The sequence below is a fragment of the Callithrix jacchus genome, chromosome 13 (assembly GCF_049354715.1).
Source record: "Callithrix jacchus isolate 240 chromosome 13, calJac240_pri, whole genome shotgun sequence".
In the NCBI taxonomy this organism is placed as follows: Eukaryota; Metazoa; Chordata; class Mammalia; order Primates; family Cebidae; genus Callithrix; species Callithrix jacchus.
The window spans coordinates 11,465,815-11,754,172 of record NC_133514.1 but is presented as its reverse complement, the minus strand read 5'-3'; the positions used below and the strand labels follow the sequence as shown (position 1 = coordinate 11,754,172).

Here is a 288,358-nt window from a genome sequence, read left to right as displayed (position 1 = left end):
TATAAATGGAACCATTTTGTTTGTTTTCTTTACTTGGCTGCTTTCACCCAGTGTCATTTTGTGAGATTCACACGTGTTTTATGGAGCTGTAGTGTGTTCATTGGTCATTGTGGAATAATACTCTGTTAGGAATCTAACACAATTGATGTATTCACTATCTTTTTTTTCGGAGACTGAGTTTCACTCTTTTCACCCAGGCTGGAGTGCAATGGCGCCATCTTGGCTCACTGCAACCTCCGCCTCCCAGGTTCAAGCGATTCTCCTGCCTCAGCCTCCCGAGTAGCTGGAACAGGTGCGCACTACCATGCCCCGCTAATTATTGTACTTTTAATAGAGACGGGGTTTCGCCATGTTGGCCAGGCTGATCTCAAACTCCTGACCTCAGGTGATCTGCCCACTGCAGCCTCCCAAAGTGCAGGGATTACAGACGTGAGCCACCATGCCCAGCCTTCACAATCTTTCTGATGGATATTTGTCTCCAGTTTACAGCAATTATGAATACTGCTGCTATAAACATTTTTGTGTATCTTCAGTTTTACTTAGTAATGCCAGACTGTTTTCCAAAGTGGTTGCACTAGATTCCTAACAACAGCGTGTGAGAATTCTTGCTTATCCACCTCTTTGCCAAAGCTTACAATTGTCAATCTGTTAAATTTTATTAACCATTCTGGTAGGTACATAATGGGTTTTTTTGTTTAACTGAGATATATGTCATACACAATAAAATACAAAAATGTACAGCCTGAAATAATATTTTACATATAAATGTCTGCGTAACCACTACCCAGATGAAGATACAGAATATTTCCATCACCCCAGAAAGTTCTCTCATGCTCTCTTCCAGAAAGACGCTGCTATTCTATCCACACTGTTTTGACTTTGGCCACTATATATGTGTTTTGCTTGTTTTTGAACTTCACATAAATGAGCTCAGACAGTGTGGACTCTACTGTTTCTGGCTGCTTTTGCCCAGCATAATGGTTTTTTGCAGTTTATCCAAGTTGTTGGTTACTCTTTTTTTCTTGCTGATTTCTGTTGTATGATTACGTTACACTTTGTTTATTCATTTTCTTAATGATTGTTTCTAGGTGTTGGATATTGTGAATTAGGCTGCTGTGGACATTCTTATATATACTTATTTCTCTTGGGTACATATCTAGGAGTGGATTTCCGGGTCATGGGGTAGGTGAGTATTTAACATTATTAGAAACGACAGAACAGTTTCCCAAAGTGGTTGTACTAATTAACACTCCACGTTGGTTTTCATTTGCATTTCCCTGATTACTGATGAGGTTGAACAGCCTTTTATATGTTTGTTTGTTTCCGGCCATTTGGATGTCTTCCGTTTGAAGAGCTCATTGAAGTCTTTTGCCTAGTTTTCTGGCAGGTGTTCTTTGTGTTATTGGCTTGTATAAGGGATAAATATATTGATCCCCTTCCTTCCCTGCCTCATATCTGTGTTGCAGCTATCGTTTACTACCTAGTGCCTGGCCTTCTTATTCTCTTAAAGGCATCTGTTCGCTAACAGAAACATTTTTAATTATGGATACATAATAACCATACATATTCATGAGGTAGATGTGGTAATTTGATGCAAGCATACAATGCATAATTATCAAATTAGGGTAGAGTTCCCATCACCGGAAGCATTTATCATTTCTTCATGTTAGGAATATTCCAATTCTAGTCTATTACTTATTTTGAAATATAAAATAAATTACTGTTAATTGTGTTGCCCTATTGTGCTACTGAACACTAGACTTACTCGTTCTTTTTTTTTTTTGAGACGGAGTTTTGCTCTTGTTACCCAGGCTGGAGTGCAATGGCGCAATCTCGGCTCACCGCAACCTCCGCCTCCTGGGTTCAGGCAATTCTTCTGCCTCAGCCTCCTTAGTAGCTGGGATTACAGGCACGTGCCACCATGCCCAGGTAATTTTTTGTATTTTTAGTAGAGACAGGGTTTCACCATGTTGACAAGGATGGTCTTGACCTGTTGACCTCGTGATCCACCCGCCTCAGCCTCCCAAAGTGCTGGGATTACAGGCGTGAGCCACGACGCCTGGCCTTACTCGTTCTTTTTAACTGAATTTTTGTACTCATTCACCCATCCCTCCTTATTTCACACTTCCCTTCCTGTCCTCTACTCTGTCTACATGGGTTCAAATTTTTTCTTTAGCTCCCACATATGGGTGAGAACATGCAGTGTTCATCTTTCTGTGCCTGGCTTATTTCACTTAACATGTCCTCCAGTTTTATCCATGTTGTTGCAAATGGCAGGATCGCATTCATTTTGATGGCTGAATAGTACTGCACTGTGTATAAGTACCACATTTTCTTTATCCATTCATCTGTTGACGGACACTTAGGTTGATTCTGTATTTTGGCTATTGTGAACAGTGCTGCAGTCAGCATGGGAGTGCAGGAATCTCTTCAGTGTACTGATTTCCTTTCTTTTGGGTACATACCCAGCAGTGGGAATGCTGGATCACACGGTAGTTCTATTTTTAGTTTTGTTGAGGAACCTCCACATAACGATTGTATTAATTTACATTCCCAACAACAGCGTACGAGGGTTCCCCCTTTTCCACATCCTTGCCGTCATATATCATTGCCTGTTTTTTTGATGATAGCCATTTAAGCTGGAGTGAGATGATATCTTATTGTAGTTTTGATTTGCATTTCTCTGATGAAAGAAATTTTTCATTTTAATATAGTTGAACATTTCTGACTTTTCCTTTGTAATCAGGGGTTTTTGTATCCCTGTGTGAAGATAAGCTACATTTTCTGTTATTGTTTGCCTTTCACATTTAAATCAACAGTCTCTGGAATTTGTGTGTGTGTGGTGTGAGATGGGGTCAGTTTGTTTTCCTAGATGACACATGATGATGATGAGGATGTTGTTTAGTTCCGTTTATTGAAAAGGCCACCCCCTCCTGTTCTGTAGAGCTTTCTTGGACACGGATCAGGTGATTGTGTATACAAGGATTTGCCTGCCTCTTCTCTTCCTGGTTTCCTGAGACCCTTTCAGAGTGGGGTGTTGGCCAGGTCAAAACGATTTTCATAGTAACACTTGGTGATTTTTTGCCTCAGACTCATTCTCTGACAAGTGTACAATAGGGTTTTCCAGAGGCCACATGAAATGCAGTGTTGCAACACATTGAATGCAGAAGCAAATAAGAAAACCAAGCTGTCTCCCAAATAAAGGAGATTTCCAAAAATGTCAAACAGTGCCACTCTCTCACTCTTTCTTTTTTTTTTTTTTTTTTTTTTTTTTTTGGAAAATAGCTATTTTTCATTAAAGTGTTATTTATGTTATCATATAATAGATTTCTTACTATTTTTAAATGAATTAATTGATATTTAAAACTTTCCTGTTTTGACCAGGCATGGAGGCTCATGCCTGTAATCCCAGCACTTTGGGAGGTTGAGGCAGGCTGATCACCTGAGGTTAGGAGTTCGAGACCAGACTGGGCAACATGGTGAAACTCTGTCTCTACTAAAAATACAAAATTAGCAGGATGTGGTGGCACATGCTTGTAATCCCAGCTACTCAGGAGGCTGAGACAGGAGAATTGCTTGAACCTGGGAAGTGGAGGTTGCAATAAGCAGAGATTGTGCCACTGCACTTTAGCCTGGGTGACAGAGGGAAACTCCATCTCAATCAATCAATCAAATTTCCTGTTTTAATTTCTAATGTGATAAATATAATGGCTATAATTCATGTTAACTAAAGCATTTTAGAATCTCAATTATTTGCAGGAATGTCAAACCAAAAAGTTTGAGAATCACTCATCTAGTTTTATGTCTTGATAGCCAGTAGATAATAAATCTTGGTTATGTGTGGCCGTGGGCCCCGTGCATTTCCACATACATTTTAGATTCAGCTGTGATGTTCCACAAGAATACCTGTTAGGATTTTGATTAGAATTGTGTTGAATCAATTTGGAATAATTGAAATTTTGTTTTGTTTTGTTTTGTTTTTAGTTACACCTGCTATAATGGTAATTTGAATTTCTCCTTGTGTTTTGGTCTTTAATTTTTTTTCTCAACATTGTTATGTAATTTTCTGTATAAAGGTTTTACACCTTTTCCAAACAGAATTTTTGAAGGAAAAAAATTCTACTTAGAAATAAACTGGCCAGGCATAGTGGATGACGCCTGTAATTCAGCACTTTGGGAGGGAGGCCAAGGCAGGAGGATCACTTGAGCCCAGGAGTTTGAGACCATTTTGGGCAACACATTGAGACCCTATCTCTACAAAGAAAAAAGTAAGATAAACTTAATAATTAACAACAAAATGAAAGATACTTCTGAAATATATAAACCTTTACTGATGCTCATGAAAGAAATGAATAAATGCTAAAACATATTTTGTTCTTGAATAGGAGCTCCCACCTTGGTAAGATAACAGTATATCCTCTAAGTTGCCGTATTTTATTATTGTTAGAAAGACACTTTTATTTTTTTAACCTTTCATGATGTCTAAAGTTAAGGTATGCCTTAAAACTGATGACATCTTCCAGGAACTTCTGGCCATGTGGTAATTATGAAGTTAGGTTAGGAGCATTTTAACCAATTTATTTTACATAACTTTCCTTTCATTATAAGCAAAAGTCAGATGTGATATGAAAACAGATACATTTAAGTCTAAAGAAGCTCTTTCAAGTGGCATAAAATAACTGTGCGTCTTACATTGAAAATGTCTTTTATTTAGTGAAATAGGCCAGGCACAGTGGCTCACACCTATAACCCAGCACTTTGGGAGGCTGAGGTGGGAGGATTACTTGAGGCCAGGAGTTGGAGACCAGCCCGGGCAATATAGTGAGATGCCATCTCTGGGGGGGAAATATATATGTATACACACACACACACTCTTTGTGAATTTAAAGTAATCCCAATTAATATCTCAATAGGCTTTTCTAAACTTGATACTAAAGTTTATATGAAAGAACAAAAAATGAAAATTTTCACAAAAGTTATGAAACTCTATTCATGAAGGAAGTATTAGTGCTGTCAGATGTTAAAGTGTGTGTTTAAGCCAAACCAATTTGAGCATCAGATCACTGGCGCAGAGTTGAGAGCTCTGAGGTAGCCTCATTTATAGGAGTATTTTTTGTGGTCAAGAGTGGTATTGATGAAAATAGTGAATTCTTTAGTAAATAGTATTGGATGAACTGAGTAGCCATTCGGGGGGGGAAAAAAACTAGCTTGCTATCTCCTTTTTTTGTTTTTTATATGGAGTCTCCTTCTCAGGCAGGCTAGAGTACAGTGGTGTGATCTTAGCTCACTGCAACCTCCACCTCCTGGGTTCAAGCAATTCTCCTGCCTCAGCCTCCAGAGTAGCGGGGATTACATGCACCTGCCATCATGCCTGGCTAATTTTCTTTTTTTTTTAATAGAGACAGGGGTTTCACCATGTCAGCCAGGCTGGTTTTGAACTCCTGATCTCAAGCGATCCACCCGTCTTGGCCTCTCAAAGTGCTAGGGTTACAGGTGTGAGCCACCAAGATCCCACCACTGCACTGCACTTGGCCTGGGCGACAGAGTGAGACTTCTCGTCTTTAAAAACCCCCACAAAAACCAGACAACCTAGACATGGCAAAACCTGGTATAAACAAAATTGGGACTCCAGTGATAGGCTGGGAAAAAGTAGTTGCTATGCAGCATATTCAAAGGGCTGGTTTCCATTACAAAGCAGGATCCCTTGCTGATAGAAGAGGCCAAGTGGGCATATTCAGAGGCAGTTCAAAGGAAAGACAAGTGGCTTTCATAAATAAATGTATGAATTGTTTCCCAGTTTCAGTCATTATAAGAGAAAAGCAAATTGAAACTATACTGAAAGCATTTTAAAAATATCTGATTAGCCAAGATTATGAAGTTTGATAAGCTGTTGGCTAAGGTGTAGGAAAATAGCTACTTCCATATATTCATGGAAGTCATAAACTCTGGAGAGTAACTGAGTAATATTTATTAAAATTTAAGAATGCACATACCTTGTGTAGTATAGATAAGTCTGGATACGTTGTAATGTATTTACATAATGGGATACTATAGAGCAATAAGAATGAATGAATTACAATTCATACAGCATGAATGACTCACAAACATAATGGTAGGTGGAATACCCAAACACAGAAATACACATTCAAAAACAGACAAAATTGTGATGTTAGGAGTCGGGGTAGTATTACTCTTGGGGAGCTCACTGGATGGAGACATGAGAGGCTTTTGGAGGCTTACAATCTTTTTTTTTTTTTTAATCTCTGTATGAGGTAGGATTATATTGGGAAAATTCATCAAGCTACAAACTTAAGAATTATTTACTGTTCTGTATGTGTGCATTTTTATGTAAATAAAAATGTGCAAACATGCAGTCACACATAACTTGTTTTAGCAGTTTTAGCCTAGGCATATAACATATATTTATACACATTCTTGCATATGTGGGGGTTAAAAATAGCACGAAGGTATTCATTGCTGTTAGCACAAAAGTTCTGACAAAACCTAATTGCCCATAAGTAGGGAACTAGTAAAATAATTGATATAGTCATATAGTGAATTAGTAGCAGCTCTTAAAAGGAGTAAGGCAGTTCTATATGAAGTAATTTAGTTAAGTCTCTAAGGTGTAGTAAATGAAAAGACCAAAGTGCATGAACCGTATGTGTAGTATGCTACTATTTGTGTATGAGTATGTTTTATCTCAAAAGGCATATATTTGCAAGCACGTATAGATAGAATATATTGGGAAAGATGAGAATATATCCTAACACTGGCTGTCTCTGAGGAGTGGAACTGAGTGGCCAGAAGGCACAATTGGGTGATGTTTTCTATACTAATTTGTGACTTAAATTTTTTTTCATATTTTTGAATTGTGATAAAATGCATATACCAAAACTTACTACCTTAAACATTTTTAAGGGTACAATTCAGTAGTGTTAAGCATATTCATCTTGTACATCCAGTCTCCAAAACTTTTTCTTAGCCATTAAACAAGTACTTAGTACTTCCTCCTGCCCTCGGCAGTCACCATTCTACTTTCTGAGTCTATAAATTGGACTACTCTAGACAGCTCATGCAAGTGGAATCATGTGGTATTTGTCTGTCTGTAACTGGTTTGTTTCACTTAGCACAATGTTCTCAAGGTCCATACTATTTTGTGACTTCTGAATTCTGTACCTTGTTCATTTATTACCCATTTTCAAAAGCATTAAAGTAAAAAGACATGAGATTATTTAGAGCTGTTTAATTACATGGTAAAAAGTTGATGGCTGGTATGTCTTTTTCATTTCAACCAATGTTAAATGCCAGTTTGGGCAGCTAAATAATTTTATGCCAAAGTGCCATTTGAAGCTGGGTTTATGACATGTTTCTCCTTTTGTCATCTATGGGTACCCCCAAAGTGCAGGCTAAGTCCTCAGCCTCTTGACTCTGCTCAACAGTTTATCCCCTTGGCTTACTGTCCAACTTTCGCCTGCTCTTCCAAATCTACCTCTTTTCCCCAAGAACAAACTGCTTCTATGCCAAGGGTATGGCTTCCTCCTTGCAGATTTTTCTCACATCTCTGACCTGGAAAAAGGGGGCATTTCATTCTGCTAGCTTTTTAGCGCTTTTTTGAGATTGTTATTTTGGAGCCCTCTGCAATAATATTGTTTCTCATGGATTGAAATTCATTGTTTTCAACAAGTTGAAATGACTCTGAAGCTTATGGGAGCACTGGGTATCATTAACTGGCACAGAGAGAGACAGGCTCTACGTGGAAGATATGTGACTTGCTTTTGAAATAGTGGTGTGAGATTCCGGCCTGCAAAAACAGCTGGAGTTATGAGCTAGAAATCGAGACTTAAAATGTGTGTATTGAAAATACAGAAAAATAAGATAATGTTACCCATAAAGCAGATCATCCTTCTTAACACTTTAAGTGAATTAGCTTCTGTATTTTCCTCTGGCTGTATGTATATAAAAGTATTTTTCTAGCCAGCATGGTGGCTCATGCCTGCAATCCCAGTACTTTGGGAGGCTGAGGCTGGTGGATCACTTAAGACCAGGAGTTCAAGATAAGCCTGGCCAATGGTGAAACCCCATCTCTACTACAAATAAAAAAAGAAGAGTCGGGCACAGTGGCACGTGCCTGTAGTCCTGGCTACTCGGGAGGCTGAGGCATGAGAATCGCTTGAACCCTGGAGGCAGAAGTTGCAGTGAGCCAAGATTCCACCACTGAACTGCCTGGGTGACAGAGCAAGACTCTACTCAAAAAAAAAAAACAAAAAGAGAAAAGTTATACACACACACCAGACACACTTGAAAATGTAGAAATTATATTTTGTATTCACCTTTTACCCCCCCGTGAGTGAAGAAGTCCAAGGCCAGTCACATAGTTACTTCTGTTAAGAGCCCCAAAAGAGATCATGAATGAATTTGTGGGACTGGTTGAAATTTCACACAGTGAAGTCCTACACAGATGTAGAAGAAAATGTGGCAAGAATAGGAATTTGGAAACTTGCCTAAACTTTCCGGATTCAAGAATCAGAAATCATAATCAAAGAGGTAGGAGAATTAAGAGTTAAGTGTCAAACTAAGAAGAGCAGAGCAAATTCCAAAAAAAGGGAAGAAAAATAGTGTTTGGTGTTTTAAAGAGGTAGAGCTCAATGAAGACTAAGCCTTGAGATACTAAATGGAGGGCGTAATGGCACGCGCATGCTTGTAATCCCCGCGCTGTGGGAGGCCTGGGTGGAAGGATGCCTAGAGCCCAGGAGTTTGAGGCTGCAGTGAGTTATGAGCCACTGCACTTCAGCTTGGGTGAGAGTGAGAGCTTGTCTCAAAACAGCAACAACAAGATACAAAATTGAGAAACTTACTTGAATATATACTCTGTCCAGCAGTGATGGAATAAAAAGGAATGGATTTACCTTGCTATTTTGAGCAACTAGAAAACTGGACAATGTATGAAATAGTAATTTGTAGGCACTGGGTAACAGGCACCACAAGACTGTGGTCACTGAAAGGTGGGAAACAAACCTGCTGAATTCTATGGTTCCTCCAATTTATTATCTGGAGGTAGTTTTCAGGGTGCAGAGCAGGGATGGGGAACCCAAATTAAAGCCTGGTGTCTGACTGAATTGAGAGGACTGGTGGGGAGGGAAGATTGTCCTAATTTGTGGGGCAGTGTACCAGAGAGGTGGGAGTTGTACACACAACTCCAGAGGCAGGTGGACGATTCTCCTGAAATCAGGTTAGGTGCTGACCTACACATGCATGAGAGGAGAGCACCTGAGGCCAGAGAAAGAACCCCACTGGGAAAGGAGCAGGCCAAACGATTCCTGAAACTCACACAGAGCTGGGAATAGTCTGTGTTGCCATTAGCCAGAGTATATACAAAGGCATCAAAAGGGCATGGTTTTTTGTAATGAGTCTAAATTAGCCCTAAGTCAAAGGGTACTCTGGACCTACCCTAACAATGAAAAAGCAAGTCTTGGAAGATCCAGCTGATTTAAAGAATCTTACCTGTGTGTGAGAACAAAATCCATTGCTATTTAAAGAAATACACAAAATCTAAAACACAAAACTCATGTTAGGCTTTCAATAATCCTAGGTTCATGCGATTCTCTTGCCTCAGCCTCCTGAGTAGGTGAGATTACAGGAGCATGCCACCACACCTAATATTTTTGTATTTTTAATAGAGATGGCGTTTCACTATGTTGGCCAGGCTGGTCTCAAACTCCTGACCTCATGATGTGCCTGCCTCGGGCTCCCAAAGTGTTGGGATTACAGGTGTGGCCACTGCGCCTTGCCTGGAGAGACATCTGTCAGGTACTTTATTAAAAAGCCTACTGGGGCTGGGTGCAGTGGCCAACACCTGCAATCTCAGTAGTTTGGGAGAGTGAGGTAGGAGGATTTCTTGAGTCCAGGAGTTTGAGACCAGCCTGGGTGACATGGCAAATCCCCACCTCTACAAAGAATACAAAAAGCCAGGCATAGTGGCGCACCTGTGGTCCCAGCTCCTTGGGAGACTGATATGAGAGGATTGCTTTAGCCCAGGAAGCAGAAGCTGCAATGAGCTATAATTGAGTCACACTGCACTTTAGCCTGGGTGACAGAGCGAGACCCTGTCAAAAAAAAAAAAAAGGCCTACTGGAACTTGTTGCTGGTAGACCTCCGCAAGAAATGTTGAAGTTATTCAGGCAGGAGGAAATGACAAAGGATTGAGAAGTGCTAGAAATGCTAACTATGGGAGTAAAAATAAGACGTGTTTTTTTCTTTATTTTAATCTCTTTAAAAGATTGTTGTATAGAAGGTGACTGCTTAGAGGTACAGGATTTCCCTTTTTGTGTGATGGAAATGTTCTGCAATTAGTAGTGATGGAGACACAACGTTGTGAATTAAAGAAATAGTAACTTTAAAAAGATAGTTGTTTAAAGCAAAAATAATAATGCATTGTAAGTTTTATGACGTGGGAGTAAAAGGTATGACAATAGCCCTAAGAATGGAAGGGGATGGGAAGGGCGTAAGAAACCTTACTAAGGCTTTATTTATTTATTATTTAATTTATTTATTTGACAAAGTATCCGGTTTTTGCCCAGGTTCTATTTATTTATTTCATAGAGTATCGCTCTGTTGCCTAGATTCTATTCATTTATTTATTTGACAGAGTATTGCATTGTTGCCCAGGCTGGAGTGTGGTGGCACAATCCCTGCTCACTGCAACCTCTGCCTCCTGGGTTCAACAGTTCTGCCTCAGCCTCCCAAGTAGCTACAATTTCAGGTATGTGCCACACACTCAGCTCATTTTTGTATTTTTAGTAGAGGTGATAACATTCCACCATGTTAGCCAGGCTGGTCTTGACCTCCTGACCTCAGGTGATCCACCTGACCTCAAGTGATCTGCCTTCCTCAACCTCCCAAAGTGCTGGCATCGCAGGCATCAACTACCATGCCTGGCAGAAACCTTAGTAAGGTTCTTAAACTGTACATGAAGTGGAATCGTCTAATTTACATCTAGAAAATTAAAACAATTTATATTCCCACTTGAAACGTATGGGAGTGCCAGTGTAACCATATCCTTGTCCACGTGTGGTATTCGTTTAAAAACATTTCCATCCAGATGTTTTAAAAAACTTGATTACCCTAGACACCCTGTCCTCAGTGTGCTTGAAGGACACTTTATCTCTGAAATCTTTGAAATTCTATCAGAATCTCTTTGCCTTAAATTTGGCTAAAACATAAAATGTATACGTTTATTTTTTTCCTGTCCTTCTCTTCCTACCCCTTTTCTTCATAAGCATAGTCTTCAGTAATTTCTTTGGTTACTACTTTAGCTTCATATGTTCTAGAATGTGGACATTTTGAAGACACACTTCATGTCTGTCTTATTCCCTATTGTATCATGTCTAGTGTACTAGATGCTCCATGCTCAGTAAATCTGTCAAAAAAATACAGTTTTCTTTCTATACGCACCACTGGTAAGGTTGATCTGCATATTTCTATCATTTTTTCTTTCATCTTGTTAATCTATTTCCTTTTGATTTGAGTTTAGGATAATTCATTTATCCTACTAAAAGGGTAAATTACTAATTTTTGTTTGGTTACATTTCATCTGTTATTTATTGCTTCTATTGCTGTTTAAAATTTGGTAAATCATGCTTTTCATCTCTAATCTTTCCTCAGATTATTCTTATTTCATTTTTACAGATGCAAAATTCACTCAAATTCTTTTAAAATAACAATAAGTACCTTGCATTTTATTATTTTTCTTCAACTGATACCAGATACTGTGAGATTGTTAAGTTTTTAAATCTCCTTTTCAGCTCTAGGGCATTTCAACTTTAATATTAGTGTGTTTAAAACCCCTTAGGACTGGGAAATAAAAGAAAATGGAGTACCCATTTCTTCCTTCAATCCAGCCACCTCAGCACATAATTAAAATGTGGTATTGGTGCTGGACACAGTGGCTCATGCCTGTCATCCCAGCACTTTGGGAGGCTGAGACAGGCAGATCCTGTGAGCCCAGAAGTTTGAGACCAGCCTGGGCAACATGGTGAAACCCCATCTCTACAAAAAATTAGCCACACATGGTGGTTTGTGCCTGTGGCCCCAACACTTGGAAGGCTGAGGTGGGAGGATTGCTTCAGCTCAGGATGAGGAGGTTGCAGTGAGCTATAATTGTACTCCAGCCTGGGTGACAGAGCGCAAGACCCTGTCTCAAAAAAAAAAAAAAAAAAAGGTATGAAATTTTTATTAGTAAAAGCTAGGTCTAAGAGTTTTATTTGCAAAGATTACCATGGGGGAGTAATCTCTAGACGTTTTTGCCTTCATGGCCTGTTTTGTAAGACTCCCCCGCCCTTGGCCTATTTTGTAGGGTGGAGAACTGGATCAGGAAAACAATCAGAGCTTGAATACACATGGCCATTTTTGAGAGGTACATGAATTGGAGTTATTTTTTTCCTTATTCAAACTTTGGAGTTTTGCCCTCAGGATCCAGAAATGAATGTGAGTTCCTCTTCCCTAGGAGTCCTGTCTAATGCTAGACATACATAAGCACAGGCAGTGGGAAATCAGTGGTGTGAAGGTGAAGTGGAGAGACCCAGAATTGAAGGTTGATGTTTTCCACTCAGGGGCCAGTGTGGATTTATGCAGAATGGAGGACATTTGAGATTTCATTTTGGGGTAATAGGAAACTGTAACCTGGGGTGGAAAAAAAAAAAAAAGAAATTACAAAGCAATGCTTATGTTCAGGTTGGAAACCTTGAATTTGTACTGGTGCTAATTATGGTTTTTTCCCTAGTAGTATTTACCATCCCTATTCAGGGGTAAAAAATGAAACTAGTGTATTTACTCAAAATAGGTGATTTGAAGGCAAATGGGACTGAGCAAAGTTGTGCTTTATAATCAGACCCACTTTTGGGGATAAGACTGCTAGAGACGCATTACTTTTCACATTATAATGTGAAATTAATCATTAAAATTTGAAGTACACATAGAGGTTTTTGGCCAGGTGTAGTGGCTCATTTCTGTAATCCAAGCACTTTGGGAGACTGAGGTGGGTGGATCACTTGAGGTCAGGAGTTCAAGATCAGTCTGGTTACCAAAAGGGTGAAACCTCATCTCTCCTGAAAATACAAAAATTAGCGCAGTGTCTTGGCTCATTGTAATCCCAGCTACTTGGGAGGCCGAGGCAGGAGGATCACTTGGACCCAGGAGACAGAGGTTACAGTGAGCCAAGATCATGCCACTGCACTCCAGTCTGGGAGACAGAGCAAGAGTCAGTCTCAAAAACAAAACAAAACAAAAAAACACCACAAATATGTGTGGTATTGTTTGGACCTGTTGCACTTACTCTCCTCGTCCAAGCTCAAATTCTCCCGTTTTTAGCCTGTGGTGCCACTTCTGCTTGGCTCGTAGACCTTGTAACAATCCTGTTTAATGCTAAGTTTCCTTGTTGTCCAGTGTGACACAATGCTCTTGGCTTATGTTGCATATTTCCTGCCCAGCTACTTTTCCGAGAAGAATATGAATGTTTAAAACAAAAAGTTTCAGTGCCCCAGTTGCACCCCAAACCAGCTTAATCAGAATCCCTGGTGGGGCTAGGGCCCAGATACAGGCAGGGTCCCCAGAGTGGAGTGCAGTGGTGGGATATCAGCTCGCTGCAACCTCTGCCTCCTGGGTTCAAGTGATTCCCCTACCTCAGCCTCCTGAGTAGCTGGGACTATATTGTTGTGAGCCACCACTCTCAGCTAATTTTGTATTTTTAGTAGAAACAGGGTTTTGCCATGTTGGCCAGGCTGATCTCCAACTCCTGAACTCCAGTGATCCGCCTGCCTTGGCCTCCCAAAGTGCTGGGGTTACAGATGTGAACCACCACACCCCACCAGGATACAGTATTTCTTGAAAAGTATGCCGGGCCTTGGATGGAAACCACTTGAGGAGCATATGCTGCCTTATCGGGCTCTGTAAACACCTTATCTCTGCACAAGGCTGGGACTTTGAGTGGAGTCCTTGGCTAAAGCTCTCATTGCTGCATGGTGACCTTTCTTCCTCTCCTGCTTAAAGCTTGTGTTTCAGAATTTTGACCCGAATGCATCTGTGTTGAAAGCCAGGCTTGGTCTGTCATCCCAGGACTTTGTGTCGGTCCATTTCCTTGCCTGTTTGTTGAGTTGGGGCTCATCTTCATGCCTCTGGGAAATAAGTAATTTGATAGCTTGCTTAGAGTCTCAGTACTTTCCCTTGCCCTTAGAAGGAATACCAAAATGTGTGGCCTGCAGTACAGACTGTGCACAGCCTTCAGTGTAGACTGCTCAGGCCGCCTCTTGGTTCCTGGAGTCTGCCATGCTTCCTTCTACCACCAGGCCTTTGCACACGCTGCTGTCTGCTGGGAAGGCCTTACCTGTCCTTATTATTTGGTTCTCCTCTACTCATCTTTCAGGTGCCAGCTTGACTGTCTTCCTTGGGGGAGCTTCTCTGACCTTGGTACACCAGATCAGCCCCCATGTGCTGACTTTGTCTGACTGGTAATATTTCTCTACCTTCAGGACACATATCAAGGTCCAGAAGTTGCAGTTTTGCATTTGTTTTTGTGATCATTTGATACATGTCTCGCTGGAGCCTGACTCTTTGGGGCTCACGTCCTGTCTCCACCACTTTTAGCTGTGGGACCTTGAACAAATCATTTCATTCTTGGTCCCCAGTTTCTCTTAACTGCAAAACAGGGATGATACAGTACTTTCACCTACCTCGTGAGGTGGGGATGAAGATTAAATAGGGTAATTTGTATAAAGCGCTGAGAACAGAGCTAGCTATTAACGGCAGAGAATCTTGGCGATATTACTGATGATTACTGCAGTAGACCACAAGCTCCATACGGGCTGGGTCATTTCTGTTTAGATTTGTATGCAGGGTGCTTGGCACATGGATGGTGCTCAGGAAATATTTGTTGGATGAATGAATGAAGTGGAGATAATAGTAATACCATGTTTATAGAATTCCTTGAGGATATAAAATATGCAAGTATGTAAGTTCTTGGTAGCATGTCTAGCTCATAGTAGGAGGTCAATAAATGTTCAATGCCTGAATGAGGAAAATGGGGACAATAGGAATACCAGCTTATGAGGTTGTCGTGAGGATCTAAGGTAACCCTGTAGTACCTTGTAGAGTGCCTAGCACATAGTAGGTGCTCAGGAAATACTTGTCAAATGAATGAGTGAAGTGGGGATGATGGTAACACCAGCTCCTAGGGTTGCTGCGGGAATAGAAGATAAGGCAGGTCGATAGCTTGTTGTATTTTGGTTGCGCCTGGTAGACACTCTGTTGAGTGAAACGAGAGGAACTGCTATGAGAGAATCCTTTTGGCATGGACACTGGTCCTCCTGAAGAAAGAATAGGCAGCTGACTACTCCTTGCCAAGCTCTGGCCTGGATGAAAAGTTGGATCATTCCTTTCCCTCTTCCTCCCTAACCTGTTCTTTCTTTCCACTAGAATCCCTGCCCAGAGTCCAGTGCCTCCTACCTGTCTAGGGTCACCTTCTGGTGGATCACAGGGTAAGGCTGGGCCGCCGAGACCTCAGGGAGGTGGTGGGGAATGAATGAATGAATGAATGAACGAACGAACATGCTGAGCTCCCCGTTTGAGTTCTCTCTCCTTTGCTGTTCTGCAGAGTTGTCTTGAATCTGCCTGTGCTGGCCATGTGGTCTCAGAGACACCGACTCTGTCCTACAAGTTTATCACCTTGAATGTGATAAACACAAGAGCCATGAGGTTAAATCTCTGCAGAAGGCTTGGCCTGGGAAAGCCATACACCGGACTGCTCTTGCTTTAGCTTCAGATTTGGGTAATTATTTATTTGTTTTTCTTGCCTAGACATCATGTTCAACCCGACAGATTTGGGTTTTTAAAAATATTAGCTATAGTTGTTATTGACATTGTTCCCCTCCCATCACCCACTCCTTAAAAAATAATACTGTGTCACCATAGGAAATATGGGTTAAAAAAACACATGTTCAGATCAGTAGTAAGGAAACCCCCAGAGGCAACCACTGTCACCATTTTAGTATGCCTCCTTCTGGTCTTCTCTTCTTTTTGAGATGGACTCACTCTGTCTCCCAGGCTGGAGTGCAGTGGCATGATCTCAGCTCACTACAACGTCTGCCTCCTGGGTTCAAGCAGTTCTCCTGCTTCAGTCTCCCAGGTAGCTAGGATTACAAGTGTGCACCATCATGCCTGGTTAATTTTTGTATTTTTAGTAGAGACGGGGTTTTGCCATGTTGGTCAGGCTGGTCTTGGACTCCTGACCTCAGGTGATCCACCCACATCAGCCTCCCGAAGTGCTGGCATTTACAGCTGTGAGCCACTGTGCCCAGCCAGTGGTTTTTCTTTTGTACGTCTTTATCTGCCCATTGTCAACATCTTATTGGGGATTATTTGAAGAATCTTACACCCTAATATGCATCATCTTTTTGGTTTTTTGGAGACGGGCTTTCACTCTGTCACTGAGGCTGGAGTGCAGTGGCACAATTGTAGCTCACTGCAGTCTTGATCTACCAGGTTCAGGTGGTGCTCCTGCCTCAGCCTCCCAAGTAGCTGGGACTGTAGGCAGGCTCCACCATGCCCAAAAGGTTTTTGTATTTTTTGCAGAGATGGGGTTTCACCATGTTGCCCAGCCTGGTCTCCAACTCCTGAGCTCAAGTGATTCTTCTTTAGCCTCCCAGAGTGCTGGGATTTAGGAATGAGCCACCATGCCCGGTCTCATTCTTCTCTTTATGAACTTTTTACAAACATCTTTTTAAGAGATTAGATGTTTTAAATAATTTCTTCAAATTACTATTAAAGAGTGTCACTGGGGCAGTTGATGTGATTTGTATGACTGTAGGACACCAGATGCATGCTAATAACATTCATTCTTGTTTTGGAAAATTGTGCTCCAGTTACATAAGAGCATGTTCTGGATTGTAAGGGAATACACCCAGTTTTTTGGGGGTAAAGATGTGTAGAGCCTACATCTTACCTTTTTTTTTTTGAGACAGAGTCTCATTCTGTTGGCCAGGCTGGAGTGCAGTGGCATGATCTGCATCCTCTGCCTCCTGGGTCTAAGCAGTTCTTCTGTCTCTAAGCAATTCTCCTGTCTCAGCCTCCTGAGTAGCTGGGATTATAGGCATGCACCACCATGCCTGACTAATTTTTGTATTTTCAGGAGAGATGGTTTTTCACCTTGTTGACAAGGCTGGTCTCAAACTTCTGACCTCAGGTGATCCACCCACCTCAACCTACCAAGGTGCTGGGATTACAGGTGAGCCACTGTGCTAGGCCTTTAACTGTCTGAATGGTTTAGAAAAAGATGATGTGTTTGCGTGCGTGCGTGCGTGTGTGTTTGTGTGTGTGTGTGAGAGAGAATGGATAGAGACAGAATGTTACTGTAAACTTGCTAACATATTAATAGTGGTGAGTTGAGTGAACACTTAGTATGATTTGAGTAATTTTTCTATAAATTTGAAATTATTTTTAAAAAATGAATGTGTTCAACTTTTTATTATAAGTGTTCAGTTTGCCAAGTGTGGTGGCTCACACCTTTAATGTTAGCACTTGGGAGGCTGAGGTGGGTGGATTACCAGAGGTCAGGAGTTTGAGACCAGCCTGGCCCATGTGGTGAAACCCTGTCTCCACTAAAAATAAAAATAAAAAAAAATAGCCAGGTGTGGTGGTAGGTGCCTGTAATCCCAGCTACTTGGGAGGTTGAGGCAGGAGAATTGCTTAAAACCAGGAGGCGGCAATTACAGTGAGCTGAGATTGAGCCACTGTACTCCAGCCTGGCTAGAGTCACATAGAAAGACTAATATAATAAAACTCAATAAGCTTATCACCCAGATTTGATAATTGCTAATGCTTTGTCATGTCAGCCTTCCCCCCTCCCACCCCCCCGCACCTCGACCTGCAACCTGTTTTATTTTGGGTCTGGCTGTGTTGCCCAGGCTTGAGTGCAATGACACAATCATGGCTCCCTACAGCATCCACCTTTGGGCCTTGAGCAGTCCTCCCACCTCTGCCTCTTGGTAGCTGGGAATATAGGTGTGAGCCATGATGACTGGGTCATATTTTTTATTTTTACTTTTTGTGGAGATAGTCACCCAATGTTGCCCAGGCTGGTCTTTAACTCCTGAGCTCACCAAGTCCTCCCACTTTGGCCTCCTGAAGTGCTAGGCATATAATCTTCCTGGCCCGCATTAGCCTTTTTTAATGTAAAATTTTTAAAAGCTGCTAGGGCATGGTGGCTCATGCCTATAATCCCAACACTCTGTAAGGCCAAAGTGGGAGGATTGCTTGAGCCTGGGAGCTCAAGATCAGCTTGGGCAACATAGGGAGACTCTGTCTCTACAAAAATAAAAAATAATTAGCCAGTCATAATGGCTCACACCTAAAGTCCCAGCTACTCAGGAGGTTGAGGTGGGAGGATCACTTTAGGTTAGGAGCTGGAGGCTGCAGAGAGCCGTGATCATGCTACTACATCCTGGGTGAGACACAGTGAGACCCTGTCACCAAATAAATAAAGGAATGTGGTCCAGCATGGTGGCTCATGCCTGTAATCCCAGCATTCTGGGAGGTCAAGGGGGACAGACTGCCTACCAGCTTGGGCAACACAGTGAAACCCCATCTCTACTAAAATACAAAAAATTAGCCAGGTGTGGTGGCATGTACCTGTAGTCCCAGACTTGGGAAGCTAAGGCAGAAGAATTGCTCAAACCCAAGAGACAGAGGTTGCAGTGTTCTAAGAACACACTACTGTACTCCAACCTGAGTGACATAGTGAGACTCCATCTCAAAGAAACAAAAAAGAATCAGTGATAAAAAATAAAGTGAATTAGAGCCATCTTTGATATTTTCTTCCTAAATCATCTTTTTTTCCTATGCACCCCCTTAAAAAACCATTTTTTCTTTATGATTTTACAGAATGAGCTTTAATAACCGTGTAATTATGTGCAAATGTCAGTATGCATTCAGACATCCTCAGCTGTGTGGCTGCCTTCATTCACAGACAACAAAAAAAGCTACAGGCATCATGCTACCTGACTTCAAACTATACTACAAGGAGATAGTAATCAAAATAGCATGGTACTGATAGCAAAACAGATATAGACCAATGGAATAAAAGAGAGGCCTCAGAAGTAATGACACACATCTACGACCATCTCATCTTTGACAAACATGACAAAAACAAGCAATGGGGAAAGGATTCCCTATTTAGTAAATGGTGTTGGGAAAACTGGATAGCCATCTGCAGAAAGCTGAAACTACATCCCTCCTTACACCTTATACACAAATTAACTCCAGATGATTAAAGATTTAAACATAAGACCTAACACCATAAAAACCCTAGAAGAAAACCTAGGCAATACCATTCAGGGCATAGGCATAGGCAAGAACTTCATGACTAAAACACCAAAAGCAGTGGTAACAAAAGCCAAAATAGACAAGTGGGATCTAATTAAACTTAAGAGCTTCTGCACAGCAAAAGAAACAATCATTAAAGTGAACCACAACCAACAGAATGGGGAAAAAAATTGCAATCTACCCATCTGAAAAATGGCTAATAAAAACCCTGTCAAAAAGTGGGCAAAGGATATGAACAGACACTTCTTAAATGAAGACATTTATGCAGCCAACAAACATGAAAAGAAGCTCATCATCACTGGTCGTTAGAGAAATGCAAATCAAAATCACATTAAGATACCATCTCATGCTATTTAGAATGGCGATTATTGAAAACTCAGGAGATAGATGCTGGAGAGGATGTGGAGAAATAGGAATGCATTTACACTGTTGGCAGGAGTGTAAATTAGTTCAGCCACTGTGGAAGGCAGTGTGGCAATTCCTCAAGATACAGAACTAGAAACACTATTTTATCCAGCTATCCCGTTACTGGGTATGTATCCAAAGGATTATAAATCATTCTGTTATAAACACACGTGCACACATATGATTATTGTGGCACTGTTTACAATAGCAAAGACTTGGAACCAACCTAAATGCTCATCAATGATAGACTGGATAAAGAAAATGCAGCACATATACACCATGGAATACTATGCAGCTATAAGAAAGGATGAGTTCATGTCCTTTGCAAGGACATGGATGAAACTGGAAACCATCATTCTCAGAAAAGTGACACGTGAACAGAAAACTGAACACTGCATGCTATCACTCATAAGTGGGTGTTGAACAGTAAGAACACAGGGAGGGGAACGTCACACACCAAGGCCTGTTGGGAGGAGTGGGGAATAAGGGAGGGAAAGCAGGGGGTGGAGGGATTGGGGAGGGATAACATTAGGAGAAATACCTAATGCAGATGACGGGGATGGATGCAGCAAACCACCATAGCACATGTATATTTATGTAACCTGCACTTTCTGCATATGTACCCCAGAACTTAGTATCATTTTTAATAATAAATCAGATGCAGCTTCGTTATGCTGCCCAGGTGGTTCTCAAACTTCTGGTCTCGGGCAGCCTGAAACTCCCAAGTAGCTGGAACTATAGGTGTAAATCACCACACCCAGCTATTTTTCCTACCATTTTTAATATTTTAGTCTCACTACAGAGCCAATAATATAAATAGAGGAACAATCTCTCCCACCAAGTATATAATATCCAAGTAATAGATGTCCAAGGAAAACAGTTATGTGCTCTTTGTTGTACGGTTTTTCAACTAACGGTGCCAGGGAGATTCCGTGATTACCACAAGTAATTTGATCCACTGAAGATTTGTACTGGCAAAAATACAGATGTTACACTTGTATGATTTGAAAGCAAAGTATTAATATTTAATTAAACCTTAACCAAATCTCATATTTTCTCTATTGCAGAAAGCATTTCCTAATGTGATTTTTCTGTTGCTATGTATGTTTCAGTTCATTTTTGTTCAGCCCCGACCCTGTCACAGTATTTATCAATTTTTATTAGTTACCAACATTAAATAAATTTTCTAAATCAAGTAGCCATATGCCTATGGTGTTCTCTGACTAACTTTCCATAACCATCATAAACAATAGTAGTTAAGTCACTGCTAAATTTTAAAAGTAAATACTATGCAAAAGTTGACTGAGTGAGAAGGTTTTATGAGACCACTTTACCTTGGTAGTCACAGTCTATTCTTCATCATCTGGGTTAGGACATGAATACAGTTCGCAGTTCATGGAAAATGCTTTAGAGCAAACATAGACAATAAAAATAAGAAAGTCGATTTTTTTTTTTTTAACAAATTTTTTAACTGCCAGTTCATATTCAGCTTCCCCCTCCAAGAAACAAAAACACAATCTGGGAAAAGGTCAGCCATCTGTATATTAAATAACATTTCTTGATACAATTAAAATATGGCCTCTGTTCTAAAAATAGATTTCGGTTACCTATTTCTGCCTCCAGCTGTCTAAATCTATAAAATATTCAATCAAAACTGACCTTGAGCTCCATAACAAATAGTGAATAACTTTTATCACCTAAACTGGAAGGAACCTTATGACCTAAAACAAGATAGGAAGATCCACTGTCTCTTGTCCATTGTCTATCTCTGGTTAAAAGACTAATATCTCTGGTTAAAAGACTAATATGTGTCACTTCAAAATGGCAGTCTTGATTCCTCAGCATGAAAACCACTTAAGAAGTTCCCAATGCTTTTTTTGTCCAAAAAGAGTACAGAGAATCCCCTGCTATATTTGAAATGTGTGAGAGCTAAATGTACAGAAGTCTAATAAGATGTATTTTCTTATTGAGGATACTCTTCCCAGGAAGATTAAAATATTAACAATTATAAAAATCCAATTATTTTCACTCTATAGGTCCTACCTTGTTCAGGTCCACATAAACTAGTAAGCCCTTAAAAACCTTCATAGGCACTCAGATATCCATCGAGAGAGACTGCTGGAAAAACAGTCCTGGCAGTTGTACCTCTATTTCCCTAAGTACAAAGTACCTTTCTCCCTATGGGTTCCCACTTCCAGATTCCATTTATGCAGGGCTCCATGGCAGTTTCCAGTCTTCAAATCTTCAGTCTTTGAAAGCACTGAAAGGATGGCCTCAAATGACCAGGAGTGGGAGTGCTCTATATCCCTGCTCCTGAGTAACAGCCTAACTGGAGTTGCTACTATCTACCAGCACAGACACACCTCCAACTCCCCAGCTGAACTTCATGACTGATGTGACAGCCAGTGATGCCCCTGACCCAGCCTACATGGATATGGGAAGGACATCTGTGAACTGGGAAAAGAGGCAGAGATGAGGAGACACCTCCCCTGGGCCACAGATCTATGTAGTTCATATGAAAAGAGAAATTTATTTACTTAAATAAATCTCAGTTTACCCAAGCTTGGTGGCTCACTCAGAATCCCAGCCCTTTGCAAAACCAAGGTAGGTGGATTGCTTGAGCCTGGAGTTCAAGACAAGCTTGGGCAACATTAACGAGAACCTTTTTCTACAAAAAACCAAAATGAGTTAGGCATTGTGGTATGTGCCTGTACTCCCAGCTACTTGGGAGGCTGATGTGGGAGGATTACTTGAGCCTGGGAGGTCGAGACTAGCAAGCCAAGATCATGCCACTGCACCCCAGCCTAGGCAACAGAGCAAGACTCTGTCTCCCCAAAATTTCAGTTTAGTACTTTAAAACTAATTTGACTTAAAAAATAAGAGAAGCATGTACTGAAAACCAAAGCATTCCAGTAAAGAATGTCATCTACACTTTCTAGATCAGGCTCATCTGCTGTCTTCATATGTCCATTGGCTTGCTTATCCAAGCATGGCAGCCCAAAGGAAACATATTCACAGACAGAATATTAGCATGTGCATATTTCAGTCAGGAACTAGCTTCAAAATACCTAACTCTACTTTGCAATCTCCACCAAAAATAAGAATACATTTAAAAAATACATATTGGCAGCCAAACGCAGTGGCTCACACCTGTAATCCCAGCACTTTGGGAGGCTAAGACAGGTACATCATGAGGTCAAGAGATCGAGACCATTCTGGCCAACATGGTGAAACCCCGTCTCCACTAAAAATGCAAACATTAGCCAAGTATGGTGGCAACACCTTTAATTTCAGCTACTAGGGGGTCTAAGGCAGGAGAATCGCTTGAACCCTGGAGGCGGAGGTTGTGGTGAGCTGAGATCATGCCACTGCACTCTAGCCTGGGTGATGGAGTGAGACTCACCCTCAGAAAGCCTTCATTGGCATTCAGAGATCCAAGGAGAGAGAGTGCTGGAAAAACAGAGTCCTGGTAGTTGTACCTCTATTTCCCTAAGTATGATCTAAATATCTTTCTTCCTATGGGCTTCCAGATTCCACTTGTGCAGGGCTCCATGGCAGTCTCCAATCTCCAAATCTTCAATCTGTGAAAGCACAGATTCCTGAAAGGATGGCCTCAGATGACCAGGAGTAGCTCTCTACATCCCTACTCCTGAATAACAAGCTAACTGGAGTCTCCATCAACTGCCCCAGCATAGACACACCTCCAGTTACCCAACTGAACTTCATGACTGATTGGCCAGTCAATCATGCCCCTGACCCAGCCTACATGAACATTGGCAGCCCATCAGTGAATTATGAAAAGCAGCAGAGGTGAGGAGACACCTGCCCTAGGCTACAGATCTATGTAGTTCAGCAATCTCCAGCCCCTAGTAATCAAGAAGCTCATTCCATTCTTAGCCACACTTCCATTGGGTTTACCAGTTAATTTCATTCTCATTCTATCCAGTGGGTGCACCAGACTCACTCCCCTTTGTATTATCATCATCTGAGACAGAGTCTCACTCTGTCACTAGGCTAGAGGGCAATGGCACAATCTCGGCTCACATCATCATCATCGGCTGACACAGTCTCACTCTGTCACCAGGCTAGAGGGCAATGGCACGATCTCAGCTCACTGCAACCTCCGCCTCATGTGTTCAAGCAATTCTCCTACCTCAGCCTCCCAAGAGGCTGGGACTACAGGCACCCACCACCAAGCTCAGCTAATTTGTTTTTTATTTTTAGTAGTCTGCTTTTCAACATTTTGGCCAGGATGGTCTGGATCTCTTGACCTTATAATGTGCCTGCCTCAGCCTCTCAAAGTGCTGGGATTACAGGTGTGAGCCACCATGGCACGACTTTAATCCCAGCTATTTTGGAGGCTGAGGCAGGAGAATCGCTAAATCCCGAATAGCAGAGGTTGCAAGTGAGCTGAGACTGTGCCACTGCACTCAAGCCTGGGTGAGAGAGCAAGACTCTGTCAACGACAACAACAAAACGCCCATAAAATAAAAAAAGAAGGGTGAGTACTGGGCTTTAAAACGAGTTTATTTCTGCCACTTCTATGTCCCAAAAGAAAACTATCCTAATCTATTCGAGTCTCAGGTTCTCTATCTAGAGAAACACTTGACTAGAATGTTTAACACGTCGAAGTACTAGAGGTTATTTTAATTAGTCCTATGATTCCTTAAAATTCTGAAATTCTGTGTGCTTTTGATTGTTTATGGGAAAATTGGGGATACATAGCCAGCAGGATTTGAAAAAATAATAGAACAAAAGAAACACCAAAAGCAGAGAAGCTCACTTTAAAACATCAAGAGGTTATGGAAATGTCATGGAAAAAGAAAAAAAGACTGAAAAAAGTATTGTGGAAGTAGGCAGAAATACTATTCAAAAGGGAATACCAAACCAAACTAGGAAGTCAAATAATTTCTAAGACTTGTCTAATCTTGCTTTTGTAAGATTTACAATCTATGGCCAAACCTTTACACTGCCCTAAAGCCTTTGATGGTAAAGATAAGATACTGGTTACCACTGAAATTTTCAGATTTAGTAGGACAATCTCTTAGACCAACCTCATTTCTAACAATAACCTTAAATGAGAGTTAACATGTAACTAGATTTGACTGTATTCATTAATCTGATTCTGACATATAGTTTGATCCAAATGCTACACAGATCTTTATCCATCTATGCTGAGGAACAAAAGAAAGATTTGGAAGCCAGGCAGGCTGATGGTTTAACTGTGAGTCAGCTACTTTGCTAACTGTGGGGTCATTAGCCAATTAATCAACCTCTCTAAACCACGGCTGCCTATTGAATAAACAGTGGGTTGTGAGAACACAGATGCTGTGATGCATTTATGAGATAAATGCATAGCACATCATAATGTGGTTAGCCCAGAGTACAGCGCTCAACAGATACCAGTTTCCATCTGTATTTCCTTAGTTAATATAATTTTTTAAATCCGTAAAATCCTACCTGACTGCAGATTCATCAGAACTCCCAGAATCTATTAAAGGAAAAGGGAAATGCATTGTAAATCAATAATAAACATATAGAATATTAAAAACATAAGAAGGCACCGTGATGCATGCCTGCAATCTCAACTACTTGGGAGACTGAGGCAGGAGGATCACTTGAGAACCCCAGAAGTTTGAGACCAGTTTGGGAAACATAGCAAGAGTCTACCTTCATAAAAACAATTATGCGGCCAGGCGCGGTGGCTCAAGCCTGTAATCCCAGCACTTTGGGAGGCCGAGGAAGGTTGATCATGAGGTCAAGAGATCGAGACCATTCTGATCAACATGGTGAAACCCCGTCTCAACTAAAAATATAAAAAATTAGCTGGGCATGGTGGGACTACACACGCCTGTAGTCCCAGCTACTCAGGAGGCTGAGGCAGGAGAATTGCCTGAACCCAGGAGGCAGAGGTCGCGGTGAGCCAAGATCGCACCATTGCACTCCAGCCTGGGTAACAAGAGCGAAACTCCGTCTCAAAAAAAAAAAAAAAACACAACAATTATGCACCCCTGTGTCCACGTTTTAGACCATTGTTCTTTAAAGTATAGGACTGATGCTTTGTTCCAAAGCATTCCTTTGGGAGCATACCTGAGATCTTATTAGAATTAATGTAAATTACACCTACTGGCATGTGATTAGTGCAGTTAGAACTCTTACTTTCCTAACTTTGTATTTATTAAATGCAAAGAATACATTTATCAAAATTTGATACCTACAAGTGAACTGCAATATACAAGTTATCTAAGACAAACCATATGAGACTGACTAAAAATGGTATTATCAGGTGTGATGACTTACCAGTGTCAAACAGCATGATTTCGGAACCAAAATATGAAGGACAGTTAAAACAGAGTATACAGTAGTTCCCTTATCCACGCCCTGTGTGGAACAGACAGACTTGCCATGTTTTCCTCTGCTCTCACACCACAAAAACAATCAACAAAGGACGCTTCCATGACCAAACGTGTGGAGAGGTTTTCCCCATCAACAAACAAGCAATCATTTCTGCAGACCACACAGCTGGGTGTCCGCTAATTCACTTCTCATACTCTGTCTGCAGGTAGCATCAGATTCCACAGATAAAGGGCTCAGTCCCATGAGACTGTCTCCCTACATCAGTCCTAAGTCTGAAACCCCAGAACTTCTGACTAACCGGCTTCAATTTAGGGTCAATTGAGGTTCCCAGGACTCCTTCTTTGGGTTAAATTGAATAGCTGGAATGGCTCAAAGTACTCAGGGAAACACATTTACTAGTTTGCTATGAATGACATTACAAAAGGTACAGATGAAGAGATGCGTAGTGCAAAGTGTGGGGGAAGTGGGATGAAGATTACATGCCCTCCCAGGACACACCGCCCTCCAGGAACCTCAATGTATTCAGCAAACTGGAAGCTTTTTAAGCCCAATCCCTCTGGGTCTTTATGAAAGCTTCAATTCATATGCACCACTGATTAAGTAAGTCACTGGTCACCGGTGACCGAAAACCTCCAGGCTATCTCTTCGCCCCAGAGTCTGCAGATTGAGACAGGAGATCTCAACCTCTAATCAATGTTTTCATGGTAATGACCAATTGCCATCCTGAATCTACCTAGGGGCTTCCAGCCATCAATCATTAGCATACAAAAAGACGTCAGTTAGGAATTTCTATCGACTTTAAGAATTGTACACCATGAGTCACTGTCCAAACACAGATTTTACATCTGCAGTTTTGATTTCTGTGGTTCCAGCTAGTAGGCAACTATTACAAAAATATCACCTGGAAAACTTCAGAAATAAACATGCCGTAAGTTTTAGTGCGCCATTCTGAGAAGTGCAATGAAACATTGAGCCTCTCCATCCAGACCAGGATGTGAATTATCCCAAGCATCTTGGGTGCTCAAGTGTTCATCTTTGTAAATTATCACCAAGGCTAAAAGAAAGGGACAACAAGGAAGTCTCTTGTTCCTGGGGTATGACATAATACAAGTTGCTGACTTACAGTCCCTTGATGGCCAAGAAACTGCTGATGTCATTTATATGACGTAGGCAAAGATTTAAATGAAGATTTCCCCATTGCTTTCCTAGTCTGATATGTTGTAATTCATATCCTCTAGGAGTCAGGTAAGAGCTATCTACAGCCTGAAAACAAAAATAATAACAATAGTGGCTATACTAGTAGTCATAAACTAAAAGTCCACACTTCAAAAGTTAATAAAACTAATACAGAAACCTTTAGCTAATTTGATTACAAGACCAAAAACATCAGATTATAAATAACACTCTATAAGAGAAAATGAATCCTACTGTACGTTCTTTATGTTGCTTAGTCCAAATCTTTGCTTTTCTACCTGATTATTTGTGTTGATATTTTTCAGTATATGCCAATAATTATGTTAATCTTATTAGTATTTCTGACTTGAGTGACTCCACTCTAGAACACTCAGGTTTTTATTTTAAACAAGAACTACTATACTGTCTCATCCTATCAACAGCATGTATATTTGCTTGGTTTTTGATTAAAAAGTCCACCATTTGCTGTCTCCTGCAAATTGTAGCAATTAAAAGTGGTGTGTTTCCATCCTATAAAACAGAAAAAAAAATGCAAAAAATTACAAATTTCTCAAATGAACTAAAAATCTTCTCAAAGATGTTTGAACTTCAACATACAATATAGGAAGGAAGTAAATGAAAACCAGTGCCTGCCTTCTCACTCCTCTGTGCTTTCTGATGTGGGGCTCTCTGCCTTGCAAACACCCCTCGTCTGCCTCCCCACATTCACTGTGGTCATCGCCGAAACTCCCTTCAAACATACCAGTCCCAAGAGTCCTTGCTTTGATCCCGGCACTTAGCATGGTGTATTGTAATCACATCATTGCTTCCTACTGAAACCAGAGCTTCTTGAGAGTAAGGCCTGTATCTTTTATCTCTACAGCCCCCAAAACCTAAAACATAGTAGCAAATACTTTGTTTTTTACATAAATTAATGATCTAAATTATTACCTCTAGAGCAGTGTTTTTTTTTTAATTGCATTTTAGGTTTGGGGGTACATGTGAAGAACATGCAAGATAGCTGCATAGGTACACACACGTCAGTGTGATTTGCTGCCTTCCTCCCCTTCACCTATATCTGGCATTTCTCCCCATGCTATATCTTTCCAACTCCCCACCCCTCGATGTCCCTCCCCTATTCCCCCGAACAGACCCCCAGTGTGTAGTGCTCCCCTGTGTCCATGTGTTCTCATTGTTCAACACCCACCTATGAGTGAGAACATGCGGTATTTCATTTTCTGTTCTTGTGTCAGTTTGCTGAGAGCAGTGTTTCTTAACGTATATTCCAAGGAATATTTGCTTATTGTACCCCAAGAGAAAGACTCCATGACAATCTACATATGAGAATTATTACAAAACTGTATTTTATATCCAATAAGAAATCTCTTGAACTTTACCTAATACCTATCTGACATTTTGTGGCAAATGTTAACATTTAAGGAGTTCAGAGTTTCAGAGATACAGTTTCCAGAGCTTCCCAGTACAGTTGGAGGTTTCCTCTGGGTGGTACAAACTTGCTTGATTCACTTCTATCAATGATGTTAGAATCCCAGATGCCAGTGTGAGGCACTCCTGCTCCAAAAGTCACTAAGGAAATGAGCTCTGAATTAAGAGTGATTGGCTTCAAATATACGTATTTTCCATATTATTAAATACTCCATGGACTTTTTTTAATACAAGAGAACAGATTTTTGTCTTAACTGTTATAAAGCTCGCTGTGTTCTGTGTAAGAGAGAGATGTTTAAAAAACTTAAAAATAAATATTAAAAAAAAATCTGTTCTCAATCGTACTGGTAATGCTAGGACCCTAATGAAACACTACTTTTTAAATCCATTTCTATTGGTTTCCATTTAAATGTCTATTTAAAATTATTTTTTATTTTAGGCTAAGTATAAAGCAAATACAAATATAATGGCTTATCAATAAAAGTTCTCATACTGATCCATATGCGTTATTTCTAGCATAATGAAAGTCAGTAAGTCATTTGCATTTTTAAGGAAGATTGCTGAGGAGAAAGATATAATGCCTGCAATATTCATAAACTATCTAAGTATAACCTGGAATAACCTAAAAATACTTCTAGGCATTTGTATGGGAAGATTATTATTTGTGGTATTGATAAAGAAAAAGAGTTTTAAACTAAATTCTAAAATTCAACCCTATAACTGAGGGATTTATGTATAAATCAGTCTATAGACTATATATTATAAACAAATACACATTGACTTAAAAGCCTAGAAATCTTTATCAAAATATATTACAACATAAGAGTTGCAAAGTCAAATACTTACAAGGACAAAGGCAGGTGATCTGAGTAAGGACAGTACTGATGTGGGCACAGCAGCCAACTGTAGAAGATATGCCTTTTATACAGAAGCATCCTCTGCACAGCAGGCCGACAGTGAGAGAAACTCAGGGGACACCATATTTGTTTTTTTAAGACAAGTCTGAAGTACATATTTCTGCTTAAGTCTTCTAAATGTTACATGTTGACTCAATTTATAGAAGCAAACAAATTTGTGCACATTTAGAATACAGCCCTTTTGTTTTTATATTTGCTATGAATGTGTAACTAAATGGCTGTGTATAATCCAAGTATTTGCATGTAAAATATTTTCTTTCTCTAGTATCGTATGTTGTATCAAAAAAATCAGGCCCTCATATATGATAAAAATTGCTATTAAGGCTCATAATACCCACTTCAAGAATTTTTCCAACATGTATTCATATTCAATCTATTTCTATATAATTTTCCCAGATTGTTAGCCAAATAGATAGTTTATATGACTACCAAAACTAAATTATTAAAATAATTACCATGGAAATTCTTTTAATCAAAAGAATTTTGATTTATACAAAATTTATATCAACTTCATGGATTTCAGTGTGTAAAGCTGACATCCTGGTTATGCTAAAGATCTATAAACTTAACAGACATACTGAGATAGTTCATAATACAACTTCAACTAAAAAACAAATTTAGGATTGGCTCTAATTGAGAAAACCCAACTTGTAATGAACATTTGTTGACACATAATCACCAGTATGGTGACAAAGCAACATGAAATCATTAAAGAGTCAGCTTCTACTTATTGAAAGATTACCCATAAGCAAATTTTAAAGACTCTGAATGACAGTGAATGATTAATGGTGGGGAAAAAAGGTGTTATTCTGTAAGCTGAGAGATGCTGCCAGTAATACTCCCTTTCACTTCCCAGCCACAGACAGAGAAAGACAGGTATAAGTCAGGCTAATCTCATTGAAAAGGAGAACTTTGAAGGAAGTAGCACCCAGCAAATGCCAACTCTTATAAAAAATGTTTACATTTTTTTAAGATACAGAAATGTATATATTGCACTCATTAATTCTGGGGTTCTTAAACAGGAGTGTATCCAAACCTCAGGGTTTTTTTGTTTGTTTTTTGTTGTTTTGCTATTATTGTGATTAGAGATAAGAGTCTCACTATGTTGCACAAGCTGGAATCAAACTCTTAGGCTCAAGCTGGGACTAAAGGAACATGCCACTGTGCCCAACTCCAAGAAAACATTTTAAACATACACATTCAGGCCTTATTAGATCTATTACATCAAAAGCGTCAGGGGAAAGCCTAAAGTTTTAGATTTTTAACAGATTTGCTCAGGTCACTATAATGCACAATTCTGAGAAGGAGCGCAGCAGGCAGTCACTTCAGTCTCATCCCTCACCCACATGGCTACTTCCCTTTAATAAGCTGTAGATGCGGCCAAAAAAAAGAAGAGTAAGAGATAGAGTCATTTATTAAACCTACATTTAATTTTCATGCGCATGAATATAACAAGGACAAATAAACTCAAAATCCAGCTTTATTTTGCTACTAATAAGCTCCTTATCTCCCACCTCTCCATCAGGACATTCTAGATTTGAGAGGAAAGTTTAGACTCTTAGATCTAAGTGGCTGTTTCTACCTGGATGGGTAATAAGTCAGTTAATAATTTATTTCACCTTCTATTGAAATGTTTCTCATTTTGTCACCACATGTTCATTGCCAATATGTCCTCAGAGTCCTCCTAAAATTAATCTCTAGGCAAGTTTCAACTCACTTTCTTTTTCGAACCAAAACTGATTAGTCCCAAAGCTAAAGAGCACCTTGTCTCAACACATAAACTGGAAGAACAAACTTAAAAAAAACTCTTCTTGGCATTTTCCCTTATTACCTAATTCCCAAGTGACCTGCATATTCCCGATGGCTCTCTTTTTCCCTTCCCATTTTTCCCTCTTAAGCCTCGCCACTGAGAGATGATATATCAGGTTTTTAGAAAATTGTCAGCAGCAGCGAGATGTCTATTTATTCTAAGTTGCTTTAGTTTTGTTTGAGTTTTAAGATAAAGCCTATTTCCAGGGCATATTTTCTTTCCTGTGTTGTTTTACGTGAATTAGGAAAAACAAAAAACCCTGCATTTAAAAAAATGGAAAAGGTTTTACCTTTAAGAAGTTCACAAATATTTTCCAAAGTGTATTTTTAAAAGTTGTGCCCTTTAATGCCTCTTTCAAATTATCATTATTTAAAATATGATTTGAGATAATTATTTCAAAATAACTTAATTTGCTTGCATTCAGTGAATGCTTGAGCTTCCAACTATAAAAAACTGACCCTTACCTATGTTAAAGTTAACACAAATATTTTGAAAAGAATTTTGATTGATCTACACCTTGTCCATTGCTTCAATATTTGAATCACGAGAAAGCAGTTTTTCTGACAGTAACATACCCTCATTATACCCAGTATAATGGACAGCAGTGATGCCATAGATATCCTTAAGACATGGGTTGGTGCCATGTTTCAGCAGAATGATGGCACAAGTCTCTTCCTGGCAATGTACAGCCTGCCTGTATTAGATCAAGAAATAGATTTTAAATTCTAAGAATTCAAAATACACATTCCACAGGTTTCACCAACTAGTTATATTTAAATAAGATAAATTCATTTTAATTATATATATAAATCAAACCCATGTCATGCTGAAAGAGTTGGCTACTATATACCTGTATTAAAGGTGTTCTGTTTGTCACAAAGGTCAACCTGGCATTTTCTGTTCACCAGGAGAGTGACCACTTCCACACAGCCACTGGCACAGGCCAAAGGTAGAGCAGTAGCGCAAGAGTAAGAGGACCTTTTAGGAAACTGTAGTGCAGTATCTCAAAACATACAGTCATTCACGGAATGGTCAACATTAAATAGCATGTTTTTTCCTCTTCCTTCTTTTTTTGAAGAAAGTACAATACTTATTAGCTCTTATTGCTCACTACCTTAATGAAAACAGCAGCCTATTTGAGTAAAAAGAGCTCGGTCTTTGGATTCAGTTCAACTAGGGTTTCAGTCCTACTTTAATCTCTGTCCTTTACCAGCTATTACTTAGCCTTCCTGTGCCTCAACTTCCTCATTAATAAAAGCAACAATAATAGCTATCTCATAGGACATCATGATGCTCAAATGAGAAACTATGTAAAGTTCTAAAACAGTTCCTACAGCAACAACTCAAAATGGTTAGATTTTTGTTTCTGGAGACAAAGTCTCACTCTTTTGCCCAGGCTGGTGTAATCATACCTCACTGCAGCATGGAAATTCTGGGCTCAAGTGATCCTCCATCCCCAGCCTCCTGAGTAGCTGGGACTACAGATGTGCACCAGCATGCCCAGCTACTAATTTAAAATTTTATGTAGAGCAAGAATCTCATTTTGTTGTTCAGGCTGGTCTCAAACTCCTGGCATCAAGTGATCCTCCCACCTCAGCCTCCCACAGTTCTGGGATTATTTCTATTACTGCTACTTAACAAAAAATTTTTAATTAAGTAAAATAATACAGTTATACCTACTTTGTAGGATGACTTAAAGAGTAGGTCACATTTTAACACCTCTGATATTTGAATGCCACTTATAATTCATGATTTATTACAATTATAATTGGTAGCATTTAAAAAAATTATTTTATTGAAATATATAATAATGGGGCATCACACAATCCATGAGTCCTTACCTTAAGTGGCATATGTTATATTCAGCAGGTCTAGGGCAGTTCTAGGGATATAACTGGCACTTAACTACATTTCAGTTCTTAAAGGTACTGTGGGGAAAGAACACTGAAATAACAGTAACACATTTTTTAAACAAATTAATTACTGGATTTTTCAAACAACTTGAAGCCAAAGGAAACTCATGATTCAAATGAATAGGTATGGATCAATTAATTCCATACTTATATTTAGAGAATATATGCAAATCAGACTTTTTAATGATTAATATTAGTGTTTAAGACTGATAAACTTTTGAAATGGCAGTTAAAGGTTATCCGTTTTTCTAACTTCAGAAATTCTTTCGTTTGAAAGATGGGAGGTAAAGTTTAAATGAGATTAAGTCCTAATATCCCCATTTCAAATCTCTTAGCTTGTGCAGCCAGGGCAGGTCAACACGAAGTTTTCAAGGATGGAAGGGTCCCGAAAGACAGTAGAATATGTCTGCCACAGAACAGGCACTCAGGTTACATTTGATGAGTAAATGGAATGAAAGAATAGATAAATAGATGGGGAGTTCAACATTTTTAAATAAACTCCTATAAAGCAGTATTTATGCAACAGTAATCATTTATATTTGTTATTTTTATTTTCAAAGAATACAAGTAAAATGAAATGATTAATCCATCATTGTTTGCATATATGAGATAAATCTACATGTAAGAAAAATATATGTATATAATAAAACATATACATAAAATCTGGACACAGATAAAAAACATTTCCTTTTTATTTCTGAAGAGGCTAAAAGTTCAGAGATAATAACATACAATAATAATAATGATGATGATAAAAATAGAAAGTGAGAGATTATTTTTATCTGGGCAACATTCATGTTCCTCTTCCCCAGAATTATTCCATTAATAATAAACGTGCACTAGAAGTGTTGTACGTGCTCACTGCAGCAATCTCAGAGAAGAAAAACTTTACTTAAAATGCAAATGCCCAGAAATTAGAAATGTTATATTTTGTACACTTTGTTAACACAAGACCATAGGATGTTTGTGTGTAAGTTTTTCTTATCTGTGATTGCTGCAGTGAGCACGTACAACACTTCTAGTGCACGTTTATTATTAATGGAATAATTCTGGGGAAGAGGAACATGAATGTTGCCCAGATAAAAATAATCTCTCACTTTCTATTTTTATCATCATTATTATTATTGTATGTTATTATCTCTGAACTTTTAGCCTCTTCAGAAATAAAAAGGAAATGTTTTTTATCTGTGTGCAGATTTTATGTATAATCAAACTGATTCTTTTTTCCTTGCTGGCTATAACAAAATACATCTCCGCACATTAACATACTTCCATATCTATTGTGACATTCAGTGGTCACATATTATTTCACCCTTGGCTGCAACAGAAATTTATTTATAGAATCCATTCTATCTGTTCTTTTTAAAATAAGTGCTGCAAAAAACAAAGTGCATGTATCTCTACTTCCTACGGGTATTTTAGTACGATGGACTTGATGGGTAAAGAGTATACTCATTCTTTAAATGTAGTACTTCCCACCAAATTGTCTATTTAAAAAGTTACAGCAACTTAAACTTTAAGCAGCAGTGGACAGAAAACAGTTTCATCCCTCTTTTAATTTAAATTCGTATACCAGAAACGCAAAGTATTCTTTCCTATGTATCTAAGTAACTTGTAAATCTGCAAAAAACTTCTTTGCCCACTTTTATTAGAGTTTTTATTTGATTTGAAAGAATTTCCTATAAAATGAAGATGCACTTTTCATCTAATGTGTAGATATGTAACTTTTCATCTAATTTGTGTATATAACTGATATACATATAACATATGTAATATATATGCTATACATACTAGCATCATACATGTCACATAACATATAATAAAATGAATTCCCTGTAAAATGAAAACACACCTCTCATCTGAATATATATATAACATAGTAAATCCTTTTCAAGTAAGTTTTCTTTCATTTCTCTTTTTTTCTGATACACAGGCAGTTTTAATTCTTAGTTTGCTAAATCAACCTTCAGAATGCCTGCGTCAACATAAAATATACCTGCAGAATAAGCATTCGTGTTTTCTTCTGATACTTTTCTCACTTGCATATGTAAAAGTTTCAATCTGTGTTCCATCAGGCACTCATGTTTGTGATATAAAATTTCATCAGTTTTCTTCAAAGAGCAGGCATTTTTCATTAATTCACCCTTTCCTATTCGTATCTGTGAACATTGTCAATCCTTACACATATATCATTTCAGTGTTTCTGGATTTCCTATTCTGTTCCTGCATTTATCTGTATTTCCAGTTGTTAGTAAATAATTAATTATAGAAATTAATAGCACATTTTAACATCTAGAGAAGCCAGTATTTTTTCAGTCCATTATAAAACTATTTACAATGTCATCACAAGAGTAAAAGACAGCTGGTGTCGTGCAAAAATGTTAAAATCTTGACATTTTCATTCTGCTTATGTAAACTTATGTAAACACAGAAAGAATTCACATTCTGAGAAAAATGCGTCTTATTCAAGAACACAAAACCCACCTCCCACTTCCAAGTTTCCCTCTAAGACCCTTCAGTAACCGATCTATGTAAAACGAGTTTTATCTGAGGAATTATTGCCTACTGAAAATGACTCCCGGTATTTTTGATAGGGAATGAGTTATCTCAGTAGGACATCCTGTAATGTATAAAACACCATGTTTTAAACGTGAACGTTAAAAATAACACTGTATATGCCTAACGTTGTGAGTTAAATCACTCATATTCTCCACCAAGTGCTCCAGCTGGGTTGTTAGGAGGGATAAAGCAGCTGAAGCTCATTTGGCTCCGCTGCTCCGAGGGTGCCCGGCGTCCTCCAAGGCCCTGTCTCAAGGGGGAAACCGAGCCTAGGGAACCCTCCCACCCCGGGCTGAGCCCCACTACCTGTGCGGCTTGTGCTGGGAGTCCAGGTCTCCGCTCCTGCGCGCCAGGCAGCTCCACCTCCATGGAGTTGCGCCTGACAGCCGCTCTGTGTATCTTCCGCAGTTCCGAGTCCGGGACTCGGTGCCCGGAAGCAGTGTAGATGGGCTCTACGGAGCCCAGGACCTGAGGCTCTGCTCCGCCTCGGCGCCTGGTTCCTGAAGCCGAGGAACTTCAAGATGATGACTTATTCTCAGATCCCCAACAACCAGCTCCTGAGCTGCGGCGCCAACCCCCAATCTGTGATCCCAAATCTGCTTTCTAGCCCAGAATCCGCGATCCAGCCGGGTCCACCACAGCCTTCAGCAGCAACACTCAGCCTGCAACCTGTTAGACTGAGCGAGCCCCGCAAAGCCCTTAGGCATGCGCCTGCGTCACAGTGGCCGCCTGGCTCCCGGAAGCCACTCCCAGTTGCGCACAGGCTGGTAGGGCTACGGCTTAGGGCGGGCATAGCCTGGCTCCGGGTTCTCCTTGGCTGGACAGGCCTGTCCAAGGACCACAGGCGCAGGATAGCAGGAGCGCATTTTATATTACAAACATGAGTTCCTGATGGAACATTATCAATCCTTACATATATCTCACATGATAGAGGAGGAGGAGGCCTGTCTGACCCTGCGATGGTCCCACTCGTCCTCAAAGGGAAATCGGATCTGGCATGGGCACTCCTGCGGCACTGGAGTGGCTTCGCTGATGGCCTGGCTTCAGCGCTGAGTCTCAGGCCCTGGCATCTGCCTGGCAGGTGTCAGGGAGCTGCAGATGCATGTAAAGTCAGAGGTTGCTCCTTCCCCCACCGGACCCCACTGCTGCCCATGCTGGATGCACAGTTTGCAGGTGGAGCTCTGGTACTGGTACAGGATGGCGGGGCTTCCCTTTGGTGGCATCAGGGTCACCAAGTGCACAGCCCATCTGGCCTGAGGGTCCACTCCTCTTGGACACCTCTCCAGATCCTGGGCCCCTGCTCTGGGCACTCTGCATCCACACCGATGAGACTGAGTGGCTGCTGGTGGGGCTGACTGCCTGACTTTGCCGCCTGGGTGCCCAGCCTCAGGATTCCTGCTGCTGGGTGTGTGGGCCTGGTCTCAGGTGTCCTGCCACTTGCTGCTCCCGTGCCACGTCTAGGCTGCAGGGGTGACTCGGGCACTAGTGGTGGATAGGGGGCTGGGTACCTGATGTCCTCAGGGTCAAGTGCATGACCAGCCCACCTGAGGGTCTGTTCTTCCTTGTTCCTCTCCAAGAGCCCAGGGGCCACCAGGCAGCAACTTAGGAATGCTTAAATTGAAGGAAATATTCTTTCTCTCTCTGAGAAATAAGTGGTGATTTTGTTTTGTTTTTGATACTCAGCTACAGCACAAAACAAAGGTGATGCAGAGGTGACAGTGCACAGCCAGTTCCTCTATTGATTACCTCCAGATATAAGCGTCCAACATGGCTTTGCTTGTCACTTTCACCTCAGCACTTATATATGCCTACAGATCTGTTCAGTCATAACTGTTGGATTTAGAATTATTTAATACACAATTATTTCATAAGAATTTAAAATCCAAACTACTTTTAATAGTTTACCATCTCTGCAATCCTGAATTATTCATTTTTTCTTTGTTTATAACACCATTGCTATAGTAAGATCAAAATCACAAAACTGACATTTCATTGGGTTAAAAAAACATTGTAACATATTATACATAAAAGATGATAATATTTCTTTCATAAAAATTATGGATTTGTAACACTTAATCCTAATCCCTAACCCTAACCTTACTCCTGTTACCCTTAACTCTAAATCTAACCTAAGCTTAACCCTCAATCATGATCCCTAATGCTACTTTTACCCACTCTAGTCCTTACCTTAAGCTAAACTTACTCTAACCTGTATATAACCCCAATCCAAAATCTCATCAAAACTTTCACCCTAACCCTTCACTGTAATTCTGACCTGTCAACCAAACCCTATGAGTCAGCCTAATCTCTCCCTCTAATCTCTACTATGGAGCTCTAAACCACCAACCTGAACCTCCTAACTTGGAGCCCTTGTACCATAATCTTTAACTGGTAAAGCCCTAGGTCCTGATTGTGTAATACCCTCACACACTTAACTCTGTAAATACCAACCGCAATCTATATACCCAGTCCCATCCTGATCCATCCTACACAGTGTCACACCATTTCAGAGACTGAAATCTGCAGATCTATAACCTCGAAAATGCAGACTTAGTAATCCGCAAAAAAAAATAATAAATTTAAACCAACAGCATTTTGAAAAGATCAAACACCACGAACATGATTTCTTTATCCCAGAAAATCAACGCTGCTTTCACATACTAATGCCATCCATGTGGCACACCGTATTATTAGAATGAATGGAAAACACCCCATGATTCTCTCAACTGATGCAGAAAGGGCTTCCAACAAAGTTCAACACCATGTCACGATAAAAAACACTCACAGACCTAGAAACAGAAGGAAATTTCTTAAACATGATCAAAAGCAATTCTGTGAAACCAACAATAAACATAATGGTCATCACTGAAAGGTTTATTCCTAATAGAATAACAAGGCACAGATACCTACTTTCATTCTTGTATTCAATAGTATATTGGAAAATACAGGTAGGGCGATTATGCAAGAAAATAAAACAACAACTATTCAAGGATCAATTATCACCTGATCTCATATATAGAAATTCCTAAGAAATGTTTTAAAAAGTATTAGAGATGGTAAACAAATTGGGTAAACTTACAAGCACAATACCAACACAAAAATCCATTTTATTTTATTTTATTTATTATTAATATTATTTTTTGAGATGGAGTTTTTCTCTTGTCACCCAGGCTGGAGTACAATGGCATGATCTTGGCTCACTGCAACCTGCATCTCCCAGTTCCAAGCAATTCTCCCACTTCAGGCTCCTGAGTAGCTGGGATTACAGGCATGAGCCACCACACCCAGATAATTTTTGTATTTTTAGTAGAGATGGGTTTTGTCATGTTGCCCAGACTGGTCTCATACACCTGACCTCAGGTGATCTGCCTGCCTTGGCTTCCCAAAGTGCTGGGATTACAGGTGTGAGCCACCTCACCTGGCAGAAAAATCCATTTTATATGTATACACTAGCAATGAATAATCTGAAAAGGAAATTATAAAAATTTCACTTTAAATAAGACCAATAACAATTATAAAAAATAAATGTAATCAAAGGGCAAGACTTAGATGGGAAAAATTATAAAACATTGCTTAAGGAAATTAAACAAAGCCCAAATAAATGTAAAAACATGTTATGTTCATGGATTTGAAGATGGTATTTGTCAGGTTTGCCAAACTACACTAAGCAAACTACAGATTCAATGTTATTCCTACAGAAATCCCAAAGGCCTTGGGACAGAAATGGGACAGCCAATCCCACGTTCGTATAGAATTTTAATTCACCCTGAATAGCCAAACCAATCCAGAAAAGTAACTCCAAATTTGGAGGTTCGCACATCCCAATTTCAAATCTTATTACAAGGCAAGAGTAATCAAAACAGCGTCACACTGGCACAGGAATTAACAAAGATCAACTGAATTGGATTAGAAGTCCAGCCATAAAACAGTGTCACTATGCTCAAATGATTTTACACAAGATCCTCAACCATTAAACTGGGGAAAGAATGCTGTCCTCAAGAAGTGATGTAAGGCAACTTGCTATCCACATAAAGGGAAATGGAATTGTATCCTCACCTCATGTCACATTAACAAATTAACTTCAAATGGATCAAAGACCTAAATAAAGATGGGAAAACTAAAAACTCTAGGAGAAAACACAGTTAAAACCTTCATGACCTTGGATATAGCAATCGTTTCTCACATCTGACAACCAAAAGCACAAACCACAAAAGGAAAAATAGGTAAGACGATTTCCTCAAAATTCAAAACTTTTATGCCTCAGAAGACATGATGGAAAAAGTTGAAAGACAAAATTGTTAGAAAAGGAAAAACAACTATCTTCTAGTACACTATCAACATGCAACACAGAACACTTCTGTTACCAGACGCATGAGCCTTTTCCCCACACAGACCAAATCCTGGGTACCAGCTGGGTGTCCTTCAGTGCAATCCAATTCTCACACTACCGGGAAAATGCACCAGCCCCCACATGCTAAGGGCTCAGTCCTAGGAAAACAGGTCATGCAGCTTGTTGCTTGCAATACATGAGAGGATGGTAAACACGAGGATGATAATTTAAAAAGTGACTTTATGCCAGAGCTTAGCTGAAGGGACTGTATCAGCTCCTGACTTAAGGGAACAGCATGTACTTTCAGGGCAAAAAGCAGGAGCTTTGAAAGGGGGACTTGGCAGAATGGCGTGAAGGGGATGGGGTGAGGAGGTGCAGGGTCTATGGAACTTGCTCTGATGTTGTATCTATTAGGTGGTTTTGCTAGTACACCCTGGGCGGAGCTAGGTTGTAAATGAACTGTTGTATCCGGGCAATCTCCTGGTAGGGGAAGAGTTCCAGAGGTGCCTAGTTTGTTTCACGTTTTGGTCCCTGGAACTTATAAGTAAACACACAGTTTAAAAAGCTTGCAATGTAGGAAGTGTCTGGTGGAGAGAAAGTAAAGCCTATAATTGCATTCCTAAAAAGCGAAGTAGGAAGTGGAGAAGAAGGAAAAATGTAAAGGTAATACATTTCTTCTTTAAGAAAGTAAGGGTACTCAGTTACAAGACTGTAACCACTTCAGATGCCAATCGCAAACAGTAGGTTCTCAGGTTACTTCTGTTGACTTGGCTACAGATTGGAGGATCCCACAGCACCCTTATTTGTTTCAGCAATTTGCCACAGCACATTATGAAACCCATGGAAATAGTGTGCTTACTATTGCTGACTTATTATCAAGGATATTTTAAAGGCTACAGATGAACAGCCAGATGAAGAGATGCACAGCATAAGGTGTGTGGAAGGGGTGCAGGCCTTCCATGTCCTCTCCAGATATGATGCTCCAGCATCTCCCCATGTTCAGCAACACAGATACTCTCCCAGCCCTGTCCTTTATTACAGACGGATTGGTTACAACAGCGCCTTTAGGTATTCAGCTCAACCATCAGCACCTCTACCTTTCATAGAGATGGGGAGGAGACTGAAATTTCACATCCTCTACTGACAAGGTGGGTTTCTTCGACAACCAGCCCCACTGAGGCTGTCCAGGTGCCCCCAGCCATGTCATCTCATTAGCATACAAAAGACACATCACTTCATACATTCCAAAGGCTTAGCACTCTGCCTCAGGACGCTGGGGCAAAAAGCGTCCAAACACAAACTCTTATTATGTTCCAGTAACCCACAGAATGGAAGAAAAAATCTGCACATTAGATTCTTCATAAGTGTCTGTTATCCAGAATGTATAAATAACTTCTACAATTCAACAACAAAGACAATCCAGTCTAAAAACTAATGAAGAACTTTAATACACACTTCACCAACAAGCACTTGAAACATGCTTAACATCATTGGTCGTAATTAAAACCATAAAGAGACACCCCTTAATTCACACTAGAATAGTTAAAGCAAAAACAAACAAGCGTTGACAAAGATATGCAGAAACTTGAACTATTAAACCTGCTTGTGCGGGGTCCAAAGTGGCTCCCGCCGGAGCTCATGGCGCTCGCGAAGGCGAGGTCATCAGTTCAAGGCTAACCTGAGCAACCTGATTAGCTCAAACTGATCGGCAAAAAAAAAAACCTGCTTGTGACAGTATGAAATGGTGCATCGTATGTGTAAAATAATCTGGTGTTTCTTCAAATGTTTGCAAATAGATTTACCATATGACTCAGTGATTCCATTCCTAGGTATATACCCCAAAGACCTGAAAACAGAAACTTGTATGCTCTTTAAATATGTCAATATCATAAATATGCAGGAAAGTCTTGGGAACAGTGCCAGGAAAACTGGATCAGAATGAAAAAAACACATTATACTCCCAGGTGGGGCAGGAGGTAAAAGTGAAATGAGTTTGTGAACTGAATTATCACGTAGGAACCATGCTGATTTCCTGATCTAGGGGTTATGTGGTGGTAACCAAGGAGAGTGTCCATGCTTTGGGTAAAATATACCGGAGTATTTTTGGGACATTGCAAATCCGGTACAGCAATAACTGCTGGGGACTCTAAGAAAAGAAACAGGTTATATTTTGCACTGCTACTGGAAATTTCCTAGAAGTATGACATTACTAAAAATAAATTATTATTATTTTTTTTTTTTTGAGACGGAGTTTCGCTCTTGTTACCCAGGCTGGAGTGCAATGGCATGATCGCGGCTCACCGCAACCTCCGCCTCCTGGGTTCAGGCAATTCTCCTGCCTCAGCCTCCTGAGTAGCTGGGACTATAGGCATGCACCACCATGCCCAGCTAATTTTTTGTATTTTTAGTAGAGACAGGGTTTCACCATGTTGACCAGGATGGTCTCGATCTCTTGACCTTGTGATCCACCCGCCTCAGCCTCCCGAAGTGCTGGGATTACAGGCGTGAGCCACCACGCCCGGCCTTAAAAAGTAGATTACTTTTTAAAACAACCATATCGATACTATGCCAGAAAAGCACAGACATCACCAAAATCCACTATAGAGGCTACACTTCATCCAAAGCTGTGAACCCTTATAAAAGCCTCAATGTCAACAGCCTCCACTTAGTAGATATTATGTATTTATTTGTATTAGAGGCTACTGTGTGGACACATTAGTATTAGAAGCAGCGGTGTGGATATTAGTGTTAGGATATGGTTTACATATTATATTGGTGATGGAGAACAGTGCAGATACCACATTAGCGTTAGCACAGTGTGGGTAGTATTACATTAGTATTAGAAGCAGCAGTGTGGATATTAGTGTTAGGGCACGGTGTGATTATTATATTGGTGATGGAGAACAGTGCAGATACCACATTAGCGTTAGCACAGTGTGGGTAGTATTACATTAGTATTAGAAGCAGCAGTGTGGATATTAGTGTTAGGGCACAGTATGATTATTTTATTGGTGATGGAGAACAGTGCAGATACCACATTAGCGTTAGCACAGTGTGGGTAGTATTACATTAGTATTAGAAGCAGCGGTGTGGATATTAGATTAGTGTTAGAGTATGGTGTGGGTATTATATTGGTGTTAGGGCATGGTATGGATATCACAGTAGTGTTAGGGCACGGTGTGATTATTATATTAGAGGCCACCGTGAGAACATAGCAACCACTGTGTCTGGGAATTGACAATGACATCAAGGTATGGTTGTAACAGTGGGATTTTGGGATTTCATTTTACTAGATAAATTTCTTCCTTTGCTGAGCACTCTAAAGACTCTTCTCTGCACTCAGGGTTTTTACTGAGTTCAGAGAAGAAGGAAGCTTTTTACTCACCAGTGAACAACACTTAGTTGACACGACCCTAGTGCTGCCCTGAGGAAGTCAAACTCCTCGCTGCTTCTGGCACCTGAGAGGGAAGTTGGTCAGGAGTGGCTTCAGGCGCCCTTTGGTAGCTCAGCACAGACACTTGCTCACCTTCTCGGTGGACATGCATCCCCACCTGGCTGTCCTGAAATATCTATAAAATTCAATATTCAATTTATTCAATGTAATAATTTTGGAAATTCAAACCAAAATGAAGCCCACTGTAGCCATATCCTTCCCAAAAGTGGTGATAGAAAACTTTGGAAGCCATGTAGAATGAAATGAATATATACACAAAATAAGAAAAGCAAAAACCTACTCAAAATAGTCCAGAGACTGTAATTTGAAATACAAAACTATAAAAAATCTAAAAGAAAATCTATGTGATGTTGGGTTTGGTGTTGAGTTTTAACACACAACATCAAATGCCAATTCATGACAATACTGATAACACAGACTTTATAAAACTAAGTATTCTGTGAAAACCTGTATTCAGGGAACAAAAAGACAAGACAGACATGAGAAGATATTTACAAAATACATACATGTTTTTGAAACTGGCTAAATATCTGAAGTTACCCAACCAAAGCAAATATACCAATAGTAGGATGGGCATTGTGGATGCCCATCTTTACTGAAAATACAAAAATTACCCAGGCATGGTGGTGCACATCTGCAATCCCAGCTACTCAGGAGGCTGAGGCAAAACAATTGCTTGAACCCAGTAGGCAGAGGTTGTGGTGAGCCAAGATCAGGCCATTCCTCTGCCCTGCTGTATATGTAAAAATGCAGATTCACAGAACCAGACTAAATTGTATTCAGTGGAAGGCTGATCAAGGATTCAAAAGAATGCAACCTTTTGTTTTATCTACTTCTGACCTAGAAGCACCCCCGCTTCCTGCTTCTAGTCGTTCCTCCTTGCTGAAGCAAATGACTGTACATCTTACACATGTTGATTGGTGTCTCCTGTCTCTCTAAAATGTATAAAAGCAAGCTCTACCCGGACCAACCTGGGCCCACGTTGTCAGGACCTCCTGAGGCTGTGTCATGGGCATGTCCTTAACCTTGGCAAAATGAGCATTCTAAATTGACTGAGACCTGACTCACATATTTTGGGATCACAATGCACAGTCACCATGGTGTGACTGTTGACAACAGCATTCAGCACAGAGATGTGCTATACAGGTTTGTGGCCTGGGAACCACAGGCTATACCATATACCTTATGTGTGGAGTGGGCTACACCATCCAGGATTTAAAAGGACGCTCTATGGTGTTCGGACAAGGATGAAATCACTAAGGACAAATTTCTCAGAAAGAATCCACATCATTAGGAGATGCTTGAGTGTATTTTAAATGGTTAAAGCCTAGGAGAAAAAAAAAAACTCAACTCCTGTTATGGTTTAATAACAAAGCTCATAGAGTTAACATATTTCACGTAATCTAAGATGCTAATGATTAACAGACATTATTTTATGCGCCATCACAAATAGGTTTCCAATTAAACCGACTTTCTGAATAACAACAAAAATGTGATTTACTTCTATTAATGCCAGGAAAGTAAAATGAAAATGAATTATGGTTTTGACATGTTAGAGCAGAACAGGAGGAAGCCATTAGCCTGAGGTCTTGCAAAGCAAACGGAAACCCAACTGGAGGCATGAAACTGACTAAAAACATTAGCAAACCACGCAGTCAGTGACACAAGCCCAGACGGGACGCGGAGGGAACCATCCCCACGACAGGCGGTCGCCAGCTGGAGCCAAGGAGAAACCTCGCTCAGCTGCCGCCTCTAAGAGCTCGAAGCCCCGAGCCCTGTTCGCCGTTCCGGTGCTTCAGGCGTGATTCATGACTCATTCCTTTGCTCAAATAAAATTTATTTCGCCCAAAATTCTTCTAACCCCTAAATCCTAACGCCTAACCAGTAACCCCCACTCTACCCCTAACCCCTAAATCCTAACGCCTAACCAGTAACCCCCACTCTACCCCTAACCCCTAGCGCTACTCCTCACCCTTAGCGGTAACCCCGCGTTAGTTTCCGCGTTTGCACTGATGTCAGCAGTGCGGATTTGAGGTCACATGGTGGCCTGAGGCCTTGCGTTAGCATCACAGGTGTTTTCTCCACCAGCACTGCGGGTGCCGAGTCCGTACTTCGGATGTCGCATCTGCCCTAGGAACGCTCCGTTTGTGTTCTGAGGCTGCGGTGTGCGCCGCGCACGGCAGCCGCGTGGCCTTGGCTCGGGAGAACCTCGGCGCGCAGGATTCGGAGGGGCTTTCGGTGTCCAGGTTTCCACACAGAGACCCTCTTCCTAGTCTCTGACCCTCAGCAGTCAGGCTGCAAACAGGAAGGATTTTACTCACCGTGGACGCGGCCCAGAGCGGTCCCAAAGGGAGGCTGTGCCCGCTAGGTCGACGCCGTGAACACAGCTCCGCCGTCACAGTGCTCCCAGGTCTCTACTGAGCACAGCGCAACTCTGCAGGCCGCCCTGATGCAACGCACGCCGGCGCCGTGACGCCATCTGAAAAGGTGGGCTCGGGCGCCCCCTGCTGGCGGCCAGACGGCGCAGGGCCCTCTTGCTCCCCCGGGTGTGCCCCCGCTCTCTTCTAGTGGCTAGGGCCACTGCAAGGCCCTCTTACAGTCAGACCCGTGCCCCAGGGTCTGTGCTGAGGAGGACGCAGCTCCACCCTCGAAATGCCCCCAGGTCTATACTGGAGAAAGCAACTCTGCAAACCGCTGTGACACGACACAGGGCGGCGCTGTGATGCTATGCACATCGGCGGCGGAGCCTCAGGAATCTGAAAAGGCGGCCTGGGTGCTCCTTCTGGTGGCGGGACACTGCAGGGCCCTCTGGCTCACAGTGTAGTGGTAGCACGCCCCCTGCTGGCAACTAGGGCAATTCAGCCTCGCTTGCTCATGGTGTGGTGCCGGTGCTGCTGGGATAGGGTGCTGTGCATATGTACATAATGTGCACCTATATGTACATGCATACATACAGTCCATATGTACATAACGTGCACATATATACACATGTACATATTGTAATATCACAATAAATGTATATGTACATAATGTGTACACAATACATATGTACATGTGTACAGTGTACCTATATGTACATGCATACATACAGTCCATATGTACATAACGTGCACATATATACACATGTACATATTGTAATATCACAATAAATGTATATGTACATAATGTGTACACAATACATATGTACATGTGTACAATATGTACATTTATTGTGGTATTATGTATTGTGATTATATATCATTGTGATATTACAATAAATGTACATATTGTACACATGTTCATATGTATTGTGTACACATTACATATACATGTACATATCGTTCACATTATGTACATTATTATACATATATTGTGCACATGTACATCACAATAAATGTACATACTATACATTTTGTACACTGTTGTAATACCCGAGTAAATGTACACATTTTAAGTACATGCTGGGATATTATTTTTAGTATATTAGATTAAAAATCACTCCTAATATCAAAATAAAAATACACCCCTGTGTGTACATTTTGTGATATCATCCATAATATCCTAAGTAGATATTACTCTCATTGTGAAAGCAAGTGTACACTCTGTGATTGTTCCAATATCACAGGCAGTGTACAATGCTTCTGTGATATAGTGCCTAATATCCGGGCGAGAGAGGATGATTATACCCTCAGAATCAGAGGAAGTGTACACCACCACTGTAATATTGTTTCCAATATCCAAAAATGGAGAGGATATCACTCCAAATATCTCAGGAAGCACACAAACCCCGAGTGATATTGTTCATAATATCTAGGGGATGAGAGATGCTATTACTCACAGTGTGGCTGGGGCTGTACACCCGCCCTGTGATATTGTTCCTAATATCCAGGGAAGGAGAGGATGGTATTACTGCCCATGTAGTAATACTCTCAGTATGGCAGGAGGTGTACAGCACACTGTGATATGGTAACTAATGTCCACAGAAAAAATAATTCAATTGAAATACTGCAAGGGGTGAAACGTCCCCATGATTTCAATTCTAATGTAAAGGGGGGGTGAGGATGATATTTTTGTCAATTTCACAGAGGTGTAACTAGAACTTGTGTTATTGTGCCTAATATAAAAAAAAAAGAATAACATTATCTGCTTTCTATGATATGGTTCCCAGAATCGTGTTACTCCAAATTTTCTAAATGGCCACCCTGCCCACAGCCCCAGCCAGATGGATCGTTATCAGCCTCGAGGGGTGGCCAGGGGCTGTGGGCACAGCCCACATTATGTACATATGTCCGTAATGTGCACCTATATGTACACGTGTACATACTGTACATGTGTATAATTTGTACATTATGTACACGTGTACCAATGTACACGTATAATGTGCACCTATATGTACGTGTACATATTGTACATCTGTACATAATGTGCACATATGTATACACCTCTACACATTGTACATCATGTACATATGTACATACTGTACATGTGTACATATTGTAATATCACAGTAAATGCATATGTACATGTGTACAATATGTACATTTATTGTGATATGTATTAGATGTGATTATATATATCATTGTGATATTACATTACGTGTGCATATTGTACTCATTATCTACATACACAAGACATATGTATATGAGTACAATATGCACACGTAATGTAATCACAATAATATATAATCACAATTATATTGTGTACACATTAAGTACATATAAATGTACATATTGTACACATTATGTACATTGATTGTACACATGTATTGTGTGCACATATGTACATCACAATAAATGTACATATTGTACATATTGTATACATTTATTGTAATATCCCAATAAATGTACACATTCCAGGATATTATTTTTAGTGTATTAGATAAAATTACTTGTATCAAAGTGGGTATACACCCATGTGTGTACATTTTATAATATTATCCATAATATCCTAAGTAGATATTACTCTCATTGTGAAAGCAAGTGTACACTCTGTGATTGTTCCAATATCACAGGTGGTGTACAATGCTTCTGTGATATAGTGCCTAATATCCGGGCGAGAGAGGATGATTATACCCTCAAAATCGGAGGAAGTGTACACCACCACTGTAATATTGTTTCCAATATCCAAAAATGGAGAGGATATCACTCCAAATATCTCAGGAAGGACACAAACCCCGAGTGATATTGTTCATAATATCTAGGGGATGAGAGATGATATTACTCACGGTGTGGCTGGGGCTGTACACCCGCCCTGTGATATTGTTCCTAATATCCAGGGAAGGAGAGGATGAGATTATTGCCCATATAGTAATACTCTCAGTATGGCAGGAGGTGTACAGCACACTGTGATATGGTAACTAATGTCCACAGAAAAAATAATTCAATTGAATTAAATATTGCAAGGGGTGAAACACCCCTGTGGGTGTGGCCGCTGTGGGCACAGCCCCCTAGCCAGAGGGCTGGTAGCAGCCAGGGCCCTGGCCTGGGGGAGATTTTACTCACCCTCTGGCAGGGGTTGATCTGGGTGTATATTTTAGAGCAATATGATTCCTAATATCAATGTTGGGTTGATATGGGTGTATATTTTAAGAGATATTACTACTGATATCATAGGTGTTATAGAGTATGTTTGAACAGTCTAATATTGTTTGTAATATTCAGCATGTCATACAATATTACTCATAATATCAAAGTAATATTATTGATAATATCCTAGATATTTCTCCTAATATCACAGGGAGTGCACACTATGTGTATATACCATGTGTGCACACACTATAATATTATTTGTAATATACCAAGATAATATCACAACAAATATACACATTATGTATATTTTGGGTACACTTATTGTGATATTACCATAAATGTACATAACGTGCACGTATATTTACATGTGTACATTTTATGTATGTACATATGTACATAATCTGCATGTATATGTACACATGTACATTGTACATAATATGCACACATGTAAATGTGTACATATTGTACATATGTACATAATGTGCATGTATACATGTACATATTGTAATATCACAATAACTATGTACATAATGTGTACACAATACATATGTACATGTGTAGATTATGTACATTTACTGTGGTATGTATTATATATTATTGATTATATATTATATAATTGTGAAATTACCATAAATGTACATATGTACACATTATGTACATTTAATGTACATATGTATAATGTGCATATTGTACATGTTATATACATTTATTGTAATAGTCCAATAAATGTACACATTACGAGTAAATTCTAGTATATTTTTAGTATATTAGATATTACTATTAGTACTGGTACTAGATACTAATATTAATAGATATTATGGATAACAATATTAATATCATATCCCCCTTGCCATTTATCCTCAGGGCATGCTCCAGCCTCAGGGCCTTTGCACTTACTGTCTTCCCCCAAATGCTCTCTCATATCCCCTGATCTCTGCTCAGATGCTGCCCTATCAGACTCTCCTGACAAAACTGCTCTCGCCCTCCCTTTTCTTTCAGGGCATGGACCCCTCCTGGCATCCTGCATATTTTAGCATTTGTTCCTGCCTCTCCCCACTAGAATGCAAGCTGCAAGGGAACTGTATCCTTAAGGCCTGGTAAGTGCTCAATTACCACTTTTTCAAGGACCACATTTGTGTAATATTAACATGTATTAAGAAAGGGAACAGCAGTGAGTTGTCCTGTTATATGCACTGGCCACATGTTGCATCAGCATGTCCCTCTCCCTGTGTGATCTGATTTCCATGACTTTGTGGGGGTGATATTGTTGTAAATACCAATTAACAGATGAGGCACAGAGAGAATCACAGGTGGGGATTGTGCCTGGCAGGCAGCAAGCACTCAGTGACTGTTAGCTGAGATTAACTATTATTTTGCTATGGAGATGGGTGGGGACCATGTAAAAATGCAAGGCTTCCAAAGTAGACAACAACCCTCTCACTTGGGGGTCACACCTAATGTGTCACAAGAAAGCTTTGGATCTTCCCGATCGGACCCACCTTTGGGAGAGTCGCCTGAGGGGAAGATAGGCATTCCTGCTCAGCATGATTGACAAGGTCCTTATGCCATTTCCAGTGCCCAGAGGGTGCAGGGGGTTCAAGACTGCCACACATGGTGTCTAGACTACTGACATATCAGGACGGTGTCTGGGGTTGCAAGAGAAGCAGCTTTTAAAAACAGCATTGAAGGCCAGGTGCCATGGCTCACACCTGTAATTGCAGCACTTTCAGAGGCTGAAATGGGTAGATTATCTGAGGTCGGGAGTTTGAGACCAACCTGACCAACATGGTGAAACCCCATCTCTACTAAAAATACAAAAATTAGCCAGCCAAAGTGGCACAAGCCTGTGACACCAGCTACTCCAGAAGCCGAGGCAGGAGAATTGCTTGGGCCCATGAGGCAGAGGTTGCAGTGAGCCGAGATTGTGCCACTGCACTCCAGACTGGGCAACAAGACTCTGTCTCCAAAAGCAACAATGACCCAAAACAACCACCACCACCTTGAAGATAAAACAGCATGTAAAGACTGAAGTCTTCAGAACCCTCGTTTGTTTCAGAAGATTCTAGGCTAGAGCTGAAGGCTTTGAAATACGGACTCAAGATCTGTCTTGCTCTAACTCATCCTGTCTCCACTTTCGTCACCAACTATAAGTGATTTCCCATGGAAGTCCTCGTTCACTGCTGTCCAAACTGACACTAGGAACTAACATATCCTGAAACAGTAAGTCCCATGTGCATTACTTTAAAATGAAAAGATTCCTTTCTTATTTTTGTAATTAATAAAATTCATATGTTTGACCAGATTCCCCTTGAGAATTGCTCTCAGAATTAGTCATATTCTAAATGAAAACACAGGACAGGAGATGCACACATTGATTTTTAAAAAAGATAAAATGATCGTTTACAAATCATACATTTTTGGTAAAACAGATCCAATCTCTCCAAATTTCCTCACATCATCGATTTTCCTTGGGTCCACAACCAGCCTGTTTCACATCGAGTCTTTGCTTCTTTGGAAATGTGTGAGAAACTTAAATTGTTTGAATTTGAGTGTAAATCACAAGTCTGGCTTTAATACCAATTTTTTGTTTGTTTTTGAAATGGAGTCTCCCTCCATTGCCCAGGTTGGTGTGCAGTGGCATGATTTTGACTCACTGCAACCTCTACCTCCTAGGTTCAAGTGATTCTCCTGCCTCAGACTCCCTGAGGAGCTGGGACTACAGGTGCACTCAACACACCCAGCTAATTTTTTTTTTTTTGTATTTTTATTTATTTACTTTTTTTGAGATGGAGTTTCACTCTTGTTACCCAGGCTGGAGTGTAATGGCGCGATCTCGGCTCACCGCAACCTCCGCCTCCTGGGTTCAGGCAATTCTGCCTCAGCCTCCCGAGTAGCTGGGATTACAGGCACGCACCACCATGCCCAGCTGATTTCTTTTGTATTTTTAGTAGAGACTGGGTTTCACCATGTTGACCAGGATTGGTCTCTATCTCTTGACCTCGTGATTCACCTGCCTTGGCCTCCCAAAGTGCTGGGATTATAGGCTTGAGACACTGCACCCGGCCTTTTTTGTATTTTTAATAGAGACGAGGTTTCACCATGTTGGACAGGCTGGTCTCAAACTCTTGACCTCAAGTGATCCGACAATCTCAAGTCTCCTAAGGTGCAGGGATTGCAGGTGTCATACCTGACCTTTAATACGAGTTTCATTTGGTGCCACTGAAGTCCTATCCATCCTTGACTTGGCCCTGCTCCACCAGTTTACCCTGTGCCTGCACATCTATAAGGTTCACATGCACAAGTCAATGATACAATAGTGCCGAAAACTACAGCGAGAATGCCGTTTCTCCATCGCCCTACTTGCTCCTTTTTGTTACCCCCTCCCCAACCACCCTAGGCCCACTGCCCACTCCCAGCCTCCTTTCTATCTTGAGAGCCCAGGGAGGGCATCTAACTACTCCCCAATCAGTGAGTAGGACCTCCACTTCTAGAAGCATCCGTGATTTCTCCTAGCCAACATCACAGATGTGCTCCAGGTATACTGCTGTTCAGCATAAGCTAATGGCCTCACTCCCATGCCTCCCTTTTTCAATGACGTGACCTCACAAATTAGGCTCAGGATTAAGTGAGGAAATGCAAGAAAGGTATTAGCACTTTTCTCAAATCTTTCCCTCCCTCCACGTAACTACAGACAACCAGAACCAAAGAACAGGAGACACACAGAAGAACAAAAAGACTTGTGAAGAATGATGAGAACAGTAATACTCACAGCAAATACTGGCTTTGAGAAAACAGAAGGAAGGGTGGGGCAGTGGTTCGTAACTGTAATCCCAGCACGTTGGGAGGCTGAGGCAGGCAGATCACTTGAGGTCAGGAGTGTGAGATCAGCCTGGCTAACATGACAAAATCCCATCTCTACTAAAATACAAAAATTAGCTGGGAGTGGTGGCACATGCCTGTAATCCCAGGCTACTTGGGAGACAGAGGCAGAGAACTGCTTAATTCTAGAAGGCGGAGGCTGCAGTGGGTCAAGATCACACTATTGCACTCCAGCCTGGGAGACAGAGTGAAAACTCCATCTCAAAAAAAAAAGAGAGAGGTGGGGGGTGCAGAAGGTACACACTGCCCCTCTGGGGATAGGGTCTCATTATGTTGCCCAGGATGGACTCGAACACCTGGGCTCAAGCAGTCCTCCCTCCTCAGCATCCCCAGTAACTGGGAATATCGGCAGAAACCACCTCATGAGGATGTAGCAGATTTCTTGATTACCCACTATGTGCTCGGCACTGCTAATATATTCGTCCTTTTACACATATTTACTGGTTTACATATAAGTAATTTCACATGTATTTGTATGTGCATATATAGATGTATAGATACACGTACCTCACATTATCTCAGTAATGTCGGTGTGGCTCACATAACCAGTTGAAGATTTTTAGAACAGAAACATGTTTCCAGAACATGGGATTCTGCTCTAAGACATCAGCACCAAGGTTTGAGCTGAGCCAGCGCCACTCAATCACACGGACTAATTCTTTGAAATGATCTTTTATACATATCACATCTCTCTCAATGGCTCTTTTTCTTTGGAGAACCTTGATAGACACAGGAGAAATCTGGAAATGGAGCATTCACAGAAGCAGCAAAAGGAGGGAGAGAGACACAATAGTCCCTAAGCTGAACGTGCTTCTGGGAGGCTGTGATGTGCAAAAAACATCGGGAGAACCAGGTCTAGGACCCAGAAAGAGAAACTATCTATATCTGACAACAGATTAATAACCAGAATATATAAGAAGCTCAAACAACTTTAGAGGAAAAACTTTAATAATCTGATTTTGAAAATGGACAAAATATCTGAATCTCCAAAGAGGACATAAAAATGGCAAACAGGTATATAGAAAGGTGCTCTACATTCAGCCCAAGTTCCCAGCAGGGGCAGAAGAGGACCCAGTTTCCTAGAGAAGGGATGAAAGGGGCAGTTCTGGCATCTTCTCAGCACAGCACCACTCTCAGATAAAGGCAGCATGGTGATGTTATGCTGGTTTTTTGGGGGCTGAACTCTTCCTGGAATTCTCTGGAGGAATTCTGAATCTGTCAGTCCTGATGGCCGGAAAGCAACACTCAAGAGACCTTGGGGAAGAGACAGAAGGACAGAAAGCAACACACTGTGTGTCCCCACTCCATACCAGCCCTGTCCCTGGGCTCCAGTCTTACTCTGGCATATGCTTTTCTGACCTGGACAGCTTCTGTTTCACCTTTAAGATCTGACTCAATGGCCAGGCGCTGTGGCTCACTCCTGTAATCCCAGCACTTTGGGAGGCCAGGGCTGGCAGATCATGAGATCTGGAGTTTGAGACCAGCCTAAACAACACAGTGAAACCCAATCTTTACTAAAAAAAAAAAAAAAAAAAAAAAACTTACCTGGGAATGGCGGTGCGCATGCCTGTAGTGCCAGCTACTCAGGAGGCTGATGCAGGAGAACCACTTGAACCTGGAGTTGCAGCTGCAGTTAGCTGAGACTGCAGGACTGCACTCCCACCTGGGCAACAGAGCAAGCCTCCATCTCAAAAAACAAAGAAGAAGAAAAAAAGGAAGGAAGGAAGGAAGGAAATAAAGTCTGACTCAAGAAGTACCTCTCCAGCTTTTCAAACTTTACTTACCAATCCAGGGCACCCAGGGCAGGTGATGACTGCCTGCTGCATAGGAGCGTGTGAGCATGAGACAGACCCATCAAAGGACATTCCAGTGTGGACAACCAGCAGGAGCCCACTGGACACTTCATCTAAGGAAATACTAATGAACAACCGAAGCGAGCAGCTCACAGGAGCTAGAACACACCCTAAAGTCACACCCAAAACTCCTGGACTAGAAATACAAGGAATCTGCTGGTGAAGTCAGCTGAAACTAGCGCAGGCACAGCCCAAGCTCATGAGCCTGGGACAGGGGGACAGATGAGCACACAGGGTGGAGGGCACTCGGGGCCAGAACACAAGGAGAAGCTAGAACTTCTGATTAGGAAGTGTGATGGCTCCTGAGGCTCATGGCAGGCAGTGGCCATGCTGACAATAGCACCTCAGCTCCCACCTGGAAGCAACCTCAGGTGCATGCACAGAGTGCACTTGGGGATGATATGTCCCTCTAGCACCCATGTCCCCACTGCCCAGAACAGAATCTGCTGGGGAAGTGAGAACCGCACACTCAACCAATACACACACTCTCAATTTTGTTAAAAATAATCCTCTGTAATGAACATACCAAATAATAGGGCTCACTTGGCTCAGGTAGCAGAGAACAAGGAATGAAGCGGCGGGGGCCGACGGGGAGGTCACCACACCTTTACAAACTTCAAAATGTGCAAGTAACAAAAGCAAGTCACTTACTGTTTCAAAGTAAGTTTAACATAGCAGCTTCTGAGCTGGAAGTCAGATGAGATGGAGTGCTCAGGCAGGAGTCCTGGTGACTAGAAGAAAGCGAGAGGGCTCTGCGAGGTGAGCCACAGGGGCTGAGGTGGTTGCTGCTCAGTGACCTCAGGAGCACAGGTGACCTGTCCCCCAAAGCACACGCAGAAGCAGAACAAGCATGACCCACACCTGAGGCTACAGAAACACTCTGAATAAGCAAAAAGGGAGGTGAGATGTGGGAACAGAAGGTTTTCCATGATGCAAGGAACTCACACCAGAGGGTTTTGTTTCCTAACCCCTCCATTTCAACTCTGGTTCACAACTGAATTCACTGTAGGTTTAAGCACAGATTTGTTGTAAGAATTTCAAAGGAGATAACCAGTACATGATCAGAAGAAGCCTCACTTGGGTAGATCTAGGTAATGGAGGAATTCAAAATCAACACCAGATGAGACTGTCATTTCCAAGGAGATGCAGTGGTGATCTTTTTCATTATTTCACCTTCCTGACTTCAATACAAGATGTTGTTTGAAATTTCTGAAAATGTTAAATGTTCAATTAGTTACATTAAAGCAGAAATTTCTCTCAAGCAATCTGTGAATGCTGCAGATCACAATGAGAAGCTCAAAAACACTGTACCTTCATCCCAAGAGACTCTCAATGTAATCTCTATCCTTGGAAAACAAGCAGTGAAGGATCAAGGATCAGCCTCAGCAGAAAAGCAGGATCCACCACACCACCCCCACCTCACCTATGAAGGGAGCACCCGGGGAGGGATGCCCATGGCCTGGAGATTAAAGTCCAGGGGAACAAATTGGCCAGAGAGATCTGTGCTGCACACATCTCTCTGGCTACTTTGCAAGCCCAGCGGAGTGCAGTCCACACTGCACTCCGCTGGTCCTGCAGCTCCTGACCTCTGCAAGGCACTGGAAGCTCCTCAAAGGCCAAGATCTGGTTCGGGCAATGAAGTCAAGTCCTCGAAGCCTCTCTTCTCTGCCTGAGGGAAAACATCTGACCAGGACATGGGAAAGGGCCCAAGGAAGCATGTGTACCTGATTTCATGTGGACAGTGGTGGCTAGAGGTACATACCAAGCTTTGGTTTCCACATGACTGCCAGGCAGAAAAGAATGGATGAGCAGGCACACAGACATGGCAGAAGACCAGATAAGGGACCTGGTCATAACTTTTGAACCTCCCCAAAGTTGAGAAACCACTTAGGAGGGGCTGCTGCTCACAGTAAAAAGATACTATGTACACAAATAACTAGAAAAATCAGACATCATAATGTTTAAACAGAAGTTAAAACCATAACACTTTAAGGCCTTTGGACTCCTAGTGCGCCTGACACAAGTGAGGTGGATGAGGTGACTCAAAACACTCACTGACTTCACCTTGGCTTCTCCAAGCCAATTCTTCTTAGGAAAGGTAGGCGTGTCCACAGGCTGATCTTTTACCAATATTATAACAGAGCGCACTACAGTTTTCTTGTGCAAATCATCACCTTGCTACCAGTGCAGTCTTACAATGGATGAGGTGCTGCCGGTCAGTGCTTCCAACACGTGTGTCCTTTCCATCCAACAGTTCTCTCTAAGAGTTTACCTGAGGAAGCAAGCAAAAGCACAGACACACACAAACATACTCATGACAGTGGCACTGCCAGGTCTAAAATGAAAACTCTGCAAGATCATTGATGAGCTGTGACTTTAACCGCTGCAGCTCACTTCCTCCTCAGATTCTTCAATGAAAAGAAAAATATCAACTCCTTAATATCTGCTACAGAGAAGATTCATTGACAAAGAAGATACCCACTTTGAACGAGCTGTGCGCCAAGGTTCCATGGTGGATCCTTCTTTCATTTTAAATGGCATTGCTGTTGCTGGCCCCCTGGAAGTGTCCACAGCATCAGTGAGCTACTTATCATTCAGGGGAAGGAAAACAAGTGATCTTTTCTTCTGTACATTTCTCCTCATATTCTGAACTTTTGCAAATAGTATACATAACTCAGAAAGGAGAATAAACACAGCTACTGCTGTGCATCTGCAAGTGTCTCCTAAATGTTATGAGGCCCCAAAATCACCCATGAGCATTCCCAGAGCAAGAAAACTCCTATGGTGGGAGTCTCCATAGTGAACAAGAGGCTGCAACATCATCAAATTCACAAACACAACAAACTTAATGCATATATCCATAGACAGAGTTCTACCAAAACAGTCTCACTTACCCTTTCCGGAACTAAGATTTTGGTCTGTAAAGACTTATTTCTCAGTGGGGCACAGTGGCTCACGCCTGTAATCCTATCACTTTGGGAGGCAGGTGGATGGCTTGAACTCAGGAGTTTGAGGCCAGCCTGGGCAAAATGGTGAAACTCCATCTCTACGAAAAATACAAAAAATTAGCCAAGCAGAGTCACATACCTATAATCCCAGCTACTTGGGAGGCTTAGCTGAGAGGGTTGCTTGAGCCCAGGTGAGGGAGATTGCAGGGAGCTGTGATTGTACCACTATACTTCAGCCGGTTAGCTTCAGCCTGGGTGACAGAGCAGGACCTCATCTGAAAAAAAGAAGAAGAGACTTCCGTATTGCCTTCCATTAGATGAACCTGCAGAAAATAACAATAATAAACAAACATCTACAAGAATTATAGAGCAAATGTTTTTACCAAAATTATTCTTGTTAAAGGATTCTACAACATAACATCATAAAAGGACAAGAAGGTCACTGTCAGGCAGAGGACCCCAGCAACAACCAGGAGGACACCTACGTCTTTGGAGCAATGCTGAAGCTGTGGTTACTTCCAGTGACCAAAATGCTATACCCTTCTAAGAAGCAGTTACCACTTACAGAATTCATGGAATTACTAAAAATCAGGAGGGCTTTCAAGACAGAGGAAGGTACTCACAATGGAATGTTGCCTGAAAGGTACATTTAGTTACCACACTTAATATACACAGCAAGGTCAACAGTTCGAGAAGAAATCTTACCAGAACTGTCAACATCATCCTGTTTCTCCAGGAAAGCCAGTCCAGACCTTCCATTCTCTCCCCATTCAAAGGGAAATGTCAGTTCCCAGGGGCACAGATCCAAACCCAAGAGGAAGGCTCAGAGGAGCAGGCTCTGGGAGTACCGGGCAGCAACTTCAAGCCAGGAGTCAAGCAGGGATGTCACTGTGCACCTTTATAAACTGAAATGTTCAACCAACATGGACATGTCACTTGCTTCTGAGTTGGAAGTCAGAGATGGAATGCCTGGGCGGGACTGGTGGTGCCTAGCAGGAAGCAAGAGGGCACTACAAGGTGAGCCACAGGGGCTGAGGCGGTCAGCGGCCCACTGACCTCGGGAGCATAGCTGACCTGTCCTGATGCTCACGTGAAAGCAGAATAGCCATGACCGACAACTGAGGCTGCAGAAACACTGGACAAGCAAAAAGGGAGATGAGATGTGAGGAACAGAAGGTTTTCCATGATGCAAATTCACAGCAGAGGGTTTTATTTCCTTTCAACTATGGTTCACAATTGAATTCGCTATAGGTTTAAGCACAGATTTGTTAGAAAGAATTAAGGGAGAAAACCAGTATGCAATAAGAAGAAAGCTTACTCGGATAGATCTGGGTGGAATTGGAGGAATTCAAAGTGAAAACCAGATGAGATGGTTATTTCCATGGAAACACTGTGGTGATCTTTTTCATTATTATTTCACCTTCATGACTTGGAATAGAAGATGTTGTTTGAAGTTTCTGAAAATGTTAAATGTTCAATTAGTTACAATGAAACAGAATTTCTCCCCAGCAATCTCTGAGGGCTGCCCACAGCCTAGAGGTTAAAGTCCAAGGGGGAACAAAGTGGCCAGAGGGAGCTGTGCTCTGCAGTGGACTCTACTCCGCTGGGCCTGGAGCTCCTGACCTCTGCAAGGGACCGCAAGCTCTTGGAAAGCCGTGACCTTGCTCAGATCACAAAGTCAAGTCCTCGAAGCTTCTCTTCTCTGCCTGAGGGAAGACATCTGACCAGTACATGGGAAAGGGCCCAAGGAAGCATGTGCACCTGATTTCATGGGGACAGTGGTGACTGGAGGTACATACCAAGCTTTGGTTTCCACACAAGTGCCGAGCAGAAAGGAATGGATGAGCAGGTGCACAGACATGGCAGAAGACCAGATGGGGGACCTGGTCATAACTTTTGAACCTTCCCAAAGTCATAGTAAGCATCAAGAAACCATGTAGGGAGGGCAGCTGTTTATAGTAAAATATATTATGTGCACAAATAATTACAAAAATCAGAAATCATAATGCTTAAACAGACATAAAACACTTTGAGGCCATTGGACTCCTAGTCTGCCTGACACATGTGAGTTTGATGAGGTGGCTCAGAGCACTCACAATGACTTCACCTGGCCTTCTGCAAGCCAATTTTTCTTAGGAAAAGTAGGCTTGTACACAAGCTGATCTTTTACACCCCAATATTATGACAGAACACACTACAGTTTTCCTACAAAAATCATCATAGCTTGATACCAATGCAGTCTTACAATGGGTGAGGCACTGAGTGTCAGTGCTTCCAGCACGTGTGTCCTTTCCATCCAGCAGTTCTCTCTAAGCGCTTACCTGAGGAAGCAAGCAAAAGCACAGACACACACAGACATATTCATGGCAGTGGCACATTCAGGTCTAAAATGAAAATTCTGCAAATTATAGTATCATTGACAAGCTGTGAGTTTAACCAGAAAAAGGAAAATATCAACTCCTCAAGATCTGTTACAAAAAACTCATTAACACAGAATATACCCACTTAGAATGAGCTGTTAACCAAGACACCACTGTGGATCCTTCTTCTTTCATTTTAAATGGCATTGCTGTCGCTGGCCACACAGGATCCTCCTGGAAGAGTCCACAGCATTGATGAGCTATTTATTATCATTCATCATTCTGGGGAAGTAAGAATAAAAAGAAGCTACTGGTGTGCATCTGCAGGTGTCTCCTAAATGTACGGAACCCATAAGGGTTCCCAGACAAGAAAACTCCTACAGTGAGCAAAACTCCATAGTGAACAAGAGGCTGCAACATCATCAAATTCATCAACACATGAAACTCAATGCATATATCCATAGACAGAGTTCCAAAACAGGCTCACTTACCCTTTCTGGGGCTAAGATTTTGGTCAAAAACAGTTCCTTCTTGGTGTGGCATAATGGCTCATGCATGTAATCCTATCACTTTGGGAGGCAGGTCAATGGTTTCAGCTCAGGAGTTTGAGACCAGCCTAAGCAACATGGTGAAACTTCATCTCTACCAAAAATACAAAAAATTAGCCAGGCAGGGGGGCACATACCTATAATCCCAGCTACTGAGGAGGCTGAGCTGGGAGGATCTTGAGCACAGGTGAGCAAGGATGCAGGTAACCAAGATTGTGCCACTATCCTCCAGCCTGGGTGACAGAGCAAGACCTTATCTGAAAAAACAAAGACTTCTCTATTGCCTTCCATTAGATGAACCTGCAGAAAATAACAATAATAAATACAACATCCACAAGAATGATAAAGCAAATGATTTTATGAAAATTATCTTTGTTAGAGGCTTCTACAACATAACATCATAAAAGGACAAAAAGGGTCACTGTCAGGCAGAGGACCCCAGCAACAACCAGGAGGACACCTACATCTTTGGAGCAATGCTGAAGCTGTGGATACTTCCAGTGACCAAAATGCCACAGCTTCTAAGAAGCAGTTATGACTTACAGAATTCACACAATTATTAAAAGTCAGGAGGGCTCTCATGTCAGAGGAAAACACTCACGATAGAATGTTACCTGAAAGGTACATTTAGTATTCACACTGAGTATACACACTGAGGTCAACATCTCAAGAAGAAATCTTACCAGAACTGTCAAATCATCCTGTCTCTCCAGGAAGCCAGTCAAGAACTTCCATTCTCTCCCCATTTAAGGGAAAGGTCAAGTCCCAGGGGCAAAGCTCTTCCACGGACCCACAATGCAAGAGGAAGCCTCAGAGGCGCAGGTTCTGGGAGTATCTCTGGTGGCAGCTTTGAGCCAAAAGCGCACGAGTTCAGTGCACTTGAACACTCCAAGTCTAGTCAACTGTAGAAGGCCCCTTAGCTCAGGCAGTGGGATGGGAGACAGAAATGCGTTTAATAGAGTATAAAAGTAAAAACAACTTTTAGTTTTAAAGCGTAAAAGTAAATACAACTCAAATACACAGGTTGTTCAGCAAAATGCTGGCCCATGATGAGACCCCAGATAAACCTTAGGGGTCACCAAGGGTGAGGGGAACTAACAAGTCAGGTGACCAAGACTCAAAGACTGACAAGGCCACCGGGCAGTTTTCTGGACTTCTTAAAAACTCCACATTCCTATAGAATATGAGGGAAGCAGTCTGGGCTCAAAAGACCTCCATGAGGACTCCACAAGGGTGAAACCAGTTAAACTGCCCTTTTCGGAGCCTCTCAGTGCTGCAGGTACTGCCCCCTGGCACATGAGACCTGATAGGAGGTGGGCTAGGGTGGCTGTACATTGGGCATGTGGTCACTGGCTACACAGACCAAGGGCGAGCCAGCACACCAGCCCAGGCCAATACACAGGGCACTTGCATGAACACTCAGAAGTTTCAAGATCTGACCTTCCAGAGACCAGCTCCAGGAGACTTCTGGGAAGTCTCCATCATTCTGGCCTCAGCCAAGTCACAGAAACGCAGGCTCTGCTGTCCCCAGGAGCCCACGGGGATAAGGGTAGAAAATTAATGTCAACTGGGTAAGGCCAGAAGATTATGACTAGGTGAGTAATGCCAGGAGGTTAGTTAAGACCAGGTCGCTTAGCCCAGGGGAGTAAGAAAAGGGGTGTAGAGAAAGGGGACAAGGACAAATAGATATAGCCAGATTGGTAGACAAGGGGGGTAAGGCCATGAGGTTAAGACCAGCCACTAGGCAATTCACACCTGGTGAGTAAGACAAGAGGTTAGGGTCAGGTGTATAAAGCCAGGAGGCTAATGCAAAGGGCATAGGCCATGAGATGAATGCGGGGCATCCGAGCCCAGGCTGTAAAGGTCTGGAGGTGGGCCAGGTGGGGTAATGGTGAGAAGAGAAGGCAAAGGAGCTAAGGTCGAGGTCTGGGCAGGTGAGTAAAGCCAGTCAGTTACAGTTAGTTAAAGCAAGGAAGGTAAGGTTGCTCGGTAGGTAAAGACGGGGATTGCCAGAGGCCTACATGAAGAACAGTAGGCACGTGGGTTAAGGGCTATAGGGGATGGCCAGAGAGGCAGCACAAGACATTACAGCAATGTAGTTATGGGCATGGAGATGAACCCAGGTGGGTAAGACTAGGATGCTATGGCCAGGCATGAAGGCCGGTGGCTAAGGCATGATGGGTAAGGCCATGTGAGTTAGAATGAAAGATTAAGGACAGGTGAGAACGCCAGGTTGGTAATCTATATTGGTCATCTAGGTAAGTAAGGCCATGAGGTTAAGGCCAGGTGGATAAGTCCAGGTAGCTAATAGGAGGTGTCTAAGTCTGGGGGTGGGGTGGGGAAGCAATGGTAAATCTGGGGAATAAGGGCAGGGGGCTAAGTCCAGGGAAGTAAGCCTAGGGAGGTAAATCCAGTGGTTTAGACATGGTAGATAAAACCAGACATTTACAGACACTTGTGTAAACCAAGTGTGGAGGCCATGTGGGTCATCTACGGTTGGTAGCACTAGGTGGGAACACTAGGTGGCTAATCCAGGTTTTTAGGGCCATGGGGTTAAGGGTCCATAGGGTTAGGCCAGGTGGGTGAGGTGAATGGGGCATGGCCAGGGCCATAAAATAAGATGGACAAGGCCCTGGAGTAATGGCAGTGGAGTAAGGCCTCATGGGCTAGATCACGTGGGTCTTGAACAGAGATGAGGCAAGCTAATTGAAGCCAGGTGGGTAAGAATAGGTGCAAAATGATGAGCAAGAAGTTATGGCCAGGTGGGTAAGGGCAGAACTATTAGGCCATAAAATTAAGACTCAGTGAGTATGACTGGGGATAAGAAAGCTGGATAGATAATGCCAGGTTCAGAATACCATGAGGATAAGCTGAAATGATGAAGCCAATGAGCTTGGGAAGTTGTGCTTACTGCAGTCAGGTTGTGAAAACCAGGTGTTGAGGCAGGGCATGGTGGCTCCCACCTGTGATCCCAGGCACTTTGGGATGCCACAGTGGGTGGATTACCTGAGATTGAGAGTTCGAGACCAGTCTGACCAACATGGAGAAACCCTATCACTATGAAAAATACAAAATTAGCCGGGCATGATGACATGACTGTAATCCCAGCTACTCGGGAGGCTGAGGCAGGAGAAGGCCTAGTGGGTATGGCTAGGTAAACAAGGTCATGTGGGAATGGCAGCAAGTGCAGGCCAGGAAAGGAAAACCAGAGATTACGACACAGGATATGACACCAGGTTAAGTCCAGTAGGGCTGGGATGGTTGAGGAAGGGAGACTAGAGCATTGAGATTAATTGCATGGCCAACTGGGTAAGGCTGAGAGGTAAGATGATTGGGGTGATTCGGGTTGGTAAGGACAGGACATTAATGCCAGTAGGGTAAGGGCAGGTGAGTATGCTACATGCATGAGGCCAGGAGAAAGGCAGGTGGGTAAATCTAAGTTAGCAAATCCGTGAAGTTAAGACTGGTCAGGAAGCCAAGCAATTGAAGAGGCTGGGTGGCTAAAGTCAGTAAGTTAGGCCTCCCTGTATAAGAGCTAGGGGACTGCTAACTCCACCTGGTCAGTACTAAGAGCTAGGGGACTGCTAACTCCACCTGGTCAGTACTAAGAGTAAGCCAGGCAAATTAGGCCAGAAGCTTAAGGCTATATGAGTAAAAACAAAAGCTGAAGCCAAGATGGGGATGCTAGATGATAAGCTATGTTGGTCATCCATGTTGGCAGAGCGTAAGTTTAAGACCAGGTGGATAATGCAAGGTGTCTGGGATGGGGGCACGTAGTTGCGGGTAAAGCTAGGAAATAAAAGCAAGCAAATGGTAAGACCAGGGGAGAAAACCTAGGGAAGGAAACCCAGTAGTTTCAGGCCTGGCAGATAAAACCATAAGCCTAAGGACAGTTGTGTTAACCAAGTGTGGAGCCCATGTGGTCACATATGGTTGTAAGACTAGGTGGGAAAACTAGGTGGCTAATCCAAGTTGTTAGGGCCATGAGGTTAAGACCCATAGGGTTAAGCTAGGTGGGGAAGACTAATGGGGTGTGGCCAGGGACGGAAAATGTGCTGGATAAAACCAGGGAATAAGTTGGGCAGCTGAATAAGGCCTCATGGGCAAGGTCAGCAGGGGTGGGTGTGGATCAGTGACTGAGGCAAGTTAAAGCCAGGTGGGTAAGACAGGTGGACAATGGTTGGGGGAAGGAATGGCCAGGTGAGTAGAACAGGTGGACAATGGTTGGGGGAAGGAATGGCCAGGTGGGTAAGGGAAGGACTTTCGGGCCAGGAAATTAAAGCTTGGTGAGTATGGCCAGGACACTAATAAAGACAGATAGATAATGCCAGGTTCATAACACCATGAGGATAAGATACGATAAAATTATAAAGCCAATGAGCTCAGTAAGTTCTGCAGAGTGCAGTCCAGTTGTTAAAACCAGGTGTTTAAATCCAGCAGAATAGAAGACTATTCCCAGGCCAAGAAATCAGTGAGGAAAACACCCAGTTGGATTAAGGGCAATTCTGCAACCCAGCCAAATGATGACCCAAAACATCATTGGATAATGGGGATGGGCCTGGACCTGGATTTGGAGTTGGGGGTAAAGCTGGGGCTGGGGCTGGAGCTGGGACTTTGGCTTTCACGTGAGCCCTGGAGATAGGGGTCAAGCTGGGAATAGGGGTCAAGCTGGGACATGGAGTTTCGGTAAGGTGGGCCCTGGGCCTGGGCCTGGGCCTGCCACATGCACTTGAGGGTAAAGCTGGGGCTGGGGCTGGGGCTGGGGTTGGGACCAGGACTAAGCATGAGCACAGGCCTAGGCCTGGCACATGGAGTTAGGGCTAAAGCTAGGACTGTGACTGGGCCTGGGCCATAGAATTCGGGGTAAACTGAGGGCTCAGGCTGGGACTGGGACATGCAGTTGCGGATAAAGCTGGGGATGGGGCTGGGGCAGGGCCTACAGATTGAAGCCAGCCAATTATAACAGGTGAGTGAGATCACGTGGATAATGGCAGGAAGTTATGGCCAGTCCAGTAAGGCCAGGATTTTTAGGCAGTCGTGACAACTGGGCAAGTAGGGCAAGGAGGTTAATAAGGCCAGATGGGTAATGGCAAGTTCATCATAGCATGAGGATAAAATAAGGTGATGAATGCAAACAGGTTAATGAGGTTGGCTGACTTTGTCCAGGTTGTTAAAACCAGCTGTCTAAATCCAGCTCAATTAAGGACTATTTCAGTAACTGCAGGCTGCGAAATCAACAGAGAAACCACCCAGTAGGATTAAGGGCCTGGGCCTGGGCCTGGGCCATGGAGTTAGGGATAAAGCTAAAGCTGGGGTTGGGGCTGGGGCTGAGGCTGGGACATGGAGTTTGGAGTAAAGCTGGGGCTGGGGCAGGAACCTGGAGTCAGGGATAAATCTTGTGATGGGGTGGGGATAATCACAAGATTTAGGGCTATTGCTTGGCCTGGCCTGGGCCATGGAGTTTGGAGTAAATGTGACAGTGTGGGGCCGATCACAAGATTTAGGGCTATTGCTTGGCCTGGGCCTGGGCCTGGGCCATGGAGTTTGGTAAATCTTCTGACAGGTGGGGCCGGGACCGAACCTGGACCTGAGCCTTGGACATTGAGTTGGGGGTAAAGCTAGGCCTGGATCTGGGCCTGGGCCTGGTCTTTGAACTTGTGGGTAAAGCTAGGGTTAGGGACTGGGGCTGGGACACGGACTTGTGGTTAAAGCTCAGGCTGGGGCTGCGGCTGGGGCTGGGGCTGGGACACAGAGTTTGGGGTAAAGATGGGGATGGGGCTGAGGCTTGGCCTGTGCCTGGAGATTGAGGCCAGTGCATTACATCCAGGTGAGTAAGAACACATGGACAATGGCAGGAAGTTATGGCCAGTTCACTAAGGCCGGGATTTTTAGGCAAAGTCATGAAGACTGGGCGAGTAGGACAAGGAGGTTAGTAAGACCAGATGGGTAATGGCAAGTTCGTCATAGCATGAGGATAAGATAAGGTGATGAATGCAAACAGGTTAATATGGTTGGCTGACTTTGTCCAGGTTGTTAAAACCAGGTATCTAAATCCAGCTCAATAAAGGACTGTTTCAGTAACCCCAGGCTGTGAAACCAACAGGGAAAACATTCAGTAGGATTAAGAGCCTGGGCTGGGGCCATGGAAATGTGGTTAAATCTAGGGCTGGGGCTGGGACAGGGACATGAGTTGGGGGTAAACCTGAGCATGGCAATGGGGATGGGAATGGGGCTGGGCCTGGGGCATGCAGTTTGGGTAAAGCTGTGGCTGGGACTTTAAGTTGGGGCTAAAGCCAAGGCTGGGGCTCAGACCTGGAGTTAGGGGTAAAACTGGGGCTATTACTGGGCCTTGGCCTGGGCCTGGGCAGGGCCATTGAGTTGGGGGTAATCTAGTGATGGGGTGGGGTTGGGCCTGGGTCTGGGCCCAGGCCTTGGAAATGTAGTTGGGGGTAAAGCTAGGCTGGGAGCTTGTCCAGCGACATGGACTTGCAGGTAAAGCTAGAGCTGTGGCTGGGGCTGGGACATGAAGTTGCGGGTAAAGGTCGGGCTGAGGCTGGGACATGGAGTTTGGGGTAAAGATGGGGATGGTGATGGGGCTGGGACATGGAGTTTGGGGTAAAGATGGGGATGGTGATGGGGCTGGGACATGGCGTTTGGGGTAAAGATGGGGATGGTGATGGGGCTGGGACATGGAGTTTGGGGTAAACATGGGGATGGTGATGGGTCTGGGGGTCGGCCTGGGCCTGGAGATTGAGGCCAGTTAATTACATCCAGGTGAGTAAGAACACGTGGATAATGGCAGGAAGTTATGGCCAGTCCGGTGAGGCCAGGATTTTTAGATAAAGTCATGAAGACTGGGCAAGTAGGGCAAAGAGGTTACTAAGGCCAGATGGATAATGTCAAGTTCGTCAGACCATGAGGATAAAATAAGGTGATGAATGAAAACAGGTTAATGAGGTTGGCTGCCTTTGTCCAGGTTGTTAAAACAAGGTATGTATATCCAGCCCAATAATGGACTATTTCAGTAACCCCGGGTTGTGAAATCAACAGGAAAACTACCCAGTAAGATTAAAGGCCTGGGCCTGGGACATGGAGTTGGGTGTAAAGCTAGGGCTGGACCTGGGCATGGGGCTGGGGCTGGGGCTGGGTCATGGAGTTGGATAAAGCTGGGGATGGGGGTAAATCTGGGGATAGGGCTACACCTGGGATATGGAGTTGTGGGTACATCTGGGCCTGGGCCTGGGCCTTGGCCTTGGCCTGGGTCACGGGGTTGGAGGTAAAGCTGAGGATGGGGTTGGGGCTGAGCCTGGGACATGCAGTTTGGGTAAAAGCTGGGGCTACAGCTGGGGGTGGGTCTGAGGTTGGAACTTGGAGTTGGGGCTGGGGATTGGACTAGGGCTGGGGATCGGGTTAGGGCTGAGACATGGAGTTAGGGGTAATACTGGGCTATTGCTTGCCCTGGGCCTGGGCCATGGAGTTTGAGGCAAATACTGTGATGGGGTGGGGGCCAGGGAGGGGCCCAGACCTGGACCTGGACCTGAGACTCAGACATGGAGTTGGGGGTAAAGCTAGGCCTGGATCTGGGTCTGGGCCTGGGCCATGGACTTCATAAAGCTAGGGCTGCGGCTGGGGCTGGGACATGGAGTTTGGGGTAAAGAGGGGGAGGGGGAGGGGGAGGGGGAGAGGGAGGGGGAGGGGGATGCGGCTCGGCCTGAGCCTGGAGATTGAGGCCAGTGAATTACATCCAGGTGAGTAAGAACACATGGACAATGGCAGGAAGTTATGGCCAGTTCACTAAGGCCGGGATTTTTAGGCAAAGTCATGAAGACTGGGCGAGTAGGGCAAGGAGGTTAGTAAGACCAGATGGGTAATGGCAAGTTCGTCATAGCATGAGGATAAGATAAGGTGATGAATGCAAACAGGTTAATATGGTTGGCTGACTTTGTCCAGGTTGTTAAAACCAGGTATCTAAATCCAGCTCAATAAAGGACTATTTCAGTAACCCCAGGCTGTGAAATCAACAGGGAAAACATTCAGTAGGATTAAGGGCCTGGGACTGGGACATGGAGTTAGGGGTAAAACTAGGGCAGGGCCTGGGCCTGGGCCATGTACTTGGGGTTCAACCTAGGCTGGGGCTGGGGCTGGGGCTGGGCCATGGAGTTGTGGTTAAAGCTAGGGCTGGGGCTGGGGCTGGGACAAGGAGTTTGGGGTAAAGATGGGGATGGGGCTGGGGCTCAGTCTGGGCCTGGAGATTGAGGCCAGTGAATTACATCCAGGTGAGTAAGAACACGTGGACAATGGCAGGAAGTTATGGCCAGTCTGGTAAGACCAGGATTTTTAGGCAAAGTCATGAAGACTGGGCAAGTAGGGCAAGGAGATTAGTAAGGCCAGATGGGTAATGGCAAGTTCATCATAGCATGAGGACAAAATAAGGTGATAAATGCAAGCAGGTTAATGAGGTTGGCTGCCTTTGGCCAGGTTGTTAAAAACCAGGTATCTAAATCCAGATCAGTAAAGGATTATTTCAGTAACTGCAGGCTGTGAAATCAACAGAAAACTCACCCGGTAGGATTAAAGGCCTGAACCTGGGACATGGAGATGGGGGTAAAGCTAGGGCTGGAGCTGGGGCTCATCCTGGGCCAGGGGCTGGGTCTGGGACATGGAGTTGGGGGTAAAGCTGGGGCTGGGGCTGGGGCTGGGGCTGGGGCTGGGGCTGGGCCTGGGACATGGATTTTGGGTAAAGCTGGAGCTGGGACTTGGAGTTGGGGCCAAAGCTGGGACTGGGGCTGAGGCTGGGGCTGTGACATAGAGTTGGATAAAGCTGGGGCCGGGCCTTGGCCTGGGCCTAGGCAATGGAGTTAAGGGTAAATCTTATCACAGGGTGGGGCCAGGACTGGGCCTGGACCTGGTCCTTGGACATGGAGTTGGGGGTAAAGCTAGGCCTGGATCTGGGTCTGGGCCTGGGCCTGGGCCATGGACTTGCAGGTAAACCTAGGGCTATGGCTGGAGCTGGGACAGAGAGTTGTGGTTAAAGCTCGGAGTCAGGTTGGAGCTGGGACATGGAGTCTGGGGTAAAGATGGGGATGGGGCTGGGGCTCGGCCTGGGCCTGGAGATTGAGGCCAATGCATTACATCCAGGTGAGTAAGAACACGTGGACAATGACAGGAATTTATGGCCAGTCCGGTGAGGCCAGGATTTTTAGGCAATGTCATGAAGACTGGGTGAGTAGGGCAAGGAGGTTAATAAGGCCAGATGGGTAATGGCAAGTTCATCATACCATGAGCATAAAATAAGGTGAGGAATGCAAACAGGTTAATAAGGTTTCTGACTTTGTCTAGGTTTTTAAAACCAGTTATCTATATCTGGCTCAATAAAGGACTATTTCAGTAACCCTACACTGTGAAATCAACAGGAAAACCACCCAGTAAGATTAAGGGCCTGGGCATGGGACATGGAGTTGGGTGCAAAGCTAGGGCTGGACCCGGGCCTGGGGCTGGGGCTAGGATGTAGTACTGTGGGTAAAGCCGGCCGGGGCTGGGACTGGGCCTAAGCCTGGGACGTGGAGTTTGAGCTAAAGCTAGGGCCGGGACCGGGGCCAGGCTGGGGCTGGGACATGGAGTTGGGGGTAAAGCTAGGGCTGGGGCTGTGGCTGTGACTGGGACACGGAGTTGAAGGTAAAGCTGGGGCTGGGACTCGAGATGGGCCTGGGCCCTGGACTGAGTCATGGAATTTTGGGTAAAGCTAGGGCTGGGCCTGGGTCTCTGACATGGAGTTGGGGATAAACCTAGGGCTGGAGCTGGGGCTAGAACATGGAGTTTGGGATAAGATAGGGATGGGGCTGGGGCTGGGGCTGGGGCTGGGGCTGGGCCTAGGCCTGGAGTTTGAGGCCAACGCATTACATCCAGGTGAGTAAGAACACGTAGACAATGGCAGGAAGTTATGGCTAGTTCACTAAGGCCGGGATTTTTAGGCAAAGTCATGAAGACCGGGGGAGTAGGGCAAAGAGGTTAACAAGGCCAGCTGGGTAATGGCAAGTTCGTCAGATCATGATGATAAAATAAGGTGATGAATGCAAACAGCTTAATGAGGTTGGCTGACTTTGGCCAGGTTGTTAAAAAGCAGGTATCTATATCCAGCTCAACCCCAGGCTGTGACATCAACAGTGAAACCACCCAGCAGGATTAAGGGCCTGGGCCTGGGACATGGAGATGGGGGTAAAGCTGAAACTGGGGCTGGGCCTGGGCCTGGGGCTGAGCCTGGGAAATGGAGTTTGGGTAAAGCTGGGGCTGGGGCTGGGGCTGGGGCTGGAACCTGGAGTCGGGGATAAATCTTGTGATGGGGTGGGGCCGGGACTGGGCCTGGACCTGGGCCTTGGACCTGGAGTTGGGGGTAAAGCTAGGCCTGGATCTGGGCCTGGGCCTGGTCTTTGAACTTGTGGGTAAAGCTAGGGTTGGGGCTGGGGCTGGGACACGGACTTGTGGCTAAAGCTCAGGCTGGGGCTGCGGCTGGGGCTGGGGCTGGGACACTGAGTTTGGGGTAAAGATGGGGATGGGGCTGAGGCTCGGCCTGGGCCTGGAGATTGAGGCCAGTGCATTACATCCAGATGAGTAAGAACATGTGGACAATGGCAGGAAGTTATGGCCAGTTCACTAGGGCCAGGACTTTTAGTCAAAGTCATGAAGACTGGGCGAGTAGGGCAAGGAGGTTAGTAAGACCAGATGGGTAATGGCAAGTTCGTCATAGCATGAGGATAAGATAAGGTGATGAATGCAAACAGGTTAATGAGGTTGGCTGACTTTGTCCAGGTTGTTAAAACCAGGTATCTATATCTGGCTCAATAAAAGACTGTTTCAGTAACCCTACACAGTGAAATCAACAGGAAAACCACCTAGAAGGATTAAGGGCCTGGGACTGGGATATGGAGTTGGGTGTAAAGCTAGGCCTGGGCCTTGGCCAGGGCATGGGCCTGGGAGGAGCCAGGCCTGGGGCTGGGGCTGGGGCTAGGATGTGGTGTTGGGGGTAAAGCCGGGTCTGGGGCTGGGCCTGGGACATGGAGTTAAAGGTGGCTGGAGATGGGCCTGGGACCTGGACTGAGTCAGGGAGTTGCAGGTAAAGCTAGGGCAGGGCCTGGGTCTCTGACATGGAGTTGGGGGTAAACCTAGGCCTGGGACTAGGACATGGAGTTTGGGGTAAGATAGGGATAGGGATGGGGATGGGGCTGGGCCTAGGCCTGGGGATGGGGCTGGGCCTAGGCCTGGGCCTGGGCCTGGAGTTTCAGGCCAGTGTATTACATCCAGGTGAGTAAGAACATGTAGACAATGGCAGGAAGTTATGGCTAGTCCAGTGAGATGAGGATTTTTAGGCAAAGTCATGAAGACTGGGCGAGTAGGGCAAGGAGGTTAATAAGACCAGATGGGTAATGGTGAGTTCGTCATAGCATGAGGATAAGATGATGAATGCAAGCAGGTTAATATGGTTGGCTGACTTTGTCCAGGTTGTTAAAACCAGGTATCTAAATCCAGCTCAATAAAAGGACTATTTCAGTAACCCCAGGCTGTGAAATCAACAGGGAAAACATTCAGTAGGATTAAGGGCTTGGGCATGGAACATGGAGTTGGGGGTAAAATAAGGGTGGGGCCGGGGCCTGGGCCATGTACTTGGGGTTCAACCTAGGCTGGGGCTGCGGCTGGGGCTGGGCCATGGAGTTGTGATTAAAGCTGGGGCTGGGGCTGGGGCTGGGGCAAGGAGTTTGGGGTAAAGATGGGGATGGGGCTGGGGTTCGGTCTCGGCCTGGAGATTGAAGCCAGTGAATTACATCCAGGTGAGTAAGAACACGTGGACAATGGCAGGAAGTTATGGCCAGTTCACTAAGGCCAGGATTTTTAGGCAAAGTCATGAAGACTGGGCAAGTAGGGCAAGGTTAGTAAGACCAGATGGGTAATGGCAAGTTTGTCATAGCATGAGGATAAAATAAGGTGATGAATGCAAACAGGTTAATGAGGTTGGCTGCCTTTGGCCAGATTGTTAAAACCAGGTATGTAAATCCAGCTCAATAAAGGACTATTTCAGTAACCACAGGCTATGAAATCAACAGATAAACCACCCGGTAGGATTAAGGGCCTGGGCCTGGGCCTGGGCCTGGGAAATGTGGGTAAACTGGGGCTGGGACAAGGAGTTGGGGGTAAAGCTGTGGCTGGGGCTGGGACATGGAATTGGGGGTAAATCTGGGGCTGAGACTTGGCCTGGCCATGAAGTTGGGGGTAAAGCTGAGGATGAGGATGGGGGTGGGGATGGGGATGGGGCTGGGGCTTAGCCTGGGACATGGAGTTTGGGTAAAGCTGGGGCTGGGACTGGGGCTGGGGCTGGGACTTGGAGTTGGGGCTAAAGTTGGGGCTGGGACCTGGAGTTAGGGTTAAAGCTAAGGCTATTGCTTGGCCTGGTCCTGGGCCTGGTCCTGGGCCAGAGTTTGGGGTAAATTTTGTGATTGGGTGGGGCTGGGCCCGGGACTGGACCTGGGTCTTGGACATGGAGTTGGGGGGTAAAGCTGGGTCTGGATCTGGGCCTGGGGCTGGGCCATGGACTTGCAGGTAAAGCTAGGGCTGCAGTTGGGGCTGAGACTGGGACACAGAGTTTGGGGTAAAGATGGGGATGGGGCTGGGGCTCGGCCTGGGCCTGGAGATTGAGGCCAGTGAATTACATCCAGGTGAGTAAGAACATGTGGACAATGGCAGGAAGTTATGGCCAGTCCAGTAATGCTGGGATCTTTAGGCAAAACCATAAAGACCTGGCAGTAGGGCAAGGAGGTTAATAAGGCCAGATGGGTAATGGCAAGTTCATCATACCATGAGGATAAAATGAGATTAATGCCAGTGGGTTAATATGGTTGGCTGACTTTGTCCAGGTTGTTAAACCAGGTGTCTAAATCCAGATCAGTAAAGGACTATTTCAGTAACCACAGGCTGTGAAATCAACAGAGAAACCACCCAGTAGGATTAAGGGCCTGGGCCTGGGCCATGGAGATGGGGGTAAAGCTGAGGCTGGGGCTGGGGATGTGGCTGGGACTGGGACATCAAATTTGGGGTAAACCTGGGGCTGGGCCTTGGCCTGGACCTGGGCCATCGAGTTGGGGGTAAAAGCTATGGATGGGGGTAAAGGCTGAGGATGGGGCTAGGCCAGGGATACATATTTGGGGGTAAATCTGGGGCTGGGCCTGGGCCTGGGCCTGGGCCTGGGCCATGGAGTTGGGGGGTAAAGCTGAGGATAGTGCTGGGGCTGGGCCTGGGCCTGGGCCTGGGACATGGAGTTTGGGTAAGGCTATGGCTGGGGCTGGGCCTGGGCCTGGGCCTGGGACTTTTTATATTTTATTTTTTATTTTTTGAGACCGAGTTTCACTCGTTACCAAGGCTGGAGTGCAATGGCACGATCTCGGCTCACCGCAACCTCCGCCTCCTGGGTTCAGGCAATTCTCCCGCCTCAGCCTCCTGAGTAGCTAGGATTATAGGCACGCACCACCATGCCCAGCTAATTTTTTGTATTTTTAGTAGAGACAGGGTTTCACCATGTTGACCAGGATGGTCTCGATCTCTTGACCTCATGATCACCCACCTCGGCCTCCCAAAGTGCTGGGATTACAGGCTTGAGCCACTGCGCCCGGCCATGAGCCTGGGACTTTCAGTTGGAGCTAAAGCTAGGGCTGGGGCTGAGACATGGAGTTGGGGGTAAAGCTGAGGATGGTGCTGGGGCTGGGCCTGGTCCTGGGACATGGAGTTTGGTTAAGGCTGCAGCTGGGGCTGGGGCTGGGGCTGGGACTTTTAGTTGGAGCTAAAGCCAGGGCTGGGGCTGAGACATGGAGCTGGGGGTAAAGATGAGGCTGGGGCTGGGGCTCAGCCTGGACCTGGAGATTGAGGCCAGCACATTACATTCAGGTGAGTAAAAACACATGGACCATGGCAGGAAGTTATGGCCAGTCTGGTGAGGTCAGGATTTTTAGGCAAAGTCATGAAGACTGGGTGAGTAGGGCAAGGAGGTTACTAAGGCCAGATGGGTAATGGCGAGTTTGTCACAGCCTGAGGATACAATAAGGTGATGAATGCAAACAGGTTAATGAGGTTGGCTGACTTTGGCCAGGTTGTTAAAATCAGGCATCTATATCCAGCTCAACAAAGGACTATTTCAGTAACCCTAGGATGTGAAATCAACAGGAAAACCACCCAGTAAAAGATTAAGGGCCTGGGCATGGGCCATGGAGTTGGGTGTAAAGCTAGGGCTGGACCTGGGAGATTGGGGCTAGGTCATGGAGTTGTAGGTTAAGCTGGGGCTGGGAATGGGCCTGGGCCATGGAGTTGGTGGTAAACCTAGTACTAGGGCTGGAGCTGGTACATGGAGTTGGGGGTAAAGCTCAGGCTGGGGCTGGGCCTGGGCCTGGGCCTGGGACAGGGACATGGAGTTCGATCTAAAGCTAGGGTCAGGGCCAGGGCTGGGACTGGGACATGGAGTCGGGGGTAAAGCTAGAAGCTGGAGCTGGGCCTGGGCCTGGGCCTGGGCCTGGGCCTGGGGCATGAAGTTGAAGGTAAAGCTGGGGCTGTGGCTAGGGATGGGCCTCGGCCTGGGCCTGAGGCAATGGAGTTGGTAAAGCTAGGGCTGGAGCTGGACCTGGGCCATGGATTTGGGGGTAAACCCTGGGCTGGGGCTAGGACATGGAGTTTGGGATAAAGATGGGGATGGGGATGGGGCTGGGGCTGGGCCTGGGCTTGGAGATTGAGGCCAGCGCATCACATCCACATGAGTTAGAACATGTAGACAATGGCAGGAAGTTATGGCCAGTCTGGTGAGGCCAGGATTTTTAGGCAAAGTCACGAAGACTGGGTGAGTAGGGAGGTTATTAAGGCCAGATGGGTAATGGTGAGTTCATCATACCATGAGGATAAAATAAGGTGATGAATGTAAACAGGTTAATAAGGTTTCTGACTTTGGCCAGGTTCTTAAAACCATGTATCTAAATCCAGCTCAATAAAGGACTATTTCAGTAACCCCAGGCTGTGAAATCTACAGGGAACACACCCAGTAGGATTAAGGGCCTGGGCATGGGTCATGGAGTTGGGGGTAAAGCTAGGGCTTGTCCTGGGCCTGGGCCTGAGACATGGAGTTGGGGGTAAAGCTGTGGCTGAGGATGGGGCTGGGACTGGGTCAGGGAGCTGGGGGTAAAGCTGGGGCTGGGCCCAGGCCTGGGCCATGGAGTTGGTGGTAAAGCTGAGGATGAGGATGGGGATGGGGATGGGGCTGAGCCTGGGACATGGATCTTGAGTAAAACTGGGGCTGGGCCTGGGGGCTGGGGCTGGGACTTGGGAGTTTGGGCTAAAGCTAGGGCTGGGGCTGGGGCTGGGGCTGGGGCTGGGGCTAGGACCTGGAGTTGGGGATAAAGCTTATGATGGGGTAGGACGGGGCCTGGACCTGGGTCTCAGACATGGAGTTGGGGTAAAGCTAGGCCTGTATCTGGGCCCAGGCCATTCACTTGCGGGTAAAGCTAGGGCTGGGGCTGGGACAAGGAGCTGGGGGTAAAGATGGGGATGGGGCTGGGGCTCAGCCTGGGCCTGGAGAGGCCAGTGCATTACATCCAGGTGAGTAAGAACACATGGACAATGGCAGGAAGTTATGGCCTGTCCAGTAAGGCCAGGATTTTTAGGCAAAGTCATGAAGACTGGGCGAGTAGGACAAGGAGGTCAATAAGGCCAGATGGGTAATGGCAAGTTCATCATAGCATGAAGATAAAATAAGGTGATGAATGCATCAGGTTAATAAGGTTTCTTATTAACTTTGACCAGGTTGTTAAAACCAGGTGTCTAAATCCAGATCAGTAAAGGACTATTTCAGTAACCCCAGGCTGTGAAATCAACAGGGAAACCACTCAGTAGGATTAAGGGCCTGGGATTGGGACATGGGGGTAAAGTTAGGGCTGGGCCTGGGGCTAGGACATGGAGTTGGGGGCAAAGCTGGAGCTGGGCCTGGGGCTGGGACATGGAGTTGGGGGTAAAGCTGGGCCTGGGCCTGTGCCTGGTCCTGGGCCATGGAGTTGTGGTCAAACCTAGGCTGGGGCTGGGGCTGGAACATGGAGTTGGGGGTAAATGTAGGGCTGGGACTGAGCCCTGTCTGGGGCCTTGGCCTGGGCCTGGGGTGGGGTTGGGCCATGGAGTTGGGGTAAACCTGGGGCTGTGACTGAGCCTGGACCCAGGCCATGGAGTTGGGGGTAAACCTAGGGCTCGGCCTGGGGATGGGCCATGGATTTGGGGGGAAATCTGGGGATGGGGCTGGAGCTGGGATATGGAGTTGGAGGTAAACTAGGGTTGGGAATTTGGCTGGGCCTGGGCCTGGGTCATAAAGTTGGCAGTAAAGCTGGGGCTGGGCCCTGCCCTTGACCTGGGCTTGGGCCTGGTCCATGGAGTAGGAGTAAAGCTAAGGCTGGCAATGGGGCTGGGCCTGAGCCCGAGCATGGGGTGGTGGTTAAAGCTGGGGCTATGACTGGGCCTGGGCCTGGGTCATAAAGTTGGCAGTAAAGCTGGGGCTGGGCCCTGCCCTTGACCTGGGCTTGGGCCTGGTCCATGGAGTAGGAGTAAAGCTAAGGCTGGCAATGGGGCTGGGCCTGAGCCCGAGCATGGGGTGGTGGTTAAAGCTGGGGCTATGACTGGGCCTGGGCCTGGGTCATGGAGTTGGGGTAAAGCTAGGGCTGTAGCTGGGCCTGGGCTTGGGACATGGAGTTGGGGTAAAGCTAGGGGTGAGTTGGGGGTAAAGCTGGGGTTGGAGCTGGGACATGGACATGGAGTTGGTGGTAAAGCTGGGGCTGGGGCTGGGCCTGGGCCTGGGACATGGAGTTGCAGGTAAAGCTAGGGCTGGAGCAGGGCCTTAGCCTTGGCCTGGGCCTGGGCCTGGGCCTGGGCCTGCACCTGGGACATGGAATTGGGAGTAAAGCGGAGGCTGGGGTTATAGCTGGGGCCGGACCTGAAGTTGGGGGTTAAAGCTATGGAAAACGGGCAGGGTGATAATACCAGGGGACAAAACCTAGGGGCTTATGGCCTGTTAAGCTAACACCAAAAGGCTCAGGACTGTTGTGAAAGCCAAGTGTGGAGGCCATGTGGGTCACATATGATCAGTAAGACTAGCCGGAAAAACGAGCTGGCTAATGAAGGTTATTAAGGCCATAAAGTTAAGACCCATAGGGTCAGCCCAGCTGGGGAAGGCTAATGGGCTCTGGCCAGGGCTGGAAAGTGAGGTGGATAAAGGCAAGAAGGCAAAGGGCAGGGGAGCAATGGCAGGAGCTTCATAAGGCAGGTGGGCAAATCTTAGTGGGTAAAATCAGCTGGGTCTTGATGGGAGATTGATGCCATAGAATTATAACACGGTAAGAACACATGGACAGTGGTGGGAAGGTATGTCCAGTTGGGTAAGAACATGACTTTTAGTTGAAGTCATAATAAAGACTGGATGAGTAGGGCTGGGAGTTAATAAGGCCAGATGCATCATGTCAAGTTCATAGTACCACGAGGATAAAGTGAAGTGATGAAGTCCATTAATGAGGTTGGCTGAGTTTGGCCAGGTTAAAACCAGACATCCAAATCAGCTCGATAAAGAACTATTTTAGTAACCCCAGGCTGTGAAATCAACAGGGGAAATACCCAGTAGGATTAAGGGCAAGTCACCAAACCGGTCAAATGATGACCTGAGGCTATAGGAAAGGGACAGCAAGGAGGTGAAGACCAGCTGAGTAAAACCAGGTGGGTATGCTGCTAGCAGATGAAGTCATGCTGGCTGGCTGATGCCAGGCCGTTCAATATGTCAGTTGAGTTTGGTTGTAAGGCTAATGAGGTCAGGTGAAGAAGACATAGTGGCTAAAGCCAGGAGGTGAACAAGGCCAAGTGGGTAAGACCAGGTCAGTAAGGCCATATGGTAACATCAAAGGCGAATGCTGTGAAAGAGGACAGAAGATAATGGCAGTAAGGCTGGGAGGTGTTTAAGAGTAATTGTGGGCCGGGCACGGTGGCTCAAGCCTGTAATCCCAGCACTTTGGGAGGCCAAGGCGGGTGGATCACGAGAGGTCAAGAGATCAGAGCCATCCTGGTCAACATGGTGAAACCCTGTCTCTACTGAAAATACAAAAAATTAGCTGGGCATGGTGGCGCGTGCCTGTAATCCCAGCTACTCAGGAAGCTGAGGCAGGAGAATTGCCTGAACCCAGGAGGTGGAGGTTGCAGTGAGCTGAGATCACGCCATTGCACTCCAGCCTGGGTAACAAGAGCGAAACTCCGTCTCAAAAAAAAAAAAAAAGAGTAATTGTGAGCAGGGACCACAATCATGCCTGTAATACCAGAACTTCAGGAGGTAAGCAGATTACTTGAGGTCAGGATATCGAGACTAGGCTGGCCAACACAGTGAAACCCTGTCTCTACTAGATGTACAAAAATTAGCCATAAATAGGGCTACACACCTGTAATCCCAGCGACTTGGAGGCTGAGACATAAGAATCACTTCAATACAGGAAGGGGAGGTTGCAGTGAGCTGAGATAGTGGCACTGCACCCCAGTCTAGGGAACGGCACAAGACACCATCTCAAAAAAAGACTAAATGTGAAGGTAACAGGGTAAGGCTTGGTTGGTAAGGACATGCGGGGTGAAGGCCAGGTGTATGAGCCAGGTGCATAGGGTTCAGGGGATTGCTACTGAATAAGGCCAGGAGGTTCATGAGGCATTTGGGTGAATCTAAGTTGGTTAAAAACTGAGGTTGAGATCACGTCAGGAAGCCAGGCAATTGAACAGGCTGGGTGGGTAATGCCAATAAGTTAAGGCCTCCTTGACAGAGCTGCTAGGTGGCTGTCTTCACTGGATGTATCCCCCTGATAAGAGGTTAAAGCTAGGCAGATTAGGTCAGGCTGTTAAGGCCATGCGAGTTAAAAGATTAAGTCCAGCTGGGAATGCCAGGTGAGTAAACTCTCTTACTAGGCTGCTAGTCATGCAGGTTGGTGGGGGCATGAGGTTAAGGCCAGGTGAGGAAGTTCAGGCGGCTCATGCAAGGTGTCTTAAGTCCAAGGGTTGGGGAGCAATAGGAAATCCAGAGAATAGAAGCAGGGGGATACATCCAGAGAAGTACACCTAGGGAGGTAAATCCAGTGGTTTAAGGCCCAGTAGACGAAACCAGAAGGCCAAGGACAATTGCGTTAACCAAGTGTGAAGGCCATGTGGGTCATGTGTGGTTGGTATGACTCGGTGGAAAAGCTAGGTTGCGAATCCAGGTTGTTAAGGCCATGAGGTTAAGGCCCGTAAGGATTAGGCCAGGTGGGGAAGCTAATGGGGTATGTCCAGGGCCGTAAAACAAGGTGGGTAAGACCAGGGATTAACAGCAGTGCAGTAAGTTCTCACAGGCAAGATCACATGGGTCTTGACCAGCGGTCAAGGCCAGAAAATTGAAGCCATGTGGGCAAGAACAGGTGGGATAATGGTGAGTGGGAAGTAATAGGTGGGTAAGGGAAGGAGTTTTAGACCAGGAAATTAAGACTTCTCAGAATGTCCAGGAGATTAATAAAGTGAGATAGATAAACCCCAGATTCCTAGTATCAGGAAGAGGAGATACGATGATGAAGCCAATGAGCTTGCAAAATTCTACTGAGTGCAGTCAGGTTATTAAAACCAGGTGTTGAGATCCAGTGGAATAGAAGAATATTCCCAGGCCAGGAAATCAATGAGAAAAACATCCAGTTGGATTAAGCACAATTCTCCAAGCCAGACAAATGATGACCCAAGGCTAACATTAGGTGGGCAGGAAGTGTGGGGAAGGCGACAAGGAAGGCGAAGGCCGCCAGAATAAAACTAGGTGCTAAACACCAGCTAAGTATGAGGCCAGTAGATGACGTTTTGCTGGCTAAGGCCAAGCAAAGGTGAGTATGTGTGAAGAGGGCAGGTGAGCATGGCCCTAAGGTTAATGAGGTCAGGTGGGGAAGGCCTATTGGGTAAGGTTAGGCAAATGGAGACACTAGGAGTGCTGCCAGGTGAAGATCCCATGAAAGAAAAGCCAAAGGCCAGGACTGGGCATAATGACACCAGGTTAAGGCCAGTGGGGCTGGGATGGTTGAGGAAGGCTAGAAGCTTGAGAGTGATTTTGAAGGTCAACTGGGTAAGCTGGAGAGGCGAGATCAGCTGCGTGATTCGGGTTGGTAAGGATGGGTCATTAACGGCACAAGGGTCAGGGCAGGTGGGTATGCTAGGGGCATGAGGCCAGGAGATTCCTAGTGGATGAGTAAGGCCAGGGGGTTCCTAAAACAGGTGGCTAAAAATCTAAGTTGCCAAAACTGTGAGGTTAAGACTGCTTCAAAAAGCCAAGTGATTGAAAAGTCTGGGTGGCTTAGGCCAGTAAGTTAAGGCCTTCCTGAGTAGAGCTAGGTGGCTAACTCCAGTTGGGTAATGCCAAGACGTTAATACTAGGCTAACTAGGTGAGGAGGTCAAGGCCATGTGAGTTGGAATGAAAGGCTGGGGAGAGGTGGCAAGGCCAGGTTGCTAAGCTGTGTTGGTCGGCCAGATTGGGAAGGTCGTGAGGTTAAGGCCAGGTCGGTAATGCAAGATGTCTAATTATGGGGCTGGGGCATGGAGTTGGGGTAAGACTTCCGGAAAAGGGGCAGGGAGATGATGAAACCAGGGGAGAAAACCTAGGGAGGTAAATCCAGGTCCTTAAGGCTTGTTAGACTAAAAACTAAATAAACGAGTAAGGCATAGGACAATTGGGTAAACCAAGATTGGGGGCCATGTGGGTCACATATGATCAGTAGGACTAATCAAGAAAACTAGTGGGCTAATCCAGGTTGTTAAGGTGATGGGGTTAAGGCCCATAGTGTTAAGCCAGGTGGGAAAGGCTAATGGGGTGTGGCCAAGGTTGTAACATGAGGTGGACAAGACCAGGAAGCAAGGGCAGAAGAGCACAAGCAAGAGCTTCATAAGGCAGGTGGGTCAATGTTAGTGGGTAAAACCAACTGGGTTTTGAAGGGAAATTGAGGCCAGCAAATTACAACCAGGTGAGTAAGAACAGGTAGACATGGCAGGAAGTGATGGCCAGTTGGGTAGGAGCAGGATTTTTAGGCAGAGTCATGAAGACTGGGTGAGAAAGGCCAGGAGGTTAATAAGGCCAGATGGATAATGTCAACTCTTGGAACACATTTTGGAGGATGAGAGGGAACTAGTGTACCTGTGAGGGGGATTAGCTCCTCATCTTCAGCTTCCTCTACTTCTCATGGGGATGCTCCCTGTCTCTGACCATTGGTCTGGGTGAGTATCTGTGAAGTTCTTAGTTCAGCACATGGCCATTTTTTCAAGTTAGTGCCCCTCGTCATGGTCCACTGAAGTAACTTACCTGCATGGGACTAACTTACCTGCATGCTGGACAAACAAAATAGTAGCTGTCAAAGGACAGCGGCCTCTTACTTGTTCAGTGTCAAGGCCATGCCAGACCCGAGGTCCCCCGCAGATCACTGCTCCCCATGACAACCCCATTTCCTAACTCCGTAAGAGGGTCATTTTGCTACTGACTTCTTTCTTCATCATGACCACTTAACAAATGAAGGAACACTTTGTAAACTGCACACAATCAGGGACTGCAGGTAGGAGGCGTCCCCTGCCTTGGGTAGGGAATTGGCTTTACTCATTGGTGGAGACAGGTGGAGCCAAGGCTGCTCCTCATCCCTGTGGCAGCAGAACATGTAGAACATTCAGAAGACCCCTCAGAAATAGATCTGTTTACTCCTAGTGCTGAGTCCTGCTTCAGTGAACCCCAGCAAGTTGGGCCCCATCACAGAGGGACAATGCCCGAGGATGCAGCACACCCACTCACAGCCCAGGCAGGAATACAGTCATACCTGCTGCTGTACTCACGTTTATAAATCCCATTATGTTGTTGCTCACAGCAATCAGTCGCAGCCCTGGAAGGACATCTTATTACTGCCATCTATTAAAAAAAAAAAAAATGCACAAGTGACCACAATTGTCATAACCCTGAAGTTGCATTCCTTGCCCACACAACAGGTGCAAACTCTTAAGAGACTGTGCAGAAAGGAGATGGTGCCCCGCCCACCCTGCCTCCACTGCTCCCCATCCCAGCCATTCCACACCCTGGCCACATGACCCTGTGGTGACTGTGCCTGTGTGCTCAGTTCAGGAGACTCTTTCTCTGGGGATCCACAGGCCCCCAAGGAGGGCATTGATGAGAAAAGGTGTGAAGACAGTCCATTACTCTGGAAGGTCCCTGTATGAAAGGAAAGGTGGGGTCAGCACGCAGGTAGAAGGGTGGCCAGGTTGGAAACAAACGCAGAACACCTCAGTGTGGCCTGTGTGAGCATCCCAGTTCTGCTCACCACTCCCGGCTTCATTCTTCTTGCATTTTCTAATTTGCTGTACACTTTACTTATTCTTTATTGCCTGTATCCCTCACTGAAGTATAAGCTCTGTAAGGGCAGGAATTTTGCAATAAAAGTGCTGAAGCAAGTGCCCTTCAGTCTAGACTAAACAGGCCCAGGAGTGGCAAGGGAGAGGCAAGCAGAGGGCGGAAACAACTTCTCCCTAAACGGCTGCTCCATAAATAATTCAGCCTTGAGAGTCCTCCAGGCCTCATCACAAGTTCTCAGCTAAGCCACTTTGGCAAGAAAGCAGCCAAAGGTGATTGTAAACGAATCAATGTGTTTGAGTTTTAATATGAAATTAACATTCCAGTAAAAAACTACAGATAAGAACAGCAGGTGGGGGGATGTGGCCCCTAGGCAGTAGCTTCCTAGCTGAAATGCAGGTGACGCTCCAGCACAGAAGTGAGAAAACGTCAAGACGGAGGCGAAATAACGGTACGGCAGAGGAGAGGTTTTACTAAGTATAATAATGACGCAAGAATCTGAAAATGAGGCCACAGGACCAGACCATTACAACCAACCTCATTTGTAGATATTTGTTACCAGGCACAGTGAAAACACCTACTAATGGTGAACTGGAGACAAAGCCACACATGGACATGATAGAAATCTGCACATATTACTGGCTACACTGCCTCAGCAATGGACTTGATACGGTTAACACCCACGCTAATGGCAAAGGCAAGTTTTTACCCACTTGCACATCCCAGCTCTGTAACCGGCACCATGATTAACTAGTCAAAGGGCGGAAGCACGGAGACAGGCAGGAATGCTGAAGCTGCCTACTGGCGGCTGCACCAGTTCCACAAGGAAAAAGAAAGACACAAATTCACCACGCTGTCCCCGTGAACATCAATATAAAAAATATTATATGAATAGCTTTTCTGTACATTACCAATAATGTGGTAGATAAATAAATCATTTTCACAGTAGCCATTCAACAAATGCAGAATACCCAGGAATAATTGTAATACTAGAAAACTATGCAAAGCCAAGAGGAAAACTACCCACCTTCACTGAGGGACACATTTAATGACTAGAAGAAACATCCCGCCGGGCGCTGTGGCTCACGCCTGTAATCCCAGCACTTTGGGAGGCCAAGGCGGGTGGATCACGAGGTCAAGAGATCGAAACCATCCTGGCCAATATGGTGAAACCCCGTCTCTACTAAAAATACAAAAATTAGCCGGGCGTTTGGCACGTGCCTGTAGTCCCAGCTACTCAGGAGACTGAGGTGGAAGAATCGCTTGAATCCAGGAGGAAGAGCTTGCAGTGAGCTGAGACTGTGCCACTGTGCTCCAGCCTGGAGACAGAGCAAGACTCCATCTCAAAAAAAAAAAAAAAAAAGGACACATATCCCATGTTATAAAGCAGAAAAAAATACTGCAAATTAAAATGCATAATACATTTTTTAATCAATACATAAGTTTTGGGTGTGATTTTAAGGAGCTGAGAAACAGATTTGGGGGCTGGGTGAAGTGGCTTGCACCTGTAGTCCCAGCACTTTGGGAGGCCAAAGCAGGCAGATCATTCGAGGTCAGGAGTTTGAGAGCAGCCTGACCAACATAGCAAAACCCCATCTCTACTAAAAATACAAAACTTAGCCAGGTGTGGTGCTATACGCCTATAGTTTCAGCTACTCAGGAGGCTGAGGCAGAAGAATTGCTGAAACCAGGGAGCTGGAGGTGGCAGTAAGCGGAGATTGTGCCACTGCCCTCCAGCCTGGGCCACAGAGTGAGATTCCATGTCAAAGAAAGAAGAAACAGATTTGGAGAGCCCTGGAAAGGAGACCGACCAACCCTAAAAATGCAACCGCCTTATCAGAGGGAACCTGATGCCAATGCCTCAGTTGTTTGTACCCCAGTGGAGCCCCAGCCCCCCTTGAGACAGCATTCAGACAGTCTCTGCTTAACCCATTCCTGCAACTCCTATGTAGGCGCTTAAGACACTCCCTCAGACTTCAGAATAACACAGCCCACAGACAAGAAACATCTTTCTTCTATCTGGCCATGGACCCAGGCAGTTCCAGCATGAGGGTCTTGGAGGGGGAGTTTGCTCTGGGGCTCAGCTGTGACAGCCTCAGCCTAAAGTGGCCAGTAGCTCTCTTGGCACCTGAGGAAAGCAGGCCTCAAAGAAATCCCACTCCCGCAAATAAGGTGTGGAGACCTCCAGGATGGCCCAAGTATCCTGCCATCAGAATTCATGGCCTCATTTAAAGCTCTCCCTTTGTGAGAGCTGATCTACTGGTGGGCCGATCTATACTGACTTGCTTCTAACTATGGGGTCTGGCAGAAGTGAGATCAGGTCTCAAGAAATAGACCATGACTCCTGTCTTACTGGTGTATGCTCACATCATCTGAGGAAGCGGCTACCGTAATGTGAATTGCCCTATGGGGGCATCCATGTGGCAAAAGAACTGAAGGAGACTCCAGCCGCATGCTCACTACATACTGAATCCTGCCAGGAAACCTAGGGAGCTCAAAGGTGAAGCCCCACATAGACCAAAGGAACAGAATCAAGGGACCAGAAATAGAGCCACACTTTCAAAGCCATCTAAGTTTGGAGAAAGGTGGCAAAAGCACACAATGGGCAAAGGACAGTCTCTTCATAAGTGGTGTTGGGAAAACTGGACATCCATATGCAGAATGAAATTAGACCCTTATCACACACCACACACAAAAATGGAATCAAAATAGATTCAATACTTAAAAGTAAGACCTGTTTGTGACCAGCTTGGCCAACGTGGGGAAACCCTGTCTCTACTAAAAACACAAAAATTAGGTGGGCATGGTGGCACACATCTGTAATTCTAGCTACTTGGGAGGCTGAGGGAGGACAATCACTTGAACCCAGGAGGCAGAGGGCACTGTAAGCCAAGATCACACCACTGCACTTTAGCCTGGGTGACAGAGCAAGACTCTGTCTCAATAAAACAAAATATCCAACGAGCAATGAAAAAATACCCAGGCAGACAGGAAGTCATGACCAAAAAGCACAACCACAGAAACAGACACACGGGGTCACCAGGAGTAACCCTAACAAATCTATCATTAATATGTCCAAGATATTAAAGCTCAAGGTTGAGAATTTCAACAAAGGAGCTAAAAACCACTAAAGACATCTAAAGAAAGTTCCAGAGGAAAAAATAATAATACATTAACTGTACAGTAAATCCTCACTTAATAGAAACTGTGTCTTTAAGCAAGCCTATAACAAAGGAATCTTAACATATGCTAATTAATATAAACCAGAGTTAAATTCCTCCAGCAGATTTCTGATCACAAAATGTCAGCAAACTTCTAAAGAAAGATTAAAAACATTTTTTTTTTAAGAAAAGTGGCTGGGCACGGTGGCTCACGCCTATAATCCCAGCACTTTGGGAGGCCAAGGCAGATGGATCATAAGGCCAAGAGATCGAGACCATCCTGGTCAACATGGTGAAACCCCATCTCCACTAAAAATACAAAAATTAGCTGGGCATGGTGGCGCGTGCCTGTAATCCCAGCTGCTCAGGAGGCTGAGGCAGGAGAATTGCCTGAACCCAGGAGGCGGAGGCTGTGGTGAGCCGAGATCACGCCATTGCACTCCAGCCTGGGTAACAAGAGCGAAACTCCGTCTCAAAAAAAAAAAAAAAGTGAAGGCAGATTAAAAGCATTTCTAACATTATACATTGAAATAAATGTGAGCTACATATTCATTGAATATTAATAAAAACAAGGCAATTACCAAAATTTTGATAAATGAGTGTGTGATGGCAATTGTAGTGGTGATAGGCTGGGTGTGATCATTCAGGCCTGTAATCCCAGCACTTTGGGAGGCCGAGGTGGGTGGATCACCTGAGGTCAGGAGTTCAAGACCAGCCCTGACCAATATGGTGAAACTCCATCTCTGTTAAAAATACAAAAATTAGCCAGGCATGGTGGTGTACCTATAGTCCCAGCTACTGGGGAGGCTGAGAGAGGAGAATTGCTTGAACACAGGTGGCGGACACTGCAGTGATCTAAGACTGTGCCACTGCACTCCAGCCTGGGTAACAGAGCAAGATTCCATCCCAAAGATTATTTACATAAATATGAAATAAGTATTTATAAAGCCACAGTTGGAGGGAGCACCTCCTACCACACCATCCAGTCACGATCACAAATATGATGACTGGATGCTTTCAAACTACATCGTTTATTGTCATATAATTGTATAATTATGTTTTAGAAATTTTTATTCGATGGTAATTTGTTTTTATTTGTATTCCAACCTGCTTATTTCACTTCAGGGTCTCAGGAGGCCAGAGCCTATTCCAGTGGCTCATGGCACAAGGCGCAAACCTGTCCTGGCCAACACACAATCCCATATCGGGGCGCTCTCACATATGCCCACCCTCACTGAGGCCGTGACCGTAGGCCCACCCATTCACCTTAGGAGAGCAGCGTAGGATGTGGGAGGAAACTTGAGTACCAAAAGAAAACTTGCAGACAAGAGGAGAACGAGCAAACAAAACCCAGACAGTGGCTCGACTGCTGATTTTTCTCATCCATGTTTTAACAAAATTAAGTTATTTGAGGACCTGCTGTACATGAGACAAAGCTGGAGAAAATATTTAGGTTTCAGGAATTCAAGATCAGCCTGGCAACAGAATGAGATGCAGTCTCTCTAAAAATAGTTTAGGCCAGCCACAGTGGCTCATGCCCGAAATTCCAGCACTTTCGGAGGCCAAGGTGGGCAGATCACCTGAGGTCTGGAGTTCAAGACCAGCCTGGCCAACACAGTGTAACCCTGTCTCTACTAAAAAGTACGAAAATTAGCCAGACGTGGTTGCAGGTGCCTGTTATCCCAGCTACTCGAGAGGCTGAGGTAGTAGAATTGCTTGAACCCAGGAGGCGGAGGTTGCAGTGTGCCACTGCATTCCAGCCGGGGTGACAAAGGAAGACTTTGTCTCAAAAAAAAAAAATCTAGGAGGCGCGGTGGGGCTCAAGCCTGTAATCCCAGCACTTTGGGAGACCGAGGCAGGTGGATCACAAGGTCAAGAGATCGAGACCATCCTGGTCAACATGGTGAAACCCTGTCTCTACTAAAAATACAAAAGATTAGCTGGACATGGTGGCATGTGCCTGTAGTCCCAGCTACTCAGGAGGCTGAGGCAGGAGAATTGCCTGAACCCAGGAGGCGGAGGTTGTGGTGATCCGAGATCGTGCCATTGCACTCCAGCCTGGGTAACAAAGAGTGAAACGCTATCTCAAAAAAAAAAGTAAGGTGCACAGAATAATGTAAAAAGCCCTAACAAATATGTAATTCAAATGGAAGAAAAAAAGACTAATGCAGAAGCAATATTCTAATAGAAATAGGCAGATCAATAACCTCTTCATCAAAAGAAACCCTTAAAAATTCTAAAAAAGCAAGCCAGAGATAGGGAGGACATACTTGCAATACATAGACATGACCCAGGTCCAAAATAAGACAAGCCCTACAAATCACCACACAAAGACAAACAGCCCCTGCTTTTAAAAGAAATACGATCTGTTGCCTCCTGGAGGCAACTTGGGGTCTATGAAGTATTGACCAGCTGGTCATGAACCTATCACCGCAAGGCATGAGCCAAACAATCCATTTTTTTTTTTGAGACGGAGTTTCACTCTTGTTACCCAGGCTGGAGTGCAATGGCGCCATCTCAGCTCACTGCAACCTCTGCCTCCTGGGTTCAGGCAATTCTCCTGCCTCAGCCTCCTGAGTAGCTGGGACTACAGGCACGCACCAGCATACCCAGCTAATTTTTTGTATTTTTAGTAGAGACGGGGTTTCACCATGTTGACCAGGATGGTCTCGATCTCTTGACCTCGTGATCCACCCGCCTCGGTCTCCCAAAGTGCTGGGATTACAGGCGTGAGCCACCGCGCCCGGCCTCAACATGCTTAATCACCATGAAAAACAAATTGAAACCCCAATGTAACCAATGCACACCAAATAAAATGGCTAAAAGCTGTTACACAGTGACATGACACAACACGCAGGTAACAAAGGAGCAGGAGAAGGGTCCCGCGTACTGTGTGCTCTGGAAAAGCATTGAGCAGAGAGGGGGACCCCATGGACTCACCGCGTGTCCTACCACCCCACCGTGCCGTGCCACCCTGCTAAACACTCAGTGGTCGCACAAACAGATGTACACCAAAGCCTGTGTGGCAAGGTGTTCACAACTAGCTTGTCATCATTGCTAAAAATGGAAAATAACCAAACTCAACTTTAACAATAGAAGAACAGGCCGGGCACAGTGGCTCATTCCTGTAATCCCAGCACTTTGGGAGGCACCACTGCCCTCCAGCCTGGTGACGGAGTGAGACTCCGTCTCAAACAAGCAAACAAAAAACAGCAGAGCAGATCAAAAATGCCATTCAGTGAGCCAAGCATATCTGTTGTAAGCATGGTTAACTTCTCACAGGCTTGACACTGAGCCGAGAAGCAGAGGGAGGGCACTGCCCAGGATGATCTTGTATGGCTTGTAGCATCGCCTGGGTGGTAGAGACACAAGTGTGCAAGGTTTTTAAAAAATTACTGAACTCGGCCGGGCGCGGTGGCTCAAGCCTGTAATCCCAGCACTTTGGGAGGCCGAGGCGGGTGGATCGCGAGGTCAGGAGATCCAGACCACCCTGGTCAACATGGTGAAACCCCGTCTCTACTAAAGATACAAAAAATTAGCTGGGTATGGTGGCACGTGCCTGTAATCCCAGCTACTCGGGAGGCTGAGGCAGGAGAATTGCCTGAACCCAGGAGGAGGAGGTTGCGGCGAGCCGAGATCGCGCCATTGCACTCCAGCCTGGGAAACAAGAGCGAAACTCTGTCTAAAAAAAAAAAAAAAAAATTACTGAACTCTATACTTCATAGCTGTATATTCTGTAGTATGTGATCATTCACCTTCAGGTTTTATTAGTCATAAGAATCCTTGAGAAAAATGAATGGACAAAAATCCACAAAAGCAGTAATAACCAATTCAAAAATACAATGGAGAATAACTCCCTGATAAGAATCCTTGAGAAAAATAGACAAAAATCCACAAAAGCAGTAATAACCAATTCAAAAATACAATGGAGAATAACTCCCTGATAAGAATCCTTGAGAAAAATAGACAAAAATCCACAAAAGCAGTAATAACCAATTCAAAAATACAATGAAGAATAACTCCCTGAAAACAGCACTTTAAAAATATATATAATAACCTATAAACTTACATGCAAGGTCAACATTTACAAAATGTTATAAATTTCCTGAATATCATTATTTTTAGAACTAAAGAAAAACTGTACACGAATGGACAATCAGATCAGCCTTTGGATAAGAACCATTAAGTCAATTAAAACACAAATGCCTCCTAGGATAATACCTATTTTATAAAAGACCCTAAGTTGTGAACACAGAAGCCACTGCATTCCATTCCTTTCCTACTGAGAGAAATACAAAGGAAAGCCTCCACCGCTGGACCAGCAGATGTGTGAGCAGAGACAGACCCGGGCTCTGCTGCCTGGCTCCCGCCCAACCCTCCCCAACCCTCTGAGTCCTTCCTCCTTCGTGACCCTGTAACTCTACCTCCAAGAAGCCAACAAGAGGACCTGTGATGTCCCCCAGTTCTCCCACTTTCTCTTCTGTCCTGACCAAGAAACACCCAGGACTTTGACTGCTCTGTAAGCTGGGCAGCTCCTTTCTCTTGCAGGCTTGAACCCAAGCTGGGGCATGAATATTCCCAGACACTAATCAAAGATGTTAGAATTTTTACCCAAAATGCGGAAAGAAACTCAAACCAGCCCTGAGCCAAATTCCTGAACCTTTCCTGTAAACTCCATACCATGACACCCTTGATAGGGACATACCTAAGCAGAACATCCTTTTCTCTCAGTGCCTATCCAAGCATAGGCTACACCACCGGATAAGTTCCCCTAATGAACACTTTGGACCAACCACCCTGGAGCTTGGTGCTTCCTTCCTTGGAGTCCCAACAAGTCCCATTTTCACAGAGACTAAGGCTCACTGCAACCTCCACCAATGTGGGAATTCCTCTGCCAACAATTTTAGGGCAACCCCAGCTGGAGGTTCAGCTTGAGGAAATGAGAGCCAAACCCAATTCCAGTATATTCATCACAGAAATGATTAAATAAAGGCAAACAACCTAGATGTCTCTTCAGGCTGCTGTACCAAAGCGCCAAAGCCGTGGTGACTTACAAGCAACATTATTTCTCACCGTTCTGGAGAGAAGTCAGAGATCACCGCCCGCTTTCTGGTTGCTGAGGCTGGCTCCTCGCTAAGTCCTCTGCTCCTCGAGGAGTCCGGCTCCACTAGGCAGAATGAGAACAAACTCAGGCTGGGACTTCCTTTAGGAAAACGTATCTCCCTGTGGCGGCTCTGCCCTCAGGACCTTATCCATCCCTAATAACCTCCCAAAGGCCCCACCTCCTAACACCACCCGTTAGAAGGATAGGGTTTCATTCTGTAAATTACATTCAGTTCACAGTCCATCAACGGGATGGATTAAATGAGGGTACATCCAAATAGCATATCCACACAACCAATGAAAAATAATTTAGAACCTGATACAAACAAACTCTGCCAATTTTGCGACAACAGGGAGGCTCTGAACACCGCCTATGTGACAATAATAATGAATTACTATTGTTAACTGTTTGGAGTGTTTTTTTAAGTTCTCTTTGAGGCTAGGTGCGATGGCTCATGCCTGTAATCCCAGCACTTTGGGATGCCAAGATGGGTGGAGCCTCCTGGGGTCAGGAGAGTGAGACCAGCCTGGCCAACATGGTAAAACTCCGTCTCTACTAAAAATACAAAAATTAGCTGGGCATGGTGGCAGGTGCCTGTAATTCCAGCTACTTTGGAGGCTGAGGCAGGAGAATCACTTAAATCTGGGAGGTGGAGGTTGCCCATGCTGAAGTGCAGTGGAACGATCTCAGTTCACTGCAATCTCTGCCTCCAGCAATTCTCCTGCCTCAGCCTCCCAAATAGTTGGGATTACAAGTGCCCACCACCATGCCCAGCTAATTTTTGTGTTTTTAGTAGATACAGGGTTTTATTGTGTTGGCCAGGCTGGTCTCGAACCCCTGACCTTGAGATCTGCCTGCCTCCCAAAGTGCTGGGATTACAAGAATGAGCCACCGCACCCAGGCTTTTTTTTTCTTTTTCTTTTTCTTTTTGGGGTGGAGTTTTACTCTTGCTGCCGAGGCTGGAGTGTAATGGCAAGATCGAGATTCACTGCAACCTCCTCCTCCTGGGTTCAAGCAATACTCCTGCCTCAACCTCCCAAGTAGCTAGTAGCCGGGATTGCAGGCATGCACCACCACACCCAGCTAATTTTGTATTTTTAGTAGAGATGGGGTTTCTCCATGTTGATCAGGCTGGTCTCAAACTCCCAACCTCAGGCAATCCGCCTGCCTTGGCCTCCCAAAGTGCTGGCATTACAGGCGTGAGCCACATGCCCGGCCTCTCCCAGACTTCTGATGAGCCCTGTTTGGAGCTCCTAATTTCTTCAAAGCTTTGTATCTCCCTCTTTTGAATCTGTCCAAGCTCAGCCAGAGACAGGGACCAGCATCTGCTCTATTACCTCCTTCACCCCTCACTTCCCTGTGAGGAGGGTGTGCCTGGCACTCTTCTTTTCTTTTTCTTTTTTTTATTTGAGTCAGGGTCTGACTCTATCACCTAGGCTGGAGTGCAGTGGTGGGATCTCAACGCACTGTAACCTCTGCTTCCTAGGTTCAAGTGATCTTCCACCTCAGGCTCCAGAGTAACTGGAACTATAGGTGTGTTTCACCACGCCTGGTAATTTTGTAATTTTTGTACAGATGGAGTTTCCCCATGTTGCCCAGGCTGGTCTCAGTCTCCTGGGTTCAAGTGATCTGCCCACCTTGGCCTCAGAAAGTGCTGGGATTACAGGTAAACCACTGCACCCAGCCTGTCACCCTCATTGTACAGAATAAACTGAGGCTCAGGAGAAGTATTTGCCTAGGATCACAGCCTGGACAAGTGGCAGACCCGAGAATTAAACCAAGCCGTGTAGATCCACTCAGAATCCTCTGCCCCACGCAGTCTCCTGCTCTGCTACAAGCCATGTTTGTCCTGATAGGCAAATACTCCTCCAGTGCAAGGGCAAGCAGCCTCCCTGGGAGGATGGAGGACCTTAGGCCTGGGGGCCTCAGAGGCAAGTTGTCTGCACAGCCCTTGCCTGAGAACACCATCAATCCCTCTCCTTCAGAGGGAGCCACAGTCTTTGTTTATCTAGTCTATTTCATTAGATAAATTATTGATAGCAACACACTGTAATAACTTATTTTCTGCATAATTCTTTTCCCTTTACAAAATTTAAATTTCCATTTGAACAAAAACTAAATCACTCAGCCAAGTGTGTGGTTCATGCCTGTAATCTCAGAACTTTGGGAGGCAGAGGTGAGTGGATAACCTGAGGTCAGGAGTTCGAGATCAGCCTGGGCAACATGGTGAAACCCTGTCTCTGCTAAAAATACAAAATTAGCTGGGCGTGGTGGAACATGCCTGTAGCCCCAGCTATTTGGGAGGCCAAGGCAGGAGAATCACTTGAACCCTGGAGTGGAAGTTGCAGTGAGCCGAGATCGTGCCATTGCACTCCAGCCTGGGCAGCAAAAGCAAAACTCCATCTCAAAAAAAAAACACAACTAAGTCACTCAAGGATATGCACTTTGACAGAGTGCATCCTTTTCCCAAATCTGTCCTCCGGGGGCTTCCTGAAGCCCATAGTCCAGAATCAATGCAGGGCAATTATTCTGTCTAAATGGGTGGTGTCTGACCACAGGACCCAGGGTGGCGGTTCTGCTACAGTGGACCATGACCATTTATTCTCCAATAGGATCCTATGACGATCTACGATATGTTCCACGTGGCAGGTTTGGGTCTCAATAAAGGAATGCACAATCTCCTCACCATTCAGACTAACCCGCAAGTTAACGAAAACAGGGGCCCAAGGGAAGCAGTGCTCAAAAAACAAGGACGAAGTAGAGTTTCAAGGATCAAATGTCACTCAAATGATGGCCTGTGATTTCTCTTTTATGCTGCACATTATTTCAAACAAGATGTTTCCATTAATAAATGACAAATTTTCAAAGAAAGCTCTAAAATGAGAATAACCTCCGAAAGTAAATAACTGGTTTTTAAAAAAATCTCGATTATTTTAAAAGTTACACCAGACTGAAGACAGGTATGATTTTATGACTGATCCCCAAACCCCACCATGAAGACAAATTTAGAGATTGAACTCTCACCATAAATATCTCCATCATAATCCTTCTTCCCTACAAAATATGATTTAGGTTCCAGCAACACAGGTGGCATAAAATATTTTAATTCAAACCCTGGTATTTCTAAAAGGCAAAAGAAACATCTGTCCAAAAAACAGAACCATGTAAAATACTCCAAGTCATCGTTACTTTTAATCAGACAACGTAACCTATTATGCGATAGTTGCAAAGATCCGGTGTGCGGCGACTACGCTATGCCGTCATCCTTTACCCGAGGCATTCCGTGAATATACAAATCACTGTTTTAAACAGGGGTCTCAAAGAATCTTGATGATCATACCGAATAAACATGAACAAATATGTACAAAAATTATCCAAATAAACATTTAAACTACCCCCAAATTGTCTGTATTAACTTTTAAAATCCAAGATATGTCCTCCATAGGCTTATATTAAAATAAATGACAGTTCCAATGTTGCTCAATGAAAGAAGCAAACATAATGTGAATATTTTGATGTCAGTGATGGACTAAGGTTTATTATCCTTAATTAATAAAGAGTGGGGCCTGGCGCGGTGCCTGCCACCTGTAATCCCAGCACTTTGGGAGGCCAAGGCGGGTGAATTACCTGAGGTCAGGAGTTTGAGACCAGCATGGCCAACATGCTAAAACCTCATCTGTACTGAAAATACAAAAATTAGCCAAGTGTTGTGGCACACAACTGTAATACCAACAACTTGGGAGACTGAGGAACAAGAATCACTTGAACTTAGGAGATGGAGCTTGCAGTGAGCCAGGATTGCACCACCAGCTTGGACGATAGAGTGAGAATCTATAAAAACTAAACTAAAATAAAAATAAATAAAGAGTGGTTGCAGGCCGGGCGCGGTGGCTCAAGCCTGTAATCCCAGCACTTTGGGAGGCCGAGGCAGGTGGATCACGAGGTCAAGAGATCGAGACCATCCTGGTCAACAAGGTGAAACCCCCATCTCTACTAAAAATACAAAAAATTAGCTGGGCATGGTGGCGTGTGCCTGTAATCCCAGCTACTCAGGAGGCTGAGGCAGGAGAATTGCCTGAACCCAGGAGGCGGAGGTTGCGGTGAGCTGAGATCATGCCATTGCACTCCAGCCTGGTTAACAAGAGCGAAACTCTGTCTCGGAAAAAAAAAAAAAATTGAGATAAGGTCTTGCTCCGCCATCACCTAGGGTATAATAGAGTGATATAATAATGGCTCACTGCAGCTTCAAACTCCTGAGGTAAAGCAATCCTCTCACCTCAGCCTCCAGAGTAGCTGGGACTACATACAGGTGTGTGCCAGCATGCCTGGCTAATATATTCTTGTTAATTTTTAGAGAGATGGGGGTCTCCCTGTGCTGCCAGCTAGCCTCAAACTCCTGGGCTCAAGGCATCCTACCGCTTCAGCCTCCCACGGTGTTGGGATTATAGACACGAACCACCACACTCAACCTGTCATCAAATTCAATTTTGAAAACAAAACATGCAAATGGACACTCCTACAATCTGATGAAATCTGGCACAAACTTTTTGGTTATCTGGCAGTATGTCTCAAAGACATAATACGTGTATGGGCATGTATGTCTACGTATATACGTAGCACAATTACGCCTCCAGGAATTCATCCTAAGAATCATCATGATCGTACACAGCTGAGAAAACTAAACTGTATGCCGGGCGCAGTGGCTCTCGCCTATAATCCCAGCACTTTGGGAGCCTGAGGAGGGTAAATCACAAGGTCAACAGATCGAGACCATCCTGGTCAACAAGGTGAAACCCCCGTCTCTACTAAAAATACAAAAAAAATTAGCTGGGCATGGTGATGCGCGCCTGTAGTCCCAGCTACTCGGGAGGCTGAGGCAGGAGAATTGCTTGAACCCAGAAGGCAGAGGTTGCAGTGAGCTGAGATCGTGCCATTGCACTCCAGTCTGGGTAACAACAGCGAAACTCTGTCTCACAAAAAAAAAAAAAAAAAGAAAACTAAACTGTAAGCCACTGGAATGTCCAGCCACAAGAAAGTGGACAACAACCTTGTGCACACCCACGCAGCAGACAGGGCAGACATTCTCCTAACTCCACTACCTGATTGGCCAAATTAACTGACATTCTCCACTCTCCTATGAAACACTGGTGGTTGACAGGACTCTTGGATAATCAGTACATCTGTGTGAAAGATTCAACACCATGCTGCCTAAGTCTCAGCCCCTTTCATTCTAAACACCCACTTATGCCAGTCGTATTTGTCATTAAAAGCCTGGAGGCCAGGTGTGGGGGCTTACACCTGTAATCCCAGCACTTTGGGAGGCCAAGGCAGGTGGATCAACAAGGTTAGGAAATCACAACCATCCTAACTAACATGGTGAAACCTCATCTCTATGAAAAGTACAAAAAATTAGCCAGGTGTGGTGGCATGTGCCTGTAATCCCAGCTACTTGGGAGGCTTAGGCAGGAGAATCACTGTAATCTGGGAGGCAGAGGTTACAGTGAGCAGAGATCACACCAATGCACTCCAGCCTGGGTGACAGATTGAGTCTCCATCTCACATAATAATAATAATAATAATAATAATAATAATACCAGGAATAGGCTGGGTGGGGTGGCTCATGCCTGTAACCCCAGCACTTTGGGAGGCTGAGGTGGGTGGATTACTTGAGGTCGGGAGGTTGAGATCAGCTGCCTAACATGGAGAAACTCAGTCTCTACTAAAAAGAAAAAAACAAAAATTAGCTGAGTGTGGTGGCATAAGCTGGTAATTCCAGTACTTGGGAGGCTGAGGCCCAAGAATCACTTGAACCCAGAAATCAGGGTTTGCAGTGAGCTGAGATTGTGTCGCTGCACTCCAGGCTGGATGACAGAGTGAGACCCTGTCTCCAATATATACATACATACATACATACATACCAAGTGTGAAGAGCCTTTTAAAACAGATATACCTGAGTCTGGGTAAAGTGGCTCATGCCTGTAATCCCAGCACTTTGGGAGGCCGAGGCAGGTGGTTCACTTGAGGTCAGGAGTTTGAGACCAGCCTGGTCAACATGGTGAAAACCAGTCTCTACTAGAAATACATAAATCAGCCAGGCATGGTGGTACATGCCTATAGTCCCATCTACTTGGGAAACCGAGGCAGGAGATTTGCTTGAACCCTGGAGGCAGAAGTTGCAGTGAGCTGAGATCATGCCACTGCACTCCAGCCTTGACAACAGAGCAAGACTCCATATATTTTTTTTAAAAGTTTGGACATTTTTCTTTCTTTAAAAATAAAGATGAGGGTCTTGCTTTGTCGACCAGGCTGTGTCCAACTTCTCACCTCAAATGATCCTCCTGTCAGCCTCCCAAAGTGTTGGGATTACAGGTATGAGCCACCACACCTGGCCTAGCCTGGAAACATTTGCACCTGATCTAGGAGGCTCTGTTAAGTGTCTTTAAAGTTCTTTTGCATTCTGAGCCAGGTGCTGTGGCTCATGCCAGTAATCTCAGCACTTTAGGAAGCCAAGGGAGACAGCTCACCTAAGGTCAAGAGTTTGAGACCAGCCTAGCCAACATGATGAAACCCTCATCTCTATTAAAAACACAAAAATTAGCCAGGTGTGGTACTGTGCATCTGTAATCCAAGCTACTCAGGAGGCTGAGGCAGGAGAATCACTTGAACACAGGAGGCAGAGATTGTGCTGTGAGCTGAGATCTCACCATTGCACTCCAGCCTGGGCAACAAGAACAAAACTCCGTCTCAAAAAAAAAATGTCTTTTATGTTCTGTCTTTTTTTTTTTTTTTTTTTTTTTGAGACGGAGTTTTGCTCTTGTTACCCAGACTGGAGTGCAATGGCGCGATCTCGGCTCACCGCTACCTCTGCCTTCTGGGTTCAAGCAATTCTCCTGCCTCAGCCTCCCGAGTAGCTGGGACTACAGGCGTGCACCACCATACCCAGGTAATTTTTGTATTTTTAGTTGAGACGGAGTTTCACCTTGTTGACCAGGATGGTCTCGATCTCTTGACCTCGTGATCCACCCGCCTTGGCCTCCCAAAGTGCTGGGATTATAGGCGTGAGCCACCACGCCCAGCCCAGCTAATTTTTATTCTGTATTTTAGTAGCTACAGGGTTTCACCATATTGGCCAGGATGGTCTCAATCTCCTGACCTCATGATCTGCCTGCCTCTCCCTCCCAAAGGGCTGGGATTAAACACGTGAGCCACAGTGCCCAGCCAGATTATTTTCATAATCAGAGGAATCTTTCCAGCTCTTCTTGAGGAAATGCTACTAAATGCATAATCAAAAAATGATTGCTGACGGAAAAGGCCTTTGGTGCTACATGAGCACATGGAGGTCGCTCAGTGAGACAGAAACTCAGTTTCTGTGAAGAATGACTGCAGTGACACAGAATAAACCTAGGAATGACTGAATTTCCTCTGCACAGCACCCCTGTCACCCAGGGATGGTGGGACACCAGAAGACACAGCAGGGAGGAGGGGGGCAGGGGAGAGCTGGGGGAAAGCTCTGGAAAGGTCAGAGCCCTGACTGATCCCATTCAGATTTCTGACTTCTTTCTGCGCATCCTCTGTCAGAGCTGCTCACACTGTCTCCTTTTCTCAGACCCTAGGTCTTAAGTGACACATTGTTACTGAACCAGAGACCAGGGTGCACAGGACAAGCACCTGTGTTAAAAGGTGCTGTATCCTAGAACCACAGGGGACTCACAGTGGTTTCACTCCATCAGGTAAATTCTTTTTGGATGGTGTAAATACAGGATTTGATGGAAAGAGTCCTAAGTTCTTTTTTTTTTTTTTTTTTTTTTTGAGACAGTCTTACTCTGTCGCCAGGCACCAGGCTGGAGTGCAGTGGCACAATCTCGGCTCACTGCAACCTCTGCCTCCCTGGTTCAAGCAATTCTCCTGCCTCAGCCTCCTGAGTAGCTGGGACTACAGGCACACACCACCACACCCAGCTAATTTTTGTATTTTTAGTAGAGATGGGGTTTCACCATGTTGGCCAGGATGATCTCAATCTCTTGACCTCGTGATCCACCTGCCTCAGCCTCCCAAAGTGCTAGGATTACAGGCTTGAGCCACCACACCCAGCCATGTTCAAATGTTCATAGGAAGACATAGATACAACAATTTATTTACTTTTTGGCATATGGTCTCCCTCCGTTGCCCAGACTGGAGTGCAGTGGCGCAATCACGGCTCACTTCAACCTCCATCTTCCAGGTTTAAGTGACCCTCCCACCTTAGCTTCCTGAGTAGCTGTGACTACAAATACTATCACCACACATGGCTAATTTTGTGTGTGAGTGTGTATAGATGGTGTCTCCCTATGTTGCCCAGGCGGATCTCAAACTCCTGGACTCAAATGATCTTCCTGCTTGGGTCTCCCCAGATGCTAGAATTGCAGGTGTGCGCCACCCTGTCCAGCTCTGAATTCTTGAAATTATCTGTAGCACTTGTGAATAGAGTTTGTGAACTCTACATGAACCTTAAAGTCATCGGCACCCACTTGACAACATTGTAGCAGAGTTAGGCTTTGGCAGGGGTCACAACCAGACAGTAAATACTCACTAAACAATGACTTTTCAGGGCCCTGTGCTATATACAATGATGCAGATTTCATAGCAGTTGTCACTATCCCACTAACTAGGGTCATTTGAATAGAAGGTGCCTGGGGTGAGAGGTCATCAGCTCCAATATCTAATCCAGACAATGCCTACCCCAGCCCATCGGCACCAACCCCACAGGCACTCCAAGCCCTAGTTGCCATTGTCTTTGAGCCACACTTGAAAAATCTACTCCCAATAAAGAATAGCAGAAAGCTAAACTGCAAACCAAGCTACATATCAATTGCAAATGTAAATGTTCTAATTGTCTGACAAGAAAAAATACAATGTAAATAATAGCAGGAATGGGCCAGGGGTGGTGGCTTTTGCCTGTAACCCTAACTCTTTGGGAGGTTGAGGTAGGCGGATCACTTGAGGACAGGAGGTTCAGACTTGCCCGGCTAAAATGGTGAAATCCGGTCTCTACTAAAAAAAAAAAAAATACAAAAATTAGCTGGGCGTGGTGGCCTGGGCTTTATTCCCAGTTACTCGGGAGGCTGAGGCTGGATAATGACTTCAACGCAGGAAGCAGAGGTTGCAGTGAGCCGAGATTTTGTCTCTGCACTCCAGCCCGGGTGACAGCCCGGCCTTATGTTCTGTCTTTATTCATCCATTGTTTAGAAATCAAAACCAGATATTACAGGGATGGTTTAGACAAGAAACTGGAATAAGTGGACCCTCTCTCCAAGAATAGGCTTTATGCCTGTAGCCAAAAGATTGCAAAGTGAGATGGGGCGAGGTGGCTCGCACCTTTTATTGCAGCACTTTTGGAGGCTGAGGCGGGCGGATCACTTGAGTCCAGCAATTCGAGACCAGCCTGGACAACATGGCAAAACCTTGTCTCTATAAAATTTACAACAACAACAAAAAATGTAGCTGTAGTCCCATCTAGGAGGGAGCCTGAGATGGGAGGGTTATTGCAGCCCAGGAGATTGAGGATGCATTCACTCGAGACCATGCCACTGCACTTCATGCACTCCAGCCTGAGTGACAGAGACTCTATCTCAAAAGAAAAAAAAAAACAAAAGATTGCAAAGTGAATATAGTGTTGTTTAAATTTAAAGTGTTTATACATAGATTTTATTATTTTCCACATTATCTCACTTCTTCAATAACTAAACATCTACTGTTCCCTAACATATAAAATAAACATATACAGCTTCTAAAAACATGGTGCGAGGCCAGGCACGTTGGCTCACACCTGGAATCCCAGCACTTTGGGAGGCCACAGTGGCAGGATTAAGTGAGCCCAAGAGTTTGAGGCCAGCCTAGGTGACATAGGGAGATTCTGTCTCTACAAAACAATTTTGAGGAAATTAGCTGATCATGGCGGCATGCACCTGTGGTCCCAGCTAATTGGGAGGCTGAAGTGGGAGGATCACTTGAACCCAGGAGCTTGAGGCTGCACTGAGCTATGAGGCTGGGCCCAGTGGCTCATACCTGTAATCCCAGCGCTCTGGAATGCCAAGGTGGGCAAATCACCTGAGGTCAGGAGTTCAAGACCAGCCTGGCTAACATGGTGAAACCACATATCTACTAAAAACACAAAAATAAGCTGGGCGTAATGGTAGGTGCCTGTAGTCCCACTACTCCAGAGGCTGAGGCGGAAGAATGGCTTGAACCTCTGACAGAGGTTGCAGTGAGCCCAGATTGTGCCCAGTGCCCTGCAGTGTGGGCAACAGAGCAAGACTCCATCTCAAATGTACCCCAGAACTTTAAGTATAATAATAAAAAATAAATAAAATGAAAATTAAAGATAAAAATATAAAAAAGGATGAATAAAAAAATGAAGCACAGTAGAAGAAAATGGACTGATATGCTAAAATACTGCTAATACAATTAAGTGAAAAGGCAGGTTAGAACAAAATGAGCAGCACATTCACCTTTTAGTAAAGTATGCCTTGTTACATATGACTAAACAGAAATCCAACAGGAGTCTATACAAAATCCTAACAATTCCCCCCAGACAGGAACTAACAGATCATTTTATTTTCTTCCTTCTGTTTTCCTTGGGTTTTCCAAATCTTCTAAAACTAAGATTACTTTTATTTCTTCCTTTTTAAAAAAAACAGAGTCTCACTCACTGTCACCCAGGCTGGAGGTCAGTGGTGAGGTCTCAGCTCACTGCAATCACTTCCTCCAAGGTTCAAGTGATTCTCCTGCCTCAACCTTTCAAGTAGCTGGGATTACAGACATGAGCCACCACCCACAGCTAATTTTTATAATTTTTGTAGAGATGAAATTTCACCATGTTGGCCAGGCTGGTCTTGAACTTCTGGCCTGAATTCATCTGCTGGCCTCAGCTCCCCAAAGTGCTAGGATTACAGGCATGAGCGACTGCATCTGGCCTAAGATTATTTTTATAATCAGAAGAAATATTACTTCATTTTTTCTTAGTCTCTCTAACTTTTCATGTGGAAGTGCTCCTAAATTGATAATCAAAAACATGATTGTGACAGAAGAGGCTTTTGGTGCTACATGAGCACTTGGAGGTCACTCAGTGAGATAGAAACTCAGTTTCTGTGGAGAATGGACTGCAGTGACACAGAATAAACCTGGGAATGACTGAATTTCCTCTGCAGGGTAAACCATGGGGGAGTGCACAGCACCCCTGTCACCCAAGGGTGGGGGGACACCAGGAGGCACCCCAGGGAGGAGGAGGGCAGGTCAGAGCTGGGGGAAAGCTCTGGAAAGGTCACAGCCTGGATTGATCCTGTACAGATTTCTGACTTCTTTCTGCTCATCCTCTATCAGAGATGCTCACACTGTCTTCTTTTCTAAGACACTAGGGCTTAAGTGACATATTGTTATTGAATCAGAGACCAGGGTGCACAGGACAAGCACCTGTGTTAAAAGGTGCTGCTGTCCTAGAACCACAGGGGACTCACAGTGGTTTCACTCCATCAGGTAAATTCTTTTTGGATGGTATAAATACAGGATTTGATGGAAAGGGTCCTAAGTTCAAATTTTCATAGGAAGACATAGATAAAACAGTTTATTTACTTTTTGACATACTGTTGTATCGGACCAAGCATAGAAAGTCAACACCAAGACAAAAGTATGCCAAATTGCAGGGTTTATTGCCGGCAACCACGGAGGACTCACGTCTCTCCAACCCGTGGCAGAGAAAGAAGGGTGACAAGACCTTTTCATACCTGAAAAACCACCTTGGGAGTGGGGGTGAGGAGTGGGGATGGGGATGAAAATCTTCAGACATTTTGGGGGCTGTAAATCACCTCCTGGGCAGAGAGGAGGATGAGGGGACTCCAGACATCCCAAGGGCCAGGGGACTTTTGTCATTCCAATTGCCACTTAAGTGGTTTACAGAAGTCAAGATAAACATTAGTTTATACATTATTTGGGCAGGTGTGGGGTCCACAGATTTTTTAGTTGCTTGGCGCCAGGATGGAATTATCTGGGGGTGCTTACTCTGGTCATTACTGGTAAACAAAGGCCAGCAATTCTGGCAGTTACAGATAAGAGAAGGTATGCAGCTTTACCTCTCTGCATTCTGCGAAGTAAACTAGCAGTTTACAGAAGCCAAGGTTAGCAGTCATTGTGAGGAGGACGGAAACAGTTCTGTCATTTTATAAAATGGCATTGTACAGGTTCTAACTCTAGGCCAGCTATATCACAATAGGATCTCCCTCTGTTGCCCAGACTAGAGTGCAGTGGCATCATCAGGACTCACTGCAATGCTGACCCCCCCAGGTTTAAGTGATCCTCCCACCTCAGCTTCCTGAGTAGCTGGGACTGTAGGTGCTGTCACCACACCTGGCTAATTTATTTATTTATTTATTTTGGGGAGATGAAGTCTCCCTATGTTGCCAAGGCTGGTCTGGAGCTCCAGGATTCAAAAGATCTTCCTGCCTGGGTCTCCCAAAATGCTGGAATTGCAGGTATGAGCCACCAAGCCTAGCCTTGAATTCTTAAAATTATCTGTAGATCTGTAGCATATGTGAATAGAGTTTATGAACTTTAAAGCCATAATTGGCATTCTCCTGAGAACATTGTAGCGGAGTTAGGCTTCTGCAGGAATCTCAGCCAGCCAGTAAACATCCACTAAACAATGACTATTTTCAGGGCCCCAGGCTGTATACAAAGATACAGATTCCCTAGTAGTTGTCAATATCCCATTAACTATGATCATTTGAATAGAAGGTGCCTGGGCGTGAGGGGTCATCAATTCCAGTATTTGATTCAGACAATACAGACCCCCAGGCCATCGGGCCCCAACTCCATTTGCATTGTAAGCTATTGTTGCCAATTCTCTCTGAGAAACACTTTAGAAGCATAATTGCTGGTTAAAAAAAAAAAAAAGAGCAGAAAGCTACACCACAAGTAAAACTAAATATCGATTCCAAATGTAAATTATTTGACAATAAAAAAATACAATTTAAATAATGGCAGGAATGGGCTGGGCAGGGTGGCTCATGCCTGTAGCCCCAGGACTTTGGGAGGCTGAGATGGGTGGATTACTCGAGATCAGGAGGTTGAGGCCAGCCTGGCTAACATGGTGAAACCCAGTCTCTACTGAAAAAAATACAAAAATTACTGAAGCGTGCCTGTAATCCCAGTTACTCAGAAGGCTGAGGCCCTAGGGTCACTTGAACCCAGAAAGCGGAGTTTGCAGTAAGCTGTGATTGTGCCACTGCACCCCAGCCTGGCCCACAGAGTGGCACCCTGTCTCCAATAAATAAATAAATAATGCCAAGAGTGAAGAGCTTTGAAAAACAGATACATGTGAGGGTGGGCCAGGTGGCTTGTGCCTGTAATCCCAGCACTTTGGGAGGCCAGGGTGGGTGGTTAAGCTGATGTCAGAAATTTGACCCCAGCCTGGCCAACATGGTGAAACCCCATCTCTACTAAAAACACAAAAATTGCCTGGCAGGGGAGATACCATGGTCATGAAGGTAATTTTCCCAGGGTGAGGCTCACCCATTGCACTCTGGATGTGCTGACCCTTGTGATTTCCTCAAACGTGGGAAACTGAACTGCAAAATGTATGGTAGTGGGGGACTGCATTTGCGCTTTCCCCTGATAAAAAATGAAAATAAATAAATTAGCCAGGTGTGGTTGTACACGCCTGTGGTTCCAGCTACTTGGGAGGCTGAGTGAGGAGATTTGTTTCAACCCAGAGGCAGAAGTTACAGTGAGCTGAGATCATGCCACTTCACTCCAGCCTGAGCGACAGAGCAAGACTCCATAAAAAAAAAAAAAAAGCCTGGAAATTTTTCTTTCTTTAGAAATGAAGATGGGGATCTTGTTTTGTTGACCAGGCTGGTGTCAACTCCTCACCTCAAGTGATCCTCCCGTCAGCCTCTCAAAGTGTTGGGATTACAGCTACCTGGCCTAGCCTGGAAACATTTGCACCTGATCTAGGAGGTTGTGTTAAGTGTCTTTAAAGTTCTTTTACATTCTGAGCCAAGTGCTGTGGCTCACGCCAGTAATCCCCATACTTTGGAAAGTCAAGGGAGGCAGATTACCTAAAGTTAAGAGTTTGAGACCAGCCTAGCCGACATGGTGAAATGCTGTTTCTACCAAAAATACAAAAACTAGCCAGTCATGGTGGTGTGCATCTGTAATCCCAGCTCTTCAGGAGGCTGAGGCAGGAGAATTCCCTGAACTCAGGAGGCAGAGGTTGTGCGGTGAGTAGGTATCTCTCACCATTGCACTCCAGCCTGGGGGACAAGAGCAAAACTCTGTACCAAAAACAAAGGCCTTTTATGCTCTGTCTTTATTCATCCAATCTATAGAAATAAAAACTGGAATAAGTGGACCCTCTCTCCAAGAATGGGCTTTACACATGTAGCCAAAGATTGCAAAGTGAGACAGGGCAGTGTGGCTCACCGCTGTAGTCCCATCTAGTAGGGAGGCTGAGATGGGAGGATCATTCCTGCCCAGGAGGTTGATGATGCGTTCACCTGAGACTGCACCACTGTACTTCATGCACTCCAGCCTGAACACCGCCACGGTAAGACTCTATCTCAAAAAAAAGATTGCAAAGTGAATATGCTGTTGTTTAGAGCTGGGCAGGGTCTCACTCCTGTAATCCCTGAACATTGGGAGTCCGAGGTGGGCAGATCATGAGATCAAGAGTTCGAGACCACCCTGGCCAATATGGTGAAACCCCATCTCTACTAAATATACAAAAATTAGCTGGGTGTGGTGGCAGGCACCTGTAGTCCCAGCTACTTGGAAGGCTGAAGGAGGAGAATCACTTGAACCTGTGAGGTGGAGGTTGCAGTGAGCTGTGATTGCACCACCGCACTCCAGCCTGGGTGACAGAGTGAGACTGCATCTCAAAGAATATATGTATGTATTATGTATGTATGTGCATGTGTATATATATATATATATATATATATATAGTTTTTATATAAAATATGTATATATACTGTTGTTTAAATTAAAAATAAGGTGTTTAGACATATATCATATTTTATTATTTTCCCCATTAACTCACTTCTTCAAAAACTAAACATCTATGATTTCCTAATATATAAAATAAACATATACAGCTTCTAAAAACGTGGTACAAGGCCAGGCACAGTGGCTCACACCTGCAACCCCAGCACTTTGGGAGGCCACAGGAGAAGAATTACCTGAACCCAAGAGTTTGAGACCAGCCTAGGTGACATAGGGAGATCCTGCCTGTACAAAACAATTTTAAGTAAATTAGCTGATGATGGCGGCATGCACCTGTGGTCCCAGCTACTTGGGAGGCTGAAGTGGGAGGATCCTTTCAGCCCAGGAGCTTGAGGCTGCACTGAGCTATGATTATGCCACTGCACTCAAGCCTAAGTGACAGAGTAAGATCCTGTCTCAAAAAAATAAAAATTAAAAAATGTCATAACATGGTAGAAAAAAAATGACTGCTATGCCAAAATACTGATAATACATTTAGGTGAAAAGGAAGACTAGAACAAAATGTTCAGTATATTCGCGTCTTAGTAAAATATGCCTTGTTACATGTGACTAAACAGAAATCCAACAGGAGTCTATACAAAATCCTAACAATTCCCCCCAGACAGGAACTAACAGATCATTTTATTTTCTTCCTTCTGCTTTCCTTGGATTTTCCAAATCTTCTCAAACTAAGATTACTTTTATTTCTTCTTGTTTGTTTTCTGAAACAGTCTCACTCACTGTCACCAAGGCTGGAGTGCGTGGGGGTCATCTCAGCTCACTGCAACCTCTGCCACCCAGGTTCCTGCCTCGACCTCCCAAGTAGCTGGCATTATAGGTTTGTGTCACCACGCCTGGCTAATTTTTGTATTTTTAGTAGAGACGAGGTTTCACTATGTTGGCCATGCTTGTGTTGAACTCCTGGCTTCAAATGACCCTCCTGCCTAGGCCTCCCAAAGTGTTGGGATTACAGGCGTAAGCCACTGCATCTGGCCTAAGATATTAATTTATTTATTCATCTATTTATATATTTATTTATTTATTTATGAGACACAGTCTTGCTCTGTCACCAGGCTGGAGTCCAGTGGCGCAATCTCCACTCACTGCAACCACCCAGGTTCAAGCAATTTCCCTGCCTTAGCCTCCTGAGTAGCTGGGACTATGGGAGAGTGCCACCACACCCAGCTAATTTTTTTTTTTTTTTGAGACAGAGTTTTGCTCTTGTTACCCAGACTGGAGTGCAATGGCGCGATCTCGGCTCGCCACTACCTTCGCCTTCTGGGTTCAAGCAATTCTCCTGCCTCAGCCTCCCGAGTAGCTGGGACTACAGGCGCGCACCACCATGCCCAGGTAATTTTTGTATTTTTAGTAGAGACGGGGTTTCACCTTGTTGACCAGGATGGTCTCGATCTCTTGACCTCGTGATCCACCCGCCTCGGCCTCCCAAAGTGCTGGGATTACAGGCTTGAGCCACCACACCCAGCCATGTTCAAATGTATTCATAGGAAGACATAGATACAACAGTTTATTTTCTTTTTGACATATGGTCTCCCTCCATTGCCCAGACTGGAGTGCAGTGGCGCAATCACGGCTCACTTCAACCTCCATCTTCCAGGTTTAAGTGACACTCCCACCTTAGCTTCCTGAGTAGCTGTGACTACAAATACTATCACCACACATGGCTAATTTTGTGTGTGAGTGTGTATAGATGGTGTCTCCCTATGTTGCCCAGGCGGATCTCAAACTCCTGGGCTCAAATGATCTTCCTGCTTGGGTCTCCCCAGATGCTAGAATTGCAGGTGTGAGCCACCCTGTCCAGCTCTGAATTCTTAAAATTATCTGTAGCACTTGTGAATAGAGTTTGTGAACTCTACATGAACCTTAAAGTCATCATCAGCACCCACTTGACAACATTGTAGCAGAGTTAGGCTTTGGCAGGGGTCACAACCAGACAGTAAATACTCACTAAACAATGACGTTTCAGGGCCCTGTGCTATATACAATGATGCAGATTTCATAGCAGTTGTCACTATCCCACTAACTAGGGTCATTTGAATAGAAGGTGCCTGGGGTGAGAGGTCATCAGCTCCAATACCTAATCCAGACAATGCCTACCCCAGCCCATCGGCACCAACCCCATAGGCACTCCAAGCCCTAGTTGCCATTGTCTTTGAGCCACACTTGAAAAATCTACTCCCAATAAAGAATAGCAGAAAGCTAAACTGCAAACCAAGCTACATATCAATTGCAAATGTAAATGTTCTAATTGTCTGACAAGAAAAAATACAATGTAAATAATAGCAGGAATGGGCCAGGGGTGGTGGCTTTTGCCTGTAACCCCAACTCTTTGGGAGGTTGAGGACAGGATCACTTGAGGACAGGAGGTTCAGACTTGCCCGGCTAAAATGGTGAAATCCGGTCTCTACTAAAAAAAAAAAAAAAATACAAAAATTAGCTGGGCGTGGTGGCCTGGGCTTTATTCCCAGTTACTCGGGAGGCTGAGGCTGGATAATCACTTCAACGCAGGAAGCAGAGGTTGCAGTGAGCCGAGATTTTGTCTCTGCACTCCAGCCCGGGTGACAGAGTGAGACCCTGTCTCCCAAAATTAAGTCAATACACAAATAATACCAAGAGTTAAGAGCTTTTAAAAACATGTATGTGAGGTGGGGCATGGTGGCTTGTGCATGTAATCCCAGGACTTTGGGATGCTGAAGTGGGTGGATCACCTGAGTTCAGGAGTTTGAGACCAGCCTGGCCTACATGATGAAACCCCATCTCTACTAAAAATACAAAAATTACCCAGGCGTGGTGGCGGGCACCTGTAATCTCAGCTACTCAGGAGACTGAGGCAGAAAAATTGCTTGAGCCCAGGATGTGGATGTTGCAGTTAGTTGAGATCATGCCATTGCCCTCCAGCCTGCTTAACAAACCCGACTCCATCTCAAAAACAACAATGACAAAAATAGGCCAGGCACAATGACTCATGCTTGTAATTCCAAAACTTTGGGAGCCTGGGCAGACAGATCGCAAGGTCAGGAGTTTAAGACCAGCCTGACCAACATGGTGATACCCAGTTTCTACTAAAAATAAATAAAGATAAGCCTGGTGTGGTGGTATGCAACTGGAATCCCAGATACTCGGGATGCTGAGGCAGAAGAATTGCTTGAACCAGGGAGGCAGAAGTTGCAGTGAGCCAAGATCGCGCCACTGCATTCCAGCCCAGGGAATGAGGAGGGAGACCCAGGCATTGGGATTCCCTCCCCCTCTATCATCCACTGTGCATCTCAATAAAAGAGAGAGCAGGCCAGCTGGCGCCTCCTGAATCTCCTTCCTGAAAACAACAGGCTAGGCCTTGGGGAAACTCTCCAGAAGGCACTATTTTTACTTAAAACAAGATCAAACCAGAAACCTTTTAACATGTGAATCCTGAAACTGTAAACTGGAACCCTTTCATATGTGATTCCTGCAACTGTAAACAGAGACCTTTTCACATGTGAGTCCTAAAACTATGAACCTAAGGTGACAGACCTTTGTCTCAAAAAAATTCTTTTTTCTTAGAGACAAGATCTCACTATGTTGCCCAGGCTGGTCTTGAACTCCTGATCTCAAGGGATCCTCCTCCCTTAGCCTCCCAAAGTGCTGGAAGTGCAGGCATGAGCCCCCATGCCCAGCCAAGAGAAACATTTTTGAAATGAAATGTTACCTATTAATCACCAAGGAGTTAGAATTAGTTTCATATATAGCTGGAAAATGTGGTGTTTCTTTTTAAAAAAAAAAATTAGTGTTAGGCAGGGCGCGGTGGCTCATGCCTATAATCCCAGCACTTTGGGAGGTCGAGGTGGGTGGATCACGAGGTCAAGAGATCGAGACCATTCTGGTCAACATGGTGAAACCCCATCTCTACTAAAAATACAAAAATTAGCTGGGCATAGTGGCGCGCGCCTGTTGTGATATAGCTGGCCTAGAATGAGAACCAGTACAATGCCATTTTAAAATGGGAAAACTGTTTCCATTCTCCTCACAATGACTGCTAGCCATGGCTTCTGTAAACTACTAAGATTACCTTGCAAAATGCAAAGAGAGGACAAGCTGCATACTTTCTCTTATCTGTAACTGCCAGAATTGCTGGCCTTTGTTTACCAAAGTAAGCACCCCCAGATAATTCCATCCTGGCGCCAAGTAACCTAAAATTATGTGGACCCCACACCTGTCCAAATGATGTATAAACTAATGTTTACCTTGACCTCTGTAAACCACTTAGGTGGCAATCGGAATGACAAAAGTCCCCTGGCCCTTGGAATGTCTGGAGCCCCCTCACCCTCGTCTCAGCCTGGGAAGTGATTGACAGCTTTCATTCCCATCTCCACTCCTCACCCCCACTCCCAAGGTGGTTTTGTGGGTATAAAAAGGTCTTGTCACTCTTCTTTCTCTGCCACGGGTTGGAGAGACGTGAGTCCTCCATGGTCGCCGGCAATAAACCCTGTAATTTGGCATTCTTTTGTTCTGGTGTTGACTTTCTGTGCTGAGTGCGATATAACACTGTAATCCCAGCTACTTGGGAGGCTGAGGCAGGAGAATTGCCTGAACCCAGGAGGCGGAGGTTGCAGTGAGCTGAGATCGCGCCATTGCACTCCAGTCTGGGTAACGAGCGAAACTCCATCTCAAAAAAAAAAAAAAAAAAAAAAAAAAATTAGTGTTTTGTTTTCTCTAGATATCTTTTTATTTTATTTTATTTTATTTGAGACAGAGTCTTGCTCTGTCACCTGGGCTGGAGTGCAGTGATGTGACCTCAAGTCATTGCAACCTCTGCCTCCCAGGTTCAAGTGATTCTTCTGCTTCAGCCTCCCAAGTAGCTGGGATTAGAGGCACTCGCCACCACACTAGGCTAGTTTTTGTATTTTTAATAGAGTCAGGGTTTCACCATATTAGCCAGGCTGATCTTGAAATCCTTGCCTCGTTACCCACTCATCTCAGCCTCCCAAAGTGCTGGGATTACAGGCCTGAGCCACCACACCAGGCCTCTAGATATGTTTTATAAAAGTATGTAAAGGGCCAGGCATGGTGGCTCACACCTGTAATCCCAGCACTTTGGGAGCCTCAGGTGGGCAGATCATGAAGTCAGAAGTTGGAAAACAACCTGAACAACATGGAGAAATCTAGTCTCTTAAAAAAAAAGAATTGCAAAGGTTTATATATGTTTTGAAAACAGAATAGTGGACATAAATTTATAGTTGATGCCAGAGCCTACACATGTCAACTGACATCCACCTCACTTACTCTGAAACTGATTCAATAGTCTCACAGGTAGTTTTCTTTACATTAGAAACTTATGGGCGGGTGTGGTGGCTCATACCTGTAATCCCAGCACATTGGGAGGCCAAGGCAGGCAGATCATCTGTAGTCAAGAGATCAAGACCATCTACTTAGGAGGATAAGGCAGGAGAATCACTTGAACCCAGGAGGTGGAGGTTGCGGTGAGCTGAGATCACACCACTGCACTCTAACCTGGCCAACAGAGCAAGACTCTGTCTTTAAAAAAAATAAAATTAGAAACTTACCCTTCTTTTTTTTTTTGAGACGGAGTTTCGCTCTTGTTACCCAGGCTGGAGCGCAATGGCGCGATCTCGGCTCACCGCAACCTCTGCCTCCTGGGTTCAGGCAATTCTCCTGCCTCAACCTCCTGAGTAGCTGGGATTATAGGCACGTGCCACCATGCCCAGCTAATTTTTTGTATTTTTAGTAGAGACAGGGTTTTACCATGTTGACCAGGATGGTCTCGATCTCTTTACCTCGTAATCCACCCGCCTCAGTCTCCCAAAGTGCTGGGATTACAGGCTTGAGCCACCGCACCTGGCCAGAAACTTACCCTTCTGATCTAAAAGCTGGATGAGCTATACTTGTTTCATCTGAGTTCCCTCCTCAGCAAAAGACCTCCAGGCCTCTCAAAAAGTATCAAAGACCTGGACTCATCAGCCCATTGGCTCCAGACAATGAGATGCCTGGACCTCATTCAGCATGACTGCTTCTTTAGCCCTCCTGTGTGCCTGTTTTCCCACCAGTGGATGCCTTTTCTTCCCTGCTCTATAAACCCCTAGTTTTAGTTAGACAGGCATCATGAATTGGAGATTGATCTTCCACTTCCACAGCTGCAGCACCCAGTGAAACTCTTCTCTAGCAATACTCGCCTCTCAGTGACTAGCTTTCTGCACTGTGAACAGGACTGCGGCTGAAACCCTGGTGTTCTGGTAACAGCTGCACATCTGCAGACATATCTCTGCTGCTCTACCTTGTCTTTCCTGCTGCACTTCACACCTCCCTATTCTGGCATCTCCCAATGCCCTGGCCTGGCCCCCAGTGCTGCATAGTGACTTCCCTGAGTGGGTCAGACCATGCCAGCAGTCACCACCCAGCCCTGCCTGGCACATTGGCATCCTGTAAAAGTTAAGTAAATGGATGTGGGAAAGGATGTAGTGAGGCTATCATAATTTTACATGTTTCTAGTTTGTTCACACAGTCAGGGATCTGCTCACAGGCCCATATAATGTTCTAAATCAAAATACATCTACCAGCTCGGCCTGGTGGCTCACACCTGTAATCCCAGCACTTTGGGAGGCCAAGGTGGGTGGATCACCCGAGCTCAGGAGTTGAAGACCAACCTGGCCAACATGGTGAAACTCCATCTCTACTAAAACTCCAAAAATTTGCTGGGCATGGTGGCGCATACCTGCAATCCCAGCTAGTAGGGAGGGTGAGGCAGGAGAATCACTTGAACCTGGGAGGTGGAAGTTGCAGTGAGCCAAAATTGTGCCATTGCACTATAGCCTGGGCAGCAAGAGGAAAACTCCGTCTCAACAAAACAAAACAAAAATAAAAGACATCTACCACAGGATGCATGAAAAGTTCCAAGTTCTTTTAGAAGGCATCTTAGCAAAAATGACCCCTAAAGCACACTAGTGAGGTCCAGCATTTCAAGTAGAACCTCCATACTGCTCACTCCCCTTCCCACCCCCACCAACCCCGCTCACATCCCTATTCACTCCCCACCACGCCAGCTTATTCTCCCCTTTGGTATCCCTTTTGTGTGATATCTTTTTTCTCTCTGTTGGACACTATGGGCTGTAAAGTGTGTTCCTTGGTCTAAAGAAATGTAAGCCTGTGGCTCTACGTGGTACACCATATCTTATTTTTTTCTTTTTTTTTTTAGAAACAGGGATAGTTTGACTTCCTGTCTTTCTATTTGCATGCCCATTATTTTTTTCTCTTGCCTGATTGCCCTGGCCAGGACTTCCAATACTATGTTGAACAGGAGTGGTGAGAGGAGGCATCCTTGTCTTATGCCAGTTTTCAAAGGGAATCCTTCCAACTTTTGCCAATTCAGTATGATTTATTTCCTTTTTCTTTTTCTTCTTCTCTTTTTTTTTTTGGTCAACAGGGTTACTGCTTACTGAAACGTGAACAGATTTCACAGAACTCAAAATAACTCTAAATTAACCTAGGATTTAATTTGTTCAACTTTTCCTTTATCCTCCCTTCCCTTTCATCAATGTTTGACATGCCCACTCTCGGAACAGTTTTTTCTAACCCGTTTGTGAGGTCCAACAGATCATAGGAGGAGCCAGAGAGTGTTTATATTTGGCCCCAACACCTCTGAAGGCACGATCTTGGCTCACTGCAACCTCCACCTCCCCAGTTGAAGTGATTCTCCTGTCTCAGGCACCTGCCACCACATCCAGGCAATTTTTATATTTCTAGTAGATATGTGGTTTCACCATGTTGGTCAGGCTAGTCTCAAACTCCTGACCCATGATCCACCCACCTCCACCTCCCAAAGTGTTGGGATTACAGGTGTGAGCCACCTCACCTGGACCTCTATTAATCTAAACATTTTAAATAAAAAAAAGAAAACATTTGTTAGGTATATATAGTAGCTAACACAAAGGTATCTAAACATAAAATTATGAAACAGCATATTGAATCCAGAAGTGTATTAGAAAACACAAAATAAAGCAGCAAAGTGGCCAGACCCCCTGGATGGGGGAACTGCATCTGGGATGGGTACCCTCCTCATCAACAAGATCCGGGGGGAGTACCCAGACAGGTTCATGATCACTTTCAGTGTGGTGCCCTCACCCCAGCTGTCAGACACGGTGGTGGAGCCCTATAATGCCACCGTCTCCATCCACCAGCTCATCAGAAACACTGATGAGACCTACTGCATCGATAATGAGGCTCTCTATGACATCTTCTTCAGAACCCTAAAGCTGCTACACCCACCTGCAGTAACCTGCACCACCTGGTGTCTGCCACCATGAGTGGGGTCACTACCTGCCTGTGCTTCCCAGATCAGCTCAGTCCTGACCTGCAGAAGCTGGCCATGAATATGGTCCCATTCTCCCACTGGCACTTCTTCATACTCAGCTTTAACCCGCTGACCAGCCAGGGAAGCCAGCAGTCCTGGGCCCTGACAGCGCCCGAGCTCACCCAGCAGATGTTGGATGCCAAGAACATGATGACGGCCTGCGACCCCCACCATGGCCATGACCTGACAGTGGCTACCATGTTCAGGGGCCACATGTCCATGAAGGAGGTGGACGAGCAAATGCTTAAGGTCCAAAACAGGAGCAGCAGCTACTTTGCTGAGTGGATCCCCAACAATAAGAAAATGGCTGTCTGTGACATTCTGCCCTGAGGGCTAAAAATATCCGCCACCCTTATTGGCAACAGCAGAGCCATCCAGGAGCTGTTCTAATGCATCTCAGAGCAGTTCACAGCCATGTTTCTGCACTGGTACACAGGTGAAGGCCTGGACAAGATGGAGTTCACCAAGACCAAGAGCAACATGAATTACCTGGTGTTCAAATACCAACAGTACCAGGACACCAAGCTGAGGAGGAGGGTAAGTTCGAGGAGGAGGCGGTCTAGAGCGTCCAGTCACTGCGGAAAGCAGGGAGCAGTGTGAACTCTTTATTCAGTCCCAGCCTGTCCTCTGGCCTGTCTCTCTATGTGTGCACCTGCCGTTTTCCCTGTCCACGTCCCATGCTGTATGGACACCATTATTAAAGCATTTTCATAGTGAAAAAAAAAAATTTTTGGTTTATTTCCATGTGATCTTTTTACCTAATATACATTTTGTCTTCTACAAAATACCTGTGCACCTACTGAATACTTCCTTGTGTGGCTGCATATGTGACTGTATGTCATGAAGAATAATTATCTACATATCACAGATATAGATTTTAGAATATAACTGTGTATGCATTCCTATAATCTCTTCATCTCATAAGAATCTAAATTTTAGGTCTGCGAAGCCTGAGTCCTGTCCTCTCGCTCTCCTCCCCGGGCAGCATGAGCTTCACCACTTGCTCCTCCTTTTCCACCAACTACCGGTCCGTGGGCTCCATCCGGGTGCCCAGCTATGGCGCCTGGCTGGTCAGCAGCGCGGCCAGCGTCTATGCAGGCGCCAGGGGCTCTGGTTCCCGCGTCTCCGTGACGCGCTCCACCAGCGTCCGGAGCGGCAGGGTCGTGGGGGCCTGGCCGCGGGGATGGCCAGGGGTCTGGCAGGAATGGGAGGCATCCAGAACGAGAAGGAGACCATGCAAATCCTGAACGACTGCCTGGCCTCCTACGTGGACAGAGTCAGGAGCCTGGAGACCGAGAACCGAAAGCTGGAGATCAAAATCCGGGAGCACCTGGAGAAGAAGGGACCCCAGGTCAGAGACTGGGGCCATTACTTCAAGATCATCGAGGACCTGGGGGCTCAGATCTTCTCAAATACTGTGGACAATGCCCGCATCATTCTGCAGATTGACAATGCTCTCTTGCTGCTGATGACTTTAGAGTCAAGTATGAGACAGAGCTGGCCATGCGCCAGTCTGTGGAGAGCGACATCCATGGTCTCCGCAAGGTCATCGATGACACCAATGTCACTCGGCTGCAGCTGGAGACAGAGATCGAGGCTCTCAAGGAGGAGCTGCTCTTCATGAAGAAGATCCATGAAGAGGAAGTAAATGGCCTACAAGCCCAGATTGCCAGCTCTGGGTTGACCGTGGAGGTAGATGCCCCCAAATCTCAGGACCTTGCTAAGATCATGGCAGAAATCCGGGCTCAGTATGATGAGCTGGCTCGGAAGAACCGAGAGAAGCTGGACAAGTACTGGACTCAGCTGATTGAGGAGAGTACCACAATAGTCACCACACAGTCCACTGAGGTTGAAACTGCTGAGAAGATGCTCACAGAGCTGAGACGTACAGTCCAGTCCTTGGAGATTGACCTGGACTCCATGAGAAATACAAAGATCAGCTTGGAGAACAGCCTGAGGGAGGTGGAGGTCCGCTATGCCCTGCAGATGGAGCAGCTCAACGGGATCCTGCTGCACCTGGAGTCAGAGCTGGCACAGACCCGGGCAGAGGGACAGCGCCAGGCCCAGGAGTACGAGGCTCTGTTGAACATCAAGGTCAAGCTGGAGGCTGAGATCGCCACCTACCGTCGCCTGCTGGAAGATGGGGAGGACTTCAGTCTCAGTGATGCCTTGAACAGCAGCAGCAACTCCATGCAAACCATCCAAAAGACGGCCACCCGCCAGATAGTGGATGGCAAAGTGGTGTCTGAGACCAACGACACTAAAGTTCTGAGACATTATGCCAGCAGAAGCAGGGGACCCTTGGGGGAGCAGGAGGCCAATAAAAGTTCAGAGGTCAAAAAAAAAAAATCTGAATTTTAATCTTGGAGACAGAGGCTATCCCTTATTTTTTGAAACAGAGATTGCAAATCCTGGGGCCTGAGCTGTTCCACCCTAAGGTTAGTAAACTTTAATGAACATCTGATGCTGATCTTCTGAGTGGGAATGTTTTCATGTAACCAGCGGGAGGGAGAAGGTTCTCCCTTTTAGCAACTATTTTGCAAGATGATTTCCTCATGGGCCTGGTCTCCTTGTCCTCATCATGACCTCGTAACCACATCAGTCCCAGCTTATTTCTGAGAAAGCTGGGGCTCTGAGCCCCACTGAGAATTGGCAACTGGGCTCAGGTAGCAGGGACACAGTGAGGGGGGAGGATTTTGCAGCCAAAGTTGGGAGAGGCAAAGCTGGGAGTCACAGGGGGAGAGAGAGGTTGCTGGGGACAAGATGATGCCAGCACAGCTCAGGATTGGCCTTGACTTCCCCACCAGAGTTGACCTGATTCTGAAGACCAAGACCATAGCTCCAATAAACCAGACCCATCCTCATTGTTAGTCTCCTGGGGCCATAAAATCTAGGGAGACAGGGTCCCCAGACAGAACAAAGTTAAATTTACCAGAGCTCTAGGCATTCATTCACCCTGATCCAGAGCTTTCACACACCCAGGGAAAGAATCATAATTCCTACAGATAACGGACTAAGGCTAATAGGGCAATGAGGAAGTGCTGGGGGCATAATTCCCTGTGCACACCTGCCCATCTGAGCTCTTCCACAGCGGTTCTGTGGGACCCTCACACAGCTTCCATGCTCCTGCTCATACTGCTTGCCCAGCCAGGAGTCTTCCAGCTCCACCTGAGTTACGCAAACCCCCAAGTGAAGCCAATTTGCTTCAGCCTTCTCTTCCACAGCCTCCTGTTTATTCCCAGGAGATTCAGTGTCTTTCTTTTGCACCCTGGGTCCCTTCACTTGTGCTTCTACCATGAGTGGTCACAAGCTCTGTGCCCTTTGGTGTGGATCTCTCTGTTGGAGGACACAGGACATTCTGTAAGTCAGGAATGGGTGTCATCCTTAACAGAGATGGCCATGTGGCCCAGGTTCTATATGCACCTGCAAAACTGCTGTTTCTGGCTTCTATAAACAATCTCTGGCTGGGCTGGTGGCTCATGCCCATAATCTCAGCACTTTGGAGGCCTAAGTTGGCAGTTGGCATGAGTCCAGGAGTTTGAGACCAGCTTGGGCAACATGGTGAGATATGGTCTCTACAAAAAGTAAAAAAGAGAGAGAGAGAGAGATGGACACAGTGGCTCACGCCTGTAATCGCAGCACTTTGGGAGGCCAAGGTGGGTGGATCACCTGAGGTCAGGAGTTAGAGACCAGCCTGGCCAATATGGTGAAACCCTATCTTTACTAAAAATACAAAACTTAGCCAGGTGTGGTGGTACACACCTGTAGTCTCAGCTACTCAGGAGGCTGAGACAAAAGAATCACTTGAACCCAGGATGCGGATGTTTCAGTGAGCTGAGATCTGAGATCCCACCACTGTGCTCCAGCCTGGGTGACAAAGTGAGACTCCATCTCAAAAACAAAAAGAAAAGAAAAAGAAAAAGGCAGAGCACTGTGGCTCACACGTGTAATCCCAGGACTTTGGGAGGCCAAGGTGGGCAGATCATGAGATCAGTAGATAAGACTGACCTGGCCAACATGGTGAAACACTGTCTCTACTAAAAATACAAAAAATTAGTCCCAGCTACTTGAGATGCTGAGGCAGGAGAATCTCATGAACCTAAGAGGCAGAGGTTATAGTGAGCAGAGATGGCACCACTGCACTACAGCCTGGTGACAGAGTGAGACTCTGTCCCCCCAAAAAAGAAAATAAAATTAAAAAGAGTCAACATGGTGGTGCGTGACTGTAGTCCCAGCTGCTCCTCTGGAGGCTAAGGTGGGAGGATCACCTGAACCCTGGAGATGGAGGTTGCACTGAGCCCGGATTGCACCACTGCACTCCAGCCTGGGTGACACAGTAAGACTCTGTCCCCACAAAAAATAAAAAATCTGTCTTTATCTACAAGAGATACCTGCTGCCAAACTCACAAAGAGGAAATCATGCAGCAGACTATGTACTCTCAGAAACCTGAGAAAAGTGGCCAGGATCTCAGCCAGAGTTACCCCTGTCCTGCAAAGCCCTGCAGTCCCATCTGTGATGTTTCTATGCACTGAAAAAAGAAGAGATGAATTTTGTTTTTTACAAATTACTTTATACTGTTCAAATCAACACATCAAGTGATGCATTTAAAGGTGTTGGTTGAGGTTTCAGAGGCCACGTGCCTAGAGGAGGGGGCTGAAGTCTGAGAGGACACTCAGGTGAAGGTTGAGTGTCAGTTGAGACAGCAGGTCAGCCAAGTGAGGGAGATGGCTGAAGTACTAGAGAAGACCTAGGGGAAGGAGGTGGCTGAGGGCTGAGAGGTCATGAGAAGATTCTTTAGGTACTAGAGGAGACTCATTTGAAGGTGACAGCTAAGGGAGGCCACCAAGGTAGAGAAGGTGGCTGAGGTTCCAGAGGCCATTAACTGGAGAAGTAGGCTGAGGTCCCAGAGGCCACACTGCTGGAGGAAGAAGATGAGTTCCCCCAGGACAGACAGCTGGATGAGGTGGATAAGGTCCCCCAGGACAGACAGATAGATGAGGTGAATGGGGTCCCCCAGGATAGACAGCTGAAGTGAATGGGGTTCCCCAGGATAGACAGGTGGATGAGGTGGATGGGGTCCTCCAGGATAGACAGGTGGATGAGGTAGATGGGGTCCCCCAGGATAGACAGGTGGGTGAGGTGGATGGGGTCCCCCAGGATAGACAGGTGGATGAGGTGGATGGGGTCCTCCAGGATAGACAGGTGGATGAGGTGGATGGGGTCCCCCAGGATAGACAGCTGAAGCGAATGGGGTCCCCCAGGATAGACAGGTGGATGAGGTGGATGGGGTCCCCCAGGATAGACAGGTGGATGAGGTGGATGGGGTCCCCCAGGACAGACAGGTGGATGGGGTCCCCCAGGACAGACAGGTGGATGAGGTGGATGGGGTCCTCCAGGATAGACAGCTGGATGAGGTGGATGGGGTCCCCCAGGACAGACAGCTGGATGAGGTGGATGGGGTCCCCCAGGATAGACAGGTGGATGAGGTGGATGGGGTCCCCCAGGACAGACAGGTGGATGAGGTGGATGGGGTCCTCCAGGATAGACAGCTGGATGAGGTGGATGGGGTCCCCCAGGACAGACAGCTGGATGAGGTGGATGGGGTCCCCCAGGACAGACAGCTGGATGAGGTGGATGGGGTCCCCCAGGATAGACAGCTGAAGCGAATGGGGTCCCCCAGGACAGACAGGAGGATGAGGTGGATGGGGTCCCCCAGGACAGACAGGTGGATGAGGTGGATGGGGTCCCCCAGGACAGACAGGTGGATGAGGTGGATGGGGTCCCCCAGGACAGACAGGTGGATGAGGTGGATGGGGTCCCCCAGGACAGACAGGTGGATGAGGTGGATAAAGTCCCATAGGATAGACAGCTGGATGAGGTGGATAAAGTCCCATAGGATAGACAGCTGGATGAGGTGGATAAAGTCCCATAGGATAGACAGCTGGATGAGGTGGATAAAGTCCCATAGGATAGACAGGTGGATGAGGTGGATAAAGTCCCATAAGAGATGCAGCTGAGAAACTGGTGGCAGTTCTACAAAACAAACAGCTGGAAGACACGAAGGAGGTCCCAGAGGACCCGAGATTGCTGGAAGTGTCTGTGGTTGAAGATCACCAGCTGGAGAAGGTGGTGGAGGTACCAGGCAGCACTTGACTGGAGGAGGTGACTGTGGTTTCAGAGAATCTTCACTTGGAGAAGATGGTTTAGGTGGCACAGGACGCTCGAGTGAAGTAGGTGGTCGAAGTCCTAGAGGACACGGGAGTGAAATAGGAGATTGAGGTGCCGGAAAACACTCAAGTGGTTGAGTTGCCTGTGGTCTCAGAAAATCATTAGCTGAAGAAGGTGGTACAGGTAACAGAGTACACTTGGGTGGAGGTGTGTGAGGTCTCAGAACATCTTCAGCTGGAGACGGTGGTAGAGATACCAGAAGACATTAAGGTTGAGGTGTGTTGGGTCTTTGAAAATCTTCAGCTGAAGACAGTGGTAGAGGTACTGGTGTACACTCAGATGCAGGTGTCTGTGGTCTCAGAAAATCATCAAAAAGGTGAAAAGATACCAGAAGACACTCTACTGAAATAAGTAGTTGAGGTCCCAGGGGACACTCAAAAGGTGGAGCTACCTGTAATCTCAAAAATTTATCAGTTGGAGAAAGTGGTTGAGATCCCAGAGGACACTGGATAGAAGGTGTGTGTGGTCTCAGAAAATCGTCAGCTGGAGAGGATGGTATAGGTGCCAGAAGACACTGGAGTGATGGTGTCCGTGGTCTGCAAAGATTGTCATCTGGAGAAGGTGGGAGAGGTGCCAGAAGACACTCGGGTGGAGTTGTGTATAGACTCAGAAAATCATTGGCTAAAGACGGTAACAGAAGACACTCATGTGTAGGTGTCTGTGGTCTCGAAAACTCATCATCTGTAGAACGTGGTAGACGTACCAGAAGACACTCAGGTGGTGTTGTGTATGCTCAGAAAATCATTGGCCGAGGAGGGTGGTACAGGTGCCAGAAGACGTTCATGTGTAGGTGTCTGTGGTCCCCCAAAATTATCGGCTGGAGAAGGTGGCTGAGGTCCTAGTGGACACTGGAGTCGAGGAGTTGTCAGAGGTCCCAGAACACCTTTAGCTGATGGGAATGGTGGCGCTCCCAGGTGACACCCAGACAGAGGAGGTGGCGGGCAAGCCATCAGTGGTCTTGAAGGGTCAGCCATGAGGTAGGGTGAGTAGGTCCATCCTGAGCAGTGATGACGCTGTGCTGCAGCCATGTTAACCTTCGGGCAGAAGGAGGAAGGGTTTTGAAACATATTAATTTGACGGACAGAATCACCACCAACAACACAAGCTGCACCTGATATTGCTGCTGATAGTCTTTTGCACCTTTCCATCGTCCACGTTTCAAAATAGCAGCATCAGTGTCACGAAGTCACCCTTCCACTAAGTACCACTGACAGCTAGGGAGTGAAGAAAAGTCATTGGGACAAACTGTTTTCTCCACGTGCCACTGTATCTGTCTGCAAACACAGGCAGGCTGGGGCCTGCCCCAGGGAAGACAGAGTCATAATGCAATAAGGAAGAAGCATGTTTCAGACTCAGAAGTGTCTCTGTCTATCCTCATTCCTCCGTCACCACCATCACCAGAGCATGCTCCTTGCATGGGATAACCAGCGAGTAAGAGGCATGAAAAGCCCATTGTCCACACACCTGTTGCAGCTTCTTTTTGGAGAATGTTCTCCAGGCCTTTTATGTTCTGTCTCCGATTCTCAGAACTCTGCAAGTCAGTGTGACCACCCTGCTCCAAATCTAAGAAAACAGCCTCCCTGAGGAAAAGGAGCATGTGCCCAGGGTCACACGGCTTGCAGGAGGCAGAGTGGAGGTTGATTCCAGCTCTGCCTGCAGGACCCTCTCATTACCCTCTGCTTCCCTTCTTGACAAAGGGCCTTCTTCACTCTGGGGAAATGTGCATTCCTGAAGACATGCAGGGGAACTGGGAGAGGGTTTTCTAACAGAACAATCAGACATACAGAAGTCAGTTAGGCATGGCTAGAGTATTTCTTTTAACTCCAAGGTTATACAAATTTTTTTTTTTAAAGACGGGGTTTCACCATGTTGGTCAGGCTGGTGTCGAACTCCCCACCTCAGGTGATTCACCTGTCTTGGCCTCCAAAGTGCTTGGATTAAAGGCGTGAGCCACCACGCCCAGCCTGGTAATACAAATTTTAAGTGCATTATGACATAAATAATACTTTTGTCCATGGAAAAATGAAGTGGGAATTCTGAAAAAAGCAAATTTCAGGCAAGTGTTTGATTTCAAGTGTACAATTCCCATCATGTGTAATCACAGGACTCGACAGCTGTTGAAGGTACAGAGGCCACATGAGAACAAGCAGAGCTGAGCATCATCTAAGGCCTTTGTCGCTGGGAATCGGCGCTGAGGGTAATAGGTTACATTCACTTTCACTAACTCACCGTCGAGGAATATTTTCTCTCACAAATACGGAAAGTCTGACACTTAGAATATTAGATCTGGGGCACCACCAAAAGGGGGGCAAAGGCGTTTTTGCACAACACAGTTACCGACAGGAATGGGACTGTAATGAACTATGGAATTGACCTGGTAAAACAGCATTCAAAATTGCACAAAGCGCATATTAATGTTGGGTTAATGAGTTTTCACTTTCGTCACTTCTGGGAATACAGCAGATATTTCAACTGTAAATCACCTACTTTATAGATGAAAACAAACAAAATCACAGCAAAATAAAAGAAAACCCCACATATTTCAGAAATAGACCACACAACATCTTGAGTAAAAGAGATCGGTCAGAGTTCACTGGGCCGTGAGACCTGCAGCAGCGGAGGTCAGTCCACTCAAGATGACCAGCTGGGAATGGAGAAGCCAGAAGGCTTGTGTGGAAGATTTTGCTTTTGAAAAAGTCCAGACAGCAAAGGTATCACAGAGCCCACAGAGCAGAGGCCAGGCCAGGCCAGGGTGATGGAGGAAAAGACTAGTGTCCTGATACAGGCAGAGTGAAAATGAGCCCAGCACTGTCTAATCACTAATTCAGTTGCTATGAACATTCTATGAATGAATTTTGGTGGACATAAGCCCTCCTTACTTTCTTTCCTTTTTTTTTTTTTTTTAATTGGAGAGAGAGTTTTGCTCTTGTTACCCAGGCTGGAGTGCAATGGCATAATCATGACTCACTGCAACCTCTACCTCCTGGATTCAAGTGATTCTCCTGCCTCAGTCTCCCGAAGTGCTGAGATTACAGTCGTGAGCCACCCTGCGCAGCCAGCATGAGCCCTCATTTCTATTGGGAGTATATCCAGAGTGGAATTGATGAGTGAGATAGCATTGACTGCCTGGGTAAACGCTGCCTCTGTCAAACAGGTGCTCCAGGTCAGACGGTGCAGTAGCCGGCAGGCCCACACAAGCATGAACATTTAAAAAAAATATTGAATTACTTCAAGATGAATTCCAGGCAATTAGCCCTGAAAAGTCATTGAACAACGTGGTAAGTGAGAAGGTAAACATAGCCAGCAGCCCGAGGCAAGTCTGGCTCCGGCCAGCAAAATGTTAAAAAAGGGTTCATGTATGTCGGAAAATAGAGAATGTGTGTGTGTGTGGGGTGGGGGGGAGAGAGGTGGGAAATAAAACTAAAGAGAAATCGTGCAAATAGAAAAGACAGAGAAGCTTTTTCTTTTAAAAACTCAAGCAGAACAGCTAAGCCAAAACATGTTTTCAAAGGTTTAAAAAGGAAAACTATAAAGTAAAAGAGGAGGGAATTATGGGAAGTGGAGAAGTTCCCGTGGTCCCAGCTCCACGGAGGTTAACTGGGAGGACTGCTTAGCCCAGGAGTTCAAGGGTGCAGTGAGCTACGATTGTGCCACTGCACTCCAGCCTGGGTGATAGAGGGAGATTTTGTTTTAATAAGAAAAGTTTGGGGCCAGATACAGTGGCTTGCCTCTGTAATCCCAGCACTTTGGGAGGCCGAGGCAGGTGGATCATGAGGTCAGGAAGTTGAGACCTACATGGTGAAGCCCGATGGTGAAACCCTGTCTCTACTAATTAGCTAGGCATGGTGGTGCTTGCCTGTAATCCCAGCTGCAGGTGTGTGCCACCATGCTTGACTAATTTTCTTTAATTTTGTACAGATAGGGTCTTGCTACATTGGGCAGGCTGGTCTCAAACTCCTAGGCTCAGATAGTGTTGGAAATAGACGCTCTGTGCCACAGAGAAAAATCAGCACTGAGACAAAGGATCTTTCAGGAACACAAGTTTTACTTCCTGGACTGCAGGAAGGGCACTCCTGGTAGACTTTGTGCCATGAGAATACAATGAACAAAGGAGGAGTCCGGGAGCGGTGGCTCAAGCCTGTAATCCCAGCACTTTGGGAGGCCGAGGCGGGTGGATCACGAGGTCAAGAGATCGAGACCATCCTGGTCAACATGGTGAAACCCTGTCTCTACTAAAAATACAAAAATTAGCTGGGCATGGTGGTGCGTGCCTGTAGTCCCAGATACTCGGGAGGCTGAGGCAGGAGAATTGCTTGAACCCGGGAGGCGGAGGTTGCGGTGAGCCGAGATCGTGCCATTGCACTCCAGCCTGGGTAACAAGAGTGAAACTCCGTCTCAAAAAACAAAAAAACAAAACAAAAAAAAAAACAACAAGAAAAAAAAACAAAGGAGGAACCAGGCGAGCTGATCCCAGTTTTCGGTTCCATAACACAAGAAGCAGATGCCAAGGTGGAATTTGATGTGCAAGAGATTGATAGGGAAAAAAAGCCTGTGAAGAATAAAGGAAAGGGGGAGCAAGAATAAGCATGGATGGGCTGGGTGAGGTGGCTCATGCCTGTAATCCCAGCACTTTGGGAGGCCAAGGCAGGCAGATTACCTGAGGTCCAGACTTTGAGACCAGCCTAGACAACATGGCAAAACCTCATCTCTACTAAAAATACAAAAATTAGCCTGGCGTGGTGGTGGGCACCTGTAATCCCAGCTGCTTGGGAGGCTGAGGCAGGAGAATCAGTTGAACTCAGAAGGGGGAGGTTGCAGTGACGTGAGATCACACCACTGCATTACAGCCTGGGTGAGAGAATGAGTGAGGCTCTGTCTCAAAAATAATAGTAATAAATTTTTTTTTTTGAGACGGAGTTTCACTCTTGGTACCCAGGCTGGAGTGCAATGGCGCGATCTCGGCTCACCGCAACCTCTGACTCCTGGGTTCAGGCAATTCTCCTGCCTCAGCCTCCTGAGAAGCTGGGATTATAGGCACGCGCTACCATGCCGAGCTAATTTTTTCTATTTTTAGTAGAGACGGGGTTTCACCATGTTGACCAGGATGGTCTCGATCTCTTGACCTTGTGATCCGCCCGCCTCAGCCTCCCAAAGTGCTGGGATTACAGGCTTGAGCCACTGTGCCCGGCCAAAATTTTTTTTCTTAAATGTTTTTTTAAAAGGCATGGATGGACACAGTGGCTCCTACCTATAATCCCAACACTTTGAGAAGGCAGGAGTTCAAGACCAGGAGGCCAGGAGTTCAAGACCAGCCTGGGCAACATGGCAAGACCCTGTCTCTAAAAAAAGATAAAATTATTAGCTGGGCATAGTGATATGCATTTGTAGTCCTAGCTACTGGGGAGGCCGAGGTGGGAGGATTGCTTGAGCCCAGGAGGTGGAGGCTACAATGAGCCATGATCGAGCCACTGCACTCCAAATACTATCTAAAATAAAAAAAAAAAATCTGGTCAATAAACCCCGTGCCTCTGATAAGGGACTTGAGTGTGGCAAAGAGAGTGAGATGGCAGCGGAGGGCATGGAGGGTTTCTTATTCTGCACAGAACATGCAAGCCAGATTTACCCCACTCCCTTCTCTGGCCCTTAGCAGATTCGGGACCTCATTCAGTTCCCATGAGGAACAGCAGCTGTGTCCCAACTGAAAACACAGACAAGACAAAGTAATGAAAAATAATGGTCACTATCTGCAATAACATTAACATGGGTAAACCTCCCATACATAAAAGAGGCCAGATGATCAAGAGATCTTAGTAACTGAGTAAAGGAATCAATAAGAAGGGAAGCTGCAGGAATCCATGTAGATTTATGAAAATCATTAGGGATGCAGAATGAGGATTTCTTTTCTTCATTTTTTGAATCAGGGTCTCACTCTGTCATCCAGGTAGGAGGGCAATGGTGCAATGTCAGGTCATTGCAGCCTCTGCCCACACCCCCATCCCAAGACCCCTGGGCTCAATGAGTCCTCCCTCCTCAGCCTCCCAAGTAGCTGGAACAACAGGCATGAACCACCACACCCAGTTAATTTTGTAGATTTTTTGCAGAGACCAGCGCTCCCTATGTTGCTCAGGCTGGCCTTAAGCAATTCTCTTGCCTTGGCCTGTCAAAATGTTGTGAGCCATCCTACCCAGGCAGAGTGAGGACGTTTTTGAGGACTGTGGTAAACAGCCTCCTCATATTTACGTCCTGTATAACCCTCTCCCTTTGAGCATGGGCTGGACCTAAGGACTATTGGGACTCTTTTCTTTCTTCCTTTTTTTTTTTTCATTTGGAGTTTTGCCTTCTAGGCCAGGCTGAAATGCAATGGTGTGATTTCAGCTCACTTCAACCTCTGCCTCCCAAGTTTAAGCGATTCTCCTGCCTCAGCTTCCCAAGTGGCTGGGATTACAGTCGTGTTGTTCCACTACATCCAGCTGATTTTTGTATTTTTAGTTGAGACGGTGTTTCACCATATTGGTCAGGCTGGTCTTGAACTCCTGACCTCAGGTGATCCACCCACCTCAGCCTCCTAAAATTCTGGGATTACAGGTGTGAGCCATCGTGCCTTGCTGGACCTACGTGCTATTTTCTAAGTAGTAATCGAATTGGTAAAAGTGATGGGATGTCACTTCTGGGATTAAGTTACAAAAAAGGACTGTGATCTCTCTCATTTTCTTCTTCTTTCTCTTCCTTTTTCTCCTCCCTAGCCCTGGGGCAAGCCAGCTGCTTCCTATGAAGAGGTGCAAGTGAACAGGAACTGAGGTCTCCAGCCAACAGACAGAGAGGACCTGAGGCCTGCCAGCAGCCATGGAAGTGAGTTTGAAAGAGGATGGTGAAGGCTTGTGAGAGCTGCAGCCCTGGCTGACAGCTTGATTGTATCCTCGTGAGAGCCTGAGCCAGAGGACACAGCTAACCTCACCCAGATTCCTAGCCCACTGAAACTGTGAGGGAAAAAAAGTGCATTGTTTATTAAGCTGCTAAATTTGGGGCGATTTTTACCCAACAATAGGTAACGAATACAAGGATATTGCTTACTACTCAAAATCACTACATAAAGCTGCAACTAGGGAAACACTGAGAGTCTCCAAGAACACTGTGTTTCTTCTTAGAGACAGTGAGTAAAGCACATACATGTGTTTTCCTATTAGTTTTGGCCACCAGGAAGTTCAGAGCCAAATGTATGACCCAATTTTAATAACTGTATTAGCCCTTATGACCTGCTTATCTGTGTGTGTGTGTGTGTGTGTGTGTGTGTGTGTTTCTTTTTTTTTTTGAGATGGAATTTCGCTCTTGTTACCCAGGCTGGAGTGCAATGGCGCGATCTCGGCTCACCGCAACCTCCGCCTCCTGGGTTCAAGCAATTCTCCTGCCTCAGCCTCCCGAGAAGCTGGGATTACAGGCACGTGCCTCCGTGCCCAGCTAATTTTTTGTATTTTTAGTAGAGACGGGGTTTCACCTTGTTGACCAGGATGGTCTTGATCTCTTGACCTCGTGATCCACCTGCCTTGGCCTCCCAAAGTGCTGGGATTACAGGTTTGAGCCACTGCGCCCGGCCTCTTATCTGTGTTCTTATTCCTGGCCTTTCATTTCATTCTGACTTTTTTTTTCTCTTTTTTTTTTTTTTGAAACAAGACGGAGTTTCGCTCTTATTGCCCAGGCTGGAGTGCAGTGACGTGATCTCTGCTCACCGTAAACTCCACCTCCCAGGTTCAAGGGATTCTCCTGCCTCAGCCTCCCGATTAGTAGCTGGGATCACAGTCATGCGCCACCACGCCAGGCTAATTTTGTATTTTTAGTAGAGACAGGGGTTCTCCATGTTGGTCAGAATGGTCTTGAACCCCCGACCTCAGGTGATCCGCCTGCCTCAGCCTCCCAACGTGCTGGGATTACAGGCATTAGCCACTGTGCCTGGGCTTGACTTTTCCTTTTCTTTGTTCTGATTTTATTAGCTCATCTATATTTTTCTACATGATATGAATTATGGTAAGCCACCTCAAATTCAGCTTACAGAGAAGCAAGGCATTTGTAAATTTTTTTTTTTTTTAAGACTCTCACTCCCTGGCCCAGGATGGAGTGCAGTGGTGCGATCTTGGCTCACTGCAACCTCTGCCTCCAGGGTTCAAGTGAGTCTTGTGCCTCAGCCTCCCAAGTAGCTGGAGATTACAGGCGTGCACCACCATGCCTGGCTAATTTTTTATTTTATTTTATTTTTTTAGTAGAGGCGGGGATTTCACCGTGTATGCCAGGCTAGTCTCAAACTCCTGACCTCAAGTGATCCACCCATAAATCATTTTTAAAAAATACTTTTTAGGCCAGGCGCGGTGGCTCAAGCCTGTAATCCCAGCACTTTGGGAGGCCGAGGCGGGTGGATCACGAGGTCAAGAGATCGAGACCATCCTGGTCAACATGGTGAAACCCTGTCTCTACTAAAAATACAAAAAATTATCTGGGCATGGTGGCGTGTGCCTGTAATCCCAGCTACTCAGGAGGCTGAGGCGGGAGAATTGCTTGAACCCAGGAAGCGGAGGTTGCGGTGAGCCGAGATCGTGCCATTGCACTCCAGCCTGAGTAACAAGAGCGAAACTCGGTCTCGAAAAAAAAAAACTTTTAAAATTTAAAACATAGTTTTGCACATTAAAAAAAAAGTTTTGCACAGGTTGCACACAAAGTGCCTGGAGGTGGTGGTGGGAAGATCAGGTCATAGGAGAGTGGCTCAGGAGCCCCAAGCATTGGCCAGGGGTGGTTTGGATTGTGTCAGAAATATCAAGTGATAAAGACGAAAAGGGAAAAAGGATGGCAACTGGTGGCCATCCCAGAGGGAGGGGCCGAGGGTTCACCCAGCCACCCGCAGCGGGATCCTTGCTAATTGTTCCTGGCAAGGGTTCCTCTAAGTCCATCCCGCCCAGTCCCGCCCATCACCCCGGGTCCCGCCCATCACCCCGGGTCCCGCCCTTCACGTGCGCCTGAGGCACGACCTTAGTCTCCGCCAGCCAATCCGGCCTCCTCCGCGGTTGCGCGCTCAGCACCCTCCCTCCGTGCCCGTGCGAGCCTTCCCCGTTTTGCTGGCCTCACTTAGGGGTGGTTGGGCCGCGCGCCTGTGGGGGCGGGGCCCGGAGCAAGCTACCCAGCCAATGGGGCCTGGCGGCTGGGGCGTGCTGACGGCGGCACAGGCTGAGGTGGAGGCGGAAGGAGGCGGCAGAGGGGTAAGATGGCGGCCTCCTTCCTTCTAAGAGTGTCGGTGCTGCGGTGCGAGCGGGTGGCCCGGTTCGCAGTGAGTGTCCCGGCCATCCTGCTCTCCGTCTACGCCTACCACGGGAACAGGAGCGGGACCCCGAACACTGGCGCATCTGCGACCCGGGACCCTGGGTGAAGTGTTTCACCACCGTTGCCTCAAGGTAGCAGTTGCGGAGTGGGCCGGGAGCGGCCGTGCGGGGCGAGGGTGGAGGCCGGGGGTGGGAGCTCATGGCGGGAGCTCGGGCCTGGCCCGGCTGGGACCTGGCCGCTTGGGAACGGATGGGGTCGGGGCTGGGGCCTGGCGGGGGTGGCAGCTGGGCGCCCCTGCCCCAGTGGTTGCCCGAGCCCAGGCGGCGCAGCGGAGGTGGCGTGGCCGCTAGGCTGCCGGGGAGGGATGAGGTGACTGAGTGCATCCGGGAGGCCTGGGCGGTCAGGCGGGTGAGGGCGCGCTGGGCTGGAGCGCCAGGGTCTGAGGAGGGTGGGTCCTGGCCGGCCTGACAGTTTTCCTGGTTCTCGGGAGGTGGGCCGGGGTGTGGGGGCCAGCGGCCACCTCTTGTTCGTCCTTCGCTGCAGCCAAAGCTTTGGGGCCCGCGCGGTCAGGGGAGTTGCGTTTCCCAGTGTCTTCCTGGTGCTAGGACAGGTGTTTCCTTTGTACGCCAGCGCTAGTGAGAATTTGCAGGCTTCCTGGGAAGGTGACATTTGCGGGCAAACACGAGTTTGACCCTACTTTGGAAGAAGATACCGGCACTTAACATATCTGATTTCTGGATTTCCCCTCGTGTGTTTCAGTGTGGCAGGAGGGGGAGATGGTCTGAGTTTGGGTCTGAGTTTATGCTTCATCAGAGGAAAGGCCAAGTATGTTACGTGTTTCAGCCTTTGGGATGACTTAAACGTTGTTTCTTATTAGTATAATAGGATACCCACAACAGATTGAAAAACACATGCTTTGCTAAACTTGAGTGATTGGTTTGTGTTACTGATCATTTTAGTTTTTTTTAATGTTGTAATTGGTCTGTTACGTTTTATTTTAAATTTTCCTAGGCAAGTTACTTTGAAAAAGGGAGTAATTTACATTTTAAAGGTGGCTGCTCTTTTTTGGCGGGGTGGGGGATTAAAAACAAGTTGAAGGAATGATTTCAGAATTAGTAGCTTACGATTTTAACAGACTATGTCTAATATTTAGAAGTTTGTTAACATGTTTGTTAACAGTAGTCACATTTGAGCAATTTCTTCCCCTCCTGTTGATTGGTAAATTGGTGTGTAGACAGAAATGTACAGCTCACTAGTTTATTTCGACTCACATATTGTTGATTACATGAACAAGGTAGAATTGGGGTTTGTCTTGTTACTGGTTACAAACTTCAGGGTGCGGATCTTTCCACTTAGCCTTCTCATGGACCAGATACTCTATCTCATTTGCTCTTAAACCAAAAGCCTGTAGCTTTTTACAGGGGAAATAACTCTCACATGGCCAAATGAAACATATCGAAAATGCATTTAAAATGTTGGTATTAGTTTACACGGGAAAATACATAGATGTGACGAAAAGCTCATATTTGTTGTTGGTTATTCCGAACCAAGGTAATAGGCTGATTAGATCCTCAGATGCCCTTTGAGAGACAATGTCTTTTATGCAAAAATTTATGTTATTTCCACTTTGGGAAAGGACTTTTAAACTCATAAGTACCTTCCACCTGAAGTTAATTGACTGAATAAATATGTAAGGAAAACATGCAATAGGACATTTCAAGTATTTAAGAAACAAGAAGAACTAAAAATAACTTTTGATCCTAGGTTAATATGGAATTTAAGCAGAATTACTACCAAGTTTAGATTTTCTTTTTTGAAACAAGCAGTTTAAAATAAATGGACCTTTTAACATTGGGGCATGGAAGGAGGACTTTATTGTATGCTTAAGTTCTTAAAATTGACTTTTTTTAAAAAAAAAAAAGGTTTAACCATTTAATAAGGCATACAAATTCTCATAGTTATATGTCCTGCAAGAGCTGGATAAACATCACGAAGCATATTAAAAGTATATATAAGTACATGGAAGACTAAAGGTAACTGGATCTCTTCATAGTTTAAATTTGAATTTAATATGTTGTGACTGAAAGTGTTTGAGTGGGTAGCTGTGGACATAAAACAGATGCTTGTTAAAGGACAGGTAAAAATAAGATGTGCTAATAAGAGTAAATAACTTACTTGCTATCTATTTTTGAAAAAATCAAGTAGTTTATAAACTACTCATTTTATAAATGAATTTACAGGTCAGTTTATTTTGGAAATAGTTCATAAGCAGGCTGATCAAAATCACATGTATATATACATATATAATTACATATGTATACATATATAGACGAATTTTCTTTTGGAAGTAAGTAGGCAAAACATTGAAAGTTTTTATTTTGTCAAGCTGAGAGACTTTAAATGAAAGCAGACTATTGGACACCTCAAGTTAGTTTCTTTTGAGTAGCGATTGCCATGTAGCAGTACTACTCAAAGATGTGACTCTGAGGAAAAGAAAGTTTGAGCCTAGGCAGGGTGTAGTGGCTCACACCTGTAATGCCAGCGCTTTGGGAGACCGAGGCAGGCGGGTCACCTGAGGTTGGGAGTTCGAGACCAGCTTGACCAACATGGAGAAACCCCATCTCTACTAAAAATACAAAATTAGGTGGGTGGACATGGTGGTGCACACCTGTAATCCCAGCTACTTGGGAGGCTGAGGCAGGAGAATCCCTTGAACCCCGGAGAAGGAGGTTGCAGTGAGCCGAGATCACACCATTGCACTCTAATCTGGACAAGAAGAGCAAAACTCCATCTCAAATAAATAAACAAGAAAGTTTGAAGCCACCTGGCTCATGCCTGTAATCCCAGCACTTTGGAAGGCCAAGGTGGGTGTATCATCTGAGGGTCAGGAGTTCAAGACCAGCCTTGAACCTGGGAGGCGGAGGTTGTCATGAGCTGGGATCGCACCACTGCACTCCAGCCTGGGCAACCAGAGTGAAACTCTGTCTCAAAAAAAAAAATTTGAGCTCAGAGAAAAGTTAACAGATGAAAAAGATTCTGAAGAAAGTCCTCTTCCAGGATCCAGTGTCAGCACATGGTTTTTAATTGCTTATACTCAATTTTATTCTCATTTCACAATCCCCAAATGTCCTAATCCAAACAGAATAAGGTAGAGGTTAAAGGGAGAATCTTGTAGGGCATGTGTTATCTGTGTGTAAAGTCCCCTATTATTTTGGGGCCATAATGATGTAAAGGGCCAGACATTAAGATTTCTAAAGAAATATTTCCCTAAAATTAGGAGGCTACAATAGAAATGCTAATTTTTTATTTTATTTATTTATTTATTTTTTGAGGCGGAGTCTCTCTTTGTTGCCAGGCTGGAGTGCAGTGGTGTGATCTCAGCTCACTGCAGCTCTGCCTCCTGGGTTCAAGTGATTCTCCTGCATCAGCTTCCTGAGTAGCTGGGATTACTGGTACATGCCACCACACCCAGCTAATTTTTGTATTTTTAGCAGAGACAGAGTTTCACCATGTTGGCCAGGATGGTCTCGATCTCTTGACCTCATGAACCACCATGCCTGGCCTGATTTTTTATTTCTACGAGGTACAGCCAATAAAAGCAAGTATTACACCACTATCTCCTGTCACCATCATTTCATTTAACAAAAGGATATTTTCACTTAAATAATTTGAAAGCACAGAATCTCTCTCAATAAATTTTATTTTATTTTTTTTTAAAGACAGGGTTTCAGCATGTTGGTCAGGCTGGTCTTGAACTCCCGACCTCAGGTGATCCACCTGCCTTGGCCTCCAAAGTGCTTGGATTACAGGTGTGAGCCACCACACCTGGCCTTATTTTTTATTTTTTGAGACAGTCTTGCTCTGTCACCAGGCTGCAGTGCAACTTCCGCCTCCTTGGTTCGAGTGATTCTCCTGCCTCAGCCTCCTGAGTAGCTGGGACTAGAGGCATGTGTCACCACACCCAGCTAAGTTTTGTATTTTTAGTAGAGATAAAGTTTCACCATGTTGGCCAGGATGGTCCTGATCTCTTGACCTCGTGATCTGCCCACCTGGGCCTCCTAAAGTGCTGGAATTACAGGCATGAACCACTGCACCTGGACCGAATAAAAGATCTTTAAATGGAATCATTTAGGTTTATTAAAAAGTGTACTTTCAGACCAGCCTGGCTAACATGGTGAAACCCTCTCTCTACTAAAAATATAAAATTAGCTGGGCATGGTGGCATGCACCTGTAATCTCAGCTGCTCCAAAGGTTGAGACAGGAGAATCACTTGAACCTGGGAGGCAAAGGTTGCAGTAAGCAGAGATGGTGCCATTGCACTCCAGCTGGGCTGCAAGAGTGAAATTGTCTCAAAAAAAAAAAAGTTTACTTTTATTTCCTTACTTTTCCCCATTTTCCCATAAATCAATGAAAATTCTGCTGCAAAAGTACACCAGCCTGCCAGCTAACATTAAGCTAGCCCTCCCTGCCCCCTTGGTTTCGTATACTGAGCTCAAATCTAAGGGATCTGGGGGGGATGGGGGGAGCTTCCAGCTCTCCTAGTTCTTAGACTTGTGGCCTGATCTTCATGGTGCCTCAATTTCTTATGTTAAATAGGGATTTTTACACCTATTTAGGGAATGGCTCACACCTGTAATCCCAGCACTTTGGGAGACTGGCACCTGGCAGATCTCTTGAGCTCAGGAGTTTCAGACCAGCCTGGGCAAAGGGCAAAATCCTGTTTCTACAAAAAATACAAAAATCAACCAGGCCTGGTGGCATATGCCTTTTGTTCCAGCTTCTTGGGAGGCCAAGGTGTGAGGATCACTTGAGCCCGGGAGGCTAAGGTCACTGTGGAGTGAGCTGTGATGGTGCCACAGCACTCCAGCCTGGGTGGTATAGAGAGATCCTGTCTCAAAAAACAAACTAACAAACCTACTTTGCCAGCTGAGTGTTAGGATGAAAAGTGATTAGTGATTACGTATCTGTTCTTGAAATAAAGTTTGTCCTCAGTTATAGCTGTTACCATTGACTGGAGATGTTACTTTGTTTTTGAGTGTTTGATAATAAATGTCTTTAAGTATAATAAGTTTCTTGTATATAGTCATTTATCTGTTTAAATGTTAATTGTTTTAATGTATTTTATTCTGACTTCATTGCATAGCATAAAGATGTGTTCATTTAAAACACCTTTGAAGTTGTTCAAGAGAAACTAATATGGAGAATACTCTTTTTTCTTTTTTGAGCTGGAGTCTTGCTCTGTCACCCAGGCTGGAGTGCAGTGGTGTGATCTTGGCTCACTAAAACCTCTGGCTCCCAGGTTCAAGTGATTCTCCTGCCTCAGCCTCCCAAGTAGCTGGGATTATAGGCCCCCACCACCATGCCTGGCTAATTTTTTTTTTATTTTTTAGTAGAGAAGAGGTCTCGCCATGTTGGCCAGGCTGTTCTTGAACGCCTGACCTCAGGTGATCTGCCCACCTCACCCTCCCAAAGTGCTGAGATTACTGGCATCAGCCACCTTGCCCAGCCCTAATATGCAGAATATTGTATGTAGGTATTTCCTATATATTAGACCCCCCTTTAAGCAGGGTTACTATGTAAGAACAGTACAGATGATCTGGAAAGGTTAATAGGCTTGACAAATTTATGCTTCTTAACACTGTAAAAGTAGTCCAGTTTTGCTATGGTATATGCATAGGACATATACCATAGGGGGTTGGTTCCAGGACTCCTATTTCTACCAAAATCCTGGCATACTCAGGTTCCCACTGTGGGCCCTGCACATCCTGGGTGTGTGAAAAGTTGGGCCTCCGTATATGCGGGTCTGCATTTGGTTGAAAAAGATCCACATATAAATGGGCCCATGCAGCTAAAACTTGTGTTGTTCAAGGGTCCACTGTATTTGAAAATCAAGTCCACAAAAAAAGTTGCCTTGTTTTACAAAATGTTGGATTACTACCTCTCCCATATCCTAAAAAAAGTACTGTTTATTTACTATCCCATTGAGATAATAAAACTTTTAGAATAGAACCCAGGGCCAGGTGTGGTGGTTCACATCTGTAATCCCAGCACTTTGGGAGGCTGAGGTGGGCAGATCACCTGAGGCCAGGAGTTTGAAACCAGCCTGGCCAACATGGTGAAACACCATCTCTACTAAAAATATAAAAAATTGCCCAGGTGTGGTGGCGTGCACCTGTAATCCCAGCTACACCTGAGGCTGAAGCAGGAATCGCGTGAACCCTGGAAGTGGAGGTTGCAGTGAGCTGAGCATGCCCCACTGCACTCCAGCCTGGGCAACAAGCAAAACTCCATCTCAAAAAAAAAATAAATAAATAAAAGACCCTAAAAGTATTTATTGCTCCTTGCTTTGTCTGAGAGGTTAAGTGACTTGCCCAAGATAACACAGGTCATAGCAAATTGAGACTTGACACCTGGCTTCCAGAGTACTTATTCAGAGTCACCTCTGCACCCCCATTTTAAAAATTAAATCTTGTCCAGGTAATGCATTTGCAGCTTCAGATCTGAAAGATAACAAGGCCTGTACAGTGAAAAGTCTTTTATCCCTTCCCACAGACAGTTGTCCCTGTCAGTAGGCTGCTGTGAAACTTTTCAGAGCCATTTGACGCATAGACAAGCATCCACCTGACCATATTATTCCTCCCTTTTTTTTTTTTTTTTTTTTTTTAAACAGAGGAGTGTCATGTATATGTTCTGGGATAAATAGCCTGCTTTTGGCTTGGCATTTGTTCCATTACTCCCATACTTTAAATGCTGGTATTTAGTAAAATGTTTATAACTGCTAGGATGTAAAGGACAATTTATTCTAGTAGTTTTGACTAACCAAGATGAATTTAAGAAATAAAATTCTTTTTTTTTTTTTTTTGAGTCAGAGTTCCACTCTTGTTACCCAGGCTGGAGTGCAGTGGCGCAATCTCAGCTCACCACAACCTCTGCCTCCTGGGTTCAGGCAATTCTCCAGCCGCAGCCTCCTGAGTAGCTGGGATTTCAGGCACATGCCACCATGCCCAGCTAATTTTTTTTTTTTGTATTTTTAGTAGAGATGGGGTTTCACCATGTTGACCAGGACGGTCTCGATCTTTTGACCTCCACCCACCTCGGCCTCCCAAAGTGCTGGGATTACAGGCTTGAGCCACCGCGCCCGGCCAAGAAATAAAATTTCAATAACATTGTCATTGTGTCTTGATATGGAAATTTTAGAAGCAGGTTGAACTGCAAAGAGTCCAAGAAGAATAGAGAAATATCACGAAGAAGTGAATCTGGACTATAGTAGAGATAAATGTTAATACATACTATGTGCTAGGCAGTGGTCTAAATGCTTTACATATATTATTGAAGTCTCACAGCAGTTCCATGAGGCAGGTAGCTTTTATTGCCATTTTACAGATGAGTAAACTGAGCCACACAAACTAACACTTGATCCAGGTAGTACAGTGGCAGAGGCCTGATTCTAACCGAAGCAGTCTGGCTTAAGAGTCCAAACTCTTTACCACTACTCTTTCTTTCCGTCTTACTATCTTTCCTTCTTTCTTTATTTCTTCCTTCCCTCCTTCTCTGCCTCCTTCCCTCTCCTCTTTCCCTCCCTCCCCTCTCCTTCCGGCCTTCCCTTCCTTCCCTTCTTTCCCTTTCCTTTTTTTCTTTCCTTTTTTTTTTTTTTTTTTGAGACATTGTCTCGCTCTGTCTCCCCAAGCTGAGTGCAGTGGTGCAATCATGGCTCACTGCAGCCCCAACCCCCCCATATCAAGTAATCCCCCCACCTCAGCTTCCCAAGTAGCTGGCTCTACGGGTGCACACCCCACTACACCTGGCTCATTTTTTCTATTTGTCATAGTGACAAGGTCTCACTTTGTTGCTTGGGCTGGTCTCAAACTCCTGTCCTCGAGCGATCCTCCCACCTTAGCCTCCCAAAGTTCTGGTATTACGGGTGTGAGCCACCACAACCAGCCTTTTACCACTACTTCAAATTCCATTTAGATCTAACATTGTTAGAGCGATAACCATATCAACCAGATTTTTTAAATTGCAAAAAAAAAAAAAAAAAAAAAAAGCTGCCATTTTTGGTATCTGTATGACAAAAATATATATAGTTTGTATTATAGCTTTTAGCTGTTCAGAGCACTTTTTGGAAAGGCAGGAAAATTACTGTGAAGGTATTGGTATTTGAGAAATAAGTTCCTGGGGTATTTGCCTTCTAAACCTGAAGGTGTGAGGACTTGGTTTGTCACCCCCCAGTTAGCTAACAGATAGGCAGTGGGGGTGAGCTGTCCAGAAGACTTGGCAGGTTAGCCTAGGGAGGAAGGAGATAGGGGATCTAGGCACCTGGAGGGAGAGAGAGGGAAAAGAGTTTGTTTGAATCTGTCCTAGGTTGGGGTAGTTCTTTCTGAGGGAGGCCTTGTCATGTGGACCTGCTGCACATAGAGATGGGAGAATTGGACCTGAGGTGAGCTAGCTAAAGTACCCCTCAGATCTGGAAACTTAAGAGGAGCTCGTTTTCTCAATCATTAGGAAGAACTTGAAAGGGTAGCAAACCTGTGGTTATTTGAGAAGAGCAGGTGGTCATATTTGAATGTAACATACTCAGCTGGGTTGGGAAAGAACCGGAATCTAGAGATTGGCCATAAAAAGTGCAAAACCAGGTGTTCTTGTAAACACTGATAAGATCTAGCACTGAGCCCTGGGCCTTTCTTCTATAAAGTGCTTGTACAGGCTGAGGATCCCTAATCCGAAAATCCAAACTCTGAAATGCCCTGGTAAGCATTTCCTTTGAGTGTCATATTGGCATTCACAGTTCTGGGAATTGGGAACATTTCAGATTTTGCGCTTTCAGATTTGGGATGCTCAACAGTATATAATGCACATAGTCCCAAATCTGAGAAAGTTCCAACTCCGAAGTATTTCTGCTGCAAAGCATTCAGATAAGGAATACTCAATCTGTATCAGATTAAACTAGACTTGTATTAGATCACCAGTTTTCAAAATTTATATCGCAGAATCCTTGTTCTGTCAGTGAACCAGGGATTTCATATGCCTTTGATTCACATTTTAAAGTTTTAAACTTTAAAATATTATAAATGTTTATATACACTCAAGTGCATATCCTGATAAATTTTAATATATTAGTACAAGTGATGTGTACTGCCAGGTTATCTCAAGGCCAGGCATGGTGGCTCACAACTGTAATTCCAGCACTTTGTGAGGCCAAGATGGGTGGATCACCTGAGGTCAAGAGTTCAAGACCAGCCTGACCAACATGGTGAAACCATGTCTCTACAAAAAATGTGAAGTTTAGCCAGGCGTTGTGGCACATGCCTGTAATCCCAGCTACTCGAGAGGCTGAGGTAGGAGAATCACTTGAACCTGGGAGGTGGAGATTGCAGTGAGCCAAGATTGCACCACTGCACACCAGCCTGGGTGACAGAGCAAGACTCCGTCTCAAAAAAAAAAAAAAAAAAAAGTTAAAGGTCGCCTACTTTATGATTGCATTAATGTAATATTATTGAAATAACAAAACTGCAGGGTTGGAAAACAGATTTAGTGGTTGCTAGGAGTTAGGAATGGGAGGTGAAGGGTGGTGTGGTTTAAAGTGGTAGCATGGGGGAGCTGTGTAGGGATGGAACAGTTCTGTATCTCAGGTGTGATTATACAAAGCTGCAAATATAAGATTTGATACAACCACACACACATACTGCATACAAATCCTAGCATTCTCAAGTCCCATTTTGCATACAAAACTGGTGAAACCTGAATAAACTTGGGATTATACCAAGGTCAGTTTCCTGATGGTGACAGTTTACTAGAGTCACATGTTACAATGTTGGAGGAATTTCGGCAAGCATACTTTGGACCTCCCTGTGTACGTTTTTGCAAATTCCTGTGGTTTGTAATTACAGTATTTTTTAAATAAAAAGGTGGCCAGGTATGGTGGCTCACACAGTAATCCCAGCACTTTGGGAGGCTGAGGCAGGTGGATCACCTGAGGTCAGGAGTTCGAGACCAGCCTGGCCAAAATGATAAAACTCCATCTCTACTAAAAATGCAAAAATTAGGCATGGTGGGGTGTGCACCTGTAGTCTCAGCTGGGAGGCTGAGGCATGAAAATTGTTTTGCACTTGGGATGATTAGTAAGACTAGTTTTATGTTGATATTTTGAAATTTTAGGGTGGTGCTTGTTTGCTCCTGTAACATTATATAAGCACATTCAGTACTATCAGAACTAATTGTATTATGCAGTAATGTGACTGCCTTATGCATATATCAGCATTAGTGCATATTTTAAAGTTTCTATTTTTTACCAAAAAGTTTACAACTACCAAGTATTCACATTCTTTAACATTATGACAGAATTAATTTAGAAATGTTCTACTTTTAAAACTTCTGGACAAGTGTAATAAAATCCTTAGATAAATGTACTATTTAAAAAAGCAGAAAATATTCTTTATCATTTGCAAAACATGCCTTATCATCTACTTATCTTTGTGAATAAGGTTTTTCTTAATACCATGCAATCAGAACAAAGCAAATTTGACATAAGACTTCCTAATCATCCATCAAGTTTGTGTTCATCAGAATTTTATTGTTCTCATTATACATGTTTTACATGACAATTTTATTTTTTATTTTTTTAAATGGAGTCTCGGTCTGTCACCTGGGCTGGAGTGCAGTGGCGCAGTCTCGGCTCATAGCAACCTCCTCCCAGCTTCAAGCGATACTGCTGCCTCAACCTCCTGAGTAGGTGGGACTACAGACATGTGCCACCATGCCCAGCTAATTTTGTGTGTGTGTGTGTGTGTGTGTGTGTGTGTGTGTGTGTGTGTGTGTGTGTTTTTAGTAGAGACATGATTTCACCATGTTCAGGCTGGTCTCAAACTCCTGACCTCAAATGATCTGCCCACTTCAGCCTCCCAAAGTGCTGTGATTACAGGCATGAGCCACTGTACTCAGCCACATTTGAGCTTTAAAATACACCAATGGAATAAAATACTGCTTTAATCTGTTTCTTATGTTATAGATCTGCATAAAATTCATTTAGGAAAATTTCTTGTACTAAAATATTAAAAGCTATTGGATTATGATTTATAAGTTTTATTTTGTAGTTAGCATCTCTAGGGGAATTTCAGGGACACTTGTTGTCTTGTGATTATTGATCCTTTAAAAAATCATTGTGTTTGAGAAGTAAAGTAGTAGAAAATCTATGACAAAATAGGGAATTAAAGTAGACAGGATACTCAAGTCCACTGTGTTTAAAGAGTTTGATTAATTTCTGTACATTGTGCTAGTGGTTAAGATCTGGGACTCTAGAGTCAACCTGAGTTGAAGTCTTGGCTCTGTCACTTGATCTCTTGTCTCAGTTTCTTCCTGCATAGAATGAGGGCAATAATAGTGTTAACTCATAGGGTTATTGTGACTGTGAAGTACACTAGTACATGTTAACAGTCCTGGATGCTGGCATAAAGGTACACATAAAACATAGTTATTATTATTTTAGAACAGGGTTGAGATCTTGCTGTATGTTTAATATGTCTTTTCCTCACTTAACTTATTGCTGCAGGGCATGGTGGCCATAATCCCTGAACTTTGGGTGGCTGAGGTGGGTGGATCATCTGAAGTCAGGAGTTTGAGACCACCCTGGCTAACACAGTGAAACCTCATCTCTGCTAAAAATACAAAAATTAATCCTAGCTCCTTGGGAGACTGACGCAGGAGAATTGCTTGAACTGGGGAGGCAGAGGTTGCAGTGAGCCCAAATCGTGCCATTGTACTCCAGCATGGGTGACAGAGTGAGTCTTGTCTCAAAAAAATATATATCTATCTCACAACTATTTTCCTATGTTGTTAAAAATTCCACCAGTAATGTAAGGGAATATTGGATGCCCTGTACCCTTGCCAATATTGGGCATTCTCACTTTTTATATATTTGCCAATATGATATATGAAAATTGTCATGTCATTGTTTTGATTTGCGTTTTCCCCAAGCAACAGCAAGGTTTAATGGTTTTCACATTTTAAAAAAGTATTTTTAATTTATAATCACTTTGTTTGATAATGAGGTTTTCACATTTTTATTAACTGTTTCTTCTCCTGCTTAGATAAATCTTAGAAGTTTTCACATTGATTTAGACAAATGGTAGTACAGAAGTCTTTTTAAGTCTGAAAATTTTAATGATTTTTCTTGGTAATTTTTGTCTGTAGATTCAAGTTTAGAAGGTCATTTCCCATTCTGATATCATGTAAATATATGTAATTTCTTAGTTTTAAAAAGCATGACTTCTTTAATCCCCTAGATTGTAGTTTACTAGGTGTTACATTAGTCTTCTGGATATTGCCTGTTCATACCTTTGTCACTTTTTCCCCTTCTGGGTTATCTTTTCTTCTTACTGCTTTATAGGAATTCTTTAGATATCACGATTGTTAATGTTTTGTTATATGTGTTACACGTATTTTCTCCTCATTTGTTACTTCTCTTTTAATTTTGTTTATGGAAGTCTTTATATCAAAATTTTAACTTTTGATATAAAAGTTTATCAGATCTTTCACTTAAAAAAATTCTTCATTATTGGCCAGGTGTGGTGGCTCACACCTGTAATCCCAGCACTTTGGGAGGCCGAGGTGGGTGGATCACGAGGTCAAGAGATGGAGACCATCCTGGTCAACCTGGTGAGACCCCGTCTCTACTAAAAATACAGAAAATTAGCTGGGCATGGTGGTGCGTGCCTGTAATCGCAGCTACTTAGGAGGCTGAGGCAGGAGAATTGCCTGAACCCAGGAAGCAGAGATTGCGGTGAGCCGAGATTGCGCCATTGCAGTCCAGCCTGGGTAACGAGCGAAACTCCGTCTCAAAAAAAAAAAATCTTCATTATTCAACTTGAAAATCTTTCACTTCTTTATAGCTTTTGGGGTGGTGTTTTTTTCTTGTTCAGCAAAATCTCTACCATCCCAAGATTATCTTTAAAAACTGTTCATATATTTTATATGAATTTTTTTTCACACTGAGCTCATTTAGTTTGTGTGGAATTTCCTTTTGTGTCCAGTGTGAGGGTAGGAATCTAACTTTTTCCCTAATGGATACGCTTTTGCATCTCTCAGTTCACTGACTTGTTGATATTCCAAATGCCACAGGGTTTCCCTGCATACATAGGCCTCTTTCTGGAGTCTCAGTTTTGTTCCAGTGACAGGTCTGTCTGTGTTTACTCCATTACCTCCCCTCCCCTGTGGCTTTTTATAGAAGTTTGATATCTGATAGGGCAAATATGCTCATTTTCAAATTTTCCCTTAGGTATTCTCATGAATTTACTGTTTCCGGTGAATTTTAGAATTATTTTGATGAATTTTACGAAAAATCCCATTGAGATTTTGATGAGAATCGTGCCACATTTATAGATGAATATGGGAAGGAGTCAGTTCTCAGTAGCAGGTCTTTCAAATTTTTCTTAGCTATTCTCATTAATTTACTGTTTCCGGTGAATTTTAGAATTATTTTGATGAGTTTTAAGAAAAATCCCATTGAGATTTTGTTGAGAATCGTGCCACATTTATAGATGAATATGGGAAGGAGTCAGTTCTCACTAGCAGGTCTTCCCATCAAGAAGCATACTGTATGCGTCTATTCTGGAGTGGCCTCTGTGCTAACTGTTTTCACCTGAATGCTCATCGTAGCGTTGTTTTGTTCTAAACACGTGTACTGCAAAGATAGTATTAGCGTAAATTAGTTGAGGGAAAAGCCTCATCTCATCTCGCCCTGTTTTCATTTCTCTTTTCACCTTTAATTTTGGGTCTCTAGAGACTTTATGATGATACATGGTATGTGTATACTCAGGCTCTTGTCACACTTGGCAGTGTGGTATGATCTCTCTTTCTTATTGTCATTAATGTAAAGATTAAGGACTAATCAAGCTGATAACTCTATTTAACTCTTATGTTAGATATGAAGGATGTTTCCAGTTTCTGAGAGTACCCATTAAGAATGCTTTTACTCTTGTTTTATTTGAAAAATGTTTCAGGAGGGGTTTATTGTTTTGAAAAAACTCTTTGAGGTAATATGTAATTATTGAAAATTTCATACAGTATTGCAGCTTACAAAGAAGAAAGTGCCTTTTGCGAAGGTGAGAGTTTTGTTCTTTAAACTTTCAGTCCCTGAAGTGCCTCCTTGTTATTTTTGCCATATATTTGTATCTTCTGTACTGTTAACTTGTAACAGTTATCTTAAAATTTACTAAAAAAAATACAAAAATCCTTAGTGGTAAGAGCTGTGAACTCATACATTGATGTATATTAGATGAATACCTTGATGTTTTATGTACATTGCTGTATACTAAGAAATATGTAACATTGATGCATTTTAAATAATTTATTCAAAAGTATATATACTTTGACACACTGGCACAGTGAGTGGAAGTATAGGTTCTGAAATCAAGGTTTCCTGGTTTTAAATCCTGATCCTGCTACGTCCTCCCTCAGTGATACTAGATAAGAAACTTAAGCCTCTGATTCCAGTTTATTTGTTAGGTTAGTATGCCACCTGCCTTGTAAGGTTATTATACAATTAAACAGCGGGTGTACAGTTAGTCAGCACGGCCCTAGTACATAGGTGTTCCACAAATACTAGCTATCATTCAATAGAATAATTTGTATATACTTTGTGTCTCCTTCAAAGCTAGTTCTCACACAAGCATCTCATTTTTAAAGTGTGTACATAGGATTCATTTTAAGAATTACTATGATTTATGAAACGTAGCATTTGGTCATTATTTTTTGTCATTTTTTTTTTTAATGACAACAGGATTGGTTTCTAATACATATAACCAGATTTCCCTCCCAAAGGACCGTATTAATTTGCTGTTCTGTCAGTTTAGACTCTGTGATTTAAATATTTGGTGGGGGCAATAGTGGGTTTAAAAATAAAACTTGGTTTTTAGTTAACATTATTTATTCACCAACCATTAAGGAACACGTTAATTAATATTTATTTTTATTGAATCTGTGCGATTTTCTGAGAGGTAGGTAAGTCTGCCCGTGTGTGTGTGTGTGTGTGTGTGTGTGTGTGTGAGATGCAGTTTATGTGTGTGGTGCTAGAAATTGAGAAATTACGGTAATTTCATAATATTCTGGTCAGGGATCCCTGGAATATCAGAGTCGTCTCCAATCTCTAGCCACTGTTTCCAAGGCTATAGGGTCCCTGGGAGAAAGATTGGTATTAAATATTTGCACTGACAAATGGAAAACAAAAGGACTGTGCATTTTATTCTTAACTAGGACTTGGGCGGCAAACAGCAGGGTAGAAGACTGGAATGAGCCCAGCTGGTTGATGTGAAAATGCTGGTTTTTTGGAATCTAGTTAAGCTTAAATTGTTTCAAACTAAAGCAGGCCATGAGTTCAACCCTTTTCATCTCCCCAGTTATCAAACACAGAGATCTTCATGTTACACTCCTTTCTGTCAGTTGCCCCAGGTCATGTAACCAGAGCGAGTCCATTTTCCCTGGCTGACTGCTAATCTGGCCTTGGACACCTGCCCTGGCCTCTTCCGCTCAAGCAGTAGGTTTGGCCCTGGCTGTCCCTGACAATGAGGGGTATGGGGGGTGGGGAGTGACAACCTTCTCAGCCACTTCAGTCACATGGAAGAAGGAGAAAAGTGAGCTCACATCTGTGTGCTGACCTTTTAACAGTGATGCTGCCCAGGGACACACAGACCCAGTCAGTGTTCTCACATCTGCCTTCCTCCTCCTTGAGAATCAGGAGAAAGAGGAGCTCAGCCTTGATTTCTCACCTCAAAAGACAGCACATAGAAACTTTGAGCCATTCTCAGAAGCATTGGTTTTTTGCCTGTGTCAAATCAGCCAGAAAGAGGTGGAGTAACAACTGACTTGCTGAGAATTATGCACAATCCATGTCACCCCCCAGCTATGCATCACCCTGCAGAGAGTGACTTCTTACTCTTGAGGCACTCTTTCCTCTTGCTTAATGGTTCATGATATGCTCTTCATTTTCCTCCTCCCACTTTCAATTTTTTCTTCCTGGCTTATTCTGCTGTATTTGGCCATTAAATGTTGATGTTTCACCAATCAGCCACAGGCCCTTCTGTCATTCTTCTTTCCCTAAACGGTAACAGCCATGTCCCTGGCCTCACTCATGGACGAATCCAACATTTTCATCTCTATCCCAACCTCTGCTGTTGATAACACCCAAACTTGGTAGTTTAGTTTTCCCTGCTCTTTGAACTTTATATAAATGGAACCATTTAGTTTGTTTTCTTTACTTGGCTGCTTTCACTCCGTGTCATTTTGTGAGATTCACCTGTTGTATGGAGCTGTAGTTTGTTCAGTAGATATTGCTGAATAATAATACTCTACTGTGAATTTAACAGAATTGTTGTATTAACTCTTTTTTTTTTTTGAGACTGAGTTTCACATTTTTCACCCAGGCTGGAGTGCAATGGCTCAATCTCAGCGCACTGCAACCTCCGCCTCCCAGTTTCAAGCAATTTTCCTGCTTCAGCCTCCCAAGTAGCTGGGACTACAAGTATGCACCACCATGCCCGGCTAATTATCGTATTTTTAATAGAGATGGGGTTTCACTTTGTTGGCCAGGTAAACTCCTGACCTCAGATGATCTACCTGCATTGGCCTCCCAAAGTTCAGGGATTAGACGTGAGCCATCGTGCCCAGCCTTCACTCTCTTTCTGATGGATATGTGTCTCCAGTTTACAGCAATTGTGAATACTGCTGCTATGAACTTTTTTTATATCTTCAGTTTTACTTAGTAATGGCAGACTGTTTTTCAAAGTATTTGCACCAGTTTACATGCCTACCAACAATGTATGAGAATTCCTGCTTATCCACCTCTTTGCCAAAGCATAGAATTGTCAATCTTAAATTTTATTAACCATTCTGGTAGGTACATAATGGGTTTTTGTGTGTAACTGAAGTGTATGTCATATACAGTAGAATGTGGAAATGTATAACCTAAAAGCATATTTTACATATAAATGTATCTACATAATCACTACCTACCCAGATGAAGATACAGAATATTTCCATCACCCCAGAAAGTTCGCTCTGCTCTCTTCCAGAAAGACGCTGCTATTCTATCCACACTGTTTTGACTTTGGCCACTATACATGCGTTTTGCTTGTTTTTGAACTTCACATAAATGAGCTCAGACAGTGTGGACTCTACTGTTTCTGGCTGCTTTTGCCCAGCATAATGGTTTTTTGCAGTTTATCCAAGTTGTTGGTTACTCTTTTTTTCTTGCTGATTTCTGTTGTATGATTACGTTACACTTTGTTTATTCATTTTCTTAATGATTGTTTCTAGGTGTTGGATATTGTGAATTAGGCTGCTGTGAACATTCTTATATATACTTATTTCTCTTGGGTACATATCTAGGAGTGGATTTCCGGGTCATGGGGTAGGTGAGTATTTAACATTATTAGAAACGACAGAACAGTTTCCCAAAGTGGTTGTACTAATTAACACTCCACGTTGGTTTTCATTTGCATTTCCCTGATTACTGATGAGGTTGAACAGCCTTTTATATGTTTGTTTGTTTCCGGCCATTTGGATGTCTTCCGTTTGAAGAGCTCATTGAAGTCTTTTGCCTAGTTTTCTGGCAGGTGTTCTTTGTGTTATTGGCTTGTATAAGGGATAAATATATTGATCCCCATCCTTCCCTGCCTCATATCTGTGTTGCAGCTATCGTTTACTACCTAGTGCCTGGCCTTCTTATTCTCTTAAAGGCATCTGTTCGCTAACAGAAACATTTTTAATTATGGATACATAATAACCATACATATTCATGAGGTAGATGTGGTAATTTGATGCAAGCATACAATGCATAATTATCAAATTAGGGTAGGGTCCCCATCACCGGAAGCATTTATCATTTCTTCATGTTAGGAATATTCCAATTCTAGTCTATTACTTATTTTGAAATATAAAATAAATTACTGTTAACTGTGTTGCCCTATTATGCTCCTGAACACCAGAGTTATTTGTTCTTTTTATTTGTATTTTTGTACCCATTTACCAGTCCCTTCTTATTTCACATTTCCCTTCCTGTCCTCTGTCTACATGGGTTCAGTTTTTTTCTTTAGTGCCCACATACGGGTCAGAACATGCAATATTCATCTTCCTATGCCTGGCTTATTTTACTTACCATGATGTTCTCCAGTTTTTTCCATGTTGTTGCAAATGGCAGGATCACATTTATTTTGATGGCTGAATAGTACTGCATTGTGTACAAGTACCACATTTTCTTTATCCATTCATCTGTTGACGGACACTTAGGTTGATTCTGTATTTTGGCTATTGTGAACAGTGCTGCAGTCAGCATGGGAGTGCAGGAATCTCTTCAGTGTACTGATTTCCTTTCTTTTGGGTGTATACCCAGCAGTGGGAATGCTGGATCACACAGCAGTTCTATTTTTAGTTTTGTTGAGGAACCTCCACATAACGATTGTATTAATTTACATTCCCAACAGCAGTGTTCAAAGGTTCCTTTTCCCCCACATCCTTGCCATCATCTATCATTGCCTGTCTTTTTGATAAAAGCCATTTAAGCTGGAGTGAGATGATATCTCATTGTAGTTTTGATTTGCCTTTCTCTGATTAAAGAAAATCTTAATTTTAATGTAGTTGAACTTTTTTGACTTCTCGTTTGTAATTAGGAGTTTCCCTGTGTGAAGAGAATATACAGTATTTTCTGTTATTGTTTGCCTTTCACATTTAAATCAACAGTCTCTGGAATTTGTGTGTATGTGGTGTGAGATGGGGTCAGTTTGTTTTCCTAGATGACACATGATGATGATGAGGATGTTGTTTAGTTCCATTTATTGAAAAGGCCACCCCCTCCTGTTCTGTAGAGCTTCCTTGGACACAGATCAGGTGATTGTGTATACAGGGATTTGCCTGCCTCTTCTCTTCCTGGTTTCCTGAGACCCTTTCAGAGTGGGGTGTTGGCCAGGTCAAAACGATTTTCATAGTAACACTTGGTGATTTTTTGCCTCAGACTCATTCTCTGACAAGTGTACAATAGGGTTTTCCAGAGGCCACATGAAATGCAGTGTTGCAACACATTGAATGCAGAAGCAAATAAGAAAACCAAGCTGTCTCCCAAATAAAGGAGATTTCCAAAAATGTCAAACAGTGCCACTCTCTCACTAGGTTTTTTATTTGTTTTGGAAAAGTTATTTTTTTATTAAAGTGTTACTTATGTTAGCATATGATAGATTTCTTATTTTTAAATGAATGAATTGATATTAAAAACTTTTCTGTTTTGGCCGGGTGTGGTGGCTCATGTCTGTAATCCCAGCACTTTGGGAGGTAGAGGCAGGTGGATCACCTGAGGTCAGGAGTTTGAGACCAGCCTGGGCAACATGATAAAACCTTGTCTCTACTAAAAATATAAAATTAGTTAGATGTGGTGGCACGTGCCTGTAATCCCAGCTACTTGGGAGGCTAAGGCAGGAGAATTGCTTGAACCGGGGAAGCAGAGGTTGCAGTGAGCCAAGATTGTGCCACTGTACTTTAGCCTGGGTGACAGAGGGAGACTCCTCAATAAATAAATAAATTAATTTTCTGTTTTAATTTCTAATGTGATAAATATAGCTATAACCCATGTTAACTAAATCATTTTAGAATCTTGGTAGGCCGGGCACGGTGGCTCACACTTATAATCCAAGCACTTTGGGAGGCCGAGGCGGGTGGATCGCGAGGTCAAGAGATCGAGACCATCCTGGTCAACAAGGTGAAACCCCGTGTCTACTAAAAATACAAAAATTAGCTGGGCATGGTGGCACATGCCTGTAGTCCCAGCTACTCGGGAGGCTGAGGCAGGAAAATTGCCTGAACCCAGGAGGCGGAGGTTGCGGTGAGCCAAGATTGCGCCATTGCACTCCAGCCTGAATAACAAGAGCGAAACTCCGTCTCAAAAAAAAAGAAAAAAAAAAAGTATCTCAGTAGTTTGCAGGAATGTCAAACCAAAAAGTTTGAGGATCACCCGTCTAGTTTTATGTCTTGATATCTAGTGGATAATAAATCTTGGTTATGTGTCGCCCTGGACCCTATGTATTTTTCCACATACATTTTAGAATCAGCTGTGACGTTCCACAAGAATACCTGTTAGGATTTTGATTGGAATTGTGTTGAATCGGTTTGGAATAATTGAAATTTTTTTGTTTTGTTTTTAGTTAAATCTGCTGTAATGGGAATTTGAAACCTTTATACCATTGACTCTTCTGATTCATAAACGTTATTTCTCCATATGTTTTGGTCTTTAATTTTTTTCTCAATATTGTAATTTTCTGTATAAAGGTTTTGCACATTTTCCAAACAGAATTTTTGAAGGAAAAAAATCTACTTAGAAATAAACTGGCCAGGCACAGTGGCTCATGCCTGTAATCCCAGCACTTTGGGACGGAGGCCAAGGTGGGAGGATCACTTGAGCCTAGGAGTTTGAAATCAGTTTGGGCAACACATTGAGACCCTATCTCTACAAAGAAAAAAAGTAAGATAAACTTAATAATTAATAAGAATTAACAAGCAAATGAAAGATACTTCTGAAAAATATTACAGAACTTTATTGAAGCTCATAAAAGGATTGAATAAATGCTAAAACATATTTTGTTCTTGAATAGGATAGCTCTCACATTGATGTCAGTATCCCCTCTAAGTTGCCATATTTTATATTGTTAGAAAGACACTTTTTTTTTTAAACCTTTGATGATTTCTAAAGTTAAGGTATGCCTTAAAACCGATGACATCTTCCAGGTGCTTCTGACCATGTGGTAATTACGAAGTTAGGTTAGGAACATCTTAACCTATCATTCATTCATTCATTCATTCATTCATTTTTGAGACGGAGTTTCGCTCTTGTTACCCAGGCTGGAGTGCAATGGCGCAATCTTGGTTCACTGCAACCTCCGCCTCCTGGGTTCAGGCAATTCTCCTTCCTTAGCCTCCTGAGTAGCTGGGATTACAGGCACGCACCACCATGCCCAGCTAATTGTAGAGACGGGGTTTCACCATCTTGACCAGGATGGTCTCGATTTCCTGACCTCGTGATCCACTTGCCTCGGCCTCCCAAAGTGCTGGGATTACAGGCTTGAGCAACTGTGCCCGGCCCCTTAACCAATTTATTTTATATAACTTTTCCTTTCATTATTGGCACAAGTCAGATGTGATATGAAAACAGATACATTTAAGTTTAAAGAAGCTCTTCCAAGTGATGTAAAATAACCCTGCATCTTACATTGAAAATGTCTTAAATTTAGTGAAATGGGCCAGGCACAGTGGCTCTCGCCTATGACCCAGCACTTTGGGAGGCTGAGGTGGGAGGATTACTTGAGGCCAGGAGTTGGAGACCAGCCTGGGCAATATAGTGAGATGCCATCTCTGGGGGAAAAAATATATATGTGTGTGTGTGTGTGTATATATATGTATAGTAAAAAATATATGTATATATACACACACGTAATTTGTGAATTTAAAGTAGTCCCAATTAAATCTCAATAGACTTTTCAAAACTTGATTCTAAAGTTTATATGAAAAAGCAAAGATGAAAATTTTCACAAAAATTATGAAACTCTATTCATGAAGGAGGTATTGGTGCTGTCAAATATTAAAGTGTATGTTGAAGCCAAACAAAGCATCAGCTTACTGGCACAGAGTTGAGAGCACTGAAGTAGCCTCATTTATAGGAGTGTTTTGTGTGGTCAACAGTGGTATATGATGAAAATAGTGAATCCTATAGTAAATAGTATTGGATGAACTGAGTAGCCATTCGGGGGACAAAAACTAGCTTACTATCTTTTTTTCTGATATGGAGTCTCCTCACCCAGTCTAGAGTACAGTGGTGTGATCTCGGCTGACTGCAACCTCCACCTACCAGGTTGAAGTGATTCTCCTGCTTCAGCCTCCCAAGTAGCTGGGATTACAGGCATATGCCACCACGCCTGGCTAATTTTTTTTTTTTTTTTTTTAAAGTAGAGATGGGGGTTTCACCATGTCAGCCAGGCTGGTTTTGGACTCCTGACCTCAAGTGATCCACCTGCCTTGGCCTCCCAAAGTGCAAGGATTACAGGTGTGAGCCACCAAGGTCACACCACTGCACTGCACTCCACTCCAGCCTGGGCGACAGAACGAGACTTCTCATCTAAAGAAACAAACAGAGCCGAGCGCAGTGGCTCAAGCCTGCAATCCCAGCACTTTGGGAGGCCGAGGCGGGTGGATCACAAGGTCAAAAGAGATCGAGACCATCCTGGTCAACATGGTGAAACCCCATTTTACTAAAAATACAAACAATTAGCTGGGTATGGTGGCGCGTGCCTGCAATCTCAGCTACTCATGAGGCTGAGGCAGGAGAATTGCCTGAACCCAGGAGGCGGAGGTTGCGATGAGCCGAGATTGCGCCATTGCACTCCAGCCTGGGTAACAAGAGCGAAACTCCGTCTCAAAAAAAAAAAAAAGAAACAAGCAAAAATGCGGACAACCTAGACATTGCAAAAACTCTAGTATAAACAAAATTGGAACTCTGGTGATAAGCTGAGAGAAAGTAGTTGCCATACAGCATGTTCACAGGGCTAATTTTCTTTACAAAGCAGGATCGCTTGCTGATAGAAAAGGCTGACAGCTCCGTAGACAAGTGGGCACATTAGAGACAGTTCAAAGGAAAGACGAGTGGCTTTCATACATAAATATATGAAAGCTTCCTCAGTTTCAGTTGTTATAAGAGAAGACCAAATTGAAACTATACTGAAAGCATTTTGAAAATATCCAATTAGCCAAAATTAAGAACTTTGATTAGCTGTTGGCTAAGGTGTAGGAAAACAGCTACTTTCCTATATTAATGGTAAGATTCTAAACTCTATGGAGAGTAATTGAGTAATTATTAAAATTTAGGAATGCACATACCTTGTGTAGTATAGATAAGTCTGGATAAGTTGTATTTACATAATGGCATACTATAGAGCAATAAGAATGAATGAATTACAGTTCATACAGCATGAATGACTCACAAACATAATGTTAGGTGAAAGAGCCAAACACAGAAATACATGTTTAAAAACAGACAAAATTGTTGTGTTAGAAGTCAGGGTAGTATTACTCTTGGGGAGTTCACTGGGTGGAGACATGAGGGGCTTTTGAAGGCTTATCTTTTTTTTATTTTTTTATTTTTTGGTCTGTGTTAGGTGGGATTATATTGGGAACATTCATTGAGCTATGAACTTAAGAATTATGTACTTTTGTGAATGTATGCTTCAATACACATTTTTATGTAAATAAAAATAGCGTGCATACACTCAGTCACACATGAATAATGCACACATATAACATATATTTACACAAAGTCTTGCACATGTGGGAATTAAAAATAGCACACCAGGTATTCATTGCTGTGTTTGTAAGCACAAAAGTTCATACAAAACCTAATTACTCATAAGTAGGGAACTGGTAAAATAATTGATACAGTCATATAGTGAATTAGTAGCAGCTCTTAAAAGGAGTAAGGCAGCTTGGTATGAAGTAATTCAGTAAAGTCTCTAAGGTATAGTAAATGAAAAGACCAAAGTGCATGAACAGTACACGTAGTGTTCTACTCTTTGGGTTTGGGTGTGTTTTATCTCAAAAGGCATATATTTGCAAGCATACATAGATGGATATATTTGGAAACACTGGCTGTCTCTGAGGAGTGGAACTGAGTGGCCAGAAGGCACAATTGGGTGATACTTTCTATACTAATTTGTGACTTAGTTTTAAAAAAAACTTATTATGATAAAATGCATATACCAAAACTTACTACCTTAAACATTTTTAAGGGTACACTTCAGTAGTGTTAAGCATATTCATCTTGTACATCCAGTCTCCAAAACTTTTTCTTAGCCATTAAACAAGTACTTAGTACTTCCTCCTGCCCTCGGCAGTCACCATTTTACTTTCTGAGTCTATAAATTGGACTACTCTAGACAGCTCATGCAAGTGGAATCATGTTGTATTTGTCTGTCTGTAACTGGTTTGTTTCACTTCGCACAATGTTCTCAAGGTCCATACCATTTTGTGACTTTTCAATTCTGTACATTGTTCATTTATTACCCATTTTCAAAAGAGCATTAAAGTAAAAAGACAAGACATTATTCAGAGCTGGTTAATTACCTGGTAAAAAGTTGATGGCTGGTGTTTCTTTTTCATTTAAACCAATATTAAATGCCAGTTTGGGCAGCAAACCAACTTTATGCCAAAGTGTCATTTGAAGCTGGGTTTATGACATGTTTCTCCTTTTAACCTCTATGGGTACCCTCCAAATGGCAGGCTCAAGTCCCCAGCCTCTTGACTCTGCTCAACAGATTCCCCCTTAGGCTTACTGTCCAACTTTGGCCTGCTCTTCCAGATCTACCTCTTTTCCCCAGGAACAGTCTGCTTCTATGCCAAGGGTATGGCTTCCTCCTCGCAGGTTTTCCTCACATCTCTGACCTGGAACAGGGGGGTTTTTCATTCTGCTTGCGTTTTAGGGCTCCTTTGAGATTTTTCTGGAGGCTTCTGCAATAATATTGTTTCTCATGGATTGAAATTCATTGTTTCCAACAGGATTTTTGACTAGATGTGGGAACAAAAGAACAAGTTGAAATGACTTTGAAGCTTATGGGAAGATTGAGTATCATTAACTGGCACAGAGAGAGGCTCTAGGTGGAAGATTTATGACTTGCTTTTGAAAATAGTGGTGTGAGATTCTGGCCTGCAAAAACAGCTGGAGTTATGAGCTAGAAATGGGGACATAAAAAATAGGGGTGTGTGCGTGTGTGTGTGTGTGTGTGCGTGCGCGTGCACGTGGGTGCGCTTGCATGCACACGCGTGTGTATTGAAAATACAGAAAAATAAGATAATGTTACCCATAAAACAGATAATCATTCTTAACACTTTAAGTGGATTAACTTAAGTGTTTTTTCCTCTGGCTGTATGTGTATAAAAGTATTTTTCTAGCCAGCATGGTGGCTCATGACTGTAATTCCAGCAGTCCGGGAGGCTGAGGCTGGTGGATCATTTAAGGCCAGGAGTGTGAGACCAGCTTGGCCAATAGTGAAACCTCATCTGTACTAAAAATACAAAAATTAGAGCCGGGCATGTTGGCATGTGCCTGTAGTCCCAGCTATTGGGGAGGCTGAGGCACGAGAATCACTTGAACCCCAGAGGAAGAAGTTGCAATGAGCCAAGATTGCACCACTGAACTGCCTGGGTGATAGAGCAAGACTCTGCTCAAAAAAAAAAAAAAAAAAGAAAACACACACATTTTAAAACGTAAAAATTATATTTTGTATTCACATTTTCTCCCCATCTGTGAATGAAGAAGTCCAAGGCCAGTCACATAGTTACTTCTGTTAAGAGCCTCAAAAGAGATCATGAATGAATTTGTGGGACTTGTTGAAATTTCACACAGTGAAGTCCTACACAGATGTAGAAGAAAATGTGGCAAGAATAGGATTTTAGAAACTTGCTTAAACATTCCCAAAACTTTCAGGATTCAAGAATCAGAAATCATAATCAAAGAGGTAGGAGAATTAAGAGTTAAGTGTTAAACTAAGAAGAGCAGAGCAAATTCCAAGAAAAAGGGAAGAAAAATAGTGTTTGGTGTTTTAAAGAGGTAGGGCTTGATGAAGACTTAAGGCTTGAGATACTAAATTGAGGGCGTAATGGCATGCGCATGCTTGTAATCCCAGCGCTGTGGGAGCCCAGGAGTTTGAGGCTGCAGTGAGTTAGGAGCCACTGCATTCCAGCTTGGGCGAGAGTGAAACCTTGTCTCAAAACAGCAACAAGACACATAGTTGAGAAACTGTTACTTGAATATATATTCTGTCCAGCAGTGATGGAATAAAAAGGAATGGATTTACCTTGCTATTTTAAGCAACTAGAAAACTGGACAATGTATGAAATAGTAATTTGTAGGCACTGGGTAACAGGCACCGCAAGACTGTGGTCACTGAAAGGTGGGAAACCTGCTGAGTTCTCTGGTTCCTCCAGTTTATTATCTCGAGGTAGTTTTCAGGGTGCAGAGCAGGGATGGGGAACCCAAATAAAGTCTGGTGTCTGACTGAATTGAGAGGACAAGATGGGGATTGGCGGGGAGGGAAGATTGTCCTAATTTGTGGGGCAGAGTACCAGAGAGGTGGGAGTTGTACACACAACTCCAGAGGCAGGTGGACGATTCTCCTGAAGTCAGGTTAGGTGCTGACCTACACATGCATGAGAGGAGAGCACCTGAGGCCAGAGAAAGAACCCCACTGGAAAGGAGCAGGCCAAACGATTCCTGAAACTCACACAGAGCTGGGAATAGTCTGTGTTGCCATTAGCCAGAGTATATACAAAGGCATCAAAAGGGCATGGTCTTCTGTAAGAAGTGTAAATTAGCCCTAAGTTAAAGGGTACTCTGGACCTACTCTAACAATGAAAAAGCAAGTCTTGGAAGATCCAGCTGATTTAAAGAATCTTACCTGTGAGAACAAAGTTCATTGCTATTTAAAGAAATACACAAAATCTAAAACATAAAACTCGCAATATTAGGCATTCAACAATCCTAGGTTCATGCGATGCTCTTGCCTCAGCCTCCTGAGTAGGCGAGATTACAGGAGCATGCCACCACACCTGACTAATATTTTTGTATTTTTAATAGGGATGGTGTTTCACTATGTTGGCCAGGCTGGCCTCATGACGTGCCTGCGTCGGGCTCCCAAAGTGCTGGGATTACAGGTGTGGCCACTGCGCCTGCCTGGAGAGACATCTGTCAGGTACTTTATAAAAAAACCTACTGGGGCTGGGTGCAGTGGCCAACACCTGCAATCTCAGCAGTTTGGGAGGGTGAGGTAGGAGGATTTCTTGAGTCCAGGAGTTCGAGACCAGCCTGGGTGACATGGCAAATCCCCACCTCTACAAAGAATACAAAAAGCCAGGCATAGTAGCACACCTGTGGTCCCAGCTCCTCGGGAAACTGATAATGAGAGGATTGCTTTATCCCAGGAAGCAGAGGCTGCAGTGAGCTGTAATTGAGTCACACTGCACTTTAGCCTGGGTGACAGAGCAAGACCCTGTCCAAAAAAAAAAAAGGCCTACTGGAACTTGTTGCTGGCAGACCTCTGCAAGAAATGCTGGAGTTATTCAGGCAGGAGGAAATGACAAAGGATTGAGAAGTGCTAGAAATGCTAACTATGGGAGTAAAAATGAGACAGTTTTTTTTTTCTTTTTTAATCTCTTTAAGATTGTTGTATTGAAGGTGATTGCTGACAGGTACAGGATTTCCCTTTTTGTGTGATGGAAATGTTCTGCAATTAATAATGATGGTGGCACAACATTGTGAATTAAAGAAATAGTAGCTTTAAAAAGATAGTTGTTTAAAGCAAAAATAATGCATTGTAAGTTTTATAACGTGGGAGTAAAAGGTATGACAATAGCCCTAAGAAGGGGATGGGAAGGGCATAAGAAACCTTACTAAGGCTTTATTTATTTATTATTTAATTTATTTATTTGACAGAGTATCTGTTTTTTGCCCAGGTTCTATTGATTTATTTCATAGAGTATCGCTTTGTTGCCTAGATTCTATTTATTTATTTGACAGAGTATTGCGTTGTTGCCCAGGCTGGAGTGTGGTGGCACAATCCCTGCTCACTGCAACCTCTGCCTCCTGGGTTCAACCATTCTGCCTCAGCCTCCCAAGTAGCTACAATTTCAGGTATGTGCCACACACCCAGCTCATTTTTGTATTTTTAGTAGAGGTGAAGTTTCACCATGTTAGCCAGGCTGGTCTTGACTCCTGACCTCAGGTGATCCACCTGACCTCAAGTGATCAGCCTTCCTCAGCCTCCCAAAGTGCTGGCATTGCAGGCATGAACTACCATGCCTGGCAGAAACCTTAGTAAGGTTCTTTAGCTGTACATGAAGTGGAATCGTCTAATTTACATCTAGAAAATTAAAACAATTTATATTCCCACTTGAAACGTATGGGAGTGCCAGTGTAACCATATCCTTGTCCACGTGTGGTATTCGTTTAAAAACATTGCCACCCAGATGTTTTTAAAAACTTGATTACCCTAGACACCCTGTCCTCAGTGTGCTTGAAAGACACTTCGTCTCTGGAATCTTTGAAATTCTATCAGAATCTCTTTGCCTTAAATTTGGCTAAAATATAAAATGTATACATGTGTTTTTTTCCTGTCCTTCTCTTCCTACCCCTTTTCTTCATAAGCATAGTCTTTTTCTTTGGTTACTACTTTAGCTTCATTTGTTCTAGAATGTGGATGTTTTGAAGACACATTCTATGTCTGTCTTATTCTCTTTTGTGTCATCGCTGTAGTATACTAGATACTCGATGCTCAGTAAATTTGTCAATATATATGTATATACATATACTGTTTTCTTTCTATACACAGTATTGGTAAGGTTGATCTGCATATTTCTATCATTTTTTCTTTCATTTTGTTAATCTATTTTGTCGTTTTGATTCGAGTTGTAGGATAATTCATTTACTGATTTTTTTGTGTGTTACTAATTTTTGTTTGGTTATATTTCATCTGCTACTTACTGCTTCTGTTGCTGTTTTGAATTTGGTAAATCATGCTTTTCATCTCTGAAAATCTTTTCTCTCCTCAGATTATTCTGATTTCATTTTTACAGTTGCAAAACTCATGCAAATTCTTTTAAAATAATAAGCACCTTGCATTTTATTTTTCTTCAACTTATACCAGATACTGTGAGATTGTCAAGTTTTTAAATCTCCTTTTCAGCTCTAGGGCATTTCAACTTTAATATTAGTGTGTATAAAACCCCTTAGGACTGGGAAATAAAAGAAAATGGAGTACCCATTTCTTCCTTCAATCCAGCCACCTCAGCACATAATTAAAATGTGGTATTGGTGCTGGACACCGGTCTGTCATCCCAGCACTTTGGGAGGCTGAGATGGGCAGATCCTGTGAGCCCAGAGGTTTGAGACCAGCCTGGGCAACATGGTGAAACCCCATCTCTACAAAAAATTAGCCACACATGGTGGTTTGTGCCTGTGGCCCCAACACTTGGAAGGCTGAGATGGGAGGATTGCTTCAGCTCAGGATGAGGAGGTTGCAGTGAGCTATAATTATACTCCAGCCTGGGTGACAGAGCAAGACCCTGTCTCAAAAAAAAAAAATTTGCAATTTTTATTAGTATAAAGTTAGGTCTAAGAGTTTTATTTGCAAAGATTACCATGTGGGAGTAATTACTAGACATTTTTGCCTTCCTGGCCTATTTTCTAAGACCCCCGCCTTAAAAAAGTGGAGAAGTGGATCAGGAAAACAAGCAGAGCTTGAATACACACTGCCATTTTTGAGAGGACCACGAATTCAGAACTTGAAAGAATTGGAGTTATTTCTTTTTTTTTTGAGAGAGAGTTTTGCCCTTGTTACCCAGGCTGGAGTGCAAAATGGCGCGATCTCGGCTCACCGCAACCTCCACCTCCTGGGTTCAAGTAGTTCGCCTGCCTCAGCCTCCCGAGTAGCCTGGGCTACAGGCACATGCCACCATGCCCAGCTACTTTTTGTATTTTTATTAGAGACGGGGTTTCACCATGTTGACAAGGATGGTCTCGATCTCTTGACCTCGTGATCCACCTGCCTCGGCCTTCCAAAGTGCTGGGATTATAGGCATGAGCCACTGTGCCCGGCCCAGAATTAGAGTTATTTCTTTCCTTAATTATACTTTGGAGTTTTTCCCTCGGGACCCAGAAATGAATGTGAGTTTCTCTTCCCTAGGAGTCCAGTCTAATGCTAAACATACATGGTAATAAGCACAGGCAGTGTGACAGAAATCGGTGGTGTGAAGGTGAAGTGGAGAAACCCAGAATTCAAGGTTGATGTTTTCCACTGAGGGGCCAGCGTGTGTTTTATGCATAATTGAGGACATTTGAGATTTCATTTTTGGGTAATAGGAAACTATCCTGGGATGGAAGAAAAAAAAAAAAAATTACAAAGCAATGCTTACGTTCAAGTTGGAAATCTTGAATTTGTACTGGTGCTAATTATGTGTTTTTTCCTAGTAGTAGTTACCGCCCCAATTCAGGGGTGGAAAATGAAACTAGTGTATATACTCAAAATAGGTGATCTGAAGCAAATGGGACTGAGCAAAGTAGTGCTTTATAATCAGACCCAGTTTCGGGATAAGACTGCTAGAGACTCATTACTTTTTACATTATAATGTGAAATTAATCATCAAAACCTTAAGTACAAATGGAAGTTTTTGGCCAGGTGTGGTGGCTCATTTCTGTAATCCAAGCACTTTGGGAGGTGGGTAGATGATTTGAGGTCAGGAGTTCATTTCTGTAATCCAAGCAGTTTGGGAGATGGGTGGATCACTTGAGGTCAGGAGTTCAAGATCAGCCTGGTTACCAACAGGGTGAAACCTCGTCTCTCCTGAAAATACAAAAATTAGCCCAGTGTCGTGGCTCATTGTCATTGCAGCTACTTGGGAGGCTTGAGGCAGGAGGATCACTTGAACCCAGGAGACAGAGGTTACAGTGAGCTAAGATCACGCCACTGCACTCCAGCTTGGGAGACAGAGCAAGACCCAGTCTCAAAAACAAAACAGAACAAACAAAAAAACACCAACAAACATACATGGTATGTTTCAGCCTGTTGCACTTGCTCTCCTTGTCCAAGCTCAAATTGTCCCTATTTTAGCCTGCGGTGCCATTTGTGCTTGGCGCTTGGGCCTTCTAACAATCCTGTTTATGCTTAGTTGCCTTGTCCAGTGTGACATAATGTTCTTGGCTTATCTTGCGTATTTCCTGCCCAGCCACTTTTCGAGGAAGAATGTGAATGTTTAAAACAAAAAGTTTCAGTGCCCCAGTTGCATTCCAAACCAGCTTAATCAGAATCCCTGGCGGGGCTAGGGCCCGGATACAGGCAGGGTCCCCAGAGTGGACTGCAGTGGTGGGATATCAGCTCGCTGCAACCTCTGCCTCCCGGGTTCAAGTGATTCCCCTGCCTCAGCCTCCTGAGTAGCGGGACTACAGTTGCAAGCCACCACTCTCAGCTAATTTTGTGTTTTTAGTAGAAACAGGTTTTGCCATGTTGGCCAGGCTGATCTCCAACTCCTGAACTCCAGTGATTCGCCTGCCTTGGCCTCCCAAAGTGCTGGGGTTACAGATGTGAACCACCACACCCCACCAGGATACAGTATTTCTTGAAAAGTATGCCGGGCCTTGGATGGAAACCACTTGAGGAGCATATGCTGCCTTATCGGGCTCTGTAAACACCTTCCTTATCTCTGCACAAGGCTGGGACTTTGAGTGGAGTCCTTGGCTAAAGCTCTCATTGCTGCATGGTGACCTTTCTTCCTCTCCTGCTTAAAGCTTATGTTTCAGAATTTTGACCTGAATGCATCTGTGTTGAAAGCCAGGCTTGGTCTGTCATCCCAGGACTTTGTGTCAGTCCATTTCCTTGCCTGTTTGTTGAGTTGGGGCTCATCTTCATGCCTCTGGGAAATAAGTAATTTGATAGCTTGCTTAGAGTCTCAGTACTTTCCCTTGCCCTTAGAAGGAATACCAAAATGTGTGGCCTGCAGTATAGACTGTGCACAGCCTTCAGTGTAGACTGCTCAGGCCGCCTCTTGGTTCCTGGAGTCTGCCATGCTTCCTTCTACCACCAGGCCTTTGCACACGCTGCTGTCTGCTGGGAAGGCCTTACCTGTCCTTATTATTTGGTTCTCCTCTACTCATCTTTCAGGTGCCAGCTTGACTGTCTTCCTCGGGGGAGCTTCTCTGACCTTGGTACACCAGATCAGCCCCCATGTGCTGACTTTGTCTCACTGGTAATATTTCTCTACCTTCAGGACACATATCAAGGTCCAAAAGTTGCAGTTCTGCATTTGTTTTTGTGATCATTTGATACATGTCTCGCTGGAGCCTGACTCTTTGGGGTCACATCCTGTCTCCACCACTTTTAGCTGTGGGACCTTGAACAAATCATTTCATTCTTGGTCCCCAGTTTCTCTTAACTGCAAAACAGGGATGATACAATACTTTCACCTACCTCATGAGGTGGGGATGAAGATTACATAGGGTAATTTGTATAAAGCGCTGAGAACAGAGCTAGCTATTAATGGCAGAGAATCTTGGCGATATTACTGATGATCACTGCAGTAGACCACAAGCTCCATACGGGCTGGGTCATTTCTGTTTAGATTTGTATGCAGGGTGCTTGGCACATGGATGGTGCTCAGGAAATATTTGTTGGATGAATGAATGAAGTGGAGATAATAGTAATACCATGTTTATAGAATTCCTTGAGGATATAAAATATGCAAGTATGTAAGTTCTTGGTAGCATGTCTAGCTCATAGTAGGAGGTCAATAAATGTTCAATGCCTGAATGAGGAAAATGGGGACAATAGGAATACCAGCTTATGAGGTTGTCGTGGGGATCTAAGGTAACCCTGTAGTACCTTGTAGAGTGCCTAGCACATAGTAGGTGCTCAGGAAATACTTGTCAAATGAATGAGTGAAGTGGGGATGATGGTAACACCAGCTCCTAGGGTTGCTGCGGGAATAGAAGATAAGGCAGGTCGATAGCTTGTTGTATTTTGGTTGCACCTGGTAGACACTCTGTTGAGTGAAACGAGAGGAACTGCTATGAGAGAATCCTTTTGGCATGGACACTGGTCCTCTTGAAAAAAGAATAGGCAGCTGACTACTCCTTGCCAAGCTCTGGCCTGGATGAAAAGTTGGATCATTCCTTTCCCTCTTCCTCCCTAACCTGTTCTTTCTTTCCACTAGAATCCCTGCCCAGAGTCCAGCGCCTCCTTCCTGTCTAGGGTCACCTTCTGGTGGATCACAGGGTAAGGCTGGGCCGCCGAGACCTCAGGGAGGTGGTGGGGAATGAATGAATGAATGAACGAACGAACGAACGAACATGCTGAGCTCCCCGTTTGAGTTCTCTCTCCTTTACTCTTCTGCAGAGTTGTCTTGAATCTGCCTGTGCTGGCCATGTGGTCTCAGAGACACCGACTCTGTCCTGCAAGTTTATCACCTTGAATGTGATAAACACAAGAGCCATGAGGAGGTTAAATCTCTGCAGAAGGCTTGGCCTGGGAAAGCCATACACCGGACTGCTCTTGCTTTAGCTTCAGATTTGGGTAATTATTTGTTTGTTTGTTTTTCTTGCCTAGACATCATGTTCAACCCGACAGATTTGGGTTTTTTAAATATTGACATTGTTCCCCTCCCATCACCCACTCCCTAAAAAATAATACTGTGTTGGCCGGGCGCAGTGGCTCACGCCTGTAATCCCAGCACTTTGGGAGGCTGAGGTGGGTGGATCATGAGGTCAAGAGATCGAGACCATCCTGGTCAACATGGTGAAACCCCGCCTCTACTAAAAATACCAAAAATTAGCTGGGCATGGTGGCGCGTGCCTGTAATCCCAGCTACTCAGGAGGCTGAGGCAGGAGAATTGCCTGAACCCAGGAGGCGGAGGTTGCGGTGAGCCGAGATTGTGCCATTGCACTCCAGCCTGAGAGCAAAACTCCGTCTCAAAAAAACATAATAATAATAATAATACTGTGTCACCATAGGAAACATGGGTTAAAAAACCACATGTGCAGATCATTAGTAAGGAAACACCCAGAGGCAACCAGTGTCACCATTTAGTACACCTCTTTCTGGTCTTCTCTTCTTTTTGAGATGGACTCTCACTCTGCCTCCCAGACTGGAGTGCAGGGGCGCAATCTCAGCTCACTACAACCTCTGCCTCCTGGATTCAAGCAGTTCTCCTGCTTCTGTCTCCCAGGTAGCTAGGATTACAAGCGTGCACAATCATGCCTGGCCAATTTTTGTATTTTTAATAGAGACAGTGTTTTGCCATGTTGGTCAGGCTGGTGTTGAACTGACCTCAGGTGATCCACCCACATCGGCCTCCCAAACTGCTGGGATTACAGGTGTGAGCCACCATGCCCAGCCACCTTATGGTTTTCTTTTATTTGAAGAATCTTTTTTTCACCCTACTATGCATCATTATTTTGGTTTTTTGGCGCTAGGCTTTCACTCCGTCGCTGATGCTGGAGTGCAGTGGCACAGTCGTAGCTCACTGTAGTCTTGATCCAGCAGGTTCAGGTGATGCTCCTGCCTTAGCCGGGACTATAGGCACCTCTATTATGCCCAAAAATTTTTTGTATTTTTTGCAGAGATGGAGACCAGCCTGGGCAACATGGTGAAACCCCAACTCCTGAGCTCAAATGATTCTTCTGCCTCCCAGAGTGCTGGGATTATGGGAATTAGCCACCATGCCTGGTCTTATTCTTTTATGTATAAACTTTTTACAAACATCTTTTTAAAAGATTAGATGTTTTAAATACTTCCTTCAAATTACTATTAAAGAGTGTCACTGGGACAGCTGATGTAATTTGTATATGACTGTAGGACACCAGATGCATGCTAATAACATTCATGCTTGTTTTGGAAAATTGTGCTCCAGTTACATAGGAGCATGTTCTGGATTGTAAGGGAATACACCCAGGTTTTTGAAGGTAAAGTAGAGCCTACATGCTACCTTTTTTTTTTTTTTTTTGGAGACAGTCTTGCTCTGTTGTCCAGGCTGGAGTGCAGTGGCATTATCTGTATCCTCTCCTCCTGGGTTTAAGCAGTTCTCCTGTATCAGCCTCCTGAGTACCTCGGATTATAGGCATGCACCACCATGCCTGGCTAATTTTTGTATTTTTAGTAGAGGTGGGTTTCCACCATGTTGACCATGCTGGTCTCAAACTTCTGACCTCAGGTTATCCACCCACCTCAACCTCCCAAGGTGCTGGGATTACAGGTGTGAACCACTGTGCTGGGCCTTTAACTGTCTGAACGGTTTGGAAAAAGATGATGTGTTTGCATGCGTTGGCGTGCGAATGGATAGAGACAATGTTACTGTAAACTTGACAAGTTAATAGTAAGTTGAATGAATTCATAGTATGATTTGAGTAATTTTTCTATAAGTTTGAAATGATTTTAAAACAAAAAATGAAAGTGTTTAACTTTTTATTATATAAGTGTTCAGTTGGCCCAGTGCTGTGGCTCACACCTGTAATGTTAGTACTTTGGGAGGCTGAGATGGGTGAATTACCTAAGGTCAGGAGTTTGAGACCAGCCTGGCCCATGTGGTGAAACCGTGTCTCCACTAAAAATAGCCAGGCATGGTGGTAGGTGCCAGTAATCCCAGCTACTTGGGAGGGTGAGGCAGGAGAATCGCTTGAACACAGGAGTCGGAGTTACAATGAGCCGAGATTGCTCCACTGTACTCCAGCCTTGGTAGAGTCACATAGAAAAACTAATATAATAAAACTCATTAAGCTTATCACCTAGATTTCATGATTGCTAATGCTTTGTCATGTCAATCTTATTTTCCCTCCCTCAATGTGCGACCTGTTTTTTTGGGGCGTCTGGCTTTGTTGCCCAGGCTGGAGTCCACTTACACGATCACAGCTCCCTACAGCTTCCACCTCCTGGCCTTGAGCAGTCCTCCCACCTCAGCCTCCTGAGTAGCTGGGACTACAGGTGTGAGCCATGCTGACTGGGTAATATTTTTTATTTTTACCTTTTGTAGAGATAGTCACCCAGTGTTGCCCAGGCTGAGCTCAGGAGGACTCCTGAGCTCACCAAGTCCTCCCACCTTGGCCTCCTGAAGTGCTAGGATTATAGACATGAGCTACTGGTCTTGGCTCATATTAGCCTTTTTTTAATGTAAAAATTTTAAAAAGTTGGGGGGGCATTGTGACTCATAATCCCAACACTTTGTGAGGCCAAGGCGGGAGGATTGCTTGAGTCCAGGAGCTCAAGATCAGCTTGGACAACATAGGAGGAGACTCTGTCTCAACAAAAATATAAAATAATTAGCCAGTCATAATGGCTCACACCTAAAATCCCAGCTACTCAGAAGACTGAGGTGGGAGGATCACTCTAGGCCAGGAGCTGGAGGCGGCAGGGAGCCATGTTCATGCCACTGTACTCCATCCCGAGACCCTGTCACCAAATACATACATACATACATAAAGGAATGTGGCCAAGCATGGTAGCTCATGCCTGTAATCTCAACATTTTGGGAGATGGAGGGGGACAGACTGCATGAGCTCAGGAGTTTGAGACCAGCCTGGGCAACACGGTGAAACCCTGTCTCTACTAAAGTACAAAAAATGAGCCAGGTGTGGTGGTGTGTACCTGTAGTCCCAGACTTGGGAGGCTGAGGCAGGAGAATTGCTTGAACCCAGGAAGCAGGGGTTGCAGTGAGACAAGAACACACTACTGCACTCCAACGAGTGACATAGTGAGACTCCATCTAAGAAAAACAAAGAAATAAAAGAGTGAATTAGGGCCATCTTGATATTTTCCTCCTAAATCATTTTTTCCCTAAATCTTTTGTATGTACCCCCCCAAAAGCCATTTTTCCTTTGTGATCCAACAGAATGAGCTATAATAACCTTGTAATATGTGCAAATGTCTGTCCACATTCAGATATCCTCAGCTGTGTGGCTGCCGTCGTTCACAAACAACAGAAAAAGAGGCATCATGCTACCTGACTTCAAACTACTACAAGGCTGCAGCAATCAAAACAGCATGGTACTGATAGCAAATGTAATAAAAGAGAGGCCTCAGAAGTAATGACACACATCTACGACCATCTCATCTTTGACAAACGTGACAAAAACAAGCAATGGGGAAAGGATTCCTTATTTAGTAAATGGTGTTGGGAAAACTGGATAGCCATCTGCAGAAAGCTGAAACTACATCCCTCCTTACACCTTATACACAAATTAACTCCAGATGATTAAAGATTTAAACATAAGACCTAACACCATAACCCTAGAAGAAAATCTAGGCAATACCATTCAGGGCATAGGCATAGGCAAGAACTCCATGACTAAAACACCAAAAGCAATGACAACAATAACCAAAATAGACAAGTGGGATCTAATTAAGCTTAAAAGCTTCTGCACAGCAAAAGAAACAATCATTGGAGTGAACCAGTAACCAACAGAATGGGAAAAAAAATTTGCCGTCTACCCATCTGACAAGTGGCTAATACCCAGAATTTAGAAAGAAATTAAATTTACAAGAAAAAAAAAACCATCAAAAAGTGGGCAGAGGATGTGAACAGACGCTTCTCAAAAGACATTTATGCAGCCAACAATCATGAAAAAATGCTCATCATCACTGATCATTAGAGAATGCAAATCAAAATCACATTGAGATACTATCTCATGCTAGTTAGAATGGCGATAATTAAAAAATGAGACAGCAGATGCTGGAGATGATATGCAGAAATAGGAATGCATTTTCACTGTTGACAGGAGTGTAAATTAGTTCAGCCACTGTGGAAGACAGTGTGCCAATTCCTCAAGATACAGAATTAGAAATACCATTTGACCCAGCTATCCCATTACTGGGTATATACCCAAAGGATTATAAATCATTCTGTTATAAAGACACATGCACACATATGATTGTTGAGGCACTGTTCACAATAGCAAAGACTTGGAACCTACCCAAATGCCCATCAGTGATAGACTGGATAAAGAAAATGTGGCACATACACACCATGGAATACTATGCAGCCATAAGAAAGGATGAGTTTCTGTCCTTTGCAGGGACATGGATGAAACTGGAAACTATCATTCTCAGAAAACCAAACACTGCATGCTATCACTCATAAGTGGGTGTTGAACAGTAAGAACACAGGGATACAGGGAGGGGAACGTCACACACCAAGGACTGTTGGGAGGAGTAGGGGGTAAGGGAGGGATAGCAGGGAGTAGGAGGATTGGGGAGGGATAACATTAGGAGAAATCCCTAATATACATGATGAGAATGGATACAGCAAACCACCATAGCACATGTATACCTATGTAACAAACCCACTTTCTGCATATGTACTGCAGAACTTTGTATAATTTTTTATTTTTTACTATTTTTTTTTTTTTTAATTTTTTGAGACGGAGTTTCGCTCTTGTTACCCAGGCTGGAGTGCAATGGCGCGATCTCAGCTCACTGCAACCTCCACCTCCTGGGTTCAGGCAATTCTCCTGCCTCAGCCTCCTGAGTAGCTGGGATTACAGGCATGCACCACCGTGCCCAGCTAATTTTTTGTATTTTTAGTAGAGACAGGGTTTCACCATGTTGACCAGGATGGTCTCAATCTCTTGACCTCGTGATCCACCTGCCTTGGCCTCCCAAAGTGCTGGGATTACAGGCTTGAGCCACCGCGCCCGGCTGGTATAATTTTTAATAAATCAGATGCAGCCTTGTTATGCTGCCCAAGTGGTTCTCAAACTTCTGGTCTCAGGCAGCCTCAAACTCCCAAGTAGCTGGAACTATAGGTGTAAATCACCACACCCAGCTATTTTTCCTACCATTTTTAATATTTTAGTCTCACTACAGAGCCAATAATATAAATAGAGGAACAATCTCTCCCACCAAGTATATAATACCCAAATAATAGATGTCCAAGGAAAGCAGCTATGTGCTCTTTGTTGTACGGTTTTTCAACTAAAAGGTGCCAAGGAGCTTCTGTGATGACAAGTAATTTGATCCACTGAAGATTTGTACTGGCAAAAATACAGATGTTACACTAGTATGATTTGAAAGTCAAAGTATTAATATTTAATTAAACCTTAACCAAATCTCATATTTTCTCTATTGGAGAAAGCATTTCCTAATGTGATTTTTCTGTTGCTATGTATGTTTCAGTTCATTTTTGTCTACCCCCGACCCTGTCACAGTACTTATCAATTTTTGTTAGTACCAACATTAAATAAATTTTCTAAATCAAGTAGCCATATGTCTATGGTGTTCTCTGACCAACTTTCCATAACCATCATAAACAATAGTAGTTAAGTCACTGCTAAATTTTAAAAGTAAATACTACGCAAAAGTTGACTGAGAAGGTTTTATGAGACCACTTTACCTTGGTAGTCACAGTCTATTCTTCATCATCTGGGTTAGGACATGAATCCACACACAGTTCACAGTTCATGGAAAATGCTTTAGAGCAAACATAGACAATAAAAATGAGGAAGTTTGTTTTTTTTTAACTGCCAGTTCATATTCAGCTTTTCCCTCCAAAAAACAAAAACACAATCTGGGAAAAGGTCAGCCATCTGTACATTTAATAACATTTCTTGATACAGTTAAACTATGGCCTCTGTTCTAAAAATAGATTTTAGTTACCTGTTTCTGCCTCCAGCTGTCTAAATCTATAAAATATTCTATCAAAACTGACCTTGAGCTCCATAACAAACAGTGGCAGCCAATATGTTTGCAGAGCTTGACAGTAATTTACCCTCACAAATTATCTGTCCTGAAGCAGAACATGAAATTCAATTAATGGATGACATAACTTGTCACCTAAACTGGAAGGTGTTTTATGACCTAAAACAAGATAGGAAGATCCACTGTCTCTTGTCCATTGTCTATCTCTGGTTAAAAGACTAATCTGTGTCACTTCAAAATGGCAGTCTTGACTCCTCAGCATGAAAACCACTTAAGAAGTTCCCAATGCTTTTTTTTTGTCCCAAAAGAGTGCAGAGAATCCCCTGCTATATTTGAAATGTGTGAGAGCTAAATGTACAGAAGTCTAATAAGGTGTATTTTCTTATTGAGGATACTCTTCCCAGGAAGATTAAAATATTAACAACTATAAAAATGCAGTTACTTTCACTCTATAGGTCCTACCTTGTTCAGGTCCACATAAACTAGTAAGCCCTTAAAAACCTTTATAGGCACTCAGATATCCATCGAGAGAGACTGCTGGAAAAACAGTCCTGGCAGTTGTACCTCTATTTCCCCAAGTACAAAGTACCTTTCTCCCTATGGGTTCCCACTTCCAGATTCCACTTATGCAGGGCTCCAAGGCAGTTTCCAGTCTTCAAATCTTCAGTCTTTGAAAGCACTGAAAGGATGGCCTCAAATGACCAGGAGTGGGAGTGCTCTATATCCCTGCTCCTGAGTAACAACCTAACTGGAGTTGCTACTATCTACCAGCACAGACACAGCTCCAACTCCCCAGCTGAACTGATGTGACAGCCAGTGATGCCCCTGACCCAGCCTACATGGATATGGGAAGGACATCTGTGAATTGGGAAAAGAGGCAGAGATGAGGAGACACCTGCTCTGGGCCACAGATCTATGTAGTTAAGCAATCTCCAGTGCATCAGTACTCAAGGGGCTCTAAGCCACTCCTCTAAGTCGTGATGGAATTAGATACCACATTTCTGTCAGCTGTAGAGACTCCTCCCAGTGTCTCCAAATGTTCTAGAATCTTACAGCAAAAATCTTCAGTTCTTGAATAAAAAGAGCACAGCAGTTTAGAGCTTCCTTGAATCCTCTATTTTAAAATGCCTTTATAGTTAATTTCCAGTATCTTGCATCCTTCATCTTTATCAGACTTGTCATAAACCCCAATATTCTAATCTCGTATTGAACAGTCTGTATACAGTGTCGTTTTCTCTTCAAACTTGGCCTTCCCCTGCTCATTCCATTCTCAGCCATTTCCATTGGGTTCACCAGCTAATTCCCTTCTCATTCTATCAACTAGGTGCACCAGACCACTCCCCCTTTGTATCATTAAAACATGCCAGACCACGCGTGGTGACTCACCCTGTAATCCCAGCACTTTGGGAGGCCGAGGCAGGCAGATCACCTGAGGTCAGGAGTTCGAGACCAGCCTGACGAACACGGAGAAACCCTGTCTCTACTAAAAATACAAAATTATCCGGGTATGGTGGCGCATGCTTTTATTCCCAGATACATAGGAGTCTGAAGCAGGAGAATCACTTGAACCTGGGAGGTGAAGATTGCGGTGAGTTGAGATTGTGCTATTGCACTCCAGTCTGGCAACAGGAGCGAAACTCTGTCAAAAAACAACATCAAAATGTCAATAGAATAAAAAATGAAGGAAGAGTATTGAGGCTTTTTTTTTTTTTTTTTTTTTTTGAGACGGAGTTTCGCTCTTGTTACCTAGGCTAGAGTGCAGTGGCGCGATCTCGGCTCACCACAACCTCCGCCTCCTGGGTTCAGGCAATTCTGCCTCAGCCTCCTGAGTAGCTGGGATTACAGGCACGCGCCACTGTGCCCAGCTAATTTTTTGTATTTTTAGTAGAGACGGGGTTTCACCATGTTGACCAGGATGGTCTCATCTCTTGACCTCGTGATCCACCCACCTCGGCCTTCCAAAGTGCTGCGATTACAGGCGTGAGCCACCGCGCCTGGCCAAGTATTGAGCGTTAAAATGAGCTCAAATCTCATTTCTACTACATTTTATGTCCAAAAACATCCTAATTTCTTTGAGTCTCAAGTTCTCTATCTAGAAAATTATCTGAGCAGAACATTCAACACAGATTGAAGTACTAGAAGATATTTTAATTCGTCCTAAGGTTCCTTCAGTTTTTGTAATTTGATGTGCTTTTGGTTCTGTCTACAGGAAAATTGGAAATATATAACCAGCAGAATTTCAAAACAGAACAAAAGAAACACCAAGGAAGAAAAGTCATGGAAAAAGAAATAATAATAAAGCATTATGGAAGTAGGCAGAAATACGATCCTAAAGAGAAAACAAAACTGGGAAGTTAAATGATTTCTCTCCAAGACTTGCCAAATCTTGGTTTTGTAAAGCTTCCAGTCCTGGGGCCAAACTTTACTCTGCCCTGAAGGCTTTGATGGTTAATAAAAAAAAAAAAAAAAAAAAAAAAAGATTCTGAAGATGCTGGTTACCACAAAGATTTTCAAATTTATTAGGACAAACTCAATGACTAACCTCATTTCTAACGGTAACTTAGAATGAAAGTTTAACTTATTTAAACATTAATTAAAATTAATCTGACTAATCTTATTCAGACCTTAAATTGGTCAAAGTGCTGTATAGGTATCTCCATCAATCTGTACTGAGGAGCAAGATAAAAGATTTGACAGCCAGATAGGCTGAGAGTCAAACTGTGGGTCAATTGCTTTGTCAACTCTGGGATCATGATCCAATTAACATCTCTAAACCACAGTTGCCTATTTAATAAAAGTAGGTTATAAGAAAACAGATGTTGTGATGGCTTTATGAGATAAATGTATAGCACACAATAGGTTATTGAGCCCAGAATACAAAACTCAACAGATACTACTTTCTTCCGTCTATATTTTCTTAGTTAACATAATTTTTTAAATCTGTAAAATCCTACCTGACTCCAGATTCATCAGAACTCCCAGAATCTATTACAGGAAGAGGTAAAATGCATTTTAAGTCAATAATGTATAGAATAGTAAAACCATAAGAAAGTACAGTGATGCATGCCTGTAATTTCAACATTTTGGAGGCTGAGGAAGGAGGATCACTTGAGAAACCCACAAGTTTGAGGCTTTAGGAAACATAGCAAGACTCGATCTTTATTTTTTAAAAAAAAGTATGCACAGTTGTTTACATGATTTAAATCATTTTTCTTTAAAGTATAGTACTTATGCTTTGTTACAAAGCATTCATTTGAGAGCATACCTGGGACCTTATTAGATTAATATAAATTATATCTATCGGCATGTAATTAATGCAGTAAGAACTCTTACTTCCCTTTCTATTTATTAAATACAAAGAAGAATAAATTTATCAAAATTTGATATCTACAAGTGAACTGCAGTATACACGTCATCCTAGCCAAATCCTATGAGATTGGCTCAAAATGGTATTGTTAGCGGAACAGGTGGAATAAGTGACAGTGTCAAACAGCATGATTCCTGGACCAAGGCATGAGAGGGCAGTTACAGCAGTTACAGCAGGCAGTTCCCTTATCCGCTGTATGTTGAAAAAGACACACTTGCCACGTTTTTCTCTGCTCTCACACCACAGCAACAATCATCAACAAAGAAGGCTTCTGTGAGCAAACAGGTGGAGAGGTTTTCCCCACCAGCTAGCAAGCAATCACTTCTGCAGATGACACAAACTGGGTGTCATCTAACTCAGTTCTCAAACTCTGCAGATAGCATCAGATTCCCCAGGTAAAGGGCTCAGTCCCACGAGACTGCCTACCTATGTGGGTCCTAAGTCTGAAACTCCAGAACTTTTGACCAGTCAGCTTCAAATTGGGGTTCCCAGGACTCCCTCTTTGGGTTAAATTGGATTGCTGGAATGGGTTGAAGTACTCAGGCAAATACACTTACCAGCGTACTATGAATGACATTACGAAAGGTACAGATGAAGAGATGCATAGTGCTAAGTATGGGGATAGTGGCACAGATTCCATGCCCTCTCAGGACACACCACCCTCCAGGAACCTCCATGTATTCAGAGATCTGGAAGCTCTCCAAGCCTAGTCCCTTTGGGACTTTATGAAAGCTTCAATTCATAGGCATCACTAATTAATCACTGGCTGTTGGTGATTGACAACCTTCAGCCCTCCTCTACTCCACAGAGTTCACAGAGCGAGACAGAAGATCTCAGCCCTCTAATCAGTCATGTCTTCAGGATGGTGACCAGTTCCCATCCTGAATCTATCTAGGAGTTTCCAGTCTTCATTCATTAGCATATCAAAAGACATCACTTTGGAAATTCTAAGGAATTTAAGAATTGTACACCAAGAAATGACTCGAGGTCCAAACACAGATTTTACATCTGCAGTTTTGAATTATGTGGTTATAGCTACTAACAGTTAACTGTACTCCAAACAGATTACATTGAAAACTCCAGACATAAACAAGTCCTAAGTGTTAGTATCCTAGTCTGAGAAGCACAGTAAAATCTTGAGCTGTTGTCCTCTATCATCCCAGGATGTGAATCATTCCTTTGTCCAGTGCATTCACACTGCATGTGCTGTCCCACCATTAGTCATCAACATGGTCTCCTGCATCCAGCCATCAACATATTAAGGCCTGAAGGTCTAGGAACACTCCAAGCTGATAATCTTTTTTCTGACTTAGAGTCAGGGGGTGAATAGTGGCCTACCACTACATGACAATGCCCACATCATTCACCTCATTTCATCTGATGACACAGGCATTGTGTCACATTATCACAGGAAAAAGGGTGAGAGCCATACATTTTAAGAGACCACATTCAAATAATTTTTATTACAGCATATTACTATAATTTTTCATTTTATTTTTAGTTGTGAATTTCTTACTGCACCTAATTTATAAATTAAACTTTAACATAGATATGTAAGTATAGGAAAATAAACAGTGAGTGATTCAGTACTATTTGTGCTTTCAGGCATTCACTGGGGGACTACTGCACTTACTTCATTTTAACACAACACATTCTCTCTAGCTCTTCAGGCAGAACTGCTCAGTTTAGGAGAAAACACCCTATCACCAGAAGTCAGCAAAACATAGGAATCACATGAGAAACAGGGATTCTTGCAAAAAGTTTCCAACTGCCAGTGGAGAAGAGCTCAAGAGATACTAATGTGTTACTCTGGCCAGTACTCTTGGGGAAGGTGCTGGGTGTTTCACTTAGTTGTAGCTATGTGCTCTGCCCTACGTATAACAAGGCCCAAATTCATCTGCCACTTTACCTCCCACACAAAGAACCACGGGAAAGATGACTGCTTTAAGAGCTTATCCACTCTGAACCACATCACAGAACAAGACTCTGTCTCAACAGCAATAACAAAGAAACAAACCTCATTGTTCCCATGTAAAAGTAAGTCTAGGTCCACACTAGATCTTGAGAGCTCTCAATGCCGTGAGACAGGACAGAAATATATTTAAAAGTTATATTCCTGATTTCTGTAGAAATAGAACTTTTGAATTTAAAATTTTGTAAGACAAGTCAAGAAAAAGCAAAAAATGCAAAAGTAAAACTTGAAAGGCCATTTCATCATCAAGGGCTCATGATCACGAGATATTCACAAACTATATATATTGCTCAAAACGCTGGTTCTGAATTTTGACATGAGTAAGTTGCAGTTTCATTCGAGGATGTATAAGAGGTCAAATAAGACAGTGTCATTTGCTATTCCCAGTTTTTTTTTTTTTTTTTTAAAGAGAACAGTAAACTTATTTAGAGAAAAGAATTGTCATAACTTCATAGGCTAAAGGCTCATGAGTCATAATTCTAAGGGCATTTGTAAAATACGGCGGTGCATGCTTGCATTCTGAACTTCTCAGCCTTAAACTCATATAGTAAATATTCACAGATACAGACTGATTAAACAAAAGCCCCTTTTAACCTGACTTTGTTTTTTCCTTTTCTCTTTTTGAGACAGAGTCTTGCTCTGCTACCAGACGGGAGTGCAGTGGCACAATTTTGGCTCACTGCAACCTCCGCCTCCCAGTTTTAAGCGATTTCTGTGTCTCAGCCTCCCATATAGCTGGGACTACGGGCACAAGCCACCATGCCCAGCTAATTTTTTATATTTTAATAGATGGGGTTTCACCATGTTGGCTAGGATGGTCTTGATCTTCTGACCTCATGATCCACCCACCTCAGCCTCCCAAAATGCTAGGATCACAGGTGTCAGCCACCACACCCATCCTATTTTTCTTTTTTTCTTTTTCTTTCTTCATTTTTCAGCAACAGGAGAGTCTAATTAAATGTGGTAGAGTGGTATAAGGGAATACAACGAAAAGGGTAAAATGAATTAAACCAGAACTAACCTTATCAATATGGATACATCTGGAAAATAGAATACAAAGAGCACAAAAGAAAGTGGCAGAAAGATATGTAAAGGGTAGAACCACTTACCTTTTATTTTAGGACACAAATAAAAATTCTGCATATTATTTCTGAGCATCACAATACAAGTTAAGGATTTCAAAAGGGTATTGAAATGGAAAACAGCCAATGATGTTGGTAGCCTCAATGATGTTCATGATGTTGGTCACAATTATTTTTTTTTAAAACCTTTTATACCAAAAAGTCTCAAAACCACCATTTTAAAAGACTATCTTCCAGTTATGAATGAATTATTATAGTTTTTAATAATCAAAGATGCCACAAACACACTCGCACACACACACCCGTACGCAGGCATGCACAGTCTGCTTATTAGAACATCTCAGGCTTCAGGTCATCGGTGTAATGACATTAACAGGAAGTCTCTTATGTTAATTCAGAAACTGACATCTAAGTACAGCATTCCTTTAGGTAAATAGCAGAAGTCTAAATAGCACATAAGACACTGGAAATATCTCAGAGTCTCAAAATTCACTGCTTTGAATCCCTGACAAGTATAAAAATTCCATATTGGAAATGTTATGCTATTCAAAATATTAAAATAAAAACATGAGTTAAAGCTCATATTTTTAAAATCTTGATCTCTCATACTTCTAAGGGGTAAGAAGAATGTGAGTACTTCCAATCACTTATTGCCAGCATTCCATTTGTACTGAAAATGTACCTGCTCTCAATGTCTGTACATTCTTTCTCTGTACTGCTTCTCTCAACAGGATCTTCCGTTTCAGTGGTAGGCTGAATGGGTCTTAAAAGAAAATAATAAACCAAATATATTTTATACAATATAAAGTTAGTAATTAAAAATAAATATATATAATTACCTTCAAGGAAGGGTGTTATTCAGGAGGCTCTACAAATCAAAGGGGACGTGTCATCAATTATATGTAGGTATGACAGGGCCAACCAAACATTCGTGCAGTGTTGATATCAAGCTGTCCTCATGCTTGGCTATGAAAACAATTACTTAAGGTTTTCAGGGTTCTTTTTGGCATCTTCTTTTCATTGCCTAGGACAGCAACGTGATGGAAATATACTGAGTAAAATAGGAATATAGGATCCCTAAATCACAAGTTTATATTTCAAAAGTGATTGTTTCAAATGCCTATAACTAAAATTGAAAAGTATGGATATTAATGTGAACACTTTGGGCTGACGAGGATAAAAGGGACCATCAAACAATGGAGCAAATCATAACCTGAGAGAATCAATGTCAAGACCGATGGTGAATGCCAGAGTATTTAAACTTAAAACGTCAGAGGCATTGATGCCAGAACACTGGAAATATTTATCATGTGCTTCCCCTTGTGCTATCATTTAGGAAATACACAGTTGGGATGCAAGTTCAGGTGAATGTGAGATTCACCTCTCATCAAAGAAAGTGTTCTGGGGCCGGGCACGGTGGCTCACGCCTGTAATCCCAGCACTTTGGGAGGCTGAGGCGGGTGGATCACGAGGTCAAGAGATCGAGACCATTCTAGTCAACGTGGTGAAACCCCGTCTCTACTAAAAATACAAAAATTAGCTGGGCATGGAGGTGCGTGCCTGTAGTCCCAGCTACTTGGGAGGCTGAGGCAGGAGAATTGCCTGAACCCAGGAGGCGGAGGTTGCGGTGAGCCGCGATCGTGACATTGCACTCCAGCCTGGGTAACAAGAGTGAAACTCAGTCTCAAAAAAAAAAAGTGTTCTAAATTGATCAGCTATAATACACACTTATGAAATAAGTTTCTCCAAATTCTCATTTTCCCATGCCCACGTGCCTACTCAAGCACCTACATTTCTCATATCCTCTAGTTTGACCTTAAGAGTTCCTTTATTCACTCATTCAAGACTTAAAACACATCAAATAAACCATATAGAATAAGCTTTCAATATCAAAATATTTATCAAAAGAGAAAACATTGAATTGCCACAGTCTTGATAGTAAAGAATAAACTTTTATATTTCATAATCAGTGCAGTGTTCCTAGAAAATGACAATTTTGGTATTCACAGAATAAATTTTATAGTATGACTGCTTCTAAAATTAGGTAAGTTTGGCATGTCATGTTACTCCGTAAATGACTTTTATAAAACAGATATCATATCAAAGAACTGGCTGAACCCCCCCCCCACCCAAAAAAGCCAAAATGCATCTTAATCACATTGTATTCACTCATGTCAATGAGACTTCTTGCTCTGTGGCCTGACAGTTATGAAGAGAAATTAGCTGCTGTGGTTTACCCCAATTCAGCACTCCTCCTGCCTCCAGTACTCTCAGCAACAACCGCTTTTGCTAGACTGGGCATGTGCCCAAGGAACTGGAAGTGAGGCGTCTCAAGCTTCCTTGGTTTGAACTCCAAAGTCCCCCAACACACTTTTTTTCTTCCCTCCTCCCTGCCCTTTCACACTCCCTCTTCCTTTGCAAAAGTAATCTTTAGATCTGTCATCCTGATGCTTCTCTTTCTAACTGCTTTTTATGGATAATTGCCACCAACTTTTTCATCTGTTTTCAGCATCTGTATTCAGCAGTAGTATACACCAGTAATTTCTGTTTTCATCTCATTCAGCCTCCTCCGTGGCCAGAATCCTACATCAGAAATAAAAGGAGATTAATGCCTTCCCTTGATTCTGTTTTTAAAATCGCTATCCAGTGGTTCTTTTCCAGATTTCTCTAAAGGAAGGCTATTTCCTTGTTGTTCAGAGCTGTGTCCAAGGGCAGCACCAACACCACCTGAGTACTCCTGAGAAGGGCAGAATCCCACACGTGCTGAATGACAATGTCAGTTTTACAGAAGCTCTTCAACTAGTTCATGAAAACTTGGATGCCCTGTTCTACACTAATGTGCTTCCACATTTGTTTACCTTCATTGCCCATCTGGAACTTAGCCTCATTTTCTTCCCTATTAAGTCCCTGAATTTAATTCTGCATTATAAGCCATAATGTTTCTAATAAACTTTTCATCAGGCTATCCCTTCTCTACCTTCCTCTCCATAAATCACACGGCACTATTCAGTTATGTTAATTTGGCTATATGATACTATCTAATGAAGTTATAACATGTTCTATAAAACTAAATTACAGCCATACATGACTGACCATTTATGTGATATTCATCTATGGAGATAAAACACAGGTCTGTGTGGTGAGGTACCTCAGTCCCTAATGCCTCTCCAATAGTGAGAATGACAGCAAGAGCAGGAAGATGTTACTCTAATTCTCTGACACAATTTGGCGCTGGAAGCTGACGTTACTTACCTTCTATTTCTATCACTCTGCTCTTCCCTCGTCTACAAATCAATGTGACTTCACTTCCCTCCTTTACCTACACCCACGTACCGTTTCTTCATTTCTTCCATGTACATTCTGCCCTCCTCATTCTGTCTTTCATTTCCTCTTCCCTTTTTCCTGACTCCTCAGATCTTAGAGTATCTTAGAATGGGAACTAATGATTCAGCTCCTTTAGTGGTGCTCTAATAGACGCAACTGACCCTGATCACATATACAACTTACCACCTTTTCACTTCTCCTATACTTACTACACATTTAATATAGCGCTTTCTTTAGCTGTTTGATGAGTGCTCGTATTTAAAAAAAAAAACATTCCATCAAATGACTTTTTAAATAAAACAGTATTCTTACCTTCTTTTGCATTGACTATACTGTGTTTTTGTTGTTTTGTTTTGTTTTGCCATTGGCAGGTCCACGTAAAGGCTCTGGCACTTTCTCAGGGACACACTGCTGAGGTAATACCAAGCATGAGTTTTCATGTAAAAAATTATAATGAGTTGCATAAAGACTTTATCTTTTTTTTTTCTTTTCTTGAAACAGGGTCTCACTCTGTCACCAAGGGCTGGAATGTAGTGGCATGATTATGGCTCACTGCAATCTCAACTTCCCGACCTCAAGCAATCTTCCCACCTCAACTTCCTGAGCAGCTGAAACTGCAGCTGTGTACCATCATTCTAGGTTACTTTTTTTTGTTATTTTTATAGAAACAAGGTTCCACTATATTGCCCAGGCTGGTCTCAAACTCCTGGTGTGGGGTGTTTTTTTGTTTGTTTTGTTTTTTTGACAGAGTCTTGCTCTGTCATTAGGCATCAGGCTGGAATACAGTGGCATGATCTCAGCTCACTGCAACCTCTGCCTCCCGGGTTCAAGCAATTCTCCAGCCTCAGTGTCCTGAGTAGCTGGGACTACAGGCGTATGCCACCACACCCAGCTAATTTGTTTTTGTATTTTAGTAGAGACGGGGTTTCACCATGTTGACCAGGATGGTCTTCATCTCTTGACCTCATGATCCACCCACCTCAGCCTCCCAAAGTGCTGAGATTACAGGTGTGAGCCATCGCTCCTGACCCAAATGCCTGGTCTTAAGTAATCCTTTTGCTTCTGCTTCCGAAAGTGTTGAGATAACCAGTGTGCACCACCACACCCAGCACCAATCAATTTACTTAAATAAATCTCAGTTTACCCAAGCTTGGTGGCTCACTCTCAGAATCCCGGCCCTTTACAAAACCAAGGTAGGTAGATTGCTTGAGCCTGGAGTTCAAGACGAGCTTGAGCAACATAATGAGAACCTATTTCTTCAAAAAAACAAAAAACCAAAATGAGTTAGGCATTGTGGTATGTGCCTGTACTCCTAGCTACTTGGGAGGCTGATGTGGGAGGATTTCTTGAGCCTGGGAGGTGGAGACTGTAGCAAGAGAAGATCATGCCACTGCACTCCAGCCTAGGCAACAGAGCAAGACTCTGTCTCTCCAAAATGTCAATTTAGTATTTTAAAACTAATTTGACTTAAAAAATAAGAGAAGCATGTACTGAAAACCGAAGCATTCCAGTAGAGAATGTCATCCACACTTTCTAGATCAGGCTCATCTGCTGTCTTCATATGTCCATTGGCTTGCTTATCCAAGCATGGCAGCCCAAAGGAAACATATTCACAGGCAGAATATTAGCATGTGCATATTTCAGTCAGGAACTAGCTTCAAAGTACCTAACTCCACTTTGCAATCTCCACCAAAAATAAGAATACATTTAAAAAATACATATTGGCAGCCAAGTGCAGTGGCTCACACCTGTAATCCCAGCACTTTGGGAGGCTGAGGTGGGTATATCACAATGTCAAGAGATCGAGACCGTCCTGGCCAACATGGTGAAACCCTGTCTCTACTAAAAAATACAAAAATTATCTAGGTGTGGTGGTGCAGGCCTTTAGACCCAGCTACTCAGGAGGCTGAGGCAGGATAGTTGCTTGAACCGAGGAGGCAGAGGTTGCAGTGAACCTAGATTGTGCCACTGCACTCCAGCCTGGCACATGGTGACAGAGCAAGACTCTGTCTCAAAAAAAAAAAATATATATATACACACACACACACACACACACACACACACACACGCACACACACATACACACACACATACACACACACACATACACACACACACACATACACAAACATACACAAACACACATACACACACAAACACATATAAAACATATGTATTATATGTTATAATATATATATGCCAGGTGCTTTGGCTTACAGTTCTAATTTCAGCACTTTGGCAGGCCAAAGCAGGTGGGTCATCTGAGGTTAGGAGTTTGAGAGCAGCCTGACCAATACAGTGATACCCTGTCTCTATCAAAAATGAAAAAATTAGCCTGGATTGGTAGTGCGCACCTGTAGTCCCAGCTACTTGGGAGGATGAGACAAGAGAATTGCTTAAACCCAGGAGGTGGAGGTTGCAGTGAGCAGAGATTGCACCACTGCACTCCAGCTTGAGAGAAAGAGCAAGACTCCATCTCAAAAACTTATATATACACACACGCACATATATAAAATATACATAAATATGTATATTACTTGGTGTAATACTTACAATATTAAAAAAATTTAAATATCCTCATATAAATATTTCAGTGTTAAGATAGTTATGATAGAAAACTTGGGAATATGTCACATAGAGCCTCAACAGAACACCATAGGAGATGCTTCATTTAGGTAAACAAAGACTTGATAAAACCTACCTATTTTTTTATAAAATCCTTACTGATAGAAAAAATGGTTGAAATGATAATGTAGTAATAAAATTTATGTTATATTTAAATAAAAGCAAGCAAATATGTGATCAACTGTGCAACTATTTATTTGTTTATTATACTTTAAGTTCTGGGGTATATGTGCAGAACATGCATGTTTGTTACATAGATATACACGTGCCATTGTGATTGGCTGCATCCATCAGGCCAGGGGCAGTGGATCACACCTTTAATCTTTAGACTTTGGGAGGCCAAGGTGGGTGCGGTGCTTGAGCCCAGGAGTTTGAAACCATCCTGGGAAAAATGGCCAAACCCCATCTGTGCAAAAGACATATGAATTAGCGGGGCATGGCGATGCATGCCTGTAATCCCAGATACTCAGAACACTGAGACGGAAGGATCACGTTACCCTGGAAGGTCAAGGCTGCAGGGAGCTGAGACTGCACTACTGCACTTTAGCACAGGCAACAAAGTGAGACCCTCTCAAGAAAGAAAAGGAAAGGAAAGGAAAAGAAAGAGAAAGAACAAACTTCAAAAGTGTAGCAAGCTTTCTTTAAAAGGAAAAAAAGTATTTAGGAAGCACCTAAAATGTGCCACGATTCTATTTCACATTTTTTGTACATACTGTAATCATAAAAAATAATTATGATAATGGCTTTCTGCCCATTCCAGGGTGTTAAGAGCAAAATAATGAATAGATGTGATCCTCTGCTCTCTCCATTCAGAATTTCCTCCTCTGAAACTTTCACATGGCTGTCTTTCTCATCCTTTCATTGGCCACTTAAATATCATACTCAGAGAGGTCTTCTCTGACCACAGATTTCCATTCCTCTCCCATCCCACACTAACTACAAACTTCCTTGATATCTTCTATCATTTTCTATTATCTTTATGGAAAGCATTTATAGTGAGAAGTGTTTGCTCTTTGTTTTTCTGCTCCTACACTATAGCATAAGATCTCATCTTGTATATTCAAGGTCTCACTGACTAGCACACTTTGTGATCTATAACCAAAATAAATTCTAGGTCAAAACACTGAAAATTTCCTTAAAATCCCCATGCCATTGCCTACTTTTCCACCCTTTTCTTGATGCTATGGCCATTTTATCATCCTTCAGGTTTACAAAAACTGAGTTTTACTAAGTCACTGAATACCGCTGTGATCATTTTGTCTCATATTTGTAAACATAGTTTCCAGTTTACAAATGTTTTTACATTTCCCACTACTTTTGTTCATTACACATACCTGAGAGGTACCATTAGTACCATTTTTATGAACGAGGTCAATGATAGTCAAAGAATTTTTCCACGGTCCCATACCTCGTAAGTGACAGAGCCAGGATGCTAACAGGTCTCCTGACTTCTACTGGTGCCAGTAAAACCATGCACCAGCCGCTTGTAGTGAAAAGTCAGGCCCCTCCCATTTCTCTCCACAGTCATAACATTAGAATACACCATGTTTTTTTATATTTCTGCTGCTAGAAGTGTGGCTGCCACAAAAGTACTCAGTGTGTTTCTCTTTTTTGAAAATGACTTCCACTTACTACAACACTAAATTGTTATTACAGTCCCACATAGTTACTACTCCCCATGTTTTTTTCCTAAACTGTTCATTGTAGATCTATATTGGACAATCAAAATATATAAACATACAAAAATCCCAGCATTATCTTTTCAAGTTTCAATTTCAATAAAAACTGCAATTCAAACTGTTTCTCTCTAATTCCCCTTTGGGTTTTACACCTCCAGATATACCACAGAATGATACATTTGGCCACAGCTTGACCTGAAATCATTCTTTAGATTTTAGATAAACTCATTTTCAGAACACAATGTGATTTTTCACAAATTCTAAACTTTATTTTTCTGGCACTATACTACACTTGCTTCTTAAATGAATCATGCAAATTAGCAGAATTATACTACAAAGCAATAATTTACTTAGCACATCATTACTTTATTAATTATGAGCTAAAAACATGAGAATCATTCATTACCGGCATATGCAGGAGGTAATTATTTGCATAAATCACTTCTTGTGGGGGAAAATGAGAATTTAGTTTATAGTAGTACTTTATTTAAAAAGTGGGTTGGCATTGCAAATAGTATTCATTGCTTTTATTCTGTTTGTCAAAAAGATAAAGATAAGTGTATAAATTCAGCTCTTCCAAAGAAAAGGAAAAAAAAAAAACCCAGTAAATCTTGTGGGCAGTAATTGTTGAATGAAAGCCACACATAGATAAGTAAAGAGAAAGCCATAACTAAGTATGCTGACAATGAAGACACGGATGGACTGAAAGACCAGTCACTAAAGAAATGAGATCTGTCAGAAAAAAGTTAGTTGAGGATAAATCATTTTTAAAACGTGAGGAAGAAGGGAGAAACAACAAAGCGGCCTAACTAGTCAGTGTAATATGAGCTGTGGCCGAGAGAGAAAAGAAACAACATGGCGTACAACAAAGCACGCGGAGAAATAGATATGTAACTGAGCCTTCTGTTCCTTCGTAGCCCTAACGATACAGGTTAATACTTATGCTACGAATAGTGTTGAACAAATATTTCTGTGATACAGAGTTTAATTTGATTACTATAAAACATTCAATTAACTAGCCATGATCATCTCCCACTACCTGACTGTTATTAGTACAGAGAGGGAAAACTAGAACTTTCCATCAACTTTCCACCCAGAGAAAGAATTGGTCACCAGAATTCTAAAGAGTAATGCATGACTTATAAAGGTGTATTTATTAGAGCATGAGTTGGGGCTAATAAAATGTTTAAGAAATTTTAGTCTAAAATCATGATTCAAGATTCCAGTTGAATTATATTAGAAAATATATAACCCTCTTTGCTATTAATGATCTATTTCTAATTTATTTCCTTTTTATTTATGGCATAATTTCTCAAAATAACACATCTAAGCTTATACATCCTTAAACATTATATAATAATACAAATGTAAGCAATATTTTTAACTGCAGTATTTAATCAATAGATACATTATGTATATTACTTACAACATTCCATTATATAAAAATTTATTCATCTATTTATTCAGATTAAACAACTATTAAGGCTGAATGTGGCAACTCATGCCTGTAACCCCCGTACTTTGAGAGGCTGAGGTGGGCATATCATGTGCATCCAACAGTTAAAGGCCAGCCTGGGCAACATCCCATCTCTACAAAATCCCATCTCTACAAAAAACACAAAACTCAGCCAGGCATGGTGACAAAGGCCTACAGTTCCAGCTACTTGGATGGCTGAGGGAAAGGATCACCCAAGCCCAGGAAGTGGAGACTGCAGTGAGCCAAGATCCCACCACTGCACTCCAGCCTGAGTGACAGAGTGAAACTCCATCTCGAAAAAGCAACAATTACGACGCTTCTTACATGGAAGGCTGTATTCCAGGTGCTCCAGGATACACACAAATATGTCTATAACTTCCAGTAGCTCAGAGTATGCAGGAACTTCAGTGATTAAACAACTAAATATAAAAAAATCTGAAACTTTAGATTTCTGAATGTAATATCAAGACTTCGAGTGGATACTTTAAATAAGCTACAATGACAAAATTATGGTGTTGAAGTCTTACCATATTGGTGTTAAGAGTCTGCTTATATAACTGGTTATTTGCAGTAAAATAAATGTTATTAATGAGGTGAAGTGTTTTACATATACCCTTTATGGACAACTTATAAAACACACAAAAATCCATTTGTAGTACAAATTTCAATAACAGAAATTTACATTTCTACAATTTATATTTTTAAAGCAGATACAATCTGGCCACCATATCCAGCTATTTTTCTACAAATTTTAATATTATTTTAGTCTCACTACAGAATAATATAAGTCAAAAAAAAATCTTTTCTAAAAACGATATGACACCATGTGCAAACAAAGCTGTATGCTATGTGCTGTGCAGTTTGCCAACAAAAGGTACCAGGGAGATTCCATGATAACTACAAGTAATTTGATTCACTGAAGATTTATACAGGCATAAATATTATGAAAGGAACACTAGTATGATTTAAAAGCTGACATTAATATTTATCCAAACAAACCTTAACCAAATTTTATATTTCCTTTATTGGGGAAAGCATTTTCTAATGTGATTCTCCTGTCACTATGTATTTTCCAGTTCATTTTCTTTTGGCGCCCACCCCATCACAGTACTTAATCAATCTTTTGTTAGTTAACAAGGTTAAACAATTTTTTTTTAATCAACTAGCCATATCTATGCTTTTCTCTGACCAACTTTGTATTACCAACATGAAAAAAGATAGATAAACCACTGCTAAATTTTAAAAGTAAATAATATGCAAAACTTGACGCAGTGAGAAAATTAATGTTACAAGAGGCCACTTTACCTTGGTGGCAACAGTCAAGTGGTCATCATCTGGCTCAGGGCAAGGATCAGCAAACAGTTCATGGAAAATACCTCAGAGCAAAAACATACAATGAAAATGAGCAAGTCGATTTCTTTACAAATTTTTAACTGCCAGTTCATATTCAGCTTCTCCCTCTGTGGTGTTCGTGCCAAAAGCTCGAGACAGTTAGTTGACTCGTCCCAGTTTGGCTGCTGGACCTGTACTGCATTTCCTCACCTCGAGGGCTGTCGAGTGAGACAGGGCCGTAAGCTGACTCACTAAAAGCAACAACAGAATGCAAAGCAAAGGCCTGCAGTTTATGAGGACATTGTGCTGTCTGCTTCCATGTCCCCTTTCAGTTTCTGTGTAAGCAATAAACTTGCTGCAATTGAAATGTCTAAGAGGAGCAGAGACCTCTGCCCATATTTTCCTGGAGCCAAGCCTTTGTTTTAGCTCCTGATGAAAAACAGGTTTAACCAGCCACCTTAAGGGCGCCATTGTATCTTTGGAATGTAAAATCATTGAAATGTAAACTGCTACCACTAGCCCCCTTAAACTGCTTCCTGAGCAGGATATCACAAGCCCCGGATATCTATTTTATGGAGTTTGTTTCCTTTCTGTTTTCCCCTTTGTTTCTTTCTGCTGAGATGAGGTAAATGTAAACAAGACAAAAGGTATAAAAGCTGTAACCCACAAAAATAAATTTGCTGCGTTTTGGCCATAATCTTCACGCAGCCCTCCAGACTCTACTTTTCTATGTTCTTTCTTTTCCGCGCACTCTCTCTCTCAGGTTGAACGAGACATCTACGTTGGCGGTCTCGGGGACTCCCGCGGGTCGGTAGTCCCCCGGCAGACGTGCCGGACCCCGACATCCCTCCAAAAAACAAAAACACAATCTGGGTAAAGGTCAGCCATCTGTACATTAAATAATGTTTCTTGATATAATTAAGATATGGCCTCTGTTCTAAAAATATATTTTGGTTACCTATTTCTTCCTCTACCTGTCTGAATATACACAATATTCAATAAAAACTGACCTTGAGCTGCAAATAGTTACAGCCAATATATACCAGAGCCCGATGATAATTTACCCTGACAAAGTATCTATCCTGAATTTGTACTTAAAATTCAACTAATAAATGACGTAACTTTTATTACCTAAACTGGAAGAAACCTGATGACCTAAAACAAGGTAGAAAGATCCACTGTCTCTTGTCCATTATCTATCTCTGGTTAAAAGACTAAACTGTGTCACTTCAAATTGGCAGTCTTGATTCCTCAGCACAGAAACCACTTAAGAAGGTCCCATTGCTTTTCTTTGTCCCAAAACAGTCCAGGGAATCACCTGCAATATTTGAAATGTGTGAATGCTAAGCACACAAAGGTCTAATAATAAAGTTGTATGTTCTCTTTGAGAATACTCTTCCCAGAAAGATTAACACATTAGTGGTAATAAAAATTCAATTATGCTTTATATGTCCTACCTTTTTCATGTGCACATTAGCTAGGAAGCCCTTAAATCTTCCACAGGTAGGGCCGGGTGCAGTGGCTCACACCTAAAATCCCAGCTCTTTGGGAGGCCGAGGTGAGCAGATCACTTGAGATCAGGAGCTCAAGACCAGCCTGGCCAACATGGTGAAACCCTTTCCCCACTAATAATGCAAACATTAGCCAGGTGTGGTGACAAACACCTGTATTTTCAGCTACTAGGGAGGCTAAGGCAGGAGAATTGCTTGAGCCCTGGAGGCGGAGGTTGTGATGAGCTGAGATCATGCGACTGCACTCCAGCCTGGGTGACGGAGCGAGACTCCCTCTCAAAAAAAAAAAAAAAACCTTCATAGGCACTCAGATATACAAGAAAGACTGCTGAAAAAACAGAGTCCTGGTAGTTGTACCTCTATTTCCTTAAGTACTATCTAAATATCTTTCTTCCTATGGCCTTCCAGATTCCACTTGTGCAGGGCTCCATGGCAGTCTCCAATCTTCAAATCTTCAATCTATGAAAGCACAGATTCCTGAAAGGATGGCCTCAGATGACCAGGAGTAGCTCTCTACATCCCTGCTCCTGAATAACAAGCTAACTGGAGTCTCCATCAACTGCCCCAGCATAGACACACCTCCAATTACCCAACTGAACTTCATGACCGATTGGCCAGTCAATCATGCCCCTCACCCAGTCTACATGAACATCGGAAGGCCATCAGTGAATTATGAAAAGAAGCAGCGGTGAGGAGGCATCTGCCCTGGGCTACAGATCTATGTAGTTCAGCAATCTCCAAGACTGGGGGATCTCCCCCTTTGGGACTTCGGTTCAGATACAGTGCTCTACCCAAGCCCTCTACAACCCACAGAACAGGAGATCTTCACTGAGCTTAAAAGCCTTAGTGAGCTGCCTGAACAGGGCAGAACAGCAACTTTGGGGTGCCGGGGCTTTCAGCATAGATCTAGGCAGAAGCACTGGCTGATGCTGAGAGAGCTAAAAAGCCAGTGGGATGGAGCTAGCTGCCCCCCCTAGTAAGAAGGAGAATGGAATGCAGGGAAACAGCCCAAATGACAGGATGGTTCCCCCCACCACACAAGGCCCAGCAGGCCAAAAAACTCTCACTCCAGAGTTAGGCACCCAGAACACCAGAGAGTGACCAGGAGCAATCCAGTTCAGTGGGTGGAAGGGAAGCCGCCACTGCAGAAGCCAGCCTAATTTTCCTGAGTAAATAAAAAATGCAGCAGCTCCACTGAATCTGTGGCAGCCCAGAAGCACCTCTGCAGGCAAAGGAAAGGCGGCCCCACCAAGCAGCTACCTGAGATCAAAACCATATGAATCCAAGAAATGGGGAGAGACCAGAGCAAGAAGAATGAAACCATCAAAAAAACCAGAACATCTCTCCCCCACCATGAGATAATGACTCCTCACCAACAAGGGAACAAAGCTGGATGGAGAATGAATTTGACAAACTGACAGAAGGCGGCTTCAGAAGTTGGGTAATAACAAACTTCCCTGACTTAAAGGAACATGTTCTATCTAAAAACCATGAAAAAGGTTAGATGAAAAACTAGAATAACTAGCTTAGAGATGAACATAAACGACTTGATGGAGCTGAAAGACACAGCACAAGAACTTCATGAAGCATACACAAGTTTCAATATCCTAATAGATCAAGCAGAAGAAAGGGTATCAGAGATTGAAGATCAACTCAATAAAATAAAATGAGAAGGCAAGAAAAGAGAACAAAGAGTGAAAAGAAATGAACAAAGCGTTCAAGAAATATTGGATTACATGAAAAGACCTACGCATGATTGGGGCACTGGAAGATGACAGGGAGAATGAGTCCAAGCTGGAAAACACTCTTCAGAATACTATGCAGGAGAACTTCCCCAACCCAGCAAGGCAGGCCAATATTCAAACACAGGAAATATAGATAACACCACAATGATACTCCTCTAGAAGAGCAACTCCAAGGCACATAATTGTCCGGTTCGCCAGAGTTGAAATGAATGAAAAAATACTAAGGGCAGCCAGAGAGAAACGTCAAGTCACCCATAAAGGGAAGCACATCAGACTCACAGCAGATCTCTCGGCAGAAACCCTACAAGCCAGGAGCAAGTGGGGCCAATATTCAACATCCTTAAAGAAAAGAACTTTCAACCCAGAATTTCATGTCCAGCCAAACTAAGCTTCATAAGTGATGGAGAAATGAAATGCTTTACAGACAAGCAATTGCTGAGAGATTTTGTTACTACCAGACCTGCCCTTCAAGAGCTCCTGAAGGAAGCACCAAACACAGAAAGGAAAAACCAGTACCTGCCACTGCAAAAAAGAACCAAGTAATAAAGACCAATGATGCAATGAAAAAACTATGCCAACCAAAGAGCAAAACAACCAACCAGTAATAAAATGGCAGGATCAAATCCACACACAACAATATTAACACCAAATGTAAATGGGCTAAATGCCTCAATCAAAAGACACAGACTGGCAAATTGGATAAAAAGCCAAGAACCACTGGTGTGCTGTATTTAGGAGACCCATCTCATGTGCACAGACACAAGTAGACTAAAAATAAAGGGATGGAAGATTTACCAAGCAAATGGAGAACAAAGAAAAAGCAGGGGTGGCAATCCTAGTCTCTGATAAAATGGACTTTAAACCAACAAAAATCAAGAGAGACAAGGAAGGGCATTACATAATGGTAAAAAGGATAAATAGAACAAGAAGAACTAACAATCATAAATAGACACAAACCCAATACAGGAGCACCTAGATACATAAAGCAAGTCCTTAATGACCTACAAAAAGACTTAGACTCCTGCACAATAATAGTGGGAGACTTCAACACTCCACGGTCAATATTAAACAGATAAACCAGATAGAAAATGAACGAGGAAATCCAGGACCTGAATGCAGATCTGGACGAAGCAAACTTAATAGACATTTACAAAACTATTAATCCCAAATTCACAGAATATACATTCTTCTCAGCACAGCATCACACTTACTCTAAAATTGACCACATAATTGGAAGTAAATCACTCCTCAGCAAATGCAAAAGAACAGAAATCATAACAGTCTCTCAGACCACAGTGCAATCCAGTTAGAACTCAGGATTCAGAAACCAAAACTGCACAACTTCATGGAAAATGAACAACTGGCTTCTAAACGCAGACTAGATAAATAATAAATGAAGGCAGAAATAAAGATGCTCTTTGAAACCAATGACAATGAAGACACAATGTACCAGAATCTCTGGGACACATTTAAAGCAGTGTCTAGAGGGGAATTCATAGCAATAAATGCCCACATGAGGAGCAAACAAAGGTCAAAAATTAACATCCTAGCATGAAAATTGAAAGGGAGCAAGATCCAACAAATGCAAAAGCTAATTGTCTTCTGTCAATTAGCAGAAGACAATAAATAACCAAGGTCAGGGCAGAACTGAAGGAGCTCGAGATACAAAACACCCTTCAAAAAAATCAACAAATTCAGGACCTGGTTTTTTGAAAAGATCAACAAAATAGGTAGACCACTAGTCAGACTAATAAAAAAGAAAAGAGAGTAGAATTAAATAGATGCAATAAAAAATGATAAAGGGGAGATCACCACCAATTCCATAGAAATACATACTACCATCAGAGATTAGTACACACAACTCTGTGCACACAAACCAGTAAATCTGGAAGAAGTAGATAAATTCCTGGACACTTGCACTCTCCCAAGACTAAACCAGGAAGAAGTTGAATCCCTGAATAGACCAATAACAAAGGCTGAAGTTGAGGCAGTAATTAATAGCCTACCCACTAAAAAGAGCCCAGGTCCAGACGGATTTACAGCCGATTTCTACCAGATGTACAAAGAGGAGCTGTTACCATTCCTTCTGAACCTATTCCAAACAATACAAACAGAGGGAATCCTCTCCAACTCGTTTTATCAGACCAACATCACCTAATACCAAAACCGGGCAGAGGGGCAACTAAAAAAGAAAACTTCAGGCCAATATTCATTATAAACATCGATGCAAAAATCTTCAATGAAATACTGGCAAACAGAATGCAACAGCATACCAAAAAGCTTATTCATCCGGATCAAGTAGGCTTTATCCCAGGGATGCGAGGCTTGTTCAACATACACAAGTCTATAAACGTAATCCATCACATAAACAGAACCAAAGACAAAAACCACATGATTATCTCAATAGATGCAGAGAAGGCCTTCGACAAAATTCAACAGCCCTTTATGCTAAAAACCCTCAATAAACTAGGTATCAATGGTACGTATCACAAAATAATAAAAGTTATTTATGACAAACCCACAGCCAATATGATACTGAATGGTCAAAAACTGGAAGCATTCCCTTTGAAAACTGGCACAAGACAAGGATGCCCTCTCTCACCACTCCTATTCAATATGGTATGAAAGTTCTAACCAGAGCAATCATGCAAGAAACAGAAATAAAGAACATTCAATTAGGAAAAGTGTAAGTGAAATTGTCTCTATTTGCAGATAACATGATTGTATATTTAGAAGACCCCATTATCTCAGCCCAAAATCTTCTGAAACTGAATAAGCAAATTCAGCAAAGTCTCAGGATACAAAACCAATGTGCAGAAATCACAAGTATTTCTATACACTAATAACAGACAAACAGAGAGCCAAATCCAAAGTGAACTCCCATTCACAATTGCTACAAAGAGAATAAAATACCTAGGAATACACCTAACAAAGGATGTGAAGGACTCTTCAAGGAGAACTACAAACCACTGCTCAGTGAAATGAGAGAAAACACAAACAGATGGAAAAACATCCCATGCTCATGGTTGGGAAGAATCAACATCATGAAAATGGCCATACTGCCCAGAGTAATTTACAGATTCAATGCTGTCCTGATCAAGCTACCAGTGACCTTCTTCACGGAATTGGAAAAAACCACTTTAGATTTCATATGGACCCAAACGAGAGCCCACACAGCCAACACAATCCTAAGCAAAAAGAACAAAGCTGGAGGCATCATGGTGCCTGACTTCAAACTATACGAGGACACAGTAATCAAAACAGCATGGTACTGGTACCAAAACAGACATAGACCAATGAAACAGAACAGAGGCCTCAGAAGCAACACCACACATCTACAATCATCTGATCTTTGACAAACCTGAGAAAAACAAGCAATGGGGAACGCATTCCCTGTTTAATAAATAGTGTTGGGAAAACTAGCTAGCCATGGGCAAAAAGCAGAAATGAGCCCTTCCTGAGACCTTACACTAAAACTAACTACAGATGGATTAAAGATCTAAACATAAGACCTAACAGCATAAAACACCCTAGAAGAAAACCTAGGCAAAACCATTCAGGACATAGGCATAGGCAAGGATTTCATGGCTAAAACACCAAAAGCAATGGAAACAAAAGCCAAAATACACAAATGGGATCTAATTAAACTCCAGAGCTTCTGTACAGCAAAAAAGAAACAATCATTAGAGAGAACCGGCAACCAACAGAATGGGAAAAATTTTTGCAATCTCCCCATCTGACAAAGGGCTAATATTCAGAATCTACAAAGAACTAAAACAGATTTACACACACACACAAAAAAACCCACTCAAAAGTGGGCAAAGGATATGAATAGACACTTACAAAAGAAGACAATATATGAAGCCAACAAACATATGGGAAAATGCTCATCATCACTGGTTATTAGAGAAATGCAAATCAAAACCACATCGAGATACCATCTCACTCCAGTTAGAATGGCAGTCATTAAAAAATCTGGAGACAACAGATGCTGGAGAGGATGGGGAGAAATAGGAACACTTTTACACTGCTGGTGGGAGTGTAAATTAGTTCAACCATATGGAAGACAGTGTGGTGATTCCTCAAGGAACTAGAAACAGAAATATCATATGATCCAGCAATCCCATTACTGGGTATATATCCAAAGAATTATAAATTGTTCTATTTTAAAGACACATGCACACCTATGTCCATTTCGGCACTGTTTACAATACTAAAGACCTGGAACCAACCCAAATGCCCATCAATGATAGACTGGATAAAGAAAATATGGCACATATACACCATGGAATGCTACACAGCCATAAAAATGATAAGTTCATGTCCTTCATAGGGACATGGATGAATACGGAAACCATAATTTTCAGCAAACTGACACAAGAACAGAAAACCAAACACCGAATGTTATCACTTATAGGCAGGTGTTGAACAGTTAGAACACGTGGACACAAGGAGAGGAGCATCACACACTGTGGTCAGTTGGGGAGGGGGGGCTAGGGGAGGAACAGTGAGGGGTGGGGAGGGTGGGGAGGGATAATGAGTGGAGAAACACCAGATGTAGGTGATTTGGGGGTGAAGGCAGCAACCACCTTGCCATGTTTGTATCTATGCAACAATCCTGCATGATCCGCACATGTACCCCAGAACCTAAAGTACAATAATAAATTTAAAAATAAACAGAAGAATCAATTATAATGATTTAATCCCACAGTTTTTTGACAGTAAGAAAAACTTTTAGTAGATACATTTTTTACAAACAAAAAGCAAATAAACAATATTGTACAGGAACTTCAGCACACACTGTAATATTCCCCCTTTTCCGACATCGGTCAGGGAGATTCTTCTGGGTTTGCTCGACTATCGCTATCAGTATTTTGATCCTCTGATCATTTTTATCCATTTCCTCATCTGTTAACTTCTCTCTAAGGTATGTCATGTCGTGACATACTGCTGCTGCACACACACGGCCCGGGGCATCCTGTTATACACGTGGAATGCTTCCCTAATTTATTTTTTTATGCTCTCCTGTGTTTTGCATTTTTCTTACCTTTATTGTCAGAAACTCCAGAAAGTCAGTTGTACTAATTTATCACCATTTGCTTCATTAATTCACATAGGGTCCAGCCCTACAGGGTTCTATGAGCCGCTCCTGGCTGGTGCAGAGATGAGAAATTGTAGAAATAAAAACACAAGAAACAGAGATAGAGAAAAGGAGAGTTTGGGCCCAGGGGTCCAATGCTACCCAAATTGCAGAGACCAGCAGTGGCCCCAAATGATGCTCTCACTTTTATTGAGTTGCAAATCTGGGGGCAGAGTAGGTAGGGCATGGTAGAGACTGGGGGCAGGGTAGATAGGGCAAGGTAGAGACTGGGGGCAGGGTAGGTAGGGCATGGTAGAGACTGGGGGCAGGGTAGATAGGGCGTGGCAGTGATAGGGTTAAGTAGATCACGTGACATGAAGGTAGGGGCTCGGGAATTTCTGGCACCTGAAGTGAGGTAAGGAGCAAAATGCATCAGCACTTTTTCCATACTTATCAAGAAAAAACTAAAACATTTAAGATTTCTATTACTATGACTGATTGTCTTTGCTAAGACAAAAGGAACTGGGTGCAGAAGTAGAATGTAAGAGTAGACATGGAATGTGACCACTGAAGCTCAGCATCACATAGCTAAGCCCTGGATGTCTGCGGGCCTGCCTGACAGCTGCCAGGCCTTACCCCAAGAGCTTGGAGAAGCGGAGTTTTCTCCACGCTTCCCCAGGAAGGAGACGTCTTGGCCATTTTGGCATTGTCACAGCACTGGCGCTGGTGCTGCCACATAGCCGAGGCGCCCTCCAGCAGCCCTTATGTGGGCGGGCGTGACAGAGGGCTTAGAGCATCCTGCCTTCGTGTCATTCATTTCACAATGTCACCCCAGGTTCACACTGCTGACCTGAGAGGCATTAGTAAAAGACATAAGATCACCTATGAATAACTAAGATCACGTATGAATAACTAATAACTACCACGGTTATACTTCTAATTACTTTCTTCTTCATTATTTATGTGGAAACAGGCTGAGGCCTTCTGCTCCTGCCTCGGCGTTACGGGGTCTCCACACTACAATTTATACTTAGCTTTTGGAATGTTCCCCGACAGACATTATTACAATTTCTAACCTTTTTCTTTTTTTCTGAGACAGGGTCTTGCTCTGTTGTCCAGGCTAGAGAGCAGTGGTGCTATCACAGCTGACTGCAGCCATAATCTTCCAGGTTCAAGCGACCCTCCCATCTCAGCTTTCCAAATGGCTCAGACTATAGGTGGTTGCCACTATGCCCAACCAATATTTGGACTTTTCCTATATGTGGGTTCCAGAGGACTGACTGTGAAACATGAGTATGCATGAATTTTGGTACATGCTGAGGTGCGGGGCTGGAACTAATCCTCTATACTGAGGGATGACTGTGTATGTTTTAAAAATTATGCTGTAGGACACATATTGTCCCATAGCCTAGAAAATGATAGCTTTAATGCCAAATAATTTTTAATTGAGTGGCATAATAATAATAAAAGTATCAGCTGGCCTGGTGTGGTGGCTCACACCAGTAATCACAACACTTTGGGAGGCTGAGGCAGGAGGACGGCCTAAGGCCAAGAGTCTGAGATAGGCCACAGTAACAAAGGGAGTCACCATCCCTATGGTAAAATACATGAATTAGCCTAGCATGGTGGCATGTGCCTGTAGTCCTAGCTACTTGGGTCCAGGGAGGCTGAGACTGCAGTGAGTCACAATCAGGCCTCTGCACTCCAGCCTCAGTGACAGAGACCCTGTCTCAAAACAACAAAAAACTAGCACTAACTAATCTTTTACCAGGTGCCTATAAATACCTTTAATTTCTTATAACTGTTTCTCATTTCATTTAACCACTCTGTCTTGAATTACTCCCAGATTTTCAGTGTTTGTGCAGATGACCTTTTGTTTAGATTGAATTGTCTCCCAAGGTATTTCCAGAAATGAGATTATTGTGAGTCGTGGTGAATGGTCATTCTCATTGCCCTGGATATAAATTGACAAGGTTTTGGGTGCCTCCCAGCTATAATCCCAGCACTAAGGCTAATGAGGGAGGCTAAGGCAGGAGGATTGCTTGAGGCCAGCAGTATGGTGAGATACTGTCTCTGATTTTAAAAAAACTGCCAAGCTTTACCTTGGAAGGCTTATATACAATTTAAATACCCGCCCTTACCCCATAGTTTAAGAAAGTGCCATTTCACTATACCTTTGCCAACACGTGGTATTATATGTTATTTTAAATAGATAAAAGACTTCATGTTGCTTCATCACATTTCAACATTTTTCCTTATCTTAGCTTATTAGCTCTATTTCTTTTCTTTTTTTTTCCTTTTTTCTTTCTTTTTTTTTTTTTTTAAAGGCTAGTCAAGTGAAGCAGGGGGAGTGGAGAAGGAACAGAGAAATCTGTAACTGGTTATGATCAATTAGTTGTAAACACCACTGCACTCGGACCACCCTATTAGCTCTATTTCTTTTCTGTTTGTAAATGGTTGTCTTCATTGTTTTGTTCTTTGAGACAGGGTCTTGTTCTGTCACCCAGGCTTGCCTGTAGTGGGATAATCATAACTCACTGCAACCTTGACCTCCCAGGTTCAAACTACCCTCCCTCTTCAGCTTCCTGAGGTGCTGGGACTACAAGTGTGCACCACCACACCCAGCTAATTTTTTTCTTTTTTTGAACAGAGACAGGGTCTTGCTGTGTTTCCCAGGCTGGTCTCTAGCTCCTGGCCTCAAGCAATTGTCCTGTGTTGGCTTCTTAAGTTGCTGGAATTTGAGGCATGAGCCACCATGCCTGGCCTTGGCTAGTCCTATATATTCCCTAGAGTTCTCTTTGCTTTGTGCTAGCCAATCTCTCATTATGCTGGTCCCCTGTTATCATGAGTAATTCTCTGTATTAAATTTTACCACTTTAACCTTTTGAGTGGTTTATGTCTCCTGATTGGACTCTGACTAATACAGGGTTGATACTAGGAAGGGTCCCAGGAGACAGACCCATGCAGATGGGATTTGGGCACAGGTTTGGTTATCCAAGGGGCAGTGCTGAGCTCCTTGCCAATGGGAAATGGGATGCTGGTGATTTTCAGGAAGTGACTCAAGCTACCACTTCCTGTTGATTATGATGAAATGCCAGCTCAGGCACATGCTTTGGGAGCAAAGTGGTTGCTGCAATTGACCACTATAATGACTGGTATGGAAAGGGTCCTCTTGGATGTACTTGAGCAGGGGTGCCCAACCTCTGAGCCATGGAGCTGTAAGGAGCCACACAGCAGGAGGCGAGTGGTGTCCAGCGAGGGAAGCTTCATCTGTATTTATAGCACTCGGTTGCTCACGTTACCGCCTGACCTCCGCTTTCTCTCAGGTCAGCAGCAGCATTAGATTCCCTTAGGAGCACGAACCCTATTGCAAACCAGGCAAGCAAGGGATCAAGGTTGCACGGTCCCTGTGAGAATCTAATGCCTGATGATCTGTCACTTTCTCCCATCACACTCACATGGGACCATCTAGTCACAGGAAAACAAGCTTAACATGCCTACTAATTCCACATTATGGTGAGGTCTATATTTCATTATATAAGGGAAATAAAGTGCCCAATACATGTAATGTGCTTGACTCTTGGCTCCACTCCTGCCTGCCGGCAGCCTCTCCAGGCCCAGAACTTTTTCCAGTTGGCCTCTACAGGCTGAGATCATGGCTTACAGTGGTCTATTTAGGCCCATACCCCACCTTATGGTCGTCTTTGCAGATGAGGCTACTGCCTCATGGCAGCCTCCACAGGCCCAGGTCCATCATTACAGTGGACTCTTAAGGCCCATCTCCTGCCTTCCAGCCTTCTCTCCAGGCCCAGAATCTTCTCAAGTCAACCTCACCAGGCTCAGCTCCTGCCTCTCATTGGCCTCCCAAGGGCCAGTTTTTGCTTCATGGCCAGCTACCAAGACCCAGCTCCTGTTTTACAGTGGCCTCTTGAGGCCCAACTTCTGCCTCCCGGCAGGCCCAGCTCCCCTACGATGGCCTCTTTAGTCCCAGCTCCTGCCACTGGGTGGCTTATTTGGCCCCAAAGTGTCCACAAGTCAGCCTCTCAAGGCCGAGCTTTTCCTCCCAGCTGTGCCTAGAGGGCCATTGCCTGCCTCACAACAACCTCTTTTGGCTCAGCTCCTGCCTAGCTCCTGGTGGCCTTTTAAGAACCCAAACTGCCTCAAGTCAAGCTCTCCAGGCCCACCTTCTACCTCCCAGTGGCTTGGACAAGCCCAGCTCGTGAGTGACAGTGGCCTCCCCAGCCCAGCTCTTGTCTCCCAGTGGACTCTCCAGGCCCAGCTTGTGCCTCACAGAGGTCTTCCCTCAACAAGTTTCTACTCGCCTCCTGGCAGCCTCCACAGACCCAGGTCTTGCCTCACACTAACCTCATTAGGCATATCTCATGGTGGCCTCTGCAGGCCCAGCTCCTGTCCCCTGACAGGCTGTCTGGGCCCAAAACTTCCTCAAGCTGGCCTTTCTAGGCATAGCTCCTGCCTCTCACTGGCCTCTTTAGGCACAACTCATGCCTCTCTGTGGCCTCCTGGGGCCCAGTTCCTGCATCTCAGCCTCACCAGACAACTTTCTCAAATCGGCCATTCCAGGTCCAAATCCTGCCTCCCATTGGCCTCTACAGGCCCAAACTCTGCCTCACAGCAGATTCTCCAGGCCCAACAACTGCCTTATTGCAGTGCCAACAGTCCAAGCTCCTGCCTTTCAGCAGCCTTAACAGGCCCAGCTCCTGCCCCTGACATGCTCTCCAGGCTGGAATCTTCCTGAAGTTGGCCACTCCAGGCTGAGCACTTGCCTCACACTAGGCTCTTTAGGCCCAGCTTATGCCTCTTGGCAGCCTCCCCAGGCAAAGCCACTGCATGCTGGCAGCCTCTCCTGGCTCCCGTCTGCCTCTACCACAGCAGACTCTTCATGCCCAGCATCTGCCTCACCATGGCCCCACCAAGCCAAGCTACTGCCTTTCAGCAGCCTCTACATGCCCAGTTCCTGCCACCCAGTGGCCTGTTTAAGCCAAGCTCTTGCCTCACAGGAGTTTTTTCAGACCCAGCTTTTGCCTTAAGGCAACTTTCCCTGGCCAGGTTGCTGCCTGTCCCCAGCAGCCTGGGTAGGCCCAGGTCCTGCCTCACACTGGCCTCTCTACCCAAAGATTATCCCTCACAGTAACATCTCCAGATGCAGCTTTTGTCCCAGAATGGCACCTCAGGCCAAAAAACTTCCTCAAGTCAGCCTCTCTAGGCCCACCTACTGCCTCCTGGTGGCCTCTGAACACCCAAATCCCTCTCAAGTTCACCTCTTCTGGCCCAGATCCTGCCTCCCACTGGCCTTTAGAAACTCGGCCTCTGCCACATGACGGCTTCTCCAGGCCCAACTGTACATCTTAGCTGACTATAGAGCACACCTGGTGTCTCGTAAAAACCTCTCTTGGCCCAGCTCCTACCCATTTGCCATCAACCACTATAGGCCCAAACCATCCTTAAGTTCACCTCTCCAGGCCCAACGTCTGTCTCCCAGTGGAATGTAAAGGCCTAGCTTTAGCTTGAGAAAACCCTCTGTAGAACCCATCCATTACTTCTCAAAGCCTTTTGGAAGCCTCTCTGGACACAGCTCACGCCTCTTGTGGCCTCTTCAGCCCAGATGCTGTCTCCTGGCGTCCAGTCTGGGCCCAGCTCTACCTTCTGGCTACATCGACAGGCCCACCTCTTGCCTCACAAAAAACTCTGTCGACTCAACTCCTGCCTAGCTCCTGGGGGCCTTTGTAGGCCCAAAAAATCCTCAAGTCAAGGTCTCCAGGCCCACCCAGCTCATAGCCCCATGGCGGCCTCTCCAGGCCCAGCTCTTCCTCCTGGCCCAAGTCCTGCCTCACAACAGTCTTTTTTGTTTCAGCTACTGGCCAGCAGCTGGTGACCTTGCCTTTGTAGGCCTGAAGCTTCCTCAAGTGGAACTTTCCAGTAGGATAAGCAAAAGCTTTTCCTACCTTTTGCTTCCTGGTGGCCTCGACAGGCCCAGCTCCTGCCTGACAGTGGCCGCTCCAGGCCCAGCTCTGGCCTCCCTGCAGCCTCCCCAGGACCAGTTGCCTGGCGGCAGCTTCCCCAAACCAAGTTCCTGCCTGCCTCCCGGCTGCATCCACAGGCCCAGGTCCTCCCTCACAGTGGCCCATTGAGGCCCACCTCATGCCTCTGGCAGCCTCTCCAGGCCCAGCTCTGGCCTCCAGTGTAGGCCCAGGTCCTCCCTCACACTGGCCCAGCCATCTAGGCTCAGCTTATGCCTCTGACGGACTCTCCCGGGCCAGCTCCTGCTTCCCAGTGGCCTCTCCAGGCCCAAAGCTTCCTCTCGTGGGCCTCTCCAGGCCTGGCTCCTGCCTGTAGTAGGACCCTCCAGGCCCAGCCTCTGCCTCTCAGTGGACCCTCCAGGCCCAGCTCTTGGCCTCATCAAGGCCTCTCTCAGGCCCAGCTGGTGCCTCTTTAGGCCAAGCTGGTGACTCCTGGCAGCCTCTCCCGGCCCAGCGTTGGCTTTTGGGCATCCTCTCCAGGCCCAGAACATTTCCAAGTCAGCCTCTCCAGGCACAGCTCTTACTCCCAGCTGTGTCTACAGTCCCAACTCCTGTCTCACAACAACCACATTTGGCCCAGCTCCTGCCCGGCTCCCGGCAGCCTCTGTAGGCCACAGCCTTCCTCAAGTTGGGCCTTTTAGGTCCGCCTTAGGCCTCCTGGCAGCCCGAACAAATCCAGCTCCTGCCTGACAACAGCCTCTCCAGGCCCAGCTCTTGCCCTCAACGTTGGCCTCCCCAGGCCATCTCTACCTGCCTGCATACCTGGTGGCAGCATGCACAAACCCAGCTCCTACCTTTCTGATGGCCTCTTTAGGTGCATGTCATGCCTCTCTGCAGTCTCCGCAGGTGAAGGGAGGCTCCTGCCTCTTGGCAGCCTCTGCAGGCCCAGCTCCTGCCTCCCAGTGGCCTCTGCAGGCCCAACTCATTCCTCACAGCGGCCTTCCAGGCCCAGTTCTTGGAAGCCTTTTGGCGGCCCATCCAGGCTCAGCTCATGCCTCTCGTGGCCTCTCCAGGCACAGGTGCTGCCTCTTGTCTTCCTCTCCCGGCCCAGCTCTTCCTCCCAGCTGCACCTATAGGCCCACTTCCTGCCTCGCCTCACAACAACCTCTGTGGACTCAGTCAGCTCCCACCCAGTTCGTGGTGGAATTTGTAGGCCTGAAAAGTCCTCAAGTCAAGCTCTCAGGCCCACCCAGCTCATGCCTCACAGTGGCCTCTCCAGGCTCAGCTCCTGCCCTCCAACAACATCTCCAGGCCCAAAACTTCCTCAAGTCAGTTTCTCTTGGCCTGGCTCTGGCCTCCTCCCAGTGGCCCTGGCAGGCCTAAACGGCCCTGAAATCGGCCTCTCCAGGCCCAGCGCCTGCCCTCCCAGAGGCCTCTCTGGGTGCAAAACTTTCTGACGTGGGCCCCCAGAGGCCTCTCTGGGTGCAAAACTTTCTGACGTGGGCCCCTCCAGGGCCAGCTCCTGCCTCGCAGTGGCCTCCTTCAGCCCAGCTCTTGCCTCCCATCCGGCCTCTCCAGGCTCGGCCTCTGCCTCCCTCATGACAGCTTCCCAGGCCCAGCTCTGCTTCCTCGCTGGGTCTACAGACTCAACTCCTGCTTTGCAACAACCACATTTGTCCCAGCTGCTGCCCAGTTCCCAGCAGCCTCTGTAGACTTCAGTTTTTTTCAAGTCAGGCTTTCAAGGCCTTCCTTCAGCCTACCGACAGCCCGGACAGACCCAGCTCCTGCCTGACCACAGCCTCTTCAGCACAGCTGTTCCCTATATGGGCCTTTTCTGGCCTTGTTACTACCTGTTTTTCAGGCATTTTGGCAGGCCTTTCATTTGCCTCACAGTGGGCTCTTCAGCCCCATCCTCTGTGTCACATCTGCCTCTCAAGATTCAGCTTTTTCTTCACAGTGGCCTTTCTTACACCAGCTTGTGCCTCACCATGGCCTCTGCAGGCTTCTCTTCTGCCTCTTAGTGGACACTCCAGCCTCATCTCCTGCCTCAGTGTTTTTTTCTGCCCTGCGCTGGCCTCACAGTGGCCTCTTCTGGATCCAGCTCTATAGGTCTTTGATCATCAATGGCATCAAAAAGCCCAAAGCTTCCCTGGACTCTCATTTGCCCACTTTTTAGCAGTGTGCCTTGGCTGAACACCTGTCTCTACTTTTAACCTGGAGAGTGTAGTTTTGACAGATTTTTAGTAAATTCCGCCTGTGTCTTTTTACAGTGATGTCTCTTTTATTTAGTGTCTCATGGTTTTTCTTGTGTTCTGGGGTTCGGCGGGGAATGGGCCTCTGCTTGGGCTGTTTGTCTCTGCCCTGGACATGGTAGCTTCTCATTTCATGTCTTCTTTTTTTATATTTTATACAGTTAATTTTTTTTCCCTTAGGGTCTTGCTCTGTCACCCAGGCTGGAATGTCATTATGTGATCATGGCTCCACTGCAGCCATGGCCTTTTGGCCTCCACTGATTTTCCCAAGTCAGCATCTTGAGTAGCGTAGACCACAGGCATCTGCCACCATCCCTGACTAATTTCTGATTTTGTTTGAGAGGTTGGTTCTCACTCTGTTGCTTAGGCTGGTCTTAAACTTTTGGACACAAGCACTCCTCTTGCCTGGGCCTCTCAACGCGTTGAGATTACAAGCATGAGGCATCATCCATGGCCTGTCGTTTGCTTGCCATGAAGTATTAAGGATTTACTTTTTGATTAATATACTATGATTATATGCATTTGTGAATATATAGATATTTTAAAGTTTTCTGGGATACCAATTTTTTCTTTTTCTTTTTTTTTTTTTTGAGGCAAGTTACTACTTTGTCATTCAGGCCGAAGTGCAATGGTGTGACCTTGGCTCACTGCAACCTCTGCCTTCTTAGCTTAAGTCATGCTCCCATCTCAGCCTCCTGAGTAGCTGGGACCCTAGGTACAAGTTGCCATGCCCATCTAATTTTTATATTTGTTGTAGAGAAGGGGTCTCACTATGTTTCCCAGGCCAGTTTCAAACTCCTGGGCTCAAGTGATCCTCCCCTTTCAACCTCCCGCTGTGCTGGGATTACAAGTGTGAGCCACTACACTCGGCCTCCCATTCTCTTTTCATGGATCATTAAGATTTAATTAGTATACTATAAATATATGTGTAGATATGTGTGTATATATTTATATGTGAATATATGCATGTATATATTTTCATAGCATACACACACTCCCACAAATACAGAGATATTTCCATACCTGGAAATTGATAAGCTTCTTCCAGCTTTTGAAATCCCATGTGTTGTTAATTGATTACACTTTGAGAGCCACTGTTTCAACAGAACTACTTGGCTTAAAGAAAAAGAAAAAAATCCCTTGAACATCCAGGCGAAAAGGTCATATCATTCCTAAGAAAAAGAAAATTAGTTTAAACTCAGACATTTTAACAGAGGTGCTTTAGGCTAGAAGAAAACAGAATCCTATACTTAATATTTCCAGAAAGAAAATTTATGCCAAGTATTTTACCTCCAGCCAAACTGACCTCAAATTGTAAAGGCCACATTCAACTTTATGAACATACTAGAGCTCAGAAATTTTTGTTGCCACAAACCTTTTCTAAGGAATCTATTACAGAATAAACGAGCCTGCCAAATGATTTGAGAGCTATTATATAAAGACGGACACTGGGCATATAATATACTTGCAGTACAACTAAGACCACGTGATAGAGCGAAGAAGTAAATAGATTATAGTGTTATATTTTGACTGCATAGCTATAGGACAATGATGAAAACACTCAGAGGAAATATGGACTACTGTATTGTGATCGTTAATTTTATGCCTCCATTTGATTGGGCTAAGGGATGCCCAGATAGCTGTTAAAACAGTTTTGGGGCATGTCCGAGAAGGTGGTTTCCAAAGGAGATGAGCATTTGAATCTGTAGAGTGAGGAAAGACCAGCCCTCACCAATGTAGGTGGGCATCATCCAGTCTGTTGGGGGCACAGATAGAACAAAAAGATTGAGGAAAGACAAGTTTGCTTCCTGTTTGAACTGGGACTTCCATCCTCAGACATCACTAGTCCTGGTTCTCAGGCCTTCAGATTAGGACTTACACTATTATTGCCTGCCTGTCTTCCCTTGCCCTCAAGTTTCTTAGGCCTGTGGACTTGGATCGAACTATACCACTGGCTTTCCTGGTTCCCCACCTCGCACATGGTGGATTGTGAGACTTCTTGGCACCTATTCCTCTGATAAATCTCTCTTCTATATCTATATCAACATCTATCCTCCTACTGGGCCTGTTTCTCTGGACCACCCTAAGACTAGTAAATAAAAAATAGAACAAACTTTCTCATTGAGAAAAAAGACATGCAAGGCAAATGCAAAAGAAACGTGTTATGATATATTGCTATTCAACATCTTAACATAATTGAGAAGCCATTAAAAGAACAAAGGAGAGTTCATGTTTACTGCTATAATATGCAATGAAGATATGTTATTAATATTTTTGGCTATTTTAAAACATCTCTCCCATACCTACGGAAATCAAATGGACCAAAAAAATGAATAAGGATGTAGAAAACCAGCATTATCAGTAAGCTAGAACACATAAGTATATATTGAAGCTGTAAAATCCAATAATGAAAAATCTGCCTTCTTTTCAAGTGCACATTGAACTTTATTGTTTTAGTCTAGTCTCATGCTGCTATAAAGAGCTGCCCAAAACTGGGTCATTTATAACTGAAAGAGGCTTACTTGACTCACAGTTCCACATTCCTGGGGAGGCCTCGGGAAACTTAAATCATGGCAGAAGGGAAAGCAAACACATCCGTCTTTACAGGGCAGCAGGAGAGAGAAGTGCAGAGTGGAGTGGGAAAAAAGCTCCTTATAAAACCAGTGAGTGAGTTTCATGAGAACTCACTCACTCTTAGGAGAACAGCATGGGGGGAACCTCCCCCATGATCAGCTACCTCCCACCAGGTCCCTCCCATGATACATAGGGAAGATTATGGAAACTACAATTCAAGATGAGATTTGGGTGGGGACACAGCCAAACCATATCAATTATGAGATGAACATATCTTGTGCCACAATAAAAACCTCACTAAATTAAAAATATCAGAACTAACATCCACAGCATTCTCCAACCAGAGTAGGATAAAGCTAGAAATCAATAACCATACAATAATAAAATAAAACACCTTGAAAATAATCTGTGAATTTACAAGGATCCTATTAAACCACCATTGGATCACAGTGGAAATACAGATCCAAATTGCAGAATGTCTTTGAAATGTCAATGATAAAAATGAAACTAAATCAAACCCATCTCTGCTCCGGGATGACAGTGTGTCAGGTGAGGCACTAATCCCTGCTGAATGAGTTGCAGCCAGGCACGGGCACCCTCTGCTTCTACTGTCCTAGCATCTGTCCTGCTTCAGTGACACCAGTGATTACACTGTTTGTGGTCTCAAGACCAAGTGTCTTTCTCATCGTGTGTGTTGGGGACACGGGCAATGATTCACATGAGGGACAGTAGTTCCTGCATTGGCCTCAGTTATGTCCATGGCTCATTCAAGTATACAGAGCATGGGGCATGCGGGGGTCAGGGCTCTGCCTCCTTTCTTCTCTGTCATTGATCAGGATCATGACCTTGACCCTGTGCAATAAGGCTTGTCCTTCGATTGTCTTTGTGATCAACCCACCCTAACAACTCAGATTTTTAAAATATCAGTCAAGGAGATCTCAACCTGCACATTGGAATCTTCCTCAGCAGATGCTTTTGCTCCCCTTGGAAAAGTCAGAAGCCAAGGCCAGCGTTCAGGTAGAAAGGGTGTTTTAGCCTCAAATATGTCGTTCTTTCTAGGTTAGCTTGGAAGAGGTCAAGAGGAACCCATCAGAAGAACATTCTGATGCTCATATTTTAAACTTGGCTGGAGGCAGATGTACAAGCATCCTCTGGAACGGAAGGGGTGGCAGAGTCCTTTCCTGCAGCAGAATGGGCAGCACTAGCTTCATGCTTCAGTGAGAAAAGCAGAGAGGCAGGTAGCACCCCAGGGAGTTCCAGACAAGGGACTGACACAAAACCAGAGAAAAAATACATTTTCTAAGGAACAAAAACTCTATGTAGAGCTGAGACCTGCACACTGCCCTCACCAACCCACATGTAAGCTTCTTCTTTTAGGCACACAGGCTTATCCCAACATTATAACAACACTTAGATACAACAGATACCTGTTGGACAAACAGAGAAACGCCAGGAATGCAAGTACACATCACAAAACCAGGTGAGAATGCAGAGAAGGTGGCCATCTGCAAGCCGAGTCGGGAAGCCCGGGCAGAAAGCAGCGCTGCTGACACCTTGATCTCACACCTTCAATCTCCAGCACTGTGAGAATGTAAATTTCTGTAGTTGAAGCCTTCTCACCTGTGCTATTTTGTTATGGCAGCCCTAGCAAAAGGATACAATTCATGGTTATTTTTCAGATTTGGAAACACAGGACCCTTCTTTGCCTCCATGCCCTTGCAGTTCTGGTTCTCTGCCTTAGACACATCCCTTGCCACCCAGGAGACTGTGTAGCCTTTACATCTTTGAATCCCTCCTGGATCACATCAAGCAACTGGTGTGTCCTCTGTGCTGTCCAAGCACCTGAAACCACACATCTGTAAAGCACTCATCACAGTGAAAAGAAAATACTTGTTTATATGACTATCTCCTCATTAAATGATCACATTCTCAAAAGCAGAGACCGTCTTGTATTGGCATGCAGGTGCACAGAATGATACTAATCCTCATCTTTTGTTCATAAACGTTTGTCACTGGTTCATACATGGTTTTAAAAGGAAACGGTATTTTTTATTTTATTGTAATTTTTTTGAGACAGGGTCCCACTCTTCTCCCAGGCTGGAGTGCTGTGGCTCAGTCTCAGCTCATTGCAACCTCTGCTTCCCCGGCTGAAGTGGTCCTCCCACCTCGGCCTCCTGAGTAGCTGGGACTTCAGGCACACACCACCATGCCTGGCTAATTTCTGTATTTTTTGTAGAGATGAATTTTCACCATGTTGCCCAGGCTAGTTTGAAACTCCTGGGCTCAAGGCCTGCCTGCCTGGGCCTTCGAAAGTTCTGGGATTACAGGCATGAGCCACTGTACCCCCAGCCTTATGTATAATAATTCAATAGGCAACCATGAACCAATTAACTAAACAATAGCTGAATTGTGATACCTAGCTATATTATCACCACCAACAACCATCCTCAATCTTTATCCCATAATAAACATCATCCTGAGTCTTATATTCAGGACTTGTTTGCCCTTGCTATCCTTTTATGTGATTTAATTACTATAGGTATCACAGGCATATAGATACATATATCTATAGATATCTATTTATAGTAATTATATATAATATACATATATTTCTAGGAATATAAATATCTCTAGAAAGGAGTCTAATTTAGATGTTTTTAATATTATAAGATAGGTGTCATCCTGTATGTAATCTTTCATTTTAATTATAATTAATCTTCCATTGCTGAAATTCATCCATATTGTTTCATATGGCTGAGTCTGTGTTATTATATGAATAGACATCATTTTGGCCATCTATTGCTCAATTATTAGGCATTTCTTTTTGCTTAGGTCTTGCTACTCTGAATAGCCCTGCTATAGACTTTCTTGCACATGTTGCCTTATATATGTTATAAACATGTATATGTTTACATGTGTTAGAGTTTCTCTTGCATAGAAACTCTATGTGGTAGACAGAATGTTCCCTGCCCCAAAGATGGTCACATTCTAATTTCCAGAACCTACGAATATGTTAGTTTACATGGCAAAGGAAAATTAAGTTTGCAGATGAAATTAAGATTTCTCATCTGTTGATTTTGAGATGGGGAGGGTATCTGGATTATCTAAACAGGATCAGTGTGATCACAACGATTCCTTATATGTGGAAATGGAGGCAGAAAAGAGAACCAGGAAGAGGTCGGCGTGAGAAGATGGCCTGATGCTGACTTTGAAGATGGAGGAAGGGAGCATGGACCAAGGAATGTGGAACATCTCTGAAATCTGGAAGAGACAAGAAAATGGAATGTCCCCTTACTGCCTCCTGCCAGCACTTTGATTTGAGCCCAGTGAGAGGTGTTTTGGACTTCTGACTGCAACTGTAGAGTAATAAATTCATGTCTCTTTATGTCACTAAGTTTGTGGCAGCTGTTATAGCAGCCATGGGAAACTCATGCGGATAGATAATTATGAGTAGTAGATGCCGCCAACATGGTTTCCAATTATTTGCCCTCTTAATAGCAGAGTTTGAAAGTTCCTGTTTGCTCACATGCTGCCAATGCTCAATGTATCAATATTTGTAATGTTGTCTTTTCTGGAAGGTTATAGAATTATCTCACTGTGGTCTTAATTTGCATTTTCTAGATCATTAACAAGTCTAGCACATTTTTACATTTTTATTGGCCACTGAAGGTCCTCTTTGTTGGAGGTGTTTGTTCACCCCTTGTGCTCATTTCTTGGTTGTCTCTACTTTTTCTTTCTTTCTTTCTTTCTTTCTTTCTTTCTTTCTTTTTTTTTTTTTTGAGACAGTGTTTTGCTGTTATTACCCAGACTGGAGTGCAATGGCACAATCTTGGCTCACTGCAACCTCCGCCTCCTGGGTTCAAGCAATTCTCCTGCCTCAGCCTCCTGAGTAGCTGGGATTACAGCACGCACCACCATGCCCAGCTAATTTTTTGTATTTTTAGTAGAGACGGGGTTTCACCTTGTTGACTAGAATGGTCTTGATCTATTGACTTCGTGATCCACCCACCTCGGCCTCCCAAAGTGCTGGGATTATAGGCGTGAGCCACCGCGCCCGGCCTCCTTTTTCTCATTGATGTGTGATGTGTTGAGTATGTTCTCAGATCGATGGGGTTTTCAGTTATAGGTGTTGCAAATATCTTTTCCTATTCTCGTACCTGTGCCTTCTGATTCACAGACATTCTTCATTTTCATGTTTAGTTAGTGCTGGAAATCCACACGTGGATCCCGGGTTCTGGGGCATTCAGGGCCATTCAGCAAAACAAAGTGAAGAATTTCTATGAAGCTGCAGCTGCCCTCACAGCTCAGGGAGTCAAGGGCTGGTGACCTGGGACACTATGGGAGGGACAGGGAGCATCCCCTTCACAGCCCCGTCCTCCAGGGAGCAGGCCATTGGGGGCAGTATGGCAATGTGGTAACTTTCTTTTGCCCTGACACGGCTGCTTAACTGGCAGGGGTATAACGTGGGGCCACGGAGATTTTGTGGATGATGTTAGCGCTGTGTATAGAAAAATACATCTTGGCTCAGGAATAGAAAGGAGACTTGGAGCTCTAGTGAGATTATCACAAAAAGGGGAGCCTGCTGAAAATCATGGATGCCTTTCCAGAATAGGAGAGTTTCCAACCTGATGGAGTTCAATCCCGGACTCAGGCCCTCTTCAGAAAGAAAGCAACAGCATTCCCACATGGTGCTGTTCCAGGCTCTGGTTCCAGCTCCACTTCCTCTTTTCTCTCCTCAAACGGAAGAATGACCTGATAGGGAAATCGAGAACATAAATCGTGAATACCCAGCCCTGTAGGTGAAGAGGGATAATCGTTCTCAAGAAAGACAGGAAAAGGCCAGGCGCAGTGGCTCACACCTATAATCCCAGCACTTTGGAAGTCTGAGGTGGGCAGATCACTTGAGCCCAGGAGTTCAAGACCAGCCTGTGTAACACAGCGAGACCCTGTCTCTACAATAAACACAAAAAATTAGCCAGGTGTAGTGGTGCATGCCTATGCTCCCAGCTACGCAGGAGGCTGACATAGGAGGATGGCTTGAGCCCAGGAGGTCGAGGCTGCAGTAAGCTATGATCACATCGCTGCACTTGAATCCTGGGTGACAGAACAAGCCCCTGCCTCAAAAATAAAAACTAATAAAAATAGAAAAAGATATTCTACTTTTGTATTTTGGAGTTAAAGTCTGAGCTGGTTAGAATTAACCTGAGTTCATACATCAACCACAAAAAGAAATGTAACAGACAAAACAGGATGCAATGCCTGTGGGCCCAGGGCGGCAGCTGAGTGACCCACAGCAGGAGAGCTGCCCTTCCATCCTTCCATCCTTTCATCAGCCCTGGTCCTCCATCAACCATGGAGAGGCTTCCGGTGTGATGGAGGGCTGGCCAGGGCTTAACTCTCCATGCCTGCTAGCTCACAGCCCAGCCTGACTGCTCAGGTCACAATAGGGAATGGGTGGAGCCACCTCAGTCCAGACAAAGCTGCTGGGGTCACCCTGAGCTCTGTGGGGTGTGGAGGTCAGGATGGAGCTGAGGGTGAGAGGCTCAGAGTGGGAGGACTCCCCAGCCAGCTGTGCTCCTCTAAGAGGCAGCATCTCAGATTCATGGGTGTGTCAGGACAAAACAGCTGGAAGCACACTCTAGGAACAGCCTTGGGGAATGAGAAGGACTCTGAGGCTGCTGCTGCAAACCACTCAAGTGAAACAGCAGAGAGGGCACTGGCTGTGTGACCTTAGCAGAGCCCCTCAGCTCTGTGCCTCTGATGACTCCTCTGTAAAATGTGGGTGATGATAGCGCAGCACTATAGGGTTAAGAGGAGTACTGAGCTAATCCATGTATCCCAGCACAGGACATGGCAAGTGCCAAGCCCACGATTTTAATTCTCCAAGTTCATCTCTACTAATGTCTTCCTGCAAAGGAAGGCACCTTGGCCAGCAGTTTCTATGAACAAAACATGCCCAAATTATACATCCATACCTGGATCAGCTGCAGGGTGGCTTTTGGTGATGCAGTTCTTTCATTTCGTTGTTCCTGAGGTCATCCAGAGCTCTTTGGAGCACTTTCTACGCGCCAGGTTTGGAGGACGATGCAAAGATGAACAATAGGTGTTCTCTCTTTGAAGCGCATCATCACCTGGGAGAGACACACTGGCAAAGAGACTACCTTAATACAACGGGGTAAGAGTATCATCGGCAGCCAGGGGAGGGGCATGGGTGTGTGGTGGGTAGGAGAAGAGGCCATGGGGAAAATTGTCTAGAGTAACTAAGGTTTGTCCGGGCTAAGTCAATTCCCAAAGGGAAAGGCCGGGGGAAGGACAGGAAGGCATTTGTTATGGCTTAAGTGAGGGTCCCCCAAATTCTTAAGCTGCTGTTCTATTCCCTAGACCTAAAGATGTGATTTTATTTGGAAGTAGGGTCCTTGAAGTTGTAATTGATTAAGAGGAGGTCATGCTAGAGTAGGGCAGGCTCGCAATCCAATCTGACTGGTGATCTTATAAAAAGAGCCCATTTGGATCCACTCACCCACACAGGGAGAGCCCCATGTGAAGACTGGAGGTGCACTGCCACAAGCCAAGAATCTACCAGAAGCCAGGAGGGAGAAGTGGAACAGATCCTTCCTAGCACCTTCAGAGGGAGCCCAGTCCTGCCAACATTGGGATTTTGGGCTTCCGGCCTCCAGAGCACCTGATAATATTTCTGTTCTAAGCCAGCCAGTCTGTGGAACTTGGTTACAGCAGCCCTGGAAACCTCAAGCAGCATTCTACCTGGGCCAAAAATATATGCAAAGGTCCAGAGGCATAAGGGAACTGCGGGAACTTGTGAGTTAAATCAGAATAGAATTGCTGTTTTGGTCGTTCAAAATAGGAGAATATTGACAAATTTGCATGGTTCAAGTTAGACTATCCAGTTGGAATAATGGACCTGTGTGAGGGGTCAAGTTACTGAATGAGGCTCAAATCTGAACAAGCAATCTTCTTTCCTATGTGGCCAATGAATCATTCTCATAAGAAATCACCATGGCTGACAGGCGTGTGGACAGCTAGGACAAGGAGCTGTGCTCGCAAACGTTTTCCAAACTCTATCCATGTTCTATTTTAGGGAAAATGACTGACTATGGGACTTTCTTTTTCCTGCTATTTTGAGGCTTTAAAATTTATCTTAAAAGGAACTATCCCATCAGAATAACTGAAAGACAGGCGGTTTATTTATTTCATTGGATGTGGAGTTTTTACCGGAACCAGCGTTTACTACACTTCTCATAGCTGTAAGCAAAACATTAGAATTTAGCAGCTAACGCTTATCTTTCCTCTGCCAAGAGGGGTCCTGAGAAGGGAGAGAAGCCTCCTTTCCTCTCCTTTGGAAACAGCATGCATTTGGGCTCAGTAGAGCCAGCCGTCTCATCGCTGCTCTAAGTGTTTGCAAGCTTTTGGGCACTGGAGGGCACATGCACATGAGATGGAACAGGGCATAGATAAAAGAATTCCTGCACTACCCGCCATCCTGCCCAAAGAAATCACACAACTTCCATGGCAGTCCCAGACTTCAGAAAGGGAGAACACAGCAAGCACCTGAATTATCTTCAGTTCGACCCCAAATCATCCAAACATTGCCTAGCATAGCAGTGGATGAATTCACATTTTAATCAAAACAGGATTGCACAGAAACATACGTCCATACGAAAACCAGTACCCAATGTTTATGGTGGCTTTCCTCTTAATTGCTAAAAACTGGTAACAACCTAAATGTCTGTCACCAGAGGAAGGGATGAACAAAGTGTGCTGCATCCACACAAGATGGTGCTACACGGCAGCAGAGACGGACAGCCGACGGACACAAGCAACTCAGGTCTCAGGAGCATCGCACCAAGCTGGAGGAGCCAGCCACAAGCCACTGCACGCCGTATGATTCCATGCATATGTGGCATTCTGGGAAAGGCAAATCTCCAAGCAGTGAGAATGTATCAGTTTTTGCCAGGGTTTGGGGTTCAGGAAGAGGACGAATTACTAAGAAGCACAGGGGAATGTTTTGGGGTGATGAAAATGTTCTGTGTCTTTTTTTTTGGAGACAAAGTTTTGCTCTTGTCACCCAGGCTGGAGTGCAATGGCGCGATCTCAGATCACTGCAACCTCCACCTCCCGGGTTCAACCAGTTCTCCTGCCTCAGCTTCCTGAGTAGCTGGGATTACAGGCACCTGCCATCATGCCCAGCTCATTCTCCTTTTTTGGTAGAGACAGGGTTTCATCATGTTGGTCAGGCTGGTCTCAAACTCCTTACCTCAGGTGATCCTCCTACCTCGGCCTCCCAAAGTGCTGGGATTACAGGTGTCAGCCACCATACTTGGCCAAGGGTCTGTCTTAATTGTCATGTTGGTCCCAGCCATTTACATTCATCAGAATTCACAGAACCATCCATCTGAAAGTGGTGAATTTGCTGAACAGAAATTATGCCTCAAAGACCAGATGTTCAAAAATCCTTTGGGTTTCATGAGCTTCAACACTTGCCCACTGGGAACCACAGAAGCATTGCCCACGTCGCTGAAAGCACCTGCTGCCGTAACTTCATCACGTGGGGAGAAGTGATGCTTTCATACTGTCTTCATCTGCTCAGGCCGTCACTGCACAATGCCATAGACTGGGCCGACTGATCAACACACATGTATTTCCCACAGAGGAGGCTGGAAGTCTGAGACCCAGGTTCCTGGGGAGGGCTCTCTTCCTAGCCTGCAGGTGACCAGTGCCTGCTGTGTTCTCTTAATGATCCTTCCTCAGTTTCTGTACCGGAGGGGTCAGAGGGACAAGTGGGCATCCATCTTATAGGTGTCCTCATAAAGACACCATCCTATCAACCAGGACCCCACCCTATATCTCAGTTAACCTTAGTGACTTCCTCGGTGGCCCCCTCTCCAATTATAGCCAGGGTTAGAGCTTCAGTGTGCAAACTGACGGGCCACACAAATCTTTGTCCATAACAAATGCCCAGCAGACAGGACACTTGGGTGCTGCCCTAACGCTGCAGGAGCTGAGGGTGATCTTGCTCAGTTACTTCTGGTTGGTAACTGCTGTGTGGGGAAGAAAGGCCTGTTTGAGACCGACCCGAAAGCTCTCCCAGGGGAAATAGCAGGTGAGCGTGGCTCCTTGAAGGTCCAGAGGGTGAATGGGCTTCCCAGAAAAGGCTCATTGGGGCTGCAGTGGGAGGGAATGAAAGGGGTGGATGGGACAGGGACAGGAGGGAGGGCTTCGGCTCTGCCTGACACTACCCCCTCTGCCCAACAGTTCACAATTGGACCCTGGCCCCCTCCCAGGCTGAAGAGAGGGTCCCCCTAATTTGCTGTGGCTCTGGGGACCAGAGGCCCTGCTAGGATGTCCTAGTGAGCAAGGGGTCCCTTGGGGTCTGTGCTCTGAACTCCAGGCCAGAGATCGTGGGGAGTCAGGGCAGGACATGACTTGAGGGCCTGTGGTTCATCACCACTCTCTGCATCCTAGTCTATGTTCCAGTGGCATCTGCGGCCAGGGAAAGCCGCACGTCCACACAAGCTGTGGGAGGAGCGGGGAACAATTTTTTTTTTTTTTTTTAAGACGGAGTTTCGCTCTTGTAACCCAGGCTGGAGTGCAATGGCGTGATCTCGGCTCACGGCAACCTCCGCCTCCTGGGTTCAGGCAATTCTCCTGCCTCAGCCTCCTGAGTAGCTGGGATTACAGGCATGCACCTCCATGCACAGCTAATTTTTTGTATATTTTTAGTAGAGACGGGGTTTCACCATGTTGACCAGGATGGTCTCGATCTCTTGACCTCGTGATCCACCCGCCTCGGTCTCCCAAAGTGCTGGGATTACAGGCATGAGCCACCGCGCCCAGCCAAGGGGAACTATTTAGGGCAGGAGACAGACTAAGAAATAGACTGTGCTCCCTGTGGGTTTCAGCCCATTTCTTTTCCCTTTTGGGTTTCAGCTGTGTCCTAATTCTTCCCTGCATAGGGCAGTTGGATCATTGCAAGCAGCACAACAGAGGTGCAACTCCTGATGTAGCAATTCCACTTTGGACAGGGCGACCAGGTAGGGGCCCCGGACTTGTGTCCAGGAGGGCACTGTCTGTGTGCCATGGTCCATCGGCCTCTTGGAGATGAAATCCCCATGCCCCCAAGAGGGGCACACGATGCCAACTGAGAGTTCAGCATCACTCCACTTCTCCACTCACCATCACTCCTCACCTTCTCCTGGACCTTGCCCTGATTTTCTGAATCTCCCTCCAGTCCTCTGCAGTGGAAATGAGGAGGTTGAGGACTCTGAAACCAGCAGGCCTGGGGCATTAGGATGGCTCGAAGCATATCAGTTAGGAAAGGCTCCAGAAGGAAACAGGATTCTACTCTGAAACTGCAAATGAAGGCATTTTAATGAAGGGACTGAAAGGTGTGGGCATTGTAAGGTGTCCAGAGTTGAAGAGCAGAAGTACACCATAGGGGAAGATCCTGTCATCAGAATCCAGTGAGGACCCACAAGAGCAGAGGAGGGATGACACAGTGGGAACTGAGTCCAAAAGGGACCCAGCCAGTGTCAGAACAACGGCCCAAACAGGAATGTGACAGGGAAGACATACCCCAACCCTCTCCCTTCCTACCCTGTTACTTTGGGTTAATACTTGCTGAGGACAAGCCAAGTGGCATTTAGAATCCCAGGTAATTCGGTCCCAAGGAGCCAGCATCCCAGGACCCAGGAAAGTCTAGCACATGGATCTGTACTGGGGAAATGGGAGACAAATGGAAAATAATGGTTCAGTGTCATCAAATAGAGAGCAATGGTCGGTCATTCCCACAGAGGACAGAGTTGACAGCTATGAGCTATTCTGATGTTAGGACTGATAAAGACACCACACTACCCATTATTAAGCCTTATCACGTACAATATACTGTTCCCAGGACTTTGCAAGTGTTATCTCACTTAAGCCTCACGGCAACCACATGAAGGAATCATTCTTCTCGTTTCCCACCTTCAGCAGGCCAATATGCCAGATATAATACACTGATTTTTAAGCGCCATCTCTGCCTTTCGAAACCTCCCAGGTATTGTGGAGGCTGAAAGCTTAAAACCTATGTTTCTCAGGATCCCAGCAGGCTTCCAATTTAGATTCTCGGCCAAGTTTTAGGAGGCAGAGGAAACAGAGAAGTCATTTTCCCATGGCAGCTGTGTGCAGGTGTGCAAATTTTAGCACATGGAAGTCATGAGGTTTTGCCATTAACTTTGGGTCTTTCCCTGCAAATCATCCCAGTGCTGAAGATAATTGTATCATTTGCAGGGGGTTCCAATGATTCCTTTAGTTTACTGAGCTTCTGAAAAGAAGCAACTGTTTCTCCTGACCTTAGAATCAAGCACGCTTGATGGTTCTAGAACGATTCATTTTCATGTATTAAATACCTTTCTGTTGGAGATACATAGAGTCTTTCTATTTTCTTGACAGAATCCTGACTGATAAAGAACTTAGTACTGAAAGGAGCTCCAGGAAATACAACTGCAAACATGAAGGGAAATCCAGGATGCGTTGTTGGGCATGGGTTAGCCTGAAGCCAGGAACGACCTCATGCTGGTGGAAAACGGGTTTCTGGAAAAAGACATGCCATGCAATGTCTTCAGTTATGACCTGTCGTTCATGGTATCAATTACTTGTTAAAAGAGACCAAGCACATTTTTGATAGGATTTTCTGGTGGAAGAGATAAATACAAGGGTTAAAGTTACTGAATGCAATGGAAATTTACAGAAAACCTACAAAACAAAATACCTGACAATCTCAGGGCTTTAAAATTTCAACTCAGAGGCATAAGTCAAAAGCATCAGAGAAACTTCTTCAACGGCCTCTGAAAGAATCTCTTACCGTAGCAGAAATCAAACCCAGAGTTGTTCCTGCAGGTGGCAGAATTACAACCAAACTTGAATTCACTGCCTCTTGAGGTGCTCATATGAAAGGTGATTAATTGGGAAGGACATTGACCAGGAAGGTTGCATTGGGACACTTGGGTGTGTTAAGATGAATCGATGTACTTCAAAACCTTAAAGCCCACTGTGCTGCCCTTCCTTTCCTTTCTGGGAACCTAGTCCTTTCTTGCTTGAAGACTTTGTAAAGACTGGTCTGAAGAAAGTACTTTCCCAGGGAATGCTGATTGTCCCATATGCTCTACCCCCCATCACCCTCCCACGGCAGTCAGTAGAGTCATCCCAGTAGAATTCATAGAAATCAGTTCAAATCTGACCCAGGAGAAGACAGAAAACACATTAAGAGAACCACAACATTCTGCTAATGTATATTTGTAGAAACCTGAGGATTATGTGTAAGAATGAATTCTAAGGGACTTAGCAGAGAGACAAAGTAAAATATGAATTGACTGAGCCAGATTTATCAGTCTAGGTGCACTTAAGAGAAATTCTGAATTCAGTGGTTTACCTAGAGCAGCTGGAAGTGGCTCTGTTTGGTGGAAGGCCTAAAACAAATGGCCTATATTAAACAGAATTGCTTTCAGAATAAAGGAAGGAATCCAAAGCCTTAGATAAGAATGCCAGAATGAAAGAAGAAAAAAAGAATGCCAGAATGGATTCATTAATTGCGACCTGCTCCCTGATCCTTTAACTCTAGTTTACGAGATTCCTAAGAACATTGTGATATCAGGCATTGAAAAATACATTTCCAAGGTGAGCACCAGAATCCCTGGAAGGCCCTGCTGTGGCCATTGTCTGCAGGCTGGGGATGATGTAGCACATACCCATCAGGTGGAAAATTGATTACAGTCGATGCCTTCCCTCATAGTCAGCAGTTTTTCCTCACAGTAATAGACATTTATGTATTCTGCCTATGGGTGTGTCTCCCATGCCCACAAGGCCTTTGCTGCCTTGTCACACAAAACTTACTAAGTGCCTGCTTTACTCGCCACAGTGATATCGCATCTGGCATGACTTCTTACAAACTAATTAAAATGCAACAGAAGTGAGGCGGTGCACTTGGTGCCCATGGGATTCACAGATCTTCCCATTGGTCCCACCACCTATAAGCCACATGCCTGACAGAACAGTGGAATGGCCCCATGAAGCTTATGCAACTGAGCCTGTTGAGATCTCATGAGGCTCGAGGGCTCTTTTACCAAGTACAGTGTCTATTATGAAGCACATTCGATAGGAGCTGATTCTTGAATGGCCACAAAGCTTGGATTTGGGAATCAAGGGAAAAGAATGGGACTGGTTTCATTTACCATTGCACCTAATGATCCACACGCAATAAAGTTTTGCTTCTTAACACTGCAACTTTGAGCGCTTGAGATTTAGAGGCCTTAGTTCCCAAGGGAAGAATGCCTCTACCAGGGAATACGGCGGATTATTGCATGGAGAGTTGAGACTGCGACCTGGCCATTTGGAGTTTTTTATGCCATGGAGCCAACAGACAGAGGAGGAGGTTAGTGTACTGGCTGAGAACACTGACCCCAAGTATCAAAGAACAGAGATTTGTGCCACACATGGGGACAAGGAGGACTATGTCTGAAATCCATTACATCCTCTGAGGATGCGCTTTGTATTTCATTATCCAAAGGGAGAAATCAGTGGAAAACTATAGCAACCCCATACAGGAAAAACCATCAAGAGCTCAGAAATGAACGTCTGGTCACCCCAACAAGTAAAGAACCACAATCAGCCGAGGTTCGAGTTGGAAGAAGGAATTTACAAACGCCAACTGTGGCCTCAGGATCAGTTGCAGCTGCCTGGGTTTTCATATTTGTTTTGTTACGTATTTGTATGTACCAGTTTCCCTTTTTCCCTTCCTTTCCCCAAGGGTTTGCATGGGTTACACTGATTACTGATCTTTAGGAGGTAAGATTGTGGTGCCCGTGGAGGAGGTGTACCGCCCAGATCTACTTCAAAAGAACCTGCTGCAGGAAGCATAGTTGATGGTGGCCTTCAGCTACTCCTCCTCCAGATCCATCATAGCAGTCAGACCAAAACTGCTCTTCCATGGAGTGCACCTAGCCAGTGGCTGAGAGTGGCAGGGGCCACTTTTTCTTGGGCCATTACTGTTCAATCTTCCACCATTTGCTCAGGAACTCCCATCAACCTGCTCCAGACTTTCACAGACCGTGGGGTCTGAAAACGCTCTGCCTCCTCCCGTTCCCAATACCCTTTATCCTTGCCAGGCATTTCCCCCAATAAATCTCTTTCACATATAATTCGGTCTCGGCATCGACTCTTGGAGGACCCAAACTGACAGGGATGTGAAGCTGGGATTGTGATTGAACAAGGAGGGCTGATTCTCACTCGAAGATGGATATGATGATTTATGAGACTGTTCAGAGAGGATCAGAGTGTCCGGTTTGTGTGGAGGATAGTCGTATTGTATCAGGAGCATGCTGTTGTTACTATTCTTGTTTTCTAGAAATTTTAATGAAGAAGGTTGTGTGCATACACAGAGCAGCCAGCTTGGTAGGCTTGCTAGATGGTGTGTTTAGGTACTCAAAATCCAGTTCCCCTAAATCCTAGTTCTATTTCTGGGTCATGTTGCAGCTGCCTTACTCTAGTATTCTGGCCGCGATTTGGGGTCCAACGAGACGCACTTACTAATATCTGCAATGCACAGTGCAGTCAGTAGCAGTGCCAGCTAAAGCTGAGCTCTGGTAGAGTTGGATTTTTACAGTGACCTAACTCTTCAGTGTGGTATTTCCTCCTGGTCATCAGCTACAGTCTGTGAGACAGCCTGGGGGAGAGAGGGTAGCCATGTTTCCCACTACCTCCCAACCACTGGCTAGGGTACCATCCTCTCGGCCTCAGATTACAGACACAATGACATGACCTCATAAAATCCCTGGCAAGCTGGAGGAGCAGCCCTGCAACCAAGCCTGCTCTTAAGATGAGGGTTTCTGAGGCCGGGTGTGGTGGCTCACGCCTGTAATCCCAGCACTTTGGGAGGCTGAGGTGGGTGGATCACGAGGTCAGGAGTTCAAGACCAGCCTGGCCAACATGGTGAAACTCCATCTCTACTAAGCATACAAAAACTAGCCGGGCGTGGTGGCAGGGGCCTATAATCCAAGCTACTCAGGAGACTGAGGCAGGAGAATCGCTTAAACCCAGGAGGTGGAAGTTGCAGTGAGCTGAGATTCCAGCCTGGTTGACGGGCGAGACTCTGTCTCAAAAAAACAAAAACATAAAGGTTTGTTTACTAACCTAGAGCTGCTCTATCCTTTTATCCTTGTTCCCCTTTCAACTGTCTCTTGTAAGTCCTAGTTTTGCCATTAAATGCACATCTGTTTTGCAGAATGAGAAGAGCTTATAAATACTTCAATTTTTCTGCTTCTGTTTCACTCCTTTCCATTTCTTTCTACAAATTACAGTAAAAGATGAAAGATATAAAGTAACATAAATAGTAACACCATAACATAAAACACTGCAGAGTCAGGCCCTCTGAGGACCTCTCCTTTTTTTCCAGCCGTATGGATATCCCGAACTTTGCATTTCTTTTCCCTTGGCAGTTGCTTAGTTTTTTCTACATCTGAATATATCCTTACATGTCTTTAAAATTTACAGAAGTTTCACACTGAATACATTTTTCTGTAACTTGCCTTTGCACTGCATTGTGAGATTAAGCTATGTTGATCTGTATAATTCCAGCTGACGTATGTAATCACCCGCTAATGACATTCTGTTGTTACGACAAAATTTATTCCAGTATCTGATCATGAGTATCCTGATTGGTTTGTTTTTTTATTTATGAAGTTAGCAACTGTGTGCTTCTAATTTTTTGTTATTATGAACTATGGTGCTACAAATATTCCTGTATACACCATCTTCAAAATTTTAAAATTTTAAGTGTTTTTTTTTTTTTTGGAGACGGAATTTCACTCTTGTTACCCAAGCTAGAGTGCAATGGCGTGATCTCGGCTCACTGCAACCTCAGCCTCCCGGGTTCAATCAATTCTCCTGCCTCAGCCTCCCGAGTAGCTGGGACTACAGGCACGCGCCACCATGCCCAGATAATTTTTTTTTGTATTTTTAGTAGAGACAGGGTTTCACCATGTTGACCAGGATGGTCTCGATCTCTTGACCTTGTGATCCACCCGCCTCAGCCTCCCAAAGTGCTGGGATTATAGGCGTGAGCCACTGCGCCTGGCAAATTTTAAGTGTTTTAAAATACAGTCATGTCAGGATATGTTCTGAGAAATGTATCGTTAGGCAATTTCATTGCTAGGCACACAATATGGAGTGAATGTGTGCAAACCTAGATGGCGTAACCTACTGCACACCTAGACCATATGGTATAGCGTGTTGCTCTGACCACCATCATATACGCAGTTCATCAGTGACCAAAATGGCATTCTGCGGCACATGTCTGTATTAAAATTTGGGAGAACCGAGTCCATGTCTAACTTCTGGGGCTGGCATAGATGCTACCCCATAGCAGATGCTCCACAGATGCTGGTGTGAGAATGGAAGGGAAAAGAGGAGAAAGAGAAGGAAAAGGCTGGGTCCAAAGCTTAGCAATTAGGTTTATCACCAGTAAACATGGTGGCCAGCAGCATTTGAGACCCCAGTCCTAGCAAGAAGGGGTACCGAGGAACCCACGCCAGGAGCTTCTTGCAAATCCTGGGATTATAGTGTAGGCTTTCCCCTCCTTTTCTGTCTCCTCCTGGATCCATGGAATAAATTGAGCCACAGACACAAACATACCTGGTCTCTCCCTGGAGCCAGATCTTATGCCCCAACTGAAGACACCCACTTGGAAGAGTCTCTGGGTTCCATAAATAGCACAGACCAGAGGTGCCCCCCTGTCTCCCTGGAAGGAGAAAAGGAAGAAGAACAGTCTGCAATAAATGGTACCTCCAGCAAGAGCATGGAGGGGAAAATGGGAAGGTCATAGTGTTGTAGGCTACGGGTCCCCCATTTGGGAACCTAGAAAGTGTTGGGGTACGTGGTGGGAGGAGGGGGCTGGGCAAGGGTTGAGTACCTTGCAGATGCCATTGTTGCCTGGTTCCTTCCAGGCACAAATCATGTTCCTTGAGAGCTGGGTTACCCTCTTGGCACATTTTTTCTGGCTAATCTGTACCACTCTCAGCTTTTCCAGGTGCATGTTTAAGTCATCATATTGGTCTGAGAAAGGGAGGAAGCTGGCATGAGAGCAAGCACTGCATCAGCCGCCAGCAGTCACCAGCCCACACGTGATCAGCATGGAAGACTGAGGGGCACCAACGTCCAGCAGATCACAAATTCACAGGGCGTGGAGACCTGGGGTGACTTCAGTCTCCTCTCCAGCAGCCCCACCGAGCTGGTTCTCTACTAAATGTGCTTCCTACGGGAATCTCACTCCCTCCAGAAGCAGCCCACAAAAGCCCCCGTCTCAGCCCCCGCCAGGGAAACTTAGAATGAAGGTCCTCCCTGCTCCCACCACCTCTCCACAGCCAAGCTTTATCCCATGCAGAGGATCAGAGCAGCCCAGCCTCTGAATTGGTGTTGGTCAGCATCTTCACCAAGCCAAATGGGGAAACCAAGAAAACATGCCTGGTCATGCCATTTTGTCAGAAGGAACTGATCACAGGGCTAGGGAAACTCTCCTCACCACACTCCCACCCTCCCAGAGATCCCTAGCCAAGCAGCCTGGTGCCCAGAGGGAAAGGGGTGGAGTCATCGGTAATGGAGCTTAATTGGAGAATCACTGGCTCACAGCTATACATGGGTTGGCCAACAGATGGCCATCGTGAAACAGCCACAGGTGGGAAGATCCAAACTGGCTTATCATGCTTTTGGCCCCATAAAAGTGATCATTGTTCTCACATTTTGAGATTCTTCTATGTCCTAGGCTTTTACTAGGGACCTCACTTAATTTAATCCCCATAACTTAATTTGAGAGGCATTCCTGACATTCTGCAGATGAGAAAGCTGAAAGTGAGGAAGGTGAAGGAGCTCAAGAGAGATAAAACCACGATTCAGACCCGAGCCTTCCCACACCCAAAGCTTCATGCTCTCTAGCCCAGGGCACCCTACATTTGGGCTTTCTATGGGTACTGAAGAGAGGGCACATACCATAGCCATTGGTTGTTACCCACTCTGCCATCCAACACCGGTCCCAGGTCCTCTCCTCCTCCTGCAGGCAGACGGGCATTTTGAAATTGGTGAATTGCACTGGCGCGGCGAGTAGAAGCAGAGAGAGGTCACTGCCGAGATGGGGTGGTTTGTAATCTTTGTGAATAATGACCTTCCGCACTTGCTTTCTCTCTGAGTAGATGTTGCTGAATGTTCTCATTCCCATGACAACAGTGACATTTACCCCTGCCATGTCTAATCTAAAGAATGAATATGAAAACACCAATCCTAACGAGGGTGACAGCACAATTCACATTCGTAGACACATTGGTAAACAGTGAGTTCACAACTGACTAAGGAGAAGTCCAGAGCAGTGGGTGAGCTCCAGTGACCCAGAGCACGGCTAGGATCAGACACAAATCAGGGGCTCGGACTCTGAAAAATCTCCGAACCAGTGGGTTGTCAGCCCAGGAAAACTCCCCTGACCAAAAGAAGAGGAACGAGAGATGAGACTCTTTGAGAACAGGGACCTCCGCAGTCTTGTCAGCTCCTAAGTCCTAGAACTTGGAACAGCACACAGTAGGCGCTCAATGGGAAGGTGTTTGATCAGGGACTCCAGCGTGCCGTCTTCATACACAGATGACAGACAGGAGAGTGCATTGATATACTGGGTGCATAGCTCTGACTAGCAGCCCACCTTTAGATATGGTTGGCTAAATAAAGAAGAGAGAGTGGGTGTAGGCAGAGACCCTGAGGTACAAAGCCAATGCAACATTCTGCACATGAACCTAGGGCTTCGTAGGCCTGCACAGCGGCCTGTTGATCTGCCCAGCCCAGACAATACATTGACAAGACAGGATATAAATGAAGATACTTACAGGGCTCTTGAGAAGCAGTGTGCAGCTGTCAGAACCCACCACGGGTGTATGATTGAGCCTCCACACAGGTGTTTCTGAGACATCTGGATACTCGCTTGCCACAGGAACTCACCATTCTGGACTTGAAGCCGTTCATGAAATGGTAGCCTAGCCATGACGAGTTTGGAAAGGCAGGCCTGTAGCCACACTGAACATTTTCTGAAAGAGAAAGAAAAGAGCCATTTGTACACGAGAAGCACAGAGAGATCCCTATCCCTTATTCCGGGATCTTCCCAGCTAAGGCCAGTGCTGAAAGCTGAGAGAGGGAGCACAAGCAGGCTGAGGATGGGGAGAGCTCAGAAAACACCAGCAATCTGCATCTTTGTCAGTGTCCATTCCTCACAGCCACAGAGCGCTGGGAGACATGGGGAAGTCTGGGCAGGGCTCTGTCAGAGGCATATGGGGTTGGGGTGGCCCTGGAGATGAGCCAAAGATACACGGGGTCCACTCAGGAGATGGAAACCTTGCAGTGACTTGAACAGGGAAAGTTTAACAGGAAGAATCACAAACTAGGGAATGACTACAAAGCATCAGGAGTGCTCTGCGATACAGCAGGGTGGGAGGAGAGTATCTGAGGAGGAGCCAAATTTGGCAGGGGAGCCCCTATCCAGGAGTGGGACTCACAACACTTTGGAGAAGGTATGTGCAGCCCAGTCGAAGGCAAAGATATTTGTTGGGTTGCCCCAGGCCAGAGTTGATCCCCATCACTAGAGAAGCAGAAGAAACCCCTCTGGAGTGCAGGTGGCCAGGACTGGTGCAGCACACAGGTGCCTACAGGGAGCATGTCAGGAGCCTGCCCACAGGCTAGGGGGGTGCAAGACCTGGGGTGTGTGTGTCCGCCTTGGGACACTGCAGTGAGGAGCTGTAGAAGGCTCAGGGGATTTTGAGGTTGATTCAAGAAAAAGATATGACCACAAGGTGGTAGCAGCACACACAAGTTTCATTTGGGAAATGCTTTGGGAGGTTGCATGAAGGGGAAGCCCTTTATAGCCTGAGACTATGTGGAGGTTAAGGCAACACCATCCAGAAGAGGAAGAGGACAAGGGAACTTCCGAGGAGAGAGGACTCTGACAGGGGGCTTACTTGTCTAGGTGATGTGGTTCACTGGCACTGCGGGGAGTCTCTGGGTCAGAGAGCTCCCATGGGCAGCAGTGGCTTGGGGTCTTTTAGATCCACAGGCCTAATGTGACCTGTGGCTAGCAGATGTTGGGTGCAGTTTCACAGAGTATCCAAAGAAGGTGAGCTTTAGATGGCTAAACATCTGCTTATTTAGATTATGTTCAAAATAGCTGGATGTATAAAACACTGAGTTTGGCACCAGCAGGCTTTTGAGCTAATGAGAAGACTGCCATGAAGAAACTGGCAAGCTAAGGGCCATCCTTGGCTCCTTTGCAGAACAGATCACTAAACAGGGGACAGGGCTTGAACTCACTGAGAGAAGAATGGCGGAGCTGAGCACCACCAAGCACTCCCCACATGCTGTGGGCAACCACACCACAGGGGCAAGAAGCAGCAAACAGAAGCATGCTGGACAGGAGCAGGAAGAAAGGCCCTTTCCACCTGCAGTATCCTTCCAGCATCAACTGCTGAGAAAGCTTAATGTTGTGCTTGCTACAAAGAAAAATTTCTTACAGGGTCCAGCTGCATTATTGCAGAGCAGGTAATGAAGGATGGTTTGGATCTGAGAGGCAATAAATTGTGGGACCCAATTTATAGGAATCTAAAGAAAGCCTGTGGAGGCTGGGGGCACAAAAGACATGCACAGAAAAGGATATGGTCACTGTGGCCACCAGTCTCCAGCAAATTCCACTCCCTGAAGGACTCCTGGAAGCAGCTCAGGAAAATGAGAAGCAAACAGAGGTTTGGCACAGGCATAATAAATATGTATTCTTTTTTAAAGGGACAGGGATGGGATAAAACAGCAACGTTTACTAGATGAAATTCTAACTAGGAAAATGTTACCCAGAACAAATAAAAAAAAAATCTGAGTAGATATTTTGTCATAAATCATAAAAAATAAAACCTTATAAAGCAATCGCCTATGTGAAAGAAAGTTATAAATTAGAAACTAAAGGAAGAGGCCATAAGAAAACACGAGGAGAAAATGAGAAAACAGGAGGAGACGAGGCACGAGCTGGCAGATGCCAGGCTAGAAATGAAAAAATGAGATGACAGAAAATTCCTTGGACAGCATAGGAAAGGATAAAGAGTGGGAAATTAGAGAAGCAATGAAAACTAAATAAAAACAGGGTTTAAAGGAGAGATTTTTGTGTGAGTCTAATTTTTAATTTTGGGGGGATAAATACCTAGGTAGGGACTGCTAGGTCATGTGGTCAGCGTACTCCCAACCTTTTACGAAACTGCCCAGTTGCTTTTCACATGGCTGCACCATTTTGCATTCCCATCAACAATGAATAAGAGTTCCAGCTGGGCGCAGTGGCTCACGCCTGTAATCCCAGTACTTTGGGAGGCTGAGGCAGGTGGATCACCTACTGTCGGGAGTTTGAGACCAGGGTGGCCTTGATGGTGAAACCCTGTCTTTACTAAAAATACAAAAATTAGCCAGGCATGGTGGTTCGGGCCTGTAGTCCCAGCTACTCCAAAGGCTGAGGCAGGAGGCAGGAGATTCACTTGAATCCAGGAGGCAGAGGTTGCAGTGAACCAAGATCGCACAACTGCACTCCAGCCTGGGACACAGAGCAAGACTCTGTCTGACAAAGAAAAAAAAAAAAAAACCCCACTGGATCAGAGTTCCTGTCACTTTACCTCCTTGTCAACACTTGGTGCTATCAGAAGTTTTTATCTTAGCCACTGTAGTAGATGCACAGGAATATTTATTGCAGGGCTGTTCACAATCCTCCAATCTGGAAATACCCAAATATTCCTCAATGGGTGAATGGATAAGTAAACTGTAATCTATCCACGTGATGGAATACCACCCAGAAATAAAAAGGAACTACTGGTGCGTGTGACACCAGAGGAATCTCAAATGCGTTATGCTAAGTCAGAGAACCCAGACTCAGAAGGTCACATACCGTGTAGGGTTCTATTTGTATGGCATGCTGGAGAAGGCAAAAGCCTAGGCATGGAGCTGTGAGAAACAGGGAAGAGCCTTTCTTCTCTGATTTAAATTTCAAGGCAGGAATTACAAAAATGTGAAATGAAAATCTGGGGCAAGAGATGGGATGAGAAATATCCACCCTGAATTAACAAAAGATGAGCCCTAAGTAACTTCTCCTAATAACGTTACTTCATTCTAGCGCTGCAAAGTGACACCTTCTAACATAAATATCTACTAATTTATTGCATAAACTTGGTGTCCTTGGCAACCTATTTTTACTGAATTCACATTCTAGTGCTGTAACACCATTGATGCTTCTTCTCTTAAAGAGAAGAGTATTAGAGCAAACGATGGCAATCATGACAGACATGAACAGATTCCTTCAAAAGACGCTTCTGTAATAATTTCTTAGAAAAGAGCTTGACTCTAAAGAAGAACGCTGTGGGAAAGAAAGTAAAAAAAAAAAGAAAGAAAAGAAAAGAAAAGAGCTTGACTCTAAGCATTTCAGCCATCAGAAGAAATGAAAAAGGAAAAGGTTTAATCAAGCAACAAATTTTAACTTCCAAACATCAAAGCAGAAGACATTGATACATTGGGTGAGCTGAGTATTATTCACTGAAAAAGTTTTTTTTTTTTTTTTTTTTGAGACTGAGTTTAGCTCTTGTTGCTCAGGCTTGAGTGCAATGGCACAATCTGGGTTCACTGTAACATTTGCCTCCTGGATTCAAGCAATTCTCCTGCCTCAGCTTCCTAAGTAGCTGGGATTACAGGTGCCCGCCACCACGCCCAGCTAACTTTTTGTATTTTCAGTAGGAACAGGGTTTCACCCTGTTGGCCAGGCTGGTCTTGGACTCCTGACCTCAGGTGAGATCCACCTGCCTCCGCCTCCCAGAGTGCTGGGATTACAGGCGTGAGCCACCACGACTCGCAAAAATACATTTTTAAAAAAGAAAGGAAGAAACATCATCTGTGTTGAAATTTAGAAGAACCAAACTATTGCTGCGAACTTTGACGGTTTTCATTATAATTTGACCAGGGTGAAAGAAGACCCAGAAAAGACAACCGACATGCAGCACTGTTATTCTAGAACTCCTTGAAGCTCAGAGGGCTGAGAACTACATAAAAAAAGCCCAGAGTCCCACCACCACCTCCAGTTCAGAGGACAAAAGCCTGTGGCCCAGGCAGATGATGGGAAGGGCAGAGAGTTCTCTTTGGAAGCCACTTGACCTCTGCTGGGACAGGCTGGAGAGAACAGTTCGCCTGTATGATGCCTCCTCTCCCGCCCTTGACACAATTTCTATAAGGTCAACAGCAAGATGAGGAGGCAGCTCAGTCTCACAGCCGGTACTAGAGCCATCTATGCAGAGAAAAATATGTATCTGGCTCAGGAAATAAAAAAGGCTTTGAGTTTCAAGAAAATCACCACAAAGAGGGAAGAAGCCCCTGAAATCCAAGGATACCCATGAAAAGATTCCATCCAAGCTGATAGAACTTCACCCCTTCCTGCCCCGCTTCCAAGGGAAAGTATTCCAATAATATATCCCTAGATTGTGACCGATTGTGACCCCAATTCCCTCGCCACTGTCCCCAGGCAGGCTGAACAGAGAAGATAAATTACCAGCACAGCCCTCCAGGCACAGAGAGAAGATCACGTGTAGGCTCACGTCAAAAGGGAAAGGCAGCCGCAGGTTTCTACCTAGATCATGCGGACCGAAAGGCAGAGCTCCTAGAACTGGCCCCAAGTTAAAAACAAACAAGCTGAAAAACAGGAAAATCATGTGAAGCAATTATGAAAAAGGAAACAAAATGTACAACATACACACGAATGTATCAGGGAAAAAAAACAGCTTAGAGCTGTTTTATACAAGAATATTGAAGAAAACATAAAACACTATAAAATAGGAGCTCACAAAAGGAAAGGATAAAACAAAAAGGAACTGGCAGAAACAGAGGAAAAAATAAGGGGAAATAATAGAACTGAAAAATTAGACTGGGCGCACTGAAAAATGAAGCCTGTCATCCCAGAATTTTGGGAGGTCGATGTGGGCAGATCACTTGAGATCAGGAATTTGAGACCAGCCTGAACAACATGGTAAAACACAGACTCTATTAAAAGTAGGAAAATGAGGCCGGGCGCGGTGGCTCAAGCCTGTGATCCCAGCACTTTGGGAGGCCGAGGCGGGTGGATCACGAGGTCAAGAGATCGAGACCATCCTGGTCAACATGGTGAAACTCCGTCTCTACTAAAAATACAAAAAATTAGCTGGGCACGGTGGCGTGTGCCTGTAATCCCAGCTACTCAGGAGGCTGAGGCAGGAGAATTGCCTGAACCCAGGAGGCGGAGGTTGCGGTGAGCCGAGATCGCGCCATTGCACTCCAACCTGGGTAACAAGAGCGAGACTCCGTCTCAAAAAAAAAAAAGGAAAATTAGCCAGGCGTGGTGGCACACACCTGTAACCCAGCTATTCAGGAGGCTGAGGCAGGATAATCACTTGAATCCAGGAGGCAGAGGCTGCAGTGAGCCGATATGGCACCACTGCACTCCAGCCTAGGTGACAGATTCTGTCTCAAAAAAAAAAAAAAAAAAAAATTAAAACCAAAATAGATGGAATATGAAATTTGGAATCTTTCTCTAAGGTAAAATATGTAACATTCCTTGCTTAAAAGCACTAGAGAGTTAAGTTAATGAAGAGTTACCAGCCAGTTTATAGCAAAGAACGAACTCCATAGAGGTGAGCCAGGCAATAGGATGTCCTGGGGACAACTTGGCAGTTTGTGAATTGTGGACTCCTGGACCTGTCAATGGTGTGGGGCTCATAAGTTCCCATGGCTTTGGTAAGGAGCTTAAGGGTCTGCGCCCTGGGAATATGGACACATCACAAGTAAACTGGGCTGTAAGTGTACATGGGGAACAATATTTCATCTCCTCAAGAGCTGCTGCAATAGACTAGACAATAACAACACACAGTCCAGAAGCTTCATCTACACGGCACGTGACAGCCTGAGCACCTTGGATGTGATGGGCAGAGGGGGCAGGGGTAAAGCAGCAAGCACTGGTGCACTGTATTTTTAAAATTATTTTTTGAAATGGAGTCCTCTTCTGTTGCCCAGGTAGAATGCAGTGGCATGATCTCAGCTCACTCCAACCTTTGCCTGCTGGGTTCAAGCAATTCTCCTGCCTCAGCCTCCCAAGTAGCTGGGACTACAGGCATTTGCCACCACACCCAGCTAGTTTTCCTATTTTTAGTAGAGATGGGGTTTTACCATGCTGGCCAGGCTGGTCTCAAACTCTTGACCTCAAGCAATCCGCCTGCCTCAGACCCCAATGTACTGGGATTACAGCATGAGCCACTGTGCCCAGCCCAGTGTATTTATTAACTGTTAACATAGTTACATGTATAATAGCTAAAGTGTAATCTTCTATCTCCAGGGTAGCTTGTAGATTTGTTGAAAATATTTTTAATCTATCTAAAATAAAGCTAAGAAATAAAAGAAAGTTTGAAGAGATGCCACAAATGGAAAACAAATCATAAAATGCTAGATTAACACCCAAACATATTGGTAATAAATTAAATTAAATGGATATAAAAATAAAGCTACATGTTTGCTTTTTTATAAGGATATAGAAAAATTCAGTGTGCTAATGGATGAAAAATGTATCAGTGAAACACACCTGTTGTGCTAGTCAGTCTGTCTAGCCAGTGCAATACGAAGAAGAAATAAAATAAATAAGGAAGGATCGAAAAGAAGAAATAAAACTGCGATTATTTGCAGATGACATGACTGTGAATACAGAAGATCCAAAGGGACACACATGCGTTCCTATAATTAATAGATGAATTTAGCAAGGCTACTGGATAAAAGGTTAATATAAACATCTACATAACAGCATCAAATGAATAGGAAATAAAAAGTAAAAAGATATATCATCTATAGGAGCTTCAAAATCATAAAATATCCGAAAATAAAGATGAACAAATGTGTACAAAACCTCTTAACTTTTTAAAATTATATATCTTATTAAGGTAACTGTAGAAAGACAGAACACGGCCATGGGTCAGAAGGCTCAATACTACAAAGAGATCATTTCCCTCAGGTTCTTCTACAGATTAAATGCAGTCACCATCAAAAATCCCAACAGTTTGGTTTGTGGAACTTGCCAACCTTATTCTAAAGTTAGAAATGCAGTTGGCGAAGAAAAGCCAACACGATACTGAAGAACAGCAATACTGATGGACTTACCCTACTACAGTTCACGGCTTTTATAAGACTGTGAGAATTCAGACTGCGTGGCAAGGCACAGAGATCAGCAAATATGCCAATGAAATAAGCAGTGCACAGAAACAGCCTGACAGATACAATGAGACCTGATTTTTTATAAAGGTGGCAGCTGGTGAATGAACGTTCCCAGATGGGCTGGGTCAGGAGGATATCTAGGTGGAAAAAAATTCATCTGGATCCTTTTATCGTATATGAAAATTGATACCAAATGGATTCTAAATCTAAATGTAAAAGACAAAATACAAAACTTCTAGAGAATCACATAGGAAAATATCTTTACCAATCCAGAATAGGAAAAATTAATTTAAGAAGTAAAGTTATAAAAGCTAATGAATTTTGACTATTTACAAAGTTTCAGGCACAGTTCTCAGTTTTGTGCAAATCTCATTTTCACAAAAATCTTAATACAGCTGTTTCGCAGATGAGGAAATTGAAATGCAGAAGTGTGAAGTAACTCATCCTAAGGTTACATAGCAGGTGCAGAAAGGAAATAGAATTAGAACACAGTCTAACCTCAGAGCTCACTCCACGGTGTCCAGTATGCTGTGTTTATATTCTTGGCTTGAAAAAGCCCTTCCAAAAACATAAAATAAAAGCCAAGAATCATAAGTAAAATACTGATGAATTGTTTACACACATTTTAAATGTGTTTGATCCAAAATAAAATTGCAAGAGAAAGGAAGAATCAGGAAGATTTTGCAGCGCTTATCAGAGACAAATGTCTGATGTCATTAAAATTCAAAACAGTTCTGCGAATCAACTTTAAAAACTCACCCAGATAAGAAAAATGGGAAAACTCTAGGAACAGGTTTAATTCTCAAAAGAATAAATATAAAATGTTCTGAATCAGGCTGGGAGTTTGGGCAAGAGTGGTCTTACGGATGGATAATCTCAAAAATGCCAGATTCAATAAAATCAAACTTAGACCTCTTTCCTTAATACAAAAATATCAGAGCCTTTCATATATGGTTATCCACGGTGGTTCTACAAAAAAATTACCAAACGGAACATTTCCAAATCATGCCTAACACAGAGCTTTTTCCTCTGGAACATTTCCCAGGACTGAGACTCTGCAGAACAAACTTGGCCTTCACTCATTTACTCCACCCAAGAGCCCTGTTGTGTTCTCCAGGTTATCGCATTATCTAATCCAATACTGGCATTCTAAATTAAATAAAGTCTTATTCCACCACCACTTTGCTGCCTCCAGGGTGTCGGGCCTGGAAGAATCGTTCATGCTTTTACAAAAAGGAAGGTGGAGATGAGAAGCAAAGCCAGTTGTTAAAGTGTTCCTCCAATTCCCCTCAACTTCCAGAACTCTGGGTCCAGACCCCAGGGGGTCATTTTAGACGGCATCTTTGCAGAACCAATATGTGGACTTGGTTGGATCAATTATAATCTCTTCATTTTCAGAGTCATTTGCCCTAACTCAGCATCCCTTGGGTGTCTAAGGCAACTCTCCAGGAGCCAGGTAAGAGGTGGCAGCCCTCCTCCCAACCTCTGCTCCTGGCGAGCCTGGCACAGACCTGGATCTTCCTGGGCATGTCCTTTCAGTGCCATGAGCAGGGGAATTAGAAGGTGGAACATCTTGTCATCCAGTCCAAAACTGCCCAACCTTTGCCTCCAGCCAGAACTGATAACATGCCCGATGCGGTGGTTTTTGGCAGGGGCATCACAGCGCATGGCAGAGTGCGGCTGGTGACTTCACAGTGAGCCCTGGGCTCAGGGAGGGGTGGGGGACAGTGAGCCCTGGGCTCAGGGTCAGCCTGGGTGAGCAGAGTCCCCATGTCCAGTCCTTCCCTGTCTTAAGTCTCCTCTGCAGTAGGGGTAATGGGACACCCTGGAAGGGCCAGGCTGGGTGAGCGACTGTCAGCATGCTCCCCTCCCATCCTGGATGCTGTGCATTTACTCTAGTGTCTGCCTTGGTGTTAAAGAGCTCTAGGTCTTTGGGTGAGCTTTTATGTTCTCTGGAACCAGGTTACAAAAAGCCTGAAATGCCTTGTTAGGACATTTGGATCTTACCTATGAGGTTAGTTGGAGAGAAAAGGATAGAATTAAAGAGAGTCATGTGGTAACGTCTGCATTAAAAGATGACCCAGCCTGGCACCGTGGTTCACGACGGTAATCCCAGCACTTTGGGCACCTGAGGCGGTGGATCACGAGGTCAAGAGATCGAAACCATCCTGGCTAACGCAGTGAAACCCTGTCTCTACTAAAAATACAAAATTCAGCAGGATGCGCTAATTAGTGGTGTCGTGTGCCTGGAGTCCCAGATACTCAGGAGGTTAAGGCAGGAAAATTACTTGAACCCGGGACGCAGAAGTTTTAGTGAGCTGAGATCCCACGCCACTGCGTTTGTCTGGCAGCAGAGCGAAAACTCTGCCTCAAAAAAAAAAAAAAAAAAAAAAAAAAGATGACTTAGCCAGGCATGGTGGTGCATGCCTGTGGTTTCAGCCACTCGGGAGGCTGAGGCAAGAGGATCGCTTGAGCGCAGGGGGTCGAAGCAGCAGTGAGCTGGGATTGCTTCACTGCTCAGCCTGGCCAACAGAACAAAATCCTGTCTAAAAAAAAATGACTCTTGTATAACCTGGAAAATACTTTGGAGCGGATGAAACTAGAAAAGAGAGTATCACAAAGGAAGTGGCTCCCTACAGATGGGACTTGCCAGGGGCCTGAAGTAGGAGAGACATGGTGGACCTGGAGAGAAACACATGCAGCGAAGCGGGGCAGAGAGGCGCGTGGCTGACAGGCTCTGCGGGATGAGCTGGTGGCCACAAGCCCAGTGTGAAAGTCTGGGGTGGAAGGATAAGCTGGAGAGTTGTCTGTCTATTGAAGTCCGGGGGTGGGTGAGGTTGCCCAGGGAGATCATGTGCACAGAGGAGCGCAGAGGGCCCAGGCTGGGCCGTGAAGAACCCTCAACATCTACACAGAGGAGACAGAGCTGGAAAAGGAAGCTGGCAATTGCCAGAAGAGCTGGAGGAAACCCAGGAGAGGGAGTTGCACGGAAAATGGAAAACGGCCAAGAATGCTCCAAGGAGGAGAGGCGCCCTCCTGCTTCATTTTTCCCTAGCACTAATCACCCTCTGACATCATCTACGCCTTCAGTATTGATTTTCTGTCCCTCTCACTAGACTGTGACCTGGATGAGGGTAAGAGCTTTTTCTTTTTTAGGTACTCCTTTATCTCCAGTTCTTAGAATGATGCTTGGAACATATTAGGCACTTATAAATAGTTAAAATGAATGAATGCATGCATGGGTGGGCGCCCTGGGAAGAGCAGGCTTTGCCTCTCACTCAAACTAGAGGTTGACCCTGAGGTGTCCTGGTCCTGGTTTCACCCCGATGAGTTGCATTCTCTTGACCAAGTCAAGACGCTGAGTTAGGGCAAATGACTCAGAAAATGAAGAGATTACAATTGATCAGTTTAAAGTCTGAGTCTCCTTTCTCCTCGGGTTTTTTGAGAGGATTAAGGAAACTCGTGAGCATTCAGTAGGATTGTGTATAGAAGCACCCGTGACAGCAGCATGGCCTCCGAGCCTGGCAACCTTGGAATCCAAGGCTGCTGCTCAGTGACCTGTGGTGCTGGCTGTCTCCTCCATGAAACCAGGCAGGGGCTGACCTCATCTGGCTCCTGGGATTGTTCTGAAATGCAAATCCCTCAGCTCACAGGAAAGCATCAGAACAGAACAGCAGCCGGCCTCTCCAGCACCCCAGGGACTCACCTGGGATCAGACAGGGTTAGATGGGAATGGCCTCTGAGATGGCACATGCCCGAGCCAAGTCTACGGCGTGACCTATCACTGGCTGAAAACGCCGGCATGGTGGTTAAGGTTGAAACTTGGACTGCAGAGCAGCGACGCCGTCATCACAGCAAACTCGTTATGGACGCCGTACAGTGCGGTCGTCACTGTGACTGCAGAGGTCAGCATATTCTTATCCCCGTGTAGTGATAAGAAACTGAAGCTCTGCAGGCTAAATAAACTGTCCAGAGCCCCGTGTGGAGATGGCTTTGGATTTGAAGTAAGGCACGTCTGATTCCAGAACCCACTCTCTAAAGCAACAGGCAGACCACCTCCTGAACAACGCACGCAATCTAAATAGAAGAACAGCTTCGAGGAGCAGCAAGTGCCGGCGTGAGCATCAAAGAGGACACAAGCAGCATCCTCCCAAAGCCTCTGGCCTTCATCTCTGCAGGACATCCCTCTTCCCTGTGAGGTTCGTATGTCTGTTAGGTCTTAGTCAACAAGGACAGTGGGTTTCATCTGCTTACCAGCTAACAGATGCCCAAACTGCTACATTGGAAGAGATTCTGAGGCCCATTTTTGGCTCAGCTGTGATCCGTCGGCCAAGTCCGACACCAGAGCTGAGGAAGGGGAAAGAGGGGAAGGAGGTGGAGTGTGGCTGTTGTTCCAGACGTCTGCCTGCCTGCACCGGGGGACTTGCCCACGCTTGTGTACCTTTGTAGGTTTCCACACACACCGTTCAGCAAACTGCTGTACGTGGAGGAATCATGAGGCTTCCGCCAGACCTTTCCCACTAGCCTGAAAGGAAAACCCTTCGACAAAGGCACTGAGCAGTGGAATGGGCTCTGCGATGGGGATTGTGATCCACACACAGCTCATTGTCCCCCACGGTCCTGTTAAAAGACATTCAGAGGCTGGGTGCAGTGGCTCACACCTGTAATCCAGCACTTGGGGAGGCTGAGGCGGGTGGATCACCTCAGGTCAGGAGATCGAGACCAGCCTGGCCAACATGGTGAAACCCTGTCTCTACTAAGAATACAAAAATTAGCCAGGCGTGGTAGTGCCTCAGCTAGTTGTATTTGCTGGGGAGGCTGAGGCAGGAGAATTGCTTGAACCTGGGAGGTGGAGGTTGCGGTGAGCTGAGATCGTGCCACTGCACTCCAGCCTGGGTGACAGAGTGAGACTCCATCTCAAAAACAAAAACAAAAGCCATTCAGAGGGCATGATGCGTCCTATCCAAATAAAAAAGCTGGAGGTGGACCCGGAGCTTTTCTGATTATTCTTAGGTAATAGTCCTATGGTCACCTGAGTCCAAATTCAGGGCAATTTATATATTAGAATATCCAAGCCTTTGTCACATTCTCGACATGGAATCTGACTCAGTGCCCAGCCGCCTCCCTACCTGGGTCCAGTGAGGAACATGGTTCCTTTTTCATCTCCAGCTCTGCTCACCTGCCCCCAACAGGTGAAAGGTTAGGGGAAGGCACAGATCCAGGTGAGACTACACATCAGCTCCCTGTTCCTTGGGCCTGGCAAACATTTAAGGCTGGCTCTTAGGGGGTGTCTTCATGGGCTCTTGCATGGTTCCCTGCTGGGTGGCTTTCTTCCAAAGTCCCCAGGCCAGGGTGGGACTCTCTCTATGCTGTGTTGCTTTCTGCTCACTGTGATCCCCTGAGCACCTGGTGATACACTCAGACTCTTTCTTAAAGATTTCCTTGCCCCCTCCAGGAAGCCTCATGGGAGGAATTATAAGACCACCTGCGGGCATTTTTCTCTGTGCAGCCCACAATGGTTCCAAGAAAAGAACTGTGGGTTCCAGAACGTCCCTACCCTGCAGCATCCCTCCTTTATGCCTGCAATCTCAGCTCTTTAGGAGGCTGAGGCAGGTGGATCACCTGAGGTCAGGAGTTTGAGACCAGCCTGGCCAAGATGATTAAACTCTATCTCTACTAAAAATTCAAAAGTTAGCGGGGCGTGGTGGTGGGCAGCTGTAGTCCCAGATACTCGGGAGGCTGAGGCAGGAGAATCGCTTGAACCCGGGAGGAGGAGGATGCAGTGAGCCAAGATCATGCCACTGCACTCCAGCCTGGGTGACAAAGTGATACTCCATCTCAAAAAACAAACAAAAAGCCATTCAGAGGGCATGATGTGCCCAGAACCATTCTCTCACCCCCAGATTTCCCAGGTGTGAGTTAGGCCCCAGTGATCCCAGCAAAGCTCTCTACAGGAGAACTGACGCTTCTCAAAGACGTCCAGAGATCATCTGCTTTGGATGCACCTGGGAGAAGGGGTGCTGTTACAAGGGCTCGGACCTCTCCCACACCCCCGGCCTTCTCCACCCCACTGGATCAGTGTCTGAAGGACTAAGCCTGTAAACAGGTACTAGGGTTGACAGATAAAATACAGGACATGATTTATGTTTGAACTTCAAATAAACAGCAAATTATTTTAGGAAGAGTATGTCCCAAACGCTGTACGGAGTAGATTTATACTAAAAATACTTGTTTATCTGAAATTCAAATTTGAAAGGCATCCTGTATCTGTATTTGCTAAATCTGGCAACTCTCACCTGCACTGAACAAGCTCCCCGGATGCACATCTGAGTCAGCTCCACCGTTTGAAAGTGTCTCCTCCAAAAGTTACATGCTGGATACTTAACACCATGCAACAGTGTTGAGGGGTGGGGCCTTTGGGAAGCATTTAGGTGATGAAAGCTCTGTCCTCAAGAATAGATTAAGGGCTTGAAGGAGTGGGTTCACTCTCTTCTGTTCCTCTGAAGAAGTTGAAGACACAACATCCTCCTCCCCACGGGATGTAAAAATGTGGCACCATTTTGGAATCAGAGATCGAACCTGCCGGCACCTTGACCTTGGACTTTCCAGCCTCCAGAACTGTGAAAGAATAAATGTCTGTTCTTTGTAAGTTACCTAATCTAGCTGGTGCAGTGGCTCAGTCCTGTAATCCCAGCACTTTGGGAGGCCACAACGGGCAGATCACCTGAGGTCAGGAGTTTGAGACCAGCCTGGCCAACATGGTGAAACCCCGTCTCTGCTGAAAATACAAAAATTAGCCAGGCATGGTGGTACGCACCTTTAATTTCAGCTACTTGGGATGTTGAGGCACCAGACTCACTTGAACCCAGGAGGCAGAGATTGCAGTACGCCAGGATCAAACCACTGCACTCCAGCCTAGATGACAGAGGGAGACTCCATCTCAAAGAAAAAAAAAAAATTGCCCAATCTGTGATATTCTGTCATAGCACAAAGAGGCTAGGACAGTCAGAGAACCACTGGCCAAGACTTTGGTAAAGTCACCAAGGCAATGCCACCCTGGGGCCTCTGGGGCGTCGGCCAGGCAACAGTCCTTACACAACCCCTACCCAACCTCTATCATCATGTGCCTCCTTTCTGCTGTGAATTTCATCAGATTCCTTCTAGAGCACTAGCGCTGCTCTTCTCACCCTGGAACCCTTCGTTCGCCCAGTCCAAGGGAGAGGCTTTCCCACTGTAGTCTATGGGGATGGCGCCCTCTGGCATTGTGCAGGGCTCAGTATGTGAGGCTGGAGCATCTCCACCCAGAAGCTGGGGCAGGGTGCAACCCAGCATCACTGTGAAGACTTGCAAAGCAATGCTAGACAGTGAACGAGTATTTCACAAGAATAGGACCTAAGTCATGTTCTTGGGAGGGACATAGACCACTCTTCAGAGTGGTCTTCAGCAGGAAATCAGTCTTTCTGAAGGTGACTGATGATTTTGTTCAGATACTTCTGTTGAAAATGAGCAGAATGCAGTGGATATGCCTGTGCCCCTTGTCTCCCCATCCATGAGATTAGCTGTCATCCTCCATTCCCTCAACAGACCTGGAGCCTAGGCTCCAGGTGCCTGGATGTGCCGTGGGCTCCTGTCCCGCCTGCCAGTCAGGAAAGTCCTGGCCTCCATCAGGGCCAGGCATCCCCTGTTGAAGAGGTGGGTGAGGCACGGTTCAGAGGAGGTGGGGAGGAGACCACCCAGGGCCACTCAACAGGCTGTGGCTCAGCCTCAGAGGGGATGTCTGAGCAGTGAGGAGCAACTGTCGCTAGGGAGCTGCCTTGGGAGAAAGAGCAGAGAAGTCCTGGAATTCTCCTCCTGGGAAGTAGCTCGAGCCACACCTGTGAGAGGCCACCTCCCCAGTCACGTGATCTTACTTTACACCTCACAGTAACCTGCATGCCAGTGAGCGTTGAGAAAACCAAGGAGGTAAGACTGGGCAGGTAGACACCTGATCACTTTGGGGATTGAGCCCATAAGTCCCTTCTAACCACTATGCCTGGCCAGTGGCTATGAAGGCAGTGCCCAGGGTGCATGGGTAAGTCCACTTGGGTCAGTACACTGAGGGGTGCAGAATTTTTAAAAACATACAAGTTCCAAGCTACACAATGGGAACCTCCATCTGAGGAGGGTCATTTCATCTTGAATGCAGAGGGAGACTTGGGGGCCATGTGGGATCTGCCTAGAAGGTGGTAGGAGGGGGACTGGGACCCACGATGCAGGGTATGAGGGGAGGCCAGAACCTCTCAGCCTGACCTGTGCAGCTGCACCTAGGGCCCCAGGTCAGAGTCCTGGGCAGAGAACTAAGCAGGCAGCTGTACCCCACAGGGTACCAGTGCTGGCAGAAGCCTCCAGGCCTCCCTGGGCTCTGCTCCATTCCTGAGGGTCCAGGCTGGAAACCCCTCCCCTAGACCTTACCCCCACATTCACAGAGAAGCCATGGCCTGAACTGAGCCTCAAGAAAGGATTGGGGGTGACAATGGCTGAAAGCAAGGTGCCCACCAAGAGCCCAGTGATATGGTTTGGCGGTGTTCCCATCCCAATCTCATCTTGAATTATAGCTCCCATAATTCCCACGTGTTGTGGGAAGGACCCTGTGGGAGATGACTGAATCATGGGGGCGGTTTCCCCCATACTGTTCTCATGGTAGTGAATAAGTCTCATGAGATCTGATGGTTTTATAAGGAGCTTCCCATTTCACTTGGCTCTCATTCTCTCTTGCTGGCCACCATGTAAGACATGACTTTTGCCTTCTGCCATGATTGTGAGGCCTCCCCAGTCACCTGGAACTGTGAGTCCATTAAACCTCTTTTTCTTTATAAATCACCCAGTATCTGGTATGCCTTTATCAGCAACATGAAAACAGACTAATACACTCAGGAAGCTGGGTGGCACCCAGGTCAGGGAGAAGGGAACCTCAGATAAGAAAGGCTCCGAGGATGAGGTGCCTCTGTGCAGCTATCCCAGAAACAAAAGAGCCAGAAAAGAAGTCTGCATGCTGTAGTCTGAGTTCTCGGCTCCACAGCCCATTGTGACATCACCTGGGGGCTCTGGATCTGATGCTGTGCTGGCCTCACTCCCTCAGCCGTGGCCTCCATCACCCCCGGACCCACGGCACAGCCCAGGGCCATGCTCCTGTTCTCAGTGCTGCTGCTCCTGTCCCTGGTCACAGAGGCTCAGCTTGGTCCATGGACTCCTCTCCCAGAGGCTGGAGTGGCTCTCCTAGGCAGGGCTAGGGAGGGCTACCACCCTCCTTTGCCCACTCATTCCCTGGGTCCCGTCAGTGGTAAGTACAGGGGCAGAAGGGGCACGGATGGGAGCTTACGGTCCAGCTGACTAGCCGCCAGGAGGGTGGATCTCAGAGCATGAGGTCACAGCTCTAGGGGTCCCCACATACCCCTCCTCCAAACCACTTATCCTTCTCTCTCCACCAGCCCAGTGTTTGACCTGTCTGATCTTGAGTTTTGGTTCTGAAAACTGACACTTTATCCCCAAAGGAATAGTAGGCTGCCCTGAAGCTCGTACCCGGAACTTGCTGAGGCTGAGTCCTCCCACTTGGAGGGGCCCATTACTCTGGGCCTCTGTGGCGCCCATCAGCACCAGCCTTCCAGCTAGGGAAGCCTCGTTCAGTCATGCCAAGTGCACAGGTGCCTCTGTCCTTGTGGCTGGCCCTCCCAGAGCTCCCTGATGGCTCATTTCTTTCTCCAAGATGGTGGCTGAGACATCAGGGACACTGGGGTACTTAGCAACTGCTAGGGATTGAGTATTTCCCTGTGTTTCACTCCCACACCACCACGGTGGGGCATCTGCTCTCAGCCCATGTGTAGGAGAGGAACTCAGAACCTCACTGAGGATGAGGATTTGCTTAAAGTTGCCCCTTGGAGAAATGGCAGAGCTGTCTGCCTGGCCCGCACTTGGTGACTGCAACACCAGGCTGCCTGCCCTGTGCACACCACCTGTTGCTCAGAACACAGCAGGTTCACCTGGCCTCCTTCAGTCCAGCCTGGGGTCCGCTGCACTCTGTGTGAACAGGGGGTGGGGAGAGTGAGAGGAGAGCGTCAGTAGAATGTGCTCCTCTGGTGGCCCATTGCAAGGGGGCCCCAAATGCATGATTCCTCAGGCCACTCAGAAGCAGCCGTTTCCACTTCCACCACTGCTTCCAGGCTCTGAGCTCTTGCACGAACCTGAAAGTCCACACGATTCCACGGTGACACTGTGGGTTGATCTCAGGATCAAGACTGTGGGGGATGGGTCCCACGGGGAGTTTGGTGCAACATGGATTTGGGAAATTCTGCCAGTTAATTCTGGAGAGTAGACTTTGGTCCAAGCACTTTGTCCATCACTTCAACATCCATCCTCTCATTTCACCCACACAACAGTCCTATAAGGTTGGCATTATCTCACGCTTATCTTAGGAATGAAGAAAGGGAGGATACCAAAGGTAAGTAGCTTTCCCTAAATCATTTAGTGAACAAGCCACTGAGCCACAATACAAGCTTAGGCTGTGTGGCCCCAGAGGCTACACTGAGCACATCCCATGTTCTGCATCTCAGATGGAGAGACAGAGGGCACCCATCACAGCTGCCCACCATCCAATCCAGCTCATAGCCACTTGGCATTTTGGTGTATTTCCTTCCATACTTATAAACCCACATTCTTAACATAATGAAATCACAAGTTTTAAATATGATTTTCATCCTGACTTTTTCACTCACTTTTATATCACAAGCATTTTCCTGTGCCATTAAAAACTCCCCATGAGCATAAAGTTGGGGGTGAGGCACGCCTGATGATATGGTTGTACCTTTAGCATTTAGACTGTTTTCAATGTGACATGATGGTGGAGATTGCTGCCGTGAGCATCCTTAGCTGCACACATGTGCTGCCTTCCAGACTCCCAGAGTGGAGTCAGAGTCACAGGATGACTTACCGTTGCTGAGTGCCTCCTCCACACCATGGTGGTTTCCGGACCCTGTGACCTGCTATCAACCGGACAGGCATGTTGCCCTCTCTGTCTGGAGCTTACATTCTGGTGCCAGAGTCAGGCAAAAGAGACCGATAACGTAGGGGATAAGGTAACGAGGATGCAATGAAGACACGTAACACAGGGTAGGAGATAAGGAGCCACCAGGATGGGAAGGGCTGTTTCAGATAGTCAGGGAAGGCTGCTCCGAAGACGGGATTCTTGGGTGTAGGAGGTGAGCCAGGTAGCTGCCTGGGGGAAGAACGTTCTAGGCAGAAAGCCACATGGGGCAGTGGTGAGAGCACCAGCTCTGCTGCCAGCCTGCCTGGGGCTCATAACATGGTTCAGTCACTGACTAGCTGTGTGACCTTGGGCAAACTACTTAACTTCCCTGTGCCTCAGTTTTCCCAACTATAAAGTGAGGATGAAAATAACAGGGCCTATCTCCATAGGGCAGTTATGACAACCAAGTGAATTGGTGCTTATGGCAGCGCCAGACGCACAGTAAGCGTCCTATGTAAATAAAATCAGAGAGGAAGTGTGGATCCAAAAGTGTCAAAAGGCCGGGTGCGGTGGCTCACATTTGTAATCCCAGCACTTTGGGAGGCCGAGGTGGGCGGATCACCTGACGTCAGGAGCTTGAGACCAGCCTGACCAACATATACTGAAACCTTGTCTCTACTAAAAAATATAAAAATTAGCTGGGCGTGGTGGCACATGCCTGTAGTCCCAGCAACTTGGAAGGCTGAGGCAGGAGAATCTCTGGAAGCTGGGAGGTGGAGGTTGCAGTGAGCCAAGATCATGCCACTGTACTCCAGCCTGGGTGGCAGAGCAAGACTCTGTCTCTCAAAAAAAAAAAAAAAAAAAAGGGCACAGAAGTCCCAAAGACAGCCTTTATGCATTACTGACAGCAGAAGACTCTGGATGCAAGTTCTCACTCCCGTATTTATTTTAAACCAAAAATGACCACTATGGGGTCACCCAAATGACAAAACCCTCAAAGCTTCTGTTGAGCTGATCGTTGGAAAACGAACAGCAAGAAAGAGACTAGAAGAGGGTCTTAGGCTTTTTAGAGTCAAACTCATGCCTTGTCCAGAACGCAAGGCAGACATTCAAGTCAGCAAATACTAATGGAGCGTCTCTCCTTCCTGGGGGGCGAGCAGCTGGACCCAGCCTCTGTCAGGAAGGGGAATTTCCCACCTCAGCACAGGCAGCCACAGCTTTGCTCTCAATCCCCCAATAAAAGAGCTGCTCAGCCTGGAGTAGCCTAGATCAGCCAGGGCTTTCCAGTAGGTTCCGGCACTTTCTGTGCCCCCCTAGTGGTTTCCCAGGGCTGCTGAAGTAAGTGACCACATACTTGGCGGCTTAAACAACACAAATGTGTCATCCTACAGTACTGTGGGGCAGAGTTCCAGCACAGGCCTCCAGGGCTAAATTCGGGGTGCTGCGGGTCTGCATTCCTACTGGATGCTCTAGGGGAGAATCCTTTTCACTTGCAGCTTCTAGAAGCTTCTCTGGGCCCTTGCCTTCATCTTCAAAGCCAGCTCTGTTGCATCTCTGTGCCTTCCCTCTGCCTGACCTGCTTCCCTCCACCCCACTCAAGGGCCACAGTGATTCCACTGGCCCCTCAGCAAAGCCCCCAGTCTGAGGGCGGTGCTTAGCAACCCAGAGTCCATCTTCAAAGCCCCTCCTTCCTCGCAAGCTAAAATATTCGCAGGTTCTGGGGACATGGCCTGTTAGAACTTGGACCTCTTTGGTGGGGGGCTGTGGTCCTGCCCACCACCGGGAGTTGGCATCGGACACTATTTTTCTTCTGATTTCTCCTGGATGACAGCAGAAACAAGCTCAGCGAAGCAACTCTCCTGAGATCATAAATGCTGGATGGAGTTAGAGCCAATGAGTCTGACTCACCTCCTATCAGTCTGACACACCTCCTGAGCTCTGTGCAGACAAAATAGAGCATCTGCCGGCTGATGTCAGGAGGGCTGCCTCGCTCGCCAGCCTCAGTGAGCTCCCCTCTAGAATGGGGACGAGGATATCCACTTGGAAGCCTCCTCCTCCCAGCCCGGTCCCCAGCTCACGCTGGATGCTAACTAAATGTTACTCCTTTTCCTTTCCTCTCTCTTTCATTCCACCAGAATGTGGCAACAGACCCATTTTCGAGGGAAGAACTCAGTATTCCAGAATCACAGCAGGGGTAGAGGCAGAGGTGGGAGAGTTTCCGTGGCAGGTGAGCATTCAGGCAAGAAGTGAACCTTTCTGTGGCGGCTCCATCCTCAACACGTGGTGGATTCTCACTGCAGCTCACTGCTTATATTCCGAGGAGCTGCCGTAAGTACCGCGAGCCCCCTGCTGCTGCTTCTCAGAGTACCCTCCCCTCAGCCACACCTGGTGGCTGTTCAGTCTCTAGTCAGCACGAATGGCACCCCCCCAGCCCTGGGAACACGGAGGCAGCCAGTCTGAGGCTGTGTCCTCCTCACATCACCCAGGGCCAATGGCTACAACCTCCCTGAGGTCACACCTGCCCTCTCCAGGAACACATGTGGCTTGATGAGGCCAAGGAGCCTGGTCCAAATGCCTCTCCTAAGGCATTCAAGTCTGTCTAGGGGAAAATCCTTCTAATTCTGAAGCCTGGCTTCCTGGGCCATCTGACCCCTACTTTCCTGGTCCGTGTAGAGCGCTCTCTATGTGACAGCACGTGGATGGAGCCCTGGCATTACTGATGACTAACTGGGGACCCTGCTAAGAAACTTTCCTCTAGTGACTCATTTAATCACACAGTGAGCACTGGAGCAGGCAGAAGGAATAGCCCTCATTTATAGATAAGGAAACTGAGGTCCGATCAATTGAGGCCACTCACCCATGGCGCACACCTGGCATACAGAAACGGGATTCAAATTCTGGCAATAGCACTTGTGCTTTCTGCTACGCCAGCTCAAAAGTTTGAAGACACACAGAAAGGCTGATTTTAGAGGGTTAATCAAAAGCCTGGGCAGAGTTTCATCATGGCATAACCAAAGACTCTTGTGGCACCGGCTGTCATGCTGTCATGGACTATCAGTATCCCGTGGGGTTCTGAACCTGGGCTGATTACTGAAGATCCTGTCTGCTTGGTCAGTGGCAGGTCTAGACCAACTTCTGGTCCTGAGTTTCTAAAGTGTTGGTAAGCCAACTGATGATAGAAAACAGATGTAATAATGAGTGCCTTATCTATCTGAGGCCAGTTTAATCCATGCCAAGTGGCTTTTTGTGGGCTCTGTAGAGTTCCTCAAACCCATCTCTGCCTTTGCTGTATTTAGACGGAAGCACCTCATTCATACCTCCGAGGCCCCTGAGGGTGCGCTGGTGTGGCTGTGGTCTGCTCACCCGGTGGTGTGGCTGTGGTCTGCTCGCCCGGTGTTCTGTTTGTTTGTTTTTCTACCTTTTACCAATCCTCACACCTTCAGAGCAACAGCCCCCGTAGGGTTTAAAGGTCCTAGAACTCTATGTGATTTAAGGTTTTGGGGCACAGCCAATTCTGCCATTTTTGTGATTTCCCTGCCCCTTCCACTTGCCCCTCTCTGGTTCTCTGCCACCAGTCCAGAAGAACTGAATGTCATGCTGGGGACCAATGACTTAACTAGCTCATCCATGGAGATAAAGGAGGTCGCCAGCATCATTATTCACAAGGACTTTAAGAGAGCCAACATGGACAATGACATTGCCTTGCTGCTGCTGGCCTCGCCCATCAGGCTTGACGGCCTGAAAGTGCCCATCTGTCTCCCCACGCAGCCCGGCCCCACCACGTGGAGCGAATGCTGGGTGGCAGGTTGGGGCCAGACGGATGCTGGTATGTGACTGCTCAGCTTCTCCTGCAGAAAGAGCCACTGCAGCTGAAGGAGAGGGGAGGAAGGGGAAGGGGGAGAGCTGAGGAAGGAGTGAGGATGGGACTTGTGTTGGGGCAGACTCCCGCGTGGTGGTGGTAGAGGCTCACAGAACCCAAACCTTAGGCCCTTTTGAGTGCCGAAACCCCAAGCTGAGACACTAGGTCTGAGCCAGTACCCTAGTGCAGTCTGATCCAGTCAGCACAGAGCAGTGTGGTTTGTGTGTTTAACTGAACTTAAACTCTGCACTTAGCCAGAGGCCCTCTACTCTGTATTCACAGACATCTTCCCTGATTCCCACAGTGATGTTTCCGAGTTGGCTCCTCCAGGCATCGGAGATGCCCACCCTGTTCTAGGCTTTCGCGGTCCTGGAGCATTGCCTGGTTCTTCTTAGAAATGAATCTGTTGTTACTTGTTGTTATGCTGTTACTTTCCAAAATAGAAGAAAGTCTGCTGGGACAGAAAGATGTGATGTAGGGCCTGCTGGACTGTCCCCAAAGAAAACCTAACAAAACCAAAAGCAAACAGACAGGGAGGGGAGGGGATGAGACTGGAAAAGCACTGCAGCAGCCTGAACGAGACTCTGGGTCCACAGGGAGGATTTGCAGCAAGCCTGGGCCTGGACGACTGTGGGTGTTTCAGGAGTTTAGCAACCAGAGGGAAAGTGGTGGGACCTTGGTTCTGGGCTCCAGGCACTTCTGGAAAGTAGAAGATGGGGAGGGCGCACATGGGCATGTACAAGTTCAAAATCTTCAATCAAGGGAAGAAATGTGAAATCCCTTTGTGATCAGAGCTAACGAGATGGAGAGAAATCCAGGTGAATTCCCAGCATCTGGCAGCCTAGAAAGGGCCTCTGCAAATCCCCTCTAATCCCATCTCAAGACTCTCTGCCAACCTGCCCTTGTTGAGAACCTAAAGTCTTTTCACCTGGAGTGCAAACCCACTTTCGAGGGCCCTGTGTGAAGGAAAGGCCATCCTCATGTAGCAAAATGTCACAAAAGGCAAATGTATTGAAGAGGCAGGATGATGCTGAGAAACAGTCAGTAGCCAGATGCAGGAAGCTGAGTCTGTGGGGCTGACTGGAGTCAAGGTAGAAGCCTTCTTGGAAGTAGAAATTTGGTTTTGAATGAGAAGAGTAATTCCAGTAGTTGGGGGAGTGGGTAAGTTGCAGGCGTGGGGTAACCGGGAGGAAGTGAGGGGCTGCAGAGCCTGTGAAGGCAGGGACGGGGACTGGTGGACAAAGGGGTGTGCAGGGCCGAGGGCACAGTCAGCTGCGTGGGGACGTATGGCCTGGTGGGCTTCTCTAATGTGGGGACGTATGGCCTGGTGGCTTCTCTAATGTGCTTTCTTTCTGGGCCAGCTGACAAAAACTCTATGAAAACAGATCTGATGAAAGCGCCAATGGTCATCATGGACTGGGAGGAATGTTCAAAGGTGTTTCCAAAACTTACCAGAAATATGCTGTGTGCTGGATACAAGAACGAGAGCTATGACGCCTGCCAGGTAACTAGAGGGTACCCTCCCTCCCTTATAGGTCCTCACCCGCTTAGAACTGCCAGCATGAGAGTATTCTCTCTCTGCTGGGAATAGAAAGTTCTGAATCTGGAAAATGTGTGGGAATTAGGCCTTCAGCCATGGGAATAAGGACTGCAGAGCCCCTGGAGCTGTGAGTGAGCACACCTGGGAGCCAACATGCTACAACCCTGCTTAACTATTTCTGATCTTCATCAGGTACACTAAATAGACAGGGGTCCAAGCCTTTTCTCATTTCTGGGAATTAATTCTTTGTTTTCTTTTCTTTTTTGAAATGGAGTTTCACTCTTGTTGCCCAAGCTGGAGTGCAATGGCATGATCTTGGCTCACCGCAACTTCCACTTCCTGGGTTCAAGTGATTCTCCTGCCTCAGTCCCCCGAGTAGCTGGGATTACAGGCTAATTTTGTGTTTTTTAGTAGAGACGGGGTTTCTCCATGTTGGTCAGGCTGGTGTCAAACTCCTGACCTCATGTGATCTGCGTGCCTTGGCCTCCCAAAGTACTGGGATTACAGGCATGAGCCACCACACTCAGCCCATTTCTGGGAAATCTTAAAAAAAATGTCCACAGAGGATTTGGTATCTATACAAGAAGTCACTTTTAATTCATTAATTTAGAAACCTTTTTTGAGTATACAAGGCCCTGGAGACCCATAAATGAGACATGGTTCCTCCCCTTAGGGAGCCTACAGTCTCCTGGGCAGGCAGTGGATAAACAGACAATGATAATATATTACGTGTTGCATGTGGGTTTCATTGAACCAAAGTCTGGTCTCTTTGCCTATCTTTAATAAAACAAACAGACTTTAAAAAAAAATTATTGATACCCAGAAAAATAGAGAAAAAAAACCCCACAAATTAGCTTCCTCTGGCTCTAAGGAAGAATGATGAACAATTTGTCTTTAATGCTCAGAGATGCTCTGTTCAACTTAAAAGTGGCCACCCTGATGAATCTGCCTAGTCCCAGCTGAAGGCGAGGGGCCTACCCATTGGCCAGGCAGTGGACCTGGTCGTTGGTAGAAAACCACAAATGCAGAGGACAAATATTCTGAATGGTAATGGAGAGGCTGCCCCATGGAAAGGGAAGATATTTGTCTAGAATAATAACAAGGAATGTATGGTTTAATGTGAGAAAATTGGTAGTTTCCTCTGATAGGCTATGAGAGCCTTGGGAGGCGGGTGCTGGAACAGGGGTGGGAGGCGGAGAGGGAAAAGAGAAAGCAGAGGTGTAGCATAGCATTAGGGTTAGGAGTTCCCCATGTGGCAAACACTGTGGGGGCCAAAATGAGACATATGAACCTTGTATTTTCTTCACTTTCTGGACAATTTAAAATATTATTAAAAAATATGCACACAGAATTGAGACTTCTGGTTCCAAACAAAATGGATTAAACACAATTCTCCCAGCCCTTCCCACTAAGTACGACTAAAAGCATGGGATAGTATCTTACAAAATGAAAACAAAAAGGCTCTGAAAGGTGGAGAGAAGGTGTCCTGGCTGGAGATTCTCAGGTATTTATTAATAGCAATGCAAGAACACACTAATACACACATCATGACCAGGAAACATTAATCGTCCTCCCTGATTAGAGTTTGTTATAATACTCCATTAATTCTAGTCACCTCTCTAGGATCACAAAAAGGGACATCACCTCTCCACTGAAGATTGCTGACAAGGTTGTAGCTGCTCAGCTCCTTTGGTGAGAGAGTAACACAACAAAGGTAGAGAGGGCATGGGCTTTGGCATCAGAAAATCCTGGGTTACACATACCTCAAAATAATAAGAGCTGTCTATGACAAACCCACAGCCAACATCATACTGAGTGAGCAAAAGCTGGAAGCATCTCCCTTAGGACCAGAACAAGACAAGGATACCCTTTTTCACCACTCCTATTCAATATAGTACTGGAAGTCCTAGCCAGAGCAATCAGGCAAGAGAAGAAATGAAAGGCATCTACAGAGGACATCAAACTATCCCTCTTTGCAGATGATATGATTCTACATCTGGAAAATCCCCATAGTCTCCTCCCAAACTCTCCTAGAACTGATAAGCAACTTCAGCAAAGTTTTGGGATGCAAAATCAATGTAAAAAAAATTGTAACATTTTTATACACCAGATAACATACAAGCTGAGAGCCAAGAATGAAACCCCATTCACAATATCCACCAAAAGAATAAAATACCTAGGAATACAGATAACCAGGGAGGTGAAAGATCTCTACAATGAGTATTACAAAGCATTGCTGAAGGAAATCTGAGACGACAAAGCAAATGAAAGACATTCCATGCTCATGGATAGGAAGAATCAGTATCATTAAAATGGCCATACTACCCAAAGCAATTCACAGTTTCAATGCTATCCCTCTCAAACTCCCATTGACATTCTTCACAGAATTAGCAAAACAACTATTTTGAAATTCATATGGAACCGGAAAAGAGTCCAAGGAGGCAAGGCAATCCTAAGCAAAAAGAACAAAGCTGGAGGCATCATGCTACTCAACTTCAAACTGCTCTACAGGGCTATGGTAACCAAAACAGAATGGTACTGGTACAAAAACAGGCACATAGACCAGTGGAATAGGTTAGAGAACTCAGAAACAAAGCTGTACACCTACAGCCATCTGCTCTTCATCAAAGTCAACAATAACAAGCAATGAGAAAGGACTTCCTATTTAATCAACGATGTTGGGATAACTGGCTAGCCATATGCAGAAGATTGAAACTGGACCCTTTCCTTCCTCCATCAACTCAAATCAATTCACGATGGCTAAAAGATTTAAATGTAAAACCTAAAACTGTAAAAACACTAGAAGAAAGCCACATTATGAAATACCATGCTGGACTTAGGCCTTAGCAAAAACTTTATGAGGAAGTCTCCAAAAGCAATTGCAACAAAATAAAATATTGGCCTAATTAAACTAAAGAGCATATGCACAGCTAAAGAGTAAACAGACAACTCACATAGTGGGAGAAAATATTGGCGAACTATGCATCTGTCAAAGGTCTAATAGTCAGAATTTATAAAGAGCTTAAACAACTCAACAAGCAAAAACCCAACAACCCCATTAAAAAATGGGAAAAGGACATGAAAGGACACTTCTCAAAAAAAGACAAACATGCACCCAACAAGCATATGAAAAAAATACTCAATATCACTAATTATTGAGAAATGCAAATCAAAACCACAATGAGCTATCATCTCACACCAGTCAGAACGGCGGCGATTAAAGTCAGAATATAACAGATGTTGGTGAGGTGGCAGAGAAAAGAGAATGCTTATCCATTGCTGCTGGGAATGTAAATTAGTTCAGCCACTGTGGAAAGCAGTTTGGAGATTTCTCAGAGAACTTAAAACACAGCTTCCACTAAGCCTGGCAATCTCAATACTGGTACATACCCCCCAAAATAAAGTACTCTACCGAAAAGACACACGCCTGCATACGTTCATCACAGCACTATTCACAGTAGCAAAGACACGGAATTAAACTAGATGCCCATCAATGGTGAATGAGATAAAGAAAATACGGTACATATACACCGTGGAATACTATGCAGCCATAAAAAGAACAAAAGCATATTCTTTGCAACAATATGGATGCAGCTGGAGGCCGTTATCCCAAGTGAATTAATGCAGGAACAGAAAACCAAACATTACATGTTCCCACTTATAAATTAGAGCTAAAGGCTGAATACACATGGACACAAAGAGGGGAACACTAGTCACCAGGGCCTACTTAAAGGTAGAGGGTATCAGGAGGGTAAGGAGCAAAACACTACCCATCAGGTACTATGCTCACTAGCTGGGTGATTAAATCATTTATACATCAAACTCCAGTGACATGCAATTTCCTCACAAACAAACCTGCACATGCACCCTATGAACCTAAAATAAAAGTTGAAAAAGAAAATAAGAAAATCTTGGGTTCCCCGATGAAGAGTACTCAAAAAATTAAAAATAGAACTACCACTGTTGGGTATTCATCCAAAAGAAAGGAAATCAGTATATTGAAGAGACATCTCCACCTGCATTTTTACTGTAGCACTATTCACAATGGCCAAGGTATGGAATCAACTTAAGTGTCCATCGGTGAGGCAGGTGGACCACGAGGTCAAGAGATCAAGACCATCCTGGTCAACATAGTGAAACCCCTTCTCTACTAAAAATAGTGGCGCGTGCCTGTAATCCCAGCTACTCAGGAGGCTGAGGCAGGAGAATTGCCTGAACCCAGGAGGTGGAGGTTGCGGTGAGCTGAGATCGTGCCATTGCACTCCAGCCTGGGTAACAAGAGCGAAACTCCGTCTCAAAAAAAAAAAAAAAAGTAAAACGAAAATGACGTACATATACACAATGGAATATTATTCAGCCATTAAAGATGAAATCCTGTCCTTTGCAACAACCTGGGTAGAACTGGAGGACATTACATCAAGTGAAATGAGCCAGGTACAAACAGAAAGACAATGCATGTTCTCACTCATAAATGAAAGCTTAAAATAAAAGAACTCATGGAGATAAAGAAGGCTGGTTACCAGAGGCTGGGAAGGAAAGCAGGTGGGGACTCCAGTCAAGGAGCTCAAAAACAGTTAGAATGAATAAGGTCTAGTATTTGGTAGCACAATAAGTGATTATAGATAACAATTGTATATTTCAAAATAACTAGAAGAGTGGAATTGAAATGTTCCTAATACAAAGAAATAATAAATGCTTGAGGGGATGGATACCCCAATTACACTGATTTGATCATTACACATTGTATGCCTTTATCAAAACATGTTGACACCATAAACATATAAAAGTATTATGAACCCGTAATGACTAATTTAAAATTAATAAAAAGAAAATCCTGGGTTCCAATCTCAGCCAGGCTACCATAGAACCTTCAACAAACCCTTTCTCCTCCTGCAGGCTCATCTGCTTTGTGTGAAGGTGGACTGAAGGATGTGGGCCATTTGTTTGCTGTATGTGGATGTGGGGTATGGCAGGGACTTGGTTCAGAAGCTCTATATAAATGGATAACTATGGAAGTCACAGACCACGTGATTCCTTCCTGGAAGGATCACACATTCTGAAAAGCTTGGCTGAATTAAACAGGAATGTCCTTCTCTCTGTGCCTCTCCAGGAACACAAAGGAGACCCAGTTCCTAGCCCTACAACACTTCTTCACATGTCCCATTTCCTTTCCTGCCCTTTCCAGAGCCTCTTGATATGATAAGACCCTCAAAACAAGTCTCTACTCATCCCTTGGCCTGTGTCTCTCTGTGCTGCAGATGGTGTGGTCTTTTCTCATCAAGTCCTCTCTCTTCCTCCCCACTCTTCTTTCTGTCTCATCCACAGCACCCCACCCCCAATGCTCTATACTACCACGAGATTCACAGCTAACCTGGCAGCCACATGCTCCTCCCATGGAGCAGAGATGGGTGGGTAAAGGTCAGCATTGAGGACCAGTCCTTTAGCAGCTAGAGTTGGGGAGGCTGAGGAATTGAGGAATCCTCTTCCAGAATGAGCTGTGCCCAGCCTCAGATGGGCAGCTTAGAACGGGACTTCCTGCTAAGCTGTGTTCTCTACCCACAGGGTGACAGTGGGGGGCCTCTGGTCTGCACCCCAGAGCCTGGTGCGAAGTGGTACCAGGTAGGCATCATCAGCTGGGGAAAGAGCTGTGGAGAGAAGAATACCCCAGGGATATACACCTCATTGGCAAACTACAACCTGTGGATTGAGAAGGTGACCCAGCTGGAGGGCAGGCCCTTCAAAGTGTTGAACACGAGAACCTCTGTCAAACAGAAACCTATAGGCTCCCGAGTCTCCGGAGTCCCAGAGCCAGGCTGCCCCAGATCCTGGCTCCTGCTCTGTTCCCTGTCCCACGTGTTGTTCAGAGCTATTTTATACTGATAATAAAATAGAGGCTACTCTTTTAACCAAGGGAGGGTGTGTGAGAATGCCTCTCCAGCAGAGGATCTGGCTGCAGCTTAGGGCTGAAGGATGGAACTCGAGACTGGGACTGACTGGGACAATCAGAAAGTCAGGCTGGAGCCCTGGTTTGGGGACTGCACTTTGGGTCTGTGGATTAGTCAGGACTCTTTCCATTCCAGGTGACAGTCACCTAATTCCAACTGACTTCAGCCAAAATGGAGCATTTGTGGATACATATAATAAAAGCAACAACAAAAAACCCATCGAACAAATATCCAGGGCTGGCATGAGGACGTCAGGTGTGGCTGAGTTGAGGGGCTGAAGGGTGATGGCAGGGACTGTTCTGTGGCTGTTAGCCTCAAAAGGCCTTCTCAGTGATGAGAACAAAGAGTTCCCCCTTGTGCTGGGAAGTTAATCTCTTTGTTCTATGCAGGCCTTCAATGGATTGGACAAGGCCCACCCACCCAATGGAAGGCAATCTTTTGATTCAAACATTATCAATTTAAATGTCAATCTTATCCAAAGACGCCCTCCAAGTTGACACAGGAGATGAACCACCGCACTGCCCAGGCAGCCTTCACATAGTCTCTTACATCACTCCCGCATGTCAGAACAAACATGCTTATGCTCACCCTACCTTAAGGACAATAACATATTGTCATCCTTCTGTTGAGCAACTTTCATGCTTCCTAAGGACCCCACTGATATGGTTTGGCTGTGTCCCCACCCAAATCTCATCTTGAATTGTAGCTCCCATAATTCCTACGTGTTGTGGGAGGGACCCAGTGGGAGATAATTGTGTCATGTAGCATCTTCCCCATACTATTCTCATGGCAGTGAATACATCTCATGAGATCTGAGGTTTATAAGATCTGAGGCTTTATAAGAGGTTTCCCCTTTTGCTTGGCTTTCATTCTCTTTTGCCTGCCACCATGTAAGATGTGGCTCTTGCCTTCTGCCATGATAGTGAGGCCTCTCCAGCTACATGGAACTGTGAGTCCATAAACCTCTTTTTCTTTATAAATTACTCAGTCTTAGGTATGTCTTTATCAGCTGTGTGAAAATGGACTAACACACCCACTTTTCAAAATCACCTTTCTTCTGTTCCCTACGCTGGGCCTTCTCCCTTTTGGAGCAGGCAGGCCTAGGCTCCCCTTTCCCTCACCTCTCAAGCTGTCACCAGGTCTATCTTCTGGCTCATCCTGGAGCCAAGCTGATGGTGCTCCCCACTTGCTCTCTCCTTCATGCTCAGAGGCTCTTGCGTCTTCTTTCAGCTGATTTCCCTCCATGGCTCAGCCCTGCTGTGTTCCACCAGTAGGTGGAATGGCACATCTGCACCAGGGAGGACTCCCCCACCCTGCAGCATGCAGCTTGTCGGGCTGGTGTGGGGTGGGCCACCATTCATGAGAAACCCTTTGAGAACGGGCTCCTGTCTTCTGCTCATGTAGACCCAGTGCTGTCACATGCCTCTTTCCTCCAGATTCAAATTTCCTGGGCCACCACCAAAGATGCAGGGGCACTTCAGGAAATGCAAATCTTTACAGGGAAGCTTGGGCTTTTCCTTGTGACCTACAGCCTGGGTGAGGGCTCTGGAGAAAGAGATTGTGAAAAAAGGCTTCCTAGATCTCCTTTCCCCACTCTAACCCTGCTCCTCCGGCAGTCCTACAGCTACAATCTCTAGAAGTCATTTTTCAGAAGGTCCTGAGAGCCTGGGGCTCAGGTAGGCCCAGTGGAGTGCAGCCAGCCAGAATGGCCATCTCAGGACGTCACCAGTGTCCACTCCACCTTCCTGCTCACTGCACTCTGACTTCTGTGTGTGGGCCCTTCTTTTCATTCACTCTCCAATATGCATAGTTCTGGATGGCTGGCCCTTTGCTGGAGCCTGGGGTGGGCGTAGGACTCGAGCCTGGCCTACGAGGACATTGCTTTTGGCCATAGGGATGGGAGCAGCAATGGGCTGTGGGATTTATGGGTCATAAGAGCGAGACCAAGACTTCTGCTGGAGTTATCAGGAACGAGACTATCTCCCTCCTGGGACTGCAAAGATGGTAGGGTGCATGTTGAAGGTACCACTCATGTGAAGGCTGCTGGGGAGTCTGGTGGCCCCTCTTACATGCCAACTTGGAGGGAATCTTTGAATGAGATTAGTGTTTAAATTGGTAAACTTTGAAGAAGCAGATCACCCTCCATCATGGGGTGGGCCTCATCCAATCCGCTGAAGGCCTGAATAGAACAAAACAGATTGGCCTCCCTGCACAAGAGGGAATCCCTCAGCAGCGCACCTTCAGACTTCGTCTGCATGGTGAGCTCTTCCGGGGCTCTGCCTGCCGGCCTCTAAACCAGAGCTGCACCATCGGCTCTGCTGTGTCTCGAGCCTGACATGCCACACCCCAGTTTTGGGCTCGCCAGTCTCTGTAATCAGGAGAGCCAATTCCTTAAAATAAACAGCTTCATCTCTATCTCTATATCTCTATATTTATATCATCTATATCTATATATCTCATCTCTGTATCAACTATCTCTATCTATCTGTCTGTCTATCTACCTGTCTATCTACCATCTGTCTCTCCTATTAGTTCTGTTTTTTCTGGAGAACCCTGACTAATAGTGGGGAAGAGCTTCTATACCATGAAGGGGCTTCTTAGATAATGAGGTGGAAGCAATGTCGCTATTTGAGTTTTCTTTTTTGGGACGTGGTCTCATTCTCTCCCAGGCTGGAGAACATTGGCATGACAGCTCATTGCCACCTAGATCTCAGGCCATCCTCCCAACTCAGCCTCTAACAGCTGGGACTACAGGCGCACATCACCACACCTGGCTCATTTTTAAAAACTTTTTTTTATAGAGATGGGGGTCTCACTATGTTGCCCAGGCTGGTCTCAAACTCTGGGACTCAAGTAATCCTCCCGCCATGGCCTCCCAAAGTGCTAGGATTACAGGCGTGAGCCACTGCACCTCGCTGTTTCACCGGTGAATGCAATGCTTTGTCATGATATGGAAATTGTCGGTTTAAACATTATCCATTCATTGTGATTAGTCAGGCTACAGGATTATCAAGTGTGTCCCAACAGAGTTTTCACACCTAGAGCTGCACTGTCTAAACTGCACTGTGGTGCCCCAGTGCAGATGCATGGGGACAAGACAGACACACAGAGACATCTGTTGGACATCAAGGGAATCAACAATGTCTGCTGGACATGGAGCTGACCACTACTACTAAGATGTTTAAACCTAACAACTTAATAAATGCAATTTTTACGTATTTCTTTTGGCCTAGAAGCACCATGAGAAAAAAAGGGCTAAGACACTGAGGGTTCGTGAACTGGGAAAGTTTGAAAACCTCTAGCTTAATGGATAATTGCTGACGTTAATGTTTTGTATTTAAGAATAAGGGGTGAGGCCAGGTGTGGTGGCTCACGCCTGTAATCCCAGCACTCTAGAAGGCTGAGATGGGTGGATCACGAGGTCAGGAGATCAAGGCCATCCTGGCTAACATGGTGAAACCCCATCTCTACTAAAAATACAAAAAAATTAGCTGGGCATGGTGGTGCGCACCTGTAGTCCCCACTACTTGGGAGGCTGAGGCAGGAGAATCCCTTGAACCCCAAAGGTGGAGGTTGCAGTGAGCCGAGATCACACCACTGCACTCCAGCCTGAGCAAGACTCCATCTCAAAACAAAACAAAAAGAATAAAGGGTGAGTCGTTACAATAGTTTTGTGATGGGCAATCTGAGAGTAGCCTGAACGTCTCCTTAAAGATGACCTCCTGCAGCAGGGGACGTGAAAAAGAATCTCTAGAGAACTCTAAGCATCCTTACACAGTAGAAATCCTCAATTTTACATTTGCAAAGAATGTTGAAGTGCACCTCTGCCTGTTATAGAAGGAAAGTCTTTTTGTGTACCTCTTGAAGAACAGTGAGGTTCTTCACTGGGAACACAGAAGGCAGCAGTCAATACAGTGAATAACTCACATCCATGAAACAGCTGAAGTCTCCTTCAGCAGGGGCCCGTGGCTGCGCAGACTCCTCCCTCCCACATTGTCCCAGGGTCAGCTGTGTTTTATTTTTCCCGAGTCCGCCTGCATACCCATTTTTCTGGCCAGCATCACAAAAGCCAAATACAATTCAGGGTCCTTTTCAGTCTTCTCTGTCTCCTCTTCTTCCTTTCTCTGGTTGGAGATATTCATCCTTTCATTCTTAGCCCTCAGTCTCTTGTTCCTTTTATGTCCTCTGTGGATTCAGAGGATTCGTTCAGCCTCCTGCCTTCACCCAGGAATGCCTCCAACCATAGCAACTTAGTTTCCATTTCTCCCAGCAAGAGCAACAAGGTCTTCCATCCTCCCTGATCCCGCCTATGGCTGTGGTTTCTCTGGATGGTCAGTAGAGACAGTGGAAGGGGGAACGGATCGTGAAGGAATGCAAGAGAATTTTGGGAAACTGATGGGAAGGTTCTGTACTTTTGTTGAGATGATGGCTTCACGGGTGAATGCATAGGTCAAAACTCTCACTACACTACACATTTCAGACACACTCAGTTTACGGTATTAATTTAAACCTTAAAAAGGTTGTAAAAAGATATGAGTGTTGGACATCTGTGACTCTTTCATGCTCTGAATTAAGAAACTATCTCCAACATGCTATGAGAACTTATCTAGAAATCTGGCCTTGATCTTATTATTGTAAAGTTGGCATCTCAGGGCTGGGCGTGGTGGCTCAAGCCTGTAATCCCAGCACTTTGGGAGGCCGAGGTGGGTGGATCACGAGGTCAAGAGATCGAGGCCATCCTGGTCGACATGGTGAAACCCCATCTCTACTAAAAATACAAAAAATTAGCTGGGTATGGTGGCGCGTGCCTGTAATCCCAGCTACTCAGGAGGCTGAGGCAGGAGAATTGCCTGAACCCAGGAGGCAGAGGTTGCAGTGAGCCGAGATCGCGCCATTGCACTCCAGCCTGGGCAACAAGAGCGAAACTCCGTCTCAAAAAAAAAAAAAGTTGGCATCTCAGTAGTTACCAGATCCAGGGATGGAGTCATAGAATGAAAGAACTGTAAATACCCTTAGGAGTGGTCTGGCCCAGACCTTTCATTTTACAAGTGAGGAACTTGAAACCCACAGAGGTCAGCGATTTGTCCAGTTACCCAGCTACTTTGTGGCAAGGTCAGGGTTGTCCTGACTTAGTCACTGGTCTGCAAACTTCAGGAGGGGACTGTGGCTCCAGGAAGGTGAGCTGTGGTCATGAGCCAAAGGATCACACAGCCAGAGCCCAGCACAGTGCCTGGCACAGAGAGCCTTGTATGAATCATGTGTGTGCTGGTAAACCAAAAATAAAATTCTAAGCCTCCCAACCAGCTGAATGGACCCCTTCTCTCAACAAAGGGCCTTCCAAAGTTAACCTGAAACATTAGTTCAGGCCATGATGGGAGCAGGAATGAGGCGTGCCTCATTATGCCCTCCTCCTCCTCCTCCTCCTCCTCCTTTTGGAATTCAGACACCACTAATGAGCTCTAACATTAAAATGGAGACATTCAGATCGGCCAACCCGAGTCTTTCTAGCAGTAAGACACATCACATGACAGATAGCAGGCTCTGAAAGAAATCAACGCATTTTTCCCCCAAAATAAATTTCTTTGACATATTTTGAAATGGCCCGGCAAAGCTGTGTCTTGTGGGGAAAACATTCTGTGGAGAATCCTCTTCCCTTTCCAGATATTTTCCCTGATCCAGGAGAAAATTAAAAGTCTGGCACCTTTTTAAGTCCGATAAACATTTACAATCTATCCTCTCTGAAGTCTGCTACCTGGAGGTTTCATCTGCGTAATAAAAACCTCGGTCTCCACAACTCCTTATCGTAACCCAGACACTCTTTTCTATTGATTCCGGGTCTTAAGTCTTCCAACCAACTGCCAATCAGAAAATCTTTGAATCTACCCAGGACCTGTAAACATCCCTCCCCCGCAGCTTCAAGTTGTCCCATCTTTGTGGATTGAACTATCTTACATGTATTGATCGACGTCTTACATCTCCCTAAAATGCATAAAAACGAGTTGTATCCTGGCAACCTTGGGCACATGTTCTCAGGACCTCCCGGAGCTGTGTCATGGGTCATGGTCCTCATGTTTAGGTCAGAATACATCTCTTCAAATATTGTACAGAGTCTGACTCTTTTCGTCAGCACAGTCTTCCCTTCCAAGTGCTTCTACCACTGCCTGTTGCTCTGCAGCAATGGGGCACCCAGGGTCAGAGAACTGACCGTGCACTCTGTCAACCCAGCCTCAACAAACAGGACCCGGTGGCCTGGACCCACGCTTCTCGGCCATCTGTGAGAAAAAGACCCGGGCTTTTGGTTTTGCTTTGTTTGAAATTTCCAACTTATTTCAAACCAACACTTTCATAAAGCATAAAATTGAACTATTCGAAAAATGAAATAGAAAATGAACACATAAAATGAAATGCAGCCCACACTATTTTTTTTGTGTGTGTGTGTGACAGGATCTCACTCTATCACCCAGGCTGGAGGACCCTGGTGCAGTCATCAGTCACTGCAGCCGCAGCCACCCAGGCTCAGGTGACCCTCTTGTCTCAGCCTTCTAAGTGGCTAGGACCACAGGTGTGCACCATCATGCCTGCTAATTGTATTTTAGGTAGAGATGGGGTCCCAATGTTGCTCAGGCTGCAAACTTTATAATTACAGTCAACCCACATAACCCGGTGAACTTTGTGAAGCTGCTGTGAAGGTTTCTAAGCATTTACTCTCCATTTCTATGCTTATCTCTTCACGGGCCAGTAACAAGTTGTTTGCAGACCAGCAGTTCTCTCTGCTCCGCAATTCCAGAAGCAGTTCCCTAGAAGGCCCAGACTTTAATCACCAAGAAATAGAGGCCACCTGGCTACCAAGCCCAGGTTCTCTAAGGTATAGGAGGATCACCTCAGAATAGGGATTCAATTGGAATGAAGCTTTTGGTGTGGCTCATGAAGCATCGTTGGAATTGAGACTGTAGACACTGATGTGTTATTCATTGTTTTGAGCAGTAAGAACTCCCCAAGCTTCTCAGTGCCCAGAATAGCTTGATTGGGTCCCGCTCCTCTGCAACGCAAAGGGCCTGTTTAATTCTCGGCTGTGCATTTTTACATCAGAACCCGCCCAGTAAGAGGCACCTTCTATCTTCAGTTCCCGGCTTATTGCTCTTTGCTTACGTGTGAATGCTGGGCCCTCCCTGCAGAGCTTCTTGCCAGAGCACTATCCCCAGATTACCCCGAGACTCAGATGCTGCGTGAGCAGCTGCCGGGCACAGATGGGGAGAGGAAGGCAGCGCCCATCTGAGGTCCAAGGAGCAAAGCCAGGCCTTGGTGTCACTTACGCCGGGAGGAACGAGGCTCCCCTGAGCAGAGCCATGGTAACCAGGTCAAGCCCAGAATGAAGCTGGCCATGGCTCAAAGCTTAGTCCTGAGAACATGAGCCTCGAAGACCCAGGTCCCTGGCCTGTAAAGTGAGAATCATTTCATGGACAGGGTAAGGCTACTGAGGCTGTGACGATGCAGAGAAAGCCACGAGCGAAGCCTGCCAAGCACTGAACACTCAGTAAACGAAACGGCGCCAGGGAAAGCTGAGCCACAAGACCCCGGGGTGGCCTCAGACCCTTAGAACCCTCGGGCTACCCAGTTCCCTGTCTCACCACCAAGTTCCTCCCTGCAACAGGGTCAAGTCCCCTCGACATTCTTCATCAATCCCGGCAGCTTGAATGCCTCTGCAATAACAGGGCATCCAGCGTCAGAAAACAACATACACTCTGTTGACCCAGCCTCTGCGAGCTCCAAAGCCTTAGACTTGGATCCACAGGGCAGCCACGGTGCTCCCATTGCCCCCTCCAGGAAGCCCTCCTGGTCACACATGGAGAACTCAATACTTACAGGCAGCCCTCTGCTTTTTTAAAACAAAAACAGAGTCTTACTCTGTTGCCCAGGCAGAAGTGAAGTGGCCCGATCACGGCTCACTGAAGCCTCTCCCTGCCAGGCTCAGGTGATCCTCCCACCTCAGCCTCCTGAGTAGCTGGGAACACGGGAGCATGCAACCACACCCAGCTCATTATTTGTTGTAGATGCAGGGTCCCCGTGTGTTTCCAGCCTGACCTGCACTCCTGGGCTCAAGTGATCCTCCCACCTTAGCCTCTCAAGGTGCTGGGTTTACAGGTGTGAGCCACCGTGCCTGGCCCAGCCCTCCGCTATGACCAAGAGTACAGAATCCTATGCAGAGCCACGTCGGCCTGGCTGTGGCCCAGCAGATGGTGGCATGCAGGCTGCAAGTCCAGGCTCTGGCTTCATGTGTGATACCCTCAAGTCACACATCTCAGCCCCTGAAGTCACCCCCCTCCCCCATGTATATAGCTCCACAATTCCCACCGTCCTTGTTCCTCCCCTGAGAAGACAACTTTCCTCCTAACAATCTTCCCAGAGTGAGCATGAGGGGCCGGCACTGTGGTCCAGGCATGTGCCAGCTGTGGGCCATCAGCCCTCACCCAAACACCGGGCCTCCAACAATGCCCCCACCTCCCCGAGCGCCCAGGTCCTTTCTCTCCCCTCTGAGCTTCCGGTGGCCTGCAAGCCTGCACTGTTTTGCAGAGCTGCTTCTAGACTCATCCCCATCCCACACTCCCCAGAAGTGGACCCCAAGCTCACCTTTCTGAACCCTGGAATGTGCCAGATTCCCAGGGCCCTCAGCCTCAGCCCCTGCCTTCCTCTTTCCAACTCTGCAGCTGCCTCGCTCCATGCCTGGGCCTCCCGGGGCCCTGCTCCTCCTGCCCACCCCCTTCAGCAGGCACCACCCAGGCTCAAAGCCCCAAGATGGTTTCCCTTCCCTTCCCACTCCCTTTCTCTCCTTTTCTTTCCTTCCCTTCCTCCCCGTCCCCTTCTCTCCCCCTTCCCTTCTCTCCCCCTCCCCTTCTCTCCCCCTCCCCTTCTCTCCCCCTTCCCTTCTCTCCCCGTCCCCTTCTCTCCCCGTCTCCCCTTCCCACCTACCCTCAGTCTTGGTGAACTGTCGCGGACTTGCTGTTGCTCGTTCACTCATCAAACATTTGCTGAGAATATGTGCCGTTGCTGTTCCAGTCACAGGGAAGAGCAGGGAACAGCATGTCATGCCCTCAGAAGCCGACGCTCTAGGGGAACAGAACCGTAAACACACAGCTGTGGCTGATCCTGGCAGGTGCAGATGATGACAGAGAACACGGAAGGAGGAGCGTGGGCAGACGGGGGCTGGTTCCTACAGCAGCTCTCAGGGGAGGCCCAGCTGAGAGCCTGGAGGACGGGAGGTGCAGGACAGGACTGCTCCGTGTGAAAGGGGCGTCTCGGGGCGGTCGGGGTGGTCTCTAGGCCGGTCCAGAACAGAGCTTCCCAGAGCTCTGCAGAATGAACAGGCTTCCTGAGGCAGCTTTGGAGAGGGGCGCAGGCAGCCCGCGCTCAGGTGGGCCTGGCGGCCATGGGTGCAGTTCCCAGATGTCGCCTCAAGGTGGCAGAGTGACTCCAGACCAGACACGAGGGTTGCGGTGTCTCTGTGCTTGGTCAGGGCTGGAGACCCTGGCGGGGTTGAGGAGGTGGGGACACGGAGCCAGGGGTGAGGGACACAGCCTGGAAGGGGAGGGAAAGCAGAGGTTTCCTGACAGCTGGCTGGAGCCTTCCAGGAGCGGCTGTACCCACCCATCCACCCTGTGGCTGCCACCCTGCTGGGCTCTCAAGGTGGGGCCCTGGACCCAGACATTGCATCGGATGAGCCTTGGCACCGCGGGACTCCCGGGGGTCCTGGGAGCTGGGAGGCAGTTTCCCTCACTCTGGGGCTGGGTTCACTTTGGGCCCTTCCCTTTGAACACAGTGAGGCAGGAATCGGGGCCAACAGTTCAGCCCCTGCCCTTCCCCCTGCCTGGAAGGGGGGCAAAATCTCCTCCTCACCTTTGGAGGAGCCAGGTGAGGAGCTGTTGGGGCAGAAGCCCAGGCACAGACCAGACCCGGCAGCCCGAGGCACCCACGGCTCCAAACCCTCAGACTTGGAGCCACAGGGCAGCCACAGGGCTCCCATGCCCCATGCCCCCTCCAGGCAGCCCTCCCGGTTGATTGAGCCCACTGTGTGTTGTCTTATTGTAACGCAGCCATGCCTGTTCCCTGGCATCTGGTCTGTGGATGCTTCTGTAGATACAGGCATAGCTCAATTGGTGCAACCAAGGCTGGGTGGCCCCTGGGTCCTGGAGCATTTGCCACCACCTAACCCTTGACAGAAAACATTCACTTACCCTGGCCTTGAGGGGGAGATTGGAGTAGACAGACAGTCACCTCACCATAATAAGTGCCAGGACAGAGGTGGGGCTGATGAGGGGTGGAGCTGGGTACTGTCCTTTTCGCCTCTGAAAGGTCCCTGCACCGGCCATGGCCAGAGAGCCACCGGAGAGGTTTGAGCAGGAGAGGTGTGATCCAATCCCAGACATGCTGGTGTGGGAAGTGGGGGTGAGGGGAGAGCTGCAGACCCAGCACCGACGTGGGAGGTGGTTGCAGAAGTCTAGGGGGGCAGCCTGAGGGGATGGGAGGGCCCGAGGCCGATGGGATTTCAGAGGGTGGATGGGGCATGGGAATGTTGGGATGTGGACTGGGTTCAAGGCTAAGCCTGTATCCAGCCTACATCCAGCTTGTGTCCAGCACTCTGGGGGTCACACACAGGCTCACCAAGCCCTGCCAAATATGCCAGCAATGGGACCCCACAGATCATCAAGTAAAGCCCTTGGTTCTAAGATGCGAAACAAGGCCCCAGGAGCTCAGCCCTCCCACTGTTCAGTGGCCATGTTAAGGTGCCAGGCAGAGGCTTCCTGATCTCAGTTCCACAACTCTCAGTGCCCCCTTTCGGCTGTGTCTCTCCTCCTGGACTTTGGAGAAAGAGTGTTTCATGGCCTCTGGAGAAGGCCAAGACACAGCGCAGACACAGCTGGCAGCTCCTGGCTCTGTCATTTCTCTAAGCTGCAATTTTCTTACCTGCACCGTGGAGGTAAGACCCCTTTCCCAGCCTGGCTCTCAGTCTTGAGATAGAGAAGCATTGATAGTTCATAAAGCATGTCTATTTTTTATTTTTCAGATGGAGTCTCACTCTGTCACTCAGGCTGGAGTACAGTGGCAAAATCTCAGCTCACTGCATCCTCCGCCTCCTAGGTTCCAGCGATTCTCCTGCAAGTAGCTGGAATTACAGGTGCCTGCCACCACACCTAGCTAATTTTTGTATTTTTAGGAGAGACAGTTTCTCCATGTTGGCCAGGCTGGTCTCAAACTCCTGATCTGAGGTGATCCACCCACCTCATCCTCCCAAAGTGCTGGGATTACAGGTGTGAGCCACCATGCTCGTCCACAAGGGAATGTAGCTATCCAAGCCATTGTTATCCACAGAGAATCACCTAGTGAGCCACATAACATGTAAGTGGGGGTCCAGAACTCCCAGCTCCTGAAATGCAAGGCTGGTTATGGCCAACTCAATGGAGGGGCCGAGCCTGTGCAGCCGTCAGACCAGTCTCACATCCCCAGGCCCACAGGTCAGTCTCAGCCCTGGCTCTGCTGTGTCATCACCTGGTGGCAGTTGACTGCTATGCCTTAAACATCAAGAATTTCTGGAACTCTTGAGGGGACTTCCAAGACAGATGCCAACTCCAGAACACTCCCAGCTGATGCCATTTTGTTGGCTTTACTGGAGATAATTGGGGCACAGGAACCCAATCTCTGCCTCCCTGCTTCTGAGACCTACTGCCTGCAGTTTCCCAAGCAGCCTTCCCCTCTCCTCCCTGCCTGCCCGAGAGAATACTTGATGACAACTGTGTTACCCTGGGCTATGTTACCTGGGCTTTTGCTGTATCAACTTCTTCTGAACATGTAGCTTTCCATTCAATACCTGTGTTAATCACATGATGTGTGTGCAAAAGACATGGCGTCTGTGTGTGTGCATGTGAGCATGTGTGTGTGCATGAGCACAAACACATCTGTACAGGGTGAACGGAAAGCTGGAGGGAGGATAGCTATCCTGTCTTCTTTCACTTTCAAATGATACTGAATAAATCAATTACTCTCACTAAGACTTTTTTCTGCCCCAGCAGCTGACACAGACCTAGCCTTCCTGCAGGACCACGTCAAAATCCCCTGTTGCCGCCACCTTCTCTTACTGTATTGTCATTCATAGCATCCTCAGAAGGTCCCGCAAGTGGGGGGCTTTGAGCACTTTCCAAGGCCCCTTCCTTCTGAGAGGGCAGTGGAAGGATATCCTTTAAAAGCTGTCTGTGCTCAACGAGCAATAAAGGTCATGCTTCATGGCTGAAGGTCGAAAGGCACCGGAAGCAATTAGGCACACAGGGCTTCTTACTGATCTCCTTATTTGCCTTCTTTTCTTCTAAGACAATGACCGTGTGAGGCAGAAACACCCTTGGCTTTAAAATGCACTCACTCATTCATTCACTTATTCTTCCTGTTATTGAATCAGAGTTGAGTGTTCAGTTCTTTCCTTTGTGCTGGGAAACACAAAGACAGGCAGTGCCTGGTTGCTGTCTCAGGGAGCTCGAACTCGGCCGGGGAAGGCAGGGTAACCGGCAGCATCGCAGGCCGGGGGGCGCAGCACAGGTGGAGGCCTGAACTGAGCCCACAAATCCCAGCAGGTGGAGGGCCAGCTTCCCTGTGACTACATGCTCTGCAGGGTCACCTTGTGCAACGTGGGGGCACCCCACAAAGGGGCTTCCCCTCCTAACCCTGGCAACAGTGACCAACGTGCCAATGAGGGGGGCTGGAGGGAACAGCTGATAACAATGGAACCATGTCTCTCCATCTGCACTGGCCCTGAGAGCACTTGGTGATCAGCAGAAGTCCCCCCACCGCATCCTTTTAGGGGGCACAGAAAAAATTGCACTCCTCTCTGTCCTGTGTCAGGCCCCATGCTGTCCTCACTGTAAAGCACCTCCAGATTCCCTGTGCTTTCTGTCTGCCTATTTAATGGGAACCAACAAACTCTTCCAAAAGCAGAACCTTTGCAAAATCCCTGCTTTCAAATATTCCTGCCCAAAGAGGCAGTTAAACGACAGAACCACCGCCCATTTGGATAACGGCAATACATAGCAGCCGGGTGTTGAACCTGCTGGAAGTTACTGGGGAAAGGGGCACCATTTCCTGCCTTGCCTCAGTAAATGTGCAGTTGTGCAAAGGGAAGTGTCTTCATGCTTAGAATAAAGAATATTGGAAGCTACCGGTTATGAGGAAGCTCCCCATCTTTCTCTTAGAACAAAGGCTGGGGTCTATTTGATTTAAATCAAAGAGCCCATTTCTAACTTACTGATGCCCTCAAGATTGGTACTTTGCAAGAATCCCATTCTTTGAGAGAGTGAAATCATGGGAGTGTTCATCATGGCAAATCTGAGGATGGCTGGAGGCCTCCAGGAAACATCTTCCTAATTGAATCTACCGAGCACTGGGTTGAAAAAGCAAAGCTTAAATATGGCCCCAAAAGTACAGGCAGCAAAAGCAAAAAATTAGACAAATGTGATTACACTAAAAAGTTCTGCACAGCCAAGGAAACAAAGAACAGAGTGAAGAGACAACCTGTGGAATGGGAGAAAGTATCTGTAAACCATGCATCTTTTAAGGGGTTAATCCCCAAAATATGTAAGAAATCCAAACAACTCAACAGTAAGAAGACAAATAACCCAATTTAAAAATGGGCAAAGGACCTGAGTGGACATTTTTCAAAAGAAGACACATAAGTGGCTAAATGAAAAACGTCTCAACATCACTAATCATCAAGGAAATGCAAATGAATACCACAAAGACATATGCCCTCACACCTGTTAGAATGACCGTTGTCAAAAAGATAAAAGATAGCAAGTGTTGGTGAGGATGTGGAGAAAGGGGAATATTTGTCCTCTGTTGGTGGGAATGTAAGTTAGCATAACCAAAATGGGGAACAGCACAGAGGCCTCTCAGAAACTAAAAATAGAACTTCCATATAATCCAGCAATTCCACTTCTGGGTATCTATTCAAAGGAAATGAAATCAGTATGTCGAAAAGACATTTGTACTCTCATGTTTGTATTATTCATAATAGCCAAGATGTGATATAGTTTGGTTTTGTGTCCCCACCCAAATCTCACTTAGAATTGTAATCCCCATAATTCCCATGTGTAGAGAGTGGGACCTGGTGGGAGGTGATTGGATCATGGGGGAGGAGAGTTCTCTATGCTATTCTCATGATAGTGAGTGAGTTCTCACGAGATCTGATGGTTTTATAAGGGACTCTTCCCCCTTCTCTTTCTCTCATCTGCTGCCATGTAAGACATGCCTTTGCTTCTCCCTCATCTATAAAATCACATAAATTGCACCTGCAATAAACATGAATGCAAGTCAAAAATTCTAAGTCCCCCAACCAATAGAATGGACCCCCTTCTTTTGGCCAAAGGCATTCCAAAGTTAACCTGAAACACTGGTTCAGGGCATGATGGGAAGCAGGGATCAGGCATGCCTCAGTCTGTTCTCCTCCCTTTGGAATTCAGGCACAGCTGACCAGCCTTAATATTAAAACAGAGGCATTAAGACCGACTTTACAGACCTTTGTAGCAATAAGATTCCATCATGACAGATAGCCGGCCCAGAAATAAATTGAAGCATTTTACCCTAAAATATATCTCTTTGACATATTTTGAAATGGCCTCACAAAGCTGTCTCTTGTGAGGAAAGCCTACATTCTGTAGAGAATGTTCTTCCCTTTCCACATCTTTCCCTGATACAGGAGAGAATTAACAGAGAGTCTGTCCTCTTCTTAAGTCTGATAAGAAATATTTACATCTATGCTCTCTGAAGCTTGCTACCTGGAGGCTTTATCTACATAATAAAAACCTTGGTCTCCACAACCCCTTATTGTAACCCAGACACTCCCTTCTATTGATTCCAGGTCTTTAGATAGTAACTTAATTCTTTCATCCAATTGCCAGTTAGAAAATCTTTGAATTCACCTATGACCTGGAAGCTCCCTACCAAGTAATTTGCATTTTATAAGTATTGATTGATGTCATCTGTCCTCCTAAAATGTGTAAAACTGAGCTGTAGCCTGATGACCTTGGCACATGTTCTCAGGATCTGCTGGGGCTATGCCATTTGCCATGGTCACCTATATCTGGCTCAGAATAAATCTCTTCAAAGATTTTATGGTTTGTCTCTTTTGTCAACATGACTTTGTAGAGAGAAAATGGAGATGAGAGGAGTTGGTTTCTGGACAGTCCCCTAGAAGTCTTCTTGTGACCATGGCATTGAAACTGTAACCAAAACACAGGCTCAGTTTTTCTTCACTGGCAGAGTTTAATTAACAAGAGTGAGGCTTGGAATAAAGAAAGTGAATTTTTATTACAGAGCTAGTTTAGGGGGAGAAGTACAGGCTTTCTGCCTTAAGGGTGTTTCTTCCCTTTTAGAGCAGAAAGCAGGTGCTTTTAAAAGGATAACTGACAGGCCAGGTGTGGTGGCTCACGCCTGTAATCCCAGCACTTTGGGAGGCCAAGGTGGGTGGATCACCTGAGGTCAGGAGTTTTACACCAGCCTGGCCAACATGGTGAAACCCCATTGCTACTAAAAATACAAAAAGAATTAGCCAGGTGTGGTGGCACGCACCGATAATTCCAGCTACTTGGGGGGCTGAGGCAGGAGAATCACTTGAACCTGGGAAGTGGAGGTTGCAGTGAGATGAGATAGCACCATTACACTCCAGCCTGGGCAACAAGAGCAAAATTCCATCTCAAAAAAATGAGGAAAATTTACATGAACAGCATGTAGTGAAGGAAGCAAGCAGGTAGGGGTCTGTGTAATTCACTTTGGTCCCTTACCTATTAGGTGGTCGAGTTGGCACCTTCATGGGCAGGACTAAGTTGTAAAAGTGACTGACACTCTCCAGGTGGGAAAGTTTCATGTTGGCCATACTTCGAGTTGTGGTTAGACTTTTGTCTCTCGAGGCATCTCCAGGTGAGAGAGAGTTTTATATTGGGGATTCTTTGAGCTGTAGATGGATTCCTGTCTCTCAAGGTGGGACAGAGTTCCACTCTGCAGCTGTTAAGGACAAAGTTAGTTGAACTTGCCCTGTAGGGAGTACCTGGTGAAGGGGAGGTAAAGTCTCTAATTGCATTTCTAAAGAGCTAAGTAGGAAGTGGGAGCAGAGGAAAAGGAGAAAAGAGAAAAGAAAAATTATAATAATAAACTCATTCTCTTGTTCTTAGAAAGATGGGGGTACTCAGTTTTAAAACCAAGATAGGACGTGATAAGTAGGAGAACAATGAAGGAAGGAGCATTCAGGCAAAGGGCACAGTGTGCTCAACACCTGTAGCAAGAGGGGACATGCTGGAGCCCAGAGGCTGAAAGAGGGTGTGATGGTTAATTTCATGTATCAACTTGTCTGGACTAAAGGATGCTTAGATAGCTGGGAACACATTGTTTCTGGGTGTGTCTGCAAGGCTGTTTCCAGAAGAGAGAAGTATTTGAATCTGGAGACTGAGTAAGGAGGATCCTCCTCCTCTCATGTCAGTGGGCGTCACCCAATCCACTGAGGACCCGGATAGAACAAAAAGACAGAGGAAGGGTACATTCATTCTCTCTCTTCTCAAGCTGTAACATCCATCTTCTCTTGCCCTTGAACGTTGGAGCTCCTGGTTCTCGGCCTTTGGATTCTGGGACTTCTACCAACAGCTCCTCCAGTTGTGGTTTCTTAAGACTGCTAAGTTGATGGATTAACTATGGAAGGGAAGGTTCTCATTCAGACTGGAAGATCAGGCCCCATCCTGCCTAGGCTGTGAGTCTAGAAGAAGCCTCTGTTAGGGAAGCCTCTGCGACCCCCCCCAGGCCTGCTCCTCCTCTCGGCAGGATATTTGTCTCCTGCAGATGAGTTATCTGCCCTGTTTTCCTGCTGTCTAGAGTTGGCCTTGACTCTAAGCTGGGTTGCCCTGAGTCCTCCATAACCCAGTGAGAAGCAATTGCCTCTTCCTTTAGAGTCAACAGAATGTGTTCCTGTCACTTTCAGGTCACTGCTGGTTGCAAATCCCACAAAAACCTCCCTAGCTGTCCCAGCTGACTCCTTTTCCTCCTGTCACCACCCTTGACCCGGCTGCCTGGCCCTTGGCATGATCCTGGCCTCTCCAGGGACCCAGAGCCAGCTGTCCCTTCCAACAGATCTTGTCATTGGCCTCAGACAACACCTCCAAGGGTCCCATGAGATGCTCTGTGTTCATGGCTGTGTTCGTCCATTCTCCGACTGCTATAAAGAACTACCTGAGACCACGTAATTTATAAATGAAAGAGCATGAATTGGCTCACGGCTCTGCAGGCTGTACAGGAAGCATAGTAGCTACTGCTTCTGGGGAGGCCTCAGGAAACTTACAATCATGGCAGAAGGCAAAGGGGAAGCAGGCACATCTCACAAGGCCGTAGCAGGAGCAAGAAAGAGCAGGAGGTGGGAGGTGCTGTACACTTTTAAACAACCAGCGCTCATGGGAACTCTATCACAAGACAGCATGAAGGTGTTGGTGCTAAACCACTCATGAAGGTTCCACCCCCACGAGCCAGTCACCTTCCACCAGGCCCCACCTTCAACACTGGGGGTTAAAATTTGACATGGGATTTGGGCAGGGACACAGATCCAAACCCTATCAATGCATGTTTGGGAAACTCCTGGTTGTGTCTCTATCTTGAAAGCCTCCATCTTCATCTTGGTGATTCACCAAGATAGCACAGTAAAGTTTCTGGAAAGTTCTGCAGAATAAGCTACTGTTCCATCTAGTGTTCCTGGCCTTCCCTAAACCTTCATGACCCTGGACGCCCATGTCCACATAACATTTGTGAACATGCCACGCATTCCACGGACAGACGCAGACATTTGACAGAGGCATGCAGATGTGATTGCTCAACCCAAGCACTGATTTGGCTACCGGCACATGCGCTGGCCCTTTTCTTCCTAGGTATGCCGGGCCCAGCTGCCTGCGTCTTCACCAAGCCCCTAGCCTTGTCTTTGCCCTGGTTACTTCCTCATATTTCAAGCCCTAATGTAATAGTGAGGAGCTGGGCCTTTATTTCTTTTTCTTTTTCTTGTTTGTTTTTGCTTCTGTCACTCAGGGCGCTGGGGCTTTCTAGAGGCCCGGAGTTCCAGCCTGAACGTGCAGACCCGAGTGAGAAGCTGAAGCTTGAGGCAAGCAGAGCTCAGTGATGGTGACTCACATTTTAGTGTTTGTGGATTGAATGGATAAGGGATTAAATGGACACATGGATTAGCCGAATAGGATCTGGGACATTGTTCTAATGTATTTTTATGTGTAGGTGAAAACCATCATATTCCCCTCTTAGACACACATATGTGAGTGTGCTAAACACTCTCGCAGTCTGAGGGAGGAGTTGCTTTAGAAAGCCCCAGACACAGCGTGCAGCTGTGGCACATGGCGGCAGGTGCACTCTTTCTCCAGCCTTTCTCACTATCCTGCTTATGGCCGCAGAAAGCCTCACTGGGGCCTGTGGTTGATGAGTGTGGCTTTTGCATGTCCTGAGCATTTCCTGCCAACAGGGAGGCTGTGCCGCAGCTCACAGCAGCAGGTGCTGGAGTGGCCAGGGAGCAGGTTCCAAATCGTACACCCAGTGGCTTTCCCTTTCAGGTTGGCCAGGCCCGCACTTTCGCAGGCAAAGAACCAAAGTGCAGCAGGATGCAGACTTGCCCGGGCCACGCTGCAGGCAGAAGCCGAATGCAGGCCTCTGGCTCCTCCTCCTCTCAAGCTAGACAGGACATCTCAAGCCCAGCTTCCCTGCAGAATTATCGGGGAGGCTTTTATAAATACTGATGCCCAGGCCCACTCCAACAGAGGTCTACAGGAACTGCTCTGCCCTGGTGCCTGGACAACCTTGTGCGGCTCCACACAGGCTCCATGGAAGCATTGCCTACCTGCCTACCTGGGTCTTGGCAGAACAGCTTGTGATCCCCCAGAACGCGACAGGATGGGAGCCCATGAGGGGCTGCTCTGCAGCCACCTCCACCTCCCTCCCTTCTCCCCAGGGCTGATGAAGAACAGGTCTTCTCCCATGCTCTACGTAGAGTTCAGGTGCAGGATACAAAACCACCCTGCTGCAGCCCAGAACTGGCTCCCTAGTGACGGGGTGTCCCACAGCTCCTCTCCCAGCCATCCGGCCACTGTCTTGGCGGTGTCCTGGGAGGCTCCTGGGGAGATGACACCTTTGGCCTAACTCTTTTCTCTGTGTCTGTGCATGATACAAAGCTCTAACAGTGGCTCCCGTGTGAGGTCTTTGTCTTGCTCCATGGGTGTGCTTGACCCAGTCGGACTCAACGGCAGGTAGGGATGAAGGCTGGAGGTTTTGGTCTTTCCTTATTTGGAAGGAATTATAGATTCACAGAAATTTGCGAAACAATGAACAGCAGGCTTGTATGTCTTTTCCTCAACTCCAGTGGTAACGCCGTGCACAACTGCAGGACTGTCAAAACCATGAGGGTGACATTGGTACCGTCCACAGACCTTGTTCAGATTTCTTTTTTCTTTTTGAGACAGGGTCTCACTTTGCCACCCAGGCTGGAGTGCAGTGGTGCGAACACAGCTCTCTGCAGCTTCCGCCTTGAGGGTTCAAACAATCCTCCTGTCTTAGCCTCAAGTAGCTGGGACTAGAGGCGTGCACTACCACCCCTGGCCTAACTTCTTCAGATTTCACTGGTTTTCATGCATGTGGGTCTGTATAGCTCTGCGCAATATTCTCATGTGTGTAGATTCGTGTGACCATCACAAGTGACAATAGCAAGTCCTGCTTCATGACCACAAGGCAATGACATCCCTCGAGTTACCCTTCAGGCTCCATCCCCATTCCTAACCCCAGACAGCCACTCATCTGTTCTCCATCTCTGATGCTGATATTTCAAGAGTGTTATTTAGACAGAGTCACACATTCTCAAAGAGCAATTTTGAGACTGGCTTCTTTCACTCAGCGCAGTTTCCTTGAGATCCTCCCAAGCTGTCATGTGCGACAAGAGTCCATTGTCTCTGCTGCTCGACAGACCTCCCTGGCACGGATGGAGCATGCTTTGTTTCACCACTCACCCGTGAAGGAACATCCAGATGGTTTCCAGTTTGGAGCTGTCCCAAAGAAAGCTGCCATGAACATTCAGGTGCAGGTTTTCATGTGAACATAACTTTTCCTTTCTCTAGAATAAATGCCCAAGAGTGCAAATGCAGAGTTCTGTGATAATTGCATTTCAGCTTGATGCTGTTGCCTTTTGGTTTTGGGAGGTAGTTTTTTGAGACAGTATCTCACTCTGACACTCAGGCTGGAGTGCACTTGTGCAATCGCAGCTCAGTGCAGCCTCGGATTCCTGCACCCAAGCCATCCTCCCCTCTCAGCGTCCCAAGTAGGTGGGACTAGAGGTACATCACTGTGCCCTGCTGATTCCTCACTCTCTCTTTTTTTCTGGTGGAGATGGCTGTTGTTGTTGTTTTAACTCTCCTATGGCTCTCCTGTGCAGCCAGGGCTGAGTACTGGTCTAGAAGCCAAACTGAAGCATCCCAGATGTGGCAGAAATGTCAGCTCATGAAGCTGAGGTCTTCATTTCATCCACACATAATACAAGGCAATCAGTTGTTTCCAGGGATAGTTCCTGGGAAATCTTTCTGAAGCATCTTCCAGGTACTGAAATGGGCTGTTTCCTCTGCCTTCTTACTGTACTTACGTGTGGGCCACTCAGATGTGAGCTCAGAAGAATGTGAGTGTCCACACTGACATCTACACAGACCTCAGGGGTAGCAAACGGGCCTAAAATGCAGCTGACTGGGGGGGGTCTGGCCGAGCTCTGTGACTGGGGACAGTTGTTCCTCTGACTGCTGGCATCACGTCTTGGAAGCTGAGGGGATTTTCTTCAGAATAGAGCTCTTTTGCCATAGCCCAGTGTTCCTGTACCCTGAGCCTCATGCTGGAACTTGTAAATAATCGAAGTCAAGGCAGTTTCTTTCCCAAGGGGTGTGACTTCTCTGGGCACCCTTGAGTGTTCTGGGACGAATGTACCATGTCTTTTCCAGCCATGAGGAGCAAACAGCATTTGCAGCTGGTGAAACTGCCTTTGCAAAATTACAACTGAGGAAATTAGGACAGCGAAATAAATCAGACTTAACCAGCTCCATCTTGTTCTAACCGCTACGCTGTCCCTGTTCATTAGTGGGCATAGGCCAGACCAACTTTCAGAAGGAATTCAGTTCTTGGTTTAATCATGAAACAAAATTGATAACAGCCCTTTCCCAAAAAGACCCCCTTCTTGCCTGGGGACCAGTCTGCCTTTGAAGGACTAACAAATTTGCTACAAGATTAGAAATTAGTTTAGGAGTCATGTGGCCTCTGGCTCCAAGAGTCTGAACCTCCCCAAATTGCTCCTGGGGGTAACATCACTATTGTAAACCTAACATTAGTGCTTGAGACACGTGGCAGACCCTGTACCCTGTGGATCAGCTGGCACCACCCAGACCGGTGATCTGGCCCAGGGAGTTCTGCCATCACACCCAGGAACAGAAGACAGCAAGAAAACTCACTTCGACTCCCTATGATTCCATCTCCAAACTGACCAAGCAGCACTGCCCTCCTCTGAGCCCCTATCCACCAAATCCACCTAAAAAACTCTAATCTGGCTGGGCAAGATAGCTCACACCTGTAATCCCAGCACTTTGGGAGTTCGAGGCGGGTAGATCATGAGGTCAAGAGATTGAGACCATCCTGGCCAACATGGTGAAACTCCATCTCTACTAAAAATATGAAAATTAGCTGGGTGTGGTGGTACACGCCTTTAGTCCCAGCTACTCAGGAGGCTGAGGCAGGAGAATCACTTGAACCTGGGAGGCAGAGATTATTGCAACGAGCTGAGATTGCACCACCGCACTCCAGCCTGGCAACAAAGCAAGACTCTGTCTCAAAAACAAACAAACAAACAAAAACTCTAATTCCTAAATGCTTGGGAAGACTATTTAAGTTGAGGACTAAGCTCTGATTTTTTAAATCTTGCCCAAATTTCTACCTAAGGGGTCTAGGGAACCTACAAAACACAAATTCTCATCAGATGGGTCTTACGTGACTGTATATATTACAGCTTACTTTTCAGTCTGACTCCAGTATAACATTATGAGACAAGGAAAAAATATTTAACCCCAAAATAGACTTCCTTGCCGTACCTTGAAATTGCCCTGCAAAGTCTCTTATGGGAAAAATCCACATTCTATAAAGAACCCCTCCCCCTTGTTTTCCTTCCTTTCTTTCCAGACCCAGAGCCAGGTACCCTTTTATGTCTGATAAGAAACATTTTACTACCTGCTCTGTCTCTGAAGTCTGCTACCTGAAAGATTCCTCTGCACGATAAAACACGGTCTCCACAATCCTTGACCTTAACCTAGACTTTCCTTTCCATCGATCCCAGGTCTTCAGATAAACTCAACCAACCGTCAACCAGAAAATGTTTAAATTTGCCTATAGTCTGGAAGCCCCAAGCTTTGAGTTGTCCCCGCTTTCTGAACTAAACCGATGTATTTCCTAAATCTGTTTGATTGGTGTCTCACACCTCTCTAAAATATGTAAAACCAACCTGTACCCCGACCACCTTGGGCACATGTTCTCAGGACCTCCTGAGGGCTGTGTCACAGGCCATGGCCGCTCATCTTTGGCTCAGAATAAATCTCCAGGTGCTGTACAGAGTTCGACTCATTTCCTCGACAAAGTAATAATAAAACTGCCGTCTCGCGCTGTGTGTGAATTACTCTTTCTCCCTTGCAATCCCGCTGTCTTGATACATCGGCTCTGTCTAGGCAGCCGGCAAGGTGAGCCCATGGGGCGGTCACACTGGAGACCTTGGCAGGACTTCCTTGGACACATTTCCTGGAATGCAGCCTGAAAGCAAGGCCCGGAGTCCCGGAGTCTGAGCTGCTTCCAGACTCCCCTCCAGAGAGAGCTCTGAGCTACGCCTCCAGCCGCCCTTTGGATGCCCGTGGGCACCTGTCGCCCGGGCGGCACTTGCCTAGGGCCCCACACGCTGCGCAGATGACAGCACCCGCAGCAGAGGCCGGGTCCACCTGGCAGTGAAACATGTCACCCTGCCTCCCAGCATCTGACTCTCCTCACCTCACGAAGCCCCCAGAGCATTTCCTCCCAGAGGAGCTGCGGGATTTCCCACCAACCCATCGCGGCCCCTCTGCCTGGGCCGCCCCCTCCGCACTCCGGAGCCCCAACCTGGGGGCCGTGGGGGGGAAGCCAAAGGCCAAACAAAAACAAAACAAAACAAGGGAAACAAAAGCAAACAAAAGAATTCCCCTGGCCTCCCCCTAAGCACAAAAGAGCAGGCTTGTGGGAAGAGGGAAGCCAAGCCAGGGGGGCTGGGGGTCCCCCATTGTTCTCTTCTCCAGCCTGGTGATGACAATCCCAGCCCCGCGGGTTGCAGCCCCCTCACTGGCAGCGGCACCCCTCCTCTTTTCCCACCTCAGACGCCCCAGGCAGATGTTCATAGGCCCGAGCGGTTCCCACAGGAGGAGGAAGTGAGAACTCACAAAAGGCCCTGCTTTTCCTTGAGGAAGCAGAGCGGCTTTTCAGTGTCAGACTCCCGCAAGGACGGGGGACAGGGAGGCCTGGGCCCAGGGGATGGCTGAGAGAGGAGCTGCCTCTCCGGAGGAAGGGAGGGCATTGTCGCCCCTGTTTATGGCGCTCACGGGGGTCCTGACCTTGCTACTTGTCAACAGGCTGCCCCCCCACCCCCACCAACCCTTGTGCATTGTGGAGCTGCCCATTCCGAATTTTGCCTGGGGTGGCTGGGTTTTGGCTTTGCGGCCCTTCCTGCACTGGCTCACTTTCAGCGTTGTCGTCTGGATCAGAAGGCCAGATCTCTTTCCCTTTGCCCTGGAGCCAGCTTGGTACCCCGGCCTTGTGGGCTTGAGGTTCTGTTAACCCTTCAAAGAGCAGGAAAAGGAACACCGCCCTCCCCAACAACAGGTGCAGCCAGCCCAGACCCCAGCCCTATCTTCACAGTATTGGTGGGGACAGGACACGGGGTTCCAGGAAGGGCCTGGGCAAAGAGCAGTTTGGGAGATTGGTGGCACGCAAGAGAGGTTGCAGGGGCAAGAGGGCATCTTAGGGGCTGCGGCTGTCCTGAGAACGGGCCAACTCTCTGCAGCCACAGGGACACAATCTGATGAGACACATCTCCAAAGGAACATTGACCTACCAGGCAAAGGGCAGAGGGAGCTGCCATGTGGAAAGTCCTGGAAATTCCATGGAAGGCAGAGGAGTCAAGTGGTCTGGAGAGGCCAGGCCTGGAGAAGACCAAGGCACCGTGATGCCGTTGGTGGTGGCGGTCGGTGGCGGGGGCGGGGGCGGTTCCTGATCTATCAGGGGCTGCCATGTAGCAGACGGGCATGTTTACTCTGAATAACTCAAGGGTAGACCTTGGAACCAGGGTGGAAACTCCCGGAAGCCTAGCACCAGTGCATTTAAATCCGATTCACCTGTCACTGATTCCTCTCACCTCCTGTTTTCTCTTCTGGCCAGCCAGGCTCCAGCTCAAACTCATGCGCTGCGGGCTCCCCTCTCTGGAACTAGCTCCCTCTTCCTGGTGATATCTACCTCCCACCTGCCCCCAACACGCCCCATGTCCCCATGAGTCCAACTGGTAGCTGTTTTACAGCTCACTTGCCCTGAGGAAGCTTCTCTGATGGGTGTTGAAGGCTCTGTCCTCAACATCCTCTGTCCTCAACAACTTCTGTCCTCAAGGCAGCCACAGCTCCTCCACTTTGCACCTGTTGTTTGCCCGGCAGCTGTGTGGTGCCCCAGGTGTTCCTGAGCAGCCCCTGTCATTTAGGTTTCTATTCCCTAGTGTGGGTGTGCATGTGGGTGCATGCATATGTGTGCCATGTGTCTATGTATCATGCATGCATGTGTGCATGCATGTGTGTGCATGTGTGCCTGTATGTGTGGGCATGCATGTGTGTGCCTGTGTGTGCATGTGTGCATGTGTGTGGGCATGCATGATGCATTTGTGTGCATGTGTGCCTGTGTGTGTGCATGTATGCCTGTGGGGGGGCATGCATGTGTACGTGTGTGCATGTGTGCCTGTGTGGGGGCATGCATGTGTGTGTGTGCATGTGTGCCTGTATGTGTGGGCATGCATGTGTGTGCCCATGCATGTATGTGCTTGTGTGCATGTGCCCATGCATGCATGTGCATGGATGTATGTGCCTGTGTGTATGTATGCCCATGCACACATGTGCATGCATGTGTGTGCCTGTGTGCCCATGCATGTATGTGCATGCATGTATGTGCCTGGATGTGTGTGCCCATGCATGTATGTGCATGCATGTTTGTGCCTGTGTGCGTGCACCCTCAGGTACTACAGGTGGCTGGGTGCCCTGGATGAGGTGATTCTCCCCTATAGCCCATTTCTTCTTCAGAGGTTTCCTTTGGCTTATTGCTAATCTGTTTGCTTTTCTCCAAGAAGCCCCCCACCTTAAAGTGACAGAGATGATTGGGATCTGAGAGAAGAGGAATCTTCTGACTGGTAGAAACACAGATCATCCTGGGAAGCCCCTCCACACCACGCAAAGACATGCCCATGGGGTTCCGCTGTGGCACAGCGGGTAGTACTGCCCGTTTGGCAGCATGGCTGGGGATCAGGGCTGGGATCCTGGCTCAGCCTCTGCAGCTGTGTGACCTAGGGCAAGGTAAACCTCCCTGAACCCCAACATCCTTAGATGTAAAATGGAGCTGTTAGAATCTATCAAAGGACATTCGGAGCATTTGATGAGATGAAGTAAGCCTCGAAGCACAGCTGGAGGTGGATGTATCAGCCCCTCCTTGCCTCCTTGACCTCCCAAGAGGGCCAGTGGACAGCCAGGGCCACAGAGAGCAGAGCTGGTCTACAGAGGCCCCTTTGCCCAGCTGTCCCACCCCAAGGCTGCCTCTAATGTGACACACCGAGGTCTGGGACTAGGAGTAATTAGGGTTATTAGTGTATTTTCTTTTCCACTTTTCACTTCCAGCAGCAGCCAAACTGGCAAAACCCCAGACCAGAGCTAAGAAGGCAGACAAGGGGAAACTGGACCTTCCTCAGAAGCCACGGTGGGCCGAGGGTCCTACAACATCACAGAGCCTCACCTTCCAGGGACCCGCCCACCCTGCGTCTCTGACCCCCTCCCGTCTGGTCCTCATTTGCTCATTCCTGAAGGCACTGTTTGAAGAGCCCTGGCACAGATAGGCAGAGAACTCATCCTACCCCAGCCCTGTCCTCCCGGCGTTGGCAATCCATGTGGCACCTCCACTTGGCTACAAGCAGCTAAGTAAGGAAGAAACAAAGAAAAATGCGGCTTTGCTGGGAGCGGTGGCTCATGCCTATAATCCAGCACTTTGGGAGGCCCAGGTGGGCGGATCACTTGAGGCCAGGAGTTTGAGACCAGCCTGGCCAACATGTCGAAACCCCATCTCTACTAAAAATATAAAAATTAGCCAGGCATGGGGCAGGGCGGGTGGGGAGTGCCTATAATCCCAGCCACTTGTGAGGCTGAGGCAGGAGAATCATTTGAACCAGGAGGCATAGGTTGCAGTGAGCTGAGATCATGCCATTGCACTCTAGTCTGGGTGACAGAGTGAGACTCCATCTCAAAAAAGAAAGAAGGAAGGAAGGATGGAAGCCAGCCAGATTCCCACAAGCTACTTGCACTGGGGAGGGGACCAGTGCACCCAGGAGCCCTGGGGCTCTCCCCATCATTCCCAAAGCAGTTATCCCATGGTGGACTCAGAAACCAAAGGCAACTGAGTCAGGATCCAGATCCAACTCCCCCCAAGGCCAGGACCCTCTCCCTGCCAAGAAAAGAAGGGCAAGAACTCATCGATTGCAGGATCATCGAGACCCAGAAGAGAAAAGCATGGTCTCCCTGGCAAATCCCCTTCCCATGTTTGGGCAGAGGCAGGACCAAGCCACTGGCCGTGGTCAGACACGAGACAGGCTCCTCTGTGCACTCTCTCCAGCACAGCTTTCTCCTTGGGCTTCCCTGTCTGTCCTTGTAGAGTCCAGTTTAATTAAGACTCCCGCTAGCCACCTCGATGGCAGACCCCTCCTCCTCTACCCCATCCCCGCCCCCCGCCGGGTGGTGTCTGGTCACCCTGGCCTGCCTTCAGCAAGGATCTGGTAGGTCGGTTTTGTGAATCCCCTCCCCTTGATATCTCCCCTTAGTGATTTTCCCTTCACTGACCCCCAACTTGCTCTTTGGTGGTAAATCCCCACTTACTCTCACGTTCCAAGTTGGGCCAATCTCTCTCCTCTATTGTGACTGTCTTGCAACCTGCCTAGATAGTCCTGAGTGAAGCCTTCCTTACCCCTTAAACAAGCGTCAAAATAATTTTTCTTTGAACAAGTAGTATTAGGAGCAAACACAGACAAATGCATATGTGCTCTGGTCGGGTGCTCTGTTGAGTACGGCGTTTGCATATGAGTTGCACGAGCTGTGGAGCTGACCTGGTGACTCATGGCGCCATCATGGGGCCTTATTCTAACACCGAGTTGTGGTGGGGGGAAGACCAAGTCACGCAGAAGTTCCCTTTCAGGAAGGAGAGTCTGAGCAGCTCCAGGCAGCAGCCCTGAAGGGGAGCCCTGGCACAGTGCCTGCCACTGCTCTGTTCGTGGCTACCAAGGCTGGATGCCTCTTTATTGAGGGTCTGACTTGAAAATGGAGCCTCTGCTCAAGGCCACCCTCAGCCCTGGAGACAGTCTCCCAGCATCGCAGGTGCTGTCCAGGGTCTGTGTTGGAAGCTGTGATTTCTGGAGCTGTGGCTGACTCCTGCATGGAGTTGAACAGTCAGGTATGTGGCAATGTCTTGCCCTCTGTGTGTGTGTGTGTATATATGTGTGTGTGTGTATATATATACATGTGTGTATGTGTGTGTGTATATATACGTGTTTGTATGTGTGTGTATATATACATGTGTGTATGTGTGTGTATATATATGTGTATGTGTGTGTGTATATATACGTGTGTGTATGTGTGTGTGTATATATATGTTTGTGTGTATACGTGTGTGTGTGTGTGTATGTGTGTGTGTATGCATGTATGTATTGAGACAGAGTCTTACTCTTTTCCCCAGGCTGGTGTACAGGGGGGTGAGCATGGCTCACTTGCAGCCTCAAACTCCCAGGCTCAAGCAATCCTCCCACCTCAGCCTACTGAGTAGCTGGGTCTACAGGTGCACCGCCATGCCCACCTAATTTTTTTATTTTTATTTTTTGCAGAGACAGATCATCCCCATGTTGCCCAGGCTGGTCTCAAACTCCTGGGCACAAGCCATCCACCTGCCTCAACCTCCCAAAGTGCTGGGATTTCTGGCAAAAGCCACCATGCCCAGCCTCTTGTCCTCTCCAAGTGGAGCTCCTCTCCATGGCCACATCCCAGGGGAAGACTACACTCTTCAGTGCATGCTCCATGCCATCACAGCATTTAGGAACTGAAAGAGACACTAGAGAGCTTGCCCACTCCCACATTTGACAGCTTGGACTGAACTACTGGGTTAAATCACTCACTCAATGCCGGCCAGCAACTGTGTGGGCACAGCCAGGATTGCAATCTGAGTGGAGCTGAGGGGAGCTCCCCTCCCAGTCTGTGGGATCCCACAGGGTGCCCGAAAGGGACTTCACTTATTTTTTACCCTCAGAGTTAGGACAAAACTACCCTCTAAAATTTTCTTTGTGGGAGAAGGAAAAAATAAGAATCGCAACTCAGCAGGGAATACGATTTTAAAAATAAGTCTTGGGGCCGATGTGTTTAATGCCCGCCCATGGGGCTCCTGGGCCCATAACTCAGGAGCACAATGGCCTTTCTTGTTATGAATGAGTGTGAGGTGCCAGCAGAGGAAATAGGAAGCCCCCAATATAGTCTGAATGGACCTGTGAACAGGGATAATAAAAGTTGTCCTGGATTTCCGTCCCCACCAGGTGTTTCCGCCAGGACTTCCATCCATTCAGGCTTGGGAGGGCTGCTGGGGCCAAATCAGCCCCCACCCAGCCCCCACCCAGCCCCGGCCCCTTGTCCTCTGCCCCTGACCTCACTGTGTCCACCAGAGGCCCCTCGGGCCTGAGCTCCTGGGACTTGGTGATGGGCATGGGCTGATCCCCATGGCCCCAGCAATGTGGTGTCTGTTCTGGAGGAGACGGCAAGGGGTGGGAGAGAGAAGGTGGTCACAAGATGACAGCTCCCCTAGGTCTCTGCCCCTTAATTCTCCATGGGACACACTTACAACAGGGTCCAGGTGCACATGGAGATGGGCGGTAGAGACACCGGAGTCGGGAGGGCCTCGGCAGCAGGGAAGACTGGGTTAGAAGCCAAGGAGAAGCAACGATCTGCTTGCAGGTGCTGAGGCACAGTCACGCCAAGGGCACATTCCAGCAGTCAGAGCCAGGAGCCTGGAGGCTGCTACCTCCAACCCACCCTGTGACCTCAAGCTTATCACTTGCAGGTCCTAGTTCCCAAACAAGGAAGTGGGGACCGGCTGCTCACCCAGTGCCACATGAAATGACCCCAAACCAGATTACACACAGGATACAATCTGTGGAATTGCACATGTATCTGTGGATTTGCACACATATCTGTGGATTTGCACACACACGTGTAGAACTGCACACACACACCTGTGGATTTGCACACACATATGTAGGACTGCACACACACACCTGTGGAATTGCATACACATCTATGGATTTGCACACATATCTGTGGATTTGCACACACACCTGTGGAACTGCATACACACACCTGTGGAATTGCACACATCTGTGGATTTGCATACACACCTGTGGAATTGCACACATATCTGTGGATTTGCACACACACCTGTGGATTTGCACACATATCTGTGGATTTGCACACACATCTACGGAACTGCACACACAACTGTGAAGCTGCACACAAGAAAGGCGAGGCTTTGCTCACGTGAACCAGGCAGGGCACACAGATGAGCAAAGTCAGTCTGGTGCAAGACTGAGGAATGGGGGCCGTGGGACGTGGGTCCACTCCCCTCCTACAGAGGTCCACGGGTTGTGTATTGCAGCACAGCGCAGGCCCCGGAACATACACCTGCCTGCCACGAGGTGAGGAGCCCACACAGACAGCTTTCCTGTCATTAGATGCTGGGGAAGCTGCTGGGATGTGAGGTCCATGCTGCACTGTAACTGTTTAAGGGGAGCAGATTCGTAGACGTGCTGCCATGTCATTCTGAAAGAGGAGGTTCATGAAATAACTCATGAATTATCTGGCTTTTTACACAGCAGATGGTTTGCAACACACACTACTGAATGGACAAGAGATCTTGGACCAGCCACAGTTCTAACCAGCTCAGGGAACCAGTCAGTCCTCCCCCATCCCATGTGAGAAGGTTCACCTCCAGAGAGCCTGTCTTGACTGCCCTGCCCAGGGGACCCTGCTTCGTGGGTATGGATCGCTGACCCCACGGTCCCGAGGCACATCTTGTTTTATTACACCTCACTTCATGCACTTCATAACTATTTCTTTTTACAAATCAAAGGTTTGCGGCAACCATACATGAACAAGTCTGTCGGGACCATGTTTCCAACCGCATACGCCTACTTCCCTAGCACTGTTAGCAATAAGGTATTTTCAAACTAATGTGCGTGGCTGTTTTGGCACAATACTATTGCACACTTAACAGACTACAGTATGATGGAAATGTAACTTTTTAAATGTTATTTGAGACAGAGTTGGCTCTTGTCACCCAGGCTGGAGTGCAACAGTGTGATCTCTGCTTACTGCAACCTCTGCCTCCTGGGTTCAAGTGATTCTCCATCCTCAGCCTCCCGACTAGCTGGGATTACAGGCGCATCACCACAACACCTGGCTGATTTTCATATTTTTAGTAGAGACAGGGTTTCACCATGTTGGCCAGACTGGTCTTGAACTCCTGACCTCATGTGATCTGCCCACTTTGGCCTCCCAAAGTGCTGGGATTACAAGTGTGAGTCACCCTGCCTGGCCAGAAACGTAACTTTTATGTGTGCTTGGAAATAAACAAACAAAATTAGTGTGAGTAGCTTTAGCTCTGCAGTTACTTCATCGCCATGGTCTGGAACGAGCCTGCAGTGTCTGAGAGGCGTGCATCTCCCCGGAACTGTGCCTGGAATGGAGCCAGGAACGGAGCCTGCAGTGTCTGAGAGACGTGCCTCTCCCCGGAACCGTGCCTGGAATGGAGCCAGGAACGGAGCCTGCAGTGTCTGAGAGACGTGCTTCTATTTGGAATCAGTCTGCTGTTGCAGCATCACCAGGGCTGGCGGTAGAACCTCCAGTTGTGAGGCCTAAGTCTAACCACCTCCACGCCCAGCCTCTGTTGGTTCCACCTTTAGAAGAGGTTGGTGAGTCAAGAAATCAGTATTTACAGAAACCACTGGGAGCAGAGCAATCTTCTCATTGAAATTGTTCTGAGATGGGCGGGTCACTTGAGGCCAAGAGTTCAAGACCAGCCTGGCCAACATGGCAAAACCCTGTCTCTAAAAAAATACAAAAATTATCCTGGTGTGTGCCTGTAATTCCAGCTGCTTGGGAAGCTGAGGCAGGAGAATCGCTTGAACCCAGGAGGCAGAGGTTGCGGTGAGCCGAGATCACACCACCGCACTCCAGCCTGGGCGACAGAGTGAGATTCTGTCTCAAAAAAAGAAGAAGTGTTGAGAATACAAGTTCCAACTCTGGACAGTCCAGGTGTCTTATTGGCATTCTCATTAGTCGCCTGAGACCTTTGGCAATCACTAATTCAAGTTATGCAAAATGACATCCGAGAGAATGCACGTCTTCAGTTCCCCAGGCCATGATCAGGAGGAGGAGACGTACATGAACAGTTTGGGCTGAGTGCTGAACTACAGAATTTTCATAGTAGACATTTTATTTTTGTTCTAGCAACTAATGGATGTAAGAAGAGTATAGAGCTTATTGTACAGATAAGAACACAGGTGCTCATACAAGTTACGTGTGTTGTCGGAAGTCTCATAGTGAATGAGTGGAAGAGATCATCTTTTGTCTTTTCAGCCAAAAAGTCAGGTCTGCAGAGAGCTGCCTAGCACAGGGGCACCACCCAGAAGACGCCATGCCAGCTGAATATTGGCCATGCCAGGGGAGTCTGCTGGGCTCTGAAACACCACTGGGACTGAATGACTAGTTTCTCTTAAAACAAGTATGTGAAGTTGGATGCTCCTCTGGGAAGCCAGGTGACCCAGGGCCTGTGCTAGACTCTGCAGGATGCAAGGCCATTTTCCCTTCATCCTTCAGTCTGCAGGCGTATCGGGCTTCAGGGCTGCAAGGCGTAAGGCAGATGAGAAGGGTGGTGAAAAACACCAAGCTAGATGCCAAAAATCTGTGTCAAATCACGGGACAGCCACAGGACAGCCACTTTCTGCCCACGTGATCTTAGTCGAGCGGCCCCTCGGTCTCCTTGACTGTAAAGTGGAGGAACTCAATTACATACTCTGCTGTGTTTCCATCCAATGTCATTATGAGTGATTCTAAAATGGCCCCAGGTCCCTTTGGGGGCCGCTTGCACCTTCCAGAAGTCTGCCCAGGGGAGGCCACTACAATACTATCTTCTTACTTGGAGGAAGAGGGAACTGAGAGCGGGCGGCAGGTGCTGTCCCTGGGGAAAGGTTCTCCCAGCTGCTCCAGATGCCCAAACCCCAGCTATCCTGCAGGTTAAGACTCTGCTGTTTCACAGCAGATCCCAGAGCTGTAGCCCAGCCTTTCCCTGCCCCAGCATCCCGCTGGGCCCAGCGCACCCCCCACCTTCAGGGCAGCACCTCCCCACCCATTCTACTGCCAAACCACGCCTCTCACACTTTCGCAATTTCCAAGTTGAGCTCTGAGTCTCAATTTCCAGAATGCACCAAAGGTACAAACCAGGACAGCCCAGCCCCCAGCCCTCCCAGGCTCCCCATGGCCTAGAATCCGCCTTACTTTGGGTACGGCCGTGTAGGCTGTGGATCACTTTCCAATCCTCACGTTTTTGGGAAGGGTGTGGGATGGGAGGTGGGGAGAACTGCTGCCTGGCATCGCCTTGGGTTGATGCAGGTGTTGTGGTTTTGCACCTGGTTTCTGGATTTTGCTTGTGGTTACTGCCAGGGCTGTGAGGTAAAGGAGCCAGCCACAAAACAACTGTCCTCAGAGCTGAAAATTCTATCCCAGCAGCCAAGGAATCCCTTGGAAGGAGGATTGGAAGATGACCACCAGCAAGCCCACTGCTTTCACGCCTTCCGGGAAGGGAAAGGGGGAGGCAGGTGGAAGAAACACAGGATGGAGATTTTCACGCCCAGGATAGAGGAGGAGGCAGATCATCCATGACTCAGGCACAGGCGAGAAAGGTCAGTCCCGGCTCCAGCTGGGCGGGAGTGGGGGCGAGGGACAGATGCAGCAGGGACAGGCTATTGCCACCCCCTCCCTCCATCTCTGCCCCATCCCCCTACCAAGTCTGTTCCTCTTCTCCATAGCAGTTATCAGGTTATCACCACCTGCAAGTGTCCTGTTTGTTACTGGTTCACCGTTTCCCTTTCTGCCTCTTGCCAGGAAGAAAGTAAAATAGTTTGAATGTAAGTCCCTGCCCAACTCTCATGTTGACTTGTAGTGTCCAGTGCTGGGGTGGGAGGCATTTGGATCATGGGGGTGGATCCCGCATGAACAACCTGGGCCATCTTCTCGGTGATAAGTCAGCTCTGGCTCTGAGTTCGCATGAGACCTGGTCATTTGGAAGTGTGTGGCAGACCCCACCCTTGCTCTAGCTGCCGTCCTCACCACGTGACGTACCTCCTCCCCCTTTGCCTTCCGCCATCACTGGAAGTTCCCGAGGCCATCTGGAAGCAGATGCTAGTGTGCGACCTGCAGAGCCGTGAGCCAATGACACCTCTATAAATTATTCATCCTCCCCTATTTCTGCAGAGCAACGCAAGAACTGCCTAGTACACCAAGTTCAAGTTGAAGGAAAAGGACGCTAAGAGCGGTTACGTTATTTGCCATGACATACAGCTCGTAACAGGTAATACCTTCCCAGGTCTTGGGACCCCTC

At 45.3% G+C, this 288,358-nt stretch overlaps 2 protein-coding genes, 2 long non-coding RNA genes, 1 other non-coding gene and 2 pseudogenes across 15 annotated transcripts in view; 6 read left to right on the top strand and 1 right to left on the bottom strand.

Annotated features, from left to right (window-relative positions):
* LOC144579052 (uncharacterized) overlaps positions 1–20,975 on the top strand; it is a 37,531-nt gene extending 16,556 nt beyond the window's left edge. Inside the window, exons 3-6 of the mRNA XM_078348063.1 lie at positions 15,466–15,527; positions 15,644–15,817; positions 17,177–17,272; positions 18,928–20,975. Of these exons, the coding sequence (XP_078204189.1) occupies positions 15,466–15,527; positions 15,644–15,654 (73 nt within the window). The 3' untranslated portion in view covers positions 15,655–15,817; positions 17,177–17,272; positions 18,928–20,975. The remainder of the gene's footprint in view (positions 1–15,465; positions 15,528–15,643; positions 15,818–17,176; positions 17,273–18,927) is intronic.
* A 29,257-nt stretch (positions 20,976–50,232) lies between these two features.
* On the top strand, positions 50,233–117,334 carry LOC100386904 (keratin, type I cytoskeletal 18 pseudogene; annotated as a pseudogene). Its single transcript, XR_004732630.3, has 2 exons — positions 50,233–50,336; positions 115,812–117,334. The product of XR_004732630.3 is annotated as a keratin, type I cytoskeletal 18 pseudogene (transcript).
* LOC118147104 (U1 spliceosomal RNA) lies at positions 104,982–105,145 on the top strand. Its single transcript, XR_004733267.1, has one exon. It is a non-coding gene; the product is annotated as a U1 spliceosomal RNA (small nuclear RNA).
* Positions 109,871–115,599, top strand: LOC144578917 (tubulin beta-4B chain pseudogene; annotated as a pseudogene). The gene has a single exon (XR_013525456.1). The product of XR_013525456.1 is annotated as a tubulin beta-4B chain pseudogene (transcript).
* Positions 117,335–130,334: 13,000 nt separating the features above from the next.
* On the top strand, positions 130,335–169,205 carry LOC144578918 (uncharacterized). The gene is made up of 4 exons (XR_013525457.1): positions 130,335–130,532; positions 163,172–163,233; positions 163,354–163,530; positions 166,889–169,205. It is a non-coding gene; the product is annotated as an uncharacterized LOC144578918 (long non-coding RNA).
* Positions 141,185–263,455, bottom strand: LOC118146732 (uncharacterized). 9 transcript variants are annotated; one of them, XR_013525459.1, is made up of 13 exons: positions 263,258–263,455; positions 224,552–224,749; positions 211,616–223,804; positions 210,266–210,392; positions 207,068–207,284; positions 204,090–204,238; positions 186,474–186,544; positions 179,700–179,798; positions 178,555–178,646; positions 176,903–177,087; positions 169,338–176,826; positions 166,595–166,712; positions 141,185–154,981 (listed from the first exon to the last, which is right to left on the bottom strand). It is a non-coding gene; the product is annotated as an uncharacterized LOC118146732 (long non-coding RNA). The 9 variants fall into 9 exon arrangements; XR_013525460.1 differs by lacking the exons at positions 211,616–223,804; positions 224,552–224,749; positions 263,258–263,455 and adding an exon at positions 210,500–211,041 and having other exon boundaries at positions 169,338–169,414; positions 171,029–176,826; XR_008475777.2 differs by lacking the exons at positions 211,616–223,804; positions 224,552–224,749; positions 263,258–263,455 and adding an exon at positions 210,500–211,041 and having other exon boundaries at positions 169,338–171,281; positions 172,597–176,826.
* PRSS55 (serine protease 55) lies at positions 241,056–254,534 on the top strand. The gene is made up of 5 exons (XM_003734566.6): positions 241,056–241,266; positions 245,082–245,274; positions 246,522–246,772; positions 248,167–248,309; positions 253,908–254,534. The coding sequence occupies exons 1-5, from the start codon at positions 241,110–241,112 to the stop codon at positions 254,223–254,225; spliced, it is 1,062 nt and encodes a 353-aa protein (XP_003734614.4). The 5' UTR covers positions 241,056–241,109; the 3' UTR covers positions 254,226–254,534.
* Positions 263,456–288,358: the final 24,903 nt, after the last annotated feature.

Bases quoted from the DNA above. Each gene is read 5' to 3' on its own strand.
- PRSS55 (XM_003734566.6), top strand. From the start codon at position 241,110: ATGCTCCTGTTCTCAGTGCTGCTGCTCCTGTCCCTGGTCACAGAGGCT. The intron at 241,267-245,081 runs GTAAGTACAGGG...TCATTCCACCAG, and splicing joins TTCCCTGGGTCCCGTCAGTG to AATGTGGCAACAGACCCATT. The intron at 246,773-248,166 runs GTATGTGACTGC...TTTCTGGGCCAG, and splicing joins TTGGGGCCAGACGGATGCTG to CTGACAAAAACTCTATGAAA.